The sequence below is a fragment of the Nerophis ophidion genome, linkage group LG16, assembly GCF_033978795.1.
Source record: "Nerophis ophidion isolate RoL-2023_Sa linkage group LG16, RoL_Noph_v1.0, whole genome shotgun sequence".
NCBI lineage: Eukaryota > Metazoa > Chordata > Actinopteri > Syngnathiformes > Syngnathidae > Nerophis > Nerophis ophidion.
Window position 1 is genome coordinate 43,075,967 of NC_084626.1, and position 207,500 is coordinate 43,283,466.

At 40.5% G+C, this 207,500-nt stretch overlaps 3 protein-coding genes across 3 annotated transcripts in view; 1 reads left to right on the forward strand and 2 right to left on the reverse strand.

Annotated features, from left to right (window-relative positions):
• The window catches only part of synpra (synaptoporin a), a 29,935-nt gene extending 15,195 nt beyond the window's left edge, over positions 1–14,740 (reverse strand). The window contains exons 1-2 of the mRNA XM_061875263.1: positions 14,364–14,740; positions 14,221–14,286 (exon numbers count right to left, since the gene is read on the reverse strand). Of these exons, the coding sequence (XP_061731247.1) occupies positions 14,221–14,286; positions 14,364–14,585 (288 nt within the window). The 5' untranslated portion in view covers positions 14,586–14,740. The remainder of the gene's footprint in view (positions 1–14,220; positions 14,287–14,363) is intronic.
• Positions 14,741–24,105: 9,365 nt separating this feature from the next.
• LOC133535431 (zinc finger protein OZF-like) lies at positions 24,106–36,649 on the reverse strand. The gene is made up of 3 exons (XM_061875264.1): positions 36,545–36,649; positions 29,853–29,965; positions 24,106–27,437 (listed from the first exon to the last, which is right to left on the reverse strand). The coding sequence occupies exon 3, from the start codon at positions 27,410–27,412 to the stop codon at positions 25,934–25,936; it is 1,479 nt and encodes a 492-aa protein (XP_061731248.1). The 5' UTR covers positions 27,413–27,437; positions 29,853–29,965; positions 36,545–36,649; the 3' UTR covers positions 24,106–25,933.
• A 22,885-nt stretch (positions 36,650–59,534) lies between these two features.
• Positions 59,535–175,970, forward strand: LOC133535432 (MICOS complex subunit mic25a-like). Its single transcript, XM_061875265.1, has 8 exons — positions 59,535–59,752; positions 62,304–62,379; positions 67,655–67,709; positions 67,973–68,108; positions 101,522–101,605; positions 124,903–124,973; positions 146,012–146,147; positions 175,720–175,970. The coding sequence occupies exons 1-8, from the start codon at positions 59,687–59,689 to the stop codon at positions 175,765–175,767; spliced, it is 672 nt and encodes a 223-aa protein (XP_061731249.1). The 5' UTR covers positions 59,535–59,686; the 3' UTR covers positions 175,768–175,970.
• Positions 175,971–207,500: the final 31,530 nt, after the last annotated feature.

Sequence of the window (207,500 nt, forward strand, 5' to 3'; positions counted from 1 at the left end):
ACAGGTGAAGTGTCACTCGTGACGTGACGAGTTTGACCCGGTGGAAATTCTAGGCATATGCTAATTATTTTGCGAAACGAGTTTGACCCGGCGGAAATTCTGGACATGCGCTAATAAAAATAATATTTTGCGAAACGAGTTTGACCCGGCAGTAATTCTAGGCAGGTGCATACTATATACCCGGCGACAATTCAAGGAAATACGGTACCTCCTTTGTCATGTCCATGTATCAATCAGGTGCTAACTCGACAAACCGTAAGAAACACAGGTAAAAACGATTCAAAAGGTTTAAGTTTTCTCATTTTTGACAGAGACAATATGGGGGAGTAAGGGTGCCAAAAAACGATGTGTTCCAAGCCGAAGACAAAAAACGTCAAGTTTTAAGTTTCATTTGAATCGAGGGAGAGGAGCTTCAGCCTTGCTTTACTTTGTACATCTTGCTAGCCCTAACAGAATTGCTATTGTGACATCTAGTGGACAGATTTAGAACAACAGTTTATTTCATTAAAAACAAAAAAATGCAGCTCATTTGAATAATTTTTCAAATAAGAAGGGAAGACCGAGCCTGAGTGTGCGCTCTTTCTTAATTCCTTCACGAGGGTGCACCATCTTTCGTCTCATGAGACGCTGTCTGTTTTCATATCGATTCAATCCAACTTTGTACTATCTGATTGTGAGTAATTAAAACTGTTGTAACAAACTCTCTATTGTTTCTGTTTAAGATTCGGGCCTTTCGACCACATAAAATTGGCGTCCCCGTACAGGCCACCACACAAAATTGGCGTCACGAACAGGATTAGGCCAACACACTAGAGTACCACTAGATTGCAGACATTTTGATAAAGTTTGATAAACTGTTTACAGTCCAAAAAGAAACACTATATTTTTGTTGTGTTTGCTCTGTCTGCTTGTAAGTGCTCTGTGCGTGTTGACTAATGTGCGCCACCATGTTAGTTGGTTGAAGTTTATTATGGCTTACCCGAGACGGTTTATTACAGTTTGTGCAGAAATGACATGGTCATGCAAACCAATTGTTACAGCAGCGGTCCGGGTGGCTGGTCTTAGACGATCATGACAGTGCACCTGCTGGATGTGGAGGTCCTGGGCTGGTGTGGTTACACGTGGTCTGCAATTTTGAAGCCGGTTGGATGTACTGCCAAATTCTCAACGGCATTCTTCAAAGGTAGTAAAGTACCTTTATAAATTCCTTCGTACCGCTTTACTTTATAGAACGCTGTACAACCCTATAGTAATTACATTTTGCACGGGAATAATAGATTCCACTTTTAGAACTAACTGACATGCTGAAATGAAAATGTAAAACTATGATTTCCTGTGGGATTCAGACCTCAGGTGGATGGAGAGTCTATATATTCAGGCACTGACATGTGCTGATATTAAATGAATGACAAAATAGTACTGGAGAATAATACACATTTATCTCCTAAAACGAGCCTAGATAATAATCTCTCTCCCAAATAACAGCTGCAGCCGTCTCCCCCTATGATTTGTAGTCGGTTTTTAGCCCGCCTGATTTCAGGCCGGGCCCTTAGAGCAGGGAGGAGCATGGCATTATAGCGAGAGGGCTGCTGCTAAGCCTCGCACCCTGTGTGTTTATCTGCCTCTTCCAGCTGGGCTCCTCGGGGAAGGAGCCACAGAAGGAGTGGAAAAAAAAGAGAAGCGGAAGTAACGGCAAGAGGAAGATGCTCGGGTGCAGAAAGGAGAAACAAATGTCTGTTTTTGCCCTCTTTTCTGACCCGCACGGCATCAAATTGTGTTCATTGGAGGAACCAACGATGACATTTGTAAGGAATCTTTGGAGACTGAGAAAATAATTCTGCTGCTAATAAGGGTGACAGGTGATTAGATACCCAGTCCCAGCTGGGTAATCTACTCACCTGCTGCTGGCTTTCAGGTCGGTTCTTACACACCCTGCTCCGCAGACCAATTGCGTTCATTTGAGGCCCCGAGTTCCCCTTAAAGGGGAACATTATCACCAGACCCATGTAAGCATCAATATATACCTTGATGGTGCAGAAAAAAGACCATATATTTTTTAACCGATTTCCGAACTCTAAATGGGTGAATTTTGGCGAATTAAACGCCTTTCTGTTTATCGCGCTGGAAGCGATGACGTCAGAATGTGACGTCGCCGAGGTAACACACCCACCATTTTCATTTTCAACACATTACAAACGCCGGTTCTCAGCTCTGTTATTTTCCGTTTTTTTGACTATTTTTTGGAACCTTGGAGACATCATGCCTTGTCGGTGTGTTGTCGGAGGGTGTAACAACACTAACAGGGAGGGATTCAAGTTGCACCACTGGCCCGAAGATGCCAAAGTGTCTGCCGCCAGACCCCCATTGAATGTGCCAGAGATTCTCCACATTTAACCGGCGATGCTAAAGCAGACATGGCACAGAGATGTATGGATAACCTGCAGATGCATTTGCAACGATAGTCAACAAAATCACAAAAGTGAGTTTTGTTGATTTTGACTGCCAGCTAATCGATGCTAACATGCTATTTACCGGCGGTGCTAAAGCAGACATGGCACAGAAATGTATGGATAACCTGTAGATGCATTTGCAACTATATTACGTTTCCTTCCACCCACATTTAATGCGAAACAAACACTTACCAATCGACGGATTTAAGTTGCTCCAGTGTCAAAAGATGCGAAAGTCCTGATCGTTTGGTCCGCACATTTTACCGGCGATGCTAACGCAGCTATTCGGCCATGCTATGGCTATGAATAGCGTCAATAGCTATTCGCTCAATAACTTCAGTTTCTTCTTCAATATTTTCATACTCCAACCATCTGTTTCAATACATGCATAATCTGTTGAATCACTTAAGTCGCTGAAATCCGAGTCTGAATCCGAGCTAATGTCGCTATATCTTGCTGTGATATTCCCATTGTTTGTTTACATTGGCAGCACTGTGTGATGTCACAGGGAAATGGCCAGTGTCTTCGCAGAGAGCGAAAATAAGGCACTTTAGAGCTTTATTTAGGGATATTCCGAGACCGGTAACATTTTGAAAAAAACTTCCAAAAATACAACAAGCCACTGGGAACTAATTTTTATTGTTTTTAACCCTTTTGAAATTGTGATAATGTTCCCCTTTAATGTTGCACCGACGAAATTTGTAAGGAGTCTTTGGAGACTGAGAAAATGAGCCCAGAATTGTTCTTCGGATGCAATAGTAAACATATGTTTAATGTAAACAAATATTTTTTGTTAAAATAAAGACAATGATGCTATTTTTTTGTGGTCCCCTTAATTTAGAAGAGTATCAAAATACATTTTGGTACCGGGACAACCGTAATTTTATACATATATATATATATATATATATATATATATATATATATATATATATATATATATATATATATATATATATATATACAAACCCTTTTTCCATATGAGTTGGGAAATTGTGTTAGATGTAAATATAAACAGAATGCAATGATTTGCAAATTATTTTCAACCCATATTCAGTTGAATATGCTACAAAGACAACATATTTGATGTTCAAACTCATAAACTTTTTTTTTTTTTGCAAATAATCATTAACTTTAGAATTTGATGCCAGCAACACGTGACAAAGTAGTTGGGAAAGGTGGCAATAAATACTGATAAAAGTTGAGGAATGCTCATCAAACACTTATTTGGAACATCCCACAAGTGTGCAGGCTAATTGGGAACAGGTGGGTGCCATGATTGGGTATAAAAACAGCTTCCATGAAATGTTCAGTCATTCAGAAAGAAGAATTGGGAAACGGTCACCACTGTGTGAACAAATGCATGAGCAAATTGTCAAACAGTTTAAGAACAACATTTCTCAACGGGCTTTTGCAAGGAATTTAGGAATTTCACCATCTATGGTCCGTAATACCATCAAAAGGTTCAGAGAATCTGGAGAAATACCCTCAGGCGGTACAGCATCAAAAAGCGACATCAGTGTGTAAAGGATATCACCACATGGGCTCAGGAACACTTCAGAAAACCACTGTCAGTAACTACAGTTTGTCGCTACATCTGTGAGTGCAAGTTAAAACTACTATGCAAAGCCAAAGCCATTTATCAACAACATCCAGAAACGCCGCTAGCTTCGCTGGGCCCGAGCTCATCTAAGATGGACTGATGCAAAGTGGAAAAGTGTCCTGTGGTCTGACGAGTCCACATTTCAAATTGTTTTTTTGGAAACGGTGATGTCACAACTTGGCTTGGATTAAAGTTGTTTCTTCGGTGCAGAGAATGATTTGCACGGGCGAGACGTGACTGTGAGTACATGGTTGTTTATTTAAACACTATGATGAAAAATAAACAAACTACGGGCGCTCACAAGGAGGTACAGACACTTGGCTATGAATAAATAAAAGACTAGCATAAATGCTGCAAACTACAAACATGAAACAAAAACACTTGCTCGATTGGCATGAATAATAATGAACTATAAACAAAACTAGCACAATGGCATGAATACAAAAACTTACACGGCATGGAAGGAGGTGCAGCATGGGTAGCGTGTGTGGCTGAGAACAAGGATGTGACATGACAGGTGAAAAGTAATGAGTTGGCATGGAGACAAAAACAAACCAGGAAGTGCCAAGACAGAACTTATATGTCCAAAAAACTAAACATAACCTGACCAAAACCAAAACATAAACGTATAGGCGTGACGGGTGAAAGTCGTGTCCTCCGGACCAAAGAGGAAAAGAACCATCAGGACTGTTCTAGGTGCAAAGTTCAAAGGCCAGCATCTGTGATGGTATGGGGGTGCATTGGTGCCCAAGGCATGGGTAACTTACACATCTGTGAAGGCACCATTAATGCTGAATGGTACATACAGGTTTTGGAGCAACATATGTTGTTATCCAAGCAACGTTATCATGGGCGCCCCTGCTTATTTCAGCAAGACAATGCCAAGTCACTTGTTACAACAGCGTGGCTTCATAATAATAATAATAATAATAATGGATTAGATCTATATCGCGCTTTTCTATTGTTGGATACTCAAAGCGCTCACAGAGAAGTGGGAACCCATCATTCATTCACACTTGGTGGTGGTAAGCTACATCTGTAGCCACAGCTGCCCTGGGGTAGACTGACGGAAGCGTGGCTGCCAGTTTGCGCCTACGGCCCCTCCGACCACCACCAATTATTCATTCATCATTCATTCACCAGTGTGAGCGGCACCGGGGGCAAAGGGTGAAGTGTCCTGCCCAAGGACACAACGGCAGCGATTTCTTGGATGTCAATAGGTGGGAAGCGAACCTGCAACCCTCAGGTTTCTGGCACGGCCGCTCTATCCACTACGCCATGCCGCCCCCAAAATAGTAAAAGAGTGCAGTTACTAGACTGGCTTGCCTGTAGTCCAGACCTCTTCCCCATTGAAAATGTGTGGCACATTTTGAAGCGTAAAATACGACAGCGGAGACCCCGGACTGTTGAACGACTGAAGCTCTAAATAAAACAAGAATGGGAAAGAATTCCACTTTCAAAGCTTCAACAATTAGTTTCCTCAGTTCCCAAACGTTTATTGAGTGTTGCTAAAAGAAAAGGTGATGTAACACAGTTGTGAACATGCCCTTTCCCAACTACTTTGGCACGTGTTGCAGCCATGAAATTTTAAATAAATTATTATTTGCAAAAAAAAAAAAACTAAGTTTAGGAGTTTGAACATCAAATATGTTGTCTTTGTAGTGCATTCAACTGAATATGGGTTGAAAATGATTTGCAAATCATTGTATTCCGTTTATATTTACATCTAACACAATTTCCCAACTCATATGGAAACAGGGTTTGTATGTTTGCATCTATGAACATATGTATATGTATATGTATGTATAATGTGGGTGTGTGTCCTCCTTCTGTCAGGTCTGGACACAAAACTCAGTACTTATACTGTAAGTCAGGGGTAGGGAACCTATGGCTCTAGAGCCAGATGTGGCTCTTTTGATGACTGCATCTGGCTCTCGGATAAATCTGAGCTGACATTGCTTAACAGGATAAGTAATGAATCATTCCACTTGTAAACACAGTGTTAAAAATGACGTTCAAGATATAAAACATTCGCATGCTTTTTTATGTTCAAGAAGTTGCATTAATGATAAGAACTAATTTATTTATTATTGGTTAGTGTGGGGCTTGCCCTCCTGGGGGTTACTCAGACCACCAAAAGCCTGTTTTAGGGTTAAAATGTTGTTTTATTTTATTTTATTTTTCTCTCTGTTGCTTTCCAGCAATTGTCTTTTTCTCTTTCGTCCTCACTCACGCTCTGGCTCCAGCCCCAACCCTGTCTCTCCTCCTAGCTGCTGCTTATAACAGAGCGACAGGTGATTAGATAACAAGGCCCAGGTGGGCCTTCTATGCACCTGTCGCTGATTTCGAGGCCGGTCCTGGCAACATCCTGCTTTGCTGCAGGCCACGCCCCCTCCACAGTTAGCTTCAGAATAACAATGTTATTACAAAGAATAAGAGACTTATTATACTCTGGAAATGTTGGTCTTACTTAAAAATGCACGTGTTTAGTTGTGTTCAGTGTTAAAAAAATATTATATGGCTCTCACGGAAATACATTTTAAAATATTTGGCTTCTTGGCTCTCTCAGCCAAAAAGGTTCCCGACCCCTGCTGTAAGTATTTACAGTAACTACGCAAGCCACCACGTCAACAAAAGTGTGCTTCAGTGTGTGAACGTTGGCTAAAGCTGCGTTTGACCAGATTATTACACCGAGTGGTTTTCAGCATTGCCAAACACATTGGTTTGAATTGTTGAAGTTTTCATTCAACTCGCCATCATCCTAATTCTCCTCCACAAATCTAATTGATTGGAATCAAGGCGGTGGAAGGTGAGCACTTCACAGACGTTGGCTCACAGGAGAAGCATGCGTTCGTGCTCAGTCTTATCTTTGCCGCAGCAGCAGTGCCACAGAAAAAAAAAAATATTCAGGACTCATTTAGTGGCAGCTAATCCCTTCATGCATGGGGAGTGCATTGTGTCCTGCATAACCCAGATTCATCCACACGCCCTCTCTCTCTCTCTCTCTCTCTCTCTCTCTCTCTCTCGGCAGGATCCACCGCCCTCCAGCAGAACATAAATAAATAAATAAATAACTTAAAATGTTGATATATTTGGCGGCGCACTAATGTCACGGCTCTGCATGCAGGCGACTCCAGTTTGCACGAGGAAGTGCACCAATGTGTTCCCATTTGTTGGTTGGTTACTTATCTGTTTGTTTTATTTGACATACATGTAAGGATGTATAATGTACATGTAAGGATGTATAATGTACATGTAAGGATGTATAATATACATGTAAGGATGTATAATGTACATGTAAGGATGTATAATATACATGTGAGGATGTATAATGTACATGTAAGGATGTATAATATACATGTAAGGATGTATAATGTACATGTAAGGATGTATAATATACATGTGAGGATGTATAATGTACATGTAAGGATGTATAATGTACATGTAAGGATGTATAATGTACATGTAAGGATGTATAATGTACATGTAAGGATGTATAATATACATGTAAGGATGTATAATGTACATGTAAGGATGTATAATATACATGTGAGGATGTATAATGTACATGTAAGGATGTATAATGTACATGTAAGGATGTATAATATACATGTAATGATGTATAATACACATGTAAGGATGTATAATAGACATTTAATGATATATAATAAACATTTAAGGATGTATAATATACATGTAAGGATGTATAATATACATTTAATGATGTATAATATACATGTAAGAATGTATAATGTACATGTAAGGATGTATAATATACATGTAAGGATGTATAATGTACATGTAAGGATGTATAATATACATGTAAGGATGTATAATATACATGTAAGGATGTATAATATACATGTAAGGATGTATAATGTACATGTAAGGATGTATAATATACATGTAATGATGTATAATACACATGTAAGGATGTATAATAGACATTTAATGATATATAATAAACATTTAAGGATGTATAATATACATGTAAGGATGTATAATATACATTTAATGATGTATAATATACATGTAAGAATGTATAATGTACATGTAAGGATGTATAATATACATGTAAGGATGTATAATGTACATGTAAGGATGTATAATATACATGTAAGGATGTATAATGTACATGTAAGGATGTATAATGTACATGTAAGGATGTATAATGTACATGTAAGGATGTATAATGTACATGTAAGGATGTATAATATACATGTAAGGATGTATAATATACATGTAAGGATGTATAATATACATGTAAGGATGTATAATGTACATGTAAGGATGTATAATATACATGTAAGGATGTATAATGTACATGTAAGGATGTATAATATACATGTAATGATGTATAATACACATGTAAGGATGTATAATAGACATTTAATGATATATAATAAACATTTAAGGATGTATAATATACATGTAAGGATGTATAATATACATTTAATGATGTATAATATACATGTAAGAATGTATAATGTACATGTAAGGATGTATAATATACATGTAAGGATGTATAATATACATTTAATGATGTATAATATACATGTAAGGATGTATAATGTACATGTAAGGATGTATAATGTACATGTAAGGATGTATAATGTACATGTAAGGATGTATAATGTACATGTAAGGATGTATAATGTACATGTAAGGATGTATAATATACATGTAAGGATGTATAATATACATGTAAGGATGTATAATGTACATGTAAGGATGTATAATATACATGTAAGGATGTATAATGTACATGTAAGGATGTATACTATACATGTAAGGATGTATAATATACATGTAATGATGTATAATACACATGTAAGGATGTATAATAGACATTTAATGATATATAATAAACATTTAAGGATGTATAATATACATGTAAGGATGTATAATATACATTTAATGATGTATAATATACATGTAAGAATGTATAATGTACATGTAAGGATGTATAATATACATGTAAGGATGTATAATGTACATGTAAGGATGTATAATATACATGTAAGGATGTATAATGTACATGTAAGGATGTATAATGTACATGTAAGGATGTATAATGTACATGTAAGGATGTATAATGTACATGTAAGGATGTATAATATACATGTAAGGATGTATAATATACATGTAAGGATGTATAATATACATGTAAGGATGTATAATGTACATGTAAGGATGTATAATATACATGTAAGGATGTATAATGTACATGTAAGGATGTATAATATACATGTAATGATGTATAATACACATGTAAGGATGTATAATAGACATTTAATGATATATAATAAACATTTAAGGATGTATAATATACATGTAAGGATGTATAATATACATTTAATGATGTATAATATACATGTAAGAATGTATAATGTACATGTAAGGATGTATAATATACATGTAAGGATGTATAATATACATTTAATGATGTATAATATACATGTAAGGATGTATAATGTACATGTAAGGATGTATAATGTACATGTAAGGATGTATAATGTACATGTAAGGATGTATAATGTACATGTAAGGATGTATAATGTACATGTAAGGATGTATAATATACATGTAAGGATGTATAATATACATGTAAGGATGTATAATATACATGTAAGGATGTATAATGTACATGTAAGGATGTATAATATACATGTAAGGATGTATAATGTACATGTAAAGATGTATACTATACATGTAAGGATGTATAATATACATGTAATGATGTATAATATACATGTAAGGATGTATAATATACATGTAAGGATGTATAATATACATGTAAGGATGTATAATGTACATGTAAGGATGTATAATATACATGTAAGGATGTATAATATACATGTAAGGATGTATAATGTACATGTAAGGATGTATAATATACATGTAAGGATGTATAATATACATGTAAGGATGTATAATGTACATGTAAGGATGTATAATATACATGTAATGATGTATAATATACATGTAAGGATGTATAATATACATGTAAGGATGTATAATATACATGTAAGGATGTATAATGTACATGTAAGGATGTATAATATACATGTAAGGATGTATAATATACATGTAAGAATGTATAATATACATGTAAGGATGTATAATATACATGTAAGGATGTATAATGTACATGTAAGGATGTATAATATACATGTAATGATGTATAATACACATGTAAGGATGTATAATAGACATTTAATGATATATAATAAACATTTAAGGATGTATAATATACATGTAAGGATGTATAATATACATTTAATGATGTATAATATACATGTAAGAATGTATAATGTACATGTAAGGATGTATAATATACATGTAAGGATGTATAATATACATTTAATGATGTATAATATACATGTAAGGATGTATAATGTACATGTAAGGATGTATAATGTACATGTAAGGATGTATAATGTACATGTAAGGATGTATAATGTACATGTAAGGATGTATAATGTACATGTAAGGATGTATAATATACATGTAAGGATGTATAATATACATGTAAGGATGTATAATATACATGTAAGGATGTATAATGTACATGTAAGGATGTATAATATACATGTAAGGATGTATAATGTACATGTAAGGATGTATACTATACATGTAAGGATGTATAATATACATTTAATGATGTATAATATACATGTAAGGATGTATAATGTACATGTAAGGATGTATAATGTACATGTAAGGATGTATAATGTACATGTAAGGATGTATAATGTACATGTAAGGATGTATAATATACATGTAATGATGTATAATATACATGTAAGGATGTATAATATACATGTAAGGATGTATAATATACATGTAAGGATGTATAATGTACATGTAAGGATGTATGATATACATGTAAGGATGTATAATATACATGTAAGGATGTATAATGTACATGTAAGGATGTATAATATACATGTAAGGATGTATAATATACATGTAAGGATGTATAATGTACATGTAAGGATGTATAATATACATGTAATGATGTATAATATACATGTAAGGATGTATAATATACATGTAAGGATGTATAATATACATGTAAGGATGTATAATGTACATGTAAGGATGTATAATATACATGTAAGGATGTATAATATACATGTAAGGATGTATAATATACATGTAAGGATGTATAATGTACATGTAAGGATGTATAATATACATGTAAGGATGTATAATGTACATGTAAGGATGTATAATATACATGTAATGATGTATAATACACATGTAAGGATGTATAATATACATTTAATGATATATAATAAACATTTAATGATGTATAATATACATGTAAGAATGTATAATATACATGCAAGGATGTATAATATACATGTAAGGATGTGTAATCCTATCAATATTCTAAAAATAATCCTAATCAGGAAAAAATACTGATGATGTTCCATAAATTATTTCTTTTATTTTTTCATAAAGCTTCGAATTAGCTAGTTTTTCTCTTCTTTTTTTCGGTAGAATTTTGAATTTCAAAGAGTGGAAATTGAACATAAACTATGTTTCAAAATGTAATTTTCATTTTTCTTCCTGTTTTCTCCTCTTTTAAAGCGTCCAATTAGGTGTTTTTTTCATCATTTATTCTCTACAAAAAACCTTCCGTAAAAGGAAAAAAAATGTACGACGGAATGACAGACAGAAATACCCATTTTTTAAAAATATATAGTTTATTTATTAAAGGTAAATTGAGCAAATTGGCTATTTTTGGCAATTTATTTAAGTGTGTATCAAACTGGTAGCCCTTGGCATTAATCAGTACCCAAGAAGTAGCTCTTGCTTTCAAAAAGGTTGCTGACCCCTGCTATAGTGACTCTTAGTGCTTTTACATAATGATATCTAAGTTACATTTAAAGCAGTGTGGATGGCACTTGGAGCAAGGTAGGTGATGTGTCTTGCCCAAGGACAGAATGGCAGTGACTAGAATGGCTGACGCGGGGATCGAACCTGGAACCCTCGAGTTGCTGACACAACCACTCTACTAACCGCGCTGTGCCGCCCGGACTTGTAGTTGAAAGCCATGGAACACACGCTGCGACAATCTTAAAAACTGACCCGGACTTTGATGTGATAAACACACGTGACACGAGGTCTGTGTGTGACAGGCCAACTTTACAAATATACTGACAACAATTCTCACAGATGACAAAACATTGGAGAGGGAAAAAAGAGCCCAGTGTAACTTCCACAACATTCTTGACAGATTTGGCGTGGATGCAAGTCTCTGCTGTGATTGTGAAACTGTTCAGCCATGACCACGCTGCACTGCATAAACACATGTGTGTGTATCATTAGCATCATGTGCTCAATCAACTGGACACGTTGGCTCCTTTCCTCCTTACACACACACATACACACACACACACACACGCTTACATACACACACACACACACACGCATGCATGCATGCAGATACAGTGTGAAGAGCTTGGGCACATCTCAAAGGACAACTTCTGCATGAGTTGGTCTATGGAGGAGGGAAAAGGGACCTTACAGCTGTTTGGAGTGGAATATGCCAGACACACACACACACACACACACACACACACACACACACACACACACACACACGCACACACACACACACACACACACACACACACACACACACACACACACACACACACACACACACACGTTCTTGTGCTTGTTACCGTCTTGGGACCTCTTTAGGACCGCCCTTTTTAGATCTATAAAGATTTGTATTCACAACATTAATAATATATACCAGCGGTCCCCAAAATGCGGCCCATTAGCGTACAAAATCCAGCCCGTGGGTATAAGTCCCAAGTAAAAAAATAAAAAAATAAAAAAAAATAAAAGATATATATACAGTATATATATATATATATATATATATATTTTTTTTTTTTTTTAATCTGTCCTTTCTAATCCATTTTCTACCGCATGTTACTCTCCGGTCTCATAGCTACTATATATATATATATATATATATATATATATATATATATATATAACATATATACATATATATATATATATATATATGTATATGTATACATACATGTTTTTTAAATATATGTGCATATACATATATATCCATCCATCCATTTCCTACTGCTTGTCCCTTTTCGGGTTGCGGGGGGTGCTGGAGCCTATATCAGCTGCATTCAGGGGTAACTATATATATATATATATATATATATATATATATATATATATATATATATAAATATATATATATTTTTTTGTATAAATATAAAATATATATAGATATATATATTTTTTTTATAAATGTATATATATATATATATATATATATATATTTTTTTTTTCCCCTTGGGACTTATATATAGGTATATATATATATTTTTTTTTGTAGAAATATAAAATATATATAGGTATATATATATTTTTTTTAATAAAAAAATTAAATAAAATAAAAAAATATATATATATATTTTCCCCTTGGGACTCACATATATATATATATATATATATATATTTTTTTTTTTAAATATAAAATGTATATAGATATACATTTTTTATTTATTTATAAATATATTTATAAATATATATATATTTTTTTCTCCCCCCTTGGGACTTATATATATATATATATATATATACACCCACATTATATATATACATACAGTACATATATACATATATATATGTACACACACACACACACACGCACACACACACACACACACACACACACACACACACACACACACACACACACACACTTGTGTACAGAGTAACATAATAAATAGGATCAAATATAAAATGATACAGAATTAATGTTTAGAAAAAAAACACAATCCCCCCAAAGACGCCAAATAGCTTCTCTCTGATGACATCCTCCGTGATTTCATTTGGTCTTAAATTATCCTGCAAATGAATGACACAAATCCTGTATTTTACTGAACTGACCAAACCAAAATGTATATATTTTTGCATGTTTACTGCGCAGGTGCCACGCGCACCGGTCTGACATCCAAAAAACGCACAAAAATCCAACATTTTCAAGCTAAATATTCCTAACCGCCTCCTTAATCACGTTCACCCTGGTGCAAAGTGGGAAAAAGCTGATATTTGCGAGCATTTAGTGCACAAGATGTAAAGTCAAGTGTAAAAAAAACATGTTCCACTCACCCACTCCAGGACACGAATAAATCCCAAAGGTAGTTTCAGCACCTGGAAGCTCCCCGCAGACGCAAACTACACAAACACGGAGGAATATAGTTTTAGTTTGCTCCTTTTTTAGTTCCAACTCTTGACTATCTGTCATAACTGACCTGATTCGCAGTCTCCATTTCTGCCGCCCGGCCTGTCCTGCTGGCTTGATTGGATGTAAACAAAGAGCGGGGATTGATGCGAGAGTGAGGCGGCTCTCGGCTGCCTCTCCGAGTGGAGCCGAGAAAAGCCGAGAAAAGCCGAGTCTGCCCCTCGCTCTTATTGTTGCGTGCTGGTGCCGTCAGAGCCCGTGAAACATCGCGTGGGGGATACATAATATACATAATACGTCTTTTGTAAGTAAGGAGTTGTTTTTAATGCAAATCTAACAAAAGAGGAATTATTATTAAAACCGATTATGTTACACGTTGTCATGCAACCTTATTGGGAAATGCCATTTCGACCAGGACAAAACGACCCATCCATTTTCTACCGTTTGATTTACAAATTACTACATTTAAATAATTGGAAAATAATCATTTCGAATAAATTAAAAATGTATATGATTGGAAAATAATCAAAGGTACAAACTTTTCTCACATTTAGCCAGGTTTTTCACATTTTCTTTTCTCACATTTAGCTAGATTTTTTCACATTTCTGATTGACATTTAGCTAGATTTTTCTTTTCTCACATTTAGCTGGATTTTTTTCTCACATTTAGCTATTTTTTTCACATCATAAGATAGACATTGATCTAGATTTTTTTGCATTTTAGCTAGATTTTTTCTCACATTTAGCTAGATTTTTTCCGATTTTCTTTTCAGACATCGAGCTAGATTTTTTTTCTCACATTTAGCTAGATTTTTTCTCACATTTAGCGAGATTTTTCTTTTCTCACATTTCAGATAGACATTTAGCTAGATTTGTTCCTCACATTTAGCTAGATTTTTTCTCACATTTAGCTAGATTTTTTCGCATTTAAGATAGACATTTAGCTAGATTTTTTTCACATTTTAGCTAGATTTTTTCCCACATTTAGCTAGATTTTTTTCACATCATAAAATAGACATTTAGCTAGATTTTTTCCACATTTTCCCTAAATTTTTTCTCACATTTAGCTAGATTTTTTTCACATCATAAGATGGATATTTAGCTAGATTTTTCCCACATTTTAGCTAGATTTTTTTTCACATCATAAGATAGACATTTAGCTAGATTTTTTTTTACACATTTTAAATAGATTTTTTTCACATTTTAGCTAGATTTTTTCACAATTAAGATAGACATTTAGCTAGATTTTTCTTTTCTCACATTTAGCTAGATTTTTTCCCATTTTATTTTCTGACATTTAGCTAGATTTTTCTTTTCTCACATTTAGCTAGATTTTTTCTCACATTTAGCGAGATTTTTCTTTTCTCACATTTAAAATAGATTTTTTTCACATTTCAGATTGACATTTAGCTAGATTTTTCCCCTCACATTTAGCTAGATTTTTTCTCACATTTAGCTGTATTTTTTCGCATTTAAGATAGACATTTAGCTAGATTTTTTTCAAATTTTAGCTAGATTTTTTTCTCACATTTAGCTAGATTTTTTCACATCATAAAATAGACATTTAGCTAGATTTTTTCCACATTTTCCCTACATTTTTTCTCACATTTAGCTGGATTTTTTTCACATCATAGGATAGACATTTAGCTAGATTTTTTTACACATTTTAACTAGATTTTTTTCACATTTTGGCTAGATTTTTTGTCACATTTACCTAGATTTTTTCACATTATAAGATTAATATGCAGCTAGATTTTCCCCCAAATTTTAGCTTGATTCTTTTCGCATTTTAGCTAGATTTTTTCTCACATTTAGCTACATTTTTTCTCACATTTAGCTAGATTTTTTTTACATCATTAGATAGACATTTTGCTACATTTTCTTCCACATTTTAGCTAGATTTTTTTCACATTTTAGCTAGATTTTTTCACAATTCAGATAGACATTTAGCTACATTTTTTCCCATTTTCTTTTCTCACATTTAGCTAAATTTTTTCCCCTCACATTTAGCGAGATTTTTCCTTTCTCACATTTAAGATAGATTTTTTTTCACATTTCAGATTGACATTTAGCTGTATTTTTTCTCACATTTAGCTGTATTTTTTCACATTTAAGATAGACATTTAGCTAGATTTTTTTCACATTTTAGCTAGATTTTTTTCTCACATTTTTAAAAAAATTTTCACATCATAAAACAGACATTTAGCTAGATTTTTTCTACATTTTTTTCTCACATTTAGCTAGATTTTTTTCACATCATAAGATAGATATTTAGCTAGATTCTTTCCACAATTTAACTAGATTTTTTTCACATTTTAGCTAGATTTTTTTTCACATTTACCTAGATTTTTGCACATTATAAGGTTGATATTTAGCTAGATTCTTTCCCAAATTTTAGCTGGATTTTTTTCACATTTTAGCTAGATTTTTTCCCACATTTAGCTAGATTTTTTTTTCACATCAAAAGATAGACATTTAGCTAGATTTTTTACACATTTTAACTAGATTTTTTTCACATTTTAGCTAGATTTTTTTTCACATTTACCTAGATTTTTTCACATTATAAGGTTGATATTTAGCTAGATTTTTTCCCAAATTTTAGCTGGATTCTTTTTGCATTTTATCTAGATTTTTTTCTCACATTTAGCTAGATTTTTTCTCACATTTAGCTGTATTTTTTCCCATTTAAGATAGACATTTAGCTAGATTTTTTTCAAATTTTAGCTAGATTTTTTTCTCACATTTAGCTAGATTTTTTCACATCATAAAATAGACATTTAGGTAGATTTTTTCCACATTTTCCCTACATTTTTTCTCACATTTAGCTGGATTTTTTTCACATCATAGGATAGACATTTAGCTAGATTTTTTTACACATTTTAACTAGATTTTTTTCACATTTTGGCTAGATTTTTTGTCACATTTACCTAGATTTTTTCACATTATAAGATTGATATGGAGCTAGATTTTCCCCCAAATTTTAGCTTGATTCTTTTCGCATTTTAGCTAGATTTTTTCTCACATTTAGCTAGATTTTTTCTCACATTTAGCTAGATTTTTTTTACATCATTAGATAGACATTTTGCTACATTTTCTTCCACATTTTAGCTAGATTTTTTTCACATTTTAGCTAGATTTTTTCACAATTCAGATAGACATTTGGCTACATTTTTTCCCATTTTCTTTTCTCACATTTAGCTAAATTTTTTCCCCTCACATTTAGCAAGATTTTTCCTTTCTCACATTTAAGATAGATTTTTTTTTCACATTTCAGATTGACATTTAGCTAGATTTTTTCTCACATTTAGCTGTATTTTTTCACATTTAAGATAGACATTTAGCTAGATATTTTTTCACATTTTAGCTAGATTTTTTTCTCACATTTATCTAGATTTTTTCACATCATAAAACAGACATTTGGCTAGATTTTTTCTACATTTTTCCTACATTTTTTTCTCACATTTAGCTAGATTTTTTTCACATCATAAGATAGATATGTAGCTAGATTTTTTCCACAATTTAGCTATTTTTTTTTCACATTTTAGCTAGATTTTTTCTCACATTTAGCTAGATTTTTTTTTCACATCAAAAGATAGACATTTAGCTAGATTTTTTACACATTTTAACTAGATTTTTTTTCACATTTTAGCTAGATTTTTTTTCACATTTACCTAGATTTTTTCACATTATAAGGTTGATATTTAGCTAGATTTTTTCCCAAATTTTAGCTGGATTCTTTTTGCATTTTATCTAGATTTTTTTCTCACATTTAGCTAGATTTTTTCTCACATTTAGCTTTATTTTCTCACATTTAAGATAGACATTCAGCAAGATTTTTTTTCACATTTTAGCTAGATTTTTTTCTCACATTTATCTAGATTTTTTCACATCATAAAACAGACATTTAGCTAGACTTTTTTCCACATTTTCCCTACATTTTTTCTCACATTTAGCTAGATTTTTTTCACATCATAAGATAGATATTTAGCTAGATTTTTTCCACATTTTAGCTATTTTTTTTCACATTTTAGCTAGATTTTCTCTCACATTTAGCTAGATTTTTTTCACCTCATAAGACAAACATTTAGCTAGATTTTTTTTACACATTTTAACAATATTTTTTTCACATTTTAGCTAGATTTTTTGTCACATTTACCTAGATTTTTTCACATTATAAGATAGACATTTAGCTAGATTAGCTTGATTTTTTCTCACATTTAGCTAAATTTTTCTTTACATCATTAGATAGACATTTTGCTACATTTTTTCCCACATTTTAGCTAGATTTTTTTCACATTTTAGCTAGATTATTTCACAATTAAGATAGACATTTAGCTACATTTTCTTTTCTCACATTTAGCGGGATTTTTTTCTCACATTTAGCTATTTTTTTCACATCATAAGATAGACATTTATCTAGATGTTTTTGCATTTTAGCTAGATTTTTTTCTCACATTTAGCTAGATTTTTTTCCCATTTACTTTTCTGACATTTAGCTAGATTTTTTTTCTCAAATTGGGCTTCACGGTGGCAGAGGGGTTAGTGCGTCTGCCTCACAATACGAAGGTCCTGCAGTCCTGGGTTCAAATCCAGGCTCGGGATCTTTCTGTGTGGAGTTTGCATGTTCTCCCCGTGAATGCGTGGGTTCCCTCCGGGTACTCCGGCTTCCTCCCACTTCCAAAGACATGCACCTGGGGATAGGTTGATTGGCAACACTAAATTGGCCCTAGTGTGTGAATGTGAGTGTGAATGTTGTCTGTCTATCTGTGTTGGCCCTGCGATGAGGTGGCGACTTGTCCAGGGTGTACCCCGCCTTCCGCCCGATTGTAGCTGAGATAGGCACCAGCGCCCCCCGCGACCCCGAAAGGGAATAAGCGGTAGAAAATGGATGGATGGATGGATAGCTAGATTTTTCTTTTCTCACATTTAGCTAGATTTTTTCACATTTCAGATTGACATTTAGGTAGATTTTTCTTTTCTCACATTTAGCTAGATTTTTCCTCACATTTAGCTATTTTTTTCACATCATAAGATACACATTTATCTAGATTTTTTTTCACATTTTAGCTAGATTTTTTCTCACATTAAGCTAGATTTTTTCACATTTTGTTTTCTGACATTTAAATAGATTTTTCTTTTCTCACATAGATTTTTTCTCACATTTAGCGAGATTTTTCTTTTTTCACATTTCAGATTGACATTTAGCTAGATGTTTCTTTTCTCACATTTAGCTAGATTTTTTTCTCTCATTTAGCTGGATTTTTTCACATTCAAGATAGACATTTAGTTAGATTTTCTTTTACATTTTAGCTAGATTTTTTCCTCACACATAGCTAGAATTTTTCACATAATAAAATAGACATTTAGCTAGATTTTTTCCACATTTTAGCTAGATTTTTTCTCACATTTAGCCAGATTTTTTTCACATCATTAGATAGACATTTAGCTAGATTTTTTCCACATTTTAGCTAGATTTTTTCTACATTTTAGCTGGATTCTTTTCGCATTTTAGCTAGATGTTTTTCTCATATTTAGCTACATTTTTTTTACATCATTAGATAGACATTTAGCTACATTTTCCCCCACATTTTAGCTAGATTTTTTTCCCACATTTTAGCTAGATTTTTTCCCATTTAAGATAGACATTTAGCTAGATTTTTCCACATTTTAGCTAGATTCTTTCTCACATTTAGCTATATTTTTTTTCACATCATTAGATAGACATTTAGCCAGATTTTTTCCACATTTTAGCTAGATTTTTTCCACATTTTAGCTGGATTCTTTTCGCATTTTAGCTAGATTATTTTACATCATTAGATAGACATTTTGCTACATTTTTTTCCACATTTTAGCTAGATTTTTTCACAATTAAGATGGACATTTAGCTAGATTTTTCTTTTCCCACATTTATCTAGATTTTTTCTGACGGTCTGCAAAGGACTCACAGTGGAGAGACTGGGTCTACAAAGGACTCACAGTGGAGAGACTGGGTCTACAAAGGACTCCCAGTGGAGAGACTGGGTCTTCAAAGGACTCACGGTGGAGAGACTGGGTCTACAAAGGACTCACGGTGGAGAGACTGGGTCTACAAAGGACTCACAGTGGAGAGACTGGGTCTACAAAGGACTCACAGTGGAGAGACTGGGTCTACAAAGGACTCACAGTGGAGAGACTGGGTCTACAAAGGACTCACAGTGGAGAGACTGGGTCTACAAAGGACTCATAATGGAGAGACTGGGTCTACAAAGGACTCACAGTGGAGAGACTGGGTCTACAAAGGACTCACAGTGGAGAGACTGGGTCTACAAAGGACTCCCAGTGGAGAGACTGGGTCTACAAAGGACTCACAGTGGAGAGACTGGGTCTACAAAGGACTCACGGTGGAGAGACTGGGTCTACAAAGGACTCACAGTGGAGAGACTGGGTCTACAAAGGACTCACAGTGGAGAGACTGGGTCTACAAAGGACTCACAGTGGAGAGACTGGGTCTACAAAGGACTCACAGTGGAGAGACTGGGTCTACAAAGGACTCATAATGGAGAGACTGGGTCTACAAAGGACTCACAGTGGAGAGACTGGGTCTACAAAGGACTCATCATGGAGAGACTGGGTCTACAAAGGACTCACAGTGGAGAGACTGGGTCTACAAAGGACGTTCAGTGGAGAGACTGGGTCTACAAAGGACTCACAGCGGAGAGACTGGGTCTACAAAGGACTCACAGTGGAGAGACTGGGTCTACAAAGGACTCATAGTGGAGGGACTGGGTCTACAAAGGACTCATCATGGAGAGACTGGGTCTACAAAGGACTCACAGTGGAGAGACTGGGTCTACAAAGGACTCACAGTGGAGAGACTGGGTCTACAAAGGACTCACAGCGGAGAGACTGGGTCTACAAAGGACTCACAGTGGAGAGACTGGGTCTACAAAGGACTCACAGTGGAGAGACTGGGTCTACAAAGGACTCATAGTGGAGGGACTGGGTCTACAAAGGACTCATTTGTCTCATCCTACAATGAAACACTCAGCAAATACCAATCACCGCTTAGCTGGGACTGTTTCCAGAGCTTTAGCACATCTATAAATTCCAAATTACAATTTAAAAATAGTACACGTGGCCAAATACATAATTTAAAGCACCAACGCCAAAACCTTCAGGAAACATTCATGAACTAATCATGTGTAGTAATATCTTCTGGCCACCAGGTGACAGTAGCAGTCTACATCCATCCATCCATCCATTTCCTACCGCTTATTCCCTTCGGGGTCGCTGGAGCCCATCTCAGCTACAATCGGGCGGAAGGCGGTGTACACCCTGGACAAGTCGCCACCTCATCACAGGGCCAACTCAGGTAAACAGCCAACATTCACACACTAGGGACCAGTTAGTGTTGCCAATCAACCTATCCCCAGGTACATGTCTTTGGAGGTGGGAGGGGCCTATCCCCAGGTACATGTCTTTGGAGGTGGGAGGGGCCTATCCCCAGGTACATGTCTTTGGAGGTGGGAGGGGCCTATCCCCAGGTGCATGTCTTTGGAGGTGGGAGGAGGCCGAAGTATCCAGAAGGAACCCACGCAGTCACGGGGAGAACATGCAAACCCCACAGAGAAAGATCCCGGGCCCGGGATTGAACCCAGGATCTTCGTATTGTGAGGCAGACCCACTAACCCCTCTACCACCGTGCTGCTGGGGTCTATATCAGAACACATAACTAATCATGTGTAGTAATATCATCTGGCCACCAGATGTCAGTAGGAGTCTACATCAAATTGTCAGAAACTAATCATGTGTAGTAATATCATCTTGAGGGCAGCACGGCGGTAGAGGGGTTAGTGCGTCTGCCTCACCATACAAAGGTCCTGAGTTCAAGCCCAGGCTCGGGATCTTTCTGTGTGGAGTTTGCATGTTCTCCCCGTGACTGCGTGGGTTCCCTCCGGGGTACACCGGCTTCCTCCCACTTCCAAACACATGCACCTGGGGATAGGTTGATCGGCAACACTAAATTGGTCCCTAGTGCGATGAGGTGGCGACTTGTCCAGGGTGTGCACTGCCTTCCACCCGATTGTAGCTGAGATAGGCTCCAGCGCCCCCGAAAGGGACAAGTGGCAGACATAGGATGGATGGATGTAGATTTCTACTGACACCTAGTGGCCAGATGATAATACTACACATACAATTCCTGACCATCTGATGTAGATTCTTAATTGGAACAGACTGGAAGGACTGATTTTTAGTTGCCTACCGCTGGGCTAAGAAAGAATTGGGGACCAGACTGGCGGCTGACACCCTAAAACAGGCCGAGACTTGAATAGCCGCGGTGTCAGGAGGACAGAAGGACACACGACAGCGAGCAGAACAAGACGTCAGTCCGGCGACCCCCCTCCTTCGGTCCCGGGAACTGCAGGCACAGGAGCAGACCCTTCGTTGAGTTCTCTCCTCTGACCGGCCAGGAACCTGCAACGCAGTCGGACAGACGTTAGCCCGGCGACTCCCCTCGTTCGGTCCTGGGAACTGCAGGCACAGGCGGAGACCCCTCGTTGAGTTCCCTCCTCTGACCGGCCAGGAACCTGCAACGCAGTCGGACAGACGTTAGCCCGGCGACTCCCCTCGTTCGGTCCTGGGAACTGCAGGCACAGGCGGAGACCCCTCGTTGAGTTCCCTCCTCTGACCGGCCAGGAACCTGCAACTCAGTCGGACAGACGTTAGCCCGGCGACTCCCCTCGTTCGGTCATGGGAACTGCAGGCACAGGAGCAGACCCCTCGTTGAGTTCCCTCCTCTGACCGGCCGGGAACCTGCAACGCAGTCCGACAGACGTTAGCCCGGCGACTCCCCTCGTTCGGTCCTGGGAACTGCAGGCACAGGCAAAGACCCCTCGTTGAGTTCCCTCCTCTGACCGGCCAGGAACCTGCAACGCAGTCGGACAGACGTTAGCCCAGCGACTCCCCTTGTTCGGTCCTGGGAACTGCAGGCACAGGCGGAGACTCCTTGTTGAGTTCCCTCCTCTGACCTGCCACGCAGTCGGACAGACGTTTGCCCAGTAGACCTACGGATGAGACCTGCAGAGCAACAGACCATGGCGACACAAACGCAGAAGGCCCGCGAATGCCTTAAGGCTGGAGACTCTCTTCGGCACATCTCATGTTCCCCAGAAAGAGACTTACGGCGAACCCCTTACCACGAACTGCAGCTTACTTGGAACGAGGAGTCTCAGATGACCGTGTGCTGAGAATATCGGGTCTCAAGTTGACATAATCTGCAGCTCGCTTCCTCCGATCACACCTGCCACACAAAAGATTACGCCCAGCGCTGTTGAGCCCAACCAGAGGTCGCCCAGAAATGACACACTGACTCTGACTCCAGCGAGGAACCTGGTGTCCCCATAAACCTGACCTTCTCAGAGGGGACAAACAAGTATTTTAAAATGAGTCTGACTGCGTTTCTGGGTTTTTTTTTGTGGGTGTTTGGGGAGGTCTGGCAAAGTGCCGATGGACAGTGCTACCCAGGGATTTTTAGCCCCTACCCCACACCCAAACCCTAACCCTCTCTGAAAACTACGTATTAATAGTATAGAAAACAAAATACCAAAAATTACTGGAATATCAAAATAAAATACATACTCGCACATTAACTACATGTATTGTACCCAACTTTTGTTGAAGCATACATTGCTTATTGCATACAAGTCTGGGGACATGCATCTAAAACAATAACAAAACTACATTCACATTACAAAAGAGGGTACTAAAGATAATTATTACAATGGATTATCAAGACCCAACAAATGGTACATAAAATCACACATTTAAAAAAATAATAATAATAGATTTTATTTGTAAAAAGCACTTTACATTACGCAAAAAACCCCAAAGTGCTCAATGTAATAAAAAAATAAATAAAAAGGTAATAAAAATAAAATAAAAATAAAATGTAGAACAGCCTAATAGCTAGAACTAATATGCATATATCTAAAAAAAAAAAGGTGTTTTTTTTTTTTTTTTTAAAAAGAAGGGTTTTTAAGTCTTTTTTAAAAGCATTCACAGTCTGTGGTGCCCTCAGGTGGTCAGGGAGAGCGTTCCACAGACTGGGAGCGGCGGAGCAGAAAAGCCTAGCTTTGTCCTCGGAGGTTAATGATCGTGTATAAAACAACTGCTCAAATGACGTGTGAAGTAAAAATATAAATATGCTTCCAGAAGCGGTCCAGAAGATGTTTCACACATGAACTAAGAGGGATTTAGGTGAACTCAAAAGCAAAGATATGAACGCATGTTAAACAAATTTGTTAATCGCATAGAGGAGTTCATCTATGGAAATGTGTACAATAACAAAATTAAAATATGTAACATTTCCTATATATTAAAAATCGATATAAAACACTATGAGTAAATCCATCCATCTTGTACCGCTTTTCCTTTGGGGGGTCGCTGGGTGTGATGGTGCCTATATCAGCTGCATTCAGGCGGAAGGCGGTGTACACCCTGGACAAGTTGCCACCTCATCACACACCATAAAAATCCTTATTGTCTTAAAGGGGACCTAAAATGTAAAACCAACTTTTCTTAGCTATTGGTGCCTGTTTTTGTGTATTTGGGACCAGCTTGAATCCCGCAAACTTTGAAATCAAACCATGGAGGCATGGCAAGAGATATTTATACATTTTCTTTCATTCTTTCTTCATACTTGTTTTTTCCAATTCTGTACGGACATAAAATGCTTATTGAATCAAATTTTTCTGTTAATTTTTCAAAGCCTACTAAAATCCACTACTAGCGACCACGCAGTCTGATAGTTTATATATCAATGATGAAATATTAACATTGCAACACATGCCAATACGGCCTTTTTAGTTTACTAAATTGCAATTTCAAATTTTGCGCGAAGTATCCTGTTGAAAACGTCGCGGTATGATGACGCGTATGATGACGTCACGGGTTGTAGCGGACATGTTGTTCCAGCCCCGATCCCAGCTATAAGTAGTCTGCTTTAATCGCATAACTACACAGTATTCTGGACATCTGTGTTGCTGAATCTTTTGCAATTTGTTCAATTAATAATGGAGACGTCAAAGAAGAAAGATGTAGGTGGGAAGCGATGTATTGAAAAAAATTTGGAAATCGTTGCTTTCTCGGTTCGAATCGCTCTAGCTGCTGGTGGCCATGATTATAAACAATGTTCAGATGTGAGGAGCTCCACAACCCGTGACGTCACTACTTCCGGTACAGGCAAGGCTTTTTTATTAGCGACCAAAAGTTGCGAACTTTATTGTCGATTTTCTCTACTAAATCCTTTCAGCAAAAATATGGCAATAACGCGAAATGATCAAGTATGACACATAGAATGGACCTGCTATGTTTAAATAAGAAAATTTCATTTCAGTAGGAAATGAGATTATATAGAAATATATAGAATATCTATATAGATATAAAATGCTTACTGGATCAATTTTTTCTGTTCATTTTTAAATAAAAGTATCCAGTGTATATTAATACAAGTACTTGACTAAAAAAAGCACCAATCTAAAAATGTACGAATCATATTAACAAGATTGTGTTACACACAACGATGATGTCACACAGTTCATATATGCTGATGTTGTTAAATCAAAGCTACAGATTTTACTGATTTTTTCAAATCCTTCAGCTTCATTTGCTGCTGCTTTTCTCAGCATCACACTTGTGTTTCTTACACTGGTACTTATAAGAGAACCTTTCCCCACACACACTACAACTCAACACTTTCTGTCCTGTGTGTATTCTCATGTGTAGTACAAGTGTTCTTTCTTGACAAAAGCTTTTCTTGCAGTTTATACAGTGATACGGTTTTTCACTAGAGTGCGTTATCATGTGTATTTTAAAATCGCGGATCCGTGTAAACCCTTTACCACAGACTGAACAAGAAAAGGTCTTTTCGCCTGTGTGTATTCTCATGTGTATTTTCATATCGCTCCATCGGGAAAAGCCTTGACTGCAGATCGAACAGGAAAAAGGTTTTTCTCCGGTGTGCATTCGCATGTGTGTTTTTAAATCGCAAGTACGCGGAAAACCTTTACCGCATATTGAACAAGAACAAGGTTTTTCTCCAGTGTGTAGTAACATGTGTACCTTTAGATAGTTAGTCCGTGTAAAACCTTTACCGCATACGGAACAAGTAATAGGTTTTTCTCCCGTGTGCATTCTCACGTGTATTTTCAAATCGTTATTTTGTGTAAAACATTTACCGCAAACCGAGCAGGGAAAGGGTTTTTCTCCACTGTGTCTTCTCATGTGTACGATCAAATATTGCCTGCGAGTAAAATCTTGACCGCAGATTGAACAGGAAAAGGGTTTTTCTCCGGTGTGTGTTCTCATGTGTTCCTTCAGCATGCAATTGTGCGCAAAAACCTTGCCGCATTTTGAGCACGGAAAAGGTTTTTCTGCCGTGTGTGTCCGCGTGTGTGTTTTCAAATTGTGTTTCTGAGTGAAATTTTTTCCACAGGTGGAACAGGAAAAAGGTTTTTCTCCAGTGTGTCTCCTCATGTGTCTTTTTAGATGACTACAGTAATTGTAGGTTTTCTCGCAGTGGGAACATTTCAGGCGGGTGTTGTCGGCGTGAAGTGTCCTATCGGCTTTGGAGTCTTCAGAATCAGAAGAGAGTGGCGTTGTGTCGTCATTATCAGAGAGTGGAGCTAAGATCTTCTCTGCTTCTGATCCTCCACAGTGGTCTCCATCAGCTTCTGTTGTCATGTGTGGAGTTGAGCCGCTGCTCGGAGGCTCCGCCCCTCTCTTTTCCTCACTTTCACCTTTGACCTCATCATCTTCACCCTTCACAATCGCTGGCATCTCGGTGACATCAACCTCCTCCAGTCCCTCCTGACTGATGTTGTGTTCCTCCTCTTCCACTTTAACGTGAACAAAGCTATGACGCTTCATTGTCTTTAATGCAAGGGGCTGTGGCTCCTCATCTTCCACTTTAATGTTGGTGGAGTGTGGCTCCTCATCTTCCACTTTAATGTTGGTGGAGTGTGGCTCCCCATCTTCCTCTTTAATATGGGGCTGCTTGGGCCCCTCCTCTTCCCATTTAATTTGCGGGGGCTCCTCCTCTTCTTCTTTAATATGGAGGGGCAGGGGCTCATCCTGCTCCATACTTGAGGTCCACGCTCGCTGATGTCTGCAGGACATGAAATAAACCACAAACCATGAAATAATACTTTATAGATACTGTAATATGATTGTTCATGTTTTTCACTCATTAAGATTGGTGTCTTATAAAATTGTGTTATTTTCTCCCGAAATTCAGCCGGAGCTGAAGGCCACGCCCCCTCCAGCTCCATGCGGACCTGAGTAGGGAACAGCCTGTTTTCACGTCCGGTTTCCCACTATATAAACAGCTTGCCTGCCCAATCACGTTACAACATCTATGGATTTTAATACAAAACTGCACACACACAAGGAGACGGAGCAGAAGAACAAGGCAAAATGAAGAAATACGCTTGCAAGTTTCAAAACAAATGGAAACAAGAATTTCAGTTTATCCAGGAGAGTTCGAAGGGGAAGGGGTATGTTGCCTGTAAATTTTGTAGAACGAATATACTCAGCAGCCATGAACGGTCAGCGAAGCACAAAGCGTCCGCAGTGCAGCATCGTCCACAAACCAGTATTATGGGCCACCTGGCAAAATGGAGACCCGATGGTGTAACTTATGCTGAGACAAAGATGGCTATGCTGATAGCTGGAAGCAACATCCCGTTCTCATTTGCGGATGTCTACAACAATCCGTGAAGGATATGTTCCCGGATTCAGAGATCGCTCGCCAATATGCAAATGGCAGAACAAAGGTTACTCAAGTAGTGAAAGGTAAGTGTTGCTGTTTTTTTTTTTTTAGTAATCAGCAAGCACAGTACAGTTAGTAGAACAACTGTGTTTTTATTACTGTGGATTTGATAGGTGCTGTCTGAAATTCAACTATTTCCTTTATTTATATATATATATATAAACAAATAAATATCTATAGCTAGAATTCACTGAACATCAAGTATTTCATTAAAAAAAAATATATATATATGAAAAACTTGAGTTGGTAAATTGTAGCTGTAAATATACTCCTCCCCCTCTTAACCACGCCCCCCACCCCAACCACGCCTCTGCCCCACCCCCGACCAATCGGAGGTCTCAAGGTTGGCAAGTATGGTTTGCACTCATACAATGACAATGTAGCCACGGTTTGGTTACTATACAGGTTACACAACGTAAATGAAGTATTGTTTGGTGGTTTTTGAATGCATTTTTAAAGTGGTTTATTGGTAGAATTGATTGCTAATATTAGCTGCACTGCTAGCCACCTCTAGCAACCCGAAAGAGTTAGTGCTGCAAGGGGTTCTGGGTATTTGTTCTGTTGTGTTTATAAATGATAAATGGGTTGTACTTGTATAGCGCTTTTCTACCTTCAAGGTACTCAAAGCGCTTTGACACTACTTCCACATTTACCCATTCACACACACATTCACACACTGATGGAGGGAGCTGCCATGCAAGGCGCCAACCAGCACCCATCAGGAGCAAGGGTGAAGTGTCTTGCTCAGGACACAACGGACGTGACGAGGTTGGTACTAGGTGGGATTTGAACCAGGGACCCTCGGGTTGCGCACGGCCACTCTCCCACTGCCCCATGCCGTCCCTGTGTTTACGTTGTGTTTACGTTGTGTTACGGTGCGGATGTTCTCCCCAAAATGTGTTTGTCATTCTTGTTTGGTGTGTGTTCACAGTGTGGCGCATATTTGTAACAGTGTTAAAATTGTTAATGCGGCCACCCTCAGTGGGACCTGTATGGCTGTTGACCATGTGGGGGCGTGCTTAGAATTCACCACGTCAAGTATTTCATACATATACACACACACACATATATATATATATATATATATATATATTATATATATTCACCACATCAAGTATTTCATACATATACACATATATATATATATATATATATATATATGTGTGTATATGTATGAAATACTTGACGTGGTGAATCATATATACATATATATATATATATATATGTATATATATATAAATAAAACAAACACTTGCATTTCAGTGTTCATTTATTTACAAATATACGCACACATAACACTCATCTACTCATTGTCCAACCTTGTTCTATTCTCTGTCACTATTTTTCTAACCATATGCATGTACAGTAGATGGCAGTATTGTCCTGTTTAAGAGTGTCACAACAGTGCTGTTTACGTCAGACGAACTGCTTTACGGGTAGACGAAAACGTGACTGCTGTTGTTGTGTGTTACAGCGCTGGGAGGACATTAATGAAACTGCATAACAATAAAGAAACAAAGAACTTGCCCTCGATCATTCTACAGTTATAACAACATTGGGTGGATACGCTGTTTGTATTGTGGGAAAGCGGACATGAAAACAGGCTGTCCTCACTCAGGTCCGCATGGAGCTGGAGGGGGCGTGGCCTCCAGCGCCGCCTGAATTTTGGGAAAAATTTGTCCCGGGAGGTTTTCGGGAGAGGCGCTGAATTTCGAGAGGGTTGGCAAGTATGAGTTCCAATACTTTACAAACCTTTACTTCTGGACATGTGATTGGAGAGTCTTCATGGAAAGTTGTGTCCCAACTGAGCAGGTCTTTGGTGATTGTGTCTGACAGTCTGTATAAATGATGATTGTTGTATCTCTCTGTGGAAACACATTTCACTTAGTCAGCATTACTACCATTCACACACCAGCATTACTGTAGAAGTTAACTAACTACATCAATGGCTAAGAGAATGCAACAGACTTTTTATATCTAATCACTGAGCAAAAATGCGCATATGCTGAGCTATGAACCATAGGGCATCACATGATTCCATTTTATCGCATGCATCATGACGTGTTTGCACTAGGGTGACCAGGTGTCCGGATTTTTAGTGCCCTGTCCGGCGTCCGGCACAGCATCAAGCCGGACACGTATTTGTCCTCCTTTTTGAGGCACTAGGCTTGAAGAGCGGACTTTTTTCATCTCTGCTGGGCTGCAGCGCAATAGCCAATCATAGACCGTAAAAAATGCCCCCAACGCAGTGACATATCGCAGTGGTTCTCAACCTTTTTTCAGTGATGTACCCCCTGTGAATTTTTTTTTAATTTAAGTACCCCCTAATCAGAGCAAAACATTTTTGGTGCAAAAAAAGAGATAAAGAAGTAAAATACAGCACCGTGTCATCAGTTTCTGATTTATTAAATTGTATAACAGTGCAAAATATTGCTCATTTGTAGTGGTCTTTCTTGAACTATTTGGAAAAAAATATATAAAAATAACTAAGAACTTGTTGAAAAACAAACAAGTGATTCAATTATAAATAAAGATTTCTACACATAGAAGTAATCATCGACTACCATGAATTGATTAACGTGGACCCCGACTTAAACAAGTTGAACAACTTTTAGTGTAGGGGTCGGGAACCTTTTTGGCTGAGAGAGCCAAGAATCCAAATATTTTAAAATATATTTCTGCAAGAGCCATATAATATTTTTTTCAACACTGAACACAACTAAACACGTGCATTTTTAAGTGAGACCAATTTCTACAGTATAATAAATCTCTTATTCTTTGTAATAACATTGTTATTCTGGAGCTAACTGTGGAGGGGGCGTGGTATGAGGGCCCGCAGCGAAGCGGGGTGTGCCATGGCCGGCCTCGAAATCAGCGACAGGTGCGTAGATGGCCCACCTGGGCCTTGTTATCTAATCACCTGTCGCTCTGTTATAAGCAGCAGCCAGGAGGAGGGACAGGGTTGGGGCTGGAGCCGGACTGCGAGCCAGAACGAAAGAGAAAAATACAATTGCTGGAAAGCAACGGAGAGACTTATTGAAAAATAAAAAATATTGCAACCCTGAAACAGGCTCTCATGTCGGTGCTTGGTGGTCTGAAGAACCCCCAGGAGAGCAAGCCCTAAACTAACCAATAATAAATAAATCACTTATTACACTTAATGCAACTTCTTGAACAAGTGCGGTAGAAAAAAAGGATGGATGGATTCAAATACATGAGCATGTTTTATATTTTGAACGTTATTTTTAACACTTTGATTACAAGTGAAATTATTCATTACTTATCGTGTTAGGCAACGTCAGCTCAGATTTATCCGAGAGCCAGATGCAGTCATCAAAAGAGCCACATCTGGCTCGCGAGCAATAGGTTCCCTACCCCCGCTTTAGTGGTCAATTGTACGGAATATGCACTGAACTGTGCAATCTACTAATAAAAGTATCAATCAATCAAACTCTAGCCTTTAAATAGACTCACTTTTTAGACCAGTTGATCTGCCGTTTCTTTTCTTTTTCTTCTATGTCCCACTCTCCCTTGTGGAAGGGGTCCGGTCCGATCCGGTGGCCATGTACTGCTTGCCTGTGTATCGGCTGGGGACATCTCTGCGCTGCTGATCCGCCTCCGCTTGGGATGGTTTCCTGCTGGCTCCGCTGTGAACGGGACTCTCGCTGCTGTGTTGGATCCGCTTTGGACTGGACTCTCGCGACTGTGTTGGATCCATTATAGATTGAACTTTCACGGTATCATGTTAGACCCGCTCGACATCCATTGCTTTCCTCCTCTCCAAGGTTCCCATAGTCATTATTGTCACCGATGTCCCTCTGGGTGTGAGTTTTCCTTGCCCTTATGTGGGCCTACCGAGGATGTCGTAGTCGTTTGTGCAGCCCTTTGAGACACTAGTGATTTAGGGCTATATAAGTAAACATTGATTGATTGATTGATTGAAAATTAAAGTGCTCTCTTTGGGGATTGTAATAGAGATCCATCTGGATTCATCAACTTAATTCTAAACATTTCTTCACAAATCTTTAACATCAATATTTATGGAAAATGTTCACAAAAAATGTAGCTGTCAACACTGAATATTGCATTGTTGCATTACTTTTCAGTTTATGAACTTACATTCATATAATTATTCAATAAATATATTCATAAAGGATTTTTGAATTGTTGCTATTTTTAGAATATTTAAAAAAAAATCTCACGTACCCCTTGGCATACCTTCAAGTACCCCCCAGGGGTACGCGTACCCCAATTTGAGAACCACTGAAGTATCAAATGATTGGCTAAGAGCGGTGTCGGATACAAATCTGCTTATCATTGGTTAAAAAAGTAAACAGAAAGTTAGCATCATGCCAAAACGCAAGACCTCGTTTAATTCTGAATGGATAAAAGAGCACGAGTTTATAACGAAAAGCAGTCTAGATTCATTCCATGGCTTCTGCACACTTTGTTGATGTGATGTCGACGGAAGTAGTCAGGGGAAAGCTGCAATTGAACGGCATGCGGGTACGGGATGCACCCAAATGAAAAGCCGAATAAAATTTAAACGAATACCGAATACCGAATAATGAATGCAGTTTTTCACAATTTTTTTTATATCGCATAAATAGCCTAGAAAAATATTTTGACATGTTTTTCAAATAAAGTAATTTTTTATTGAATATTGACATCTTTTAAATATTCCAGTAGCCTTTGCTTTTCAAAAAAAAGCACAAAGTTTTTCATTTATATTAGGCCTTCAAAACATGCATTCCAAAAAAAAATAATAAAGTGCATTAAAGTGGATAAACCCACAACAAATGAATTATTGTCCTTTTGGCAAAAGTCTGCTTAGCCACAGTAGATATGCTAATAATGTAAACAGAAGGCTCAAGTAAATCTCAATTAAGTGTGTGCTTGTAACCTCATACACTTATACAGGTAGCCTACACAACAGGCTAATAATGTAAACAGAAGGCTCAAGTAAATCTCAATAAGTGTGTGCTTGTAACCTCATACACTTATACAGGTACACAACATATCCCAACGTCACTGCTCGTTGGTTGATTGCGTCACTGCGTCAAAAAATTGCGTCACACGCCACTATTCGGCCTTGTTCTTAACTCATTCCACCGAAGGCCGAATGTGGCTTTTTTTGCCATATTCGGTTACCAATTAATCGGTGCATCCCTAGTAAACATAAAAGCAATAAACGTGCGGCAGGTACCTCTTCAATGAGGACATATTTTTCGTGAAGTTTGGTCGCCCCTGGATGACAAGATAACCGCTGCGGAGCTGTGCAAGGTGTACCATGCTGTAAAGCAGGGGTGTCAAACTCAAATACAGAGTGGGCCAAAATTTTAAACTGAAAAAAGCCGCGGGCCAAGGTTGAACAAACTAACCTTTTAATAGGGTCCCAAACAAGTTTTGCATTAAATATTGAACAAGCAAAGCTTGTATAACTTTAGTGACATGCAAAATCCAGTTTCGAATAATAATAAAAAAAATATCAATGGTATATCAAATAAGATTTAAATAAAAATGTCATGCCTTTTTTTCTATTTGCAATCTTCTGAGGTAAATATAAAAAAAAATTCCACAAGCTTAATAATAAATTTGAAAAGAAAATAACAACAATGAATGAACCAAACATTCACGCCTTGAAGTAGCAAGAGAAAATGCATGAATAAAACATTAATTATTGGTCAGTTTGCTGGAAGTTTCCCGGAATAGTTAGTGCTGCAAGGGGTTCTGGGTATTTGTTCTGTTGTGTTACGGTGCTGATGTTCACCCGAAATGTGTTTGTCATTCTTGTTTGGTGTGGGTTCACAGTGTGGCGCATATTTGTAACAGTGCTAAAGTTGTTTATAAGGCCACCCTCAGTGTGACCTGTATGGCTGTTGACCAAGTATGCCTTGCATTCACTTGTGCGTGTGTGTAAAAGCCACAAATTTTATGTGACACGCTGTTAGTATGGAGGAAAAGCGGATGTGACGACAGGTTGTAGAGAACGCTAAAGGCAGTGCCTTAAATGCACGCCCCCAATATAGTTGTCCAGGTGGAAATCGGTAGAAATTCGGGAAAATGGTTGCCCCGGGAGATTTTTGGGAGGGGCGCTGAACTTCGGGAGTCTACCGGGAAAATTAGGAGGGTTGGCAAGTATGAGTATTAGCGGTGAATGCGATGTTACAGCGGCACCGACGCTGTATAATACCGGCGGGCCAGCTCTAATGCTAAATTGATATTGCCTCAAGGGCCAAATTAAATTACACGGCGGGCCAGATTTGGCCCGCGGGCCAGAGTTTGACACCCATGCTGTAAAGCATCACCAGTCCTACAGAAGTTTAGACTGCGGCATGAAAGTGGACTTGCCCACAGCGAAAGGGATGCCCTGTGGCCGAACAAAAGCCACGGCATCGTGCGAGATCGTCAATTTCACCCAACCCTGCACAGAGAATGTACAAGAAGTTCACCCTAAACAAAAAACTGTTTGATGCAGCCAGGAAAGAACAGAAGTATTTCAGATGGACAATCAACTATTTTGGTGAATGCACTTATCTTATGATTTCACTGATGGGCTACATGAAATGTTTATATTTATTGGGTTGAAAAGGATACAGATTTTGGAAGATTGATAACTGTTGTTGCTATGTTGTTATTTGTACCAGTCTCTGCAGGATATAAAAGGCCCAGGCGCAGTGGGGGGCTTGGAAGCCATGATGACAGAGGGGCTGTTGATCCTGAGCTGCTACAGAGGGTGAATGTGGAGTTTGCTTAAAGGGGAACATTATCAGCAGACCTATGTAAGCGTCAATATATACCTTGATGGTGCAGAAAAAAGACCATATATTTTTTTAACGGATTTCCGAACTCTAAATGGGTGAATTTTGGCGAATTAAACGCCTTTCTGTTTATCGCACTGGGGCGCCAGACCGCCATTGAATGTGCCGGAGTGTCTCCACATTTTACCGGCGATGACAGACATGGCACAGAGATGTATGGATAACCTGCAGATGCATTTGCAACCATAAAGTCAACGAAATCACAAATGTGAGTTTTGTTGATGTTGTTGACTTATGTGCTAATCAGACATATTTGGTCGCGGCGTGACTGCCATCTAATCGATGCTAACATGCTACGCTAATCGACGCTAACATGCTATTTACCGGCGGTGCTAAAGCAGACATGGCACAGAGATGTATGGATAACCTGCAGATGCATTTGCAACTATATTACGTTTCCTTCCACCCACATTTAATGCGAAAAAAACACTCACCAATCGACGGATTTAAGTTGCTCCAGTGTCGCAAGATGCGAAAGTCCTGATCGTTTGGTCCACACATTTTTCCGGCGATGCTAACGCAGCTATTCGGCCATGCTATGGCTATGAATAGCGTCAATAGCTATTCGCTCAATAGCTTCAGTTTCTTCTTCAATACTTTCATACCCCAACCATCCGTTTCAATACATGCGTAATCTGTTGAATCGCTTAAACCGCTGAAATCCGAGTCTGAATCCGAGCTAATGTCGCTATATCTTGCTGTGCCATTCGCCCTTGTTTGTTTACTTTGGCAGCACTGTGTGACGTCACAGGGAAATGAATAGTCGCATTGCAAATAGCGAAAATCAAGCACTTTAAAGCTTTGTTTTAGGGATATTCCGGGACCGGTAAAAATTTGAAAAAAAACTTCAAAAAATGCAACAAGCCACTGGGAACTGATTTTTATGGTTTTTAACCCTTTTGAAATTGTGATAATGTTCCCCTTGAAGCACTTTAGAAATGCTATGCTTTTTGAGCAGTTGAATGTTTTCTCGTTTGTTTGTTTGTTACAATCTCCTTTGTTGTTTATATACAAGTTTATTCAGGCTTTTTTGAAAAGCATTTTTTTAAATTATATATGTTACCTGGTAATTGTTGTTTACATTTAAGTCCACACATATTATGCTTTGTGGCACTCTGCACTTGAAAAGATTCATCTCAGTGGTCACTTTTTGAACACCACAATGTATTGAATAAATATAAATACTGTTAACAAACACTTGACTTTAATATTTGTTCCTATTCAGCCACACAAACATCATCTTTAAACCACTCAACATTGTACTATAAATAAGAGTATACCAGAGTACTATGTACACCTATCCATCCATCCATTTACTACCGCTTATTCCCTTTTTTGGCGGCTATCTTAGCTACAATCGGGCGGAAGGCGGGGTACACCCTGGACAAGTCGCCACCTCATATTAATTTATTGATTTGCCGCATAATGTCCTCCTTTTTGGTGTCATCGAAATGTTCACCCTAGTTTGCACAATAATATATTTAGCAAACAGTCGCGGCCATTTTACAACACGTCAAACAAGGGACTTGTCAAACAAAGATATTTCACATCTACAACCCGACACAAGCTCGTCAAATTTGTCATAAAACGTTCCAATTCGTGAAAATATACCTTTGTACCAACCTGGTAAACATTAAAGACAGGAATGAGACACCATAGCTCTTCTTTCTTCTTCCGACATCAGTCCGGCCAGGAAGAGGAAGTGTCCTCCACCATAGGTGTCCGGCTAGAAAGCGGAAGTGTCCTCCACATTGACAACTAATAATTATACGCAGCATGGAGCGCTTCTGCCTACTGGCGCTGACGAGACGTGGGGCCGCCATCTTGGAGTGGTGATCCGCTCAATTCGGTGCAATACATTTGACAGGAGCAATGAACTGTCAGCGCATTTAATTCATCTTACCTCACTGAATACCACTGCTTTTCACTCATTTTTTTGTCATACGTGTAGCTATGATAAAGGACACATATTTTGGTGTGTTTTATTATTCATACTTTTGTTACGTCTCGCCTCGATTACTGTAACGTATTATTTTCAGGTCTCCCCATGTCTAGCATTAAAAGATTACAGTTGGTACAAAATGCGGCTGCTAGACTTTTGACAAGAACAAGAAAGTTTGATCACATTACACCTGTACTGGCTCACCTGCACTGGCTTCCTGTGCACTTAAAATGTGACTTTAAGGTTTTACTACTTACGTATAAAATACTACACGGTCTAGCTCCATCCTATCTTGCCGATTGTATTGTACCATATGTCCCGGCAAGAAATCTGCGTTCAAAGGACTCCGGCTTATTAGTGATTCCCAAAGCCCAAAAAAAGTCTGCGGACTATAGAGCATTTTCATTTCGGGCTCCAGTACTCTGGAATGCCCTCCCGGTAAAAGTTTGAGATGCCACCTCAGTAGAAGCATTTAAGTCTCACCTTAAAACTCATTTGTTTACTCTAGCCTTTAAATAGACTCCCTTTTTAGACCAGTTGATCTGCCGTTTCTTTTCTTTTTCTCCTATGTCCCACTCTCCCTTGTGGAGGTGTCCGGTCCGATTCAGTGGCCATGTACTGCTCGCCTGTGTATTGGCTGGGTACATCTCAGCGCTGCTGATCCGCCTCCGCTTAGGATGTTTTCCTGCTGGCTCCGCTGTGAACGGGACTCTCGCTGCTGTGTTGGATCCGCTTTGGACTGGACTCTCGCGACTGTGTTGGATCCATTATGGATTGAACTTTCACAGTATCATGTTAGACCCGCTCGACATCCATTGCTTTCCTCCTCTCCAAGGTTCTCATAGTCATCATTGTCACCGACGTCCCACTGGGTGTGAGTTTTCCTTGCCCTTATGTGGCCCTACCGAGGATGTCGTAGTGGTTTGTGCAGCCCTTTGAGACACTAGTGATTTAGGGCTATATAAGTAAACATTGATTGATTGATTGATACTTTGCTTAACAGTAATAGAATATTCTTATATACTATAAGTCAGTGGTTCTAAACATTTTTTCAGTGTCTGTGAACATTTTTTTAATTCAAGTACCCCCTAATCAGAGCAAAGCATTTTTGGTTAAAAAAAAGACATAAAGAAGTAAAATACAGCACTATGTCATCAGTTTCTGATTTATTAAATTGTATAACAGTGCAAAATATCGCTCATTTGTAGTGGTCTTTCTTAAACTATTTGGAAAAAAAGATCTAAAAATAACTAAAAACTTGTTGAAAAATAAACAAGTTATTCAATTATAAATAAAGATTTCTACACATAGAAGTAATCATCAACTTAAAGTGCCCTCTTTGGAGATCCATCTGGATTCATCAACTTAATTCTAAACATTTCTTCACAAAAACATAAATATTTATGGAACACTTCCATAAAAAATCCAGCTGTCAACACTGAATATTGCATTGTTGCATTTCTTTTCACAGTTTATGAACTTTTTGTTGAAGTTTGTTGAAGTTTTATCCAATAAGTATATTTATAAAGGATTTTTGAATTGTTGCTGTTTTTAGAATATTTAAAAAAAAATCTTACATACCCCTTGGCATGTCTTCAAGTACCACCAGGGGTACCCGTACCCCCATTTGAGAACCACTGCTTTAAGTGACCGGACGTCCTAGACAAAAAGTGGGAATATAATCCGAGTGAAGGGGGGGAAAAAACGGTCAGCTATTTTTAAATTTAAGAAACAATATAATTTGGTTATATATACACGAGTGTATCCTACATAAACAATGTATGAATACATTGTTAGACCAGAGGTCTAAAACCCACTTTACTTGAGGGCCACTGCATGCAGAGTCTGGGTGAGGCTGTGCCGCAAGAAAAGAGTTCCTAAAAAAAATTATTGCATACTCCTCAGCATGTGTGGTTGTATAAAGACGTTTCAAATTGTATTCTTTGTGCACCGCAACTTTCTCCGTGCTCAAGAAAGAAATATTGCATCTCCCACTTTTCTTGGAACTGTCTTTGCTCATCACTAACCTTTCTCTTCACTGCAGGCTTTGAAAAAGCCATGTTTGGGGTTGTGGAGTATATTTGTATTAAGCCAATGCACGGAGAATAATGTTTTTTTCCACAATGTGTGTTGTTCCGCTTTTCCTCCCTACAGCAACACGGCGGTGGGCGGATAAAAGCCGGGAAAGTACCTGGATAGCGAGCGCAAAAAAGTGACGGCTCCCGGAGTGTTATCCAGCGCCATTTAGAAATACATGTAGTGTTCATCGTGTGAGGCAATTCAAATTAAACAATAAAAAAGAACAAATAACGGTTTTAATTGGTCCAGGTTATCGGGGACTGTTATTACTGACGGACAGGTGTCGCAGTGTGCACGTAAGAAAACCTTCGTCTCCATGGCAACGTCTCTGTCGCTTTTACTCTCTTGCCGCTTTAGATAGCAAGAGTAACCCCCCTTTATAAAAAAGGAAGCAAATTAGAACCTGGTAACTACCGACCTGTTTCTATTCTCAGTTCCATTTCGAAAGTAATGGAGAAAATAGTTTATGAACAGGTTGATAGATACCTTGCTACTAATAAACTAATGTAGAAATTCCAATCCGGCTTCAGAACTAACCACTCCACTGACACATGCCTTCTCTATCTGACCGACCACATCAAACATGAGGTGGACGCGGGCAAATACTGCGGCATGGTCATGCTGGACATTCAGAAGGCCTTTGACACCGTTAACCACGCTATACTGTTGGATAAGCTCCGAGCAATCGGATTCGACGAAACCTCATCGAGCTGGATGCAATCTTACTTGGAGGGGAAGAAACAGGTGGTAGAGGTGAACGGCACCATGTCCCCCCCCCCCTCTCAGTAAGCTGTGGAGTCCCCCAAGGCAGTATAATAGGACCTTTACTGTTCCTAATATACGTGAATGACATGCCATCAGCATGCAACTGTGAATTGTTCCTGTTTGCGGCTGACTCGACCCTGCTGGTATCCGGCAAGGATAAGTCACAAGGTGGAACAAATCCTCAGTGCTGAACTCCTCAATATTTGCACCTGGCTCGCTGACAACAAGCTATCCATACACTTAGGTAAAACGGAATCCATCCTATTTGGGTCCCATATCAAACTTAAGAAGGTCAGTGACTTCACTAGAAAAGTGGGTGACATTGTTATCACCAGGAAGGATGAGATCACCTAGAGGATAATCTTTCCTGTGATAAAATGGCAACCAAGTTGATCAAAAAGGTCAACCAAAGAACGAGATTCCTCTACAGAATCTCCTCTCTGGTCAACAAAAGCACCTCAAGGATTCTAGCGGGAACTCTCATTCAACCCTTCTTCGATTACGCTTGCACCTCCTGGTACCCCAGCACCTCCAAAACCCTCAAATCTAGACTCCAAACATCCCAGAATAAGCTAGTCCGGTTACTTTTAGACCTCCACCCCAGATCACAGCTCACTCTTACCCACTTCTCCAAAGTGGGCTGGCTCAGGGTGGAGGACAAAGTAAAACAACTTGCACTGAGCCTAGTCTATAAAGTCCGCTACACCTCCCTGATACCAAAGTACATGTCAAACTACTTCCTTAACATAAATGATCGCCATAACCACAACACCAGGGGGAGCTCCACAAACCACGTTAAACCCAGATTCCGATCTATCAAAGGTCTTAACTCATTCTCTTTTTATGCCACATCAATGTGGAATGCACTCCCAACAGGTATAAAAGTAAGTGCATCTCTATCCTCCTTCAAAACCGCTCTAAAACAACACCTCCAGGCAACTTCAACACTTTACTAACACCCTCCTCCATTCACATCCCATCTCCCCGGATTATAAACAACTCAAATGTACTTCTAATGTATATACTTGTTCTTATGCTATGTGAACTCACTATGTTCTCTGCTGGCTGTACATATCCTACTAAATAAGACCTACATTGTTTCAATGTCCACATTTCTCTGTTGATGCAATTGTTGATGACTGAAGTACTGATATCAACTGATATCAACCAAAGCTCCTCATCCCACCCCCCGGATTATAAATAATGTAAATAATTCAATGTACATACTATGATGATTAACTTGTGTGATGACTGTATTATGTTGATAGTATATATTTGTACCATGAATTGATTAACGTGGACCCCGACTTAAACAAGTTGAAAAACTTATTCAGGTCTTACCATTTAGTGGTCAATTGTATGAAATATGTACTGTACTGTGCAATCTACTAATAAAAGTATCAATCAATCAATCAATCAATTCCACTAATGCAGGGGTAGGCAACCCAGAACGTTGAAAGAGCCACTTTGGACCCAAATAACACAACGCTGTCAAGCGCCACTCAAATAAAACTCGCTGGCCGCACTAACATTGAAGTTTCATATTAAGGTAGGGGCCGCAAAATAACGTCTCGCGGGCCGCAATTGGCCCGCGGGCCATGTGTCTGAGACCCCTGTTATAGACCATATCGCTGTTGCTGCAGCAGCAGAGAGTTTATTCTGTCTTGACACTTTGTATCGATATTTTTTATTACATTCTTCCCATGTAAAATAATGTTTACAGTGATTGTTTTTTTTACGTATTTTTTATGTATGTCACTTTGGATACAAGTGTCTGCCAAATACTTAAAGATAACATTGTCATGTCTTGTGATCATGTTTTGTTTAGTTGTGTTCGGTTTTGTTTAACACTCCATTGCTTCCTGTTTTTCACTCCCTTGTTTCGTTGCCATAGTTACTTATTGTGTTCACCTGTCTCTGATTAGTGCTCACCTGCTTCCTGAGCTATAATCAGAGGCAGTATTTAACCTTGTCATTTCCATTCAGTCCTTCTGGCGTCATTGTGTTCGTTCCATGCTCTGTTCTTGCCACAGTTAGTCATACTCGTTTTTCATGCCAAAGTTCATGCTGTTCTTTTCAAGTTACAGTAAGTGTTGTTTGCGTTATGTTCATAGTTTATGTTAAAGTGTTAGTTTTGCTTCTTTAGCCCAGTTGTGCCTCCGCAGTGAGCGCTTTTTGTTTTAATCATGTTTTTACCTGAACGCCATTCCCTTGTTTCGTTGCCATAGTTACTTATTGTGTTCACCTGTCTCTGATTAGCGCTCACCTGCTTCCCGAGCTCTAATCAGAGGCAGTATTTAAGCTTGTCATTTCCAGTCAGTCCTTCTGGCGTCATTGTGTTCGTTCCATGCTCTGTTCTTGCCACAGTGAGTCATACTCGTTTTTCATGCCAAAGTTCATGCTGTTCTTTTCAAGTCACAGTAAGTGTTGTTTGCGTTATGTTCATAGTTTATGTTAAAGTGTTAGTTTTGCTTCTTTAGCCAAGCTGTGCCTCCGCAGTGAGCGCTTTTTGTTTTAATCATGTTTTTACCTGAACGCCATTCCCTTGTTTCGTTGCCATAGTTACTCATTGTTTTCACCTGTCTCTGATTAGCGCTCACCTGCTTCCTGAGCTTTAATCAGAGGCAGTATTTAAGCTTGTCATTTCCAGTCAGTCCTTCTGGCGTCATTGTGTTCGTTCCATGCTCTGTTCTTGCCACAGTGAGTCATACTCGTTTTTCATGCCAAAGTTCATGCTGTTCTTTTCAAGTCACAGTAAGTGTTGTTTGCGTTATGTTCATAGTTTATGAAAAGTGTTAGTTTTGATTCTTTAGCCAAGCTGTGCCTCCGCAGTGAGCGCTTTTTGTTTTAATCATGTTTTTACCTGAACGCCATTCCCTTGTTTCATTGCCATAGTTACTTATTGTGTTCACCTATCTCTGATTAGCGCTCACCTGCTTCCCGAGCTCTAATCAGAGGCAATATTTAAGGTTGTCATTTCCAGTCAGTCCTTCTGGCGTCATTGTGTTCGTTCCGTGCTCTGTTCTTGCCACAGAGAGTCATACTCGTTTTTCATGCCAAAGTTCATGCTGTTCTTTTCAAGTCACAGTAAGTGTTGTTTGCGTTATGTTCATAGTTTATTTTAAAGTGTTAGTTTTGATTCTTTAGCCAAGCTGTGCTTCCGCAGTGAGCGCTTTTTGTTTTAATCATGTTTTTACCTGAACGCCATTCCCTTGTTTCATTGCCATAGTTACTTATTGTGTTCACCTGTCTCTGATTAGCACTCACCTGCTTCCCGAGCTCTAATCAGAGGCAGTATTTAAGCTTGTCATTTCTAGTCAGTCCTTCTGATATCATTGTGTTCGTTCCATGCTCTGTTCTTGCAACAGTGAGTCATACTCGTTTTTTATGCCTAAGTTCATGCTGTTCTTTTCAAGTCACAGTAAGTGTTGTTTGCGTTATGTTCATAGGTTATGTTAAAGAGTTAGTTTTGCTTCTTTAGCCGAGTTGTGCCTCCGCAGTGGCCGCTTTTTGTTTTAATCATGTTTTTACCTGAACGCCATTCCCTTGTTTCGTTGCCATAGTTACTTATTGTGTTCACCTGTCTCTGATTAGCGCTCACCTGCTTCCCGAGCTCTAATCAGAGGTAGTATTTAAGCTTGTCATTTCCAGTCAGTCCTTCTGGCGGCATTGTGTTCGTTCCATGCTCTGTTCTTGCAACAGTGAGTCATACTCATTTTTCATGCCAAAGTTCATGCTGTTCTTTTCAAGTCACAGTAAGTGTTATTTGCGTTATGTTCATAGTTTATGTTGAAGTGTTAGTTTTGCTTCTTTAGCCAAGCTGTGCCTCCGCAGTGAGCGCTTTTTGTTTTAATCATGTTTTTACCTGAACGCCATTCCCTTGTTTCATTGCCATAGTTACTTATTGTGTTCACCTGTCTCTGATTAGCACTCACCTGCTTCCCGAGCTCTAATCAGAGGCAGTATTTAAGCTTGTCATTTCTAGTCAGTCCTTCTGATGTCATTGTGTTCGTTCCATATTCTGTTCTTGCAACAGTGAGTCATACTCATTTTTTAATGCCTAAGTTCATGCTGTTCTTTTCAAGTCACAGTAAGTGTTGTTTGCGTTATGTTCATAGGTTATGTTAAAGAGTTAGTTTTGCTTCTTTAGCCGAGTTGTGCCTCCGCAGTGAGCGCTTTTTGTTTTAATCATGTTTTTACCTGAATGCCATTCCCTTGTTTCGTTGCCATAGTTACTTATTGTGTTCACCTGTCTCTGATTAGCGCTCACCTGCTTCCCGAGCTCTAATCAGAGGCAGTATTTAAGCTTGTCATTTCCAGTCAGTCCTTCTGACGTCATTGTGTTCGTTCCATGCTCTGTTCTTGCCACAGTTAGTCATACTCGTTTTTCATGCCAAAGTTCATGCTGTTCTTTTCAAGTCACAGTAAGTGTTGTTTGCGTTATGTTCATAGTTTATGTTAAAGAGTTAGTTTTGCTTCTTTAGCCAAGCTGTGCCTCCGCAGTGAGCGCTTTTTGTTTTAATCATGTTTTTACCTGAACGCCATTCCCTTATTTCGTTGCCATAGTTACTTATTGTGTTCACCTGTCTCCGATTAGCGCTCACCTGCTTCCCGAGCTCTAATCAGACGCAGTATTTAAACTTGTCATTTCCAGTCAGTCCTTCTGGCGTCATTGTGTTCGTTCCATGCTCTGTTCATACTCGTTTTTCATGCCAAAGTTCATGCTGTTCTTTTCAAGTCACAGTAAGTGTTGTTTGCGTTATGTTCATAGTTTATGTTAAAGTGTTAGTTTTGATTCTTTAGCCAAGCTGTGCCTCCGCAGTGAGCGCTTTTTGTTTTAATCATGTTTTTACCTGAACGCCATTCCCTTGTTTCATTGCCATAGTTACTTATTGTGTTCACCTGTCTCTGATTAGCGCTCACCTGCTTCCCGAGCTTTAATCAGAGGCAGTATTTAAGCTTGTCATTTCCAGTCAGTCCTTCTGACGTCATTGTGTTCGTTCCATGCTCTGTTCTTGTCACAGTTAGTCATACTCGTTTTTCATGCCAAAGTTCATGCTGTTCTTTTCAAGTCACAGTAAGTGTTGTTTGCGTTATGTTCATAGTTTATGTTAAAGAGTTAGTTTTGCTTCTTTAGCCAAGCTGTGCCTCCGCAGTGAGCGCTTTTTGTTTTAATCATGTTTTTACCTGAACGCCATTCCCTTATTTCGTTGCCATAGTTACTTATTGTGTTCACCTGTCTCCGATTAGCGCTCACCTGCTTCCCGAGCTCTAATCAGAGGCAGTATTCAAGCTTGTCATTTCCAGTCAGTCCTTCTGGCGTCATTGTGTTTGTTCCATGCTCTGTTCTTGCCACAGTGAGTCATACTCGTTTTTCATGCCAAAGTTCATGCTGTTCTTTTCAAGTCACAGTAAGTGTTGTTTGCGTTATGTTCATAGTTTATGTTTAAGAGTTAGTTTTGCTTCTTTAGCCAAGTTGTGCCTCCGCAGTGAGCGCTTTTTGTTTTAATCATGTTTTTACCTGAACGCCATTCCCTTGTTTTGTTGCCATAGTTACTTATTGTGTTCACCTGTCTCTGATTAGCGCTCACCTGCTTCCTGAGCTTTAATCAGAGGCAGTATTTAAGCTTGTCAATTCCAGTCAGTCCTTCTGGCGTCATTGTGTTCGTTCCATGCTCTGTTCATACTCGTTTTTCATGCCAAAGTTCATGCTGTTCTTTTCAAGTCACAGTAAGTGTTATTTGCGTTATGTTCATAGTTTATGTTGAAGTGTTAGTTTTGCTTCTTTAGCCAAGCTGTGCCTCCGCAGTGAGCGCTTTTTGTTTTAATCATGTTTTTACCTGAACGCCATTCCCTTGTTTCATTGCCATAGTTACTTATTGTGTTCACCTGTCTCTGATTAGCACTCACCTGCTTCCCGAGCTCTAATCAGAGGCAGTATTTAAGCTTGTCATTTCTAGTCAGTCCTTCTGATGTCATTGTGTTCGTTCCATATTCTGTTCTTGCAACAGTGAGTCATACTCATTTTTTAATGCCTAAGTTCATGCTGTTCTTTTCAAGTCACAGTAAGTGTTGTTTGCGTTATGTTCATAGGTTATGTTAAAGAGTTAGTTTTGCTTCTTTAGCCGAGTTGTGCCTCCGCAGTGAGCGCTTTTTGTTTTAATCATGTTTTTACCTGAATGCCATTCCCTTGTTTCGTTGCCATAGTTACTTATTGTGTTCACCTGTCTCTGATTAGCGCTCACCTGCTTCCCGAGCTCTAATCAGAGGCAGTATTTAAGCTTGTCATTTCCAGTCAGTCCTTCTGACGTCATTGTGTTCGTTCCATGCTCTGTTCTTGCCACAGTTAGTCATACTCGTTTTTCATGCCAAAGTTCATGCTGTTCTTTTCAAGTCACAGTAAGTGTTGTTTGCGTTATGTTCATAGTTTATGTTAAAGAGTTAGTTTTGCTTCTTTAGCCAAGCTGTGCCTCCGCAGTGAGCGCTTTTTGTTTTAATCATGTTTTTACCTGAACGCCATTCCCTTATTTCGTTGCCATAGTTACTTATTGTGTTCACCTGTCTCCGATTAGCGCTCACCTGCTTCCCGAGCTCTAATCAGACGCAGTATTTAAACTTGTCATTTCCAGTCAGTCCTTCTGGCGTCATTGTGTTTGTTCCATGCTCTGTTCTTGCCACAGTGAGTCATACTCGTTTTTCATGCCAAAGTTCATGCTGTTCTTTTCAAGTCACAGTAAGTGTTGTTTGCGTTATGTTCATAGTTTATGTTTAAGAGTTAGTTTTGCTTCTTTAGCCAAGTTGGGCCTCCGCAGTGAGCGCTTTTTGTTTTAATCATGTTTTTACCTGAACGCCATTCCCTTGTTTCGTTGCCATAGTTACTCATTGTGTTCACCTGTCTCTGATTAGCGCTCACCTGCTTCCTGAGCTTTAATCAGAGGCAGTATTTAAGCTTGTCATTTCCAGTCAGTCCTTCTGGCGTCATTGTGTTCGTTCCATGCTCTGTTCATACTCGTTTTTCATGCCAAAGTTCATGCTGTTCTTTTCAAGTCACAGTAAGTGTTGTTTGCGTTATGTTCATAGTTTATGTTAAAGTGTTAGTTTTGATTCTTTAGCCAAGCTGTGCCTCCGCAGTGAGCGCTTTTTGTTTTAATCATGTTTTTACCTGAACGCCATTCCCTTGTTTCATTGCCATAGTTACTTATTGTGTTCACCTGTCTCTGATTAGCGCTCACCTGCTTCCCGAGCTTTAATCAGAGGCAGTATTTAAGCTTGTCATTTCCAGTCAGTCCTTCTGACGTCATTGTGTTCGTTCCATGCTCTGTTCTTGTCACAGTTAGTCATACTCGTTTTTCATGCCAAAGTTCATGCTGTTCTTTTCAAGTCACAGTAAGTGTTGTTTGCGTTATGTTCATAGTTTATGTTAAAGAGTTAGTTTTGCTTCTTTAGCCAAGCTGTGCCTCCGCAGTGAGCGCTTTTTGTTTTAATCATGTTTTTACCTGAACGCCATTCCCTTATTTCGTTGCCATAGTTACTTATTGTGTTCACCTGTCTCCGATTAGCGCTCACCTGCTTCCCGAGCTCTAATCAGAGGCAGTATTCAAGCTTGTCATTTCCAGTCAGTCCTTCTGGCGTCATTGTGTTTGTTCCATGCTCTGTTCTTGCCACAGTGAGTCATACTCGTTTTTCATGCCAAAGTTCATGCTGTTCTTTTCAAGTCACAGTAAGTGTTGTTTGCGTTATGTTCATAGTTTATGTTTAAGAGTTAGTTTTGCTTCTTTAGCCAAGTTGTGCCTCCGCAGTGAGCGCTTTTTGTTTTAATCATGTTTTTACCTGAACGCCATTCCCTTGTTTTGTTGCCATAGTTACTTATTGTGTTCACCTGTCTCTGATTAGCGCTCACCTGCTTCCTGAGCTTTAATCAGAGGCAGTATTTAAGCTTGTCATTTCCAGTCAGTCCTTCTGGCGTCATTGTGTTCGTTCCATGCTCTGTTCATACTCGTTTTTCATGCCAAAGTTCATGCTGTTCTTTTCAAGTCACAGTAAGTGTTGTTTGCGTTATGTTCATAGTTTATGTTAAAGTGTTAGTTTTGATTCTTTAGCCAAGCTGTGCCTCCGCAGTGAGCGCTTTTTGTTTTAATCATGTTTTTACCTGAACGCCAATGTCCCGAGTAGTCCGTCTGCCTTCCTGGGAGAACGACCCCGCAGAAAGCTGCGACCCCCCCATCCTGACAAACCTATGTAAACGCCTGAAAGTCTTCATATCAGCTAAACCCACCAATCTGTTTCACTGGATTCAGAATAAAAACAAATTCTGTCTTACTCAACAATGTTGGTATTTGAATATTGTTACTTGAAGACTTATTCCTGTTGACAATTATACTGTTAAGAATGTATTGTCTTATATTTTGCCTAAAATGAGAATGCATCATAATCAGTGGCGGCTGGTGAATTTTGTTTTAGGTGGAGCTGAAAGTTTGTCAACCAAACCCCTTTAGGGGTGAGGTCATCCTCCCCCAGAAGATTTTTTTGTGATTCTCACATACAAGTCAAGCATTCTGGTGCATTCTGACAAAATAATGAAGACAAAATAAAACATTTCGAGAACTACATACAATACGCACACTGAAGGCATGATGCCACCATAGGTTTGCAGAGAACTATATACACATAATTTTCATAAAATACAACCAATAGTATGTTAATGTTAAATATTACTTGTGAAAAGTAATCCCCCTAATTCCTATTTTCAACAGTCCGATCATTTCGAGCAGAAAAACGCTGAACACCAGTCCGGCATCTTTGTTTTCTACCTGTCAACTGTCAGTTTAGGCTGCTCGCAGGCTCCTCATCACCACTTCAAGATGGCGGCCGAATTTCTCGCGTCAAAGCAGCCAATGCTGCGTCTACTGGGCTTTAAGAATAGACTAAAAGGAGAATTATTGCGTCAAGAGATTATTCTAGATTGTACCAAATGTCATGGCTGTTTTTATTGACTATTGAGTATTTTATTGATTATGGGATAAGCAGCAGAAAATGGATGGATGATACTTTTTCGTCACTTATTGTTTGTCTTTGGTACACTAATGTGTCAGGCTTTGATAAAAGGATTTGGACTCAGATGCAGATTTGGGACTTTAGACAGGCTTTTATTTTGACAGTTTCCTTTTACCTCCCGAGTCAAGAAAAAACATCTAATATCACAAAAATAAACTACGCGGCGAAAAGGTTCCAGAAAAAGAAGGAACAACCGAACGGAGGAAAACACAAAAGTAAAGACGAACTATAAACAGTATTTAACAAAAAGCGCTCCAACAGGAGGACCAAAACAACATCTATGAAAAATTCTACACTAACTAATCTAATAAAGTATTTAACAAAAATAGTCACTCAAAAAGTTGAGGAATGAATGAAAAAACTTAACTGAAACTTACCACTGCGGCTGAATAACTAAATAACCAAAATCACTCTGCTGAGGAGGAAAAAATAAACTCAAAATATTCATAAAGGGGCTCAGGATCAAGGGACATAGGCACAAGACAAGGCAAGGCATGGACAAAGACATGGACGCTAGAGAGCACGAATAAACGAGACAATCTGGCACAGAACAAAGGAAGGAGTGAGCTTATAAAGACATGAAGGTAATAGGGAACAGCTGGAAACAATCAGAGAACAGGGATGACGTCAGACTGATGACACAAAAGGGCAAGTGACCTGAAACGAGAGGAGAGTTACTTTTCAAATTAAAACCATAAGACAAAAAACCCAAAACAAGACATCCCTCACCGCGGTGTGACATAATGTGTATATTTTAGGCCATTGGATCTTTGTTTTATTTTTGCAAAAATGTATACAGTATATCTATTTTTATATTGCTTTTTTTATCTTTGGTATGAAAATTATTATGTAACAAAATGTATTAGTATTTTTTGGTTATTTGTTGTTGCTATTTTTGTATTATGACAATTTATTATTGGATCATGTTGTACTGCATTTTAATCTTTTGTTCTGTGGCTGTGTGATGTTTTTTTGCCTGGACCCCAGGAAGAATAGTCTCCGCTGCGGTGTAGACCAATGGGGATCCTTAATAAACTAAACTAAACTACTTATAAGATGTCTATGAGTCCGGTCAGGAAGCGGAAGTGTTCTCCATCATAGGAGTCCGGTGAGCACGGCGGGTGCTAAAACTGTGGGTCCGTCATCCCGTTTCCCAGTATTAATGTTTTGTTTCACGTCAAATATTGCAATATTTACTCCCGGTCCTCATAACAATATTCGGCCGTACTAATCTTTAACAAATCAAATATTCCACAATCTGAATAAATGACAATTATGATTATTATTATTACTATTTCAGGCAATGACAAGGTAGACAACATATTAAGTTAAGTTAAAGTACCAATGATAGTCACACACACACAAGGTGTGGCAAAATTATGCTCTGCATTTGACCCATCACCCTTGATCACCGCCTGGGAGGTGAGGGGAGCAGTGAGCAGCAGCGGTGGCAGCGCCCAGGAATATTTTTTAATGATTTAACCCCCAATTCCAACCCTTGATGCAGAGTGCCAAGCAGGGAAGTAATGGCTCCCATTTTTAGAGTCTTTGGTATAACTCGGCCGGGGTTTGAACTCACGACCTACCGATCTCAGGGCGGACACTCTAACAACTAGGCCGCATTAAAATATGTAGTCATATAGTACAAAAAGGAATATATAGTATAAACATAACGGTGGTAAGAAGATAACTAATTTGATCCCAGTTCCCTATTGATCTTCACTTTTACTTTATTCAAGGATCATTATACGAATGGTAAATCTAGTGGCATTACCACAGGAAACAAATAATTATCGCATTGTCACGCTAATTTATACCAATGTTCTGGGCGACCCACGCACCTGATAATATTTGCGGGGTTGATTCCGGCGCCTCCCGCCTCGCTGCTTGCTCTCAGTCCACGCCTCCTCGCCGCCATCTTGGGCCGGGCTACGGCGTAGCCTGCCTCGCTGTTGGACTGCCGGCCACGCCACCGCCAGCTACGGTGTGGCTTTTTGATTGATTGATTGCAACTTTTATTACTAGATTGCACAGTTCACAATTGACCACTAAATGGTAACACCCGAATACGTTTTACAACTCGTTTAAGTCGGGGTCCGCTGTCGGACTGCCGGCTCCGCCTCTTCACAGTAACTAAAACAAACAAGGGTCTACAAAAACAGTATCTAATGGAGTCTAAAACTAACAGAACATAACAAAAACATGATCCGGACTACCGATCATGACTGATATACTGTAATCTACATGAAAATTTTGTCTTGACCCTGAATCTACAAAGCAGAGAGGAAGCAGGACCTGACCCCCCTCCAGGCACCTTTTCTTGGAAATGTTTTTTGACCAAAGGCGACGGCTGTTTACGACCCGCCTTCCTTTAGAAACAGCTGCAATCAGGGTGAAGTGAAGTGAAGTGAATTATATTTATATAGCGCTTTTCTCTAGTGACTCAAAGCGCTTTACATAGTGAAACCCAATATCTAAGTTACATTTAAACCAGTGTGGGTGGCACTGGGAGCAGGTGGGTAAAGTGTCTTGCCCAAGGACACAACAGCAGTGACTAGGATGGCAGAAGCGGGAATCGAACCTGCAACCCTCAAGTTGCTGGCACGGCCACTCTACCAACCGAGCTATGCCGCCAGGGAAAGTCCAAATAAAAGATGAGATGTACAATCTTTCGTCAGAGCATGGCGGGACACTTTACAAGGGTCTACGCGTTTCTCCTCATTGAGCCAAATTTAATTATGTCTCTGTTTAATTCCTTGCTTCTTTGCCTGTTTAATAAATGATATATGGGTTGTACTTGTATAGCGCTTTTCTACCTTCAAGGTACTCAAAGCGCTTTGACACTACTTCCACATTTACCCATTCACACACACATTCACACACTGATGGAGGGAGCTACCATGCAAGGCGCCAACCAGCACCCATCAGGAGCAAGGGTGAAGTGCCTTGCTCAGGACACAACGGACGTGACGAGGTTGGTTCTAGGTGGGATTTGAACCAGTGACCCTCGGGTTGCGCACGGCCACTCTCCCACTGCGCCACGCCGTCCCTTTATTCAAGGATCATTATACAAATGGTAAATCTATTGGTATTACCACAGGAAACAAATAATTATCACATTGTCACACTAATTTATACCAACAATGTAACAAGAATGTTCTGGGCGACCCACATACCTGATTATATTTGCGGGGTTGATTCCGGCGCGGCGCCTCCCGCCTCGCTGCTTGTTCTCAGTCCACGCCTCCTCGCCGCCATCTTGGGCCGGGCTACGGCGTGTCCTGCCTCGCTGTTGGACTGCCGGCCACTCCTCCACGCCGCCATCTTGGGCCGGGCCCCGGCGTGTCCTGCCTCGCTGTTGGACTGCCGGCCACGCCTCCACACCGCCATCTTGGGCTGGGCTACGGTGTGGCTTTTGGTTTGATTGATTGATTGATTGAAACTTTTATTGGTAGATTGCAAAATTCAGTACATATTCCGTACAATTGACCACTAAATGGTAACACCCGAATACGTTTTTCAACTTGTTTAAGTCGGGGTCCACTGTCGGACTGCCGGCTCCGCCTCTTCACAGTAACTAAAACAAACAAGGGGTCCACAAAAACAGTAATTAATGGAGTCTAAAACTAACAGAACATAACAAAAACGGATCATGACTGATGTACTGTAATCTACAGGAAGATTTTGTCTTGACCCTAAATCTACAAAGCAGAGAGGAAGCAGGACCTGACCCCCCTCCAGGCACCTTTTCTTGGAAATGTTTTGTGACCAAAGGCGATGGCTGTTTACGACCCCCTTCCTTTAGAAACAGCTGCGATCAGGGAAAGTCCAAATAAAAGAGGATGCGTACAATCTTTCGTCAGAGCGTGGCAGGACACTTTACAAGGGTCTACGCTTTTCTCCTCATTGAGCCAAATTTAATTCTGTCTCTGTTTAATTCCTTGCTTCCTTGCCTGTTTAATGAATGTCATCGGTGTTGGAACCTGACACACAGAACCCTGCATTAAAGACAATGAAGAGTCATAGCTTTGTTCACATTAAAGAGGAAGAGGAGGAACATGACATCAGTCAAGAGGGACTGGAGGAGGTTGATGTCACCAAGATAGGTAGGTAGGTAGATAGGTCTTTATTTTCATTGCAACAAGTACAACGAAACTTTGTTTTCAGCACAAACCTGTTCAAGATTAGACAAACAAACAGTGTACAGGGTTACAGAACAAGAACGCTGATGGGTCGCCATAAGGCGTCCCGTAAAAGATGGGAAAAAGGTAAACGCTGGGGAAGGTTGAGTAAAAAAATACAATCCAGACTGGGCTCCTAAGGGGGCCCAGTTCGGAGTGAGAAAAAAACCTCCATAGCAAAGCACATATACATATTACAACATACATCTCGAGATATCTAGCAACAGAGGGAAGGTAGTTCAAGGTCATGGTGGTAGGTCGCAGCTCTCAGTCGCTGACCATCCATTCATCACCCCTATGGGATTTGCGTTGAGGGCGTTGGATTGGTGGACAGGTGGGTGTATGTGTGGCGTATATATTTTTTTGTGGATGTGTGTGTGTGTGTGTGTGTGTGTATAAGCCCATAGTGTGTCTCTGTTCCGCGACCTTGATGTATTTGCCGTCGCTAGTCCAAAGTTCACAACAACAGGTGTATGTCCATGAGAGACAAAAAAGGGAGTTTGTTGTGTCTTCCTGCAGTGATCTTCGGGAGAGTCTCGAAGCCAGGGAAAAAAATCCAAGTTAAAATGATTTGTATGCGAGTGAAAATAAAATTTGCCTTTCACTCTAAAATTGTCAATGACTGGTCCTCAAAAACTGCGGGGTAGACAGTCCGATGTAATCCACAGTTCTTCCCGCATCCTCCAATCATTTGTGGCAGCTTTGGGTTACTTTGAAGACTGCCAGCAACTTCCAATTTGTGGACAAACCAGAGCAACGTTTACTCCAATCAGCAGATGTCCTGTTGTCATAATTCCAAATAGGTGGATATCTTCACGTCCTCGACAGAAAAGGGTCGCCAGGCACGCGGCGTGCCTTCTTCTCCCAAGACTCCGTCCTGTGTCCAGCAACAACCGCTTCGTCAGGTTCCCCCAAACCCAAGATCTTGTCAATTTTGTTGAGGCCAGTTAAATAGTTCCAATGTTTAGATTTGGGGAGCAGTGCAAAAAGAGGCAACAAGAAAGTTAAGACAAGACAAAACAAAGAAGCAAGCAGGAGAGATAAGGGAGCGTCCACCCTCGGTGAGTGCCAGAGAGAAAAGATGCCAGTGATTGTGAAGATCATGAGGTCAAAGGTGAAAGTGGGGAGAAGAGAGAGGCTCAACTCAACACATGACGACAGAAACTGATGGAGACCACTGTGGATGATCAGAAGCAGACAAGATCTTAGCTCCAATATCAAGGTCACACTCTCCTGATTCTGAGGATGAAGACTCCAAAGCTGATAATTCATGTCACACTGACAACACACACTACATGTCACACTGACAACACACACTTGAAGTGTTCTCACTGTGACCAAACGCATAGTTACCGAGTACACGAGAGAACACCTCCGGAGAAAACCCTCTTTTCCTCTCAAAATGCGGTAAATGTTTTGCACGAAAGAATTGGCTGAAATAACACATTCAAATGCGCACTGGAGAAAAATCTTTTTCCTGTTCAATCTGTGATAAATATGTTGTACACACACAGCATTTCTTTTCTTTTCTCCTCTGCAAGGGTTCGGTGGCCATGGATGAAGTGCTGGATGTCCAGAGTCGGGACCCGGGGTGGACCGCTCGCCTGTGTTTCGGTTGGGGACATCTCTGCGCTCGGGATGGTCTCCTGCTGGCCCAACTATGGACTGGACTCTCTCTCTTATGTTGGATCCACTATGGACTGGACTCTCACACTATTATGTAAGATCCACAATGGACTCTCTCACTATTATGTTAGATCCACTATGGACTGGACTCTCACTATTATGTTAGATCCACTATGGACTGGACTCTCACTATTATGTTACATCCACTATGGACTGGACTCTCACTATTATGTTAGATCCACTATGGACTGGACTTTCACTATTATGTTAGATCCACTATGGACTGGACTTTCACTATTATGTTAGATCCACTATGGACTGGACTCTCACACTATTATGTTAGATCCACTATTGACTGGTCTCTCACAATAGTATGCTAGATCCACTATGGACTACTTTCACTTTTTTTTAAATTACATTTTTCTCTAAGATTATATTTCTCCTCTTTTGTTGAGAAGAATTTTTGTATATTCATGGGTAGCACGTTATAGTTTGCTTTGTGTATAATTTTAGCTGTTTGCAAATTCACTACGTGGACACTTAAGTCTGTGTTACTTAGAATATGTTCCCTAGTGTCCAACTAACTGTAAATTAAGTCTTTTTTTTACTTAGAATATGTTCCACTATTGTCCAAATAACTGTAAATTAAGTCTTTGTTATTTAGAATATGTTCTCCTAGTGTCCAAATAACTCTAAATTAAGTCTTTGTTACTTAGAATATGTTCCCATCGTGTCCAAATAACTGTAAATAAAATCTTTGTTATTTACAATATGTTCCCCTAGTGTCCAACTAACTGTAAATTAAGTCTTTTTTTTACTTAGAATATGTTCCACTATTGTCCAAATAACTGTAAATTAAGTCTTTGTTATTTAGAATATGTTCTCCTAGTGTCCAAATAACTCTAAATTAAGTCTTTGTTACTTAGAATATGTTCCCATCGTGTCCAAATAACTGTAAATAAAATCTTTGTTATTTAGAATATGTTCCCCTAGTGTCCAACAAACTGTAAAATAAGTATTTGTTACTTAGAATATGTTCCTTTAGTGTCCAAAAAACTGTAAATGAATTCTTTGTTACTTACAATATGTTCCCCTAGTGTCCAAATAACTGTAAATTAAGTCTTTGTTACTTAGAATATGTTCCCCTAGTGTCCAAATAACTGTAAATTAAGTCTTTGTTACTTACAATATGTTACCCTAGTGTCCAACTTACTGTAAATTAAGTCTTTTTTAATTAGAATATGTTCCACTACTGTCCAAATAACTGTAAATTAAGTCTTTGTTACTTAGAATATGTTCCCCTAGTGTCCAAATAACTGTAAATTAAGTCTTTGTTACTTACAATATGTTACCCTAGTGTCCAACTAACTGTAAATTAAGTCTTTTTTTAATTAGAATATGTTCCACTACTGTCCAAATAACTGTAAATTAAGTCTTTGTTACTTAGAATATGTTCCCCTTGTGTCCAAATAACTGTAAATTAAGTCTTTGTTACTTAAAACATGTTCCCCTTGTGTCCAAATAACTCTAAATGACGTATTTCTTATTTAGAATACTTTCCCCTAGTGTCCAAATAACTCTAAATGAAGTCTTTGTTATTTAAAATATGTTCCCCTAGTGTCTAAATAACTGTAAATAAGTATTTGTTACTTAGATTATGTTCCCCTAGTGTCCAAATAACAGGAAATGGAGTCTTTGTTACTTAGAATATGTTCTCCTAGTGTCCAAATAACTATAAATTAAGTCTTTCTTACTTAGAATATGTTCCCCTAGTGTCCAAATAACTATAAATTAAGAATTTCTTATTTAGAATATGTTCCCCTGGTTTCCAAATAGCAGTAAATTAAGTCTTTGTTATTTAGAATATGTTCCCCTTTTGTCCAAATAACTGTATATTAAGTCTTTGTTATTTAGAATATGTTCCCTATAAATAACTGTAAATTAAGTCTATGTTACTTAGAATATGTTCCCTTAGTGTCCAAAAAACTCTAAATTAATTATTTTTTACTTACAATATGTTACCCTAGTGTCCAACTAATTGTAAATTAAGTATTTTTTTTACTTAGAATATGTTCCCCTAGTGTCCAAATAACTCTAAATTAAGTCTTTTTTACTTAGAATATGTTCCCCTAGTGTCCAAATAGCTCTAAATGAAGTCTTTGTTATTTAGAATATGTTCCCCTAGTGTCCAAATAACAGGAAATGGAGTCTTTGTTACTTAAATTTATGTTCCCCTAGTGTCCAAATAACAGGAAATGGAGTCTTTGTTACTTAAATTTATGTTCCCCTAGTGTCCAACTAATAACTCTAAATTAAGTCTTTGTTACTTAGAATATGTTACCCAAGTATCCAAAACACTCTAAATTAAGTCTTTGTTACTTAATATATGTTCCCCTAGTGTCCAAATAACTCTATGTTAAGTCTTTGTTATTTATAATATGTTCCCTAGTGTCTAAATTACTGTAAATTAAGTTTTTGTTACTTAAAATATGTTCCCTTAGTGTCCAAAAAAACTCTAAATTAATTATTTGTTACTTACAATATGTTACCCTAGTGTCCGACTAACTGTAAATTAAGTCTTTTTTAATTAGAATATGTTCCACTACTGTCCAAATAACTGTAAATTAAGTCTTTGTTACTTAGAATATGTTCCCCTGGTTTCCAAATAGCTGTAAATTAAGTCTTTGTTATTTAGAATATGTTCCCCTAGTGTCCAAATAACAGGAAATGGAGTCTTTGTTACTTAAATTTATGTTCCCCTAGTGTCCAACTAATAACTCTAAATTAAGTCTTTGTTACTTAGAATATGTTCCCCAAGTATCCAAATCACTCTAAATTAAGTCTTTGTTACTTAAAATATGTTCCCCTAGTGTCCAAATAACTCTATGTTAAGTCTTTGTTATTTATAATATGTTCCCTAGTGTCTAAATTACTGTAAATTAAGTTTTTGTTACTTAAAATATGTTCCCTTAGTGTCCAAAAAAACTCTAAATTAATTATTTGTTACTTACAATATGTTACCCTAGTGTCCAACTAACTGTAAATTAAGTCTTTTTTAATTAGAATATGTTCCACTACTTTCCAAATAACTGTAAATTAAGTCTTTGTTACTTAGAATATGTTCCCCTGGTTTCCAAATAGCTGTAAATTAAGTCTTTGTTATTTAGAATATGTTCCCCTAGTGTCCAAATAACAGGAAATGGAGTCTTTGTTACTTAAATTTATGTTCCCCTAGTGTCCAACTAATAACTCTAAATTAAGTCTTTGTTACTTAGAATATGTTCCCCAAGTATCCAAATCACTCTAAATTAAGTCTTTGTTACTTAAAATATGTTCCCCTAGTGTCCAAATAACTCTATGTTAAGTCTTTGTTATTTATAATATGTTCCCTAGTGTCTAAATTACTGTAAATTAAGTTTTTGTTACTTAAAATACGTTCCCCTAGTGTCCAAAAAAACTCTAAATTAATTATTTGTTACTTACAATATGTTACCCTAGTGTCCAACTAACTGTAAATTAAGTCTTTTTTAATTAGAATATGTTCCACTACTGTCCAAATAGCTGTAAATTAAGTCTTTGTTATTTAGAATATGTTACCCTTGTGTCCAAATACTGTATATTAAGTCTTTGTTACTTTGAACATGATCCCCTTGTGTCCAAATAATTCTAAATGACGTATTTCTTACTTAGAATATGTCCAAATAACTCTAAATGAAGTCTTTGTTATTTAGAATATGTTCCCCTAGTGTCCAAATAACTGTAAATTAAGTCTTTGTTATTTAGAATATGTTCCCTTAGTATCCAAATAACTCTAAATGAAGTATTTTTTATTTAGAATATGTTCCTCTATTGTCCAAATAACTGTAAATAAGTCTTTGTTACTTAGAATATGTTCCCCTAGTGTCCAAATAACAGGAAATGGAGTCTTTGTTACTTAAATTTATGTTCCCCTAGTGTCCAACTAATAACTCTAAATTAAGTGTTTGTTACTTAAAATATGTTCCCCTCGTGTCCAAATAACTCTAAATGAAGTCTTTGTTACTTAGAATATTTTCCCCTAGTGTCCAAATAACAGGAAATGTGGTCTTTGTTACTTAAATTTATGTTCCCCTAGTGTCCAACTAATAACTCTAAATTAAGTCTTTGTTACTTAGAATATGTTCCCCAAGTGTCCAAATAACTCTAAATGAAGTGTTTGTTACATAAAATATGTTCCCCTAGTGTCCAAATAACTCTATGTTAAGTCTTTGTTACTTAGAATATGTTCCCCTGGTTTCCAAATAGCTGTAAATTAAGTCTTTGTTATTTAGAATATGTTCCCCTAGTGTCCAAATAACAGGAAATGGAGTCTTTGTTACTTAAATTTATGTTCCCCTAGTGTCCAACTAATAACTCTAAATTAAGTCTTTGTTACTTAGAATATGTTCCCCAAGTATCCAAATCACTCTATATTAAGTCTTTGTTACTTAAACTATGTTCCCCTAGTGTCCAAATAACTCTATGTTAAGTCTTTGTTATTTATAATATGTTCCCTAGTGTCTAAATTACTGTAAATTAAGTTTTTGTTACTTAAAATATGTTCCCTTAGTGTCCAAAAAAGTCTAAATTAATTATTTGTTACTTACAATATGTTACCCTAGTGTCCAACCAACTGTAAATTAAGTCTTTTTTACTTAGAATATGTTCCACTACTTTCCAAATAACTGTAAATTAAGCCTTTCTTACTTAAAATATGTTCTCCTAGTGTCCAAATAACTCTATGTTAAGTCTTTGTTACTTAGAATATGTTCCCCTTGTGTCCTAATAACTCTAAATTAAGTATGTGTTGTTTAAATAATGTTCTTTAGTAATAAAATATTGTAATTGGACATACACGTTGTGTCAGATTATTTAACTACATTTCCCATCAACCCCCTCTGCTCATCAGATACAAAAACGTCACCATAATTTGGATCCGACCAATGAGCGTCGAGGATACTGCGGGGCCACAGTGACCTTGATTGGAGCCTCTTCAGCAGCGGCGAGTCCAGCCTGCTGGAACAAATGTCTGACTGGCGGCCGTCAAAGCTGAACTAAATCCCACCTAAAACATCCAGGTGGGTCACAAAGGTGCTCGACATGGGAGGGAAAGTATCTTTTGGACTGGACGAAGAGGAGAAGGTCACCGTTACTGAAGGAGTGAAGGTAACCGTTAACTCTTTTCTTTATACACTCGTCGTCTTGTTCGTAGCTTGCAAAATATTGACTTAATATTGTTGATTTTTTTCAACTAACTGTCCTCACTTGAACCTGCTCTTACGCACTCAAACCTCCTTTTGCATGTTTGACGGAAAGACTAGCTTACAATGTCATGAAAGGAAACCAAAAACATGTCCTATTCATACATTGTGCACTTTTAAATGGTAATATTTAATAATTAGCTGATTAACTGCAGCTAATCATACAAGTACACTACTTCTAATATATAATGATCATACAAGTACACTACGTCTAATATATAATGATCATACAAGTACACTACTTCTAATATATAATGATCATAAAAGTGCACTACGTCTAATATATAATGATCATACAAGTACACTACTTCTAATATATAATGATCATACAAGTGCACTACTTCTAATATATAATGATCATACAAGTGCACTACTTCTAATATATAATGATCATACAAGTACACTACTTCTAATATATAATGATCATATAAGTACACTACTTCTAATATATAATGATCATACAAGTACACTACTTATAATATATAATGATCATGCAAGTACACTACTTCTAATATATAATGATCATACAAGTGCACTACTTCAAATATATAATGATCATACAAGTACACTACTTCAAATATATAATGATCATACAAGTACACTACTTCTAATATATAATGATCATACAAGTACACTACTTCTAATATATAATGATCATACAAGTGCACTACTTCTAATATATAATGATCATACAAGTACACTACTTCCAATATATAATGATCATACAAGTGCACTACTTCTAATATATAATGATCATACAAGTACACTACTTCTAATATATAATGATCATACAAGTGCACTACTTCTAATATTTAATGATCATAAAAGTACACTACTTCTAATATATAACGATCATACAAGTGCACTATGTCTAATATATAATGATCATATAAGTACACTACTTCTAATATATAATGATCATACAAGTACACTACTTCTCATATATAATGATCATACAAGTGCACTACGTCTAATATTTAATGATCATACAAGTGCACTACGTCTAATATATAATGATCATACAAGTACACTGCTTCTAATATAAAATGATCATCTGCCAACCTAGTCACAGCCGTTGTCCTCGGACAGGATACAAACTGTACTTTACCCACCTGCTCCCGGTGCCACCCATACTGGTTTAAATGCAACTTAGATAATGGGTTTTATTATGTAAAGCGCTTTGAGTCACTAGAGAAAAGCGCTATATAAATATACTTCACTTCACTTCACTTCACAAGTACACTACTTCTAATATATAATGATCATACATGTACACTACGTCTAATATATAATGATCATACAAGCGCACTACGTCTAATATATAATGATCATACAAGTGCACTACTTCTAATTTATAATGATCATACAAATACACTGCTTCTAATATATAATGATCATACAAGTACACTACTTCAAATATATAATGATCATACTAGCGCACTACTTCTAATATATAATGATCATACAAGTGCACTACTTCCAATATATAATGATCATACAAGTGCACTACTTCTAATATATAATGATCATACAAGTGCACTACTTCTAATATATAATGATCATACAAGTACACTAGTTCTAATATATATAATAATCGTACAAGTACACTACTTCTAATATATAATGATCATACAAGTACACTACTTCTAATATATAGTGCTCATACAAGTACACTACTTCTAATACATAGTGCTCATACAAGTACACTACTATTACATTTCTGATTTATTACAAAACTTTGAGGAAGTCGTCACGGAAGTAAACAAGGTTGCACTGTAACACAAAATAAACACAACGGAATGAATACCCAGAACCCCTTGCAGCACTAACTCTTCCAGGACGCTACAATAAACACCCCTCGTTACCCTTAATCCCCCCCGCAACCTCAACCCCGTCAACCTCAACCTCTTCATGCTCTCTCAGGGAGAGCATGTCCCAAATTCCAAGCTGCTGTTTTAAAGCATGTTAAAAAAAAAATATTGCACTTTGTGACTTCAATAAGAAATATGGCAGTACCATGTTGGCATTTTTTTTCTCCATAAATTGACTTGATTTCTTTTGGACAACCTTGTTACATTGTTTAATGCATCCAGCGGGGCATCACAACAAAATGAGGCATAATAAGGTGTTCATTCCACAACTGTGTATATATATATATTCCGGTTGATATCGGAATCCGTAATTAAGAATTGGACAATATCAGATATCGGCAAAAAAGCCATTATCGGACATCTCTAATCCAAATCAACTTGAACTTGATCACAGCCTTTCTGAACATTTACCCCCTGCTCGAGTGTTTATGCCAGGAACCGAAACAATCAAACTAGAACTCCCTCAAACTGGTTTCAGTCTAAGCAAGTTTTGATGGCGGTTGAGGGTTTATTTTTTGTAGGTCAGCGTATATTTATCTCCCTCCTTATCAACTGCATTATTGGAGTCACAAACTATTTTTCCAGCTGTCGGAGGATCTTCTCAGACGAATGAGGGATGCCAGCTCCAAGAACTCTCAGCAAGACGCCCACAGAACATCAAGTATGTTTCCTTTAGAACAGGGGTGTCAAACTCCTTATGGCCGCTTGTAACAGTGAATAAAATGTCAATACTAGAATTTGCAATTCCAGTAGGAACTGCGTGTGAATGTCTCAACGTGCGCAGGCCGCGGAACTGCCGATACGCGTGAGTGGAACTGAAATGTTTGAATGTCCAGGGTGAGTGGAGCCTGTGGATGTTGGAACTGTTCCAATCGGTTGAAAAATGTGGGATATGGAGAGTTTTGTATATTCATTTTCAATGGGGAGAAATTCCTGGTAATTAAGTCTCATCTTAAAACTCATCTGTATACTCTAGCCTTTAAATAGACCTCCTTTTTAGACCAGTTGATCTGCCGCTGCTTTTCTTTTTTTCTCCTATGTCCCCCTCCTCCCTTGTGGAGGGGGTCCGGTCCGATGACCATGGATGAAGTACTGGCTGTCCAGAGTCGAGACCCAGGATGGACCGCTCGTCGGGACCCAGGATGGACCGCTCGCCTGTGTATCGGTTGGGGACATCTCTACGCCGCTTGGGATGGTTTCCTGTGGACGGGACTCTCGCTGCTGTCTTTGATCCGCTTTGAACTGAATTCTCGCGGCTGTGTTGGAGCCACTATGGATTGAACTTTCACAGTATCGTGTTAGACCCGCTCGACATCCATTGCTTTCGGTCCCATAGAGGGGGGGGTTGCCCACATCTGAGGTCCTCTCCAAGGTTTCTCATAGTCAGCATTGTCACTGGCGTCCCACTGGATGTGAATTCTCCCTGCCCACTGGGTGTGAGTTTTCCTTGCCCTTTTGTGGGTTCTTCCGAGGATGTCGTAGTCGTAATGATTTGTGCAGTCCTTTGAGACATTTGTGATTTAGGGCTATATAAATAAACATCGATTGATTGATTGATTGATTGATAATTTCGAGTAATAAGGACATTTTTGGAATGGGGGAACATGCTTGCTTGAATGTCCAGGGCAAGTGGAGTGTGTTGATGGGGGAACAGTTCAAAAAGGATGAGAAATGTGGGATATGTACCGTATTTTTCAGAGTATAAGTCGCTCCGGAGTATAAGTCGCACCTGCCGGAAATGCATAATAAAGAAGGAAAAAAACATATATAAGTCGCATTTTTGGGGGAAATTTATTTGATAAAACCCAACACCAAGAATAGACATCTGAAAGGAAATTTAAAGGCCTACTGAAATCAATCAATCAATCAATGTTTATTTATATAGCCCTAAATCACAAATGTCTCAAAGGACTGTACAAACCACTACGACTATGACATCCTCGGAAGAACCCACATAAGGGCAAGGAAAACTCAAACCCAGTGGGACGCCAGTGACAATGATGACTATGAGAAACCTTGGAGAGGACCTCAAATGTGGGCAACTCCCCCACCCTCTAGGGGACCGAAAGCAATGGATGTCGAGCGGGTCTAACATGATACTGTGAAAGTTCAATCCATAGTGGCTCCAACACAGCCGCGAGAGTTCAGTTCAAAGCGGATCCAAGACAGCAGCGAGAGTCCCGTCCACAGGAAACCATCCCAAGCGGAGTCGGATCAGCATCGTAGAGATGTCCCCAACCGATACACAGGCGAGCGGTCCATCCTTGGTCCCGACGAGCGGTCCATCCTGGGTCTCGACTCTGGACAGCCAGTACTTCATCCATGGTCATCGGACCGGACAGAGGAGGAAAAGAAAAGAAGCGGCAGATCAACTGGTCTAAAAAGGAGGTCTATTTAAAGGCTAAAGTATACAAATGAGTTTTAAGGTGAGACTTAAATGCTTCTACTGAGGTAGCATCTCGAACTGAAATTAGATTGTCTTATTTAAACGGGGATAGCAGGTCCATTCTATGTGTCATACCTGATCATTTTGCGATATTGCCATATTTTTGCAGAAAGGATTTAGTAGAGAACATCCACGATAAAGTTCGCAACTGGAAAAAAGCCCTGCCTGTACCGGAAGTCGCAGACAATGACGTCACATTTTGATGGCTCCTCATATATTCACATTGATTTTAATGGGAGCCTCCAACAAAAACAGCTATTCTGACCGAGAAAACGACAATTTCCCCATTAATTTGAGCGAGGATGAAAGATTCATGTTGAAGGATATTGATAGTGACGGACTAGAAAAAAAACAAAACATGATTGCAATCGCGTTGCATTGAGACAGGTTCATATGTTTTTAAACACATTTACCAGTATAATTCTGGGAAATCCCTTATCTTTCTATTGTGTTGCTAGTGTTTTAGTGAGTTTAACAGTACCTGATAGTCGGAAGTGTACGTCCACGGCCGGGTGTTGACGCGCAATGTCTCGGGGAAGTCGACGGCAGCTGTACGGGAGGCGCAAGCTCACAAGTGCCGACTTTTTAACCACAAATTTCACACCGAAACCTGCTGGTTTACAAGTATTCAGGATCCATGTTCGCTGTGATCCATAGTAAGGTTTCAACTCTGTGAATTTTAAACAAGGAATCAGCGTGTGTTTGTGTGGCTAAAGGCTAAAGCTTCCCAATTCTGTCTTTCTACTTTGACTTCTCCATTTTTAATTGAACAAATTGCAAAAGATTCAGCAACACAGATGTCCAAAATACTGTGTAATTATGCCGTTAAAGCAGACGACTTTTAGCTGTGTGTGTGTGGGCAGCGCTCATACTTCCTAAATACGCGTGACGTCCTGCGTACACGTCATCATTACACAACGTTTTCAAGACGAAACTCCCGGGAAATTTAAAATTGCAATTTAGTAAACTAAAAAGGCCGTATTGGCATGTGTTGCAATGTTAATATTTCATCATTGATATATAAACTATCAGACTGCGTGGTCGCTAGTCGTGGCTTTCAGTAGGCCTTTAAAATAAATAAAGAATAGTGAACAACAGGCTGAATAAGTGTACGTTATATGAGGCATAAATAGCCAACTGCTATGTTAACCTAACATATTACGGTAAGAGTCATTCAAATAACTATAAAATATAGAACATCCTATACGTTTACCAAACAATCTGTCACTCCTAATCGATAAATCCCATGCAATCTTCTTCCTCAATGTCGCTTCTAAACAACTCTGTCAACTCCAAAGGTATGCGCCGCTTCCTCTTGTCGTTTTCTGCTGCATATTTCACTACGTCCAGTTTGTAATCTGCAGTACATGATTTCCTTTTCAGTGCCATTTTTGTTCAGCCCTTCTCAGTTTTTATAAGTTACCGCCAACGATGAAATGATCCATTTTAATAGCTACGGCAGTAGCATATAGCATATAGCAGTTAGCATTCCATGGCCCACAATGCACTTCTGCTATGACCCTCCCCCGCCGAATTCCTATTGGTTGACGTGTGTGTGACGATTGCTGACATTTTCTTCGTCTCTTCCGCGAATGAAATAATTAATATTATTTGATATTGTGTAATCTGCAGTACATGATTTCCTTTTCGGTGCCATTTTTGTTCAGCCCTTCTCAGTTTTTATAAGTTACCGCCAACGATGAAATGATCCATTTTAATAGCTGGGGCAGTAGCATATAGCATTTAGCATTCCATTACCCACAATACACTTCTGCCATGACCCTCCCCCGCCGAATTCCTATTGGTTGACGTGTGTGTGATGATTGCTGCCATTTTCTTCGTCTCTTCCGCGAATGAGATAAATAATATTATTTGATATTTTACGTTAATGTGTTAATAATATCACATATAAGTCGCTCCTGAGTATAAGTCGCACTCCCGGCCAAACTATGAAAAAAACTATGACTTATAGTCCGAAAAATACGGTACTTATTTTGATTTTAACAAAGAAAATAAGTTTGGTACGTAGAATTAAATCACGCTTAAAGGGGAACATTATCACAATTTCAAAAGGGTCAAAAACAATAAAAATCAGTTCTCAGTGGCTTGTTGTATTTTTTGAATTTTTTTTTCAAATTTAACCGGTCTCGGAATTTTTCCTAAATAAAGCTTTAAAGTGCCTTATTTCGGCTCTCTGCGAAGGCACTGGTCATTTCCCTGTGACGTCACACAGTGCTGCCAATGTAAACAAACAATGGGAATACCACAGCAAGATATAGCGACATTAGCTCGGATTCAAACTCGGATTTCAGCGACTTAAGCGATTCAACAGATTACGCATGTATTGAAACAGATGGTTGGAGTATCAAAATATTGAAGAAACTGAAGCTATTGAGCGAATAGCTATTGACGCTATTCATAGCCATAGCATGGCCGAATAGCTGCGTTAGCATCGCCGGTAAAATGTGCGGACCAAACGATCAGGACTTTCGCATCTTTTGACACTGGAGCAACTTAAATCCGTCGATTGGTAAGTGTTTGTTTCGCATTAAAAGTGGGTGGAAGGAAACGTAATATAGTTGCAAATGCATCTACAGGTTATCCATACATCTCTGTTCCATGTCTGCTTTAGCACCGCCGGCAAATAGCATGTTAGCATCGATTAGCGTAGCATGTTAGCATCGATTAGCTGGCAGTCAAAATCAACAAAACTCACCTTTGTGATTTCGTTGACTATCGTTGCAAATGCATCTGCAGGTTATCCATACATCTCTGTGCCATGTCTGCCTTAGCATCGCCGGTCAAATGTGGAGACACTCTGGCACATTCAATGGGGGTCTGGCGGCAGACACTGTGGCATCTTCGGGCCAGTGGTGCAACTTGAATCCCTCCCTGTTAGTGTTGTTACACCCTCCGACAACACACCGTCGAGGCATGATGTCTCCAAGGTTCCAAAAAATAGTCAAAAAAACGGAAAATAACAGAGCTGAGACCCGGTGTTTATAATGTGTTGAAAATGAAAATGGTGGGTGTGTTACCTCGGCGACGTCACATTCTGACGTCATCGCCTCCAGCGCGATGAACAGAAAGGCGTTTAATTCGCCAAAATTCACCCATTTAGAGTTCGGAAATCGGTTAAAAAAATAGATGGTCTTTTTTCTGCACCATCAAGGTATATATTGACGCTTACATAGGTCTGCTGATAATGTTCCCCTTTAAAAGATAGGAAATTTGTATCTTTTTCTGTCAAAATAGAAAGGGGACTATATTTATTAAGAAAAGACAAATTCACTTTAGGCTTTCGCGGGCCATATCAAAAGATGTGGCGGACAAGATTTGGCCCCCGGGCCTTGAGTTTGACACCCGTGCTTTAAAGATATCAACTTTTCAGCATTTGTTCTTTTTTTGGTTCTTTCTATTTGATTTTATCATAACAGGAAGTGTAAATATTTTGCTAATTATCCTGGTATTTCTTTGGCTGGGTTTCCAGATTTAAAACCGCCCAGAGCGTCTACCACTGAAGTGCAGGAAGAAATTCGTAGAAAGTGAGTACTCTGTTTTAATTTCGATTTGACGTCACTTGTGTGCAACCTCGACGTAGACATCAGTGGTGCATGTGCAAAAGGGCAGCTTGGGAGTCTGAAATGCTATTTTGACCCTCTCTAATTCAAATGCATGATTTCAGATCTATAATCTCCTGTGTTGCTGTCATTTAACTGCACGTTACTCTCCATTTATCAGTCAATTATGTCCAAAATCCTTTCAATGTCAAAGAATAAAACGTGACCTTTTGTCCCTCTGATTTCAGTTTTGAGAAGCAGCAGGCCTTGGTGCAGGAGCAGCTGGCCAGACTGGACCAGACTGTGGGCTTTGACCACCCGAGTCCCTCGGTCATCATGGAGAAAGGGAAGGCCCGTGGGGAGCATGAAAAGGCCAAGATGCTGGTGAGTCGCACCGTGTCTGCAGAGCCATGATTGGTGCAAGTGCTTCTTTGGTAAATTGTAAATGGTTGTACTTGTATAGCGCTTTTCTACCCCTTTTTAAGGAGCCCAAAGTGCTTTGACACTATTTTCACATTTGCTCATTCACACACTAGGGGTGTAATGGTACACAAAAATTTCGGTTCGGTACGTACCTGGGTTTAGAGGTCACGGTTTAGTTCATTTTCGGTACAGTAAGAAAACAACAAAGTATACATTTTTTGGTTATTTATTTATTATTTTCCAAGGACATTTTTCTGCAGCAAAAGTTGAACCGCAAGCCTTCTTTTGGCCTGCAGCACCATCTGCTGTTTAGACTTATAATGACATGTTTAGAAAGCAACATTTGACTTACTCCTTTGGATTTTGATCTTTATTCATGTCATATTTATCAGGGTGTCAAAAATATCGAGTTAACTGATGGGATTTACCGCAAAAAATGTTGCATCATTGACAAATATTTTTTCGAAATAATCTTGCAATGTATTTAGACTAAACATGTTAGTGTGTGAATGTGAGTGTGAATGTTGTCTGTCTATCTGTGTTGGCCCCACGATGAGGTGGCCACTTGTCCAGGGTGTACACCGCCTTCCGCCCAATTGTAGCTGAGATGGGCACCAGCGCCCCCCACGAACACAAAGGGAATAAGCGGTAGAAAATGGATGGATGGATGGATGGATGTTCCTTTACCTCCTCAATTGTTTCCTGTGCTCAAACCCAATAAATAATAATCAATTCAAATTGATCAGCAACATGAACTCAGGTGCACAGTATGAAAATGCTTCAACCTACAAAACAAAACTGAACAAAACAATTGTGCTGATTTTTTTTCTTTTGTAAAACGAGGAAGTCAGGATTTTTGGCTACAATGAGCATGTTTTGCTTTCTGAAATAGGGTTTGAAGCATGATACTGATACCTCTAATACATATATATGTTTATGCATATTTATATATATGTGTATATATATATATATATATATATATATATATTAGGGGTGTAACGGTACACAAAAATTTCGGTTCGGTACGTACCTCGGTTTAGAGGTCACGGTTCGGTTCATTTTCGGTACAGTAAGAAAACAACAAAATATAAATTTTTGGGTTATTTATTTACCAAATTTGTAAACAATGGCTTTATCCTTTTAACATTGGGAACACTATAATAATTCTGCCCACGTTAATCCACATTAAATTGCCTCAAGTTGTTGCTTTGATTAAATAAAATGAAAACAACCTTTCTTCTACATATAAAAAGTGCAACATTAAACGGTTTCCATTGAAACTGTTTAATGTCAACTCATTATGCTTAATTTATTACAGCATTTGGGAAGCCTGTAGTTGACTTTTATTATGTAAATGTTGTATTTTTATCAAAATGTGATAGCAGGGACCCTGCTATTCAAAACTAGGCTGCTACATTACTAATGATTCATGTAACTATAGGTAAAAAAATTAGTATAATTGCAATAGGAGAGACTATTCATCCCTAAACACAATGGAGTTCAATGAAATAACAGACAGACAGGGCTTTGCTGCCCCTAAAACACGCGCACACACATGCACACACACACACACACAGCAAAATGAGCTTACGTTACGCTAAAAGCTAATTAGCCCTCACTTCAAGTCTATACTGTGAGCTAGCTGAGCTGCAGTTTAAGTTTCTAGAAGGTCAACGGGCTCATAGTGATGTTAGTAATAGTTGAGACTGGGAAGTGTTTAGTATAATTTGGGTAGAGTGCGCTACTCCCCTGCTAAACAAATATCTCTGCTCGACGCTAAAGCGTTGACTACATTGTTCTGAAGTCTGAATACGCACTGCTGATTGGCTTTGTATGTAACCAATCAGATGGTTGTGTGGGCGGGACAATGCTTGCTGCTGAGACAGAGGCAGAAAGCATAGCAGCTTGTGAAGACTTCTGCTTCTAAACTCGTTCGGTACGCCCGCGTGCCATATATATATATATATATATATATATATATATAATTTGTATATATATATGTTATATATATATATATATATATATATAATATATATATATATATATATATATATATATATATTAATGTTGTTGTTGTAACAATACCAATATTTTGTGGTACTGTTTCTAAAATTATTTCAATACTTTTTGGTGCTTCTTTAAATAAAAGGGACCACAAAAAAATTGTATTGTTGGCTTTGGTTTAATAAAAAATCTTAGGGTACATTAAACATATATTTATTATTGCAGTTTAGTCCTTAAACAAAATATTGAACATACTAGACAACTTGTCTCTTAGTAGTAGGTAAGTAGTAAGTCCACCAACTAAAACCAAGAGGAGTTCTTCTACCAACTAAAATCAAGTCTGTTACACGTTAAGTTTGTTTATCATTGTAATTTAGTCCTTAAATTAAATAGTGAACATACTAGACAATTTGTCTTTTACTAATAAGTAAACAAACAAAGACTCCTAATTAGTCCGCTGACATTTGCAGTAACATAGTGTGTCATGATCCATTCTATTGTTTTGTTTACATTATTAAGGACAAGTGGTACAAGAGCGTATCTGGTCGATACTACTACGATTATGTCGATATTTTTTATTGTCACAAAATGTTTTTTCCTTTTTTTAAAATTCAGATTAGGTTTATAAAGTCAGGAAATACGTCCCTGGACACATGAGGACTTTGAATATGACCAGTGTATAATCCTGTAACTACTTGGTATCAGATCGATACGTAATTGTGGGGTATCGCCCAAAACTAATGTAAAGTATCAAACAAGAAAAGAATAAGTGATGATTACGTTTTAACAGAAGTGTAGATAGAACATGTTAAAACAGAAAATAATCAGATATAAACAGTAAATGAACAATTAGATTATTAATCCATTTTTATTATCTAACAAGAGAAGAATAAGTGATTATTACGTATTAACAGAAGTGTAGCTTGAACATATTAAATCAGAAAATTGTCAGAGTTATTTGATGTCGAACCCCAGGATGCAGAGAAGAAGGCAGGCATTGAATGAAAAAACATGATTTAATATAAAATATTAGAATAAGAACAAATAAAGGGTATAAACAAAAAGCACACACGTGGGCGGAATAACAAACTAAGGGAGCTAGCACTGGGAGCTAGAAAACAAAAAGGAACTTTAGCATGGAAGCTAGTTGGTAGCAAACAGAAAAACTGAAAACAGCTAATGGCTAACAAGAACAGCTTACCGCTACGACGACCAGGACAAAATGTAGCACGACAGGTAGTAGCTGTAACGATGCCAGACACGACAGGCAGCAAAGACACAAGAACGACATGTGGCAACGACAATACAAATGACAATACAATGATCCAGCAACTGACACAACATAAAGCAGGTACAAATAGGAGCGGGCTGATTGGCAACGGGTGTGACCAGGTGCCAATCAGCCGCAGCTGAGGAGGAACACAGCATTCAGGGAACAAGACAGGAAGCTGACAAAATAAGAGCACTAGACAGGAACTAAGGACAGGAAATACTAAACACAGAGGAAACAGACAAATGCAGAGGAAAAAACTAAAACATAGACAAACTGGCAAAAATAATCAGTTATTAACAGTGAATGAACAAGTAGATTATTAATCAATTTTTACAGTTTGTTGACAAAATAATAGAATGATAAATGACACAATCCTTGACCCTTTTTCTTTAGTTGTTTCCTCAGAAAAAAACTTTTTGTTTCTTTGGTTGTTTTTTTCGAGATTTAGCCATGAAAGCAGTAATTGCACGTAGGCGTTCTTCTTCTTTTTTGGTTTTTTTAGCGCTATGTAGGCATTTGCATCGACTTCCGTCTTTTTAACGAATTGGGAAAGGGGGAAGTGACGAATGCCGTAAAGCGAGTCGGTACATTTGTAGTTTTTTGTGTGTGGGACTGAATCCAGCTCTGCATGCCTTTGCACAGGCTCTGGTCTTTTTTTTTTTTTGTAACGGAACTGTTAATAGGTATGCAAATACATTTAATTGCACATAATATTCACTTACAGTGATAGGAAACGGTAGTAATATTTGTACAATAATTGACTTGTGCACAGTAGAAAGCAGTTGAATTGAATTCCGAGGTCCCCCAGTAATGCTTGGAGTGCAGAATTACATCCCCACTTATGTTTGTACGTGATTGCATTGCCAAGAAACACTTGTCTCTTTAAATGTGCTTTGTGTGATTACACTTGACTTGACCAGACTCAGCTTGACACAGATTCAGTTCCCCAAAATCCTTTGTTCAAATCCCAACAATGGCCAATGATTTCTCCCTCCTATTTTAATTAAGCGAGCAGAGCCGCCATAAAACAACACTGTGCAAGTGTAAACTATGCTCTGGGCAGCTCTCTGCATTAAGTGGTGTATAATTCCCAACTTGTTGTATAAAAGGTAGCAGAAAAAAACCCCCAGCTGCCAGTCTTTGGAGATGGCACAGTTCTTTCTGCGGTTCAACAAGCCAGCCCATGACTGACATCCTTAAATAGACGACGTGTTACAAAAACAGCCGACTCCTCTCCTCACTTCCAGTAACACCTACTCCCCCCAACTATTCTCTTCCTCTGAGGTGTCATTCTTTTTGCAAATACAACCTCATCAACACGGGCATGCTGCAGTCTACAAACAACAAGCATCTGTTCTACACCTGCTGAAATATACACATTTTTCTATATACCGTATAGCAGGGGTCACCAACCTTTTTGAAACCAGGAGCTACTTCTTGGGTACTGATTAGTGCGAAGGGCTACCAGTTTGATACACACTTAAATAAATAGCCAGAAATTGCCGATTTGATTAATTTACCTTAAACTCTATGTTATTATTAATAATTAATGGTATTTATCTTTGTGGAAACACTGATCATCTTAATGATTTCTCACAATAAATATATATTTTTGATGACATGTTTTAAATACTGCGATGAGGTGGCGACTTGTCCAGGGTGTACCCCGCCTTCCGCCCGATTGCAGCTGAGATAGGCACCAGCGCCCCCTGCGACCCCAAAGGGAATAAGCGGTAGAAAAATGGATGGATGGATGTTTTAAATAGGTTAAAGGGGAACATTATCACAATTTCAGAAGGGTTAAAACCAATAAAAATCAGTCCCCAGTGGCTTATTTTATTTTTCAAAGTTTTTTTCAAAATTTTACCCATCGTGGAATATCCCAAAAAAAGGCTTTAAAGTGCCTGATTTTCGCTATCTGTCAAGCCACCGTTCATTTTCTTGTGACGTCATCCAGTGATATACATGCTATCCAGGCGGATAGCACAGCTATTTATACTGTATGTATATATACATATGTGTATATGTGTGTGTATATATATATATATATATACATGTATATGCTTTTAATTTTACAAAACTGTTCGCAAAGTTTTTTCTATTGTATTGTAACGTTTTAGTAAAATTAAAAGCATATATATATATATATATATATATATATATATATATATATATATATATATATATATATATATATATATATATATATATATATATATATATATATATATATATATATATATATATATGTATGTATGTGTATATATAGATGTGTGTGTATATATATATATATATATATGTATGTATACATATGTATATATGTATATATATTGATTGGCAATACTAAATTGGCCCTAGTGTGTGAATGTGACTGTGAATGTTGTTTGTCTGTCCGTGTTGGCCCTGTGATGAGATGGCGACTTGTCCAGGGTGTAAAACTGCCTTCCGCCCGATTGTAGCTGAGATAGGCACCAGCGACCCCCATTTTCTACCGGGAATAAGCGGTAGAAAAAAGATTGATGGATGTGTGTGTGTATTTGTATATATATATATATATATATATATATATATACAAAAAATATCTATATGTATGTATATATGTATATATATATATATATATATATATATATACATACATATAGATATTTTTTGTATATATTTATATATGCTTTTAATTTTACAAAATTGTTCACAAAGCTTTTTCTATTGTAACTGCAACTTGTTGCATTATTTAAAAAATATCTCTTATCACATCTTTTGTTACATTCCTGTGTCGTTATCAACTGAACAAAACCCATTCAAAAAATGTTTTTTTTATTTTTTTTAGGTCATGGCATAAAAATAAATGGAGGGTGATCTGCTGAACAAAACCCATTCAAAAAAAATTTTTTTTTAGGTCATGGCATAAAAATAAATGCTGCGATGAGGTGGCGACTTGTCCAGGGTGTACCCCGCCTTCCGCCCGATTGTAGCTGAGATAGGCGCCAGCGCCCCCCGCGACCCCAAAAGGGAATAAGCGGTAGAAAATGGATGGATGGATGGATAAAAATAAATGTAGGGTGATCTGCAGGAAAGGCAAATGTCTTTTTATAAAGACAACTGCAATTCATTGCCCGGAGCAATATCTAGGAAATAGTTGCAAACATGATTCAATTGTTGCATGATGCAAATGAGGCAAACAGTCTTAAAACGGCAGTTTGTCACAGCCATGAACAAATGTCAATCTGAGATGAAGTTTGTGATGAGAGGTGACATGTCCATGTGGTCATGCCCCCTCTTTCTCACTCCCACACCTCCTATTTCCTTTTAACACCTAAGCCAGCCTGCTATGTGGGCACTTGACAGAAATGCTGTACTTCTGTCACATCATGTTAACTTGCTAAATGTCAGCGCTTATTTTTACTTGCCGGGAACAACTTTGTCTAGATAGGGGCTGCAAGCCAATTTAGCCACAATAATCATTGGCATGTCTGTTGGAGGTTAGATAAAGAGGTCTGTCAAACAAATGAGTTCCTTTCATAGACAGGAGATGGCGTTGTTGAAGCGTGGTGCGGACATAAAGGAGTCGGAGCTTTGCTTCAAAGCAACATGTGCGACCTGGAAATTATTTATCCTCCCATTCATTCCTGGCTGTCTTGGGCTCACATTTTCATCCGTCCTGAGCCAACCTGTCCTTGCATCCTTGTCTTTGAGCTATGGCTGAGATCAAATCATTTGACACTGGCCCCAAAAGATGAAACATGTAGATGATGCCACACATTTCAACAAGAAGTAGGACTCGCTGCTGTGCAGACGCAAGAAAAAGGGGAGCTGGTTGTGCCTCTGAATAATGACGGCACATTCATGCTAGCCAAGAAAATAGAAAATAGACGAGGAGTCACCAACCTTTTTGAAACCAAGAGCTATTCTTGGGTACTGATTAATGTGAATGGCTACCAGTGAATTGTGAAGTGAATTATATTTATATAGCGCTTTTCTCTAGTGACTCAAAGCGCTTTACATAGGGAAACCCAATATCTAAGTTACAGATAACTTATTATCAGCTCAGTTTTGACCAAAATTGAGTTACCGGGTTTTGCCTTTGGACGGGAGCTATGTCGAACAGACAACCGTAATTTGTCATGCAGTGTAATTAATGCCCACAGCTTAAAAACTAATACGTGAGAATGTATACTCGAATATCACGATATAGTCATTTTCTAGGGATGCACCGAAATGGGCTTCACGGTGGCAGAGGGGTTAGTGCGTCTGCCTCACAATACGAAGGTCCTGCAGTCCTGGGTTCAAATCCAGGCTCGGAATCTTTCTGTGTGGAGTTTGCATGTTCTCCCCGTGAAGGCGTGGGTTCCCTCCGGGTACTCCGGCTTCCTCCCACTTCCAAAGACATGCACCTGGGGATAGGTTGATTGGCAACACTAAATTGGCCCTAGTGTGTGAATGTTGTCTGTCTATCTGTGTTGGCCCTGCGATGAGGTGGCGACTTGTCCAGGGTGTACCCCGCCTTCCGCCCGATTGTAGCTGAGATAGGCGCCAGCGCCCCCCGCAACCCCAAAAGGGAATAAGCGGTAGAAAATGGATTGATGGATGCACCGAAATGAAAATTTGTGGCCGAAGCCGAATAAAATTTAAACGCTTTGCCGAATACCGAATAATGAATGCAGTTTTTCACAATTTTTTTAATATTGCATAAATAGCCTAGAATAAATATTTAGACATGTTTTTCAAATAAAGTAATTTTTTTATTGAATATCGACATTTTTTTAATATTCCAGTAGTCTTTGCTTTTCAAAAAAAGCACAAAGTTTTTCATTTATATTAGGCCTTCAAACAAAACATGCATTCCCCAAAAAAATAAAGTGCATTAAAGTGGATAAACCCACAACAAAAGAATTATTGTCCTTTTGGCAAAAGTCTGCTTAGCCACAGTAGATATGCTAATAATGTAAACAGAAGGCTCAAGTAAATCTCAATAAGTGTGTGCTTGTAACCTCATACACTTATACAGGTAGCCTACACAACAGGCTAATAATGTAAACAGAGGCCCCACTAAATCTCAATTAAGTTTGTGCTTGTAACCGTATACACTTATACAGGTACACAACATATCCCAACGTCACCGCGTCACTGCACGTTGGGAAAGGAGGCAATAAATACTGACAAAGTTGAGGAATGCTCATCAAACACTTATTTGGAACATCCCACAGGTGTGCAGGCTAATTGGGAACAGTTGGGTGCCATGATTGGGTATAAGAACAGCTTCCCAAAAAATGCCCAGTCTTTCACAAGAAAGGATTGGGCGAGGTACACCCCTTTGTCCACAACTGCGTGAGCAAATAGTCAAACAGTTTAAGAACAACGTTTCTCAAAGTGCAATTGCAAGAAATTTAGGGATTTCAACATCTACGGTCCATAATATCATCGAAAGGTTCAGAGAATCCGGAGAAATCACTCCACGTAAGCGGCATGGCCGGAAACCAACATTGAATGACCGTGACCTTCGATCCCTCGGACGGCACTGTGTCAAAAACCGACATCAATCTCTAAAGGATATCACCACATGGGCACAGGAACACTTCAGAAAACCACTGTCATTAAATACAGTTGGTCGCTACATCTAATTGCAAGTTAAATCTCTACTATGCAAATCGAAAGCCATTTATCAACAACATTCAGAAACGCCGCCGGCTTGTCTGGCCCCGAGATCATCTAAGATGGACTGATGCAAAGTGGAAAAGTGTTCTGTGGTATGACAAGTCTACATTTCAAATTAATTGTTTTTGGAAATATTGGACATCGTGTCATCCGGACCAAAGGGGAAGTGAACCATCCAGACTGTTATCGACGCAAAGTTGAAAAGCTAGCATCTGTGATGGTATGGGGGTGCATTAGTTCCCAAGGCATGGGTAATTTACACATCTGTGAAGGCACCATTATTGCTTAAAGGTACATACAGGTTTTGGAACAACATATGCTCCCATCTAAGCGTTGCCTTTTTCATGGACGCCCCTGCTTATTTCAGGAAGACAATGCCAAGCAACATTCAGCACATGTTACAACAGCGTGATTTCCTTAAAAAAAGAGTGCGGGTACTTTCCTGGCTTGCCTTCAGTCCAGACCTGTCTCCTATCGAAAATTATGAAGCGTAAAATACGACAGCGGAGAAGGACTGAAGCTCTACATAAAACAAGAATGGGAAAGAATTCCACTTTCAAAGCTTCAACAATTAGTTTCCTCAGTTGCCAAATGTTTATTGAGTGTTGTTAAAAGAAAAGCTGATGTAACACAGTGGTGAACATGCCCTTTCCCAACTACTTTGGCACGTGTGGCAGCCATGAAATTCTAAGTTAATTATTATTTGCAAAAAAAAATAAAGTTTATGAGTTTCGAACATAAAAAATATCTTTTTTTTGTAGTGCATTCAATTGAATATGGGTTGAAAATAATTTGCAAATCATTGTATTCCGTTTATATTTACATCTAACACAATTTCCCAACTCATATGGAAACAGGGCTTGTATATACATAGTTATTCTAACAAGTACACATGAACATTGCCATTTGCACTAATGGTGCTGTTTAACACCAAGCAGGGACTCATCAAATTGAACAGTAATCCAGACACATCAGCTCCTCTAATCACCGTTGTGACATTTTTTTTCCCATCATGTTAAAGCCGCTAAGCCCTTTTGTACATGCACACACTCCATCACGCATATTTGCTGACGAGGAGCGTCCTCGCCGGCTGACCAGATTTCGATTGGTGCGGCGCTGTGACAGAGGAAGGAGCGCCCCGCCACCAATCTTGCGGGCTGAAAGGACAAGCGCGTAGGAGTAGAATACGTCTCCCATCAGTGAGCGCTGGTGATGTAATGAGACAGCAGGGCACGACCTATCGTTCCCATGAAAGATAATGTATCCCAGAAGCTTGCAGGCAAATTGCCGTGGATTAATGTTATATACCAGAACACTCAAAAGTTCAACACTTGCACTTAAACTGTCAAGTCATTAAAAGGAGTCACCTTAAAAGTCAGGGAATGTGAGAATTTTATTATAGTCACTGCAAAAAGTCAGCGTTTAAAAACAAGAAAAAAAAAATCTAAATTTAGGCGTATTTTACTTGAACTAAGGAAAAATTATCTGCCAATTTATTAGTAGTGTATATGTATAAGTATAGTATAATAGAACACCAAAATTTGGCTCGTCAAGACTTTACAAACCAATTAAAATTAGCTAACCTCAATGAACCCCAAAATACCTTAAAAAAATATATTTTTACTAATAACAAGTGCACTTTTCTTGTTAGAAAAAACAAATTTGATACCTTTTTTTTGTCAATATGTTGAAAAATTTTCTTAAATTAAGTAAATGCTAGGGCCATTATTTTGACATAGTTTTATGCACTTGGCATTACATTTCTTGAAACCAGCAAACTTCTACTAAAACAGATTTATTGTTCTTAATGGAAGGCAACATATATATATATATATATATATATATATATATATATATATATATATATATATATAATGTGTGTTTGTATATAGAAAATATATTTATACATATATATATATATATATGTGTGTATATATGTGTGTATGTATGTATGTATATATATATATTAGGGGTGGGCAAATTAATGCGTTAATTACGTGTTAACTCATCAATCTATTAACGCCGACAATCCTTTAATCGCACATTTGCGTATGTTGTTTACATGCTTTTATTTTGTTTACGCCTGTTCTTAACAAGATGGCGTCGCCCGGATGGGCTTCGGGGTGGAGGGGTTCTTGGTAAAGATGGAACATTTGGCAAAAATACCGGACAATTCTGCAAATTTCATGGCTGGCTTACAGCGTGGTCGCTCCGGGATCACTTACGACCGCCAGACAATTCTGAATGTGGATAGATCGGGCCGTTTTGGACTGAATGATGCGTGCTTGCTAGACCGGCTAGCTAGCATGGGAATACTTTGCCGGCTACATCCAGCGGCCTGTGAAGCAGCGGAGTATATGTGTTGTCTGTCTATTTATGAATAATGCAGACCAGGAGTGTTGGCTGAGTTCTTAACGTTTGCTTTCAGAGTGTGCATATCACAACATACAAGATGCCGTCATGGCGACACACAACCTATACCGGGCTACCGCGCATGCTCGTCACTCCTGTTGCATGCTGGGTAGGGTAGTTCTTTTTTTCCCTGGCTCATAACATCACAATATAGTACCATGTATATGATGCGTTCAGTTTATCAAAGCACCAAGCAAACAATCGGAAAATTCCCATCATATCAATTCCTAGATATGGTCATAATTATTTTAAGTGCACTACGCAGAATAAACACAACATTATTAATATTGCTACTACGGATAATTTGATCAAAAATTCCCTAAAACAGACCACTACCTACAATATAGGTTTTTTAAACATAAGACACTGATAAAAAAATGTTTCTGCTGTTACCTCAGAAATTGCCTGTTCAGATGTTATGATTGTGGCTCAGAGATTTATATGTAGATTATATTTATTTTCCATAACAATCAGGATAACTTAAATACCCTGGCAGTGGCAATAAGCTTAAATGTTTGTATTTACATTTTTTGAGTTGATTTTCATAAAATATGCTATTTAACTGCTACTGTTTAACAAGGACTGATTTAAATTGTTTGCACAACAAATGTTTTGGCGCTTTTGTTCATGTGGGAGAATATTCCAATAAAGGTGCACTACACACTACTTTTGAATTCGTTATTGGGCTTTGCGTATACAATGCAGTTAATCGCGATTAATCGGAGAAATAGTGCGATTAACTGCGATTAAAATTTTTAATCGTTGCCCAGCCCTAATATATATATACTTATATGTGTGTATATGTGTATACGCAAGCTCCGCTCATGTCTACGGTAAGAGCCGACTTATTACCACAATTTTTCCACCGAAAACTGCTGGTTGACATGTGGTAAGCAGTGGTTCTCAAATGGGGGTACGCGTACCCCTGGGGTTACTTGAAGGTATGACAAGGGTTACGTTGGATTTTTTAAAAATATTCTAAAAATAGCAACAATTCAAAAATCCTTCATAAATATAGTTATTGAATAATACTTCAACAAAATATAAATGTATGTTCAAAAACTGCTAGATTTTTTTGGACATGTTCCATGAATATTGATGTTAAAGATTTATTTTTTTGTGAAGAAATGTTTAGAATTAAGTTGTTGAATCCAGATGGATCTCTATTACAATCTGCAAAGAGGGCACTTTAAGTTGATGAGTACTTCTTTGTGTAAAAATCTTTATTTATAATTGAATCATTTGTTTATATTTCAACAAGTTTTTGGTTATTTTTATATATTTTTTTCCAAATAGTTAAAGAAAAACCACTACAAATGAGCAATATTTTGCACTCTTATACAATTTGATAAATCAGAAACTGATGACGTAGTGCTGTATTTTACTTCTTTATCTCTTTTTTTCAACCAAAAATGCTTTGCTCTGATTAGGGGGTACTTGAATTTAAAAAATGTTCAAAGGGGGTACATCACTGAAAAAAGGTTGAGAACCACTGTGGTAGGGAACCATGTTCGTTTGACCGCTCTGTTCCTTAATAAAGCTTCACCTTCGGGAATGTAAACATGGAAACACCGGCTGTGTTTGTGTTGCTAAAGGCAGCCGCAATACACCGCTTCCCACCTACATCTTTCTTCTTTGACGTCTCCATTATTAATTGAACAAACTGCAAAAGATTCAGCAACACAGATGTCCAGAATACTGTGTAATTATGCGATTAAAGGGGAACATTATCACAAAACCTATGCAAGCGTCAATATATACCTTGATGTTGCAGAAAAAAGACCATGTAATTTTTTAACCGATTTCCGAACTCTAAATGGGTAAATTTTGGCGATTTAAACGCCTTTCTGCTTATAGGTCTTGTAGCGATAACGTCAGAACGTGACGTCACCGAGGTAATACACCCGCCATTTTCATTTTCACATTACAAACACCGGGTCTCAGCTCTGTTATTTTCCGTTTTTTCGACTATTTTTTGGAACCTTGGAGACATCATGCCTCGTCGGTGTGTTGTCGGAGGGTGTAACAACACTAACAGGGAGGGATTCAAGTTGCACCACTGGCAAGAAATCTGCCGCCAGACCCCCATTGAATGTACCAAAGTGTCTTCACATTTGACCGGCGATGCTAAGACAGACATGGCACAGAGATGTATGGATAACCTGCAGAGGCATTTGCAACTATTAAGTCAACAAAATCACAAAGGTGAGTTTTGTTGATGTTGTTGACTTATGTGCTAATCAGACATATTTGGTCGCAGAATGACTGCCAGCTAATCGATGCTAACATGCTAGGCTAATCGATGCTAACATGCTATTTACGCTCGCTGTATGTACATTTGAAACTTGATACCCACATTTAATGCGAAACAAACACTTACCAATCGACGGATTTAAGTTGCTCCAGTGTCACAAGATGCGAAAGTCCTCATCGTTTGGTCCGCACATTTTACCGGCGATGCTAATAAGGCAGCTAGGCTAAGGGCCACTTCATTAGGTACACCCATGCTATGGCTGAATAGCGTCAATAGCTTCAGTTTCTTCTTCAATTTTGTTTTCGCTATCTGCCTCCATACTCCGACCATATGATTCAATACATGCGTAATCTGTTGAATCGCTTAAGCCGCTGAAATCCGTGTCTGAATCCGAGCTAATGTCGCTATATGTTGCTGTGGTAACCGCCATGTTGTTTGTATTGGCAGCACTGTATGACGTCACAGGGAAATGGATAGTGGTTTCGAAGATAGCCAAATTAAGGCACTTTAAAGCTTTATTTAGGGATATTCCGGGACCGGTAAAATTTTGAAAAAAACTTCAAAAAATACAACAAGCCACTGGGAACTGATTTTTATTGTTTTTAACCCTTTTGAAATTGTTATAATGTTCCCCTTTAAAGCAGACGACTTGAAGCTGGGATCGGGCTGGAACAAAATGTCCGCTACAATCTGTGACATCACGCGCACGTGTCATCATACCGTGACGTTTTCAACAGGATACTTTCGCGCGAAATTTAAAATTGCAATTTAGTAAACTAAAAAGGCCGTACTGGCATTTGTTGCAATGTTAATATTTCATCATTGATATATAAACTATTAGACTGCGTGGTCGCTAGTAGTGGCTTTCAGTAGGTCTTTAGTTTCTGTGCAAAAGCAGCCCAACAGACGGGAACGCCTACCCGGTGGTGTGTCTGGGGTGTGAGATGCTGTCTTGTGTGCGGCGTGTCTTCCCAGTGACCGTGGTCTTTCTGTGGCCGCACCCTGACACATCACAGTCTGACCATCTGTTCCTGTTTATAGTCTACGGGCGAGCCCAGCGAACGCCTTTTGAAATTCACGAGTCGGGCTCGGGTTGTAACAACTATCATTTTGCACAACAGAGCTTTGTGGCGAAATGATAAGTAGTAATAAATGGAAAAAGGCAAGTGTTCCTCTGGTTTTTGTTTTTCTCATCGGTCACTGTCCGACTCGACACCATAATTGTTTTTGTTTGGTCTCAACGTCCCTCTGTTTTACATTCAGCTGGCGCCTTTTGACTATGTATTATCTAGCACCCTTTTTGTCGTCTGCTGAGGATCAAGTTTTGCTTTCCCTCATCCTTGTGACAGGAACACATACACGGACATAAGTATTGGGACAGTTGCCAATGACGACTCTACAGAAATCCATCAATCAATCCATCACAATTACTTATATAGCCCTAAATAACGAGTGTCTCAAAGGGCTGCACAAGCCACAACGACATCCACGGCTCAGATCCCGCATCAGGGCAAGGAAAAACTCAACCCAATGGGACAATGAGAAACCTTGGAGGGGAGCGCAGATGTGGGGATCCCACCCTTGGGCGACCTGTGCAATGGATGTTGATTGGATCTAGCATTATAGTGTGAGAATCCAGTCCATAGTGGATCTAACATAATATTGGGAGACTCCAGTCCATAGTGGATCTAACATAATATTGTGAGAGTCCAGTCCATAGTGGATCTAACATAATATTGGGAGAGTCCAGTCCATAGTGGATTTTGCATAATATTGGGAGGGTCCAGTCCATAGTGGATATAACATAATATTGTGAGTCTAGTCCATAGTGGATCTAACATAATATTGCGAGAGTCTAGTCCATTATGGGTCTAACATAATATTGCGAGAGTACAGTCCAATGTAGATCCATCATAATAGTGTGAGAGTCCAGTCCATAGTGGATCTAACATAATATTGGGAGAGTCCAGTCAATAGTGGATTTTGCATAATAGTGTGAGAGTCCAGTCCATAGTGGATCTATCATAATAGTGTGAGAGTCCCCTCCATAGTGAATCTAGCATAATATTGTGAGAGTACAGTCCATAGTGGATCTAACATAATATTGTGAAAGTCCAGTCCATAGTAGATCTAACATAATATTGTGAAAGTCCAGTCCATAGTAGATCTAGCATACTAGTGAGAGAGTTCAGTTCACAGTGGATCTAACATAATATAGTGAGAGTCGAGTCCATAGAGGATCTACCATAATAGTGTGAGTGTCCAGTCTATTGTGGATCTAACTCTATAGTGTGAGAGTCCAGTCCATAGTGGATCCAACATAATAGTGTGAGAGTCCAGTCGAAAGTAGATCTAACATAATAGTGTGAGAGTCCAGTCCGTAGTGGATCTAACATAATAGTGTGAGAGTTCAGTCCATAGTGGATCTAACATAATATTCCGAGAGTCCAGTCTGTAGTGGATCTGACATAATATTCTGAGAGTCCAGTCCATAGTGGATCTAACATAATAGTGTGAGAGTCCAGTCCGTAGTGGATCTCACATAATATTCTGAGAGTCCAGTCCATAGTGGATCTAACATAATAGTGTGAGAGTCCAGCTCATAGTGGATCTCACATAATATTCTGAGAGTCCAGTCCATAGTGGATCTAACATAATTGTGTGAGAGTCCAGTCCATAGTGGATCTAACGTAATATTGTAAGAGTCCAGTCCATAGTGGATCATACAATATAGTGTGAGAGTCCAGGAGGGCACGGGGAAGACCCAGGATACATTGGGAAGACTATGTCTACCGGCTAGCCTGAGAACGCCTCGGGATCCGCCGTGAGGAGAGGGAAGTCTGGGCTTCCCTGCTTAGGCTGCTGCCCCCACGACCCGACCTCTGATAAGCGGAAGAAGATGGATGGATGGAATTTGTGTTTAACAATCATTGGTATTTTTAACTTTAACTTTAAATACATATCCGCAATTCTTCACAGCACACATACTCTAATTCAATTCTAAAAGGAAAATACTCATCTCTTATAAAATCCTCATTATCGTTGTATCTAGCACTGTTCAATGAATGCATTTTTTTAGATATTTAAAAAAAAATCAAATGGTTTTGTAGGAGATTACAAGAACAGTAAGCCTTTGACTTCTGACAAATGACAATGTGACATCAAAAAATGCGTCCGCCGGTGACTAATCATCATTCTGGCCGTCCTTCCCCATCTTTCCCCCCCAAGTACAAACCAAGGCAACACCTCCCTAACACAAACATTTATTCAAATATAACATTTGCATAATTCAGTATTTAGATAATAGATTTGTCACTGTGTGAGGTGGTGCTGGGAAAACATCCAATATTGTCTCCACACACACACACACACACACACACACGCACACACACACACACTGAGTTGGGTAACTGTAGGAGGTTGGTTGCCAATCGGGTGCTGCTGGTGACCCTGATAGTGCAACCTCAGCAAGAGAGAAAGTACATCCATTAAGTTGTCTTTCTTTATGAGAAGGTATAAAACTGTCTCTGCTATTGCTAGAGCGTCCATTTCACGTGGCGTTAATTCGCCCTCACCATTACATAAGCATTACCAATAGCTGCTTGTCCGTTAATTAGTGTTTGGGTATACTTACCAGCAAACAAACATATACAAGTCAAATCAGCCAACTTCTCTCAATCAATCAATCAATCAATGTTTATTTATATAGCCCCAAATCACAAATGTCTCAAAGGACTGCACAAATCATTACGACTACAACATCCTCGGAAGAACCCACAAAAGGGCAAGGAAAATTCACACCCAGTGGGCAGGGAGAATTCACATCCAGTGGGACGCCAGTGACAATGCTGACTATGAGAAACCTTGGAGAGGACCTCAGATGTGGGCAACCCCCCCCCCCCCCCTCTAGGGGACCGAAAGCAATGTATGTCAAGCGGGTCTAACATGATACTGTGTAAGTTCAATCCATAGTGGCTCCAACACAGCCGCGACAGTTCAGTTCAAGCGGATCCAAGACAGCAGCGAGAGTCCCATCCACAGGAAACCATCTCAAGCGGATCAGCAGCGTAGAGATGTCCCCAACCGATACAGGCGAGCGGTCCATCCTGGGTCTCGACTCTGGACAGCCAGTACTTCATCCATGGTCATCGGACCGGACCCCCTCCACAAGGGAGGGGGGGACATAGGAGAAAGAAAAGAAGCGGCAGATCAACTGGTCTAAAAAGGAGGTCTATTTAAAGGCTAGAGTATACAGATGAGTTTTAAGGTGAGACTTAAATGCTTCTACTGCTTCTACTATCGTATTTTCAAAGCTTGTCGTCTAACCTCAGAAACAATATTTTGTCCAATTTAACCATCAACCACATATAATAAGAAAGGGATTCATATGACCTCCTTCCTGGGTGGAGTACCGTATTTTCCGCACTATAAGGCGCACAGGATTATAAGGCGCTCCTTCAATATTTTAAAACTTTGTTCATATATAAGGCGCACCGTATTAAAAGGCGCATAAAATACAGTAGATGCTACAGTAGAGGCTTTGGTTACGTTATGCATCCTTCAGATCAATGGTTCCCAAACTTTTGCAGGCTGGCGCCCCCTTGGCTCCCCAGTGAATTCCTAGACACATATGGAAACAAACACCTCTTTCTTGATATTTGGTATGCTGCAATTTGAAAAGAGAAAGGTTAAACACAAATGTGTATTTCACAAATAAAACCCAATTTAGTACACCAATTTATTTTTTAGCAGTTTTAATAAATGATAAATAAATGGGTTGTACTTGTATAGCGCTTTTCTACCTTCAAGGTAATCAAAGCGCTTTGACACTACTTCCACATTTACCCATTCACACACACATTCACACACTGATGGAGGGAGCTGCCATGCAAGCCGCCAACCAGCACCCATCAGGAGCAATGGTGAAGTGTCTTGCTCAGGACACAACGGACGTGACGAGGTTGGTTCTAGGTGGGATTTGAACCAGTGACCCTCGGGTTGCGCACGGCCACTCTCCCACTGCGCCACGCCGTCCCTTTAACTGTTTCAGCAACATAGAATGGTAAATAAACATTCTACCAGTAACCTTCATTGTCTCACACTTAATATTAATGGGATGGATGTGCTTGGTGCAGGGACATAAGCTTCTCAACATCAGGCTGGAACTCACTAAGAAGAAGTCGTAGATCCCCGCGGTCAGTAATTTTCAGTCGGTTTCTTTGCTTGGAAAGACTGCACTGAAGCCCCGTTCTACTAAATTTGATGTTGGGAAGGCAATAAAGTACATCTTGACCTTGTTCCACAGCACTTGATAGCAGTCAGAGATTTTTTTTTTTGTAACCAAAAATCTTGATATGACTTTTTGAACTTTGGCCTTAGCTCAATGTCATTTTGAATTGAAATCAGTTCTTCCTCTGCCACTCCAGTTTCTTCACCGTCGACATTTAGGAATGGATTGATCACCCAGTCTGGTATTTCAAGCAATAAAATGTCCTCAAATCTCTCAGACATGTCTCTGTGCAGTTCATCCAGGTGTGTACAATACACTTGAAGGTCATGGTCTGGTATGCCTTTTTCCTTATCCAATTCAGAGAGGCTTGGGAACTGGTAGAGTGCATGGCGAGCTATGTTTCGTTTGAATAACTGTAACTTGGCGTGTGGTAACCGGACCCTGATGCGTCGTCCTGCTGCACGTGTTGTGTACAAATCGTCAAACAAACGTTCGAACTTCTGACTTCGACTTCGGACTGCCGCCCCCCTACCGCCCCCTTCTTCCTCACCGCCCCCCCAGATCTTTCCACCGCCCCCAGGGGGGCTGTACCGCCCACTTTGGGAACCACTGCTTTAGATGGAGCTGCGCTAAAAGCAATGTCAACAAAACTTTCAGATAGGTCAGTCAAACTTTATTAATAGATTACAAACCAGCGTTCTGACAACTCCGTTCACTCCCAAAATGAATAAACAGCTGTTATATTACTATTAAACACGTAAAAAACAGCCTGATACTGTTACGGTAAATGAAACGTTAGTCCAATCACAATATAGTAACACTCCAAATAAATGATAAATGATAAATGGGTTGTACTTGTATAGCGCTTTTCTACCTTCAAGGTACTCAAAGCGCTTTGACACTACTTCCACATTTACCCATTCACACACACATTCACACACTGATGGAGGGACCTGCCATGCAAGGCGCCAACCAGCACCCATCAGGAGCAAGGGTGAAGTGTCTTGCTCAGGACACAACGGACGTGACGAGGTTGGTACTAGGTGGGAATTGAACCAAGGACGCTCGGGTTGCGCACGGCCACTCTCCCCACTGCGCCACGCCGTCCCAAATAGTGCAAAGCAATAATATATCAATAACTCAATGTTGCTCAAACGATAATGTCACACATCACAACACACAAAATAAACATGTAAAGCTCACTTTATTAAGTTTTTCCTCATCCACGAATCCCTCAAATTCTTCTTCTTCAGTGTTCGAATCAAACAGTTGGGCGAATACGACATCCAACAAGCCCGGCTCCGTCTCGTCGAAGTCGTCATTAAAGGAGTCAGTGTCGCTGCTGTTAATGTTCAATTCTCTCGCTGCTGCTCTATTCCCGTCTTCTACTGTGTGACTGATCGCCTTGAATTTAAACTCTGCGTTGTAAGCGTGTCTCTTAATAGAAGCCATTTTGGGGTTTTTACATAAACACACAGAAACGGCACGCCTCCCGCAGTCATATATCCCAGCATGCACCGCGTGCTTCTTCTTCGACGAGGGAAAAGGAGGTTGGAAGGAAAAGTTGGCTGCCGTGAGCAACGTGAGCTGAGACCATCCCATCCATCCATCCATTTTCTACCTCTTATTCCCTTATTCTCAGCTACGATCGGGCGGAAGGCAGAGGGGTGAGTCCCAATATGTAATGTTATAAATAACAAATGCGCCGGTGACACAAGATTTTGAAGTCGTTTTCCGGTATTTATATCCACCTCTCTGCAATTGGTGAGCTATATATTACTAACGAGGGTTATTTAGCTGAAAATAAGGTGCCTCGAACGCCGAGTGACTCATTTGTTCCCCTGCAACCGTGCCACAACGCCGATCAAAGGAATCTAAACGTGGCCGTGATCAATTGTCCTCTAGTGAATTGGACGAAAAGGCAACATTTACTCCAGAAGATCGAAAAATGTTGCAAGCTATGGTTGAAAAACTTGGGAAACTGGACATTTTGGATGAACATTATCACAATTTCAAAAGGGTTAAAAACAATAATCAGTTCCCAGTGGCTTGTTTTGTTTTTCGAAATTTTTTTCAAAATTTTACACCTTCCGGAATATCCCGAAAAACTGCTTCAAAGTGCCTGATTTTCACCATCGCTATATCCACCTGTCCATTTCCCTGTGACGTCATACAGTGCTGCCAATACAAACAACATAGATGGATAGATAGTACTTTATTTATTCCGTCAGGAGAGTTCCTTCAGGAAAATTACAATTTTCAGCACAATCTCATTCAAGATCGGACAAACATTACAGGGAGACAGAACAGGATCGCTGACGGGTCTGCCGGCTTCCAGCGCCCCTTACAAAAAAGATGACATACAGGTAAACAAGGGGGGTGGTGTGTGGGGGGGGGGGGGATAGAAGAAAAAAAAAAAAAGAGAAAAATTAAAAAATCTGTCTTAGCCTAGGCCCTGGAGTGGGGGTGCAGACTGAGGCCAAGGGGGAAAAAAAAAAAAAAAATGGCGGTTAGCACAGCAAGATATAGCGACATTAGCTCGGATTCCGACACGGATTTCAGCGGCTTAAGCGATTCAACAGATTCCGCATGTACTGAAACAGATGGTGGGAGTATGGAGGCAGATAGCGAAAACGAAATTGAAGAAGAAATTGAAGCTATTGAGCGAATAGCCATTGACGCTATTCGGGCATAGCATGGGTGTACCTAATGAAGTGGCCCATAGCATGGCTGCCTTATTAGCATCGCCGGTAAAATGTGCGGACCAAACGATCAGCGAGAGTCCTGTGGACGGGACTCTCGCTGCTGTCTTGGATCCGCTTGAACTGAACTCTCGCGGCTGTGTTGGAGCCACTATGGATTGAACTTTCACAGTATCATGTTAGACCCGCTCGACATCCATTGCTTTCGGTCCCCTAGAGGGGGGGGGGGGTTGCCCACATCTGAGGTCCTCTCCAAGGTTTCTCATAGTCAGCATTGTCACTGGCGTCCCACTGGATGTGAATTCTCCCTGCCCACTGGGTGTGAGTTTTCCTTGCCCTTTTGTGGGTTCTTCCGAGGATGTTGTAGTCGTAATGATTTGTGCAGTCCTTTGAGACATTTGTGATTTGGGGCTATATAAATAAACATTGATTGATTGATTGATTGACTTTCGCATCTTGTGACACTGGAGCAACTTAAATCCGTCGATTGGTAAGTGTTTGTTTCGCATTAAATGGGGGTATTTAGTTTCAAATATACATACAGCTAGCAAAAATAGCATGTTAGCATCGATTAGCGTAGCATGTTAGCATCGATTAGCTGGCAGTCATGCTGTTACCAAATATGTCTGATTAGCACATAAGTCAACAACATCAACAAAACTCACCTTTGTGATTTCGTTGACTTAATCGTTGCAAATGCATCTGCAGGTTATCCATACATCTCTGTGCCATGTCTGTCTTAGCATCGCCGGCAGACACTCTGGCACATTCAATGGGGGTCTGGCGGCAGATTTCTTGCCAGTGGTGCAACTTGAATCCCTCCCTGTTAGTGTTGTTACACCCTCCGACAACACACCGACGAGGCATGATGTCTCCAAGGTTCCAAAAAATAGTCGAAAAAATGGAAAATAACAGAGCTGAGACCCGGTGTTTGAAATGTGAAAATGAATATGGCGGGTGTGTTACCTCGGTGACGTCACGTTCTGACGTCATCGCTAAAAGACCGATAAACAGAAAGGCGTTTAATTTGCCAAAATTCACCCATTTAGAGTTCGGAAATCGGTTTAAAAAAATACATGGTCTTTTTTCTGCACCATCAAGGTATATATTGACGCTTGCATAGGTTTGGTGATTTTGTTCCCCTTTAAAACTGACGTTTCAGAGCTGAAAAAATCAGTCGAGCACAATCATGCTGAAATGGTGGAGATAAAAAAGGAACAGACAACGCTAAAAGTTGAGTTAACAAACCTGAAACTCGAAACCACTAGACTGACATCGGAGAATGAGAAATTAAAGGCGGACTTACAGCATTGCGGAGAACCTTGTCGGAGCCTTTTTGAAGGAGCAACTCCGCATCCCAGAGGAAGAAGTCAAGAGGATCCAGATGGAACGAGCAGACAGTATTGGCAGACGCAAGGAGGATGCTAAACCGAGACCTATGCTGGTGAAGTTTACTAACTCCAAATGTAAAGACGAAGTGCTTTACATACGGCTGCTTACCGTTGAAGAGTCGACGGCTGCTTATCGTAGAAGAAGAAGCGCACTTCTTCTTCTACGGAGGAAAATGAAGTCGGTAGCTGCTTACCGTAGTTGCGAGACCTGTTGTGGCTCAAGATTGGTCCATATAGCATTAGAAGCATTTAAGTCTCACCTTAAAACTCATTTGTATACTCTAGCCTTTAAATAGACCTCCTTTTTAGACCAGTTGATCTGCCGCTTCTTTTCTTTTTCTCCTCTGTCCCCCCTTCCCTTTTGGAGGGGGTCTGGTCCGATGACCATGGATGAAGTACTGGCTGTCCAGACTTAGGACCCAGGATGGACCGCTCGTCAAGACCCAGGATGGACCGCTCGCCTGTGTATCGGTTGGGGACATCTCTACGATGCTGATCCGACTCCGCTTGGGATGGTTTCCCGTGGACGGGACTCTCGCTGCCGTCTTGGATCCGCTTTGAACTGAACTCTCGCGGCTGTGTTGGAGCCACTATGGATTGAACTTTCACAGTATCATGTTAGACCCGCTCAACATCCATTGCTTTTCGGTTGCCCACATTTGAGGTTCTCTCCAAGGTTCTCATAGTCATCATTGTCACCGACGTCCCACTGGGTGTGAGTTTTCCTCGCCCTTATGTGGGTTCTTCCGAGGATGTCGTAGTCGTAGTGGTTTGTACAGTCCTTTGAGACGTTTGTAATTTAGGGCTATTTAAATAAACATTTTGAGAAAAATTGAGGTTTTTAGAAAATACGGTATGTTGTCCCCTCATCATCCTATCAATTTCAGTTTGTCCTTAACTTTTAACATCTCTCCTGCTCCTCTCATCTCTTTCTCATTGCCGTTACCTCAAAGTCTTCCTTCTGTCTCTCCTAGCCCGCCAATTTAGATGCCTGGGTAAGCAACCCTTACCGCTCTCGTTTTTTAATCTCACCTTTTTCCTCTTCTTTCCTTCCACCACTCTCTCTCTATATCTCTCTCTCTCTCTCTCTTTCTCTCTCACACTCCATTCAAATGTCATGTTTTCATTGTGCATTAAAGCGAGGCTGTAAGTGTGTTTTCCACCACCGTTCCACACAACAACACTTTGAGAGCTATTCAGCCAGAAAATTACACATCATCTGTGCTGCTGGCGGAGGTGATTTCACACACACGCACACGCACGCACGCACGCACGCACGCACGCACGCACGCACGCACGCACGCACGCACGCACGCACGCACGCACGCACGCACGCACGCACGCACACACACACACACACACACACACACACACACACACACACACACACACACACACACACACACACGCACGCATTCACACACAGCCCTTGAGCATCAAACAGTTGCTGTGGTAAGAAAAGAAAAAAAAAAAGTGCACATCTGCAAATCCTTACACTGTGCACACAGCACAATGTAAGGATTTGCAGATGTGTTCTTTAGGTTGCATATGTCTGTTAAGTTAGGATTACAATAAGTGTCTTGTCAACATGCACTCTGGTACCGGTACCAAAATGCATTTTGATAAATACAGGGGACCACAAAAAAAAAAAATGGCATTATTGGCTTTATTTGAACAAAAAAAAATCTTAGGATACATTAAACATATGTTTTTTTATTGCAGTTAAGTCCTTAAATCAGGGAAGTCCAAAGTGCGGCCCGCAGGGAATTTTTTAACGGCCCAACGGCACATTTTAAAATTACGATTAAATCAATACAAAAAATAAACAGTGGTATAAAAGAGCAAACAGGTGAAATTTAACAAAAAAAATGTTGCAATTTTGACGCTAATAACACAAAGCTGCCATGCAGGCTGTTTCTTTCTTAAAAAAAAAAAAAAAGAATCAAAATCAATGTCGTTATGAATTATTGACCTATTCAAGGCTCCAATTACGTCACATTAAATCAGCGTTTCTCAAAGTGTGGGGCGGGCCCCCCTGGTGGGGAATAGAGACATGACAGGTGGGGCGCCAGGAACAGGAGGAAATTTCAATTTACATTTTTTTTTTAAATTATATTATTTGATTTTTTTTTTTTTACTATGCTTTCATTTTCTATACACACTGTAAAATTAAAAGCTGTCCCACTGTCAAACGACACAGTTGCGAGACGTATATGCGGCATTGCAAGTGATCTTGAGGAATAACTCGTAGACAAATTAAAAGAAAGTCGTTTTGTTTTACAAGTGGACCAAGCTACTGACAGCGATAAAGACTGCCTGTTCATCGCATACGCCCGCTTTGTGAACGGCGAGTCACTGTGCGAGGATTTGCAAATGCGTAGCTCCTCTTTTTTTTTTTTGCAAAGATTGCAAAGTGGCACTTTTATTTTATTTATTATTGAACTTGATGCAAGTTATTTGATTTATAATTGAACTTGATGCAAGTTATAACACTTATTTGATTTATTATTGAACTTTATGCCAGTTATAACACTTGTTTTTATTTATTATTGAACTTGATGCAAGTTATAACACTTTTGTTTTATTTATTATTGAACTTGATGCAAGTTATTTGATTTATTATTGAACTTGATGCAAGTTATACCACAGCTGCACAGTTATTTTATTTATTATTGAACTTGATTTTATTGTATGTTATTGAGTTTAAATGTATACAACTTGATGTTACTTGATGTTCAATAAATTTGAAAATGTTAAGCTTCTGTTGGGGCGATGGGGGCAGGTGGGGCTTGAAAACTCCCCCTTGTCCAAAGTGGGGGATGACAAAAAAAGTTTGAGGACCACTGCATTAAATATTGCACTATGAGATATTTTTGGGGTAAAATGCTGCATATTTTGTGTTTGCCACACGTTTTTGTTTTAAACTTATAATTGACGGCTAGATCTGAAGTTGATCTCGAGATTATTGTGTTAAGAGTAAACAAAATAATTCTAATTTATTGTTTAACACTTTAATGCAGGGGTTTCAAACTCAAATACAGAGGGGGCCAAAATGTAAAACTGAACAAAGCCGCGGGTCAAGGTTGAACAAATTAACCTTTTAATAGGGACCCAAACAAGTTTTGCAATGAATATTGAACAAGCAAGGCTTAAATCGGGCAGCACGGTGGTACAGGGGTTAGTGCAACTGCCTCACAATACGAAGGTCCTGAGTAGTCCTGGGTTCAATCCCGAGCTCGTGATCTTTCTGTGTGGAGTTTGCATGTTCTCCCCGTGACTGCGTGGGTTCCCTCCGGGTACCCGGGCTTCCTCGAGCTTTTACAACATAATAGTGCAAAATCAACTTTCAAAAAACAAACGAAAAAACATCAGTGGTATATTGAATAAAATGTAATTTAAAAAAAATAATGCCTCTTTTCTATTTGCAGCCTTCTGAGGTAAATATCAACATTAACTTTTTCCGCAGGCTAATAAATTTGAAAATGAGATAAAAATCAGGTGGGCGGGGTTTGGTGGTTGCGGGGGGTGTGTATTGTAGCATTTCGGAATAGTTAGTGCTGCAAGGGATCCTGAATATTTGTTCTGTTGTGTTACGGTGCGGATGTTCTCCCGAAATGTGTTTTGTCATTCTTGTTTGCTGTGGGTTCACAGTGTGGCGCATATTTGTAACAATGTTAAAGATGTTTATACGGCCACCCTCAGTGTGACATGTATGGCTGTTGACCAAGTATGTGTGTGTGAAAGCCGCATATATCATGTGACTTGGCCAGCACGCTGTTTATATGGCGGGAAAGAGGACGTGACGGCATGTTGTAGAGGACACTGCCTTTAAGGCACGCTCCCAATATTGTTGTCCGGGTGGAAATTGGGAGAATGGTTGCTCAGGGAGATTTTCGGCAAGGGCACTAAACTTCGGGAGTCTCCCTGGAAAATTGGGAGGGTTGGCAAGTATGAGTATTAGCGGTGAATGTGGTGTTATAATACCGGCGGGCCAGCTCTAATGTTAATTTGATATTGCCTCTAGGGTCAAATTAAATTAAATGGCGGGCCAAATTTGGCCGACGGGCCAGAGTTTGACACCCGTGACTTAATGAATAGGACCGTTTTGGATCCCCAATAATTTTAGTGTGATTTTTATTTTTATTTTTTAAGTGCCATTGCTGAAAAAATAATAATGAATTAAAATCAATGTTGTTATGACCTATTGACCTTTTTACAGCTACGCTTCCTATATAATCTAAAATATTCCACTTAAAAATGTTATTGGGTGAAAATATTGCATATTTCGTGTTTTTTCTATTAAAAAAATAGTTTTTTTTTGACAAAAAGAGCATACAACTTAATTTTTTTTAATGTTATATTGACAGATAGACCTAATGTTGATCTAGAGCAGGGGTAGGGAACCTATGGCTCTAGATCCAGATGTGGCTCTTTTGATGACTGCATCTGGCTCTCGGATAAATCTGAGCTGACATTGCTTAACACAATAAGTAATGAATAATTCCACTTGTAATCACAGTGTAAAAAATAACGTTAAAAATATAAAAATGCTCATGCATTTGAATCCATCCATCCTTTTTTTTACCGCACCTGTTCAAGAAGTTGCCTTAAAGGTAAGAAATATCCATCCATCCATCCATCATCTTCCGCTTATCCGAGGTCGGGTCGCGGGGGCAGCAGCCTAAGCAGGGAAGCCCAGACTTCCCTATCTCCAGCCACTTCGTCTAGCTCTTCCCGGGGGATCCCGAGGCGTTCCCAGGCCAGCCGGGAGACATAGTCTTTCCAACGTGTCCTGGGTCTTCCCCGTGGCCTCCTACCAGCTGGACGTGCCCTAAACACATCCCTAGGGAGGCGTTCGGGTGGCATCCTGACCAGATGCCCGAACCACCTCATCTGGCTCCTCTCGATGTGGAGGAGCAGCGGCTTTACGTTGAGCTCCTCCCGGATGGCAGAGCTTCTCACCCTATCTCTAAGGGAGAGCCCCGCCACCCGGCGGAGGAAACTCATTTCGGCCGCTTGTACCCGTGATCTTATCCTTTCGGTCATGACCCAAAGCTCATGACCATAGGTGAGGATGGGAACGTAGATCGACCGGTAAATTGAGAGCTTTGCCTTCCGGCTCAGCTCCTTCTTCACCACAACGGATCGATACAACGTCCGCATTACTGAAGACGCCGCACCGATCCGCCTGTCGATCTCACGATCCACTCTTCCCCCACTCGTGAACAAGACTCCTAGGTACTTGAACTCCTCCACTTGGGGCAGGGTCTCCTCCCCAACCCGGAGATGGCACTCCACCCTTTTCCGGGCGAGAACCATGGACTCGGACTTGGAGGTGCTGATTCTCATTCCGGTCGCTTCACACTCGGCTGCGAACCGATCCAGTGAGAGCTGAAGATCCCGGCCAGATGAAGCCATCAGGACTACATCATCTGCAAAAAGCAGAGACCTAATCCCGTGGCCACCAAACCGGAACCCCTCAACGCCTTGACTGCGCCTAGAAATTCTGTCCATAAAAGTTATGAACAGAATCGGTGACAAAGGACAGCCTTGGCGGAGTCCAACCTTCACTGGAAACGTGTCCGACTTACTGCCAGCAATGCGGACCAAGCTCTGACACTGATCATACAGGGAGCGGACTGCCACAATAAGACATTCCGATACCCCATACTCTCTGAGCACTCCCCACAGGACTTCCCGAGGGACACGGTCGAATGCCTTCTCCAAGTCCACAAAGCACATGTAGACTGGATGGGCAAACTCCCATGCACCCTCAAGAACCCTGCCGAGAGTATAGAGCTGGTCCACAGTTCCACGACCAGGACGAAAACCACACTGTTCCTCCTGAATCCGAGGTTCGACTATCCGGCGAAGCCTCCTCTCCAGTACACCTGAATAAACCTTACCGGGAAGGCTGAGGAGTGTGATCCCACGATAGTTGGAACACACCCTCCGGTCCCCCTTCTTAAAGAGAGGAACCACCACCCCGGTCTGCCAATCCAGAGGTACCGCCCCCGATGTCCACGCGATGCTGCAGAGTCTTGTCAACCAAGACAGCCCCACAGCATCCAGAGCCTTAAGGAACTCCGGGCGGATCTCATCCACCCCCGGGGCCTTGCCGCCGAGGAGCTTTTTAACTACCTCAGCGACCTCAGCCCCAGAAATAGGAGAGTCCACTACAGATTCCCCAGGCACCGCTTCCTCAAAGAAAGACGTGTTGGTGGGATTGAGGAGGTCTTCGAAGTATTCCCTCCACCGATCCACAACATCCGCAGTCGAAGTCAGCAGAACACCATCCGCACCATACACGGTGTTGATAGTGCACTGCTTCCCCTTCCTGAGGCGCCGTATGGTGGTCCAGAATCGCTTCGAAGCCGTCCGGAAGTCGTTTTCCATGGCTTCCCCGAACTCTTCCCATGTCCGAGTTTTTGCCTCCGCGACCGCTAAAGCTGCACACCGCTTGGCCCGTCGGTACCCGTCCACTGCCTCCGGAGTCCTATGAGCCAAAAGAACCCGATAGGACTCCTTCTTCAGCTTGACGGCATCCCTCACTGCTGGTGTCCACCAACGGGTTCTGGGATTACCGCCACGACAGGCACCAACAACCTTGCGGCCACAGCTCCAATCAGCCGCCTCGACAATAGAGGTTCGGAACATGGTCCACTCGGACTCAATGTCCCGCACCTCCCTCGTGACATGTTCAAAGTTCTCCCGGAGGTGTGAATTGAAACTCTCTCTGACAGGAGACTCTGCCAGACGTTCCCAGCAGACCCTCACAATGCGCTTGGGCCTGCCAGGTCTGTCCGGCATCCTCCCCCACCATCGCAGCCAACTCACCACCAGGTGGTGATCGGTAGAAAGCTCCGCCCCTCTCTTCACCCGAGTGTCCAAAACATGAGGCCGCAAATCCGATGACACAACTACAAAGTCGATCATGGAACTGCGGCCTAGGGTGTCCTGGTGCCAAGTGCACATATGGACACCCTTATGTTTGAACATGGTGTTTGTTATCGACAAACTGTGAAGAGCACAAAAGTCCAATAACAAAACACCACTCGGGTTTAGATCCGGGCGACCATTCTTCCCAATCACGCCTCTCCAGGTTTCACTGTCGTTGCCAACATGAGCGTTGAAGTCTCCCAGTAGGACAAGGGAATCACCCGGAGGAGCACTTTCCAGTACTCCCTCGAGTGTACCCAAAAAGGGTGGGTATTCTGAACTGCTGTTTGGTGCGTAAGCACAAACAACAGTCAGGACCCGTCCCCCCACCCGAAGGCGAAGGGAAGCTACCCTCTCGTCCACCGGGGTTGAACTAACCGGTAAGAAATAATTTATTTATTATTGGTTAGTCTAGGGCTAGCCCTCTTGGGGGTTTTTCAACAAGGCCCAGGTGGGCCTTTTACACACCTGTCGCTGATTTCGAGGCCGGTCCTGGCAACACCCCGCTTCGCTGCAGACCCACAGGCCATGCCCCCCTCCTAAGTTAGCTTCAGAATAACAACGTTATTACAAAGAATAAGAGACCTATTATACTCTAGAAATGTTGGGTTTGATTAAAAATGCACACTTTTAGTTGTGTTCAGTGTTAAAAATATATTATATGGCTCTTACGTAAATACATTTTAAAATATTTGGCTTCTTGGCTCTCTCAGCCAAAAAGGTTCCCGACCCCTGATCTGGAGATTCAAGCCTATAATAATAATAATAATACTGAATAATGACACTTTAAAAAAATTTTTTTTTTACCAAAACCCTTTGGTGTCCACCGGGATCAAGCCTGAGTGGAGGCCTAAATATATATTTTTATACATATATTGTATTGGTTTTTAAAATGAAAAATATCAAAATGGCCCCTGCTTGCTTTGATTTTTCAGTGTGCGGCCCTCAGTGGAAAAAGTTTGGACACCCCTGCCTTATATGAAATCGTGAACATACTAGGTAACTTGTATTTTAGTAGTAAACAAACAAAGACTCCTAATTAGTCTGCTGACGTATGCAGTAACATATTGTGTCATTTATACACCTTTTATTTTGTCAACTTTATGAGGGAAAAACTGTAAAAAAAAAATATTATTAATCTACTTCTTCATTTACTGCTTATTTTCTCGTTTAACATGTTCTATCTACACTTCTGTTAAAAGGTAATAATCACTTATTCTTCTCTTCTTTGATACTTTACATTAGTTTTGGATGATACCACACATTTATGCATTGATCCGATACCAAGTGGTTACAGGATCATACATTGGCCAGAGTCAAAGTCCTCATGTGTCCAGGGACGTATTTACTGACTTTCTAAACTTTAAAAAAAAACAAAAAAGATTTTGTGACGATAAAAATTATCAATGTAATCATATTAGTATCGACTAGACCAGGGGTCGGCAACCCGCGGCTCCGGAGCCGCATGCGGCTCTTTGATCACTCTGATGTGGCTCAGCTGCATACTTGCCGACTCCCCCGATATTTCCGGGAGGCTTCCAGATTTCAGTGCCTCTCCCGAGAAAAGCTTTTTCCGATTTTCACCCTGACAACTAAAAAGAGGGGGTGCCGTAATAGCAATGCCTTTAACGTTCTCTAAAACATGTCGTCGCGCCCGCTTTTTCATTGTGTTACTTGCTCAACAGCCATACAGGTTACACTGAGGGTTGTGATACAAACAACTTTAACACTCTTACTAATATGCGCCACACTGTGAACCCACACCAAACAAGATTGACAAACACAATTTGGGAGAACATCTGCACTGGAACACAACATAAACACAACATAACAAATACCCAGAATCCATGCATCCCTAACCCTTCCGGGCTACATTATACACCACGCTTCCACCAAATCCCGCCCACTTCAACCAACGAACGGGGTGAAGCGTGGTGTATAATGTAGCCCGGAAGAGTTAGGGATGCATGGGATTCTGGGTATTTGTTATGTTGTGTTTATGTTGTGTTACAGTGCAGATGTTCTCCCAAAATGTGTTTGTCAATCTTGTTTGGTGTGGGTTCACAGTGTGGCGTAAATTAGTAAGAGTGTTAAAGTTGTTTGTGTCACAACTCTCATAACTCTTCCGGGCTACATTATACACCATGCTTCCACCAAACCCCGCCCACTTCAACCAACGAACAGAGGGGGGGGGGGGTGTAAGCGTGGTGTATAATGTAGCCCCGGAAGAGTTAGGGATGCATGGGATTCTGGGTATTTGTTATGTTGTGTTTATGTTGTGTTACAGTGCAGATGTTCTCCCAAAATGTGTTTGTCAATCTTGTTTGGTGTGGGTTCACAGTGTGGCGCATATTAGTAAGAGTGTTAAAGTTGTTTGTGTCACAACTCTCAGTGTAACCTGTATGGCTGTTGAGCAAGTAGCACGATGAAAAAGCGGGCGCGACGACGTGTTGTAGAGGACGACGTGTTGTAGAGGACGACGTTAAAGGGTGGGTGGGGGTTGGGGTTTTGGGTGGTAGCCGGGTGCATAATGTAGCCCGGAAGAGTTAGGGATGCATGGGATTCTGGGTATTTGTTATGTTGTGTTACAGTGCAGATGTTCTCCCAAATTGTGTTTGTCAATCTTGTTTGGTGTGGGTTCACAGTGTGGCGTAAATTAGTAAGAGTGTTAAAGTTGTTTGTGTCACAACTCTCAGTGTAACCTGTATGGCTGTTGAGCAAGTAGCACGATGAAAAAGCGGGCGCGACGACATGTTGTAAAGGACGACGTTAAAGGGTGGGTGGGGAGGGGGGGTTTGGTGGTAGCGGGGTGCATAATGTAGCCCGGAAGAGTTAGGGTAGCATGGGATTCTGGGTATTTGTTATGTTGTGTTTATGTTGTGTTACAGTGCAGATGTTCTCCCAAAATGTGTTTGTCAATCTTGTTTGGTGTGGGTTCACAGTGTGGCGTATATTAGTAAGAGTGTTAAAGTTGTTTGTGTCACAACTCTCAGTGTAACCTGTATGACTGTTGAGCAAGTAGCACGATGAAAAAGCTGGGGGCGCGACGACATGTTGTAGAGGATGACGTTAAAGGGTGGGGTTTGGTGGTAGCGGGGTGCATAATGTAGCCCGGAAGAGTTAGGGATGCATGGGATTCTGGGTATTTGTTATGTTGTGTTTATGTTGTGTTACAGTGCAGATGTTCTCCCAAAATGTGTTTGTCAATCTGTGGCGTATATTAGTAAGAGTGTTAAAGTTGTTTGTTTTCTTACTGATCCATCACATTGATTGTAGTACATTGCAAGTAGTGAAATTATGTGGATTTGGAAATAAACACAAGAACTCCAAATGTTTTAGGACTTAGGGTTTTTTGTCCCTGATAATATACGTACAACGGTAATAAAAATATTGTGCTAGTCTAAGAATACTTTCTGCAACATGCAAAAGAGGTCATTAGGACTTAAAGTTAAACAATGCGTTTGCAGAATGCTTTCGGGATTCTGCTTCTTAACATTTGTCTTTGCTCGTTTCACAGAGCAGACAACTGGAGAGAAAAGAGCAAGACCTGGTTAGCCTTTCCAACTTCTACAAACATCAGATTGAGATACTGGAAAACAGGGTAAGAAATGAACTCCCATGCATGTTTTTCATCTATTCTGAGATAGTGTCTTAAAAACTGGTCCGTTTTCATCACCAGTAACAGGACATTTCCTTTCATCCCTCAGGAAAAAAAAGCTTTGTTCATAAACACTCGAGAGTTGTTGAGCTTTGTTGGAACACTTTCTCTATCGAACATAATAGTGAGAGTCCAGTCCATAGTTGATCTAACATAATATAGTGAGAGTCCAGTCCATAGTGGATCTAACATAATAGTGTGAGAGTCCAGTCCATAGTGGATCTAACATAATAGTGAAATTCCAATCCATAGTGGATCTAACATAATAGTGAGAGTCCAGTCCATAGTGGATCTAACATAATAGTGAGAGTCAGTCCATAGTGGATCTATTATAATAGTGATAGTCCAGTCCATAGTGGATCTAACATAATAGTGAGAGTCCAGTCCATAGTGGATCTAACATAATAGTGAGAGTCCAGTCCATAGTGGATCTATCATAATAGTGAGAGTCCAGTCCATAGTTGATCTAACATAATAGTGAGAGTTCATTCCATAGTGGATCTAACATAATAGTGAGAGAGTCCAGTCCATAGTGGATCTAACATAATAGTGCGAGAGTCCAGTCCATAGTGGATCTAACATAATGGTGAGAGTTCAGTCCATAGTGGATCTAACATAATAGTGAGAGTCCAGTCCATAGTGGATCTAACATAATATTGTGAGAGTCCAGTCCATAGTGGATCTAACATAATATTGTGAGAGTCCAGTCCATAGTGGATCCAACATAACAGTGAGAGTCCAGTCCATAGTTGTTCCAACATAATAGTGCAAAAGTCTAGTCTATAGTGGATCTAACATAATAGTGAAATTCCAGTCCATAGTTGATCTAACATAATAGTGAGAGTCCAGTCCATAGTGGATCTAACATAATATTGTGAGAGTCCAGTCCATAGTGGATCTAACATAATATTGTGAGAGTCCAGTCCATAGTGGATCCAACATAATAGTGAGAGTCCAGTCCATAGTGGATCCAACATAATAGTGAGAGTCCAGTCCATGGTGGATCTAACATAATAGTGAAATTCCAGTCCATAGTTGATCTAACATAATAGTGAGAGTCCAGTCCATAGTGGATCTAACATAGTATTGTGAGAGTCCAGTCCATAGTGGATCTAACATAATATTGTGAGAGTCCAGTCCATAGTGGATCCAACATAATAGTGAGAGTCCAGTCCATAGTGGATCCAACATAATAGTGAGAGTCCAGTCCATAGTGGATCTAACATAATATTGTGAGAGTCCAGTCCATAGTGGATCTAACATATCGAGTTTACTGACGGATATAAGTTAGAATCATACGTTATTTTTTTTTTACTAGAAATAGTAAAAGTTAAATTTAAAGTACCAATGATTGTCACACACACACTAGGTGTGGTGAAATTTGTCCTCCGCATTTGACCCATAAATAAATAAATAAATAAATAAATGGGTTGTACTTTTATAGCGCTTTTCTACCTTCAAGGTACTCAAAGCGCTTTGACACTACTTCCACATTTACCCATTCACACACACATTCACACACTGATGGAGGGAGCTGCCATGCAAGGCGCTAACCAGCACCCATCAGGAGCAAGGATGATGTATCTTGCTCAGGACACAACGGACGTGACGAGGTTGGTACTAGGTGGGATTTGAACCAGGGACCCTCAGGTTGCGCACGGCCACTCTTCCACCGCGCCACGCCGTCCCTAACCCATCTTATTGTTCACCCACTGGGAGGTGAGGGGAGCAGTGAGCAGCAATGGTGGCCACGCCCGGAAATAATTTTTGGTGATTTAACCCCCAATTCCAACCCTTAATGCTGAGTGCCAAGCAGGGAGGTAATGGGTCCCAGTTTTATAGTCGTTGGTATGACTGGGCTGGGGTTTGACAACCTACCGATCTCAGGGCGGACACTCTAACCACTAGGCCACTGGGTAGGTTAATGGTGTAATAGTTGAATGGTGAATACTGATTTCAGATGCAAGTATTTTGAGTTACGAACTTCGTCACTGGACCAATTGAGCTGTTATGTCATTTTTGTTAACCCTTGTGTAATGCTTGCATTGTTGTTACTCAGCCAGCGTTTGTGGGTCTCGTGGACCCGTTGCATTTTGTGGCTTTTAATGCCTCACAATCAAACAATTTTCTGTTAAAATACTGAACAGATGTTTACCTTATCCCAATAAACATCTGTTCAGTATTTTACCATAAAAGTGTTTGATTGTGAGGCATTAAAAGCCACAAAATGCATCGGGTCCATCAGACCCACAAATGCTGGCTGACTAACAACAATATGAACATTGGACGGAAAAATATCTCTGCCAGTTTCTGCATCTGACAGGGATTCTTCTTTTGTGTTGCTGCACCTGCGGTTCCCACCCGAGGTTGCAACATTGTTTGTCAACACTGCCTGCTCTCATTTTCTCGCACATTTGACCCTCTGATGTTCTGTGTACCTTCTCTTGTGTGTGTGTGTGTGTGTGTGTGTGTGCGTGCGTGCGTGCGTGCGTGTGTGTGTGGTACACAGAACATCAATTTCCACACTTTTATTAGCCCCGGGTCCTGTGGACTCGGACATCTTATATGTAATAGAAATGTGTAGGGGGGTGTATGGTCATTAAATATTTACCGTATTTCCTTGAATTGCCGCCGGGGCGCTAATTAATTTAAAACCTCTTCTCACTCCGGCGTTTACCAAAGGCATGCAGTAAAGGCAAGCATGTGCTAATTATTTTAAAACCTCTTCTCACGCTGGCGCTTACCAAAGGCATGCGGTAAATTTAGGCCTGCGCTTATAAATTTGAGTGTGATGTAAGGATACTATCATGAAAAGCACATTTAATAAAAAAAAAGTTATTATGGTTTTACCTTTACTTATAAACGAAGTCCATGCGCAGCTCCTTCTGATCAAAAGCATCGATAACTTGTTTATAGAAGTCTTCCTTATCTTTCTTCAGTCGATGGAGATCTTCCTTTATTACCTCCTGCTTCGATTGAAAGTCCAGTTTAGAAAACTGTTTTATTTTAGATATGTCATCCTCCATGTTAAAAATGCAGGCGAGAGGAAAAAATAAACGATCGCAGCTCACTTTTGTCGCTTGTTGTCACTTCTTCTGCAGCCGAGTAGTCGCAAGAAGGATCACTAGCGCCCTCTACCACCAGGAGGCGGGAGTAATTTAATGACTCATATTTGACACACGCAGCTATGGTATATTAATAAAACATAGCTGCTTACTGTTCTTTTTACTATATTCAATAGTTTGGACCTTAAATCCGACTGAATAGCTCTTAATCTTCTTCCCTTTATTCGATTTCAAATGATTGAAATCAGCCTCCTTCATTTTGAAAATGATGACAGGTGAAGTGTCACTCGTGACGTGACGAGTTTGATGGTGGAAATTCTAGACATGCGCTAATAAAAATAATATTTTGTGCATACTATATACCCGGCGGCAATTCCAGGAAATACGGTATTCTGATAAATGTTCTTCACAGATAATGAGCCAAAGTCAGTGAGTCTCAGTTTGAAAAAATAATTAATTGTATAATTTTTCTTTTAATAAAAAAATGAAAAAGGGTCCCACAGACCCAAACGCCACACAAGGGTTAGTTCTTTGCAGGCTATATAGAGTCACTACAGCTGTTAGATCATAACTTTATGAAGTGTTAGATCATAACTCTATGAAGTGTTGACATGTGAAACCTAAGGCAGAAAACAAATGCCGCACGCATCGACAGAGAAGATGTCTTCGCACCTCAGGAGTATCAAAACCAAATTTAAAGTGACATTATTCCCACTCCCTGGAGAGTAAAATGGAACCAAAGCACAAGACACTCTTTACTCTCCTAGAAATGTCAAGCCTACCTAGCGATGTCTAAATGTAAATGAACTGAAAGTTTGCTTGCCAAATCAAATGTACTGTTTTCAAGTCTTTTTAGCAAATGGAAATAAAAGGCATGCTTTGTTGGGTGCTTTTAAAAAAAAATAATGATGACCTGTTTCCTTGTTACCTCAACACTAGTGCTCCATTCATACAAACCCTGTTTCCATATGAGTTGGGAATTTGTGTTCGATGTAAATATAAACGGAATACAATGATTTGCAAATTCTTTTCAACCCATATTCAGTTGAATGCACTACAAAGACAACATATTTGATGTTCAAACTCATAAACTTGTTGTTTTTTTTGGCAAATAATAATTAGAATTTAATGGTTGCAACATGTCCCAAAGTAGTTGGGAAAGGGCATGTTCAACACTGTGTTACATCACCTTTTCTTTTAACAACACTCAATAAACGTTTGGGAACTGAGGAAACTAATTGTTGAAGCTTTGAAAGTGGAATTTTTTCCCGTTCATGTTTTATGTAGAGCTTCAGTCGTTCAACAGTCCGGGGTCTCCGCTGTCGTTTTTTACGCTTCATAATGAACTTTGCGTCGATAACAGTCTGGATGGTTTGCTTCCCATTTGGTCCGGATGACACGATGTCGAATATTTCCAGAAAGAATTTGAAATGTGGACTCGTCAGACCACAGAACACCTTTCCACTTTGCATCAGTCCATCTTAAATGATCTCGGTGTTGTGATCCGGCTTCCGGATCACACATCTCTAGCATGTTTGTCTTTTTTGTATTGTCCTACTATGTTTTGATCATGTTTTGGACTCTACCGATCCCGTTTGTTAGCGCACTTCCTTATTTACATTCATCACCATGACAACTTATTTGCTCCTCCTGCATGGCTCATTCACACACCGGTTTGTAATTATGTTTTCTGTATTTAAGCCCCTCTGCTACCTAGTTCGCTCTCGCCAGTTTGTTTGCACCTGCAACCGTTACGTGAGTGGTCTCTGATTATTTTTCTGCTTGCTAAATGTAGCTTGCCTCCGCGCGCTTGGCTCGCGCTTTATGGACTTCGAACTCTGTCTTCTGTGTATATTAGCATTTAGTTTTCTGTGCTCAGACACGCCTTTGATTTGCTCTTTTGTACCAGTGTTCTTTTGTAACTTCATATTAAAAGGCTGTTCATACCTTCATTCCTGCCTGCTGTGATCCTGCGCATCGAGAGGCGACACTCCCCGCGCATCCACGATGCCGCGCAAACGTAACAGAAACTGGCGAGCAGAAACGCGTCACCTCGCGCTGGATCCTCCAGGACACCGTTCCCGACAAGCAGCATACCCGACCAAGTACTCCTCCGCTCCAACCCAGGACTCTTCTCTACGGGTTGGTACTTTGTTCACTTCTCCCGTTCCCAGTCACCATGTTGCTATTCCCATTAGCATCCCACCATCTTCCGCCTTCCCTGTCACTCACAGTGACGTCACTCCGTTCACGCCCCCCTATGACGTCACCGTTAACACCTTAGTGGATTCCTCTGCACATTTTTTTGACCTTAGTGACGAGGAGTTTTTTGAAGATGAACTTTCTCCCATTCCACCCAAGGACCTAATTTTATATAAGAAAATTTTCAAGGATAATTGTAGCACATCCAAGCCCAGTCACACCCCCAACAATGACTTTAATAATATAATTAATTATTACCAGGACATTTTCCGCCACTACTATGACTCTAGTCAGTCTTCACCCCCCATACCCGCTTCCCCCCCTCTCAAGTCTCGTTCTCCGCCTGAATCCGTGCCTTTTTCCACCTCATTTAGTGAGGATTTTGAACATTTTAGAGGGGAGGAGCCTGCCCTCCTCCAAACCTCCCACCGCCCGCCCTTACGGTCAGCCTCTGTCCAACTGGGCCCCGTCTGGAATCCGGGTCTTGAGGGGAGGGCCTGTATTACTACTAAGCCTCCTAGACCTCCACCACCGGTGTTCACCCCTGTTAAACCTGTTAAGCCACTACGGCCTCCTAGACCTCCTCCACCGGTGTTCTCCCCGGTCAAGTCACGCCCTCTTAGACCTCCTCCACCTGTGTTCCGTCCGTGCCCTAGTTCTAGTTTTAGTCACAGTCTCTCTCAGAGTTCGAGTCCCAGCCTTCTTCGTAGCCCATGCTCTAGTCCTACTCGTAGACCGACTTGTAGACTGAGTCGTAGTCCAAGTCCTGGTCCGAGTTTCCGTTCTGATTCTAGTTGTAGTCCTAGTCTTTCTCGTAGTCGTCGTAGTCCTAGTTCCACTCGTAGACTGATCCGTAGTCCGAGTCCTGTTTCGAGTCCGGTCCCGAGTCTTGTTTCTTGCCTTTGTAATATTAGTACTGATTCCCCTCGTGGTCTTAGTCCGAACCCTAGTCCTTACCCAAGTTCTTGTCCGAGCCCCAGTGTTACTGTAAGTCCTAGTCTTTGTCCTAGTCCTTGCCCGAGCACCAGTTTGATTGTTAGTCCCAGTCCTTGCCCAAGCCCTAGTTTGACCGTTTGTCCTAGTTCTTGCCCAAGCCCTGGTATGACTGTAAGTCCTGGTCGTTGCCCAAGCCCTTCTCAAAGCACTAGTGTGATTGTAAGTCCTGGTCCTCTCTCAAGTCCTTGCCCGAGTCCTAGTGTTTGTCTTATCACTCATCATAGTCCTAGTCCTGCTCACAGCCAGTCCCCTAGTTCTCCTCGGCAGACCCCTGTGCCTGCTCCTCGGCTGAAGCCGACACCTGCTCCTCGGCTGAAGCCGACACCTGCTCCTCGGCTGAAGCCGACACCTGCTCCTCGGCTGAAGCCGACACCTGCTCCTCGGCTGAAGCCGACACCTGCTCCTCGGCTGAAGCCGACACCTGCTCCCAGTCTGGTTCTCACACCAGCACATGACTCTGACCTGGTTTTCACACCAGAAAATGTTTCTAGCCTTGTTCTCACGCCAGTTTCAGACTCTAAACTGGTTCTCACGCCAGCACCAGTTCCTAAGCTGGAGCCCACTCCGGTACCAGCACCACGACAGGTACCGGTGCCAGCTCCGTGCCGCCAAGCACCGCCGACGACGGGGCTGGAGCCCACACCAGCGCCGACGACGGGGCTGGAGCCCACACCAGCGCCGACGACGGGGCTGGAGCCCACACCAGCGCCGACGACGGGGCTGGAGCCCACACCAGCGCCGACGACGGGGCTGGAGCCCACACCAGCGTCGACGACGACTCCTGCGGCTCCCAGGCCGCCTCCGACGACTCCTGCGGCTCCCAGGCCGCCTCCGACGACTCCTGCGGCTCCCAGGCCGCCTCCGACGACTCCTGCGGCTCCCAGGCCGCCTCCAACGACTCCTGCGGCTCCCAGGCCGCCTCCGACGACTCCTGCGGCTCCCAGGCCGCCTCCGACGACTCCTGCGGCTCCCAGGCCGCCTCCGACGCCTTCTTCGGCTGCAGTCCCCGCACCCTCGTCTGCTGCTTCCAAGCCTGCTGGGATTTCGGTGCTGAGGCGTCGTCCACCACGTCGACCACGGGCGTGGCCTCTGCGAGGTCATCCTCCTCGCCAGATACTCCCTCCTCCATGTCGGCCACGGATGTGGCCGTGCCCGGGTCGTCCGCCTCGCCGGGCACCTCATCCTGCGAGGCGGCCACTAATGTGGCCTTTTCGAGGTCGCCCGCCAAGACTTTTTCGGCAGCAGCGTTCCACCCGCCGCCGCCACATGATGTGTCCTCGGTGGATTCGGGGACATGCGATCTGGCGACCCTCCACCGTGGACTCCCTCCGCCCTCCCTTCGTTTGTGAACTTTCTGGTTTTGGGAGGGGGTTCTCTTTATTGCAGTTTTTTGGGGGCATCTGGGATCTGCCCCTTAAGGGGGGGGTAATGTTGTGATCCGGCTTCCGGATCACACATCTCTAGCATGTTTGTCTTTTTTGTATTGTCCTACTATGTTTTGATCATGTTTTGGACTCTACCGATCCCGTTTGTTAGCGCACTTCCTTATTTACATTCATCACCATGACAACTTATTTGCTCCTCCTGCATGGCTCATTCACACACCGGTTTGTAATTATGTTTTCTGTATTTAAGCCCCTCTGCTACCTAGTTCGCTCTCGCCAGTTTGTTTGCACCTGCAACCGTTACGTGAGTGGTCTCTGATTATTGTTCTGCTTGCTAAATGTAGCTTGCCTCCGCGCGCTTGGCTCGCGCTTTATGGACTTCGAACTCTGTCTTCTGTGTATATTAGCATTTAGTTTTCTGTGCTCAGACACGCCTTTGATTTGCTCTTTTGTACCAGTGTTCTTTTGTAACTTCATATTAAAAGGCTGTTCATACCTTCATTCCTGCCTGCTGTGATCCTGCGCATCGAGAGGCGACACTCCCCGCGCATCCACGATGCCGCGCAAACGTAACACTCGGGCCAAGATAAGCCGGCGGCGTTTCTGGATGTTGTTGATAAATATTTTTTGCTTTGCATAGTAGAGCTTTAACTTGCACTTACAGATGTAGCAACTAACTGTGTTTAGTGACAGTGGTTTTCTAAAGTGTTCCTGAGCCCATGTGGTGATATCCTTTAGAGATTGATTTCGGTGTTTGATACAGTGCCGTCTGAGGGATGGAAGGTCACGGTCATTCAACGTTGGTTTCCGGCCATGCCGCTTACGTGGAGTGATTTCTCCAGATTCTCTGAACCTTTTGATGATATTATGGACCGTAGATGTTGAAATCCCTAAATTTCTTCCAATTGCACTTTGAGAAACGTTGTTCTTAAACTGTTTGACTATTTGCTCACGCAGTTGTGGACAAAGGGGTGTACCTCGCCCCATCCTTTCTTGTGAAAAACAGAGCATTTTTTGGGAAGCTGTTTTTATACCCAACCATGGCACCCACCTGTTCCCAATTAGCCTGCACACCTGTGGGATGTTCCAAATAAGTGTTAGATGAGCATTCCTCAACTTTATCAGTATTTATTGCCACCTTTCCCAATTTCTTTGTCAGTATTCCATGCTTTCACACCAACAACAAATCTGTTTCAAACTTGTTCGCACTCTTGGATGTTTAAAATCATAAAGCCTTCTGTAATTCATTGATTGATTGATTGTTTGAAACTTTAATTAGTAGATTGCACAGTACAGTATATATTCCGTACAACTGACCACTAAATGGTAACACCCTTGAAGTTTTTCAACTTGTTTAAGTCGGGGTCCACGTTAAACAATTCTCATCTTCAGATGTGAACACTAATGCTAAGATCCGTACTCGGATCTTCTCATATTATTGTTTATTGTTTCCATTGTTGTATCACTCCGTCATTCTAACTCTTATTTCCTGTTTGTTCCATCACCATGGTCACTCATTAGTTCACCTGCCACTCATGGTCCCTCACACATGCTACAAATAATCACCTTCCCTTTATAAGCCTTCCTCTTTTCATTCTTCTGCCTGGGACTCTAATTTGTTCATACCTAATTTCTGTATTATTCTCGCGAGCTCTCACGCTGCGCAATTGTATTCATTCTTAGCTCTCATGCTAAATGTTTTGTTTTCCCCTTTGTGTGCCTTTGTGCCAGTTTAGTTTACTAATTCTTTATTCTAGCTTTCATGCTAGCGTCTTTTGTTTGCCTTTTCTTAGCTCCAGTATTTTTGTTCTCTAGCACCTTTTGTTGAATAAATCATTAGTTCATACCAAGGGAGTAGGTTTGATTTTGAGATTGGTGGGGACACAAAAGTGCTCCAAGGCAGCACTCTGAAAGTTTACTTTTTTTTTTTTACAGTAGCAATCATAATTTCACGTCATGCAGATGTTATAGGGCAGGGGTGCCCATTACGTCGATCGCGAGCTACCAGTCGGCCGCGGGGGGGACATCTCTACGATGCTGATCCGCCTCCGCTTGAGATGGTCTCCTGTGGACGGGACTCTCGCTGCTGTCTTGGATCCGCTTTGAACTGAACTCTCGCGGCTGTGTTGGAGCCACTATGGATTGAACTTTCACAGTATCATGTTAGACCCGCTCGACATCCATTGCTTTCGGTCCCCTAGAGGGGGTGGGGGGGGGTTGCCCACATCTGAGGTCCTCTCCAGGGTTTCTCATAGTCAGCATTGTCACTGGCGTCCCACTGGATGTGAATTCTCCCTGCCCACTGGGTGTGAGTTTTCCTTGCCCTTTTGTGGGTTCTTCCGAGGATGTTGTAGTCGTAATGATTTGTGCAGTCCTTTGAGACATTTGTGATTTGGGGCTATATAAATAAACATTGATTGTAATTTGACGCATCCTCGAAAGGAACAATTCGGCGTCACAATGCCGAACAGGCGTAACAACAAATTACTTTTATAAGTCTTTCTTTCTAGCTTTGAACATCACTAATAGAGTATGCAATTTTACAATGTCTTTTAGTTTTAATAATCCTGCCCTAATGAAGAGTGGATCTCTGTATCGTACTGACAAAATGATACAATTAACTCTTTTCTTTGAAAGAAATAAAGGCATTATGTTGCTGTGATATGTATTTCCCCGTATTTCTGCACAACAATTGAAATAAGGTAGAGCAATATAACATTCTTATTGTGTTATATGGACATATAGATTATAAGACTTCAATTTCAGTCACTTTCGCTATATTGAATTGTGACCCCGCCCCCAATCCCATCTCCCAGCAGGTGGCGAGTGGCCCTTATCGGGCACCAGCCTCCTTTAGGCCACGGAGGAAAAGTGCTTGACAGATGAGAATGATTGGCAGGAGAGCGAGGATGCTCTATCTTTCCTTTTGCACACCTTACTTCCTGCCGCCTGACCTGCATGCGGATGAGCGAGTGAGAAAAAAAGGGGGACTGAGAGCGAGAGATAAAAAGACCGTGTGCATTAAACATCTCCTTCTCTTCCCTCAATTTCCATCCAGCACTTCATTCATCCAGATCTTCTTTCAGGCCTTATCTGTCTTTGCCTTCATTGCTCTTCGTTCTTTTTTTAGCAGCTTGAAAATTCATTTCCACCTGTAAGTTGAATTGGGAAGTACTCTCTAGTCCAGGGGTCGGGAACCTTTTTTGGCTAAGAGAGCCAAAAAGCCAAATATTTTAAAATATATTTCCGTAAGAGCCATATAATTTATTTTTTAACACTGAACACAACTAAACACAAAATGTTTAAGTAAGACCAACATTTCTAGAGTATAATAGGTCTCTTATTCTTTGTAATAACTTTGTTATTCTGAAGCGATCTGTGGAGAGGGGGCGTGGCCTGCGGGCTTGCAGCGAACTGGGATGTGCCAGGACCGGCTTCGAAATAAGCGACAGGTGCGTAGACGGCCCACCTGGGCCTTGTTATCTAATCATCTGTCGCTCTGTTATAAGCAGCAGCCAGGAGGAGAGACGGGGTTGGGGCTGGAAATACAATTGCTGGAAAGCAACTGAGAGACTTATAGAAGAATAAAACAATAATGTAACCCTGAAACAGGCTCTCATGTCGGTGCTTGGTGGTCCGAAGAACCCCCAGGAGGGCAAGCCCCACACTAACCAATAATAAATAAATAACTTCTTACCATTAACGCAACTTCTTGAACAGGTGCGGTAGAAAACGGATGGATTAAAAATGCATGAGAATGTTTTATATTTTTAACATTATCTTTAACACTGTGATTACAAGTGGAATTATTCATTACTTATCGTTTTAAGCAACGTCAGCTCAGATTTATCCGAGAGCCAGATGCAAACATCAAAAGAGCCACATCTGGCTCTAGAGCCATAGGTTCCCTACCCCCGCTCTAGTCTCAGGTCAAAAGATGCAAAGACGTCGTCCTGGTCTCGGTAGTCGGTACTTGGTACTGTTTCAGTGCAGATGATTGTTTGGATCACACACCATTGGGAGTTCTTCGGAGGACGGAGAGTTGTGTGAGGGGGCATTGGGAGTTGGGGAATTTGGGATGGGTCACGTTGGGATTGCAAATATGAGGGTGTGTTTTGTAGGGGTGTAACGGTACGTGTTTGTATTGAACCGTTTCGTGCCGTACCGAACGAGTTTAGAAGCAGAAGTCTTCACAAGCTGCTCTGCTTTCTGCCTCTGTCTCAGCAGCAAGCATTGTCCCGCCCACACAACCATCTGATTGGTTACATACAAAGCCAATCAGCAGTGCGTATTCAGACTTCAGAACGATGTGGTCAACGCTTTAGCGTCGAGCAGAGATATTCGTTTAGCAGGGGAGGAGCGGACTCTACCCAAATTATACTAAACACTTCCCAGTCACAACTATTACTAACATCACTATGAGCCCGTTGACCTTTTAGAAACTTAAACTGCAGCTCAGCTCGCTCACAGTATAGGCTTGAGGTGACGGCTAATTAGCTTTTAGCGTAACGTTAGCTCATTTTGCTGTGTGTTCGTGAAGCCCTGTCTGTCTGTTATTTCATTGAACTCCATTGTGTTTAGGGATGAATAGTCTCTCCTATGGCAATTGTACTATTTTTCAGCTATAGTTACATGAATCATTAGTAATGTAGCAGCCTAGTTTTGAATAGCAGGGTCCCTGCTATCACATGTTGATAAAAATACAACATTTACATAATAAAAGTCAACTACAGGCTTCCCAAATGCTGTAATAAATTAAGCATGATGAGTTGACTTTAAATAGTTTCAATGGAAACTGTTGAATGTTGCACTTTTTATATGTAGAAGAAAGGTTGTTTTCATTTTATTTAATCAAAGCAACAACTTGAGGCAGTTTAATGTGGATTAACGTGGGCAGAATTATTATAGTGTTCCCAATGTTAAAAGGATAAAGCCATTGTTTACAAATTTGGTAAATAAATAACCCAAAAATTTCTATTTTGTTGTTTACTTACTGTAACGAAAATGAACCGAACCGTGACCTCTAAACCGAGGTACGTACCGAACCGAAATTTTTGTGTACCGTTACACCCCTAGTGTTTTGGCTTCTTCCTGGTCTGATGTTCCTATCTTTTTTCAGTAGTGTGTGTTGAACACATTTACATTGTCGGTGTGGGACTACCCTCATTTCTGGACTATAAAGCACACCGGTGCATAAGCCGGTACAATTATTTCCTCGTATGAAGTTAAAGGCCTACTGATATGAGATTTTCTTATCTAAACGGGGATAGCAGGTCCATTCTATGTGTCATACTTGATCATTTTGCGATATTGCCATATTTTTGCTGAAAGGATTTAGTAGAGAACATCGACGATAAAGTTCGCAACTTTTGGTCGCTAATAAATAAGCCTTGCCTGTACCGGAAGTAGCAGATGATGTGCGCGTGACGTCACGGGTTGTGGAGCTCCTCACGTCCTCACATTGTTTATAATCATAGCCACCAGCAGCTAGAGCGATTCGGACCGAAAAAGCGACGATTTCCCCATTAATTTGAGCGAGGATGAAAATTATTGGATGAGGAAAGTTAGAGTGAAGCACTAGAAGAAGAAAAAAAAAGGTGACGGGGGAGCGATTCAGATGTTATTAGACACATTTACTAGGATAATTCTGGAAAATCCCTTATCTGCTTATTGTGTTACTAGTAGAAACATTTAAGTCTCATCTTAAAACTCATTTGTATACTCTAGCCTTCAAATAGACTCCCTTTTTTGGACCAGTTGGTCTGCCGTTTCTTTTCTTTTTATCCTATGTCCGACTCTCCCTTGTGGAGGGGGTCCGGTCCGATGTCCATGGATGAAGTTCTGGCTGTCCAGAGTCGGGACCCAGGATGGACCACTCATCTGGAGTCGGGACCCAGGATGAACCGCTCGCCTGTGTATCGGTTGGTGGACATTTCTGCTCTGGTGATCCGCCTCCGCTTGGGATGGTTTCCTGCTGGATCCGCTTTGGACTGGACTCTTGCGGCAGTGTTGGATCCACTATGGACTGAACTTTTCACAGTGTCATGTTAGACACGCTCGACATCCATTGCTTTCGGTCCCCTAGGGGGGGGAGGGGGGCTTGCCCACATATGTGGTCCCCTCCAAGGTTCTCATAGTCATCATTGTCACCGATGTCCCACTGGGTGTGAGTTTTCCTTGCCCTTATGTGGGCCTACCGAGGATGTCGTAGTGGTTTGTGCAGCCCTTTGAGACACTAATGATTTTGGGATATATAAATGAACATTGATTGATTGATTGATTGATTGATTGTCTAGTGTTTTAGTGAGATTATTAAGTCATATCTGAAAGTCGGAGGGCTGCAGTGACCGCCAGTGTCTCTGAGAGAAGCCATATAGAGAAGCCAAGAAAGTCACGGCTGCCTTTTTGACAGCTGCTGCAGGAGGAGGCGAACTCCGCTCAAGTCTCCAGTAAGAGCCGACTTAATATCACAATTTTCTCATCCAAAAACTTGCCGGTTGACATGTGGTAGAGAAACATGTTCGCTTGACCGCTCTGTTCCATATTAAAGCTTCACAACAAACAAAGAAACAGCATGGCTTTGCAAAAAAAACAGTGCGGGTACTTTCCTGGCCCGCCTGCAGTCCAGACCTGTCTCCCATGGAAAATGTGTGGCGCATTATGAAGCGTAAAATACAACAGCGGAGACCCCGGACTGTTGAACGACTGAACAATTAGTTTCTCAAAGTGCAATTGCAAGAAATTTTGGGATTTCAACATCTACGGTCCATAACATCATCAAAAGGTTCAGAGAATCTGGAGAAATCACTCCACGTAAGCGGCATGGCCGGAAACCAACATTGAATGACCGTGACCTTCGATCCCTCAGACGGCACTGTATCAAAAACCGACATCAATCTCTTAAGGATATCACCACATGGGCTCAGGAACACTTCAGAAAACCACTGTCATTAAATACAGTTGGTCGCTACATCTGTAAGTGCAAGTCAAAGCTCTACTATGCAAAGCGAAAGCCATTCATCAACAACATCCAGAAACGCCGCCGGCTTCTCTGGGCCCAAGATCATCTAAGATGGACTGATGCAAAGTGGAAAAGTGTTCTGTGGTCTGACGATTCCACATTTCAAATTGTTTTTGGAAATATTGGACATTGTGTCATCCGGACCAAAGGGGAAGCGAACCATCCAGACTGTTATCGAGGCATAGTTGAAAAGCCAGCATGTGTGATTGTATGGGGGTGCATTAGTGCCCAAGGCATGGGTAACTTACACATCTGTGCAGGCACCATTAATGCTGAAAGGTACATACAGCTTTTGGAACAACATATGCTGCCATCTAAGCGCCGTCTTTTTCATGGACGCCCCTGCTTATTTCAGCAAGACAATGCCAAGCCACATTCAGCACGTGTTACAACAGCGTGGCTTCGTAAAAAAAGAGTGTGGGTACTTTCCTGGCTTGCCTTCAGTCCAGACCTGTCTCCCATCGAAAATACAACAACGGAGACCCCGGACTGTTGAAGGACTGAAGCTCTACATAAAAAAAGAATGGGAAAGAATTCCACTTTCAAAGCTTCAGCAATTAGTTTCCTCAGTTGCCAAATGTTTATTAATTGTTGTTAAAAGAAAAGGTGATGTAACACAGTGGTGAACATGCCCCTTCCCAACTACTTAATAATAATTAATATTTGCAAAAAAAAAAAAAAAAATGTTATGAGTTTAAACATCAAATATCTTGTCTTTGTAGCATATTCAACTGAATATGGGTTGAAAATGATTTGCAAATAATTGTTTTCCGTTTATATTTACATCTAACACAATTTCCCAACTCATATGGAAACGGGGTTTGTACACACACCGGCCCCCAGACACATTTTTTTCTCTAAATTTGGCCCCTCGAGTCAAAATAAGTGCCCAGGCCTGCTCTGGATGAACACTTGCAGTGTGTAGCGAGACACAAACACTGCTAGGAGTTTGCCAAAAGGATGAATAATGACAGCTGACTAACTGCTTTGTTTAAAGGCTTTAAATCTACTGCCAACACCAAGGAGTGTACTGTATTTGTTTTTACTGTTTGTCTACCAACCGTCCCTTCAGAAGTCATTGTGATGGAGTGACCAATCAATTCCCCCCCGACACATACATACTTACTAATAGCAACCTCAGGGATGAAACATACCGACACTGAAGCCGCTGCCTAATCTGCAGCATGTCTTCCTGGGGCAACATACTCCCTAAACAAGTCTCACTTCTTCTTTTTTAATCCTCTCTTCCCTTCTTTGGTCGGCCGCAAAGAAATAATCCGAGTGAAACAGCCCGACGTCATCTCGTCTCAATCCGCAGCCGCTGGAGGGTCTCCTGAAGACTGATTTAGTCGCACACCTGCAAGATTACAAGCACACACTCTTCTCCACGCTAAGCCCCTCATCAGCCTTTCCAACCACCCCCAAATTATTGCTTTTGAGGGTTATCTTTCCCCCTTGCTGTCTCTCCTCATTGGGCTTTTGTCCCCACATGTGCAAATGACTAAAAAAGTGTGTGTGTGTGTGTGTGTGCGTGTGTGCGTGTGCGTGTGCTTGTGCGTGTGTGTGTGTGTGTGTGTGACATTTTATTTTATTTTTGTGTTTTTATTACTAGCTGATGTCAACATTTAGTTGTTTTTGTTATTGTGCTTTTTTGCTGTTTTCCAAATTAATGCTGGGTTTTTTTTAGGTAATGTGCCTAAGGTCAATGACAAACGAGTCACATAGATTGGTCAGACCTAATATATATACATATATATCTATATATATATCTATATATACATAGATATCTATATATTTATATATATATATATATATATATATATATATATATATACATATATATATATATATATATATATATATATATATATATATATATATATATATATATATATATATATATATATATATATAATCATTTTTGTTGATCTGGGTCAGATCAACAAAAATGATTCCCGGTTGCGGCCATATATATATATATATATATATATATATATATATATATATATACCTCCCTGCCTGGCACTCAGCATCAAGGGTTGGAATTGGGGGTCAGATCAACAAAAATGATTCCCGGTTGCGGCCACCGCTGCTGCCCACTGCTCCCCTCACCTCTCAGGGGGTGACCAAGGGGATGGGTCTTATGTATATGGTGGCGACTTGTCCAGGGTGTACCGCCTTATATATGTATATATATATATGTGTATATATATATATATATATATATATATATATATATATATATGTGTAAGTTGGTGTATGTATACGCATGTATATATATGTATATACATATATACATATAAATGCATATATATACGTATATAGATATACATACATATACATGCATATATATATATTCGTGCATGTATATATATATATGTGTATGTATATGTGTCAATATATATGCGTATATATGTTTATATATACATATATATATGCGTGAATATATACATCTACGTTCATGTATATATATATATATATTTATAAATGCATATATACATACAAATACATGCAAATATATAGATATACATTAATATAGATATACAGACATGTACATGAATATATACAAATACGTGTGTATATAAATGTATATATGCATGTGTACTGTATATAAATATATATATATGTGTCATTATATAGGCATGTATTTGTGTGTGTATATACATGCATGCATATGTATATATAAAAGCATGTGTATGTACATATACTGTATATATATACATATATATATACATATATATATATATAAATATATATATATATACACATATATATATATATATGTGTGTGTGTATATACATTTATATTTTTATGTATGTATTTGTGTATATACAGTATGTGTATATATGTGTATATATATCTGTAAATATGTATGTGTGTATGTATGTATATGTATTTATATGTATATTTATTTATGTATATATTTGTGTGTATATGTATATATATGTACATATATATGTGTGTGTATGTGTATGTATATGTATATATATATATATATATATATGTGTGTATATATATATATATATATATATATATATATATATATATGTGTGTATATATATATATATATATATATATATATATATATATATATATATATATATATACGTGTGTGTGTGTGTGTTTATGTATATAAAAACATAGGTGGCACAGGAATTGATCTTGTTGTGATTTTTGGCTAAGACCAGGGGTCTTGGGCTGGAAAGGTTGGAGACTACAGCGTTAAAGCATGTTTTTTTGCGTCAGCCATAATTTTCATAAACGTTTGTCTCGCAATATTCCAATTTGAGGAAGATGGATGCTTTGCAAGTCCATGGTTTTGGATTTTGGTTTGGGCCACCATTAAGGCAACGTATTTAAGTTTTGAGCATTTCTAGGGGTCGTGTAAATGAGCCACAGTTCGGTGTTTTCAGCTCATTTGTTTCCTTGTCCCCAGCCCTCACCTATGACTTGACCTCTCAGCAACACCACCTCACAACATTGTTACACACATCAACACCAACTCACAACATTGTTACACACATCAACACCACCTCACAACATTGTTACACACATCAACACCACCTCACAACATTGTTACACACATCAACACCACCTCACAACATTGTTACTTACATCAGCACCACCTCACAACATTGTTACACATATCACAACATTCAGATGAGGATCAGTGTGGAATAAAGAGATGACTAGGAAGAATTGTCTTGATCCCATCTCTTTCCCTGCTCACTTCAATCATTTTTCTCCACGTCTATTGGAGTGTAGAGAATCATAAGTCCATTCAGCACCACTGCACTGAGACTGTGACGATATTATATTAAATGATATTTAATGACTTGTAGACACCAGCACTCATGTTGTTTGGAGCATTTTTGACAAACTGTATTTTAGTTTGTTGCACTGTGACAGCTTATTAATATGACTGCCGTATTTCTTTAAATTGCCGCCGGGCGCTAAATAATTCAAAACTTCTTCTCACTCCGGCGTTTACCAAAGGCATGCGGTAAATTTAGGCCTGCGCTTACAAATTTGAGTGTGATGTAAGGATACCATCATGAAAAGCACATTTAATTAAAAAAAACGTTATTATGGTCTTACCTTTACTTAGTAATGAAGTCCATGCGCATAAAACCTCTTCTCACTCCAGCACTTACCAAAGGCATGCGGTAAATTTAGGCCTGCGCTTATAAATTTGAGTGTGATATAAGGATACCATCATGAAAAGCACATTTAATAAAAAAAAAAAACGTTATTATGGTCTTACCTTTACTTATAAATGAAGTCAATGCGCAGCTCCTTCTGATCAAAAGCATCGAAAACTTGTTTATAGAAGTCTTCCTTATCTTTCTTCAGTTTTAAAAGTCTCTCTGTCTCGATGGAGATCTTCCTTTATTACCTCCTGCTTCGATTGAAAGTCCAGTTTAGAAAACTGTTTTATTTTAGATATGTCATCCTCCATGTTAAAAGTGCTAGCGAGTGGAAAAAATAAACGATCGCTGCTTGTTGTCACTTCTTCTGCAGCCGAGTAGTCACAAGAAGGATCACTAGCGCCCTCTACCACCAGGAGGCGGGAGTCATTTAATGACTCATATTTGACACACGCAGCTACGGTATATTAATAAAACATAGCTGCTTACTGTTCTTTTTAGCATATTCAATAGCTTGGACCTTAAATCCTACTGAATAGCTCTTAATCTTCTTCCCTTTATGCGATGTCAAATGATTGATATCAGCCTCCTCCATTTTGAAAATGATGACAGGTGAAGTGTCACTCGTGACGTGACGAGTTTGACCCAGTGGAAATTCTAGGCATATGCTAATTATTTTGCCAAACGAGTTTGACCCAGCGGAAATTGTAGACATGCGCTAGTAAAAATAGTATTTTGCCAAAACGAGTTCGACCCGGTGTTAATCCTGAGCCTTTGGTAATGCTAAGCATGCGCTAATTATTTTGCGAAACGAGTTTGACCCGACAGTAATTCTAGGCAGGCGCATACTATATACCCGGCGGCAATTCAAGGAAAAACGGCAGTCCCCGAAATGTTGTACAAGATCCTTTGTGGTAGAATATATACTCAGTCATTTCCTTGCTAGAGAAACATGGAACTTGTAACTGTTTGAATCAGGGCTGTCAAATGTGTCAGGTTCAAACACGAAACTATCTATTAAACGAGACAAGAAGCAAGGAGTCAAGCAGAGACAGGGTTGAATTTTGCTCATGAGGAGAGACGTATTGGGATGTACACTCCGTTACAGTTTCACCCTACGCTCTAAGGTACAGTCCCACGTGATCCTCTATTTATAGTTAACATCACTGAGGGGTCATCCAAGCAGCTCCAGTAGACACAACTCATGTTTATTCAGAATGGAAATGTGCTGACACTCGTGATTTCGCCCTGTCTCTGTTTTATCTACGTTGAGGTACTCGATGTCCTGTCCGTCTTTGGCTGTCAGCAGGCAGGGTCTGGAAACAAACTGCTGATACTGTTGCGATCCGCTGCTCGGATCTTCACAGTTTGTTGTTTTGTTTCCATGTTTGTATATATCTCCGTCTGACTTCTTATTTCCTGTTTGCTTTGTCACCATGGTAGCTTATTAGTTCACCTGCTCCTCGTTTTCGACGCACACCTGTTTCTATTTTGATTACTGCCTTATATAAGCCTGGCCCTTTTGTCAGTTCTGCCTGGGTTCACGACTAGTTCTTACACGTATGTATATCCTCGCTAGCTTTTCACGCTTAGCCTTTGTTTTATTCCAGCTCTCACGCTGATGTATTGTTTTTCCTTTTTGTGTGCCTTTGTGCCAGTCTTAGTTTTTATGTTTTCTATTCCTAGCTTTTATGCTAGCGTCCTTGGTCTGTTTTGTCTGTTAGCTCCAGTATTTTTTTTCATAGCCTGCTTTTGTTAAGCTTAATGAATCATTTAAACTTACCCTTGCTGTGTTCATGTCGACGCATCCACGAAGGGACAAATTCGGCATCACTATGCCCACCAGTCGTGATAGATACGAGACAACTCGCAATGGAAGATTGTAAGTTTTGTGCCTTTCACGGATAGAAAAGTACAACTTCAGTGTAATTGATAAAAACTATAGCAACGGCCTTTAAGCGTAAGAGTTATTTGATAACTTATACATTTAGCACAATTGATAATAACTATAGCAATGGCCTTTAAACATAAGAGTTGTGTAAAAACTTATGCATAATTATTCTAAAAAAATTTAGATCAGCTTTTATCTGCCTTTACTAAGTATAACAATGAGTTAAACTTTTGGAATGAAACAAATTGTCAAAGATGTTGTTGCTATTTTGATCTCTTGACATTTTTACCCAAATAAATGTGTTTTATTTACTGTATGACTGGGTTCACATACATAAATTATATCTATCATTTTCTAACTTCTTGTGTTAGTCCACATCACAAGTTTTTTTAGATATGTACATAATAAACCACATGTTAGCACTTCATCTGAGGAAAATAGTTAAATTACAGTAATAACTTCCTGATACGTAATTTTGATATAATTATTCATTTCATCTTCTGATGGATTAAAAAATACCACCAATGGGAGTCCACCTATTTAACTGATGAACATTATTCACATTGTTTATTCAGAAATAATTAAATAAAGATATAATACAATTAATCGCAACATATGAGTGTTCAAAAACTTTTATGATTTGTACATTTTCAGAATGTGCTTTGTCTGTTTTTAAACATGGACCAATATCTAAAGTTGTCTTTATTTTTAAGTTATCCTGCCATTAATTTACCATTCCAGTCCACTTGGGAATAGATTTTCCTTCATGTGGCCACCTCAGCTAAAATAAGTTTGAACCAGTGCACTAGAACCAAACCACTGATTACTAGACGTTGTTATAGCATCCTCTTGTCAGCATGTATGACCTCAGTGCACTAGAACCAAACCACTGATTACTAGACTTTGTTATAGCATCATCTTGTCAGAATGTATGACCACAGTGCACTAGAACCAAACCACTGATTACAAGACTTAGTTATAGCATCCCTTTGTCAGAATATATGACGACAGTGCACTAGAACCAAACCACTGATTACTAGACTTTGTTATAGCATCCTCTTGTCAACATGTATCACCTCAGTGCACTAGAACCAAACCACTGATTACTAGATTTTGTTATAGCATCCTCTTGTCAGCATGTATGACCACAGTGCACTAGAACCAAACCACTGATTACTAGACTTTGTTATAGCATCCTCTTGTCAACATGTATCACCTCAGTGCACTAGAACCAAACCACTGATTACAAGACTTTGTTATAGCATCATCTTGTCAGAATGTATGACCACAGTGCACTAGAACCAAACCACTGATTACAAGACTTAGTTATAGCATCCCTTTGTCAGAATATATGACGACAGTGCACTAGAACCAAACCACTGATTACTAGACTTTGTTATAGCATCCTCTTGTCAGCATGTATGACCTCAGTGCACTAGAACCAAACCACTGATTACTAGACTTTGTTATAGCATCCTCTTGTCAACATGTATCACCTCAGTGCACTAGAACCAAACCACTGATTACAAGACTTTGTTATAGCATCATCTTGTCAGAATGTATGACCACAGTGCACTAGAACCAAACCACTGATTACAAGACTTAGTTATAGCATCCCTTTGTCAGAATATATGACGACAGTGCACTAGAACCAAACCACTGATTACTAGACTTTGTTATAGCATCCTCTGGTCAACATGTATCACCTCAGTGCACTAGAACCAAACCACTGATTACTAGATTTTGTTATAGCATCCTCTTGTCAGCATGTATGACCACAGTGCACTAGAACCAAACCACTGATTACTAGACTTTGTTATAGCATCCTCTTGTCAGCATGTATGACCAAAGTGCACTAGAACTAAAACACTGATTACTAGACTTAGTTATACCACCCCTTTGTCAGAATGTATGACCACAGTGCACTAGACCCAAACCCCTGATTCCTAGACTTTGTTTTAGCATCCTCTTGTCAGCATGTATGACCACAGTGCACTAGAACCAGACCACTCATTACTAGATGTTGTTATACCACCCCTTTGTCAGAATGTATGACCACAGTGCACTAGACCCAAACCACTGATTACTAGACTTTGTTATAGCATCCTCTTGTCAGAATGTATGACCACAGTGCACTAGAACCAAACCACTGATTACTAGACTTTGTTATAGCATCCTCTTGTCAGCATGTATGACCTCAGTGCACTAGAACCAGACCACTGATTACTAGCACAGAGAAATGACCTCCCCCTCATTCTTTTCAGTAATTGCTGTTTAAATGCCACTCGCATGAAATCAAGCATCGTGGCCTATCAGCTGGTCACCGGCATTCAGCTTTTCTAAGAATTTAAAGGTCCATCATTTATGGGAATGTGACATTTCCGAGAATGGTTAACGCTTCTGTTATCATTCCTTAAATATAATTGTTGTAATAATATCAAAACATGTATACGCGGTCATTCAAACTTGGACAGGATTGGGACAAGAAAAGGTGTGCTGATAAATGACAGCCGTATGGTCTTTCCCCTGCAGAACCTCGACGCTTACCAACAGACCACTGACCAGTACAAGCCGGCGGCCAGCAAAACTGAGGCCAAAATCAGGTAAATTCTCTACTTTTTTAACGTCTCATGAGTTGAAAAACCTGTTCCCGTCACACCCATGGGATCATGTTTTGTTTTTGTCATGTTTGGTTTTATTTTTTGGACACTTAGTTCCTGCACTTCCTGGTTTCCTTTGCTACCATGCCAACTCATTAGTTTTCACCCTGTCTTCATGTCTCACACCTGTTTGCACTTATCATGTTCATTATTTAAACCTGTAGTTGCCTGGTGGTCAGCCTGGCGCCTTTTCATATACCTCAACTCGATTCGTGTCAATTCATGCTGTTTAAAAAATCTGTCCATTCCACGTAAGTTTTTGGTTTGTCTTAGTTCTGCCTTTGTGCTTTGTCTGTATTCATAGTCTAGTTTTGTACCGCCATTGTGCGTGGTTTTTGCCTGTTGTCGTAGTTTGTTAGTGTTAGTAATAAATAAATATGTACTCACATTCACGTCTCGCTCGTGCCAATTTTCCTTTGCGTCGGAAAAACAATCCAAGTCATAGTCCAAGTCCTGACAGTTCCAGTATGTCGAGACAAAACCATAGCTTCTACACTCCAATGCTTTTTCTTCTAAATATGCAAATAGGATTATCGCGAGTACAGTTGCAACCCTACTGTTTACTACTGCAATATCTGGTCACTTTCCGCAATGTTGGATGTATGTGCTAACTGTCATTGTGTTCATATTATAACTGTGCTTACTAGAGGTGTAACAGTACAGGAAATACATGCTAACATTGTGTTCGTATTATAACTGTGTTTACTAGAGGTGTAACAGTACAGAAAACCCACACTACGGTCCGAACCTGGTTTTAAGGGTTTTCCCTGTCAATGTTATAGCCTCTGTCAGGCTTGTCCCTGACAGTTTTGGTCTATGTCTTAGTTTTTCCTCTGCATTTTGTCTTTAGTTCCTGTCAGCACTCTTATTTTGGTTCTGTTTCCTGTTTGTCTCCCTGAGTGCTGTGTCCCCTCAGCTCTGGCTGATTGGCACCTGGCCACACCTGGTGTCAATCAGCCAGACACTATTTAAGACCTGTTTTCTCCTCCAGTCGGTGCTGGATTATTGTCGCTCCTGTCGTGTCAATGTCATTTCTACTTGTTGCTCCTACTGGTCGTGTCTTTGCAGCGTAGCGGTAAGCTATATTCGGTAGCTGTTTGTAGCTTCCAGTTTGTTTTGTTCATAGCCGAGTTTGTTATCCGCCAGCGTGCGCACTTTATGTTTGTACCCTTTTGTTCAGTTTTGTCTTAGTGTTTTATTAAATCGTGTTTTCTTACTCGATGCCTGCCTCCTTCTCTGCATCTTGGGGTTCGTCACCAACAAACCTTGACAACCTCATCACAAACGTTCTGCAGTGAACAAAGTATAATATAAGACATTTTTTTTCAAGGTAACATTTACTGAACGTCACTTTTAAATGGTAAATGATTATGTGTATTCTTTCATGACTTGTATACATCGTTTTATTAATTATTATTCATTACTTCAATCAATAGTTATTTGTATATATAGCCCTAAATCACAAGTGTCTCAAAGGGTTGCACAAGCCACGACGACATCCTCTGTTCAGATCCCACATCAAAGCAAGGAAAAACTCACAATACAGTGGAATGTCAATGTTTGTGACTATGAGAAACCTTGGAGAGGACCACAGATGTGGGTGTATAAACGTACGTATGTACACAGCCTGTGTGAAAACGTACGTACTTACGTACGTACACAGCCTGTTTAGAAACGTACTTATGTACACAGCCTGTGTAGAAATGTACGTACATACACAGTCTGTGTAGATACGTGCATATGTACACAGCCTGTGTAGAAACGTACGTATACAGCCTGTGTAGTAACGTGCGTACGTACGTACACAGCCTGTGTAGAAACGTACGTACACAGCATGTGTAGAAACGTACGTATACAGCCTGTGTAATAACGTACGTATGTACGTACACGGCCTGTGTAAAAACGTACGTACGTCCACTGCCTGTATAGAAACATACGTACATACACAGTCTGTGTAGAAACGTACGTACGTACATATACAGCCTGTGTAGAAACGTAGGTACGTACACAGCCTGTGTAGAAACATAGGGGCGTGCACAGCCTGTGTAGAAACGTACGTACGTACACAGCCTCTGTAGAAACGTACGTACGTAAACAGCCTGTGTAGAAACGTAGGTACGTACACAGCCTGTGTAGAAACATAGGGGCGTGCGCAGCCTGTGTAGAAAAGTGCGTACGTACACAGCCTGTGTAGAGAAGTACGTACGTACGTACACAGCCTGTCTCGAAGTGTAGGTGCGTACACAGCCTGGGTAGAAACATAGGGGCATACACAGTCTGTGTAGAAACGTACGTACATACAAACAAAGCCTGTGTAGAAACTTACATACGTACACAGCCTGTGTAGAAACGTACGTACACACAAAACCTGTGTAGAAACGTACGTATACAGCCTGTGTAGATACGTACGTACGTACACAGCCTGTTTAGAAATCTACGTATGTACACAGCCTGTGTAGAAACGTACCTACATACAAAGCCTGTTTACACAGCCTGTGTAGAAAGTGTAGGTATGTACACAGCCTGTGTAGAAAAGTGCGTACGTACACAGCCTGTGTAGAAAGGTACGTATGTACACAGCCTGTGTAGAAACGTATATACATACAAACAAAGCCTGTGTAGATACGTACGTACGTACACAGCCTGTTTAGAAATGTACTTATGTACACAGCCTTTGTAGAAACGTACGTACATACAAAACCTGTGTAGAAACGTATGTATACAGCCTGTGTAGATACGTACGTACACACAAAACCTGTGTAGAAACGTATGTACACAGCCTTTGTAGTAACGTGCGTACGTACGTACACACAGCCTGTGTAGAAACGTACGTATACAGCCTGTGTAGTAACGTGCGTACATACGTACACAGCCTGTGTAGAAAGGTACGTACACAGCATGTGTAGAAACGTACGTATACAGCCTGTGTAGTAACGTACGTATGTACGTACACGGCCTGTGTAAAAACGTACGTACGTCCACTGCCTGTATAGAAACATACGTACATACACAGTCTGTGTAGAAACGTACGTACGTACATATACAGCCTGTGTAGAAACGTAGGTACGTACACAGCCTGTGTAGAAACATAGGGGCGTGCACAGCCTGTGTAGAAACGTACGTACGTACACAGCCTCTGTAGAAACGTACGTACGTAAACAGCCTGTGTAGAAACGTAGGTACGTACACAGCCTGTGTAGAAACATAGGGGCGTGCGCAGCCTGTGTAGAAAAGTGCGTACGTACACAGCCTGTGTAGAGAAGTACGTACGTACGTACACAGCCTGTCTCGAAGTGTAGGTGCGTACACAGCCTGGGTAGAAACATAGGGGCATACACAGTCTGTGTAGAAACGTACGTACATACAAACAAAGCCTGTGTAGAAACTTACATACGTACACAGCCTGTGTAGAAACGTACGTACACACAAAACCTGTGTAGAAACGTACGTATACAGCCTGTGTAGATACGTACGTACGTACACAGCCTGTTTAGAAATCTACGTATGTACACAGCCTGTGTAGAAACGTACCTACATACAAAGCCTGTTTACACAGCCTGTGTAGAAAGTGTAGGTATGTACACAGCCTGTGTAGAAAAGTGCGTACGTACACAGCCTGTGTAGAAAGGTACGTATGTACACAGCCTGTGTAGAAACGTATATACATACAAACAAAGCCTGTGTAGATACGTACATACGTACACAGCCTGTTTAGAAATGTACTTATGTACACAGCCTTTGTAGAAACGTACGTACATACAAAACCTGTGTAGAAACGTATGTATACAGCCTGTGTAGATACGTACGTACACACAAAAACTGTGTAGAAACGTATGTACACAGCCTTTGTAGATACGTATGTACGTACACGGCCTGTGTAGAAACGTACGTACGTCCACTGCCTGTGTAGAAACGTACGTACATACACAGCCTGTGTAGAAACGTACGTACATACAAACAAAGCCTGTGTAGAAACGTACGTACATACAAAACCTGTGTAGAAACTTATGTATACAGCCTGTGTAGATACGTACGTACGTACACGGCCTGTGTAGAAACGGACGTACATACACAGCCTGTGTAGAAACGTACGTACACACAAAACCTGTGTAGAAACTTATGTATACAGCCTGTGTAGATACGTACGTACTTACGTACACGGCCTGTGTAGAAACGGACGTACATACACAGCCTGTGTAGAAACGTACGTACATACAAACAAAGCCTGTGTAGATACGTACGTACATACACAGCCTGTTTAGAAAAGTATGTATGTGGACAGCCTGTGTAGAAGCGTACGTACGTACATGGCCTGTGTAGAAACGTACGTACGTCCACTGCCTGTGTAGAAACGTACGTACATACACAGCCTGTGTAGAAACGTACGTACATACACAGCCTGTGTAGAAACGTACGTACATACACAGCCTGTGTAGAAAAGTACGTATGTACACAGCCTGTGTAGAAACGTACGTACATACAAACAAAGCCTGTGTAGAAACGTACGTACATACAAACAAAGCTTGTGTGGATACGTACGTACGTACGTACGTACGTACACAAAACCTGTGTAGAAACGTATGTATACAGCCTGTGTAGATACGTACGTACACACAAAACCTGTGTAGAAACGTATGTATACAGCCTGTGTAGATACGTATGTACGTACACGGCCTGTGTAGAAACGTACGTACGTCCACTGCCTGTGTAGAAACGTACGTACATACACAGCCTGTGTAGAAAAGTACGTATCTACACAGCCTGTGTAGAAACGTACGTACATACAAACAAAGCCTGTGTAGAAAGGTACGTATGTACACAGCCTGTGTAGAAACGTATATACATACAAACAAAGCCTGTGTAGATACGTACGTACGTACATACACAGCCTGTTTAGAAAAGTACGTATGTACACGGCCTGTGTAGAAACGTACGTACATACACAGCCTGTGTAGAAATGTAGGTACGTACACTGCCTGTGTAGAAACTTACGTACATACACAGTCTGTGTAGAAACGTACGTATACAGCCTGTGTAGATACGTATGTACGTACACGGCCTATGTAGAAACGTACGTACACAGCCTGTTTAGAAATGTACTTATGTACACAGCCTTTGTAGAAACGTACGTACATACAAAACCTGTGTAGAAACGTATGTATACAGCCTGTGTAGATACGTACGTACACACAAAACCTGTGTAGAAACGTATGTATACAGCCTGTGTAGATACGTATGTACGTACACGGCCTGTGTAGAAACGTGCGTACGTCCACTGCCTGTGTAGAAACGTACGTACATACACAGCCTGTGTAGAAAAGTACGTATCTACACAGCCTGTGTAGAAACGTACGTACATACAAACAAAGCTTGTGTAGAAACGTACGTACATACAAAACCTGTGTAGAAACTTATGTATACAGCCTGTGTAGATACGTACGTACGTATGTACGTACGTACACGGCCTCTGTAGAAACGGACGTACATACACAGCCTGTGTAGAAACGTACGTACACACAAAACCTGTGTAGAAACGTATGTATACAGCCTGTGTAGATACGTACGTGCTTACGTACACGGCCCGTGTAGAAACGGACGTACATACACAGCCTGTGTAGAAACGTACGTACATACAAACAAAGCCTGTGTAGATACGTACGTACATACACAGCCTGTTTAGAAAAGTATGTATGTGGACAGCCTGTGTAGAAGCGTACGTACGTACACGGCCTGTGTAGAAGCGTACGTACGTACACGGCCTGTGTAGAAACGTACGTACGTCCACTGCCTGTGTAGAAACGTACGTACATACACAGCCTGTGTAGAAACGTACGTACATACACAGCCTGTGTAGAAAAGTACGTATCTACACAGCCTGTATAGAAACGTACGTACATACAAACAAAGCCTGTGTAGAAACGTACGTACATACAAACAAAGCCTGTGTAGATACGTACGTACGTACGTACACAGCCTGTTTAGAAAAGTACGTATGTACACAGCCTGTGTAGAAGCGTACGTACACACAAAACCTGTGTAGAAACTTATGTATACAGCCTGTGTAGATACGTACGTACGTACACGGCCTGTGTAGAAACGGACGTACATACACAGCCTGTGTAGAAACGTACGTACATACAAACAAAGCCTGTGTAGATACGTACGTACATACACAGCCTGTTTAGAAAAGTACGTATGTGGACAGTCTGTGTAGAAGCCTACGTACGTACACGGCCTGTGTAGAAACGTACGTACGTCCACTGCCTGTGTAGAAACGTACGTACGTACACAGCCTGTGTAGAAAGGTACGTATGTACACAGCCTGTGTAGCAACGTACGTACATACAAACAAAGCCTGTGTGGATACGTACGTACGTACGTACACAGCCTGTTTAGAAATGTACGTACATACACAGCCTGTGTAGAAACGTATGTACGTACGTACACGGCTTATGTAGAAACGTACGTACATAGCCTGTTTAGAAATGTACGTATGTACACAGCCTGTGTAGAAACGTACGTACACACAAACAAAGCCTGTATAGAAACCTACGTAAATACACAGCCTGTGTAGAAACGTACATACGTACGTACACAACCTGTTCAGAAACGTACGTACATACACAGTCTGTGTAGAAACGTACGTACGTACGTCCACTGCCTGTATAGAAACGTACATACGTACACAGTTTGTGTAGAAACATACGTACGTACGTACAGAGCCTGTGCAGAAACATACGTACGCGCGTCAGCCATGATTTCCACGGCAACGTCAGTCTTGAGACGTCTCACCTTTGCCGTGAAAGACGGCGTCCGCCAGGATTTTGTGCCTACGCCAGCTTGTCACGTAACATTGCCTTTCCTTTGAAATCAGCGCACTTGTTAGAGTGATGAATATTCTTTTCACCGTCCAAAGAAAGTACGGAAGAATATTCTTTCCTTGCCGTGAACAGAAGCTGACATGATCTTCTTTCTCATTTTATCCGTCACTGTTTTATTTTTGAGATCATTAGCCTCGCTATTCATATCCTGTAATTATATCCGTCAGCAGCAGTCTTGGTTTTCTTTTCTTTTTTTTCTTTTTTAATGGTTGAATCCGAGAGAGGCTGCAGTCTGCTGATGGGAAAACAGAAGCAGCATGATGTCCCCAAAAGAACATGTTTTTCCTCTGGGATGGCAGGGCTCAAAGCTCACCTGCTGTCAAAAAAAAAATATATATCAGCATGTCCGTTTGGTTCAACGCTGAAATGCTGCCACAGTCTGCGAGTGCTGCCAATTTAGACCGTGTTGTAACACCTTCTCTCACCATTTTTGTGGAAGGAGAGAGAGAGGCCAATCCAGCTCATCTTCCCCTTTTCCCTTCTACTAAAGCCAAAAGCAGTGAAGTTGTCACGTTGTTTAAATGGTAAATAAAAACCGAATACCGTATTTCCTTGAATTGCCGCCGAGTACATAGTATGCGCCTGCCTAGAATTATTGCCGGGTCAAACTCGATTCGCAAAATAATTAGCGCATGCTAAGCATTACCGCCGGCTCAGGATTAACGCCGGGTCAAACTCTTTTAGCAAAATATAATTTTTATTAGCGCATGTCTAGAATTTCCACCGGGTCAAACTCGTCACGTCACGAGTGACACTTCACCTGTCATCATTTTCAACATGAAGGAGGCTGATTTCAATAATTTGAAATCGCATAAAGGGAAGAAGGGACGGCGTGGCGGAGTGGGAGAGTGACCGTGCGCAACCCGAGGGTCCCTGGTTCAATTCCCACCTAGTACCAACCTCGTCACATCCGTTGTGTCCTGAGCAAGACACTTCACCCTTGCTCCTGATGGGTGCTGGTTGGCGCCTTGCATGGCAGCTCCCTCCATCAGTGTGTGAATGTGTGTGTGAATGGGTAAATGTGGAAGTAGTGTCAAAGCGCTTTGAGTACCTTGAAGGTAGAAAAGCGCTATACAAGTACAACCCATTCATCATTTAAGATTAAGAGCTATTCAGTAGGATTTGAGGTCCAAGCTATTGAATATGCTAAAAAGAACAGTAAGCAGCTATGTTTTATTAATATGCCGTAGCTGCGTGTGTCAAATATGAGTCATTAAATGACTCCCGCCTCCTGGTGGTAGAGGGCGCTAGTGATCCTTCTTGCGACTACTCGGCCGCAGAAGAAGTGACAACAAGCAGCAAGAGTGAGCGGCGATCGTTTATTTTTTCTTCTTGCTTGCACTTTCAACATGGAGGATTACATATCTAAAATAAAACAGTTTTCTGAACTGGAATTTCAATCGAAGCAGGAGGTAATAAAGGAAGATCTCCATCGAGACAGAGAGACTTTTAAAACTGAAGAAAGATAAGGAAGACTTCTATAAACAAGTTATCGATGCTTTTGATCAGAAGGAGCTGGCAAGTTTTCTTTTTTTTATTAAATGTGCTTTTCCTGATGGTATCTTTACATCACACTCATATTTTTACTGCATGCCTTTGGTAAGTGCCGGAGTGAGAAGAGGTTTTAAAATAATTAGCGCATGCTTACTTTTACTGCATGCCTTTGGTAAGTGCCGGAGTGAGAAGAGGTTTTAAAATAATTAGCGCATGCTTACTTTTACTGCATGCCTTTGGTAAGTGCCGGAGTGAGAAGAGGTTTTAAAATAATTAGCGCATGCTTACTTTTACTCCATGCCTTTGGTAAGTGCCGGAGTGAGAAGAGGTTTTAAAATAATTAGCGCATGCTTACTTTTACTGCATGCCTTTGGTAAGTGCCGGAGTGAGAAGAGGTTTTAAAATAATTAGCCCCCCGGCGGCAATTCAAGGAAATACAGTAAGCGGAAGAAGATGGATGGATGGATGTATTTTGTTTTTATTTACCATTTTCACAACGTGACAACTTCACTGCTTTTGGGTTTTGTACACGCCAATAATGCTCACATGGCTCAAAAAAATAAGTTGATCCTTTTTCTTACCGACATAGTTCCATGTCGCCGTACACAATGTTATAGCTGAAAAAACATTTGGATACTTTTGCATCGTATCGACATCTTTCCACCTGTCCCATTGCAGTCTATGGAATCCAATTCAAGACCAAAATTTGGTCCGCATGATTACATTACGCACTTTTTGTTATTTCCTGTCCATCGCTGTATGGAAAGGTCAGGAGATCATTTCAGCACAATTTCGCGGAGGGAAAAGCACAATCTGCCCGTTTATTATTATTGACTATTTTGCAGCGCTAGCACACAAACAGACTTTGTGTCGTGGTTTCATTGTCCTTTCACACCAGCCTCTAATTCTTCTATTTACTGACCGCTGAAGGATGACCCCGTTGTGGGCGGCTAAGGAGAGAATACCAAATTATATCTGGAAGCGTAGTTTGCCATTTTCTTCCGACATTGTGTTGGTCTTCAGCTGCCATGAATTGATTTACGTGGACCCCGACTTCAACAAGTTGAAAAACTTATTCGGGTGTTACCGTTTAGTGGTCAGTTGTACGGAATATGTACTGAAATGTGCAATCTACTAATAAAAGTTTCAATCAATCCATTTTTGATGGTCAAGTGTTGGAGATGTGTGTCTTTGTTTTTGTCAACACTAGACGACTGTTAGTTAGAAACAAATATAGATTAAAGCTGCAAGCAACGATGGACGGGACTGACTTTTGCTGGTGTTTCCTGCCTTTACCCATTCAACATGTCTTTACCTGCACATTACCTACCTTCCCTGCATCCTGGGGTCACACTGGTGCTTCTTTCTGTCACCCATACACGCTGGTGCTTCCTGCCATCACCCAGACAACATATCTTTACCTGCACATTACCTACCTTCTCTGTATCCTGGAGTCAAACTGGTGCCTCCTTCTTTCGCCCAGTCAACATATCTTTACCCACACATTACCTACCTTCTCTGTATCCTGGAGTCAAACTTGTGCCTGCTTCTTTCACCCAGTCAACATATCTTTACCTGCACATTACCTACCTTCTCTGTATCCTGGAGTCAAACTGGTGCCTCCTTCTTTCGCCCAGTCAACATATCTTTACCCGCACATTACCTACCTTCTCTGTATCCTGGAGTCAAACTTGTGCCTGCTTCTTTCAACCAGTCAACATATCTTTACCTGCACATTACCTACCTTCTCTGTATCCTGGAGTCAAACTGGCGCCTCCTTCTTTCGCCCAGTCAACATATCTTTACCCGCACATTACCTACCTTCTCTGTATCCTGGAGTCAAACTTGTGCCTGCTTCTTTCAACCAGTCAACATATCTTTACCTGCACATTACCTACCTTCTCTTTATCCTGGAGTCAAACTTGTGCCTGCTTCTTTCAACCAGTCAACATATCTTTACCCGCACATTACCTACCTTCTCTGTATCCTGGAGCCAAACTTGTGCCTCCTTCTTTCACCCAGTCAACATATCTTTACCCGCACAGTACCTACCTTCTCTGCATTGTGTGGTCACGCTGGCGCTTCCTGCTTTTAAGCGGCCATCTTGAGACGGCAGCAGCGCAGCAGTTCTTTGAAGGCTTGTAAAATCAAAACCTGAGCAGTTAAAAAAACTCTTTGCGCAGCTTTTAATCACAAGGGTTCAATCTCTTTCCTGTGCGAGTTTGAAGCCGACACAACAAACGCGCTTAGAGGAGATAATGTTTGAAAAAAGGTGACATGTTTTTACAAAATGTTTGTTTTGAAGGGGTAATTGCCAACTTCCTGTTGATTTGTGCTGCAGGATGTCAATTAATGAAATGTAGGTCTAAGTGAGACCTACATAGAGGTTTTTGTTTCATGTATCTACGACATTCCTACCAGAAGTTACAAGCAGTTTTGTCTGTGTTTTCTTCCCAAGAGCAGTTTTGTCAGTTTTATTCCTAAGGGGCGCTAGAGCGCAATTTTGAGTTTTGGGGTTTGTTTGTTTTATTAGATCGCAATTTTCACCAGTCCTGATGTGTGTGTCGAGTTTGGTGAATTTTTAAGCATTTTAAGGGGCTCAAATTACAGCTCAAAGAGGCAAAAATTACATTTTTTAGTAATCTTTTATTTTGAAGGGGTTTTTGCCAACTTCCTGTTGATTTTTACTGGAGGTCAGTGTATGAAATGTAGGTCTAAGTCAGACCTACATAGAGGTTTTTGTTTTATGTATCTACGACATTCCTAACGGAAGTTACACACAGTTTTGTCTGTTTTTTCCTAGGGGGCGCTAGAGCGCAATTTTGGGTTTTGGTGTTCTGATTAGAACGCAATTGTTGCCAGTCCTGATGTGTGTGTTAAATTTGGTGAGTTTTGAAGCATGTTAAGGGGGTCAAATTACAGCTCAAAGAGGCGGCGGTATAATAATAATAAAACATTAGAAATACAATAGGGTCCTCTGTCCCAAAGGGACATTCGGTCCCTAATAATCCTGTTCAGTAAATATGAATACTACACCTCGAATTTAACTATTTATCTGTACAAGGCAATGTGTGAGTTATATTATTCACATATGCTGCTATTCTTCATCTTTTCGTCTCTTTTTAGCTCTGTACTCGGGCTGCACGATTACAGAAAAAATAATAATCAGGATTAAAGATGTCCGAAAATATCGGACTACCGATATTATCGGCCGATAAATGCTTTAAAATGAAATATCGGAAATTATCGGTATCTGTTTCAAAAAGTTAAATTTACAAACCCCGTTTCCATATGGGTTGGGAAATTGTGTTAGATGTAAATATAAATATAAATTATTTTCAACCCATATTCATTTGAATGCACTACAAAGACAACATATTTGATGCTCAAATTCATAAACTTTATTTTTTTTTGCAAATAATAATTAACTTTGAATTTAATAGCTGCAATACTTGCCAAAGTAGTTGGGAAAGGGCATGTTCACCACTGTATTACATCACCTTTTCTTTTAACAACACTCAATAAACGTTTGGGGACTGAGGAAACTAATTGTTGAAGCTTTGAAAGTGGAATTCTTTCCCATTCTTGTTTTATGTAGAGCTTCAGTCGTTCAACAGTCCGGGGTCTCCGCTGTTGTATTTTACGCTTCATAATGCGCCACACATTTTCCATGGGAGACAAGTCTGGACTGCAGGCAGGCCATGAAAGTAACCACACTCTTTATTTACAAAGCCACGCTGTTGTAACACTTGTCTTGCTGAAATAAGCAGGGGCGTCCATGATAACGTTGTCTGGATGACAACATATGTTGCTCCAAAACCTGTATGTACCTTTCAGCATTAATGGTGCCTTTAAAGATGTGTAAGTTACCCATGTCTTGGGCACTAATGCACCCCCATACCATCACAGATGCTGGCTTTTCAACTTTGCGCCTATGACAATCCGAATGGTTATTTTCTTCTTTGTTCCAGAGGACACCACGTCCTCTGTTTCCAAATATAATTTGAAATGTGGACTCGTCAGACCACAAAACACCTTTCCACTTTGCATCAGTCCATCTTAGATGATGTCGGGCCCAGAGAAGCCGGCGGCCTTTCAGGATATTGTTGATAAATAGGTTTGGATTTGCATAGTAGAGTTTTAACTTGCACTTACAGATGTAGCGACCGACTGTAGTTACTGACAGTGATCTTATGAAGTGGTCCTGAGCCCATGTGGTGATATCCTTTACACACTGATGTCGTTTTTTTATGCAGTACCGCCTGAGGGCTCAAAAGTCTGTAATGTCATCGCTTTCGTGCAGTGATTTCTCCAGATTCTCTGAACTTTTTGATGATTTTACAGACCGTAGATGTTAAAATCTCTAAATTCCTTGCAATAGCTCTTTGAGGAATGTTGTTCTAAAACTGTTCGACAATTTGCTTACAAAGTGATGACCCTCGCCCCATCCTTGTTTGTGAATGACATAGCATTTCATGGAAGCTGCTTTTATACCCAATCATGGCACCCACCTGTTCCCAATTAGCCTGCACACCTCTAGGATGTTGCATATAAGTCTTTGATGAGCATTCCTCAACTTTATCAGTATTTATTGCCACCTTTCCCAACTTCTTTGTCACGAGTGGCTGGCATCAAATTCTGAAGTTAATGATTATTTGCAAAAGAAATGTTTATCAGTTTGAACATGAAATATGTTGTCTTTGTAGCATATTCAACTGAATATGGGTTCAATCAATCAATCAGTCAATGTTTATTTATATAGCCCTAAATCACAAATGTCTCAAAGGACTGCACAAATCATTACGACTACGACATCCTCGGAAGAACCCACAAAAGGGCAAGGAAAACTCACACCCAGTGGGCAGGGAGAATTCACATCCAGTGGGACGCCAGTGACAATGCTGACTATGAGAAACCTTGGAGAGGACCTCAGATGTGGGCAACCCCCCCCCCCGCCCCTCTAGGGGACCGAAAACAATGGATGTCGAACGGGTCTAACATGATACTGTGAAAGTTCAATCCATAGTGGCTCCAACACAGCCGCGAGAGTTCAGTTCAAAGCGGATCCAGGACAGCAGCGAGAGTCCCATCCACAGGAAACCATCTCAAGCGGAGGCGGATCAGCAGCGTAGAGATGTCCCCAACCGATACACAGGCGAGCGGTCCATCCTGGGTCTCGACTCTGGACAGCCAGTACTTCATCCATGGTCATCGGACCGGACCCCCTCCACAAGGGAGGGGGGGACATAGGAGAAAAAGAAAAGAAGCAGCAGATCAACTGGTCTAAAAAGGAGGTCTATTTAAAGGCTAGAGTATACAGATGAGTTTTAAGGTGAGACTTAAATGCTTCTACTGAGGTAGCATCTCAAACTGTTACCGGGAGGGCATTCCAGAGTACTGGAGCCCGAACGGAAAACGCTCTATAGCCCGCAGACTTTTTTTGGGCTGTAGGAATCACTAATAAGCCGGAGTCTTTTGAAGGCAGATTTCTTGCCGGGACATATGGTACAATACAATCGGCAAGATAGGATGGAGCTAGACCGTGTAGTATTTTATAGGTAAGTAGTAAAACCTTAAAGTCACATCTTAAGTGCACAGGAAGCCAGTGCAGGTGAGCCAGTACAGGCGTAATGTGATCAAACTTTCTTGTTCTTGTCAAAAGTCTAGCAGCCGCATTTTGTACCAACTGTAATCTTTTAATGCTAGACATGGGGAGACCCGAAAATAATACGTTACAGTAATCGAGACGAGGCGTAACAAACGCATGGATAATGATCTCGGCGTCTTTAGTGGACAAAATGGAGCGAATTTTAGCGATATTACGGAGATGAAAGGATTTGCAAATCATTGTATTTTGTTTATATTTACATCTAACACAATATCCCAACTCATATAGAAACGGGGTTTGTAAGACAGCTGGTATTGAAATATTAGTCCATGATGAGTGGAGGCCGATCATCTGCAGTTTGAGTGAGTTCAAGCACAAGTTGTGCAGACTGAAATGTTCTCAGCAGACATGTGCACCTTATCTTCTTCCTGAATGTCACCTGTTTTAATGAAACCTCCTCTTGGTGAGTTTGCTGGCGATCAATCGGCTGATCTTCCTACCTCCGCTCCACACTCCACTTCTTCTCTCTTCGTATTTAAATGCTCTTCCCGTTTGAGAACAAAAGTCGGCTGGGATTTGTTCCATGACTATCCGACATGACCGTATTTCAATCTTGAAACTTGACATATAACCGACCTTTTCTTTTCTTCTATCGGTGACATGGACATGTCTTTTTGTCACGTCGTTATTCAAATGTGCAAAGGCTTTTTTCACCCGCAGCGCTGTCATCAACAACACTGCAACTTCGCAAACCCTTTTAGACCACTTTCAGGACATTGGCAGTACTCGGAATGGACATATTCCACTTTTTCATGTGCGATACCGCAAGGTTGTTTATCAGCTGCATCTGATACCAGTCAGATGCCAAAAGTGGCAGACGGTGCATTTTGTACTTGGGCCTTCAAGTAGGATATCTGGGCAAGGATATCTTGGCTCTTGGTGAAGGCGGTCGTATTCCCCTCCCCTCTCCGATTCTGCCTGCTTGCCTCTATGCTTTTGTCTTGTCTACTTTTAAGAGCATCTTTTTCTGCGCTATAGTTTTTCAATCATCCATCCATCCATCTTCTTCTGCTTAGCAGCAGCCTAAGCAGGGAACCCCAGACTTCTCTCTCCCCAGCCACTTCATCCAGCTCTTCCCGGGGGATCCCGAGGCGTTCCCAGGCCAGCCGCGAGACATAGTCTTCCCAACGTGTCCTGGGTCTTCCCCGTGGCCTCCTACCGGTTGGACGTGCCCTAGGGAGGCATTCAGGTGGCATCGTGACCAGATGCCCGAACCACCTCATCTGGCTCCTCTCCATGTGAAGGAGCAGCGGCTTTACTTTGAGTTCCTCCCGGATGACAGAGCTTCTCACCCTACCTCTAAGGGAGAGCCCCGCCACCCGGTGGAGGAAACTCATTTCGGCCGCTTGTACGCGTGATCTGATCCTTTCAGTGATAACCCAAAAATCATGACCATAGGTGAAGATGGGAACGTAAATCGACCAGTAAATTGAGAGCTTTGCCTTCCGGCTCAGCTCCTTCTTCACCACAACAGATCGGTACAACGTCCGCATTACTGAAGACGCCGCACCGATCCGCCTGTCGATCTCACGATCCACTCTTCCCTCACTCGTGAACAAGACTCCTAGGTACTTGAACTCCTCCACTTGGGGCAGGGTCTCCTTCCCAACCCGGAGATGGCAGTCCAACCTTTTCCAGGCGAGAACCATGGACTCATAGTATATGTGAGAGCATTTCAGTAGTGTGTATAAGAGTGTTTCAATGGTGTGTGTGTGAGAGAAAAATATTTCAGTTGTTTATGTGAGAGCATTTCAGTAGTGTATTTGTGAGCATTTCAGTAGTGTATGTGAGAGCATTTCAGTAGTGTATGTGAGAGCATTTCAGCAGTGTATGTGAGAGCATTTCAGTAGTGTATGTGAGAGTATTTCAGTAGTGTGTATAAGAGTGTTTCAATGGTGTGTGTGAGAGAAAGACATTTCAGTTGTTTATTTGAGAGCATTTCAGTAGTGGATGTGTGAGCATTTCAGTAGTGTATGTGAGAGCATTTCAGTAGTGTATGTGAGAGCATTTCAGTAGTGTATGTGAGAGCATTTCAGTAGTGTATGTGAGAGCATTTCAGTAGTGTATGTGAGAGTATTTCATTAGTGTGTATAAGAGTGTTTCAATGGTGTGTGTGTGAGAGAAAAACATTTCAGTTGTTTATGTGAGAGCATTTCAGTAGTGTATGTGAGAGCATTTCAGTATTGTGTATAAGAGTGTTTCAATGGTGTGTTTGTGAGGGAAAAATATTTCAGTAGTGTATGTGAGAGCATTTCAGTAGTGTATGTAAGAGGTAATTCTGAATAATGTCCCCTCATGGTGGTAAGTGACATCATTATGGCTCTCATCTAACTTCTAACAATAAAAAATGCATATTTCCTTTTAAACTCGTGACATCTTTAATCCTGTCTTGTCTTCCACTCCACTCAGCGTAATATTCAAATCTCCAAATACAAAAACCACGGCTGGTGGTCTAAGGAGAGCAAATCCCCGTCTTCTTGCGTTCATACACAAACAGCAACTTGGACAAAAAGAGAAGAATGAAATGTTCTGCCTTAACAGTCATTGCCTCTTCCTCTTATTGCTTTATTCCCAATGTCACGCTTTCTGGCGACTTAGAACTTATTGCTTTATTCCCTAAGTCACGCTTTACGGCGACTTAGAACCGGAGTCTTTGCACAAAAACCACCAAGGTGAAACGAATTACGAATGGGAAACTTTCATTATTTAAGCCTAATCTTTCTTCCAAAACATATTTATGCAAAAAAATATCACAGGCAGAAAAAGTGTTGTTGTTCTTCGTTTCTGTTGCTGTCAAACAAGCCTAATAGTTTTCTAATAAGAGCTCACCTTTCATTTCAGTCAGTTGCTGAAGATTAGCCCAGGCAATTTTCTGCTTCAGATTCCATTATTAAAGGACTCCTGCTATCAGGAAGTTTCTCTTCATGAATAAAGAAAATAATTAGGGTTTATTTTTCTACTTGACTTTGGATTATTACCTTGGGGCTATTGTTGCCGTTATCTCTCCTTCTTAGTGATTTGTTGGGAATGTTGAACAAGTGTCAGCATTTGAAAAAAAAAAAAAACAGCAAGTGACGATCATCTGGTATTTTAACTTTTGGAAAGTCATCCTCATAATAGTCAATTTATGCAATTAGTTACTAAGCCTTAGCCCAGGGGTCGGGAACCTTTTTGGCTGAGAGAGCCATGAAAGCCAAATATTTCAAAATGTATTTCCGTGAGAGCCATATCATATTTTTTAAAACTGAATACAACTAAAATGCGTGCATTTTTAAGTAAGACCAACATTTTTAGAGTATAATAAGTCTCTTATTCTTTTTAATAACATTGTTATTCTGAAGTTGTTGATCATGTTTTTGTTTGGCCATGTGTTGTTTGTCCTTTGGACTCTTTAAGTTCCTGTTTTTTTCCACTCCCCTTGTCTGGTTTCCTTGGTTACTCATTTTGTCCACCTGTCTCTGATGGACAAAACGCCCGCTCACCTGCTTCCCGAGCACTAATCAGAGGCAGTATTTAAGCTCGTCTTTGCCAGTCAGTCGCCCTGTGCTGACTTGTTTCATGCCTTGCCATAGTTTTGTGCTTCATGCCATGCCAAGTAAGTTTTGTTTGATTTACGTTCTTAGTCTGTTTATGCGTTAGCTTTGTTCTTTAGCCCAAGTTGTGCCTCCGCTGTGAGCGATTTTTGTTTGTATATTTTTTTTCGTTAAAATTAAATCATGTTTTTACCTAAATGCCATGTCCCGAGTAGTCCGTCTGCCTTCCTGGGAGAACGAACCCGCAGCAAGCTGCAACATCTGTCCTAAATTAAGCTAAATTTGTATCCACATCTGTTCTAAATTAAGCTACATTTGTATCCACATCTACCCTGGGGTAAGCTACATTTGTAGCCACATCTATCCTAAATTAAGCTAAATTTGTAGCCACATCTGTCCTAAATTAAGCTACATTTGTAGCCACATCTGTCCTAAATTAAGATAAATTTGTAGCCACATCTGTCCTAAATTAAGATAAATTTGTAGCCACATCTGTCCTAAATTAAGCTAAATTTGTAGCCACATCTGTCCTAAATTAAGATACATTTGTGGCCACATCTGCCCTGGAATAAGCTACATTTGTAGCCACATCTGTCCTAAATTAAGCTAAATTTGTAGCCACATCTGTCCTAAATTAAGCTACATTTGTAGCCACATCTGCCCTGGGGTAAACTACATTTGTAGCCACATCTGTCCTAAATTAAGCTAAATTTGTAGCCACATCTGTCCTAAATTAAGATAAATTTGTAGCCACATCTGTCCTAAATTAAGCTACATTTGTAGCCACATCTGCCCTGGGGTTAGCTAAATTTGTAGCCACATCTGTCCTAAATTAAACTACATTTGTAACCACATCTGCCCCGGGGTTAGCTACATTTGTAGCCACATCTGTCCTAAATTAAGATAAATTTGTATCCACATCTGTCCTAAATTAAGATACATTTGTATCCACATCTGTCCTAAATTAAGATAAATTTGTATCCACATCTGTCCTAAATTAAGCTAAATTTGTATCCACATCTGTCCTAAATTAAGATACATTTGTATCCACATCTGTCCTAAATTAAGATAAATTTGTATCCACATCTGTCCTAAATTAAGCTAAATTTGTATCCACATCTGTCCTAAATTAAGCTACATTTGTAGCCACATCTGTCCTAAATTAAGATAAATGTGTATCCACATCTGTCCTAAATCAATCTACATGTGTAGCCACTTCTGCCCTGGGGTAAACTACATTTGTAGCCACATCTGTCCTAAAGTAAGCTACATTTGTATCCACATCTGTCCTGGGGTAAGCTACATTTGTCGCCACATCTGACCTAAATTAAGATAAATTTGTAGCCACATCTGTCCTAAACTAAGCTAAATTTGTATCCACATCTGTCCTAAATTAAGATAAATGTGTATCCACATCTGTCCTAAATTAAGATACATTTGTATCCACATATGTCCTAAATTAAGATACATTTGTAGCCACATCTGTCCTAAATTAAGCTACATTTGTAGCCACATCTGCCCTGGGGTAAACTACATTTGTAGCCACATCTGTCCTAAATTAAGCTAAATTTGTATCCACATCTGTCCTAAATTAAGCTACATTTGTATACACATCTGCCCTGGGGTAAGATACATTTGTAGCCACATCTGCCCTGGGGTAAGATACATTTATAGCCACATCTGTCCTAAATTAAGATAAATGTGTATCCACATCTGTCCTAAATCAAGCTACATTTGTAGCCACATCTCCCCTGGGGTAAACTACATTTGTAGCCACATCTGTCCTGGGGTAAGCTATATTTGTCGCCACATCTGACCTAAATTAAGCTAAATTTGTAGCCACATCTGTCCTAAACTAAGCTAAATTTGTATCCACATCCGTCCTAAATTAAGATAAATTTGTAGCCACATCTGTCCTAAATTAAGATACATTTGTATCCACATATGTCCTAAATTAAGATACATTTGTAGCCACATCTGTCCTAAATTAAGCTACATTTGTAGCCACATCTGCCCTGGGGTAAACTACATTTGTAGCCACATCTGTCCTAAATTAAGCTAAATTTGTATCCACATCTGTCCTAAATTAAGCTACATTTGTATACACATCTGCCCTGGGGTAAGATACATTTGTAGCCACATCTGCCCTGGGGTAAGATACATTTATAGCCACATCTGTCCTAAATTAAGATAAATGTGTATCCACATCTGTCCTAAATCAAGCTACATTTGTAGCCACATCTCCCCTGGGGTAAACTACATTTGTAGCCACATCTGTCCTGGGGTAAGCTATATTTGTCGCCACATCTGACCTAAATTAAGCTAAATTTGTAGCCACATCTGTCCTAAACTAAGCTAAATTTGTATCCACATCCGTCCTAAATTAAGATAAATTTGTAGCCACATCTGTCCTAAATTAAGCTAAATTTGTATTCACATCTGTCCTAAATTAAGCTAAATTTGTATCCACATCTGTCCTAAATTAAGATAAATTTGTAGCCACATCTGTCCTAAATTAAGCTAAATTTGTAGCCACATCTGTCCTAAATTAAGCTAAATTTGTAGCCACATCTGTCCTAAACTAAGCTAAATTTGTATCCACATCTATCCTAAATTAAGCTAAATTTGTAGCCACATCTGTCCTAAATTAAGATAAATTTGTAGCCACATCTGTCCTAAATTAAGATAAATTTGTAGCCACATCTGTCCTAAACTAAGCTAAATTTGTATCCACATCTGTCCTAAATTAAGCTAAATTTGTAGCCACATCTGTCCTAAATTAAGATAAATTTGTATCCACATCTCTCCTAAATTAAGCTACATTTGTATCCACATCTGTCCTAAATTAAGCTACATTTGTAGCCACATCTGCCCTGGAATAAGCTACATTTGTAGCCACATATGTCCTGGGACAATCAGGACTTCCCTAACAGATAACAATACCAATATTTTGATCAGATTGGGACTTACCTAAATGAGAATAATAGTGTCTGGGACAATCTGTGTGTTTTTAGCTGCTCTGAATAGTTTTATGCTCATGCTTTCCTTGTGTAAACATTCAAGTCATAGCTAAACGCATTCATCGGGGTCTTAAAGTTGTTCTAAGACAATCATGGACCCAACCAAGACCTTCTATGAACCAGTCTGGGTTTGGTTGTGCTGACCCCGGCAGACTTTTATGAACCAGTCTGGGTTTGAGTGTTTGTGTGTGCAGACCCTGGCAGACTTCTATAAACCAGTCTGGGTTTGTGTGTGCAGACCCCGGCAAAACTCTTATGAACCAGACTGGGTTTGTGTGTGCAGACCCCAGCAGACTTCTATGAACCAGTCTGGGTTTGTGTGTTTGTGTGTGCAGACCCCAGCAGACTTCTATGAACCAGTCTGGGTTTGTGTTTGTGTGTGCAGACCCCAGCAGACCCCGGCCCCGTGCACCGAGCTGCAGGCCCGGGTGCTGCAGTGTTACGCAGAGAATCCTCAGCAGACTCTGCTCTGCTCCAGCCTGGCCAAACAATACATGAGCTGTGTCCTGCAGGCCAAGAAGGTAGGAGAGGTCCTTCCTGTGCGGGTGTTGGGGTGTGAGTGATTGTAGGAGAAATATAGACACTTACATCATGTGTTGTCTTCATTATAACACTTATATAAGACTTTTAAAGTCATTTTAATAGTAGGCTAATATAGACACTTACATAATGTGTTGTCTTCATTATAACACTTATATGTGACTTTTAAAGTTATTTTGATAGTAGGCTAATATAGACACTTACATCATGTGTTGTCTTCATTATAACACTTATATATGACTTTTAAAGTTATTTTGATAGTAGGCTAATATAGACACTTACATCATGTGTTGTCTTCATTATAACACTAATATATAACTTTTAAAGTCATTTTGATAGTAGGCTACTATAACTAATATAGACACTTACATCATGTGTTGTCTTCATTATAACACTTATATATGACTTTTAATGTCATTTTGATAGTAGGCTACTATAACTAATATAAACACTTACATCATGTGTTGTCTTCTTTATAACACTTATATAAGACTTTTAAAGTCATTTTAATAGTAGGCTAATATAGACACTTACATAATGTGTTGTCTTCATTGTAACACTTATATGTGACTTTTAAAGTTATTTTGATAGTAGGCTAATATAGACACTTACATCATGTGTTGTCTTCATTATAACACTTATATATGACTTTTAAAGTTATTTTGATAGTAGGCTAATATAGACACTTACATCATGTGTTGTCTTCATTATAACACTAATATATAACTTTTAAAGTCATTTTGATAGTAGGCTACTATAACTAATATAGACACTTACATCATGTGTTGTCTTCATTATAACACTTATATATGACTTTTAAAGTCATTTTGATAGTAGGCTAATATAGACACTTACATCATGTGTTGTCTTCATTATAACACTTATATATGACTTTTAAAGTCATTTTGATAGTAGGCTAATATAGACACTTACATCATGTGTTGTCTTCATTATAACACTTATATAAGACTTTTAAAGTCATTTTGATAGTAGGCTACTATAATTAATATAGACACATCATGTGTTGTCTTCATTATAACACTTATATAAGACTTTTAAAGTCATTTTGATAGTAGGCTAATATAGACACTTACAAACTGTTGTCTTCATTATAACATTTATATACGATTTTTAATTTAATTTAGATAGTAGACTAATATAAATAATATAAACACTTACATCATGTGTTGTCTTCATTATAACACTTACATAAGACTTTTAATGTAATTTTGATAGTAGGCCAATATAGACACTTACATCATGTGTTTCCTTCATTATAACACTTACATAAGACTTTTAATGTAATTTTGATAGTAGGCTAATATAACTAAAATAGACACTTGCATCATGCGTTGCCTTCATTATAACACATATACGACTTTTAAAGTCATTTTGATAGTAGGCTACTATAACTAATATAGACACTTACATCATGTGTTGTCTTCATTATAACACTTATATAAGACTTTTAAAGTCATTCTGATAGTAGGCCAATATAGACACTTACATCATGGGTTGTCTTCATTATAACACTTATATATGACTTTTAAAGTCATTTTGATAGTAGGCTAATATAGACACTTACATCATGTGTTGTCTTCATTATAACACTTATATAAGACTTTTAAAGTCATTCTGATAGTAGGCTAATATAGACACTTACATCATGTGTTGTCTTCATTATAACACTTATATATGACTTTTAAAGTCATTTTGATAGTAGGCTAATATAGACACTTACATCATGTGTTGTCTTCATTATAACACTTATATAAGACTTTTAAAGTCATTTTGATAGTAGGCTACTATAATTAATATAGACACATCATGTGTTGTCTTCATTATAACACTTATATAAGACTTTTAAAGTCATTTTGATAGTAGGCTAATATAGACACTTACAAACTGTTGTCTTCATTATAACATTTATATACGATTTTTAATTTAATTTAGATAGTAGACTAATATAAATAATATAAACACTTACATCATGTGTTGTCTTCATTATAACACTTACATAAGACTTTTAATGTAATTTTGATAGTAGGCCAATATAGACACTTACATCATGTGTTTCCTTCATTATAACACTTACATAAGACTTTTAATGTAATTTTGATAGTAGGCTAATATAACTAAAATAGACACTTGCATCATGCGTTGCCTTCATTATAACACATATACGACTTTTAAAGTCATTTTGATAGTAGGCTACTATAACTAATATAGACACTTACATCATGTGTTGTCTTCATTATAACACTTATATAAGACTTTTAAAGTCATTCTGATAGTAGGCCAATATAGACACTTACAAACGGTGTTGTCTTCATTATAACACTTATATACGATTTTTTAATTTAATTTTGATGGTAGGCTAATCTAACTAATATAAACACTTGCATCATAGTTGTCTTCATTATAACACTTATATAAGACTTTTAAAGTAATTTTAATAGTAGGCTAATATAGACACTACATGTGTTGCCTTCATCATAACACTTACATAAGACTTTAAATGTAATTTTGATAGTAGGCTAATATAACTAAAATAGACACTTGCATCATGTGTTGCCTTCATTATAACACTCCAATGAGCCTTTTAATTTTTTTAGCGGCTACAGACAGATTTCATTTTGCTTTGCTGTCCCCTGGCCTGGCCTGGTCGCCGGTCAAACACATGACACATACAGACAAACGCTCAAGTTTAGTTTAGCACACTGTACATATAAAGTGAAACCTCAATTTACGAACTTAAATTGGTTCTTGAACACTGTTTGTAAATATTGAAGCCAATTTCCCCACAATAAACAAGGTAAATAGGACTAATTGGTTTTAGCCTCTGAAAAGTCCATATTTGAAGTGTGTACACTTTGAACACACAAGACAGTAGTGTGGATCAAACAAACATAGGGTGTTATGTCTTTATTAACAAAACCAAAACAACATTGAGCTGAACTGTCCTCCTTATAGGCATCCGCCCTGCCGACACGCACACACATATGTACTAGCTCTACGGCGCACTCAAGTTTGAAATTGACAGAACTCCTTAACTTTAACAGCCAGGTCACTGCAACGATTAAGAGTATATATTTTTTTAATCTACTTAACCTTGTCAGTGAATCTTTTTGCCCTGCAGAAGGGAGGGAGAGTTTCGAGGGCTATACACTCCTTGGCACTAAGCCCTTCCTTTAGCCTCACAGGAACATTGCTTGATGGGAACATGCAAAAACCGGGAGCCAAGGGATAAGTCCATCCATCCATCCATTTACTACCGTTTGTCCCTTTCGGGGTCGCGTGGGGTGCTGGAGCCTATCTCAGCTGCATTCGGGCGGAAGGCGGTGTACACCCTGGACAAGTCGCCACCTCATCACAGGGCCAACACAGATAGACAGGCAACATTCACACACTAGGGACCAATTTAGTGTTGCCAATCAACCTATCCCCAGGTGCATGTCTTTGGAAGTGGGAGGGGCCTATCCCCATGTGCATGTCTTTGGAAGTGGGAGGGGCCTATCCCCCTGTGCATGTCTTTGGAAGTGGGAGGGGCCTATCCCCAGGTGCATGTCTTTGGAGGTGGGAGGAGCCTATCCCCAGGTGCATGTCTTTGGAAGTGGGAGGGGCCTATCCCCCTGTGCATGTCTTTGGAGGTGGGAGGGGCCTATCCCCAGGTGCATGTCTTTGGAGGTGGGAGGAGCCTATCCCCAGGTGCATGTCTGTGGAAGTGGGAGGGGCCTATCCCCAGGTGCATGTCTTTGGAGGTGGGAGGAGCCTATCCCCAGCTGCATCTCTTTGGAGGTGGGTGGGGCCTATCCCCAGGTGCATGTCTTTGGAGGTGGGAGGGGCCTATCCCTAGGTGCATGTCTGTGGAGGTGGGAGGGGCCTATCCCCAGGTGCATGTCTTTGGAGGTGGGAGGGTCCTAGCCCCAGGTGCATGTCTTTGGAGGTGGGAGGGGCCTATCCCCAGGTGCATGTCTTGGAGGTGGGAGGGGCCTATCCCCAGGTGCATGTCTGTGGAGGTGGGAAGGGGCTATCCCCAGGTGCATGTCTGTGGAGGTGGGAGGGGCTTTTTCCAAGGTGCATGTCTTTGGAAGTGGGAGGGGCCTATCCCCAGGTGCATGTCTTTGGAGGTGGGAGGGATTTATCCCCAGGTGCATGTCTTTGGAGGTGGGAGGGGCCTATCCCCAGGTGCATGTCTTTGGAGGTGGGAGGGGCCTATCCCCAGGTGCATGTCTTTGGAGGTGGGAGGGGTCTGTCCCCAGGTGCATGTCTTTGGAGGTGGGAGGGGCCTATCCCCAGGCGCATGTCTTTGGAGGTGGGAGGGGCTTATTCCCAGATGCATGTCTTTTGGAGGTGGGAGGGGCCTATCCCCAGGTGCATGTCTGTGGAGGTGGGAGGGGCCTATCCCCAGGTGCATGTCTTTGGAGGTGGGAGGGGGCCTATCCCCAGGTGCATGTCTTTGGAGGTGGGAGGGGCCTACCCCAGGTGCATGTCTGTGGAGGTGGGAGGGGCCTATCCCCAGGTGCATGTCCGTGGAGGTGGGAGGGGCCTATCCCCAGGTGCATGTCTTTGGAGGTGGGAGGGGGCCTATCCCCAGGTGCATGTCTTTGGAGGTGGGAGGGGCCTACCCCAGGTGCATGTCTTTGGAGGTGGGAGGGGCCTACCCCAGGTGCATGTCTGTGGAGGTGGGAGGGGCCTATCCCCAGGTGCATGTCCGTGGAGGTGGGAGGGGCCTATCCCCAGGTGCATGTCTTTGGAGGTGGGAGGGGGCCTATCCCCAGGTGCATGTCTTTGGAGGTGGGAGGGGCCTACCCCAGGTGCATGTCTGTGGAGGTGGGAGGGGCCCATCCCCAGGTGCATGTCTTTGGAGTTAGTATTTGAGCTAATTAATAGAAAATTTATTTTCACCCGGGGCCAGATATGGCCCGCCACATTCCTAAAAATAATATGGTACAATAAAGTTTTTTTTCCCATTTTGACAGACAAAAAAAAAAGTGCTTTGTGAATTTGCATACTTTTGAAACTTAAATATTATCCAATATTGCAACAAATATCATATATTCAAACTTTTCCTAAAAAAAATGTCAAATAAAAATAAATACTAAAGTCTGCTTGACTTATGATTTCAAAGCAAGTTACACTGTAAAACTTAAAAATAAATAAATGTTTTATTTAATTTTACGGTAACATTTACGGCGATTTTACAGGATATTACTGTAAATTGAAAATCCTACAGTTAAATTATGTCAACAAAAAAATCTATAGTTGTTGTTTTTACGATGTATTTCTGTAAATGGAAAAGAAGTACTGTCAGGTTCAAACAGCGATGACATCTATTTAAACAAGACAACAAGCAAGGAATCAAACAGAGACAGAATTAAATTTGGCTCAATTGAGGAGAAACGTCTGGGCTGTACTCTTGTACGGTCTCCTTCACGCCCTGACGAAAGTTTGTACGCCTCCTCTTTTATTCGGACTTTCCCTGATTACATGAAAACAGCTGTTTCTAAGGGAAGGGGGGTGGTAAAAAACCGTCGCCTTTCATTACAAACAGTTCAAAGAAAAGGTCGTAAACAGTTCACAGACAGGTAGTTAAACAGTTTGAAGAAGAGGTCCTTGGAGGGGAGTCAGGTCCTGCTTCCTCTCCGCTTTGTCGCTCTCGGGTCAAGACAAAATCTTTCAGTGGATAACAATACCAATTATACTACCCCGCGACCCCAAAGGGAATAAGCGGTAGAAAATGGATGGCTGGACAATACATCAAAGAAACAGAAAAACCTTCACGTTGCTTCCCATCCTACACGGTGGAGTTTTTCGGTAATAATCATTTATTATTGGCTGTTACAAGCAGCCCTTAATGAAATGAGGATTTGTTGGCGCTTTATTCTATTTCCAACTGCTTGTTGGAGAAGACAGACAGCCGGAAGAGTGAAAGTGATACATCAGAAGAAGAAAGTGAAAATCCCTCCAATCTTTGCTGCAAATCAGTTGATGAAGAGTATTTGATCTGTGTTAGTTTTAAGAGCAATTACCCGCCAGACATAAAACCCTCCAGCTATCCGATGTGTTTGATAGGAAGATTACACCCTTATTAGTCTATTGAAATCCATTTTGCAATTCAAAGCGCGGAGAAGCTTTCTCCTCTCTGTTGATGCTTTTACTGCCAAAGTGCTTATTTGTACCCAATTGTTCCATCAAACTAACAAAAACAGTGGCAGATCCACTGATAAGCGAGGGGTAAAAGGGAGAAAACAATAGCCTGGCAATAAAAGCAGTCTTTCCAAAAGAGCCATTTGCCAGTGGATTGTTGTGGTGATAAATGTTGTGAGGATATTTGTTTTAGTGTTGGATTCATTCAAATGGCAAACGCTTCCACTTTCCTATGTTGCGAAGTTTTCACCAGGAGTTTGCATTTCAATGCAGTTTGTCACTGTGCAGAATTTTGGCTTCTTTTCCTTGCGATATTTTGGTGGGACAGAAGAGATGATTCTCGTTACACTATTTAGACCTTGCACTACTGCGGTTGATACCCTCACACACGGGGAAGGCAACCCCCCGTGTGTGAGGGTGTCAATACAAACTACAAATCTGTGTGGAGTCGTAAAACAATTCAAGTGGTATAAAGAAGGCAACACATGATGTAAATGTTTGTATCAAAATGACTCTAAAAGTCTTATATGCTTGTTATAATGGAGGCAACGCATGATGTAAGTGTCTATATTAGCCTACTATCGAAATTACTTCAAAAGTCTTATATAAGTGTTACAATGAAGCCAACACATTATGTAAGTGTCTATATTACCCTACTATCAAAATGACATTAAAGTCTTATATAAGTTTTATAATGAAGACAACACATGATGTAAGTGTCTATACTAACTTTATTAGCCTACTATCAAAATTAACTACAAGTCCTATATAAGTGTTATAATGAAGGCAACACATGATGTAAGTGTCTATATTAGCTTTATTAGCCTACTATCAAAATTACTTTAAAGTCCTATATAAGTGTTATAAAGAAGACAACACATGATGCAAGTGTCTATATTAGCTATAGTAGCCTATTATCAAAATGATGTTAAAAGCCTTATATAAGTGTTATAATGAAGACAACTCATAATTTAAGTGTCTATACTAGCCTACTATCGAAATGACTTTAAAAGTCTTATATAAGTGTTGCAATGAAGCCAACACATGTTGTGTCTATATTAGCTATATTGGCCTACTATCAAAATGACATTAAAGTCTTATATAAGTGTTATATTGAAGACAACCCATGATGTAAAAGTCTATATTAGCTTTATTAACCTACTATCAAAATTACTTTAAAGTCCTATATAAGTGTTATAATGAAGGCAACTCATGATTTAAGTGTCTATACTAGCCTACTATCGAAATGACTTTAAAAGTCTTATATAAGTGTTACAATGAAGCCAACACATGTTGTAAGTGTCTTTATTAGCTATATTAGCCTACTATCAAAATTACATTAAAGTCTTATATAAGTGTTATAATGAAGACAACCCATGATGTAAGTGTCTATATTAGCTTTATTAGCCTACTTTCAAAATGACTTAAAAGTCCTATATAAGTGTTATAATGAAGGCTACACATGATGTAAGTGTCTATATTAGCCTACTATCAGAATGACTTTAAAAGTCTTATAGAAGTGTTAGAATGAAGCCAACACATGTTGTAAGTGTCTTTATTAGCTATATTAGCCTACTATCAAAATTACATTAAAGTCTTATATAAGTGTTATAAGGAAGACAACCCATGATGTGTCTATATTAGCTTTATTAGCCTTCTATCAAAATTACTTGAAAGTCCTATATAAGTGTTATAATGAAGGCAACACATGATGTAAGTGTCTATATTAGCTATAGTAGCCTACTATCAAAATGACGTTAAAGGCCTTATATGAGTGTTATAATGAAGGCAACTCATGATGTAGTGTCTATATTAGCCTACTATCGAAATGACTTAAAAATATTGTATAAGTGTTATAATGAAGGCAACACATGATGCAAGGGTCTATATTAGTTATAGTAGCCTACTATCAAAATGACATTAAAGTCTTATATAAGTGTTATAATGAAGACAACCCATGATGTAAGTGTCTATATTAGCCTACTATCAAAATGACATTAAAGTCTTATATAAGTGTTATAATGAAGGCAACCCATGATGTAAGTGTATATATTAGCTTTATTAGCCTACTATCAAAATTACTTTAAAAGTCTTACATACAGTAGGTGTTATAATGAAGACAACACATGATGCAAGGGTCTATATTAGTTATAGTAGCCTACTATCAAAATGACATTAAAAGCCTTATACAAGTGTTATAATGAAGGCAACACATGACGCAATTGTCTATATTAGCCTACTATCAAAATGACTTTAAAAATCCTATATAAGTGTTATAATGAAGACAACACATGATGTAAGTGTCTATATTAGCTATAGTAGCCTACTATCAAAATGACGTTAAAAGCCTTATGTAAGTGTTATAATGAAGGCAACACATGATGTGTCTATATTAGCCTACTATCAAAATGACTTTAAAAATCTTATATTATTGTTGTAATGAAGACAACACATTATGTAAGTGTCTATATTAGCCTACTATCAGAATGACTTTAAAAGTATTTTATAAGTGTTATTATGAAGGCAACACATGATGCAAGTGTCTATATTAGCCTACTATCAAAATGACTTAAAAAGTCTTATGTTAAAAATGAAGACAACACTTGATATAAGTGTCCATATTAGCTATATTAGCCTATTGTCAAAATGACTTTAATAATCGTATATAAATGTTATAATAAAGGCAACCCATGATGTAAGTGTTTGTATTAGCCTACTATCAACATGATTTTAAAAGTCTTACATACATGTTATAATAAAGACAACAGTTGTTGTGTGTCTATACTAGCTATATTAGGCTACTATCAAAATAACTTTAAAATCAATTCAAATCAACTTTTTTTTATAAGACCACAGAACACTTTTCCACTTTGCATCAGTCCATCCTAGATGATCTCGGGCCCAGAGAAGCCGGTGGCGTTTCTGGATGTTGTTGATAAATGGCTTTCGCTTTGCATAGTAGTGCTTTAACTGCACTTACAGATGTAGCGACCAAATGTATTTAGTGACAGTGGTTTTCTGAAGTATTTCTGAGCCCATGTGGTGATATCCTTTAGAGATTGATGTCGTTTTCTGATACAGTGCCGTCTGAGGGATCGAAGGTCACGGTCATTCAATGTTGGTTTCCGGCCATGCCGCTTACGTGGAGTGATTTCTCCAGATTCTCTGAACCTTCTGATGATATTATGGAGCGTAGATGTTGAAATCCCTCAATTTCTTGCAATTGCACTTTGAGAAACGTTGTTCTTAAACTGTTTGACTATTTGCTCACGCAGTTGTGGACAAAGGGGTGTACCTCGCCCCATCCTTTCTTGTGAAAGACTTTTGGGAAGCGGTTTTTATACCCAATCATGGCACCCACCTGTTCCCAATTAGCCTGCACACCTGTGGGATGTTCCAAATAAGTGTTTGATGAGCATTCCTCAACTTTATCAGTATTTACTGCCACCTTTCCCAACTTCTTGGTCACGTGTTGCTGGCATCAAATTCTAAAGTTAATGATTATTTGCAAAAAAAAAAGGTTATCAGTTTGAACATCCAATATGTTGTCTTTGTAGCATATTCAACTGAATATGGGTTGAAAATGATTTGCAAATCATTGTATTCTGTTTATATTTACATCTAACACAATTTCCCAACTCATATGGAAACGGGGTGTGTACAATATATAATATTGTATTTGTCGTGGCGTCACATAACAACAACATTGTGAGTTATTAAAGTTCCATTCAACATTTCCAAAGGTCTGGAAAGTCAAATTGGAAACATTTTTTATCCCTCAAAACTTTTCAACCTTTCTATATGAGGATAATCTATGAGATCATGTCGCTCTTTTCAAGACTGGCTCACACTAATCTTTTGAAAACGGCTCAAGTTGACCTTTCAGACTTCTGAGGAGCGCTCCATCCCAGGCTCAAAACCCCAAAAAGCTGCCTACATGTTGCTAGACCCAAAGGGGTCATATTGGGACTCTTTTCTACAAACCCCGTTTTCCATATGAGTTGGGAAATTGTGTTAGATGTAAATATAAACAAAATACAATGATTTGCAAATCATTTCAACCCATATTCAGTTGAATATGCTACAAAGACAACATATTTGATGTTCAAACTCATAAACTTTTTTTTTTTTTGCAAATAATAATTAACTTAAAATTTCATGGCTGCAACACGTGCCAAAGTAGTTGGGAAAGGGCATGTTCACCACAGTGTTACATCACCTTTTCTTTTAACAACACTCAATAAACGTTTGGGAACTGAGGAAACTAATTAATGAAGCTTTGAGAGTGGAATTGTTTCCCATTCTTGTTTTATGTAGAGCTTCAGTCGTTCAACAGTCCGGGGTCTCCGCTGTCGAATTTTACGCTTCATAATGCGCCACACATTTTCCATGGGAGACAGGTCTGGACTGCAGGCGGGCCAGGAAAGTACCCGGACTGTTTTACTACGAAGCCACAATGTTGTAACACGTGGCTTGGCATTGTTTTGCTGAAATAAGCAGGGGCGTCCATGATAACGTTGCTCGGATGACAACATATGGTGCTCCAAAACCTGTATGTACCTTTCAGCATTAATAGTGCCTTCACAGATGTGTAAATTACCCATGCCTTGGACACTAATGCACCCCCATACCATCACAGATGCTGGCTTTTGAACTTTGCGCCGATAACAATCCGGATGGTTATTTTCCTCTGTTCCGGAGGACACCACATCCACAGTTTCCAAATATAATTTGAAATGTTGTCTTGTCGTCAGACCACAGAACACTTTTCCACTTTGCATCAGTCCATCTTAGATGATCTCGGGCCCAGCGAAGCCGGCGGCGTTCCTGGGTGTTGTTGATGAATGGCTTTCGCTTTGCGTGGTAAAGTTTTAACTTGCACTTACAGATGTGGCGACCAACTGTAGTTACTGACAGTGGTTTTATGAAGTGTTCCTGAGCCCATGTGGTGATATCCTTTAGAGATTGATGTCGGTTTTTGATACAGTGCCGTCCGAGGGATGGAAGGTCACGGTCATTCAATGTTGGTTTCCGGCCATGCTGCTTACGTGGAGTGATTTCTCCAGATTCTCTGAACCTTTTGATGATATTATGGACCGTAGATGTTGAAATCCCTAAATTTCTTGCAATTGCACTTTGAGAAACGTTGTTCTTAAACTGTTTGACTATTTGCTCACGCAGTTGTGGACAAAGGGGTGTACCTCGCCCCATCCTTTCTTGTGAAAGACTGAGCATTTTTTGGGGAAGCTGTTTTTATACCCAATCATGGCACCCACCTGTTCCCAATTAGCCATCACACCTGTGGGATGTTGTTGATGAATGGCTTTCGCTTTGCGTGGTAAAGTTTTAACTTGCACTTACAGATTTAGCAACCAACTGTAGTTACTGACAGGGGTTTTATGAAGTGTTCCTGAGCCCATGTGGTGATATCCTTTACACACCGATGTCGGTTTTTGATGCAGTACCGCCTGAGGGATCTAAGGTCCGTAATATCATCACTTACGTGCAGTGATTTCTCCAGATTCTCTGAACCTTTTGATGATTTTACGGACCGTAGATGGTAAAATCCCTAAATTCCTTGCAATAGCTCGTTGAGAAATGTTGTTCTAAAACTGTTTGACAATTTGCTTACAAAGCGGTGACCCTCGCCCCATCCTTGTTTGTGAATTGCTTCGCATTTCATTGAATATATTTGAATATTTTGTATGATTCTCACAGTCTGCTCGATTAGCATTGTTGTTGATGGGGAAGGGATCTGTGGCTAGATCACAAATCACGTGACTGGCTTGCTCATTATCAACTATTTACTCGCAAACTGTGTTAGTCTTTTGTCGTCATAAATCATATTTGATAAAAGCTTCTGTATAGAAGCAACTTGTTGTTCTGTTCTACTTTAAGTCCCCCTCTAAAGGTTATAGTGCATTTGGATAGTCCCACAATGTAAATATCCATGGGTTATTCTGTTCATCTGCCCATGGAAGCAGCATTTTTCTTATCTGCTGTTTTCTGACATTGTCTTGGTTTGAGCAGCACTAGACTTTATCTGTCCTACCTTTTCTGTCTCTCACTTGAAGTTCACCCAATTCACTATCTACAGAAGCCCAGGCTTCCTTATATGTCACTCAATAGTTCTTTCATGCACGCACACACACAAATGCAGGCCTTGAACCTGCACCCCCATCAGTCCCAGGTTGAGTCATTGTCATGCATATGAGGCCTTAGGATGCGGGGGTAAAGGCTCTCTTATCGGGAGGCCTTTTGTCTCTACGGTGAGAAGTGAGACAGACCATCCACCCGTCTTCTTCCGCTTAGCCAAAGTTGGGTCGCGGGGGCAACAGCCTGAGCAGGGAAGACCAGACTTCACTATCCCCAGCCACTTCGTCCAGCTCCTTCCGGGGGACCCGAGGCGTTCCCAGGCCAGCCGGGAGAGATAAACTTCCCAACGTGTCCTGGGTCTTCCCCGTGGCCTTCTACGGTCGGATGTTCCTGACGGGATTCCCGAACCACCTCATCTGGCTCTTGTCAATGTAGAGGAGCAGCGTCTTTACTCTTGAGTTCCTCCCGGATGGCAGACCATCTCCCCCTATCTGTAAGGGGGAGCCCTGCCACTCGGCGGAGGAAACTCATTTCGGCCGCTTGTACCCGTGATCTTGTCCTTTCGGTCATATGACCATAGGTGAGAATGGGAACGTAGATCTTGTACCCGTGATCTTGTCCTTTTGGTCATAACCCAAAGCTCATGACCATAGGTGAGGATGGGAACGTAGATCTTGTACCCATGATCTTGTCCTTTCGGTCATAACCCAAACCTCATGACTATAGGTGAGAATGGGAACTTAGATCTTGTAGCCGTGATCTTGTCCTTTTGATCATAACCCAACACTCATGACCATAGGTGAGGATTGGAACGTAGATCTTACCCGTGTTCTTGTCCTTTCGGTCATAACTCAAAGATCATAACCATAGGTGAGGATGGGAACTTAGATGTTACCCGTGATCTTGTTCTTTCGGTCATAACCTAAAGCCCATGACCCTAGGTGAGGATTTGAACGTAGATCTTGTACCCGTGATCTTGTCCTTTCGGTCATAACCCAAAGATCATGACCAAAGGTGAGAATGGGAACATAGATCTTGTAGCCGTGATCTTGTCCTTTCGGTCATAACCCAAAGCTCATGACCATAGGTGAGGATGGGAACGTAGATCTTGTACCCGTGATCTTGTCCTTTCGGTCATAACCCAAAGATCATGACCAAAGGTGAGAATGGGAACTTAGATCTTGTAGCCGTGATCTTGTCCTTTCGGTCATAACCCAAAGCTCATGACAATAGGTGAAGATTGAAATGTAGATCTTGTACCCCTGATCTTGTCCTTTCAATCATAACCCAAAGCTCATGACCAGAGGTGAGGATGGGAACGTAGATCTTGTAGCCGTGATCTTGTCCTTTCGCTCAAAACCCAAAACTCATGACCATAGGTGAGGATGGGAAGGTAGATCGACCGGTAAATTGAGAGCATTGGCTTCCGGCTCAGCTCCTTCTTCACCACAACGGATCGATACAGCGTCCGCATTACTGAAGACGCCGCACCGATCCGCCTGTCGATCTCACGATCCACTCTTCCCTCACTCGTGAACAAGACTCAGAGGTACTTGAACCGAACAACTTGGGGCAAGATCTCCTCCCCAACCCGGAGATGGCACTCCACCCTTTTCCGGGCGAGAACCGTGGACTCGGACTTGGAGGTGCTGATTCTCATCCCAGTCAATAATTATCGATACCGACGAATGAAAAAAACATATATTTTGATATTCAGCCCAATGGCCCCTCCCTCCACAGACCTGACGACAATCGATAAATTGATGTTGTCATGGTGAGTCTGGCAATATTCAATAAGGGAAATGAAGTATTTCTTTGTCTGTAGTTTGTTTTGTCTTTAGCCAATATTGCTTCCTGAAATCGCTTGAGTTGGCCAGCAATGATTCTCATCAATAAACACATGCCTGAGTGTTAATGATACTGGTGTCGATCATCTCACGAGTAAATGAGCAACTTCACCTTCTGAGTCACATTCTGCCGATAAAGCGAGTCGAGGAAGAAATGAAGAAAGACGCCTGGCGGATCCAACATGGCGATAGGTGGAAGTGAAAAGTAGCAGCAGGGATGATATCAATCAATCAATGTTTACTTTATAGCCCTGAATTACGAGTGTCTCAAAGGGCTGCACAAGCTTCAACGACATCCTCAGTTCAGAGCCCACATAAGGGCAAGGAAAAACTTTACCCAATGTGATGACAATGAGAAACCTTGTAGGGCGTTGTGTGGATCTAGCATAAAATTGTGAGAGTCCAGTCCATTTTGGATCTAACATAATAGTGTGAGAGTCCAGTCCATAGTGGATCTAAAATAATATTGTGAGAGTCCAGTCCATAGTGGATCTAAAATAATATTGTGAGAGTCCAGTCCATAGTGGATCTAACATAATAGTGAGAGTCCAGTCCATAGTGGATCCAACATAATAGTATAAGTCCAGTCCATAGTGGATCTAACATAAGAGTGAGAGTCCAGTCCATAGTGGATCCAACATAATAGTATAAGTCCAGTCCATAGTGGATCTAACATAATAGTGAGAGTCCAGTCCATAGGGGATCTAACATAATATTGTGAGAGTCCAGTCCATTGTGGATCTAGCATAATAGTTTGAGAGTCCAGTCCATTGTGGATCTAGCATAATAGTTATAGAGTCCAGTCCATAGTGGATGTAACATAATATTGTGAGAGTCCAGTCCATAGTGGATCTAACATAATAGTGTGAGAGTCCAGTCCATAGTGGATCTAACATAATAGTGTGAAAGTCCAGTCCATAGTGGATCCAACATAATAGTGTGAGAGTCCAGTCTAACATAATAGTGAGAGTCCAGTCCATAGTGGATCTAACATAGTAATGAGAGTCCAGTCCATAATGGATCTAACATAATAGTGTGAGAGTCCAGTCCATAGTGGATCTAACATAATAGTGAGAGTCCAGTCCATAATGGATCTAACATAATAGTGTGAGAGTCCAGTCCATAGTGGATCTAACATAATAGTGTGCGAGTACAGTCCATAGTGGATCTAACATAATAGTGAGAGTCCAGTCCATAGGGGATCTAGCATAATAGTTATAGAGTCCAGTCCATAGTGGATGTAACATAATATTGTGAGAGTCCAGTCCATAGTGGATCTAACATAATAGTGTGAAAGTCCAGTCCATAGTGGATCCAACATAATAGTGTGAGAGTCCAGTCCATAGTGGATCTAACATAGTAATGAGAGTCCAGTCCATAATGGATCTAACATAATAGTGTGAGAGTCCAGTCCATAGTGGGTCTAACATAATAGTGAGAGTCCAGTCCATAATGGATCTAACATAATAGTGTGAGAGTCCAGTCCATAGTGGATCTAACATAATAGTGTGAGAGTCCAGTCCATAGTGGATCTAACATAATAGTGTGAGAGTCCAGTCCATAGTGGATCTAACATAATAGTGAGAGTCCAGTCCATAATGGATCTAACATAATAGTGTGAGAGTCCAGTCCATAGTGGATCTAACATAATAGTGTGAGAGTCCAGTCCATAATGGATCTAACATAATAGTGTGAGAGTCCAGTCCATAGTGGATCTAACATAATAGTGAGAGTCCAGTCCATAATGGATCTAACATAATAGTGTGAGAGTCCAGTCCATAGTGGATCTAACATAATAGTGTGCGAGTACAGTCCATAGTGGATCTAACATAATAGTGAGAGTCCAGTCCGTAGGGGATCTAGCATAATAGTTATAGAGTCCAGTCCATAGTGGATGTAACATAATATTGTGAGAGTCCAGTCCATAGTGGATGTAACATAATAGTGTGAGAGTCCAGTCCATAGTGGATCCAACATAATAGTGTGAGAGTCCAGTCTAACATAATAGTGAGAGTCCAGTCCATAGTGGATCCAACATAGTAATGAGAGTCCAGTCCATAATGGATCTAACATAATAGTGTGAGAGTCCAGTCCATAGTGGATCTAACATAATAGTGAGAGTCCAGTCCATAATGGATCTAACATAATAGTGTGAGAGTCCAGTCCATAGTGGATCTAACATAATAGTGTGAGAGTCCAGTCCATAGTGGATCTAACATAATAGTGTGCGAGTACAGTCCATGGTGGATCTAACATAATAGTGTGCGAGTGCAGTCCATTGTGGATCTAGCATAATAGTTTGAGAGTCCAGTCCATTGTGGATCTAGCATATTGGTTTGAGAGTCCAGTCCATAATGGATCTAACATAATAGTGTGAGAGTCCAGTCCATAGTGGATCTAACATAATAGTGTGAGAGTCCAGTCCATAGTGGATCTAACATAATAGTGTGCGAGTACAGTCCATAGTGGATCTAACATAATAGTGTTAGAGTCCAGTCCGTAGTGGATTTTGTACCGAGTGTAATATTTTAATGCTAGATGCTTAGCTGGGAGTATTTCCTCCAGGATGCAGCTCATCTTCCTGGAGCTTCACAGGACGCTCGCCTTGGAGATGTTGGATGACGGCAAGGTGACGAAAGATAGAAATATCTCAGCTTTTATGCTTATTTCTATGTTGATATTCACACATACGTGTCACCAAGCACAGGAACTTGGCAGCCAAGTCAAGAAATTCACGTCATCGGCGCTCAGAAAATATTTCAAGCTAATGTTAGTCGGTTATTGTCTATTTTTAGGTGAGTTTATTTTTGAAGCTGCACACGCGGTTACAGTTGAAGAGATCTCTTGTTCACCATTCAAACTCCAACAAGTCCGAACGGGAGAAGGTAGAAGCAGAGCTTATTTGTTTGTAGAACACATTCGGTGTTTAGTAGACTTGTATCGATACCAATTTCGTATCTCTACCAACACAACAACAATATTATTTACGTGCCTCCACTTCAGCTTTGTTTTAGCAGTAGTTTTTAGCGCGTCCATAGCAAGTTTACTGACAGATATAAGTTAGAACTGTACTCTACTTTATAGTAAAAATGCCCCACAATGAGAGGATAGAGAAAAAGAAGGAGCTGGACTAGAATGGCGGACAGGTGCACATTTTCTGGACTTATGCAGATCCCAAATGCACATCAGCAAGTACCGATAGGAAAGAAAAGTTGGTTTTGCACGATATTACGGAACAAAACACCAGGTGATAGATAGATGGATGGATAGATAGATAGGTAAATAGGTAGGTAGATAGATAGATAGATAGATAGATAGATAGATAGATAGATAGATAGATAGATAGATAGATGGATGGATAGGTAGGTAGGTAGGTAGGTAGGTAGATAGATAGATAGATGGATAGATGGATGAATGGATAGGTAGGTAGGTAGGTAGGTAGGTAGGTAGGTAGGTAGGTGGATGGATGGATGGATAGGTAAGTAGGTAGGTAGGTAGGTAGGTGGATGGATGGATGGATAGGTAAGTAGGTAGGTAGGTAGGTAGGTAGGTAGGTAGGTGGATGGATGGATGGATGGATAGGTAGGTAGGTAGGTAGGTGGGTGGGGTGGGTGGATGGATGGATGGATGGATGGATGGATGGGTAGGTAGGTGGATGGATGGATGGATGGATGGATGGATGGATGGATGGGTAGGTAGGTAGATAGATAGATAGATGGATGAATGGATAGGTAGGTAGGTAGGTAGGTAGGTAGGTAGGTAGGTAGGTAGGTAGGTGGATGGATGGATGGATGGATAGGTAGGTAGGTAGGTAGGTAGGTAGGTGGATGGATGGATAGGTAGGTAGTTAGGTAGGTAGGTGGATGGATGGATGGATAGGTAAGTAGGTAGTTAGGTAGGTAGGTAGGTAGGTGGATGGATGGATGGATAGGTAGGTAGGTAGGTAGGTAGGTAGATAGATAGATAGATGGATAGGTCTTTATTTTCATTGCACAAGTACAACAAAACTTTGTTTTCAGCACAAACCTGTTCAAGATTAGACAAACAAACAGTGTACAGGGTTGCAGAACAGAACGTAAAAGATGGGAAAAAGGTAAACGCTGGGGAAGGATGAGTAAAAAAATACAATCCACTCTGGGCTCCCCAGGGGGCCCAGTCTGGAGTGGGAAAAAACCTCCATAGCAAAGCCCGTATACATATTACAACATACATCTTGAGATATCTAGCAACAGAGGGAAGGGAGTTCGGGGTCATGGTGGAAGGCCGCAGCTCTCAGGCGCTGACCATCCATTCATCACCCCTATGGGATTTGCGTCGAGGGCGTTGGGTTGGGGGAGTGGGGTGCGTATGTGTGGCGTATATTTTTGTGGATGTGTGTGTGTAAGTGTGTCTCTGTTCCGCGGCCTTGATGTATTGTGCAGTCGCTAGTCCAAAGTCAACAACAACAGGTGCGTGTCCATGAGAGACAAGAAGGGAGTTTGTTGTGTCTTCGCCGCACTGTCCTTCAGGAGAGTTTCGAAGCCAGGGAAACAATCCAAGTTGGAATGTTTTGTATGCGGGTGAAAATTAATAAATGTGCTTTCACTCTAAATTGTCTATGACTGGTCCTCAAAAACTGCGGGGTAGACAGTCTGATGTGATCCACAGTTCTTCCCGCATCCTCCAATCATTTGTGGCATCTTTGGGGTACTTTGAAGACTGTCAGCTACTTCCAATTTGTGGACAAACCACAATTTCGAATAGGTGGATATCTTCACGTCCTCGACAGAAAAGGGTCGCCAGGCACGCGGCACTCCTTCTTCTCCTAAGAGTCCGTCGTGTGTCCAGCAACAACCGCTCCGTCACGACAGCAGGTTCCCCCAAACCCAAGATCTTGTCAATTTTGTTGAGGCCGGTTAAATAGTTTTGTTTAAATTCGGAGAGCAGTGCAAAAAGAGGCAACAAGAAAGTTAAGACAAGACAAAGAAGCAAGCAGGAGAGATAAGGGAGAGGAAAGGGGAGCGTCCACCCTCCTAATAGGTGCCATTTTGAGGTCCTTTTCAACCCAACTTAATAATTTAGAACATTGAAGCACAGTACGTCTGACTATGGTAGCCGTAATGCTCTAACAATCCATCAAGCTGTGCGGCTTCGTAGCTTACCAAAGTTGTATTAAAATCGGACTGGAGCCTGCAGTGCCTCAGACTGGAAGTCTCTGCACAGAGTGGTGAGGACGGCGGAAAAGCTCATCCTCTTCCTCCGATCCAGGAGATCGCCAAAAGCCGCCGCCTGACCAGGGCTCGGAAAATCTGCAGAGGCTCCTCCCACCCTCACTGATGGACTCTAGAAAGAGGTTCCGTAGCAGAACCTCCAGGTTCTGTAACAGCTCCTTCCTTCCTCCTTCTAATCCCCCCCCCCCCCCGAAAAAAAAATGATTAACTGGCTGGAATATAAAGACAATATAACATACATCCATAAACCTGGATGCATATGCAAAAATACAATATATTTTTCTGTAAAGTAATCTATTTACTTATATCTGCACCTTATTGCTCTTTTATCCTGCACAACAATAAGCTAATGCAACAAAATTTAGTTTTTATCCATACTATAAAGTGCAAATTTGAATGACAATAAAAGAAAGTCTAAGTCTAAAACATTTTGACAGATTTCTGAGCGGTGTGTGTACTTTGTCAAAGTTTGTTTGTGACGAACCCTAAGATGCAGAGAAAGAGGCAGGCATTTTGCAAGGAAACATGTTTTAATAAAATACTAGAACAAGAACAAAAGGGGTACAACAAAAATGGCGCACGAGGCGGATAACAAAACTAAAAGAGCTAGAAAACAAAAGGAGCTTAGCATGGAAGCTAGCAAAAACAAAAGGCTCTAGCGTGGAAGCTAGCGGGTAGCGAGCAGGAAAACAGAAGTCGTTACTTGTAGAATGAAAACAAAACGGAGTCAGGGAACAAAAGACAGTAAGCTAAAAACGGATACCGAAATATAGCTTACCGCTACGCTGCAATGACACGACACGACAGGAGCGACAATACGGAAGTGACTTCGACGATACATGACAATAGTCCAGCACGGACTGGAGGAGAAAACAGGTTTAAATAGGAGCGGGCTGATTGACACCAGGTATGGTCAGGTGTCAATCAGCCACAGCTGAGGGGACACAGCACTCAGGGAGAAAGACAGGAAACAGACAAAATAAGAGCGCTGACAGGAACTAAAGACAGGAAATATTACACACACACATTTATATTTATATTTATATAGTGCTTTTTCTCTAGTGACTCAAAGCGCTTTACATTGTGAAACCTAATATCTAAGTTACATTTAAACCAGTGTGGGTGGCACTGGGAGCCGGTGGGTAAAGTGTCTTGCCCAAGGACACAACGGCAGTGACTGGATGGCGGTTGTTTTATATTTATAAAGCGCTTTTTCTCTAGTGACTCAAAGCGCTTTACATTGTGAAACCCAATATCTAAGTTACATTTAAACCAGTGTGGGTGGCACTGGGAGCCGGAGGGTAAAGTGTCTTGCCCAAGGACACAACGGCAGTGACTGGATGGCGTTTTTTTAATATTTATATTTATATAGCGCTTTTTCTCTAGTGACTCAAAGCGCTTTACATTGTGAAACCCAATATCTAAGTTACATTTAAACCAGTGTGGGTGGCACTGGGAGCCGGAGGGTAAAGTGTCTTGCCCAAGGACACAACGGCAGTGACTGGATGGCAGTTTTTTTATATTTATATTTATATAGCGCTTTTTCTCTAGTGACTCAAAGCGCTTTACATTGTGAAACCCAATATCTAAGTTACATTTAAACCAGTGTGGGGGGCACTGGGAGCCGGAGGGTAAAGTGTCTTGCCCAAGGACACAACGGCAGTGACTGGATGGCGTTTTTTTAATATTTATATTTATATAGCGCTTTTTCTCTAGTGACTCAAAGCGCTTTACATTGTGAAACCCAATATCTAAGTTACATTTAAACCAGTGTGGGTGGCACTGGGAGCCGGAGGGTAAAGTGTCTTGCCCAAGGACACAACGGCAGTGACTGGATGGCGGAAGCGGGGATCGAACCTGAAACCCCCAAGTTGCTGGCACGGCCACTTTACCAACCGAGCTATACCGCCACAAACAGTAAGGGGCAAGCCTGACATACTGTTCTATATTCTCCAAGAAAAAATCAATATGTGGGTGTTGCTTGCTTACGGGTACTTGCGAGCATCGTTCATTGAACAGGCGTCAACCTGCAGTCCACGCATATGTGTGACTGCCATCTACTGGTCACACATATCATTACACCATGAACCAAATAAAATTTCTTCGAGGTCCGTAAGCCCAACCAGACTGAATACGTACATAAGGCGCACCGAGACCAAAAAAGGTTTTTAAGTGTGGTAAGCTGGTAAGTGAAAGTTCAGAAGAGTGACTAGTTAGTGGACCCACCTGCTAAGAGTGGACGCGAGTTAGAACTAACTCCACAATTGTGTCTGATTGACAGTCTTTGCCTGGTAACGGTCTCCTGGCATCCCCCAGAGTTCGGTAAGCCGAGTGCGCTGAACAGAGAAGACGGTTATTGATTTCTTAGTTGTCTTATTATTTTTATTTTTCACCCAGAAAGGGCCGAGCCGGCAAGTGATTTGTTTGCGTGTGAGTCAGCGTCTCCTCAGACGGGTGTTCAGGTGTGGTTGAACCGCGTTGCCTATTAGCGGCGGAAGTGTCAACCTGCGCAACCTGTTGCTTTGACGCCGTCTGCCGCTTGAATTAGTCATCCGACGCAACAACTCACCTCCTGCTGCTCCTTAATTGGATAGGAACTGGCGGGTGGAAGAGATCCTTCTTTGTTGTGGTGAGAGGAAAAGCTGTTGCGTTTATTTCTAACCTCAGTTGAATCTTCTCTGGTAGCGATGTCGAAGTCAAATTCTACGTGTACACAAGTTAACGGATTGCCTTGGATTGGAATATTTTATTGTCCATCCATGTATTCGTTTTCTTCCGCTTATCCGAGGTTGGGTCGCGGGGGCAGGGAAGCCCAGACTTCGGTCTCCCCAGCCATTTGGTCCAGCTCCTTCCGGGGGATCCCGAGGCGTTCCCCGGCCAGCCGGGAGACACAGTCTTCCCCTGGGTCTTCCCCGTGGCCTCCTTCCGGTCGGACGTGCCCGAAACACCTCTCTAGGGAGGCGTTCAGCTGGCATCCTGACCAGATGCCCGAACCATCTGGCTCCTCTCCGTGTGGAGGAGCAGCGGTTTTAGTGTGAGCTCCTCCCGGATGACAGAGCTTCTCATCTCTAAGGCGGCGGAGGAAACTCATTTCGGCCGCTTGTACCCGTGATCTTGTCCTTTCGGTCATGACCCAAAGCTAATGATGGGAACGCAGATCGACCGGTAAATCGAGAGCTTTGCCTTCCGGCTCAGCTCCTTCTTCACCACAACAGATCGATACAGCGTCCGCATTACTGAAGACGCCGCACCGATCCGCCTGTCGATCTCACGATCCACTCTTCCCTCACTCTTGAACAAGACTCTCAGGTACTTGAACTCCTCCACTTGGGGCAGGGTCTCCTCTCCAACCTCGGAGATGGCACTCCACCCTTTTCCGGGCGAGAACTATGGACTCAGACTTGGAGGTGCTGATTCTCATTCCGGTCGCTTCACACTCGGCTGCAAACCGATCCAGTAAGAGCTGAAGATCCCGGTCAGAGGAAGCCATCAGGACCACATCATCTGCAAAAAGCAGAGACCTAATCCTGCGGTCACCAAACCGGAACCCCTCAACGCCTTGACTGCGCCTAGAAATTCTGTCCATAAAAGTTATGAACAGAATCGGTGACAAAGGACAGCCTTGGCGGAGTCCAATCCTCACTGGAAATGTGTTCGACTTACCGCCGGCAATGCGGACCAAGCTCTGACACTGATCGTACAGGGAGCGGACCGCCACAATAAGACAGTCCGATACCCCATACTCTCTGAGGGTTGGGGTTAACACTACCAACAACGACAAAAAAACTATTTGTAGAAAAAAAAAAAAATCGATCTATCACTAAATTATTGATCATAAATTGATACTACCCTTGGTATCGACACTACCAATATATGGATTGAAGAAGCCTCATACAACATGTGAATGGGATGGTAAGCTTTTTGTCACGGTTGTATAGGCCGCAAAACACATTGTCATCATAGCACGCCCTTATTATTGTTGTTTGGGTGAAAACCAGCAGACAGTCGAGAGAATGGTTGCTCTGAAACTCAGTAGTCTCTCGGGGGAAAATTGAGATGGTTGGCAGATCTGATGTTGTCAAGCAGCATTCAAATAAAACTCGCGGGCCGCACTAATATTAAATTTTCATATTAAGATGCGGGCTGCGTGTCTGAGACCCGTGGTTAATACAAAGCACAAAGCAAAAAAAAAAAACTTTCCACGCTGTGTTTTTTTCGTTTTAAATTTCAAGAGTCTTGTGGCTCCCATAGTTTTTCTCGATTTTGTGAAACGGGTCGAAATGTTTCTTTGAGTGGTAAAGGTTGCCGACTCCAGGTTAATTTGAAGTAAACATGTTTTCTTTAGTGGTGTTGGAATGCCAGTGTGTACATATCAGACCAGTCCAGTCCTAAATCTCGGGCACACCTTGAGCTAGAATATTTGGCTGCCCGAGGTGGTCAGCATAAAAAGCCTCTCCTGTCATTAATTGATCCAATTGCGGATGGCGACGGTCCAGATGTGGTCGTACTGATGGTCAGGTGGACATTCTGGAAGGATTTCTTGCATAAAGGCCTACTGAAACCCACTACTAGCGACCACGATACAGTCTCCGAAAGCCAGCGCAAACAAGCGAGCAAGCTACGGAGTTTGCCGCCAATGTATTTCTTGTAAAGTGTATAAAAACGAATATGGACGCTGGACAAATAAGATGCCAAAAACCAACGACTTTCATGTGTTATTAGTCAGAAAAGAGGAACTTTTTTTCTCCTCCATTTGAAAAAGTGGACGTTATCAGCACTATACTGTCTGATTCCAATCAATGCAAGTCATCAGAATCAGGTAATACGCCAACTTATATTCTTGTCTTCATGAAAGATAGGAATCTATGTGTTAAACATGCATGTATATTCATCCATCCATCCATCCATTTTCTACCGCTTATTCCCTTCCGGGGTCGCGGGCGGTGCTGGCGCCTATCTTAGCTACAATCGGGCGGAAGGCGGGGTACACCCTGGACAAGTCGCCACCTCATCGCAGGGCCAACACAGACAGACAGACAACATTCACACTCACATTCACACACTAGGGCCCATTTAGTGTTGCCAATCAACCTATCCCCAGGTGCATGTCTTTGGAAGTGGGAGGAAGCCGGAGTACCCGGAGGGATCCCACGCATTCACGGGGAGAACATGCAAACTCCACACAGAAAGATCCTGAGCCTGGATTTGAACCCAGGACTGCAGGACCTTCGTATTGTGAGGCAGACGCACTAATTCCTCTGCCACCGACTTTCATGTGGTATTAGACAGAAAAGAGGAACTTTTTTTCTCCTCCATTTGAAAAAGTGGACGTTATCAGCAGTATACTGTCTGATTCCAATCAATGCAAGTCATCAGAATCAGGTAATACGCCAACTTATATTCTATGCGTTAAACATGCATGTATATTCATTAAAACACCTTTAACATGTCAACAAAAACGGCAAAATAAATAAATATAAATTATATACTGTATATATAAATGTATGTATTTATATATATATATGTATATGATATGTGTGTGTATGTATATATGAGGTAGATCACCTCGAATTGGTCATTTATTAAGTAATTGATTAACGTTGAAAAATTTATTGGGGTGTTACCATTTAGTGTTCACGAGTGGGGGAAGAGTGGATCGTGAGATCGACAGGCGGATCGGTGCGGCGTCTTCAGTAATGCGGACGTTGTATCGATCCGTTGTGGTGAAGAAGGACCTGAGCCGGAAGGCAAAGCTCTCAATTTACCGGTCGATCTACGTTCCCATCCTCACCTATGGTCATGAGCTTTGGGTTATGACTGAAAGGATAAGATCACGGGTACAAGCGGCCGAAATGAGTTTGGGTCTCTCCCTTAGAGATAGGGTGAGAAGCTCTGTCATCCGGGAGGAACTCAAAGTAAAGCCGCTGCTCCTTCACATCGAAAGGAGCCAGATGAGGTGGTTCGGGCATCTGGTCAGGATGCTACCCGAACGCCTCCCTAGGGAGGTGTTTAGGGCACGTCCAACCGGTAGGAGGCCACGGGGAAGACCCAAGACACGTTGGGAAGACTAGGTCTCCCGGCTGGCCTGGGAACGCCTCGGGATCCCCCGGGAAGAGCTAGACGAAGTGGCTGGGGAGAGGGAAGTCTGGGCTTCCCTGCTTAGGCTGTTGCCCCCGCGACCCGACCTCGGATAAGTGGAAGATGATGGATGGATGGATACCATTTAGTGGTCAATTGTACGGAATATGTACTGTACTGTGCAATCTACTAATACAAGTTTCAATCAATCAATCAAATCAATGAATGCCTACTGAGCCTATGGTGCTGTTAAGTTACTGTGGCTCAATGTGCCTTAATTTTTTTTATTTCAATGTACTATTATTTAAAATATATTATTGTTTTAGTTGCTTAAGAGATATTCCTGGCTCTGAATTTGCTCATTGCTATTTTTATGTTTTTGTGCATTACTTGTTGCCGTAATCAGGTTACTCATCAGTTACTCAGTACTTGAGTAGTTTTGTCACAACATACTTTTTACTTTTACTCAAGTAAATATTTGGGTGATTACTCAATCAATCAATCAATCAATCAATGTTTATTTATATAGCCCCAAATCACAAATGTCTCAAAGGACTGCACAAATCATTACGACTACAACATCCTCGGAAGAACCCACAAAAGGGCAAGGAAAACTCACACCCAGTGGGCAGGGAGAATTCACACCCAGTGGGACGCCAGTGACAATGCTGACTATGAGAAACCTTGGAGAGGACCTCAGATGTGGGCAACCCCCCCCCCCCTCTAGGGGACCGAAAGCAATGGATGTCGAGCGGGTCTAACATGATACTGTGAAAGTTCAATCCATAGTGGCTCCAACACAGCCGCGAGAGTTCAGTTCAAAGCGGATCCAAGACAGCAGCGAGAGTCCCGTCCACAGGAAACCATCTCAAGCGGAGGCGGATCAGCAGCGTAGAGATGTCCCCAACCGATACAGGCGAGTGGTCCATCCTGGGTCCCGACGAGCGGTCCATCCTGGGTCTCGACTCTGGACAGCCAGTACTTCATCCATGGTCATCGGACCGGACCCCCTCCACAAGGGAGGGGGGGACATAGGAGAAAGAAAGTAATAAATCTCTAAAGTAACAGTACTCTTACTTGAGTACAATTTCTGGCTACTCTACCCACCTCTGGCGAGCACGCACCGTTGACCTTTTATGTTTAGGAAGGTGAGTGGAACGGTAAAGCTTAAACCCCCTCGTCACATTTGCCGCTCATCTGCAATTCGGCTGCCCTGGGATGCACTTGGCAAGAAAGCGGCCAAACGGCGTATCTTCTTGCCAGCAGAGCGTGGAGGTAGTTTGCATGCCGGCAATGTTTCACTAACCTTGTCACCCTCTTCTGATCCCATGTCTGCATTTGGATCCACACAGTCCGACTCTGCAGGGACCAACTAGCGCAAACAACGCTTGTTGCTCTCTTTGAAGGGACTCCGGCACATCTCGGTGTCATGATCTGGTGACCCCCAAGGATGCAGAGAATGGCAGGCGGAATGCTAGTGAAAAAAAAAATATTCACAAGAAAGCATGGAAGCAAAACAGCACACCAAGAATGTGTCTCAAAGGAAGAATGATCAGAATCAGAATAGTTATTTTTTTATTGCCTGTGACGGACTCATGCCGTCGCGGGGGTTCCCAGGACCACCGAGGGAGGGCATTGCTCGCAGGTGTGGACTTCTTTATTTGTTCAAATAAATCTCAGTGCAGGTCGGTTTGCTTTTCAGCTCCTTCCTTCTCCACAGCTCGCTCTTCGGTCCGTCTTCTGGCTCTCCAACTCCTTCTGCCCCGTTCTCTCCTCCTTCTCCCCTTTTATACATCGATAGGAGATAGCTTAATTGTGTCCAGGTGCGCGATCCACGCACCTGATCTCGCTTGCGGCGTCGCTCCCAGCACGCCCCGCCTCGCCGCTCGCTCCCATTCTCCGCCTCCTCGCCGCCTTTTTGGTCCGGGCTCCAGCATGCCCTGCCGCTCTGTCGGACCATTGTTTGACAACGGGTTCACAAACTAGGAATTTTACTTGGCGCAATGGTGCAACATAAAACAAATATAACACAGTATAGAAAAACATGAGCTGTAACTGAGCTATCAGATTTTGTTATTGTTTATCTGCCTGATGGCCGAGGGGAGAAAACTGTTCAGTTGGCGGGAGGTGTTGGTCTAGATCAGGGGTCGGCAACCCGCGGCTCCGGAGCCGCATACGGCTCTTTGATCACTCTGATGTAGCTCAGCTGCATATTTGCCGACCCACCCGATTTTTCCGAAAGGTTTCCGGGTTTCAGTGCCTCTCCCGGTAATATTCTCCGATTTTCACCTGGACAACAATATAGAAGGTGTGCCGTGACGGCAGTGCCTTTAATATTCTCTAAAACATGTAGTCGCGCCTGCTTTTCCACCGATCTATCTGTGTGCCGGCCTATCACATGTATCACACTCTTACTAATATGGGCCACACTGTGAAACCACACCAAACAAAAATGACAAACACATTTCGGGAGAACATCCACACTGTAAAATAACATAAACACAACAGAACAAATACCCAGAATCCCATGCATCCCTAACTATTCCTGGCTACATTGTACACCCCCGCTACCACCAAAACCGACGCAAAAAGGAGGGGGGGGGGGGGGGGGGGGGGGGTTGGTGGTAAATATTTATTTTTTTGCAAATAATCATTAACTTTAGCGTTTGATGCCAGCAACACGTGACAAAGAAGTTGGGAAAGGTGGCAATAAATACTGATAAAGTTGAGGGATGCTCATCAAACACTTATTTGGAACATCCCACAGGCGTGCAGGCTAATTAGGAAAAGGTGGGTGCCACGGTTGGGTATAAAAACAGCTTCCCAAAAAGATGCTCAGTCTTTCACAAGAAAGGATGGGGCGAGGTACACCCCTTTTCCACAACTGCGTGAGCAAATAGTCAAACAGTTTAAGAACAACGTTTCTCAAAGTGCAATTGCAAGAAATTTAGGGATTTCAACATCTACGCTCCATAATATCATCAAAAGGTTCAGAGAATCTGGAGAAATCACTCCACGTAAGCGGCATGGCCGAAAACCAAGATTGAATGATCGGGACCTTCGATCCCTCAGACGGCACTGTATCAAAAACCGACATCAATCTCTAAAGGATATCACCACACGGGCTCAGGAACACTTCAGAAAACCACTGTCACTAAATACAGTTCGTCGCCACATCTGTAAGTGCAAGTTAAAGCTCTACTATGCAAAAGGAAAATGCATTTATCAACAACATCCAGAAACGCCGCAGGGTTCTCTGGGCCCGAGATCATCTAAGATGGACTGATGCAAAGTGGAAAAGTGTTCTGTGGTCTGACGAGTCCACATTTCAAATTGTTTCTGGAAATATTCGACATCGTGTCATCCGGACCAAAAGAGAAGCGACGCAAAGTTGAAAAGCCAGCATCTGCGATGGTATGGGGGTGCATTAGTGCCCAAGGCATGGGTAACTTACACATCTGTGAAGGCACCATTAATGCTGAAAGGTACATAAAGCTTTTGGAACAACATATGCTGCCATCTAAGCGCTGTCTTTGTCATGGACGCCCCTGCTTATTTCAGCAAGACAATGCCAAGCCACATTCAGTACGTGTTACAACAGCGTGGCTTTGTAAAGAAAAAGAGGGCGGGTACTTTCCCGGCCTGCCTGCAGTCCAGACCTGTCCCCCATGGAAAATGTGTGGCGCATTATGAAGCATAAAATACGACAGCGGAGACCCCGGACTGTTGGAGGACTGAAGTTGTACATAAAACAAGAATGGGAAAGAATTCCACTTTCAAAGCTTCAACAATTAGTTTCCTCAGTTCCCAAACGTTTATTGAGTGTTGTTAAAAGAAAAGGTGATGTAACACAGTGGTGAACATGCCCTTTCCCAACTACTTTGGCACGTGTTGCAGCCATGAAATTCTAAGTTAATTATTATTTGAGTTTGAACATCAAATATGTTGTCTTTGTAGCACATTCAACTGAATATGGGTTGAAAAGGATTTGCAAATCATTGTATTCCGTTTATATTTACATCTAACACAATTTCCCAACTCATATGGAAACGGGGTTCGTAGCAGACTGAATGAAATCCAGTTGCTGGTTCTACTCTTCCCGCCCTAACAAGCCTCTCCACTTCTGACTCCACCCACTTCCCGAACCCTTCTGCTCTCCTTCTCTCCCGCAGAGCTCGCTGACCAACGGCGGACGAGAAGCCCCGAGCAAGAAAGCGTGAAGAGCAGGAGCGAAGACGAGGGAAGATGTCAAAAATCCCTCCAAATTCTGGCCTCCCTCTGTGCTTCTGTCCATTTTATTTATTTAGCGCCTCCCTCCTCTCCTCCGCTCGCCGTCTTTCTGAGTCTATTTCGCCTCTACCTGATGCCCTGATTTATGGTCAAGTCGCGCGGGCACACCCAAATAAAAACCCCGTGGTGACGAGCCCGCAGCTTGTGCGTCTTTGTGTTGCGTGCGATGGCAACGTATTTGTTGTCTTCCTTCTCGAGCAGGGAACTTGCGCGAAGGGAATGCTCGCCTGTCGTCCCTGCTGCTGTTACCATGGCGACGGCTTCGGTTTGCCAACCCTCCAGATAACCCCGAGGTCGGCGCGCAGCTCGCCGTTTCATTCCGCCGGAGACGCTCCGCGCGGACATGATCAAGGCGTCGTCACGCGTGTTGAGGGACCAGCGCTCAGACTTGTTTGAATGTATTATTGTATAACATGTTGGTGGAGGCAAAATGACACCCAGGCCAATGTGGTTCCTGTGGATGTGAACACAGGTTGAAATTATTATAGTGATCAAATTACAGTGACTGAAACAGACAAAATAATGTATAAATAATGTAAATAAGCAGATGCACCATCTGTGGCTGTGAAGTGAACACTACTAAGGTTGTAAATACTGTTTAGAGTAGGCTAACCCATGTGGTTCCTGTGGATGTGAACACAAGTTGAAATTACTGTAGTGACTAAATAACATAGTGACTGAAACAGACAAAGTAATGTATAAATAATTTAAATAACTAGATGCACTGTCTGTGGCTGTGAAGTGAACACTACTAAGGTTGTAAATACTGTTTAGAGTAGGCTAACCCATGTGGTTCCTGTGGATGTGAACACAAGTTGAAATTACTGTAGTGATTAAATGACATAGTGACTGAAAAAGACAAAGTTATGTGTAAATATTGTCAATAACTAGATGCACTGTCTGTGGCTGTGAAGTGAACTCTAGTAAGGTTGTAAACACTGTTTAGAGTAGACTAACCCATGTGGTTCCTGAGGATGTGAACACAAGTTGTAATTACTGTAGTGAATAAATGACATAGTCACTGAAATATACAGAGTTATATGTAAATAATGTCAATAAGTAGATTACACATGTTTGGCTGTAAAGTGAAAACTAATAAGCTTGTAAATACTGTTTAGAGTAGTATAACCCATGTGGTTCCTGTGGATGTGAACACATGTTGAAATTATTGTAGTGACTAAATAACATGGTGACTGAAACAGACAAAGTAATGTGTAAATAATGTAAATAACTAGATGCACCATATGTGGCTGTGAAGTGAACACTACTAAGGTTGTAAACACTGTATAGAGTAGACTAACCCATGTGGTTCCTGTGGATGTGAACACAGGTTGAAATTACTGTAGTGATTAAATTACAGTGACTGAAACAGACAAAGTAATGTGTAAATAATGTAAATAACTAGATGCACCATCTGTGGCTGTGAAGTGAACACTACTAAGGTTGTAAATACTGTTTAGAGTAGGCTAACCCATGTGGTTCCTGTGGATGTGAACCTAAGTTGAAATTACTGTTGTGATTAAATTACAGTGACTGAAACAGACAAAATAATGTATAAATAATGTAAATAACTAGATGCACCATCTGTGGCTGTGAAGTGAACACTACTAAGGTTGTAAATACTGTTTAGAGTAGGTTAACCCATGTGGTTCCTGTGGATGTGAACACAAGTTATAATTACTCTAGTGACTAAATAACATAGTGACTGAAACAGACAAAGTAATGTGTAAATAAACTAAATAACTAGATGCACCATCTGTGGCTGTGAAGTGAACACTACTAAGGTTGTAAACACTTTATAGAGTAGACTAACCCATGTGGTTCCTGTGGATGTGAACACAGGTTGAAATTACTGGAGTGATTAAATTAATAGTGACTGAAAAAGACAAAGTAATGTGTAAATAATGTAAATAACTAGATGCACCATCTGTGGCTGTGAAGTGAACACTACTAAGGTTGTAAATACTGTTTAGAGTAGGCTAACCCATGTGGTTCCTGTGGATGTGAACCTAAGTTGAAATTACTGTAGTGATTAAATTACAGTGACTGAAACAGACAAAATAATGTATAAATAATGTAAATAACTAGATGCACCATCTGTGGCTGTGAAGTGAACACTACTAAGGTTGTAAATACTGTTTAGAGTAGGTTAACCTATGTGGTTCCTGTGGATGTGAACACAAGTTGTAATTACTCTAGTGACTAAATAACATAGTGACTGAAACAGACAAAGTAATGTGTAAATAAACTAAATAACTAGATGCACCATCTGTGGCTGTGAAGTGAACACTACTAAGGTTGTAAACACTTTATAGAGTAGACTAACCCATGTGGTTCCTGTGGATGTGAACACAGGTTGAAATTACTGGAGTGATTAAATTAATAGTGACTGAAAAAGACAAAGTAATGTGTAAATAATTTAAATAACTAGATGCACCATCTGTGGCTGTGAAGTGAACACTACTAAGGTTGTAAACACTGTATAGAGTAGACTAACCCATGTGGTTCCTGTGGATGTGAACACAAGTTGAAATTATTGTAGTGACTAAATAACATAGTGACTGAAACAGACAAAGTAATGTGTAAATAAACTAAATAACTATATGCACCATCTGTGGCTGTGAAGTGAACACTACTAAGGTTGTAAACACTGTATAGAGTAGACTAACCCATGTGGTTCCTGTGGATGTGAACACAAGTAGAAATTACTGTAGTGCTTAAATTAATAGTGACTAAAAAAGACAAAGTAATGTGTAAATAAAGTCAATAACTAGATGAACTATCTGTGGCTGTGAAGTGAACTCTAGTAAGGTTGTAAACACTGTTTAGAGTAGACTGACCCATGTGGTTCCTGAGGATGTGAACACAAGTTGTAATTACTGTAGTGAATAAATAACATAGTGACTGAAATAGACAGAGTTATATGTAAATAATGTCAATAAGTAGATTACACATCTTTGGCTGTAAAGTGAAAACTAATAAGCTTGTAAATACTGTTTAGAGTAGGCTAACCCATGTGGTTCCTGTGGATGTGAAGTGAACACTACTAAGGTTGTAAACACTAACCCATGTGGTTCCTGTGGATGTGAACACAAGTTGAAATTACTGTAGTGATTGAATTACATAGTGCCCGAAACAGACAAAGTAATGTGTAAATAATGTCAATAAGTTCATGAACCATCTGTGACTGTGAACTGAACACTAGTAAGGTTGTAAACACTGTATAGAGTAGACTAACCCGTGTGGTTCCTGTGGATGTGAACACAAGTTGTAATTACTGTAGTGATTTAAATAGACAAAGTAATTAGCAAATACTGTCAATAAGTAGGTTAACCATCTGTGGCTGTGAAGTGAACACTAGTAAACTTGTAAATACTGTTTAGAGTAGGCAAACCCATGTGGTTCCTGTGGATGTGAACACAAGTTGTAATTACTGTAGTGACTGAGACAGACAAAGTAATGTGTAAATAATGTCAGTAAGTAAATGAACCATCTGTGGCTGTGAAGTGAACAATAGTAAGCTTGTAAATACTGTTTAGAGTAGGCTAACCCATGTGGTTCCTGTGGATGTGAAAACAAGTAGTAATTACCGTAGTGACTTAATAACATAGTGACTGAAACAGACGAATGAATGTGTAAGAAATGTGTATAACTCGATAACCATCTGTTGCTGTAAAGTGAACACTAGTAAGCTTGTAAATACTGTTTAGAGTAGGATAACCCATGTGGTTCCTGTGGATGCGAACACAAGTTGTAATTAATGTAGTGACTAAATATCATAGTGACTGATAACGACAGAGTAATGTGTAAATAATGTAAATAACTAGATGAAACATCTGAGGTTGGAAGTGAACACTAGTAAGGAGGTAAATACTCTATAGAGTCTACTAACCCATGTGGTTCCTGTGGATGTGAACACAAGTTGAAATTTCTGTAGTTCCTCCCTCATCCACCCACAGAATGACATATTTCACACAAAAGTCATCACTTCTATGTAATTGTTGGTCCAAAGCTAATGAGGATTTTAGCAAAAATGAAGGTAAGACGTTTATTTTTGGTCGTTTTGTGTTTTCTGACGTAATTTAACATTAACATTCGAGAGATTAGATGAGAGTCTGATGCATGAGTTACGATACCATTCCCAAACGATACTTTTTAAAACATTACGATGAATTTGATGCAAAGGGAAGCTTTGCAAGGTGAAAATATAATGAAATGTATCATTCCTGACCAGTGTCATGTTTTAGTTCTTAAAGAGACAGGCGGTGACATCATCAGTTATGAGCAGATAGTAGAAATATCAACTTCCAGGCATTGCAATCCATAAACCGAAAGAAAAGAAGTTGCAAACAAAACACTTTTGGCAGGTGTTTACTGTTGTTTGCTCAGGTGGCAACATTGACAAGCAAGTAGAGGTGTTAAAACACCACGGTGACACAAGTGCAAGACACAATTAAATGCCACCACAGCTTCTTCAGTGCAGAAGCTCAAATACTTTATTTATTTACTATTTCTAATGCAATTTAAAAAGTACATTCGTTGTCACGTCTTCCATAACTATTGTGAACTATAGGCAACTTTTCCAAAAAAAAAGTTATCCTTTAAGTGGCGTGCACCTGAAACGTTTGCGGATGAATTGTTGTGTTACAAACTTTTGTGTGGTAAAGAATTAAGAATATAAAGTACTTTATTGATCCCTGGGGGAATTTCAGCACCACAGTTTGCTCACAATTAACACTTAGGTATTAAATACATGTGAATAATATAAATACAGTCTATTATACAGCATTATTCACATGTGAATAACATAAATACAGTCTATTATACATCATTATTCGCAAGAAAATAATATAAATACAGTTTATTATACATCATTATTCACAAGAAAATAATATAAATACAGTCTGTTATACAGCATTATTCACATGTAAATAATATAAATACAGTCTATTATACAGCATTATTCACATGTGAATAATATACATAGTCTATTATACAGTATTAATCACATGTGAATAATATAGATATAGTCTATTACGGTGGTCCCCAACAACCGGGCCGCAGAATAATTTTTTATTTAAAAAAAAATATATATATATATATATTTTTTTTTTTTTTTTTTTTTTTTTTTTTATTAAATCAACATAAAAAACACAATATACACTTACAATTAGTGCACCAACCACAAAAACCTCCCTTTTTCATGACAAAGAAGAAAAAAAAAAACAAGAAAAAAAAAGGACACCCCCCCGGGCCGCGGGACAAATTATTAAGCGTTGACCGGTCCGCGGATACAAAAAGATTGGGGACCACTGGTCTGAGATAGGCGCCAGCGCCCCCCGTGACCCCAAAAGGGAATAAGCGGTAGAAAATGGATGGATGGATGGATGGTCTATTATACAGCATTATTCACATGTGAACAATATAAATACAGTCTATTATACAGCATTATTCGCATGTGAACAATATAAATACAGTCTATTATACAGCATTATTCACATGTGAATATTATACATACAGTCTATTATACAGCATTATTCACATGTGAACAATATAAATACAGTCTATTATACAGCATTATTCGCATGTGAACAATATAAATACAGTCTATTATACAGCATTATTCACATGTGAATATTATACATACAGTCTATTATACAGTATTAATCACATGGGAATAATATGAATACAGTCTATTATACAGCATTATTCACATGTGAATAATATAAATACAGTATATTATACAGCATTATTCACATGTAAATAATATAAACACAGTCTATTATACAGCATTATTCACATGTGAATAATATATAGTCTATTACGGTGGTCCCCAACAACCGGGCCGCAGAATAATTTTTTATTTAAAAAAATATATATATATATATATATATTTTTTTTTTTTTATTTTTTTTTTTTTTATTAAATCAACATAAAAAACACAATATACACTTACAATTAGTGCACCAGCCACAAAAACCTCCCTTTTTCATGACAAAGAAGAAAAAAAAAAACAAGAAAAAAAAAGGACACCCCCCCGGGCCGCGGGACAAATTATTAAGCGTTGACCGGTCCGCGGATACAAAAAGTTTGGGGACCACTGGTCTATTATACAGCATTATTCACATGTGAACAATATAAATACAGTCTATTATACAGCATTATTCACATGTGAACAATATAAATACAGTCTATTATACAGCATTATTCACATGTGAATACTATAAATGCAGTCTATTATACAGCATTATTCACATGTGAATAATATAAATACAGTCTATCATACAGCATTATTCACATGTGAATATCATAAATACAGTATATTATACATCTTTATTCACAAGAAAATAATATAAATACAGTCTATTATACAGCATTAATCACATTAGACTAATATCAATGCAGTCGCTTATACAGTATCATTCACGTGTGAATAATATATATACAGTCTGTTATACAGCATTATTCACATGTGAATAACCTAAATACAGACAATTATATGGCATTATTCACATGTGAATAATATAAATACAGTCTATTATACAGCATTATTCACATGTGAATAACATAAATACAGTCAATTATACAGCATTATTTTCATGTAACTAATATAAACACAGTCTATTATACAGCATTATTCACATGTGAATAATATAAATACAGTCTATTATACAGCATTATTCACATGTGAATAATATAAATACAGTCTATTATACAACATTATTCACATGTGAATAATATAAATACAGTCTATTATACAGCATTATTCACATGTGAATAATAAAAATACAGTCTATTATACAGCATTATTCACATCTGAGTAACATAAATACAGTCTATTATACAGCATTATTCACATGTGAATAACCTAAATACAGACAATTATATGGCATTATTCACATGTGAATAATATAAATACAGTCTATTATACAGCATTATTCACATGTGAATAACATAAATACAGTCAATTATACAGCATTATTTTCATGTAACTAATATAAACACAGTCTATTATACAGCATTATTCACATGTGAATAATATAAATACAGTCTATTATACAGCATTATTCACATGTGAATAATATAAATACAGTCTATTATACAGCATTATTCACATGTGAATAATATAAATACAGTCTATTATACAGCATTATTCACATGTGAATAACATAAATACACTCTATTATACAATATTATTCACATGTGATTAATATAAATACAGTCTATTATACAGCATTATTCACATGTGAATAATAAAAATACAGTCTATTATACAGCATTATTCACATCTGAGTAACATAAATACAGTCTATTATACAGCATTTTTCACATGTGCTGAGATAGGCTCCAGCGACCCCGAAAAGGATAAGCGGTAGAAAATGGATGGATGGATAATATAAATACAGTCTATTGTACAGCATTACCCACATTTGAACATACAGTCTATTATAGAGCATTATTCATTGCTTAGGCTGCTGCCCCCGCTACCCGACCCAGGAAAAGCGGAAGAAGATGGATGGATGGCATCAAAAAAAGTAATGACTATAATGGGAGGTGGCCCTTGTGCAAATTCTCGCACACTTTGTGTGTGTGTGTGTGTGTGTGTGTGTGTGTGTGGTGTGTGTGTGTGTGTGTGTGTGTGTGTTGTGTGTGTGTGTGTGTGTGTGTGTGTTGTGTGTGTGTGTGTGTGTGTGTGTGTGTTAGTGGTGTCCGAGCCATGTTGTTGCACATATTGCTGATATTGAAGGAGGACTCTCATATCTTTTTCTCCTTGACATTTCTTTACAAATACCAGCCTTTATTCTCGCTCTTATTGCCTTCTCCCCATTCAGCCCGCCTCTGATTAAACACGCCGTCTGCCATTTGGCTTTTATTGCAAACACGCGGCCTTTAATTAAGTTGACCAAAAAAAAGGGGGATATTTGGCCGGTGCATAAGACGGGCGAAAAAGGAAATAAGGAGCCCGTATTGGATGAGAAAAGAGATAAACGGGCCAAACAATGCAGATTTCTTCATGCACATCACGCGCTCGTCACCTTTTTTCCCTCCCTTCCTCCTCGTAGGACTTTATAAAAGACTTGTGCTCCGTTCGCAACCTTGCGCCTCCGCCTCGGTGCTGTGAAAGAGACGGTGGTTGCCACGGTAACCGGCACAGCTTTGATGCAGGGGTGGGGGAGAGGGAAACGTGACGGAGGTTCTACTCTAATATTGATTGCCGGCCTATTTATTGGACCATTTGACAGCAGCAAAGTGTACAAACCCTGTTTCCATAAGAGTTGGGAAATTGTGTTAGATGTAAATATAAACAGAATACAATGATTTGCAAATCCTTTTCAACCCATATTCAGTTGAATATGCTACAAAGACAACATATTTGATGTTCAAACTCATAGACTTTAATTTAATAATTAACTTAGAATTTCATGGCTGCAACACGTGCCAAAGTAGTTGGGAAAGGGCATGTTCACCACTGTGTTGCATTACCTTTTCTTTTAACAACACTCAATAAACGTTTGGGAACTGAGGAAACTAATTGTTGAAGCTTTGAAAGTGGGATTCTTTCCCCATTCTTGTTTTATGTAGAGCTTCAGTCGTTCAACAGTCCGGGGTCTCCGCTGTCGAATTTTACGCTTCATAATGCGTAACACATTTCCCATGGAAGACAGGTGTGGACTGCAGGCGGGCCAGGAAAGTACCCGCATTCTTTATTTAGGAAGCCACGCTGTTGTAACACGTGCTGAATGTGGCTTGGCATTGTCTTGCTGAAATAAGCAGGGGCGTCCATGAAAAAGACGGCGCTTAGATGGCAGCATATGTTGTTCCAAAACCTGTATGTACCTTTCAGCATTAATGGTGCCTTCACAGATCTGTAAGTTACCCATGCCTTGGGCACTAATGCACCCCCATACCATCACAGATGCTGGCTTTTGAACTTTGCGTCGATAACAGTCCGGATGGTTCACTTCCCCTTTGGTCCGGATGACACATTGTCGAATATTTCCAAAAATAATTTGAAATGTGGACTCGTCAGACCACAGAACACTTTTCCACTTTGCATCAGTCCATCTTAGGTGATCTCGGGCCCAGAGAAGCTGACGGTGTTTCTGGATGTTGTTGATAAATGGCTTTCGCTTTGCATAGTAGAGCTTTAACATGCACTTACAGATGTAGCGACGAACTGTATTTAGTGACAGTGGTTTTCTGAAGTGTTCCTGAGCCCATGTGGTGATATCCTTTAGAGATTGATGTCGGTTTTTGATACAGTGTCGTCCGAGGGATCGACGGTCATTCAATGTTGGTTTCCGGCCATGCCGCTTACGTGGAGTGATTTTTCCAGATTCTCTGAACCTTTTGATGATATTATGGAGCGTAGATGTTGAAATCCCTAAATTTCTTGCAATTGCACTTTGAGAAACGTTGTTCTTAAACTGTTTGACTATTTGCTCACGCAGTTGTGGACAAAGGGGTGTACCTCGCCCCATCCTTTCTTGTGAAAGACTGAGCATTTTTTTTGGGAAGCTGTTTTTATACCCAATCATGGCACCCACCTGTTCCCAATTAGCCCGCACACCTGTGGGATGTTCCAAATAAGTGTTTGATGAGCATTCCTCAACTTTATCGGTATTTATTGCCACCTTTCCCAACTTCTTTGTCACGTGTTGCCGGGATCAAATTCTAAAGTTAATGATTATTTGCAAAAAAACTATAAAGTTTATCAGTTTGAACATCAAATATGTTGTCTTTGTAGCATATTCAACTGAATATGGGTTGAAAATGATTTGCAAATCATTGTATTCTGTTTATATTTACATCTAACACAATTTCCCAACTCATATGGAAACAGGGTTTGTACTTTACTGGCACACGTGCAGTCATTTTCACCTTTTTTTTTTTGACCTAAGTGCTGCGAGTTTGAAACCCTCCAATGCTGGATACATCAACCTGCTTCTCTCTCCCTTTCTCTTTCTCATCCCTTTCTCTTTTTCCCCGAGCCAACTTGCCAGCGAGCCTAATTGGAGTGTGTGACTCCATTAATGACAGTTGCCTCGCACACACACACGTGCTAATTGAATAGTCAAACACGCCGGATATGAAGTGGAGGGAAAGATGGACGCTCCGAAAAAGTGGAGGAAAATACAAGGTTAGTTTTTTTTAATGTTTGATATCCAATATTTGCTCTTGTGGTCTCGCTGATTGGAGATCCAGGTCCACTAAACCTGTGCCATTTACTTACAAAATAAACTTACATTTCTGTCTTTGTTTCATTAAAAGTCAATTATCAGTAAATGTGTAAGTTAGCACTTCTCTATGTTTATAATGTGTATTTCCGGCTAGATTTACGCTCTATTTTATGCTGCAGCTGTTACATATACTGTACTATTGTACATGGTCATTGTTATAAATTGTATATATGATATAAACATATAATATAATATATCAGTATTGTGGAGAATATATATATATTTATATATGCAAGAGTTACTTCTTTATATTCATAGTCATACTTGAAAAGAGCTGGTGTTTTTCCATTTGTCCGCAAGTAAACTGTGTGTGTTAACCTTGAAGCTTTGGAATGTAGGAAGTAGGAGTACTCCCTAAATATATTATCTGTAGTTGAACAGTGAACCTGTATGTCCCATCTGGGGACGGTGGGGGCTGGTTGCGGATTCAAGAAGTAGTCTCTTCCTGTTTGAATGTTAGATCAACTTGGCAACGCGATTTGAATGTGTTGTTTTTAGGTTGGTCTCCCCAAAGCTTTGGAATAAATTGCAAAATACCTATTCTGTTCTGGGTGATCATTTAAACTCAGTTTATGTCACCAAAATAATTTGGGATTGACCAGCAATTTAAATTCCCTTGGAGAAACATCTGGTCCAAATGCAACAGTATATATCATATACTGTACATATATTATGTAAATATTACATATACTTTATATTGCTATATATATACCTGCATTTTCCTTTTCATCCTTAGACTTTCCATCAACTTATCTACTGTGTGGAACAATTTCCTTTGTGGATATTAAAGTTTGTCTAAATCTAAGTCCAACATAATGTAATGCTGTCATGTTTTGTGATCATGTTTTGTTTAGTTGTGTTACGTTACTTCAAGACTCCATTAGTTCCTGTTTTTTCACTCCCTTGTTTTGTTTCCATGGCAACTCATTGGTTTCACCTGTACTCGTTTGGACTCACGCACCTGATTTGTTTAGGACTCACGCACCTCTGTTAATCATGCCACTATCATTTGAGCTTGTAGTTGCCAGGCAGTCGGCCTGGCGTCACTGTTGCGTTCACTCTGGTTACGTATCGCTCCGCTCAGTTCATTCTAAGTAAGTTTTGTTTATTCATGTCACGTTTAGCGAGTCTTTTGTTTCATATCCATATTTTTGCCTCTGTGGTAGTTTTTGTTTTTTAGCCAAGTTTGTCCTCCGCCTTGTTTCTTCAGCATTGTCCACATGTGTAACTCAGGACTTTGGGAAGGCCACTCCAAAACTTCATTCTAGCCTGATTTAGCCATTCCTTTACCACTTTTGACGTGTGTTTGGGGGTCATTGTCCTGTTGGAACACCCAACTGTGCCAAAGACCCAACCTCCGGGCTGATGATTTTAGCCTGTCCTGAAGAATTTGGAGGTCATCCTCCTTTTTCATTGTTCCATTTAAAGCAGAAGTTCTATTGGCGACTTTAAATGTGTATATATGTATGTTCATTTATGTGTATGTGTATGTTGTATGTCCTGGGTAAATGGGGTCCGGGGGCACTAGAAGGTCGTCGTGCGGGTTCAATGGACCACTCAGGAAGGACGTTGCTTTGCGCAGGTTTGACTCTTGCTTATTTTTCAAAAACACAAGTTTTGTCTTTTGGTCTGGTCGCTTTTCAGCTGCTTCTCTCCTGCTCGCTTTCAGCCGGCCGCGTCGTCGCTGTCTTCGGCTCGCTGTCTTTCGCTCTCGATGGTCAGGTTCTGCAGCGGGTTCTCCTACTCCTTCTGCCTCGAGCTCTCCTCCTTCTTCCCTTTTATACGCTGTGAGGAGATTAGTCAATTGTGTGCCGGTGTGCGAGCCACGCACCTGATCTCGCTCGTAGCCTCGCTCCCTCTCTGCTCAGCCGCATTCTCCGCCTCCTTGCCGCCATCTTGGGCAGGGCTCCAGCGTGCCTTGTCCCGCTGCTCGTTCGCCAGCTCCGCCTCTCTACAGTATATTTGTACCGTGAATGTATGTGTGGATGTATGTGTATATGTATGTTTGTACAGTGAATTTATGTGTGGATGTATGTGTATATGTAGGTTTGTACATTGAATATATGTGTATATGTATGTTTGTACAGTGAATGTATATGTATACGTAGGTTTGTACAGTGAATGTTTGTGTACATGTATGTGTATATGTATGTTTGTACAGTGAATGTGTGGGTGAATGTATGTGTATATGTATGTTTGTAAAGTGAATGTATGTGTATATGTATGTTTGTACAGTGAATGTATGTGTATGTGTATATGTATGTTTGTAAAGTGAATGTATGTGTATATGTATGTTTGTACAGTGAATGTTTGTGTATGTGTATATGTAAGTTTGTACAGTGAATGTGTGGGTGAATGTATGTGTATATGTATGTTTGTAAAGTGAATGTATGTGTATATGTATGTTTGTACAGTGAATGTATGTGTATATGTATGTTTGTACAGTGAATGTATGTGTATGTGTATATGTCTGTAAAGTGAATGTATGTGTATATGTATGTTTGTACAGTGAATGTTTGTGTACATGTATGTGTATATGTATGTTTGTACAGTGAATGTGTGGGTGAATGTATGTGTATATGTATGTTTGTAAAGTGAATGTATGTGTATGTGTATATGTATGTTTGTACAGTGAATGTTTGTGTATGTGTATATGTAGGTTTGTACAGTGAATGTTTGTGTACATGTATGTGTATATGTATGTTTGTACAGTGAATGTGTGGGTGGATGTATGTGTATATGTATGTTTGTACAGTGAATGTTTGTGTGAATGTATGTTTATATGTATGTTTGTACAGTGAATGTGTGGGTGGATGTACGAACTTTGAGTATGTACTGTAGGTATGTACTGTATTTGTGTATGTATGTGGGAGCGTAGGTACCTATGTATGTATGAATAACGGTGTGTATGTGAGTATATGTGTACAATATATTTGACTTCCAGTGTGTATGGGAGCCAGAATACGGCCTCAACCACCCAGAGAGCCCAACCTACAAACAGCAGGTGTCCCCCCCAGGGAACCAGGCACCAGATCAGGCTAATTAGAAAAATAGGTACTGACTAAAATATACAGCATAGGAAAGAACTGTACATACAATTAAGTTGTGCTAAAATAAACAAATTCAATTACTAATCAATATAATTATAGTACGTAAAATGAAAATAAAGCTTTAGTTATAATTTTTTGCGCTTAAGATACTTTTTTGATGACTTTAGCTCTGTTAGTTTGAGGTTGTCATTACTGCCACAAGTGGTGGAAAAGTGTATTACAACTGACCACGGCTGAGAAACAACATATTTGGCGGCCCATTTAAGAAATGCCAAATGATGGATACAATGAAACAATTAAGCATGTAAAGTCAACTCCGTTCTTTAATGGCGCCCCAGCATGGTGAGGGTTGGCGGCGCATATGCAAACATTCATTTCCAGAAGATGCACTGACAACACCCGCTACATGTATTCTTTTCCCCGGCTTTGTCACTCACGCACTGACACAATCGTCCTGTCAAAAAATGGCAGAGTATCGCTACGCTATCGCAGCAGAACGAACGTGGCGCTATCAGCTTTGTCTGTCACACAAAGGGAGGAGAGGCGCCCTCTGATAGACTTCCTGTGTCAACACTGGCTTTTTTATTAAGGAGGACGGGCCCCCGGCCTCTGTATCACTGTCACAACCACACTGAAATGATGGAATATTTGACTGCGATACATCACATGCGGCTCGGAATTTCCCACGAGCCATGATTGATACTGGCCAGCGTCAAATCGCTACGTGGACATACAAACCCCGTTTCCATATGAGTTGGGAAATTGTGTTAGATGTAAATATAAACGGAATACAATGATTTGCAAATCAGTTTCAGCCCATATTCAGTTGAATATGCTACAAAGACAACATATTTGATGTTCAAACTCATAAAAAAAAGGTTTTGGGCAAATAATCATTAACTTTAGAATTTGATGCCCGCAACACATGACAAAGAAGTTTGGAAAGGTGGCAATAAATACTGATAAAGTTGAGGAATGCTCATCAAACACTTATTTGGAACATCCCACAGGTGTGCAGGCTAATTGGGAACAGGTGGGTGCCATGATTGGGTATAAAAACAGCTTCTCCAAAAAATGCTCAGTCTTTCACAAGAAAGGATGGGGCGAGGTACACCCCTTTGTCCACAACTGCGTGAGCAAATAGTCAAACAGTTTAAGAACAACGTTTCTCAAAGTGCAATTGCAAGAAATTTAGGGATTTCAACATCTACGCTCCATAATATCATCAAAAGGTTCAGAGAATCTGGAGAAATCACCCCAAACCGAAACCAACATTGAATGACCGTGACCTTCCATCCCTCAGACGGCACTGTATCAAAAACCGACATCAATCTCTAAAGGATATCACCACATGGGCTCAGGAACACTTCAGAAAAACACTGTCACTAAATACAGTTGGTCGCTACATCTGTAAGTGCAAGTTAAAGCTCTACTATGCAAAGCGAAAGCCAATTATCAACAACATCCAGGAACGCCGCCGGCTTCTCTGGGCCCGAGATCATCTAAGAAGGACTGGTGCAAAGTGGAAAATAGTTCTGTGGTCTGACGAGTCCACATTTCAAATTGTTTTTGGAAATATTCGACAACGTGTCATCCGGACCAAAGGGGAAGTGAACCATCCGGACTGTTATCGACGCAAAGTTCAAAAGCCAGCATCTGTGATGGTATGGGGGTGCATTAGTGCCCAAGGCATGGGTAACTTACACATCTGTGCAGGCACCATTAATGCTGAAAGGTACATACAGGTTTTGGAACAACATATGCTGCCATCTAAGCGCCATCTTTTTCATGGACGCCCCTGCTTATTTTAGCAAGAAAATGCCAAGCCACATTCAGCACGTGTTACAACAGCGTGGCTTTGTAAATAAAGAGTGCGGATACTTTCCTGGCCCGCCTGCAGTCCAGACCTGTCTCCCATGGAAAATGTGTGGCGCATTATGAAGCGTAAAATACGACAGCGGAGACCCCGGACTGTTCCACTTTCAAAGCTTCAACAATTAGTTTCCTCAGTTCCCAAACGTTTATTAAGTGTTGTTAAAAGAAAAGGTGATGTAACACAGTGGTGAACATGCCCTTTCCCAACTACTTTGGCACATGTTGCAGCCATGAAATTCTAAGTTAATTATTATTTGCAAAAAAAAAAATGTTTTCATGATTTTGAACATCAAATATGTTGTCTTTGTAGCATATTCAACTGAATATGGGTTGAAAAGGATTTGCAAATCATTGTATTCTGTTTATATTTACATCTAACACAATTTTCCGAACAAACAGGGTTTGTTTCAAGCAATCAGTCTTTTAAAGCCACGCCCACTTATGACCGACATTCAAATTGAGCTGCCTTTGAATACGAGCACATGACTTTGTGTGTGTGTGTGTGTGTGTGCAGGTGTGTGTGTGTGACAGGGTGCGAGGGGCTTGTGAATGATGCCCCCTGCCTTTTTACCTGCTGCCAGGTGAAGCGGCCCGTGGCACGGGGGCATCAGGATGTCAGTCAGGTGTGCCCTGGAGGTCGTCTGTGGTCAGCTCGGACGTGCTCTCAATTCTTAATGAGCCGCACGTTTGTGTAACTAACGCTTTTAAAAGCGATTGTCGCAATTTTCTGTTTTAGAAGCCTTTCCCTGCCTATAGGTGGCAGAATTGCACCCAGTTCCTCTCCTATAGGTGGCAGCATTGTACCCAGTTCCCCTGCCTATAGGTGGCAGCATTGTACCCAGTACCCCTGCCTATAGGTGGCAGCATTGCACCCAGTTCCCCTGCCTATAGGTGGCAGCATTGTACCCAGTACCCCTGCCTATAGGTGGCAGCATTGTACCCAGTACCCCTGCCTATAGGTGGCAGCATTGCACCCAGTTCCCCTGCCTATAGGTGGCAGCATTGTACCCAGTACCCCTGCCTATAGGTGGCAGCATTGTACCCAGTACCCCTGCCTATAGGTGGCAGCATTGCACCCAGTTCCCCCGCCTATAGGTGGCAGAATTGCACCCAGTTCCCCTGCCTATAGGTGGCAGCATTGTACCCAGTTCCCCTGCCTATAGGTGGCAGCATTGCACCCAGTTCCTCTCCTATAGGTGGCAGCATTGTACCCAAGTCCCCTGCCTATAGGTGGATGAATTGCACCCAGTTCCTCTCCTATAGGTGGCAGCATTGCCCCCAGTTCCCCTGCCTATAGGTGGCAGCATTGTACCCAGTTCCCCTGCCTATAGGTGGCAGCATTGCACCCAGTTCCTCTCCTATAGGTGGCGGCATTGCACCCAGTTCCTCTCCTATAGGTGGCAGCATTGCACCCAGTTCCTCTCCTATAGTTGGCGGCATTGCACCCAGTTCCCCTGCCTATAGGTGGCAGCATTGCACCCAGTTCCTCTCCTATAGGTGGCAGCATTGTACCCAGTACCCCATGCCTATAGGTGGCAGCATTGTACCTAGTTCTTCTCCTATAGGTGGCAGCATTACACCAAGTTCCCCTGCCTATAGGTGGCATAATTGTACCCAGTTCCCCTGCCTATAAGTGCCAGCATTGCACCCAGTTCCTCTCCTATAGGTGGCAGCATTGCACCCAGTCCCCCTGCCTACAGGTGGCAGCATTGCACCCAGTTCCTCTCCTATAGGTGGCAGCATTGTACCCAGTTCCCCTGCCTATAGGTGGCAGCATTGCACCCAGTTCCCCTGCCTATAGGTGGCAGATTTGCACCCAGCTCCCCTGCCTATAGGTGCCAGCTTTGCACCCAGTTCCTCTCCTATAGGTGGCAGCATTGCACCCAGTTCCCCTGCCTATAGGTGGCAGAATTGCACCCAGTTCCTCTCCTATAGGTGGCAGCATTGTACCCAATTCCCCTGCCTATAGGTTCCAGCATTGCACCCAGTTCCCCTGCCTATAGGTGGCAGCATTGTACCCAGTTCCTCTCCTATAGGTGGCAGCTTTGCACCCAGTACCCGTGCCTATAGGTGGCAGCATTGCACCAAGTTCCTCTCCTATAAATGGCAGCATTGTACCCAGTTCCCCTGCCTATAGGTGGCAGCATTGCACCCAGTTCCCCTGCCTATAGGTGGCAGCATTGCACCCAGTTCCTCTCCTATAGGTGGCAGCATTGTACACAGTTCCTCTCCTATAGGTGGCAGCATTGCACCCAGTACCCCTGCCTATAGGTGGCAGCATTGCACCAAGTTCCCCTGCCTATAGGCGGCAGAATTGCACCCAGTTCCCCTGCCTATAGGTGGCAGCATTGCACCCAGTACCCCATGCCTATAGATGGCAGCATTGCCATCTATAGGCAGGTAGTCTTTGTCCTGTCAGACTTAAGCACTGAAAAAAAGAAGGTTAATTAAGGTTATTTTTTGTGTCATGAATAAATGATTTGCGTTAAGAGCGCCTGAACAAGTTTCCTGCCCGCCATCAAAACTTGTCTGCATGCAGTAAAGTTACATGTACTACTAATACAAATATATGCAAAGTATTGATTGTTCTGCTCACTGCGTTGCGATAAATATATACTTATATTTAACACTACAATATACTCTATTAATGGCACATTGCTCACAATACTGACCAGTGCTTTGGTCTCCCCAAGTGGCCAAACTGTAGTATTGATATGTTTAATTTATTTGTCCATTCATCCTTGAAAATGCATATTTTCAGCCAAAATGTTGTGAAATATGCTTTAAAAATAAAATACTGCAAAAAAAACCTCTTCAATCTACATTTTGAAAAATGGGGCGTTACAGTACTTAATCTTGCTTTGTTGGCATACAAATTGTAAACATTAACATCTTTGACTGCTTGTTTCCCGGCCGAGTGCTTGAGCACCACCAGTCTGCATGTCAGGCTTGCCACTGACAGTTTGTGTTTTAGTTTTTCCTGTGTGTGTTTAGTATTTCCTGTCTTTAGTCCCTGTCGAGCGCTCTTATTTCGTCTGTTTCCTGTTTTTTTTCCCCTGTGCGCTGTTTTCCCCTTTAGATGCGGCTGATTGGCACCTGGCCACACCTGGTGTCAATCAGCCCGCTCCTATTTTACCTGCTTTGTTCCTCCTGTCGAGCGCTCTTATTTCGTGTGTTTCCTGGTTTTTTTCCCCCTGTGTGCAGTTTTCCCCTTTAGATGCGGCTGATTGGCACCTGGCCACACCTGGTGTCAATCAGCCCGCTCCTATTTTACCTGCTTTGTTCCTCCAGTCAGTGCTGGATTATTGTCATGTCATGTCGATGTCACTCTTGTCGTACCTTGTCTTGTCTATGCAGCGTTGCGGCTATATTTGATTGCAGTTTTTAGCTTACTGCCTTTTTTTCCCTGCTTCCGAGTTTGTTTTTATATTACATGTACGAATTCTGTTTCCTGCTCGATTCTTGCTAGCTTCCATGCTAAGTTCCTTTTTGTTTTCTAGCTCCCATGCTAGCTCCCTTAGTTCGTTATCCGCCTCGTGAGCGCTTTATGTTAGTACCCTTTTGTTTTTTCTTGTTCTATTATTTAAATTCAATCATGTTTTCCTGCAAAATGCCTCCCTCCTTCTCTGCATCTTGGGGTTCGTCAACAACTAACTCTGACACTGCAACCAGACATGATATCAGGAGCAACAAGGTATCAAAAACTGTTTGATATTACGTGCATGGAGACTTGATTGTAGTGACAGAACACCTTGAGATTGTTGTGATTATGTGAGTGTTTTGTCTGCATGTTTAGGACTTTTTGGCCACTGCCTCCAAACTGGTGTGTGAACCGAGCGCTGCAAGGAAAACATGTTTGATCCCAGGCTCCATCTCACATTGTCATCTGGCTCTAATGTGTCAACTCCTGGAAGCCAAATGTGGTAAGTCAACACACGCGACAGCTGTTTTATTATATGCCTTTGCAGAAATAGGAGGCATGTCTTAATGCAATTAAACAATCACCTGGAGGCGTGTCTTAATGCAATTAAACAATCACCTGGAGGCGTGTCTACATGAAATTAAACAATGGATGTCCATCAACTTTTTGCAACTCAATGCTAAGAAAGCGGAAATGCTGACACCGACACTTATTTAATAATACCACCTTAACATTTGACAACCAAACAATTACACCCCTATTTAATACATAAATATATATATACATATATATACATACATATACATATATACACATATATATACATATATACATACATATACATATATATACATACATATACATATATACACATATATATACATATATATACATATATACACATATATGTATACATATATACAAATACATATATACACATATATATATATATACATATACATATATACACATATGTATACATATATATACAAATACATATATACACATGCATATATATACACATATATATATACATACATATGAACACACATATATACATAAATATATACATACATATATATACACACATATAAATACATACTGTATATAGATACATTTATACACACATATATATGTGTACATATATACACACATATATACATACATATATACATAAATATATACATACATATATATACAAATACATATATACACATATATATACATACATATATATATACACACACATACATGTATATATATATGTACACATAAGTATATATATACATATATATATACATGCATATATACACACATATATATACATACATATATACATAAATATATACATACTGTATGTACATAAATTTATACATACATATATACATAAATATATACACACATATATATATGCATACATATACACTTATATATATATATATACACATATGTATACATATACATGCATATATACACACATATATATATATACATATATACTTACATATATACACACATGTATACATATACACGCATATATATACACACATATATATATATATACATATATACACACATATATACACATATATATACACATATACATATATATATGCACACATATATGCATATATTTACACATATATATATACACATGTATACACACACACACACATATATATGTACATATACATATATACACACATATATATATACATACATACATATATAAACACATGTACATAAATATATACATACATATATACATACACATATGCACACATATATAGATACATACTGTATATACATAAATTTATACACACATATATACACACATATACATACATATATACTTACATATATACACATGTATGTATATATATATATACATACATATATACACACACATATATACACATATATATACACATATACATATATATATGCACACATATATATATATTTACACATATATATACACATGTATATACACACACACATATATATATATATATATATATATATATATATATACACACAACTATATTGCATTTATATACACACATATATGTATATACACACATATATATGTATATAAATATATCTTATGATTTACTCCTGTGGTAGTGGAACATTATAGAAATACATTTTTACTTGCATGATAAAGAAAGCAAACCACGTCCTGTATTCTAGGAAACAACCAGTAAAAAGATGTAGAGGTGAGGTCCCCCCAGGTAAGTATTTGTGTGTGCAGGTGAGCAGTCTGAGTGGATGTTGGCCAGCACACTCATTCTCTTCTCCCCTGGGAGTCTTCTCACTCGCCCTGCGGGGGAATTGACCTGTGAGTAAAGCGGGACATTTTGGGGGAATGGTTATTTATTGAAATGGTGGAATGGAACCCTCACACACACACACACACACACACACACACACATAGTTTTCTATATGACGCTAGTCTTTGTGATGTGAAGAAAGCAGAGAGGATGTTTTGTCAATATTGTTCTCATCCTTCCTGTTGTGAGTTACTGCACATCTTTCTCATCTAGTAACTCTCACTCCTTGCAATATGAAGTGAATTATATTTATATAGCGCTTTTCTCTAGTGACTAAAAGCACTTTTACATAGTCCAACCCAATATTTAAGTTACATTTAAACCAGTGTGGGTGGTACTGGGAGCAGGGTGGCTAAAGTGTCTTGCCCAAGGACACAACGGCAGTGACTAGGGATCGAACCTGGAACCCTCAAGTTGCTGGCACGGCCACTCTACCAACCGAGCTATACAACCCAATATTAAAACATTGCCTGTGCAGTTTTTACCAATTTTAACCGTCGGGGGAACACAAATTGACTTTTTTGTCTTTTCAGTTATTTTATGCTGTGTTTTAAAGGCCTACTGAAACCCACTACTACACACACACACACACACACACACACACACACACACACACACACAGTGTACTTATAGCTGGAAACGTTGCTGGAACAAAATTAATGGGGGAATCGTCGCTTTCTCGGTCCGAATCGCTTTCACTGCTGGTGGCCATGATTGTAAACAATGTTCAGATGTGAGGAGCTCCACAAGGCCTACTGAAAGCCACTACTAGCGACCACGCAGTCTGATAGTTTATATATCAATGATGAAATATTAATATTGCAACACATGCCAATACATCCTTTTTAGTTTACTAAATTGAAATTTAAAATTTCGCGCGGATGTATCCTGCTAAAACGTCCCGGTATGATGACGCGTGCGCGTGCCGTCACGCATTGTAGAGGACATTTTGTTCCAGCACCAGTCGTCTGTTTTCATCACATAATTCCACATTATCATGGACATCTGTGTTGCTGAATTTTTTTGCAATTTGTTCAATGAATAATGGAGACGTCAAAGAAGAAAGCTGCAGGTGGGAAGCGGCGTATTGCGGCCGCCTTTAGCAACACAAACACAGCTGGTGTTTCATTGTTTACATTCCCGAAAGATGACGGTGAAGCTTTACTATGGAAAAGCGAACGCGCTTGGATTGGACCACACACACACACAAAGTACAGTGTATTATGCAGCGATCATTTCGAAAGATTGTTGTGGAGAGACACAGCCGACGGGCCGACAACGGACGGAAAGCAGCAGCGTGGGCCCACCCGGAGGCCAGGAGGCGGGGCATGCGGTGGCGAGGAGAGGCGTGACACACGCGGGGCGACACTGCAGCGGCAATCTGAGCCAGGTACGTAAACTACACACCTGCTCACAATCTGTCTATCTGCTGTTAGAGTACAAAAAAGGGCAAAGGGAGGAACGAGCCAGAGCAGCAGCACGGCGGAGGAAACATCGGCCAGCAGACCAGAAGCGCGACAACCCACACCACGAGATCGCGAAAGGCGTGCAGAGGCAGCAGACAAGCCGGAAGAGCACACTGAAAAGTGACCCGACCCATGGGCCAAGTGACGGCAGATTTATGGAAACAATAAGTCAAGGTCAAAACTGTTACGATGCGTCTTTTGTCAGGTGTCCCCGCAACCCCCACGAGGACGGCTGGAAGTCCGTCACAATTGTGTTCTGAAGAGGGTCCCTTGCGAAGGGGAGAGATGCTGAAGAAGGTGCAGGTTGTACAGGTACGACCATATAATCTCACTAAAACACTAGTAACACAATAAGCAGATAAGGGATTTTCCAGAATGATCCTAGTAAATGTGTCTAATAACATCTGAACCGCTCCCACTGTATAGTCTTTTTTTTTTCTTCTAGTCCTTCACTCTCACTTTCCTCATCCACGAATCTTTCATCCTCGCTCAAATTAATGGGGAAATCGTCGCTTTCTTGGTCCGAATCGCTCTGGCTGCTGGTGGCCATGATTGTAAACAATGTTCAGATGTGAGGAGCTCCACAACCCGTGACGTCACACGCACATCGTCTGCTACTTCCGGTACAGGCAAGAATTTTTTTTAGCGACCAAAAGTTGCCAACTTTATCGTGGATGTTCTCTACTAAATACGTTCAGCAAAAATATGGCAATATCGCGAAATGATCAAGTATGACCTGCTATCCCCGTTTAAATAAGAAAATCTCATTTCAGTAGGCCTTTAATTTTTTTTTTTACGATTTTCTTACCTTTTACGTGGCGGCGCCCGAGTGACCTCACCGTTCTGTCCCCTCTGGAACAGGACTGTGCTGAAAATATCATGACGTACTTTTGTAGTCTTATATTTTCCAGCCAAGTTCTTCAATGGAAATGTTTAAATTCCAGTGTCCAATTCTGACAAGACTCTGCAGCATCGCGTGGACATCGGGGGCGGTACCCCTGGATTGGGTGGTGGTCCCTCTCTTTAAGACGGGGGACCGGAGGGTGTGTTCCAACTATCGTGGGATCACACTCCTCAGCCTTCCCGGTAAGATTTATTCAGGTGTACTGGAGAGGAGGCTACGTCGGATAGTCGAACCTCGGATTCAGGAGGAACAGTGTGGTTTTCGTGCCGGTCGTGGAACTGTGGACCAGCTCTATACTCTCGGCAGGGTTCTTGAGGGTGCATGGGAGGGTGCCCAACCAGTCTACATGTGCTTTGTGGACTTGGAGAAGGCATTCAACCGTGTCCCTCGGGAAGTCCTGTGGGGAGTGCTCAGAGAGTATGGGGTATCGGACTGTCTTATTGTGGCGGTCCGCTCCCTGTATGATCAGTGCCAGAACTTGGTCCGCATTGCTGGCAGTAAGTCGAACACATTTCCAGTGAGGGTTGGACTCCGCCAAGGCTGTCCTTTGTCACCGATTCTGTTCATAACTTTTATGGACAGAATTTCTAGGCGCAGTCAAGGCGTTGAGGGGTTCCGGTTTGGTGACCGCAGGATTAGGTCTCTGCTTTTTGCAGATGATGTGGTCCTGATGGCTTCATCTGGCCGGGATCTTCAAACTCGTTTCGCAAAATAATTAGCATATGCCTAGAATTTCCACCGGGTCAAACTCGTCACGTCACGAGTGACACTTCACCTGTCATCATTTTCAAAATGGAAGAGGCTGATTTCAATAATTTGAAATCGCATAAAGGGAAGAAGATTAAGAGCTATTCAGTCGGATTTAAGGTCCAAGCTATTGAATATGCTAAAAAGAACAGTAAGCAGCGATGTTTTATTAACATACCGTAGCTGCGTGTGTCAAATACGAGTCATTAAACGACTCCCGCCTCCTGGTGGTAGAGGGCGCTAGTGATCCTTCTTGCGACTACTCGGCTGCAGAAGAAGTGACAACAAGCAGCGATCGTTTATTTTTTCCTCTCGCTTGCACTTTTAACATGGAGGATTACATATCGAAAATAAAACCGTTTTCTAAACTGGACTTTCAATCGAAGCAGGAGGTAATAAAGGAAGATCTCCATCGAGACAGAGAGACTTTTAAAACTGAAGAAAGATAAGGAAGACTTCTATAAGCAAGTTATCGATGGTTTTGATCAGAAGGAGCTGCGCATGGACTTCATTTATAAGTAAAGGTAAGACAATAATAACGTTTTTTTAATTAAATGTGCTTTTAATGATGGTATCCTTACATCACACTCAAATTTATAAGCGCAGGCCTAAATTTACCGCATGCCTTTGGTAAACGCCGGCGTGAGAAGAGGTTTTAAATTAATTAGCGGTAGTCATATTAAATAGATTTGGTGATAGGTTAACCCTGGAACACACCAAAATAACAAGGTGACCAGTACAAAAGTATCCACAAATATGAAATGGTTTCCAGTTTGGAGCCTAAATGATCACTTTAGGATGACCTCAGCTGATCTGATGCTTAGCGACATGACCTTCACGCCGCTCCTCTCCTCCCCCCCAACATCCAGTGCTGTGGCCATAAGGGCTTCCAAATCACACGTACTGTGACTTTAACACCATCTTTTAATGGCTGCAGGAGGGTTTCTTCCGAGCAGGATGGCAACCAACGTCTTGTCCTGACATGAACTGACCACTGAGGACAAGCTCGCTCTGACAGCTCACATTATAATTCATGAGACCCCCTCCCCAACACACACACACACACACACACACACACACATTGCATATTTAACCTTGTCAACACAGCCCAAAGATCTGAAATGCCTTCATCTGCACGTCCAGAGACATGGGGACAAAAGCAGCCCTGCAGTCCTTCCGAAAAATACCAATAATTTGACAAACACCTTTTATATCAGGAGTGTCAAACTCTGGCCGGCGGGCCAAACTTGGCCCGCCATGTAATTTATTTTGGCCCTTGAGACAATATTAAATTAACATTAGAGCTGGCCCGCCGGTATTATACAGCGGCGTTGCATTCACCGCTAATTCTAATACTTGCCAACCCTCACGATTTTCCCAGGAGACCCCCTCCCCCCAAAAAATCTACCGGGGCAACCATTCTCTTGAATTTCTCCCGATTTCCACTCGGACAACAATATCGGCGGCGTGCCTTAAAGGTACTGCTTTTAGCGTCCTCTACAACCTGTCGTCACGTCCGCTTTTCCGCCACACAATCAGCGTGCCGGCCCAGTCATTTAATATGTGCGGATTCTACACACACACACACACACACACACACACACACACAAATGAATGCAAGGCATACTTGGTCAACAGCCATACAGGTCACACTGAGGGTGGCCGTATAAACAACTTTTAACACTGTTACAAATATGCACCACACTGTGAACCCACACCAAACAAGAATGACGAACAGATTTCGGGAGATCATCCATCAATCAATCAATGTTTTTTTATATAGCCCCAAATCACAAATGTCTCAAAGGACTGCACAAATCATTACGACTACGACATCCTCGGAAGAACCCACAAAAGGGCAAGGAAAACTCACATCCAGTGGGCAGAGAGAATTCACATCCAGTGGGACGCCAGTGACAATGCTGACTATGAGAAACCTTGGAGAGGACCTCAGATGTGGGCAACCCCTCCCCCCCTCTCTAGGGGACCGAAAGCAATGGATGTCGAGCGGGTCTAACATGATACTGTGAAAGTTCAATCCATAGTGGCTCCAACACAGCCGCGAGAGTTCAGTTCAAGCGGATCCAAGACAGCAGCAAGAGTCCCGTCCACAGGAAACCATCTCAAGCGGAGGCGGATCAGCAGTGTAGAGATGTCCCCAACCGATACACAGGCGAGCGGTCCATCCTGGGTCTCGACTCTGGACAGCCAGTACTTCATCCATGGTCATCGGACCGGACCCCCTCCACAAGGGAGGGGGGGACATAGGAGAAAGAAAAGAAGCGGCAGATCAACTGGTCTAAAAAGGAGGTCTATTTAAAGGCTAGAGTATACAGATGAGTTTTAAGGTGAGACTTAAATGCTTCTACTGAGGTGGCATCTCGAACTGTTACCGGGAGGGCATTCCAGAGTACTGGAGCCCGAACGGAAAACGCTCTATAGCCCGCAGACTTTTTTTGGTCTCTAGGAATCACTAATAAGCCGGAGTCTTTTGAAGGCAGATTTCTTGCCGGGACATATGGTACAATACAATCAGCAAGATAGGATGGAGCTAGACCGTGTAGTATTTTATACGTAAGTAGTAAAACCTTAAAGTCACATCTTAAGTGCACAGGAAGCCAGTGCAGGTGAGCCAGTACAGGCGTAATATGATCAAACTTTCTTGTTCTTGTCAAAAGTCTAGCAGCCGCATTTTGTACCAACTGTAATCTTTTAATGCTAGACATGGGGAGACCCGAAAATAATACGTTACAGTAATCGAGACGGGGCGTAACAAACGCATGGATAATGATCTCGGCGTCTTTAGTGGACAAAATGGAGCGAATTTTAGCGATATTACGGAGATTAGTGTTGGTTTACAGTGTGGTGCATATTTGTAACAGTCTTAAAGTTGTTAATACGGCCACCCTCAGTGTGACCTGTATGGCTGTTGACCAAGCTTGCATTGCATTAGCATGTGTGTGTGTGTGTGTGTGTGTGTGTGTGTGTGTGTGTGTGTGTGTGTGTGTGTGTGTGTGTGTGTGTGTGTGTGTAAAAGCCACATATATCATGTGACTAGGCCAGCATGCTGTTTCTACATAGGAAAAGCGGACGTGACGAAAGGTTTTAGAGGACGCTTGAGGCAGTGCCCCCAATATTGTTGTCCAGGTGGGAATCGGGAGAAATTTGGGGGAATGGTTGCCCCCGGTGATTTTCGTGTGGGGCACTGAAATTTGGGAGTCTCCTTGGAAAGTCTTGCTTCTTGTCTGTTTAATAGATGTCATCGATGTTTGAACCTGACAGTTGGGGTTAGGGTTGAGGTTGGGGTTACTATTAAGCAATAATTCTGAGGTTAAGGTAACGTGTGGAGTTCCCCAGGGTTCGGTCCTTGGCCCTGCACTCTTCAGCATCTACATGCTGCCGCTGCGTGACGTCATACGCAAATACGGTGTTAGCTTTCACTGTTATGCTGATGACACCCAACTCTACATGCCCCTAAAGCTGACCAACACGCCGGATTGTAGTCAGCTGGAGGCGTGTCTTAATGATATTAAACAATGGATGTCCGCTTATTTTTTGCAACTTAACGCCAAAAAAAACCGAAATGCTGATTATCGGTCCTGCTAGACACCGACCTCTATTTAATAATACAACTTTAACATTTGACAACCAAATAATAAAACAAGGTGACTCGGTAAAAAATCTGGGTATTATCTTCGACCCAACTCTCTCCTTTGAGTCACACATTAAAAGCGTGACTAAAACGGCCGTCTTTCATCTCCGTAATATCGCTAAAATTCGCTCCATTCTGTCCACTAAAGACGCCGAGATCATTATCCATGCGTTTGTTACGTCTCGTCTCGACTACTGTAACGTATTATTTTCGGGTCTCCCCATGTCTAGCATTAAAAGATTACAGTTGGTACAAAATGCGGCTGCTAGACTTTTGACAAGAACAAGAAAGTTTGATCACATTACGCCTGTACTGGCTCACCTGCACTGGCTTCCTGTGCACTTAAGATGTGACTTTAAGGTTTTACTACTTACGTATAAAATACTACACGGTCTAGCTCCATCCTATCTTGCCGATTGTATTGTACCATATGTCCCGGCAAGAAATCTGCCTTCAAAAGACTCCGGCTTATTAGTGATTCCTACAGCCCAAAAAAAGTCTGCGGACTATAGAGCGTTTTCCGTTCGGGCTCCAGTACTCTGGAATGCCCTCCCGGTAACAGTTCGAGATGCCACCTCAGTAGAAGCATTTAAGTCTCACCTTAAAACTCATCTGTATACTCTAGCCTTTAAATATACCTCCTTTTTAGACCAGTTGATCTGCCGCTTCTTTTCTTTTTTTTCCTATGTCCCCCCTCCCTTGTGGAGGGGTTCCGGTCCGATGACCATGGATGAAGTACTGGCTGTCCAGAGTCGAGACCCAGGATGGACCGCTCGTCGGGACCCAGGATGGACCGCTCGCCTGTGTATCGGTTGGGGACATCTCTACGCTGCTGATCCGCCTCCGCTTGAGATGGTTTCCTGTGGACGGGACTCTCGCTGCTGTCTTGAATCCGCTTTGAACTGAACTCTCGCGGCTGTGTTGGAGCCACTATGGATTGAACTTTCACAGTATCATGTTAGACCCGCTCGACATCCATTGCTTTCGGTCCCCTAGAGGGGGGGGGGTTGCCCACATTTGAGGTCCTCTCCAAGGTTTCTCATAGTCAGCATTGTCACTGGCGTCCCACTGGATGTGAATTCTCCCTGTCCGCCCTGAGATGGGTAGGTTGTGAGTTCCAATCCCGGCCGAGTCATCAAAGACTATAAAAAAAATGGGACTCATTACCTCCCTGCTTGGCACTCAGCATCAAGGGTTGGAATTGGGGGTTAATACACCATAAATGATTCCCGGGCTTAGCACCACTCCTTACCTACCAACCTTTTAATTTCAGATTAATTGCAATTCCTATTCGTAACAATTCTTAATCGATTAAAAAAAGATATATACATATATTTATATATATATTTTTTTTAATTAGGGGTTAGCGATTGGGTAACACTTCAGTATGGGGAACATATTCACCATTAATTAGTTTCTTGTTAAAGTAACAAATACTTAATTTTGAGTTATTTGGACACTAGGGGAGCATGTAAGGGTTAGGGTTACTAATAGTCAATAATTCAGATTTTATTGAGGGAAGACTCTTAGTTAATTGCTTACTGCTTGTATAATAAGGCCATGCAGAATAAGGCATTAATAAGTACTTAATAATAACTAATTGTCAGAATGTGGACTATGGGGTTTGTTTTTCTGGAAGGCAAAGGAAAGTTGGCGCGGGCAAGGCGTGAAGGTAAAGAGTCATTTTATTTTTACACGATAAATACAAAAAAAGGTGCGCACAATGGCGGAAAACAAACTTGACTAATGAAAACAAATAACTAATTGTCAGAATGTGGACTATGGGGTTTGTTTTTTTGGAAGGCAAAGGAAAGTTGGCGCGGGCAAGGCGTGAAGGTAAAGACTCATTTTATTTTTACACTATAAATACAAAAAAAGGCGCGCACAATGGCGGAAAACAAACTTCACTAATGAAAACAAATAACTAATTGTCAGAATGTGGACTATGGGGTTTGTTTTTCTGGAAGGCAAAGGAAAGTTGGCGCGGGCAAGGCGTGAAGGTAAAGAGTCATTTTATTTTTACACTATAAATACAAAAAAATTTGCGCACAATGACGAAAAACAGACTTGACTAATGAAAACAAATAACTAATTGTCAGAATGTGGACTATGGGGTTTGTTTTTCTGGAAGGCAAAGGAAAGTTGGCGCGGGCAAGGCGTGAAGGTAAAGAGTCATTTTATTTTTACACTATAAATACAAAAAAATTTGCGCACAATGACGGAAAACAAACTTGACTAATGAAAACAAATAACTAATTGTCAGAATGTGGACTATGGGGTTTGTTTTTCTGGAAGGCAAAGGAAAGTTGGCGCGGGCAAGGCGTGAAGGTAAAGACTTATTTTATTTTTACACTATAAATACAAAAAAAGGCGCGCACAATGGCGGAAAACAAACTTGACTAATGAAAACAAATAACTAATTGTCAGAATGTGGACTATGGAGTTTGTTTTTCTGGAAGGCAAAGGAAAGTTGGCGCGGGCAAGGCGTGAAGGTAAAGACTTATTTTATTTTTACACTATAAATACAAAAAAAAGGCGCGCACAATGGCGGAAAACAAACTTGACTAATGAAAACAAATAACTAATTGTCAGAATGTGGACTATGGGGTTTGTTTTTCTGGAAGGCAAGGGAAAGTTGGCGTGGGCAAGGCGTGAAGGTAAAGACTTATTTTACTTTTACACTATAAATACAAAAACAAGGCGCGCACAATGGCGGAAAACAAACTTCACTAATGAAAACAAATAACTAATTGTCAGAATGTGGACTATGGGGTTTGTTTTTCTGGAAGGCAAAGGAAAGTTGGCGCGGGCAAGGCGTGAAGGTAAAGAGTCATTTTATTTTTACACGATAAATACAAAAAAATTTGCGCACAATGACGAAAAACAGACTTGACTAATGAAAACAAATAACTAATTGTCAGAATGTGGACTATGGGGTTTGTTTTTCTGGAAGGCAAAGGAAAGTTGGCGCGGGCAAGGCGTGAAGGTAAAGAGTCATTTTATTTTTACACTATAAATACAAAAAAATTTGCGCACAATGGCGGAAAACAAACTTGACTAATGAAAACAAATAACTAATTGTCAGAATGTGGACTATGGGGTTTGTTTTTCTGGAAGGCAAAGGAAAGTTGGCGCGGGCAAGGCGTGAAGGTAAAGACTTATTTTATTTTTACACTATAAATACAAAAAAAAGGCGCGCACAATGGCGGAAAACAAACTTGACTAATGAAAACAAATAACTAATTGTCAGAATGTGGACTATGGAGTTTGTTTTTCTGGAAGGCAAAGGAAAGTTGGCGCGGGCAAGGCGTGAAGGTAAAGACTTATTTTATTTTTACACAATAAATACAAAAAAAAGGCGCGCACAATGGCGGAAAACAAACTTGATTAATGAAAACAAAACTTGCACAAAGGCAGAACTATGGACAAAAAAAAAACAAAAGACACTAGCTGGCATTAAACAAACCAAAAACTTACGTGACGTGGGATTAAGAAACAAGCAGCATGAATCTTAAACATGGCATAACGTGAGTAGAGGAAAAGTCGCCAGGCTGACTTCCTGGCAACTTTTGCTTTAAATAATAGACATGATTAGTGACAGGTGTGCGAGTGCAAAACGTGAGACAGGTGTGTGACATGAGGACGGGTAGTCATGGAAACAAAACAAATAAGGAAGTTAAAAAAAAGGAACTGAGTGTCCAAAAAACAAACAGCACATGGCCAAACAAAAACATGATCAACAGACATGACACTAATTAAGAGACAATATGTTACTAATTTGCATGTTAATAAGCAACTAATTAATGGTGAATATGTTCTCATACTAAAGTGTCAATGTAACACTGGATGTCTGCAGAAGACACACAGCTGCAGCATAGCTCAGTTGGTAGAGCAGCCGTGCCAGCAACTTGGGGGTTGCGGGTTCGATTCCCACTTCCGCCATCCTAGTCACTGCCGTTGTGTCCTTGCGCAAG

Bases quoted from the DNA above. Each gene is read 5' to 3' on its own strand.
- LOC133535432 (XM_061875265.1), top strand. From the start codon at position 59,687: ATGGGAGGGAAAGTATCTTTTGGACTGGACGAAGAGGAGAAGGTCACC. The intron at 62,380-67,654 runs GTATGTTTCCTT...CTGGGTTTCCAG, and splicing joins AGACGCCCACAGAACATCAA to ATTTAAAACCGCCCAGAGCG. The intron at 101,606-124,902 runs GTAAGAAATGAA...TTTCCCCTGCAG, and splicing joins TTGAGATACTGGAAAACAGG to AACCTCGACGCTTACCAACA.
- LOC133535431 (XM_061875264.1), bottom strand. From the start codon at position 27,412: ATGGAGCAGGATGAGCCCCTGCCCCTCCATATTAAAGAAGAAGAGGAG.